Genomic DNA, 207,726 nt, shown 5'->3' on the forward strand with positions numbered 1-207,726 from the left:
ATGAGATTTCTCATATGCCCAATAGTCATTATTTAAAATGTAAATTATGCGATTGGAAGACGAAAATACATTCAAGTATGAATTTTCATTTACGTGTAAAACACGCTGAAACAATTGATGTAACAACGAAAAGTTTAGAATTAACTGTTTGTCCATATTGTAATCACAATGGTATTTACGCAAACACTTAATACTGGAACATGAGAAATCAGTGGATGAAAGAACATTTTTTCTATGTTTAGAATGTGGTGAACAATTTAGAACAAATACAAGTTTATGAAAAGTTTGCTCATTGTACACCACAAGATTTGAACGGAAAGATCTTGAGGGTATGGTTACACCTATGTGGCATCTACAAGCTATTTATAATTTTTAATTGTCTCGCATTTATCCATGCCGTGTAGGCCCCTTGTGCAACTGTGATCTTTGGAAAGAGAATTAAATAAATTAATTAAATACAGTCGAAAAATAAACACAAATACCCCACGAAAATGTATAGAAGACATTTATAAACATCTCGCCCAAAAAAAAAGTAGCGACTACCTCTCAGTATACATCGAGTAAATGCCAAAAAAATAACGAGTGACGGCAAAGAGGATAAATAAAATAAGAGCCGTCACTCGTTATTTTGTGGCGAGTATCTCGCTGGAAATTGAAAAAATTGATGCCGAATGTTTTCTGAGAGGGACATTTTTAATTGTCTCGCATTTATCCATGGCGTGTAGACCCATTGTGCAACTATGATCTTTGGAAAGAGAATTAAATAAATTAATTAAATACAGTCGAAAAATAAACACAAATACCCCACGAAAATGTATAGAAGACATTTATAAACATCTCGCCCAAAAAAAAAGTAGCGACTACCTCTCAGTATACATCGAGTAAATGCCAAAAAAATAACGAGTGACGGCTCTTATTGTATTTATCCTCTTTGTTAAGACGATAATTGGTGACCAAGTTATTGGTAACGATTAAGTAATCGATTGGGTAACGGGTACCTGTCTGGTAGGGTTATTATAAATAGCTTGTAGATGCCACATAGGTGTAACCATACCCTCAAGATCTTTCCGTTCAAATCTTGTGGTGTACAATGAGCAAACTTTTCATAAACATGTACCCGTAAACTTGTATTTGTTCTAAATTGTTCACCACATTCTAAACATAGAAAAGATGTTCTTTCATCCACTGATTTCTCATGTTCCAGTATTAAGTGTTTGCGTAAATACCATTTTGATTACAATATAGACAAACAGTTAATTCTAAACTTTTTGTTGTTACATCAATTGTTTCAGCGTGTTTTACACGTAAATGAAAATTCATACTTGAATGTATTTTCGTCTTCCAATCGCATAATTTACATTTTAAATAATGACTATTGGGCATATGAGAAATCTCATGCTCCAATAATTTGTTGGAGCTTGGTGTAGCTGCTTGAATATCACAAAATTTACATTTTGCACCACGTTCGTTATATTTAAATTGTAAATGTTCTGGTTTCTCTACACGATGCATAAAGTTTAGATGCTTTTTCCAACAATGTGCTTAATTTAATTGAAATACATACATTGGGCATTATCTCTTGATAAATTTGCCATAAATATGCTGAGCCTGTTTATGTAGGCTCTTTTCTTAACATCTAATTCTGGTCGTACCGAATATGACAGTTTTGCTTCAGGTTATAATCCACACTCATACTATTTTCAGATTCTGTTTCATAATTTTCAACATTGGACTTTGCATCAACATCATTATCATCATCGTCATTTTCATTCATCTTCCTTAGTATTAGAATTAGAAACATCGTCATCTTCGGTTAAGTTTTTATCAAGTTTAGCTTTTTTCGTAGGTTTAAATTCTTCACTATCCGTACTAGAATTAATACCATCATCAACATTTTTCGTAGTCTGTTTGAGTTTTTAAATTTGCCAATGGTTCGCCTTTATCAGTATTAGAATCAGAATGGTCTTGCACATCTTCACCGGGTATATATTGATATTCGGTAGAATAAACAAATGGACCACTTATAATTATTATTATTATTATATTTCTTTATTACGGTCTTTAAGACCTAGTTGATGTTAAGTAAACATTTGTTTCATTAAATATTAAGTGTTTTACAATATAAAAATAATTTTACTTTAAACTTATTAATATTTTCACAATCTTTTATCTCAGTAGGTTGTTCATTGTACATTTTGTACCCAGTGTATTCTAAAGTCTTCTTTGCGAACTCTGTTCTTACTCTAGGCAGTCTTATATTATTGGAGTATCTAGTTCCATAGCTATGGATCTCGCGATTATATAATATTTTATTGCTCAGGTAACTCGGTAGCATTCCTAATCTTACATGATGTATAAATTTCAAAGTGAAGTAACTTATTGACTGTTTTATACTAAGCCAGTTTAACCGATTCAGTATTATAGTTTTTGATGTTCTTGGGGGACATTTTAATATAAATCGCATTGCCTTGTTTTGTTGTATTTGTAGTCTTTTAATTTGCATATCACTCGCTATCAGCAGAATTGTAGGACAGTATATAAAGTGCGGCTCACTAATTGAACGATACACCATTATTTTATGACGTTGACTAATATGTTTGCATGTTCTGTACATGAATCCTATTTTCTTCGCAATTTTTCTTTCAAGATAATTTATATCTCCAAAATTCAGGTTTTCATCAATTAAAACTCCTAAGTACTTCATTTCATTTACTCTTTGAATTAAATTGTTTTTTATTTTCAGGGTTAAATTTTTAAATTGTTATTACGTATGATGTTCTGGTTTTTGCAAAATACCACGAACTTAGTCTTATCTATATTTAACTTCAATTTTTTAAGGCACAACCAGTTGTATAAAGAGTCAAGATCTTCTTGTGCTTTCTGCATTGCACAGTCGGCATATTTCTCACTGATGATGAGCAGTGCATCATCCGCAAAAAGACGTATATTGCAATATTTTAAGCATTTTTTTATATCATTTATGTACAATGTAAATAGTATCGGTGCAAGTACTGAACCTTGTGGCAATCCGATATCTACATCCACAACCGATGAGACTGCGTTTCCAATTACCGTCCTTTGCTTTCTGTCACTGATATAACTTCGGAACCATTCCAAAGTCTGTCCTCTGACACCAGTTTTGAACAAAACATTCAACAATTCCCGTCTATCAACTGTTTCAAAGGCCCGTTTCAAGTCTAAGAAGACAGACACAACAACTTTTTTATCTGATATATCTTCTTTCCATTCTGCAATAACCATGTTGAGTGCTGTTTCACAAGAATGGCTCTTCCTGAATCCAGACTGTTCTGGTATAATAACTTTGTGCTTTTCTAGGTATGCCACCAATTGATTATTCACCACCATTTCAATAATTTTCTCACCTGAGGGTAACGTATTGATTGGCCGTAGCTCCTCCGGTTTCACTGTATATTTTACTTTTTCCACAGGTAGTATTGTTGAAACTTTCCAGCAGTTTGTAACAATGCCATTATTTAGGGACTCATTTATTATGTCTTTGTAAAAGTTACCAATGTACATCATGGAATCCTTGAAAACACCCTCAGATAAAAGTTTTCCTCCGAGATATTTACTTTTAAAAGCTTTTGTGATATTCATTATATCATCTAACACAATGTCAGTGAAAAGAAATGGTTCTATTGCGATCGAACGATCAACGTTTAGTTCGGATGCAGTAGGCACACCTGATGTGCATTCGCATACATATGTTGCATATGTGAAACATATAACGGTGTACCAGTGGCTTGTTATGCAGCCTACGCGGGATGAAGCATTGGATTTTGTGTTGCAAAGTAGGTGACATATGTTGGTGTTGATGGATGCGCATATTGCGGATATGTTGGTGGTTCACTAGTCATTAATTGTTTAGAAGTTTCAACTTGTTGCGATTGTTGTTGTTGCTGGCTGCTGATGTGGTGTTAACGTTTGTTGTACAATTTATTCGGGTGCTTGCCCATATTGTTGGTGTTGTTATGGTGCTGGAAAACCTTCCGAGATTGAAAGTCCTTGATTAGTGTAATCCCCACGTAGTGAACTACTCCTGTGACCGCGTCCGCGGTAACTATTACATCTGAAGGCGCTTAAGTTACAGGCATAGCTGACATCGCGTATATAACCGGTTGACTCTAAAGTAAAAATCAAAACAAAATATTAGAATCAGTGTTTATTTTATTATTTATTTATTAGGTACTGGATGTCCTCAACCGTGCAGTTTTCTTCTAATTTGAGCAAATGTATGTTCTTACAGCCACAGCTGGAATATTTGGGATATTTCTATCCGCACATCGTCAAAATAAAATTACCTAGAATGAAAAAGAAACTCATATCAGTAAGAATAGATTAAAAGTTTTTAATATAAGCCGAAAAGTGTTCCATAAATAGGGCTCCACAATTAGCTCTTTTCTGAGAGGCCAAAGGCACAAGAGAAATTTCAGATAACTAGAATCAGGACCTGGTAAAGTAACTTCAAATGAACCTCCACCATGCCTATGCATCTTCCGATTGCGGCGCAATTTCAAGACGTAGGGCTAAGTTTATGGGCTCACCATGGCCAGAGCATTCTCACATTTAATCCCTCAAGCCAAGAACACTGCTGGGGTTCATCAAGGAAGTCGACTAGGATGAGGTGCTGTGAAGATGTGCAAGTCACTATGCAATCCTCAATAAATTATCTATCTATCTACGTTCCGGTAACAAGCACCATTGTGGTACTAGCCCCACCTCGGGAACTATTGATATGACTACATTAAACCTTCTAGGGATTGAATATTAATAATGACCGCAATGCGAAAGTCTGCTAAAATGTACCATTCTCCATGGAAAGCTCGATATATAACTTTCCACGTTTTGAAACAGTGATTAAAGAGCAAAATTTACTAAAATTTTAACTGGCTGTGGGTAGTAAGGTGTTGATGTCCTCTCTTAACGCAATGTCATGACAACTGCGATGCAGGGAAAATGACAAAAATCTTGTAAATCTAATGATAATAATTAATAAAATCCTCCCCTTCTATGCAGTTCTATGCATATATACATATGTATTTTTCTCTCCAAACGCTAATTAAAAAAATTAATTGGTTTTCACATGAACTTCGAACTCTGTCGTATTTGCATTCTTTAGTTGATTATCAACAAAAGCATGACAAATTATCACTAAAAAATTCATACATGTAATATGGTAGCCAATTTACTTACCCTTTCTGGTGCGATGATTCCTGGACAATCGGGCCTGACTAGACGCGATTTTTTCGCCTTAAGAGAGCATGCTTAACGCGAACCATATCATGTTATGGCACACCTTTGGTAATGCAATCAAACACATTTCTGCTTCTAATGCTTCTAGGATAGCAGCAGCAGCTCCCGGTGGCGCCACATAAATAACAGTTGCCTTTTTTTGATCCGGCTTCTTATTCAATTTTAATTCACATTACATTATCTACTATTGCAATTTTTAATCAATACAAATCAATATAAATTACCGAAGCAAATACTGGCAAACCTAGATGCGTAGTTCCACCCTTTTTGAGGGAAGTACATCCAACCAGTTTGGTACCTTGTATCCTTGGCAAATGACACGTGAATCTGCATTTAATTGTTGATTTCCTCTGATTTTGGCATATTCTGAGCTGAATCGCAACCCGGTGGAGATGCTATTAGAATAATATAACATTTTTTTTATTATTTAAAAATGCACATACGTATGAATGAAAATCAGAAAGTAAATAATGTTGTTATTGTTGTAGCGATGAGGACACTCCCCGTTATCGACTTTGTTCGTCCTTTGCCGAATGCAGATGGGGTACGCTGCGGGAATCATTAAGGTACTAGCCCGACCATATCGGGAGCGATTTAGTATGACATGAAACCTTGTAGGGCCACCCCGTCGATTCTATACAACTTAATATGGTAACGATTTAAAATACCGTGCACCACCTAATTTTTATCAAAAATTATCAAACTTGGAATCAAAAGACGCGCCTCGAGCTCCGTTTTTATTATTATTTGATATTTTTAAATTAGGTGGTGCACCGTCTTGTAAAACGTTACCCTTAATATTATTTTGGGCGAAGGCCGCCAACGCGAAAAGATGGTCTCTGCAACAAAATTTTTAATTTCCGTCACATGTCACAACTAAAAGCACAAGATATTTTTCCTTGTAAACAATGATATTTTTTCTCCGTTTTAAAGTTTCCCGGAATAATTAATGAACTGTGACTTCGATGACAGCATGAAACGTCGATGGGTTAGTGGAGAGCGAAAAAAGCTTTGAATGTGTGGGTGAACTAGTTACCGCCGTCTTGTAGGGCACGGTTGTAGGGAACAGGGTGAACTTTTAAAATTTCTAAAAAACATGTTCATAGCGCCAATCAATACCTTTCTTTTCATGCGGTTACCCTGTCCATGCTTATTTTAGCTGAAAACTGTGTTTAATATGTCTATGACAGACCAAAATTTTAAACCTCATCTTTAATTTAGTCAAGATTTTAACTAAAGATTAGTTTAGTCAGCGACTATGATTACGGGTCAATAGGTTTTAAATTTAGTTGCAGCTTTTTGTATTTTTAGTCATGATGCAAAAAAAACACAGCTAAAGCGAACTATGCAAATCTGGTACATGTGTAGTGTCCTTGATTGTATTAATACTACTGTAGTCATGTTAGATTATACGTTTATTGATCCAACGTAGATTTATTACATAAATAATATTCTTTTTTTTTTGGGGGGGGGGGGGGGGGGGGGGTTTGGTTGAATGGCACGTAGTGTCCATAACGCCAGGTTGTATGTCGGAAGGTTCTTTTTTTCAGAATGTTGTATATGTAATTTTAGCTCCACTAATACACAATGGTAGTACCAAGGTGGCCAGAACCATTTGTAGCAGCTTGCAATTTAGTATTAATTATTGTAATTGTTCGTATTTTCAATTATACATATATGACACTACTTTATTTTCGTGTATTTTTTCCTGTATTTTATCTTCAATTTTTATTGCACTCCCTCCTAATACGGTTTCAGTACTGGTGTAAGTGTGTAAACTACAATTCAAAAAACTAATGAAATACAAGGAAAATACAATCTAGTTCATTAAAAACAAACGAGCCAGTTTGTATTTCGATAGTTTTTTTTGACATTCGGCCGTTTTTCCTTTATTTTTTTCTGACACATGAAAATTTTGTTTTTAGTTTGAAAATTTGGTGCATAAAAATACAATTAACATCAACTTTCTTGTGAAATAAGTGAACCATTAGATACCGAAATAATTTTCGTGTGTTATTTGCATTATTTTTATTGTTAAAAGTGTTAATGTAAAACATAAACAAAAACATGTCAAACTCACTAATTTTGGGGGAATAGTGGTCTCGCTTTTTCATGATAGAAATTGTTTTTGTGTTTTGAAGTTCCGATAAAGTTTCGTCAGTTTTTTTAGCTTGGAATCCAAGCAAAAATAAAGTAGTGTCATCTATGCTTTAGGGTTGGTTTTTACTTGGCACCACGTCATGTTATATTCAATTTGTCTTATTTATTTCAATTTGACTTTTATCCAATTGGGGTAATTATTTTTCGGTTTGTAAAAGTATTTTCGTCGTCTCAGGTATATATTTTAAAGAATTTATATTCATTCTGGTTATGTGTACATGACTGTACATTAATATATAATACATTTTCAATCCTGTTATTTGTTTTTTTTGTCCTTGGTGGAGTTATATGTATATTATCGCAATTTTATCCCAGTTTATATATAAGATAAACTCTACCCCGTTATATGTTCCGTTTATCATATATGTATGTATGAATTTATGTAAAACGAAAGTTTTACTTATATTTTTACATTTAACATAATTTTTAAATTAAATGTTGACAATATTTTTTAATTTATTTGATTTTAATTGTTCCGGACTTTTGCCCGTTTGCCGTTTATATGTTGAATGTATTTATTAACATTTTAATGTTAAATTTGATTTTGCCCGATAGCAATTATATATAGTTTTTGCACAAAATGCATATTTTTATTAAAATTTTTTTTTCAGATTTTAAAAATATTTTTATTTGCCTTCAAATATTATAATTTATTAATTTTGATGAGCTCAGATTTTTGCCCGATAGCAATATAATCTTTTTGCACAATTTGCATTTTTTTTTACGACGAACTCGTAACACGCACATCTATTTAGTATTTTTAAATGTTTTTAATTAGATTTTTGCCATTTCGATTCCCACACTATCCGCCATTTTATTCTCAACCGCATGAATAGAGTCCCTTTATAACACGCGGTTGAGTTGTGGGGAAATCGAACTTGACGCGACAACGTCACAAAACGAAATTTAGTTAAAAGTTGAGATGCTCTTGCTGAAACGTGTTGCGCGTCGTTCCTTGCGTCCAAGAATATGTCCTTAGCCCAAAACGGGTTGCCGTAATGCAGAAAAGTGAGCATGTTGCCACGCATGTGTTTGCATCGTAACAGGTCCGACACATAAGCAGTTTTTCATATAGATGAGTTTAACACATGCTTATGCATTATGAGTAGATTGCACTTATTTTAATGGAGAACGGCAGCCCAATTCTGAACATTTATTTTTTTGGGAGATTTTTCCCTTTTCCCATTCCCGCAATCACGAACACAAATTTCTTGGGAGTTTTTCCCATTTCCCATTCCCGCTATCACAAACGAACTTCGAAAAAGGGGAAAAGTTTTTGGGAGAAAAGTAGGCATCACGAACGCAATAAAAAATTTGAATTGATTTGTTCGTTTTGGGAGTTAATTCCCTAAAGATTTTGAAGGGATAAGAACATTATTTTATTAACAAACTAGCGGACCCCGTTGCACTTCGTAGCAACCAATCAAAAAAAGAAATGAAAGATTATAATTTCTTTTTATGAAATGAATGCATTGTATTTCAAAATTATTAATGTCAATCCAAAACATTTGGATATACAATATTTTTAGTTTGCCCATTGGAAGCGAGCACAAACAAAAAATTTGGAGTTCCAACTCTTGAGCAGGCCACGTATAGCTGTCCATGTGAAAAGCACGGCTCCTCCAAATTTAATCCGCATATTTGAAGCGTTTGTCCTTGACCGTATTCATGGATATGACAAATGATAGACGCACTGGGAATTGCAAACGCTGAAATTCAAGTGGAATACGTGGTATGAGTACAATTTAATTTTTCGCTGTTCCGGTCAATATTGTCGCTTCAATTAAATTCGGCATCAATTTTTTTACTACTAATCTTGTGCCATTGCATAGTTTTGGTGCATTTAAATTCCCCAGTAAAATAATTGGTGAGCCCAACCTTTAAATTCAAATAATGCGGTGGCATACCAAGTGGTTCCCATGAATTCAAAAATTCAATTGGATAATTCACTGCATCATCTGCATTCATTGCGCTATCAACAGATTTATATGATGTCACTGCACCTGGGCAATTTTTCTTGAATCTGATAATTGATTGCATTGACGTGTAAATTTTTTTGGTGCCAGTATTGCGCGTTCTCTCAACCAATTGTGATTCCTGTAATTTTGAACAATATTTGCAAACACACTTTGAATCAACTCTTCTGTTGATTGGAGAATGGTACAGAAATTGTTCGGCAATGTAATCAATCCATTTGTATTATCGGCTCGAACTTTTCCATTGCCAATATCTAACAATTGCTTCGAGAACCGATCTGCAGATTGATCGTTGTGGAATTGAACGCGCATATTTATATTCAATGTCAATTTTTGCACATGTCGCCACAGAAGAGAAGACTTTAAACATGCGTTGATCTCATCCGCCGGTGTTGATCGTGGAACCACAGGCAATATTTGTCGAAAATCCCCTGACAATAATATTAATGCACCACCAAAAATTTCTTGATTCTGACGTAGATCTTGCATTGTACGGTGTAATGCTTCCAGCGATTTTTTATGCATCATTGTACATTCATCCAATAGAATAATTGCTGCTTGTTGCAAAACTTTTGCCATTGCAGAATTTCTTGAAATATTACACGTGGGATGTTCAATCACCTGTTAATTTGAAAATAATTACATTTTAATTAATATCAATTAAATTTTAAAGTGATCAATCAATAAATATAAGCATACCTGCACATTCAACGGCAATTTTAATGCAAAGTGCACTGTTCGTCCACCATCCAATAGAGTAGCAACGATTCCGGACGAAGCAAGTGCCAATGCAATTTTTCGTTGCGATCGAATGGCTGCCAAAAATGAGTGATAACACAAATGTTTTACCCGTACCACCAGGCGCATCCAAAAACTATAATCCACCGACTTCATTTTGTACCGCTTGGATGATGGTATCATAGACATGTTTTTGATGGTCATTTAATTTAGGAACATTCAAATTCACAAATGTTTGCAATTCATTGGGATCATACACTCCCCGTTATCGACTTTGTTGGTCCTTTGCCGGATGCAGATCGTGTACGTTCCGGGAACCATTAAGGTACTAGCCCGACCATCTCGGAGCGATTTAGTATGACATGAAACCTTCTAGTCCATCCCGTTGATTCTATACAACTTAATATGGTAACGATTTAAAAGACGGTGCACCACCAAATTTTTATCAAAAATTATCAAACGTGGAATCAAAAGACGCGCCTCGAGCTCCGTTTTTAGAATCCGAAATATCCGAAAATATAAATTTTTATTTCTGTCAAAACATAATTTTGATAATTTGCACCGTCTTGCAAAACGTTACCCTCAATATTACTGGTAATAGTCTAGTTGAGGGGTCGACTGCTACCAAAAATATCGAGAGAGGTGTCAAACGACGCGTCTTGACATCAGTATTAATAATCCGGAGGCGGAAAATAAAAATTTTAACTCGTTCAAAAGATATTAACGAAAAATCGAAAAAAGACCCGCGGGTACCTCCGAAACAGGGGGTGGGATCCATAGTAAATAAGGTAATAGTTTAGTTGAGGGGTCGACTGCTAATACGCTACCAAAAATATCGAGAGAGGTGTCAAAAAACGCGTATTAATCTCGAGAACAATAAAGGCGGAAAAGAAAAATTTTATCTCTGTCCGGAGATATTTTCAGTTGAAGTTGGCGATTCTCCCATTCCTCGTATTCTAAATAAAAATTCCTTGTGAGGTTTTTTCACTTCTCCCTTTCCTCCTATTCTGAACAATGTTCGAAAAAGCGGAAACCGGTTATGGGAGAAAAGTAGGTATTATGAATGTGAGGGAGAGGGAGATTTCTCTGCCATTTCGTAGGAATTTTTTTTCCCTGTTAAATCAAACAAAGAGGATAAATACAATAAGAGCCGTTACTCGTTATTTTTTTGGCATTTACTCGATGTATACTGAGAGGTAGTCGCTACTTTTTTTTTTGGGCGAGATGTTTTATAAATGTCTTCTATACATTTTCGTGGGGTATTTGTGTTTATTTTTCGACTGTATTTAATTAATTTATTTAATTCTCTTTCCAAAGATCAGAGTTGCACAAGGGACCTACACGGCATGGATAAATGCGAGACAATTAAAAATGTCCCTCTCAGAAAACATTCGGCATCAATTTTTTCAATTTCCAGCGAGATACTCGCCACAAAATAACGAGTGGCGGCTCTTATTTTATTTATCCTCTTTGGTTAAATTAAAGGGAATGCATCAAAATAGTTCAAGGAAATTTGTTCTTTTAAGAAAGAACACGTATTTGTACAAATTTGTGTTAAAATATGTATGTACTTTCTACCACAATATTCTCACTGTTAATACAACAACAACAACAACCACAATATTCTTTATTTTAAGTCGAAAAGTATATCATAAGCAACGGAAGAGCTCTTCGCATATTTGATGCAGCTATCCAGAAATTGCGCAAGGATTTTTTAAGAAGGCTTAAATAGATTTTGGCATATGGCGAAAGGCGAACTCAACTCGACTTGGCCGACAGAAAATTGCTTTGCAGAATGAATTCAGGCAACTCCGGCGGATTTGTGTTATCCCGCCGGTCTTCTTCTTATGCTCCTCTGTTGATGTTGCTGTGGCACCAATTCATTACTCGTTTCAGTGAATACCACATGAAATGCAATAATGTGCATTGTTTATACCTTATTTCTTAATTTCAAACAAATTGGCAACAATAATTAAACTTTACAATTTTTTAAACAAAATAAGGAATGTGCAACGAAATTTCAATTGACAAAACAGCTGACTTCGAAAACTGGAAATTCCTATTCCCCAATTATACTTCTCCCTAGGAGAAAAGAATTGGAGGAATTTTTCCGCAGGAATAAAAAAATCCGCGAGAATATTTAGGGTAATAGTCTAGTTGAGGGGTCGACTGCTAATACGCTACCAAAAATATCGAGTGTGGTGTCAAAAGACGCGTATTAATCTCGAGAACTATAATCCGCAGGTGGAAAAGAAAAATTTTATCCTTGTCCGGAGATATTTGCAGTTGAAGTTGGCGATTTCCATGTGGTTGTTGTTGTGTTCATACCCACAAAAAAATTGTGCATCACCGTGGCGGTAGCCACGGTTATACCACACACCCGGACTTGGCATGGCGTAGCCCAGGGTTATTTTTTATAAGCGCGGCCGAAGGCCGCCAACGCAGAAAGGTGTTCTGCGCAAAAATACTATGGATCCGACCCCCGGTTTCGGAGGTACCCGTGTGTCTTTTTTCGGTTTTTCGTTAATATCTTTTGAACGCGTTAAAATTTTTATTTTCCGCCATCGGATTATTACTACTGATGTCAAGACGCGTCGTTTGACACCTCTCTCGATATTTTTCGTAGCGTATTAGCAGTCGACCCCTCAACTAGACTATTACCATATTTAGAATTGGTCTGTATAATTGGCAGAATTTATTTTTGGGAGAAACAAATTTGTGGGAGATGAACTCCCATGGGAATATTCAGAATTGGGCTGCGGTAGAATGAGCGACACTGGCGCCATCTGATATTAAAAAGTAGCCAACTCCTCAATTTTGTTCCAAGCAAATCATAAGAAGAAGAATTTGGCATTTGCTTTGGCTAAGGGTGTTGGCACACTTTGCAAGTGAAATTATTTTTCCCACTGGTTGGTAAATTTTCTAACATCAATAATTTTTTCATTAGTAATTAATCGAATGCCTAATGAAGCCAAAAGCACAATGCAACTCTGTTGGCAGCGTTCAGTTTCTTAGTTTTCGGTGTGTTCAGTTCTCAAAAATGTCATTTGTCAAAGTAAATGTCATTGTCTGTCATATAGCATTCTCATTTTATTCGCTTGACATTTCAGCCTTCATACTAATCGAGCAGTTAGTTCTGTGTGAAAGCAAAAAATTTCATTATTACACAAAAGTTTATTGCAGTTCGTCGAAGTAGCTGGATCGTTCTCATTAAAATGTCGGTGTAATACTTACATTATCGTTTAAATGTAGTACAGTACAAAGTATTTTGTAAAAATATAATTTTTCTTGTACCTTAAAAATTATGGTTTTAGTTCAATTAAAATAAATTTGTTGTCTAATTAATGTAAAAATATGCAAATTGTGCAAAAAGATTCCATTGCTATCGGGCAAAAATCTTAAAAAACATTAAAATAAAAATACGCATTTTGTACAAAAAAATACATATAATTGCTTTCGGGCATAATCAAATTAATATTTCTATAACAATTGAAGGATGTATACTGCTAATGGCTTGGGCATGTTGGGGTTACCACTTGGCATGTTTGCTATTGAAGGAAATGAACATAAGAAATTTACATAAATAAAAGAAAACATCAAATTTGGAACTAATTGGATTAATTAACACATATGGTGGCATGACATAACAGAGCTACAAACTTGACTAAAATTAAATCTATATCAACATAATTTTTGGATATATGAGTACATGAGTAACCACAAATAAGAGATGCTATAGATATTGAAATCATGGAGACATACACATGGATTATTCACATGGTGAAATCATAAAGCAAACACATTAATACTGACACAAAAATATAATTCACGAGGAATTACAAATCTTGAAAAAGCACATGGCAATACGCCATATGTTAAAACCTAACATTTACAAGAAAACATCCTTGTATCTTTGTGCTACGGGTTTTTACTTTGTGACATGTGTTAGTTGCTTGGGCACGTCTAAATGTCGCAAGTATATTACCCTTATACGTTTGTTAACCTGGCGATTTAAGAGGCAAATTAAAGGTCCTCTTGCCGACTTTTGGAATTGAAAGATTCAATTCCTACAACCAAAAAAAAAAAAAAGCAAAAATTTACGATTTCCTTAGAATGTGAAATGAGATCATTAAGTTTATTGTCATTTTATTCGCTTGACATTTCATCCTTCATACTAATCGAGCAGCTACTTATGTATGAAAGCAAAAAAATTACGATTTCATTAGAAGGTGAAATGAGATCATTAAGTTTATGTGTGAAAACAGTATAATACTAATTTCACACAGACGGCTTATTGAATAATAAAGGCAGTTTTCTACATTAAGACGCTTATTGAGCTCAATCTTCCCTACAAAACATTGTGAATGATGACAAAGTGTGATCTCTTCTACATAAACGTCAAAATTCCAAAGTGATTGGATCACCTGATTCGTATTTGACTATCGCTGTCTCATTCTGTATCTCTTTCTATCACCCGCTGAAGATAGGCGCCGCCATATTGAACAGCCTGTCAAAACGCTGAAAAGTAGCCATATTGAACAGCCTGTCAGGCAGTTGACAGATAAGGGATCACACTTTGTCATCATTCACAATGCTACAAAATTCGAATCTATAATTATTTCATTAGTAGCTAATCGAATGCCTAATGAAGTCAAAAGCACAATGCAACTCTGTTGGCCGCGTTCCGCTTCTTAGTTTTTAGTGTGTTCAGTGCTTAAAAATGTCATTTGTCAAAGTAAATGTCATTGTCAGCATGGCGGAACGATACAAGGTGGCCGCATCGAACAGCTGATTATAACCTTTTTTATTTGATTTGATACATCAACTACGATTTTGACATTTGTCCATCGAATTTACAAGTACATGGAATTTTTTTTGTTTGTAGGTATGTCACCATGCTCCCACCTTGTATCGTTCCGCCATCATTGTCTGTCTCATCCTTCATACTAATCGAGCAGTTACTTCTGTGTGAAAACAAAAAATTTACGATTTCATTAGCAGGGGAAATGATATCATTAAGTTTCTGTATGAAAACAGTATTAGAATATTATACGTTGTTCTTGTAATAGGTCCATTTAAATGCATACAGTGTGCTGATATTCTAGTTTACTCTTCCAATAGTGTAGGGCTGTTGTTGCTGAATTACTGATGTAGTGTGTGTGCAGCGTCTCATGTATTTATGTACAAAATCGTTTTCGCGTTGTATAACTTTATAAGCACAAAATTAACTTACCACGAATGTACAAATGTTGAATGTGATGAACCTTTATAGAAGAATTTTTTAACCGATCGTATTACAAAACACATAGATTTCACGTATAGCTCTGATGGCAAACGCATTAAATTTTGCGGTGATGCAATTCCCATGAAAGTTGATTTGACCCACAATTTCTTGAGGCATCAACTCAAACTGAGTAAGTTTGCCATGTTTTGTGAAGCTTTTAAAATGTTTATACATAAGTTCCATTTAGACCCAATACGAACCGCGAAGAGCTCCTTGAAGCTCGATTAAAAATCTTGGAGGGGTCAGCAAAAGAACTAGACAACCTTCGGAAAAGCCTCAATGCGCATTTTACTGAAGGTCAGCTCAAGAAGCTTGATAACCCTTCTAGAACAATACATTGGAAGTGGAATGACATGTCATCGGCTATAGCCCTTCATGCGGCTGGACCTAAAGCGTATAGGCATTTATTAAAGACTGGATATCCTCTTCCATGCGAGTCCGCTGTAGCAAAATGGATACAGAAAGTAAAGTTCGAGGACGGTGTTTTGGATTTTTCGATCGAAGCAATGAGAAGTGCACAGGACATGGATGTGGAAGACAAGATATGCATCCTTTCGTTCGACGAAATGCACTTAGAGCCTGCATATGAATATGACTCACTCACGGATACAATGAAAGCACCCAGCAAAAAAGCTCAAGTGGTAAATGCTCGCGGTCTCAAGCGTTCCTGGAAGCAACCTTCTTGTGTGCCTATGATTGTAAAATGAGCAAATCCATATTAGAGAACTTAATTACTATCCTAGACGGAGCAGGGTATACCGTTGTTGAAGTTGTTTGGGATATGGGACTTGAAAATCAAGGCCTCTGGAAAGAGCTGAATATTTCAATCGGTAAAATTCAACTTAAAATTAATGTGTATTTTATTGATATAGCTCTATTTTCTTATTAGACCAAACTTGGTTTGCAAATCCGGTGAATAGTGGAAAATTTTTTTTTCGCTGATGCACCACATCTGCTAAAGCTCATTCGGAACCATTATTTGAACACCGGTCTGAAAATTCAAGACGACTTTTTGACACCGCAGAGTATTGCTGACGTACTGAAACATACATCTATGTCCGACGGTTCTATAGTATATCGACTGTCGGTGCGCCACCTAACAGTACGCAATGTAGAGCGCCAAAAAGTAAAACCGGCAGCGCAATTGTTTTTTCACAGCAAAGCAAGTGCTTTGCGTCGCTGTGAGGAACGGGGACTAGATGTCTATAATGCGAATGAAACTGCGGATCTTTTTGACGCAGTAAATGACTGGTTCGACCTCTTGAACTCCAAACTTTCCACCATACAGACTTTACCATCAAAGCGACCTTTTGGAATGAATTATGAGCTGTAGCTGGCTATTCTTTCGAAAATGGACGAGTATATTAGGAATATACGCATTGGGACAAATAAGAATTTGTTGCCTTTTCAGAAAGGGGTTTTAGTTACAAACAGTTCGCTACGGGGTTTATACATTTATGTTAAGGAACATTTTGGTATGCAATACATTTTGACATACCGGTTGAATCAGGCCATTGAGGAAAATTTTTTTTCGGCAATGCGCGCGAAAGGTGGTTTATATGATCATCCAACAGCAATGCAATTCAAATACATATTACGAAAATATTTATTAGGTAAAATATCACTTATTTTGGTATCTACTCGTATATTGGTATATACAAATTTTAATAACATTACAGCACGAAATACAAAGACGTTGGCTGCACTTGGAAACGTTGAGATAGACGAAACGGAATGGTTAGATTTCGATCTAGACAACGAGTTGTTATTTTATAATGAGAGCATTGAAGACGAAGATGTCAACTGCACGATTTCAGAATCACAACTTATTGAAATCGAAGGCGTGTACGAGGATGTTCTAGAATATGTAGCAGGCTACATAATAAGAAAGCTGGGACTCGCTCATTATGTCAGTAAAGAAACCACCTCTCAGCATGTGAGTGAGGAAAGCTTCTCTTCATATGTGGATTTGTTATCCAAAGGTGGTTTAGTAAAGCCTTGTCGTCAATTTTTAAATAAAATAATGGAGTTGGAAACAATTTTTTATCAAAATAATGGAGCACTAATAAAGACAAAGAGCAAATTTATTGAAGGTTTAATAAAAAAAAGTGAGGGTTGCGACTGCGAAATCGAAGTAAAAAGATTATTTTTTAAAAGTCGAATATATTTTCGCATAAAAAGCCTTAACAAAGCAATGAAAAATAAGTAGTAAAATTCGCATTAATGTAAAAAATCAAAATAACTCCATAATGTTCTTTGCTTTTTTTAATATGTTCTACAATATATGTGAATTATCATGTTTCGTTTATTTAATTATTTGAGAGAAAGTATTGCAAAAAATATATGGTGAATACCCATAAATAAAAACTGCAACTTGAAAAATGTTAATCAATTTAACTTGGTGTATATTTTATAAGAAATAGCTTTCCCTTGTCTCAAGGCACTTTAATATGATTGCAATTTTCATAAACAAATGAAAACAAAATCAGTTTCTTCGCCAATTTTATTTGAATACTTTTATACAAAAAAGTACCAAATTTAATACTATTTTACAAAACGGCCCCTTCTATTCTTCCCCTTACTCTCATCATTCGTATTGTATGGGACTTTTCAAAATGAGCTGTCACTACATAGACCACCTTGTCGTTATTACATCATGCTTATGCATTATGAGTAGAGTGCACATATTAGGGCCGTTCCATTGGTTTATCGAGCTCTGGCTCTAGCTCAAATCTCATTGTAACGATCTGGATCAACTTTATGAGAGCTGGCAGCACTAATATAAAAGATCTGTTTTGTAGAAAATAAGAAGAAACGTACAAAGATACTGATAGAATTATTAACATTTAAGTAGTTTCGCACGTAAGAAAACTATTTATTTTCCTTACATCATCTTCAAGTTGTTTACTCTTTCAGTGTTTTTACTTTTAAATATGGCGAGATCTTTTATGTATAGACAAATGTACACGTATTTAGTTCAGTGCTACAATGGCTCAACTATATGGTTGGCTAATCTCACCAATTGATTTTATTTTTTTTTCATTTCACTGGAGTAGGGATTGTCAGAAGGAGATGGCAAACTTAAAAAGAAACCAACGGATTTTCAACATTTTCTCACTACTTACAAATGCTGCTAAGTTTTATGTTTTCATTCCATTCCATTCGCCTAACACCAACACGCTAATTTTGGCAATGTGAACAAAGGTATGTTATTGCTGTAGAGATGAGCCATGAGTGCTACCAAATCAAAAGTGGTTAACTGTCAAAAAATCTACTACAGAAACGAAACGAACAGAACTGCTATACGGATCAGAAATTGAACCAGATAAATATCAGGATCACAACGTTGTTGTTGCATTTGCATGTTAAATTTCTATCCGTATCTCGCTCAAGTCTCAATGGAACGTAACTATTTTTATGGAGACTGGTAGAATAAGCGACACTGGCGCCATCTGATATTGAAAAGTAGCCAACTCCCCAATTTTGTTCCAATCAAGTCTTAAGAAGAAAAATTTGACATTTGCTTTGGCTAAGGGTGTTGGCACACTTTGCAAGTGAAATTATTTTTCCCACTGGTTGGTAAATTGTCTAACATTTTTCACAATTAAAAACTGCAATATAAAAATCGAATACGACACAAAATATGTTAGGAAGTATTTTTGTTGTATAGGGAGAATGTTTATAATAGTGCTTCGCAAAATTTTGTATGTGGTGGGCAAGGCGTAATAAACTTCAATTGCGAAGTCTGAAGTTCCTTAATATTTACAAACGCAACATTTTGGTTGATTGTGGCGATGTTATTGGAATGCATAAGCTTGTGTTAAGCTGCAGACATTGGTGCTTTATCGGTAACCGTATCGGTAACTTTATAACAGCTGATTCGACCAACCTTATGAGAATCAATGCAATCGATTATTGGTGCCGCTAAGGTCGTAATCGTATCGTAGCCAACCAATAGGTTTTTGGTTTACCATCGTAACGATAAACAGCTGATTACGTTAGGGATACGACTACAGCGATACGACAAACGGCACCAATGACTACAGCTTTCAACGCATCTATATGAAAAATGTCATTGTACCGCGGCTTTTATAGGTGCGACACATAAGCAGTTTTTCATCTACATTAGTTTAACACATGCTTATGCATTATGAGTAGATTGCAAATATTTCTATGGAGAATGGTACAATGAGCGACACTGGCGCCATCTGATATTGAAAAGTAGCCAACTCCCCAATTTTGTTCCAAGCAAATCATAAGAAGAAGAATTTGACATTTGCTTTGGCTGAGGGTGTTGGCACACTTTGCAAGTGAAATTATTTTTCCTACTGGTTGGTAAATTTTCTAACATTTTTGCAATTAAAAACTGCAATATAACAATCCATTACGACACAAAATATATTAGCAAGTATTTTTGTTGTATAGGGAGAATGTTTATAAGTGCTTCGCGAAATTGTGTATGTGAATTGGCAAGGCGTAGTAAACTTCAATTCAACATGCTCCCTATACAACAAAAATACTTGCTAACATATTTACGGGGTTATTCTGTGTACTTGACAAATTGTCAAATAAGTTGACAAGTAATCAAGATTTTTATCAAGTTGACAAATATTCCTATTATGTGCATAGCTTGACAACTCTAAAAAGCTCTACGTCCTGTGCTTTTCACCATATTGGGTGAAGTAAATTAGCTAAGCGTGGGGCAGTTGAGGGCGAGCAGTTTAATGTGAGTTATAAGGGAGTAATTTGATGTGCTTCTAGGGGTATGAGTCGTGGCACAGTGAATGACGTACCCGACTCACACGTTTGGGTTGCGGGTTCAAATCCCACTGCAAGCAAGCATTTTTTAAATTTATTATTTTTTTTATTTTATAAATTATTATTTTAATGGACTGTATATTATTTTCATTTATATCAACGGTTTAGTGCAACAATCGCGAAAAGGAAAAAACGTAAGAGTTAAATATTGTTCTTAATTTTTTGTAACAAATATTTTAAAATCATAGTTTTTTCAAAGAAATGAAAAGTGGAACGTGCTACGCATGAGCAATTGGAGCGGTATGTCTCATTTTATGCTTCTAACCCCGAAATTGGAATAGAAAAAAATAATCCGCTGGGTTTTTTGGGGGTCATTTCGGCATGGCTTTGGGGACTCCCTCGGGGCATTTGGGGTTTCCCTCGGGGTCATTTGGGGATCATTCCGGGACAGGTTTGGGGACTCCCTCGGGGTCATTTAGAGGTCGTTCCAGGATGTTTATGGGACCTCCCTCGGGGTCTTTCCGGGGTGGTTTTGGCGACTCCCTCGGGGTCTTCCCAGGGTGAATTGGGGTTGTGCCGGGATGTTTTTAGGGACTCCCTCGGAGTCATATGGGAGAATTCTGGGATGGTTTTGGGGACTCCCTCGGGGTCCTCTCGGGGTCACTTGGGGGTCATTCCGGGATCCATTTGGGGACTCCCTCGGGGTCATTTGGGGGCCATTCCGGGATGGTTTTGGGGACTCCAAAATGACCCCAAGGGAGTCCCCAAAACCGTCCTGAAATTACCCCCAAAATCCCCAGAGGATCTTCCCACAATAATAGCAAAAGTAATAAATCTTCCATTTTCTCTCGATCGCACAATAACAGAATTCTAATTTAAGTTTATCCGTATAAATTAAATTATCAAGAGCGTTTGACTTATTGACAATTTGTCAGCGAAAAGGCTTTTTATTTTTTACATAGAATAGCAATTACTTGATAAATTATCAAACTTGACAAATAAGCAAGATGGTGAATTTGTCAAGTGCACAGAATAGGGCTGTTTGTGTCGTATTCGATTTTTATATTACAGTTTTCAATTGCGAAAAATGTTAGAAATTTTAGCAACATGTGGAAAAAGTAACAGCCCCGACACATAAACAGTTTTTCACATAGATGAGTTTAACTCATGCTTATGCATTATGAGTAGATTGCTCGTATTTTTATGGACAACTGTAGAATGAGCGACACTTGCGCCATCTGATATTGAAAAGTAGCCATCTCCCAAATTTTGTTCCAAGCAAAGCATAAGAAGAAAAATTTGACAGTTGCTTTGGCTAAGGGTGTTGGCACACTTTGCAAGTGAAATTATTTTTCCCACAGGCTGGTAAATTTTCTAACATTTTTCGCAATTAAAAACTGCAATATAACAATCGGTTAGGACACCAAATATGTTAGCAAGTATTTTTGTTCTATAGGGGGAATGTTTATAACAGTGCTTCGCGAAATTTTGTATATGAATGGGCAAGGCGTAATAAGCCACGTCTGAAGTTCCTTCATATTTACAAACGCAACATCTTGGTTGATTGTGGCGATGTTATTGGAATGCACAAGCTTGTGTTAAACGCATCTATATGAAAAATGTCATTGTGTCACCGCCTTAATTTCACTTGCAAGGGGTGCCAAGACCCTCAGCCAAAGCAAATGTCAAATTCTTCTTCTTATGATTTGCTTGGAACCATGGCGGAACGACACAAGGCGGCAGCATGGTGACATTCCTACAAACATAAATAAAAATTCCATGTACTTTGTTTTTGTAAATTTGATGGACAAATGTCAAAATCGTACTGCGCCGGAAGTTGTTGTATCAAATCAAATAAAAAAAGGGTATAATCAGCTGTTCCATGCTGCCACCTTGTATAGTTGCGCCATGTCATCCGTGGGTAGAATGAGCGACACTGGCGCCATCTGATATTGAAAAGTAGCCATCACTGATGACCTGATATGAAACTTCTCGCTCTCTGAGAGCGCGTGAAAATGTACATTTTTTATGATGGCCATAGAATCCAGCATGCTCAAAATCAAATTTGGGCATTTCAAAAAAACGTTGGGTTATTTTACATGGTAAAGGTTTAATTTATGATTTTCACCGAAAATTTACTCAAGATTGTCAAATTGGACATTAAAAAACTCGAGTTTTTGTCAGGGTTATAAATCCGAGAAAAAGTAACTCTTTTTCACCCGTGGAAAATTTATCAGTGACAACACCTTTCATCGAAGGGCAGCACACGAAGCGGGTTTTGGTAGCAACTTTCGATTGGTGAAAAAGTCTGCTTCTTAGTCTTCGCATTGATGTAAATGCATGCATAAATGCCATGTTTTTGTGGAGCGTTGCGACATTTAGTGATGGACGATATGGCGATTTTGAACTATCAGTGAAAATAGATATGGCTATTTTTGAATATCGGCTATTTTTTATAGCTATAGCGATCGCTTTATTTCAACAAGCGATTCCATACAGAAGAGCGATTTTGAGCTATCACCCAGCAAAAATGTGCCCGTAAATTGACTAGGAAAATGACTAACAGCTGTGTCGATGGAACACGTAAATCGCTAAGTAGCATTTGTACAGGGCAGCAGTAACATTTGTGACCAGTCCATTCCGTCGTACCTATTTATGTGATTGTCCATACTGCTCACACATATACGGTTTTAGGTTATCGAAAAGTAAACAAACTATAGTGCTGTACTGTTCTTACATTCACGTTCTGGCAATCATTTTTTGAGCTATATACCTGTAACTTTACGAGTATTTTTACGTTAATATGACCGTCTTTTGACTAGTGTTATGACTTTTTTTTTACTTGGATTATACTGCTATATAAATAAAATATTTCTTTAATTCAAATCTATTAACATTTCTTTTATTAAACATTTTTACAATATATTACATTATTTATAATAGTTGTAAATTATTAACTATAAGAAATTCCTTAGCAAACTTACCTGCAAAGCATTAGAAGTCTCAGCAGAAGCATAAATTAATTTTGTCTCCACTTTCTGCGTAGCCGACAATTTCTTAAATTCTTCATCTGAACGACGAGCTACTTGTTCGAAATTATATGCTGCCTGCAAATTATCTGTACAATTTACTTGTTTGAAATTATATGCTGCTTGCAAATTATCTGTACAATTTATGCATAAATTTTTTGGAAGATTATCAATTGATGTTGCGTGCAACTATGGTAAACGGAATGGCTGATTCGCAGAAAATTTTTGTGACGTATTTGAGGGTACATAGCATGTAAGAAAAGGCAAGCATATATGTATCGGGCATTTCAATTAGGCCATCTCATTCTGCCATACTAACAATTGTGGAACAATGTGGGATATTTTGTTGTTGGTCGCCATCTTTGGTCACTAGATTTTTGCTGGGCAGTGAATATAGGTATGGCTATTTTTTACAGCTATGGCTATTTTTTACAGCTATGGCGATCGCTTTAATTTATCTTTAATAAGCGAATCTGCAATTATTTGTATACTTGTATATAAAAAATGAATGTTTAAGTCTTTTTACCAGAGTAGATTGAATGTTATACATTAATTTATACTAAATTAAATTTTATTGGAATATATGAACCAAAATTGGAATAAAAAGAAAAAAGTATGCACCTTTAATTGTAAACTAATGTAATGTGAAATTCTAATTTTCTGAGATGTTATGATATATATTATTAACTGGCTGACGACAATATGTTCAGACTCGTATTACACTCAATGAGATGAAACTAGCTGAAATAAATGTATATATATACAAACCATATGACAAATATTGAATTGCATTCTCCCAAAAACCTTAAATTTTGAGTTAATCTGTTTACAATAAGACGAGTGATATATGTTTCTATAATTTTTTAATTTTACCATCAAAAACACAAATTTTATAAAACTGTTAACGGCTACTGCCTAGAAGTATGAACTTATGAATAACACAGGCAATCAATCTTAGGCCAAGTCTAAAGACCCATGTCTATTTGGCATCACATAGTGTAATTAAAAACAAAAAAAATTCAGTCATTCCATTTCTTTTATACATTTCATGAAATTAAATTTTTAAAATTAACTTATATTGCTTGTTTAATATTTTGACAAATATTAATTATTTTATTATAAATACTTAAATATAAAATCAAAATATAACGAATTTTATATTTTATGATTGGCGTTTAAAAAGATAAGCATTTTAGTCTTTTCATCATCTAAGCGCATTCTTCTCTCGCTTAAAATAAGGCCGGCTTGAGAAAAAAGTCTTTCAGAGGGAACCGATGTTCCTAAACACCCCAACTTTTCGCGAGCTATAGGAGATAGATTGGGATACTTGTAATTGTTTTTCTGCCACCTTAAAAAAGGATCAGCTTTTCGTGCAATTACAATTTCTTCTATATACCTCTGCACTTCGATAATTGCTCTTGAATGAGTTGTGCCTTGCGGTCTCTTTGATCTTTGCGTTGATTATTTTTGAGTTCGATCTTTCGCTTGTTTGTAAAAATTACCCAAACCACGTGGCTGCTTTTCTAGCCGACTTCACAATGTCGTCGTTCTAGTTGTTGCACAAGTTTGCTTTGTTCCGTTCGCTGTTTCGGAAAGTAAAGCACACAGATGAGCAATGATGAACGATATCTCACTATCGATGATTGCATCGCTGCTATTAGTATTAGAATTCCATGCTGAAGGAAAATCGCCAATCGCTATAATCGCTATAATCGCTATTGGCGATATTCTGCCAGAGGTGATTGTCATTCAAAAGAATCGAATGAAGGAAAATAGCCAATCACTGATATATTTGGATTGCAATAGCCATAGCTATTAGCGATTTGTCAATAGCGGCGATGCAATCACCAATAGCGAAATATCGAGCCATCACTAGCGACATTCCATTTTTTACAGCTGAGATAAATTGTACGTATAGGTTAACGCAACATGTTTAATTAACAGCCTTTGCGGACGACAACGCAGATACCTCGCCAAGTGATGTAATTTCGTAATTTCTTATACATTCTTTGCGTTCTTTATTGTATGTGAATATACATATGTATGTACATAAACGTTTTGGTCGCATCAAAGTGAAGAGAGGGGCTAGCCGTTCATTGTTATCTTATCGCGGTGCTAGAGCAACAAAGTAAAGCAACGCAATCGTAATATATTATTTCATATTTTTTCACTTATCTACCACAAAATATTTCTACAAAACTTTGCCTGTTTTATACATTTTAATGAGTTTTTATCAGGTTACTTGCTGATTTATTTGAAAATAATGAAACCGAACGGATTTCTTGGAGTTTTTTTTTGCGTATTTTAGGCAACTCTATAGCCATCTGATTTCAAGACCCATTCTTGGAAACGAATGAACTTTTGTTAACAACTGAATGAACAGACAGCTGATTTCAAGCCCAATTCCTGGAAACGAATTGAGAGAGAATGAATGTTTCGTATCAGGTCATCAGTGATTCTACCGTTCTCCATAAAAATACGTGCAATCTATTAATAATGCATAAACCATGGTTCAATTATGTACAGGTTGGCTCATCTCATCAGCTGATTTTATTTATGTCATTGCAAGGTCGAAGGGATTGTCAAAAGGAGATGGCAAACTCAATATGAAACCAATACATTGGCAACATCTTACTTACACATACAAAAAGTTTTATGTTTCCATTCCATACCATTCGCATCAACACCAATACACAGATTTTGACAATTTGAACAGACATATTTTGTTGCTTTACAGATGAGCCAACCTGTATATAGTTTAACCATGGCATAAGCTTATGTTAAACTCCTCTATATAAAAAACTGCTTATGTGTCGCAGCTATAAGGCTACCAATAAATTCAACCCCGTTTTATTTGGACAAAAGTTTACAGGCAGCTGTCACCTTTCAATAATATAAAAACAGCGGTGAAGATTAATCCCGTGAAAATTTATTTTCCATTCGATTGGTATGTAGTTATTGTAATTATCGAGTTTGCTTTCGCTTAGATATTGCGACTATTCGATATCTGAATAATCAATGAATGATTACTTTAGCGTACAGAAACCTCTCTGATGGGAAATTCAAACTCGAGAAGCGATTCCGGTAGCGATGGCCCCAATGTAGGATCAAATGGTTCGAAGGAAAAACCACCAAAATCCACACCTATATTGTCGATTGGTGATGGGTCTTCCTTGGTGATAAGTAGTGCGATGTTGAAAGCAGAACGCACAATGAGTAGATCTGCTTCGGGAGCAGATGTCACTGAGACACATTTGACACAACTTGTTCCAATTGAAAAGTTATCTGAAATATTAAAGGAGAAGTCTGCTAAACATGGGGTTAATGGTATAGTCTTGGATGTGTTTGTGGTACGTACTTTTTCATGTATTTTTGAGTTTATTGTAATGATGTTTCAAACTTCACAGTCGCAAGTGTTTCCTCTTCATGTTGATTTAGGCAGACGATTGTTCCGTCTAATGCATACATTATCAAAAGCAACTACTTCATATCTAGGAACGGTAGCATTTCGTCAGCAATGTGAGCGATTTCTCGGTATAATGGATGATGAAAAAATTTTGGAGTGCTATATAAAAATGTTTGCCGATGAAGAAAATCCAGATTTTATCACAAAGGAAGGTGTAACACGTTTACTTTTCACTTGTTACACAATCGCAATGCAACATTCTGGCAACGCAGTGCTATGTCCAGCAGTAAGTAAATTTATATAGGGACACACATTTAGCAGCGGACCACCCATAAATAGCATTTTCTTGGAAAACGAAGCAGCCTTGTTTGAGAGAGATGAAGCATTGCACTTTTACCAGGATATTGCTTTAAAAACTTCCAAAAATCTGCGAATTTGAATTGGAATTATAATTCTATTGGTCATAACTACTGAACTGATAAAGATATTTTAAACATCAAGATTAATACCACTGGCAAGGACTATGCGATCCGTTTCCCAAGACAGCCGATTCTATGCACAGACGCGACTCGCTTACCAAGACAGCCGGTTCTATGTACCGGAGCGACTCGGAATTGTTCCCGACCAAGGGCTGTCATTTCAGTATAACCCCATTTAATTTGTTGCGTCCTTTTTAGGACGGTCATACTCTTTTCAGTGTGTCAAGTGCAAGGGATGGCTGCATCGGACAGGTTGCTCTGGGCTAGATCCCAAAACCCGACATCCTCGTTACTTATAAAGTTTTGTGGCTCCTTGCCGTTCACGCCCAAGGGCGTCCCGTAGTCTACGCCTCAGCTCTTAATCCCTACCACCTTTTGCACCGCTTGCTAGCACAATATATATATGTTTCCGTCATCCGCCCGATGCAGCTCCTGCCTTGGACGGGGCCAATTTCCTAGATGTTCTGGTCTGCGCGACGGTAACATTTACACCCCTCCTGCCACCTGTTGCCCCAGTGGATACCGCCCTAATATCAGAGCACTACTCACTGGCGATAATCGCATTATCTTAGACTATTTCAATGCCCGTCACGACCTATGGTATTCTAACTTACAGGCGGACAGCAGGGGTGAGATATTGGAGGACCAAATAGAGGAAACGACGTTCTGCACAATAAACGGAGACACCCCCACTCGTATCACGAGCGTGGAAATGGCGTTTATCATTCACCACTCGGTGCAATATAATATGATCCCGACATCGGCCGCAGGGACAGTGTCCTAGAACGTCACGGCACATCTGTCCGGTCAAGGGATGTAATTCGGGAATTATCAACATTTACACCCCTCCTGCCACCTGTTGCCCCAGTGGATACCGCCCTAATATCAGAGCACCACTCACTGGCGATAATCGCATTATCTTAGACTATTTCAATGCCCGTCACGACCTATGGCATTCTAACTTACAGGCGGACAGCAGGGGTGAGATATTGGAGGACCAAATAGAGGAAACGACGTTCTGCACAATAAACGGAGACACCCCCACTCGTATGGGAGGAAACTGTCACAGTTCGTCAGATCTATCCATCGTGAGCGCAGGTCTGCTAAACTGCCTCAACTGGCAGCCGATGGTAACATTGGCATCTGAGAACCTGCCTATACTTGTTTCGCTCGAACGAACCGCCGGCTTCTTCGTCACCAAAAACCGCACTTTCATAAACTTTAAAAAAGGAAAATGGGATGAGTACAAATCCTTCACAGACAATCGCTTTGCTGCCCTCCCTATCCCGACTGATGCTCGCCAAGGGGAACGTGCTTTCCACAAGGTCACTTAATCCGCCTCGGCTCGTTTTCTTCTAGCCGGAAGAATTCCCGAAATCCGGCCTCATTTTCCGGCGGAGGGCGCAAATTTAGCGCGAGAACCTGACCTTATAAGATAGCTTGATCCCGGCGACCCCCAATTAAAGGATATAAACGCATCAGATTGCTTCTGGATGAACACAAGCGGGCGAAATGGGAGGAGCATTTAAGGGATTGGAACCTCTCTGCCGATGTGGGTAAGCTTTGGTCCACCGTAAAGTCCCTATCGAATCTGTCTAAGCACAATGACAAAATTTCCATCGCCTTTGGCGATAAAGTGCTGTCGGATACAAAAAACTGCGCGAAAGCTTTTTGCCGACAATATATAATGCATTCTACGGTTGACAAAGTTATTCGGTGGACCAACAGATGCGCACATAAACAAATACAGCGCGTCCCCAATTACCATCACCGCCAAAGAAGTTGAGGATGCCATCGGTCATGCTAAACCATCTAAATCATTGGGCCCAGACGGAATAGCCATGCCGATGCTTAAAAACCTAGGTAAAGAGGGATTCAAATATTTACCACATGTCTTCAACCTGTCCCTTTCCACCTTTGTCATCCCCAAAAATGGCCAAGGTGGTCCCTCTACTAAAGCCTGGGAAACCAGCTAACATAGGAGATTCTTATTGCCCGATACCTCTCCTATCGCCAGTAGCCAACACACTTGAAGCCATTCTGCTCCCCTACTTAACAAATTTGCAACTAGCCAATCATCAGCATTGCTTCAGAAAACAACATTTCATTTCATTTTTCATTTCATTTCATTTATTTATTACGGCAAAAAAGCCTAATTCATAAATTAAATTATATTACAATTTACTATCTTATTGCTAAGGTTTTACAATATTCATAAAGTTTTGCTTTAAAAGCTACGATTTCATTACAAGTTTTTATATCTATAGGCACTTCATTGAAACTTTTTAGACCTTTATAAAAAATATTTTGCTGATCTATTTCAGTTCTGAATAAAGGCAGTTTGAAATTATATTTATTCCTTGTATTAATGTTATGTGTTTGCTTAACTAATACTACGTTTTTACTTAGATATTCAGGTAAATTTTCACTTTTAATATTAAATATAAACTCCATAGCATGAAAAAAAATCTTTTGCTTGACACTTAACCAGTTCAAACTTCTCAGCATATCAGCCGTACGAGTATCTCTAGGTTTTTTAAGAATAAATCTCATACATCTGTTTTGCATCTTTTGAAGTTTATCTATTTCCACCGCGCTAAATGCATTAATACACAGGCGGATTAAATCAAAACCCCCACCATAGGACAGTACTCGTTGCGTTAGACCTGTCAAAAACTTTTGATACGGTCAACCAAGGCACGTTAGTGCAAGACCTGGAAGGGTCTACCCTACCCTTCCCCCAAGTCTTGAAAGGTGGACCGCAAATTATCTGTCTGGTCGGCAGGCATCGGTGCAATTCAGGAACGCAACATCCAAACCAAGAAGAATTAAACAAGGGATGCCACAGGGTGGTGTCCTATCCCCACTTCTGTTTGACTTCTACATATCAAAGCTACTTTCACCACCAGAAGTTGTCACACTCGTTTCTTACGCCGATGACTGCACAATAAAATCTTCAAATCTCTTGCTGACAGTACTTGGGATAAATATAAAGAAACGCTCATTACCACTTACAAAGCAATTGGCCAGCCGATTGTATGCTACGCGTCCCCGATATGGTCGCCAAGCCTAAAGACTACCCACTGGAAGAAGCTGCAGACCTGCCCTCAGAAACGCCACGGGTTGTCTTCTTATGTCCCCAGAACACTGTCTACATAAGGAGGCGTGAATACACCCCATTAGGGAGAGAAATTGAATTCTAACCAAACAGATTCTGTTGCATATCCAGAAACCTGGGCATCCCAACAGACATCTGATTGATGAGCCTACACCGCCCAGGGGCTTAAGGAATTGTTGTTGTTGTAGCGATAAAGTTGCTCCCCGAAGGATTTGGGGAGTGTTATCGATTTGATAGTCCTTTGCCGGATAACAGATCCGGTACGCTCCGGTACCACAGCACCATTAAGGTGCTAGCCCGACCATCTCGGGAACGATTTATGTGGCCACATTAAACCTTCAGGCAGAATTGCTAGTTGGGTACCAGAATACTTAAGATAATAATAATAATAATTGACTAGAAGATATGTAGGTAAACTCAGTTTCAAATCAAGACATTCATTGACGAAAGAACGAATATATAACATTCTTAAAGTTGCCTTTACTTAAGCTATTGCGAATTCAGTTCGGGATGGAGTTCCATATGCGGATAGCATTGACAAAGAATAGCCTTGCATAGTTCAAATAGTTGTAGTTTGGTAAAATTATGTCACATATGCGAGCAGACTGCGAGAGAGTCAACTTGTTATATAAGAAACTGGGCACTTTATCTGCCATAATACGATAAAGGAAAATGCAGTTCCTCGCTCTAAGGTAATCAGAGACCTCACAACCGAACAAACGAGTCCTCCATTCAGATACATGGTCAAATCTTGCTAAGCCAAAATCATATCGCGTTACATGATTGAAGGCTACATCAATTTTGTGTGCAGACTTGGAATCTAGTTTGCTGTATACACATTCCGCATAACAAATACTTGGCAATATTAATTGTATAGCCAGTTTTCTCCTTATTTCTAGCGGGGTAAAGGCCCCTATACAACCTTCACCCCAGTTATTCCAGAGAGAGAGGATTGGGGAAGAGGAATTATCTGGGGCATGGGACCGGTTAACTTGTTCACGGATGGGTCAGAAGCTGGATGGAAAGGTTGGTGGGGGGTCTTTTGTCAAGAGCTAAATTTAATTCGCAAGTTTAAGTTGGCTGATCACTGCAGTGTATTCCAAGCGGAAATTGCTGCGATTAAGGATGCGGTGGATGGAATGCTATCCAGTGCTACCACGGTTAGGGAATTTAACATCTACTCTGATAGCCAATCGGCTATCAAGGCCTTGGGCTCAACTACAGTGCGATCGAGGGTGGTCTGGGAGTGCCTGACCTCGCTTGCGATTGCATCGAATTATTTTACAATTAAGATTATCTGGGTCCCGGGCCATAGTGATATCCCGGGTAACTGTCAAGCGGATCTCTTAGCCCGCATCGGTACAACTGAACCGGATGAAGATGGCTGTAGGGACTTCGGGATCCCGCTGGCCACCTGTGGATTGCTCCTCCATAGCTGGGCCTCGAATCAGCTCAGCAAACGTTGGGCGGATACCACGTCTTGCAGGGTAGCAAGATCTTTCTGGCCGAAAGTGGATGGCAGGAGGTCTGCTGAAATAATTGGGTTCACTAAGGCTCACCTATCAATGGTCATTGGGGTTTTGACAGGGCACTGTCCCATGGGTATCCATGCGGTACGTCTCAATATACTGGAAACTCCATCCTGCTGCAGCTGTATGGAGGATGATGAGGTGGAATCACCAAATCACTTTATGCTCGCGACTCACTTGGATCTCCCGAGGATATATCCAAAGTTGAGATCGGTATCATTCGGAGCTTTATCGTTGCTACCCAACGATTCTCTAAGTAGCTGGATCTAGGTCACCGTTATTTTTGGTGTACGTGGTATCACAACGGACCTTCGTGTTGTCCAAGTGAGCTATCCTTATCAGGGCAGCTACCACCTAACCTATCCTATCCTAAAGGCCGCCGATACTCTTAAGTTTCGTAGGGTATAGTAAACTTTACTGATGACAGAATTAACGTGATCAACACAGGGCAGATTAGAATTTATGACGAAGCCCAGATTCGTCGCTTTAGAAACATATTTCAGACAGTTAACATTAATGTAAAGATTTGGTAGATCCTGAAAGTTAATATGCTTTTTTGAAATGGGAAGTACATGCGATTTAGCACTGTTAAGGGCAAGGAGATTCGTAGATGCCCAATGGGATAAGGATGACAGGTCACTGTTAAACTTGGCACAAAGTTCACAGGCTTGCCCCTGCATTGCTGACATATAGATCTGGATATCATCTGCGTAGGCATGTATCTGCGCATGCTGGCAGGAGCTGAAGATGTCATTTATAAATAGACAAAATAATAGCGGTCCCAATATAGAACCTTGGGCAATGGCCTAATGTCAGATATCTCCGATCCAACCTTAACACGCTGCGCTCTACCCCCCAAGTAGCTCATCATTAATTTTACCGCAGAGTCACTAAATCCGAAGTAGGCTTTCAGCTTCATACATAGCAAACTATGGTTAACTGATTCAAATGCCTTTGAAAAATCGAGCATACACAACAATGTTAATTGATTTTTGTCATAGGATAGACGTATGTCACCCAGAATTTTTATAACAGCTGTGGCGCAGCTGTGCTTAGATCTAAAATTCGACTCATCGGTGAAAGCAATTTGTATACAGTTATATGCGAGTGGATTTGTTCGGATAACAGGGACTCAAAGGTCTTCGACAGAGCGGGAAGGATGCTTATGGGACGAAAATCAGACGGACTACTAGCACTTCTATTTTTAGCTACCGGAAGAATGATTGTAAGCTTCCATACATCAGGGAAGCCCGAAGTTGTAATACAATGGTTGATGGTATGTGTTAGGGTTGGCAAAATATGAGGAAGAATAATTTTTAGAAATTTTAGCGGGATTCCATTAGCACCAATCGCGTTTGAGCGGATCTTACAAACACATCTTGCAACATCAATCTCCGAGACGGCACAAAATTGCTGAACCGATGCAGGTGGATAGGGTATGTGTTGGGAAATGTTGGCGCAGGGTGAGGAAGTACGATTTACAAATACATCATTAAGCTCATCAGGGTTAAGGGAACAATTTGAATTATCTTTAGCATACACACGAACGTTTCTTAAATTACGCCAGAGGACATTATTTGGCAGCTCGGAATTTAACGTTTTACCAAATTACTTGCGTTTTTCACGTTTGATAACGGCAGTAGTTTCATTTCGAACATTACTATAGGTATCCCAGTTTAAATCTATCCGATTCTTTTTCCACACTGCATAGGCCTTGCTGCGTTTTTTAACCATAGTACGAACAGTTGTGTTGAACCATGGACACGAGGAAGATTTTCTTTGAAAACAACGCATTGGTACATGGGCATTGTTAAGAGTGAGTACCGTTTCATTTAACAATTTGAGTTTATCGTTCACATCAGATAAACTCCAGCAACACGAGATATGTCAGTAAACACGAGATATGTCAGCAGTCAAGCTGTTAAGGTTAAGCGAGCGATAGTCAGGGAAGCTATATGTAACAGGTAATGAATTATTCTGGTCAAAGTCAAAATCAAACGAACAAAAAATTAAATCATGGTCAGAGATAAATGATATTTGGTCAAATTTTAAAACGGAGGACGGATTGGAGACAAAGAAATAATCAAGCAGACTGGAACAATAGTTATTCGCGAACCTTGTTGGTACTGATGAGTTAACTAAAGAAAGACCAACACCAGACACATCTTCCAACAGACGGGAGCTATACATGTCACGACATAACCTATTAACATTAAAGTCACCACACACAACGATATTATCAAAGTCAACTGTGAAAGCAGATAGCATGCTACAAAAATCACTTACACTAGAACACCTATTAGGATTATACACGCATGACACAAGGATTTTTGACGCAAAACTAGACACTTCAATAAGTACAAACTGAGTTGTACTCTCAACAGAATGGGAAACTATGCGAGTCTTCAGATGAGATTTGCAGTACACCGCCACTCCTCCACCCTTTCTATTAAGTCTATCATTTCGATATAATTTATAGCCCTCTATTTCAAAGTGTGCGTCTCTCAGATACGCAAATAACATCCACAGACGACCGCTCAAACGTTCTCCTAACCAGATCCATTTTCTCATAATTAAGACTTCGTGCATTAAAATGTATAACATTAAATCGTTTTTGTCTACTGCACATGATATTTAAAAGTGCAAGACTATTTTCACCAATGCTATTCATTCCGCTGTTTAGAATCATTTATATAGCATAAGTTAAAAGCAACCCCAAGATAATTATGTAGAATCAACCCCGACATACAAAATGTATGTTCTGCTTGCAATATGTCTCCACATGACACCAGCCATCTCTTCAATTGTAATGTGGAACACACGCCTCTTACACCCCTTTCATTATGGTCCACCCCTGTTGAACAGCAAGTTTCCTTGGACTCCCTTTAGAGAACATTGATGGCAATTTGTGATTGGTCGCACCTATTGGATGGGGCGAGGCACTGCTACAACAACAACAAGAGTGTGACCATTTTAGGTATATATATTTTTTTGGGCAGATGCAGCAGTACCAGTCGCTTTGCCCGGGGTTAGGTTCAACGCCTCCCTGGCTGGTTTTCCGTAATTCGATATCGACCAAGAATGTGTAACAAATTATCGTTTTTGCTTTCCATAGTAAAATAGTGACGAGTCGTTTCGAGCGTTCGTAAAAAGGTTCGATAGCAAATTAGTTGTCGACTTGCCTTTTCGTAAATTGAAATATTTGTAATGCTTATGTTATTATTTAGGGAATTGCATTTTTATTAAAAAGTTTACAAATATACACAGTACAGAACGACCCCCGATAAATTAAGCCGCACTACCACCGAGGGAATTTAAATCGTTTTCCACTTGGGCCTTACAGCGGTATGGGGGCCGGCCTCTTCCTCTGTTTCCGTAGATGGGTTCCGGATCGGATGTTGTACTTGTCAATGCTTCTGAAGAGTTGGACAAAATTTATTCGAATACTGACCAACTGTGGTTTTCAATTGGTTTTTAGTAATAATGCTGTTGTTATAGTGATAAGGACACTCCCCGAACGTTTTGACCCACCCCTATAACGTACATGTCTGAGATCTGAATATACGTTACACTGCTACAACAATAACAACAACAACCAATTTATTTATTCTTCGTTTTTTCTGTTTACAGATAAATCGCACTTTCGGCTCAGTGACTAAGTCAATATTTTTTAGTCATGATAACCTTAGTATAGGCTTTGTTAGCCGTTGGTTTGAACATAACCTTATTCGATTGGTTTTGCTGGTACACAAATATTGTGTACATATGTTATCAACATCCTATAGAGGTCTTGAACAGCAAGGTCTATCATGTGGAATTGAGCTACAAACTCCAGTATTGGAACAACGTAATCCATTCCCCGATGCAACAGGTGACGGGGTAGTAGACTCAAGCTATGAGTCCTTAATGCCTTTATCACAAGCATGGTTACTAGCTGGAGCACTTCCACCACTTTATTCTAAACCTCAAGCAATACAATCAGCAAATGCAAATAAATCGTCAGCAGCTCAAATTTTTAAAGATAAACTATCCATGATGCCATCGCATTGGACTTTACTATATAACTCAAATGATCATGGGTTGGGTGCGAATCGTTTCTTGCATCACGTTTTAGGCTATCGCGGTCCTACACTCGTTTTAATAGACACCAAGGATGATCAGACTTATTGCATTGCATCACCAAGTGAATGGAAAGAGACGCATTTGTATACTGGAGGTGAGGGAAGTTGTGTGATTCAACTTTTCCCCAAGTAAGTCAACTAATATTAGCGGTATTCACACCTGGCTCGTTAATTGGTAGTTTTTTGCATGTGTATTGTTTTTAAAAATTGTTGCTGGGTAATTTTATAAAAACAAATTACGACTAACCAATTAACAGCTTTTATTTGTTTATATTTAATAAAAACAACTTTAATTTAAGGTTTGTGATATTGGAGAAAAAACCGAATATTTTGTATCTTAATACGAGTATACGTGGTTACCCTAAAGGATTACGTGCAGGCTCGGACCCGCGAAAACCTGTCATCGCCGTGGACGAACATTTCGAAAGCGTAGATTGTAAAGGATTGGCTGCAGTTTTGCTAGCAATTGAGGTAACATGTATTACAATTTAGGTAACTCGGAATATTTGTTTCAATGTTATTTTTGTTCCCGTTTTCCATTATAATACATTTCATGATAATGAAATTGTATATTAACTGTGGCACGAATCTCAAATTTCTTAGTCCTTAAAGGCCCACCAATAAGAATACCGAAACGACCAGGATGGCGAGCTGAGTAATTTTAGCCGTCGTTCATTTATATACTTCATTTATATCCTTAGTATATATTCCGTGATTTTTAAGATCTTAAAAAAACATTATGATAATTTTCAGTGTAAACAATAATATTGTTTACATGAAGTGCCAATTCTTTGATTAGCAAAAGATAAAACCGGAAGTTCGAATTTTTCGATATAAAAGTAATTCGAAATTCGGTACTTCTAATTAGAATTTAAACTTGATAAGGTAAATTAATTTGAAATATATTTGCATGTAGGTATAACTAAATAAGAACTAATATCATAGAACATAACAATACAGATATAGTAGATATAGATAACATAGTTATAATTAATAATAATTGCATAGATATTGTAGATATAAAAGAATGTAGATATAGTTGTACTAAGATTCAATCCAAAATTTTGATTGGAAGATTATGATTGAAAAATTTGCATTCTATTAATCTTATCCAAAAAAAGATAGTAATGGTAATTCGGCTACAAGCGCCACTACAAATGTACTGTGAAAGCGGAGAGCTCTGTTAGGGATATTGAAAGTCAATTGCCCAAGATGTTCTAAACAGTCAATGGCACCGGATACTGACCGAAAAGTGTGACTGTTCATCGCAACAGCTATAGGTGCGTGTCTCTGCTATTAAGCACAAAACGCTTTGTAGCGAGTCTTCAATAATTCTGTGGCAATTTGAAAAAGCAACATAATTCGAGTTAGGATAAAAGTGATATTCTGGCTTCATAACAGAAGTCCGTTACAGGTTTCCCTGTGTTACTCATGGTCTCAGCGCCAAAGGGCTGCTGCGAAATATAGGAAGTTACAATGGTGAATTGTGGCTAGCTTTTCAGATAAAGGTCTATGTATCGCCATTATCCTTACTCGAATTAGGTTGTTTTTTCAAATTGCCACAGAATTGACGCTAGATGGGTCTCTTAAAACATTGATAATGAAATAAATGTCCCCCCACCCGATTATGATGAAGTCAAAATAGCAAAAACCTGATTGAAAAACAACAAGGCCCCGGGCGCTGATGGTTTGCCTGCGGAGCTATTCAAATACGGCGGCGAGGAGTTGGCAAGGCGCATGCATCACCTTCTTTGCAAAATATGGTCGGACGAGTGCATCCGCGACGATTGGAATGTAAATGTTCTTTGCCCAGTCTACAAGAAAGGGAATACTGTAAGCTGCGCCAACTATCGCGGAATCAGCCTTCTTATTATCGCATATAAGGTCCTGTGTAGTGTATTTTGCGAAAGATTGAAGCCCACCGTGAATCGGCTGATTGGACCTTATCAGTGCGGCTTCAGACCTAGTAAATCTACCATTGACCAGATTTTCACAATGCGCGAAATCTTGGAAAAAACCTGTGAAAAAAGAATCGACACACATCACCTCTTCGTCGACCCCCAGCGGGTTAGGGGGTCAGAATATACCCGCGGTAGGTATGCCTGTCGTAAGAGGCGACTAAAATACCAGATTCAAAGGGCTGTGTAGCGCAACCCTTCAGGTTGCCAGTGCAATATATAGCTTCTCCAAACCCAATTGTCAACCTCACCTATCCGCGGCGAATCCTGTTTCACTACCAGACGAGGCTCTGGCGACCCTAAGCTCCTCATGGAACTTGGGGTTGGGGAGGGAGGGGATGGCCTGAAGGTTTAATTTGGCCACATAAATCGTTCCCGAGATGGTCGGGCTAGCACCTTAATGGTGCTGTGGTACCGGAGCGTACCGGATCTGTATCCGGCAAAGGACCATCACATCGATAACACTAGCGCAACCCTTTCAAGGGGTTGACAGCGCAATATATAGCTTCTTCAACCCAATTGTCAACCTCACCTATCTGTGGCGAATCCTGTTTCATTAATAGCCGAGGCTCTGGCGACCCTGAACTCCTCGTGGATATAGGGGGTGGGAGGGCGGGATGGCCTAGAAGGTCGCATGTGGTCATACCGAATCGTTCCCGAGATAATCGGGCTTGGTACCTGAACGTACCGGATCCGCATCCGCAAAGGACCATCAACATCGATAACACTCCCCAAGGCCTTCGGGGAGTGTCCTTATCGCTACAAACCATAACAAGGTGACCCCCTATCGTGTGATTTCTTTAATTTGATGCTGGAGAGAATTATATTAGCTGGAGAACTTAACTGGTCTGGAAAAATATTCTATAAAAGCGTGCAATTATTGGCATACGCTGATGACATTGATATCATCGGCCTAAACATCCGCGCCGTTAGTTCAGCTTACTCAATACTGGAAATGGAAGCGGTAAAGATAGGATTGATGGTGAATGAGGTCAAAACGAAGTACCTGCTGTCATCCAGCAAGGCGTCGGCGCATACGCGCCTTGGCAACTACGTTACTGTGGGGATCCATAATTTCGAAATAGTAAAAGACTTCGTTTCTTTGGGAACCAGCATCAACACTAACAACATCAGCTCTGAAATCCAGCGAAGAATGACTCTTGCAAATAAATGGTACTTTGGACTAGGTAGGCAAACGAAAACCATACTCTACAAGTCACTTATGGTGCAGAAGCATGGACTATGACAACATCAGATGAAGCGGCTCTGGGAGTGTTCGAGAGAAAAGTTCGTCAAAAGATTTATGTACCTCTACGCGTTGGCGATGGTGAGTACCGAAGAAGATTTAACGATGAGCTGTACAAGCTCTACGCAGACATCAACATAGTCCAGCGAATTAAAATGCAGCGGTTGCGCTAGCTAGTCGATGTTATGCGAATGAAAGATTACGCTCCGGCCAAGAAAGTGTTTCTATTGGAACCCGCCTATGGAAGCAGAGGTAGAGGGCGGCTTCGACTCCGCTGGAAGGACCAGGTGGAAAACGATTTAACCTCCCTTGGTGTGATCAATTGGCGCCAGTTGGCAGAGAGAAGAAGCGACTGGCGCGTCTTGTTGGGCGGCCATTAGCATTCAAACAGTTAAGCGCCAATTAAGTAAGTAATATATCCCATAAAACCGATTGTTTAGAAAGAAGCGTTTCGTTGATTCAAGGGCTTTCCAGCGCAATATATAGCTTCTCCAACCCAATTGTTAACCTCACCTACCCGTGGCGAATCCTGTTTTTTGACAGCCGAGGCTCTGGCGACCTCAAGTTCCTTATGGATCTAGGGGGTGGGAGGGCGGTATGACCTAGAAGGTTTCATGTGATCATACCAAATCGTTCCCGAGATGGTCGGGCTAGTACCTTAATGGTGCTTGTTACCGGATCTGCATCCGGAAAAGGACCATCAACATTGATAACACTCCCCGAGGCCTTCGGAGAGTGTCCTTATCGCTACAACAACAAGCATTTCGTCATTTCTGCATTTTAACAGCTGCGAGCTTCAAAATTCACCAAATGCTTACGTATGTGGCATATATATAATTGTATGAAAAAATTGTATATATCGGCCTTATATCTGCATATATATTTCTTCTGAACGTGTGTTTGTGACTGAAGTCCTCAACTACTGGACCAGTTTTGATACAATTTTGTGTGTGTGTTCAAGGGGATTTGGATATGCTTTAGATTCACAGTTTGTCTTTCGTTCTTATCTTTCCGGTAATCGAACCAGAGGCCGACCAATTCTAAATAAAAATAAGTAATTGTGGTGCGATTGCCTTGAAATTTGGTAGAGGGATGCTTCCTAGACTACCTTATTATTTTTAAACCTTTTCTTTCCGGGAAGGGGACCAGGGACTGGCCTCTTCCTAAAAATTTATTACATATATGATGCAAATTGTTTGTTTAACTTCACATGTCGAAGGTGCCGAAGGAGTCACCATTGTATCCTATGTCTGCACAATAACGGTCACAGATCTCCCCAGTTTTTTTCGCTTTGCGAAACCCGAAATTGCAACCGACCAAATTATCGCCGACCTTATTTACATCATGGATATGGCAAATGTCTCCGTCTAGCTTAATATTTGAGAAACGAGAAGGAGGAGTGGGATAAATCGAGTATGTGTAAGAAGGAATATACGGAGGAATGACAGGGATCACATATGGACATGACGAGGGAGAGGCAAGAAAACAAAAAGTATTTTTTTTTTGTGCAGAAGCTAAAAAATGACACATGCTGTAATCCTGTAAACTATTTAGCGGAATTCAGATTGCTCATTTTGAAAATATACTAATCTTGTACCTGGCCTATGTAAATTTATACCTATAAAAATGCTTTAGATAACTACTGCATCAATTTTTCTACATACGATATGGGAAAACTAAAGTTTAAGAACTGAACTTCTTTCGTGCCCGTACAAACACGCGTGACTCGTACACATTTTAGTTTTTTTATTATTTAAATAAAATTTTTTTTAATTTTTATTATTTAAATAAACCATGGCGGCCACCGTGGTGTGATGGTAGCGTGCCCCGCCTATCACACCGTTAGCCCTGGGTTCAAACCCCGGGCAAAGCAACATCAAAATTTTAGAAATAAGGTTTTTCAATTAGAAGAAAATTTTTCTAAGCGGGGTCGCCCCTCGGCAGTGTTTGGCAAGCGCTCCGGGTGTATTTCTGCCATGAAAAGTTCTCAGTGAAAACTCATCTGCCTTGCAGATGCCGTTCGGAGTCGGCATAAAACATGTAGGTCCCGTCCGGCCGATCTTCGGATGTTATCGCGCCTTACATTTATTTTATTTTTAATAAACCATGATCCAAGTACACCAAAAGTGAGATATTGATTTTTTTGTTTCAAATATTATTAGTTCCGTTTGCTTTCATTGAGCTTTACGGCGGAGAAATTATAAGGCAAAGTTAAAACTACTTTTTCTATCCTACGCGTTTCGATGCTCTCACGTCTTCCTCAGGGAGTCTAATTATTTTATTTTAAAAACAATTCAATGACAAATGTAAATATCATAAAATAACTTGGATAGTTACATTATTAAATTATATAAATTTTATTTTTGAGTACATTTTCATTTTGTTTAAATACAGTACCAACGTACATATTAATCATCACTTGCTACCTCTGCATCTATCTTTGTACTGCATAACCGCTGTGGAAGCGTTGCATATTTTGTTGTTGGATTCGAAGCCTTTCTAATGTCATTCTCTGTTTCGTCTTTTCTCGATATCCAAATTTTTTTGGTATTTGCGAAGTCCGCTGCGTGATTTTTGTTTGTTAGGTGATATGCTAGCCCTGTTGTTTTATCGTTTTTTACGTCAGCCATATGTTCGTTAACTCGCACCCCCAAAGCTTGCTTCGTTGTACCTACATATGTAGCGCTATTTACATATTTCGCGCTCATTTCCTTTACATCTAATTTCGTATACAACGTTGTGTTGTTTTTCTTCCTCAATGGCATGTCTTTTAGGTCAAGTCATACCAGATTACTTTGCAATTATTCGAAACTATTTTCTTTAGGGGTTGCTTCAAAGCCGCTTCGGTAATATTTCGGAATAACTTTAAAGTTACTTAATTGAAGCTTAGACTTGCAGAACGGCAAAGTTATATTTTAAGCGCAGAAGATATAATTAAAGAAAGTTGTTAAAACTCGTATCAGTTCTATCTCTCAGTCGGGTTGACAGGTAAAAGGATAACTTGCCGTTCTGCATGTGGGTCTTAACCGTTTAAACGGGTTTGGCCACCCATAAAGTCGCGCTAGTCGCTTCTTCGTTGGGTAACTGGTGCCAACACCACCTGACCCTTCCAGAGGAGTGAGGGCAGGTGGGTTCCCATAACACCTTGGCCGGGGCATCATCTTTCATTGGCATATCATTGCCTAGTCAGCTTAGTCGCTGTTTTTTAATTCGCTAGACTATGTAGTCTTCGAATTTGCATTACTCTCTACTTCGAACATACATACCTACGATTCTAACGTCTCATCATCGCTGTCGTTGTCGTTGCTTGCATTTAGCTAATTTCTTCGCTTTATGCTCAAACCCATTGTCGATCTACCGTCGTCATCGCCTTAGTCGCTGCAGCATTCATACATTTGGGTTATTGGATATACATATAATTTTACATATACACACATAACAACACGCATAGTTTTTGGTCTCTTCGCACTTTTTGTTTTGTTTACCTATTTCAAGAAATCATACGAGATTCTCTACGGTAATTGTCAATGTAATATAACAGGGCTTTTCCATGGAAGGTTAGGTTGAACTGGCCGGTCCATGAGGATCTCACATAGACTGATTGAGTCCGTAGTGTTACCAGAAGTTTGTTTTAACGACCAAACTGAAAAACCCTATCAAAAACCTGGACCAATGTTATAAAATAACTCCATCCTCTTGGCAAATACTAGAAGCTTCCTAGGACTTAAGCCACTTGCTGCTTCTAGATCTGACAGCTGGTTCACTCCTAATAGCTGGAGTCTTAGCCTGGCAAGTGCAGGGCACGAGCACAGAACGTGCTGGATCGTTTCCTCCTCCATCCCGCACTTGCTACATCTGCTATCACTGCCCGAGCCTAATTTAAAGGCATGTGACGCCAGAGGGCAGCGTCCAGTCAGAATACCCGTCATGAGTCTACAGTCCTCTCTTTTTAATGATAGATGCAACTTTGTTAGTCTAAGGTTGTAAGACCTACACATAATCTTCGACACTTTACAGCCCCGCACTTGAACCCACGCCTTTCCCGGTTGGTCGACCATGTGCACCTCTCGCCTTCGCTTAATCTCGGCCAGTCTAATTGGGACGTCTACGGAGCAAGCTTCAAGGGCTGCGTTCTTTTCAGCTAGTTCGTCCGCTTTTTCATTCCCATCTATTCCCATATGCCCAGGGACCCAATATAGATGTATGCTTCTCCCTGTCCCGATTCACTCCAGAGACTGCTTACACTCTAACACGTATTTAGATGCTGTGCTATGCGAGATTATTGCCTTAATTGCTGCTTGACTCAGTATAAAAGTTAACACGGTTGCAGCTTAAGCTATTCTCTTCCAGGGTTTCTACTGCTTTGGTTACGGCTAATATTTCCGCTTGGAAAACGCAGTAATCCGGCAGCCTGTATGATCTGCTTATTTCCGGATACCGCAGACCCTACTCCTTCCACTACTTTGGAACCATCTGTGTACACAAGTACCGCCTCGTCCGCCATTTGCGCACCCTTGCGCCAACCGTCCACCTCTATTGTGGCCTTAAGATCTCCCTCGAAGCGCAGATAGGGAATCAGGTAGTCTGTTCGTCCTGTGATTAATGACGCTATACTACTATGGCCATATGGTCGGCGCTCTAGCTGCTCCGAGGCACCGAGCCTGGTTGCGGTTGTTAATGCTATGTTCTTTGCTACCAGGACTACAGGTGGAATGTGCAGAATGGCATACAGTGCAGCCGTCGGGGTTGTTTTCAGGGCTCCCGTAATGCTAAGCACCGATAGTCTGCATACCCCGTCTAATTTTTTGGGGTATGTTGTTTTTTGTGTGGCTTTCCACCAAACAAGAACTCCATAGTATAGAATAGGGCTTACAATCGCTGTAAAAACCCAATGAGAAAGAGGGGGCGATAAGCCCCACGTACACCCCAGCATTCTTTTACATGCATAGAGTGCCGTTGAGGCCTTCTTGACCGTCTCCTCCACGTTGAGCTTCCATAACAGCTTACTGTCTAGGATGATTCCTGGATATTTTGTGCAAGGTTTCTCTTGTAAGGTCAGCCCTCCTAACTTAGGCCTGGTGCAATTTGGGACCTTGTCCCTCTTTGTAAACAAGACCATATCCGTCTTCTCCGCATTGACTTTTTTATGAACCCCATGACGTTGACACCTTCCTCATTCGGGAGTGCCCTTCTACTACCCACAACTATGGCGTGTGTACTGGCTTAATCCCGGAGCTTCAGCGCACCCTCGTCAACGAGGCCAACAAGATAAATTACTCTTGCACACATTACAAGAATCCTAAAACCTACACTTTCACTGGTACTTTTAAACATCTCCTAATCCAACCCCAGATAACACTTTACCTTAGCAGCGTAATGAATATTGGACGGCTGCCCTCTGCCCTCCCTTCCATGGCTTTCAGCTGGTGATGAAGCCCCATAACTGTACCACCCACATTCCTTAAGAACTCAGACCATTACTTTCGATTTCAAGCCTTCATAGCTAGTTTTATTTATAACAATTCATATTCCTTTTGTTTGATAGCTTATTTCAACACTATTTTAATCTAGGCCTTACAGTATCTTTATGTTTTATATGATTCGCTTAAATGTATGATTTGTTTTTCTCTTTTGAGTGCATAAAGTTACATCAACAACAAAAAGTTATTTTTTTTTTTTCGAAAATTACGGTCAGCTCAGACAGTACATAATAAAATCATATTTAGAATAACTAACACTCTTTTGTTTTGGGTGTGATAATTATAAAACTTCTGACCAACCTCAATTCGATCATATGCTTATTCGTACGTGCCTACAAACAGTAGTAAAGCATCAAATGTACGACCATGTTTATACACACATATTTGTATATTTCGACTTCGAGAGATGGGGAAGGGATAACACCAATCCTGTCCCAAGATATGTCATTAGAAATCTTCCCAAATGTACGCATGCAGGCTGGTGATACTTCTTCAGTGACAATACGCCAGGAGCAAAAAGAATTAGCATCCTGAACGTAAATTTAGTGATCGCCTATATACTATATATGTATAAACCAGGGATGCACCTTAACGTTAAGCTAATCGTTTATCAAAAAATTTCCACCGTTTCCGTTGAAACACTTCGAAATATTATCGATAAAGAAATTATCAAGGTAAATTGTATCTCGTTTTTAACCGAAACGAAAAGCTTTCGTTAACGTTAAAAACGTTAACAAAAACGTGATACTTTATGTTTGAATTGTGCTGGCAATGCTATAGCCATGGTGAAGCCGTAAGGGGGTAACAACGAGCGCACATACACACACAAACTCCATGTAATTTGTTTGTGTAATTCGTTGGTGGTAATGTCAAAAATACTCTGAGAAATGTTCGTACTGTCAAAATTCATGAGAAAAGTTGCAATCAGCTTGGCTAATGCTTTCACCTTTAATGACTCCGCCATCAATCAGCTTTGCCAGCATAGTTTGAAATTAATAATCAACATAAACGATTTGATTTCGTTTTGATATGGCAGAAAACGAAACGACATCATTTCGTTAATTTGACGTTCTTAACGTTAATAAACGAAACGAAATGACTTTGTTTCGTTTATTAACGTTAATTATCGTAACGAAATGATATCGGTTCGTTGGTTAAGCATGCTTGGTATAAACATATACATTTTAAACATATTGTCACGGATATTAGCATCGCTAAGTTATACCATCACTAAGGCGATGCTAAGGCCACGATAAGCAGTATTTACGTCAATAATCAAATCATGTATACACATATATAAGACAGCCGAAAGATGTCACACACAGATGCATTTACTTATACGCCTATGTATGCGCGAGAGACTGTAAACTACAAACATTTACATCAATAATTCAATCATTATGTATCTACATAAACGAATAAATAATTGCGTCTACACATATGTACGTATACGAGGAGCGGAGCGGCAATGCACAAACACATGCATACATATATCTTATCTGAGTTGTCACAAGAGAGAGCAATAATTTGTGCACGTAGTTGTGGCTGGCGATTTTGTAGCCGAAACTAACTAGTAAGTTCTGGAAATCGAAGAGCCTAGAAGTATGCAGCGTAAACTATAAAAGCGGGGCAGGCGAGTAAGAAGTAATTCAGTTTGATTTGAACTGTCAAGCAGTTTCGATTAAGTGCTATCTAGCGAGCTATAGCAGTATTATTTTGAATAGTAGAGTTTCATTTGAGCTATCAATCAGTTTGGTTATTAAGCTAGCTATTCGTTGCAAAGTATAAGTGTTATTGTGAAGCACTTTAATAAAGGCCATTTTTCAATTATTCAATATTGGAGTTATTTATTCAACAGTTTAGCGATACGAACTTAGCAGCGGGTTGCAAATAAAAGGATTTGCAAGTAAATTCGTTACAATTGGTGTCAGAAGAGGAATTGTTGAATAAATTCCAGAGGCCAACAAGGACATGGCAAAGTTCAGTGAATTGAAGATCCAGCAACTGAAGAAGGAGTTGGACAGCCGTGAATTGAATACAACCGGCAATAAACTCGAACTTCAGGCACGACTACGAGAGGCAATGGAATTAGAGGGAATTAACGTGGAAGATTATGTCTTTCATCTTGATGGCGAGGAGACAACAAAAATTGAAGAGAAAAACGAAACATCGCAGACAGTTACCAGCACAGACTTGAACATGATATTGGCTGCAATATCTGCACAAACATCGACAGTAGCATCAATGTCGTCGCAATTGGCATCCCAACTGGAAGCGCAAGAGGCACGTATAACAGAAATGTCATCACAAATATCCACAAATATGGCATCACAATTGGAATCGCAGGAGACACGCATAACATCGAAGATTGAAGCACAAGAAACGCGTATGTCAGAAATGTCGACACAGATTACATGCAAGGTCGAAACACAGCTCGAAGAACAGAAGACATATATGGCATCCCAACTGGAATCACAGGAGGCACGTATTTCAGAAATGACGTCGCAAGTGTCATCTCAATTGGAAGATCAAAAGACATATATGGCATCTCAATTGGAAGCGCAAGAGGCACGTATATCTGAAGTGTCGGCAGAAATTTTGGAACAGGTATCATCAAAACTGGAAGCGCAGGATGCAAAAATGGCTCAATTTCAGGCAGAAGTAGATGAATTAAAAGGTCGTATGGAGCAGTTGCAACTTAATCGGCCGGCTGCTTCAGCGAGTAATACGAAGGTAAAAACTCCATCTTTTGACGGCTCTGTTCCTTTCCAGGTCTTCAAGCTACAGTTTGAGAAGACCGCAGCAGTGAGCAACTGGAATGCGGAAGATAAAGTTGCTGCACTGTTCGTGGCATTGAAGGGGCCAGCAGCGGAAATCCTACAGACAATTCCCGAAGGAGAGCGGAACAATTATGAAGCATTGATGGCTGCTGTAGAACGACGTTATGGAAGCGAGCATAGAAAACAGATATTCCAAATTGAGTTGCAAAACCGCTACCAAAAAGCAAATGAGACATTGCAGGAGTTTGCTTCAGATGTTGAAAGGTTGGCTCATCTCGCAAATGCGGACCCGTGGAATACACCGAGAGGGTAAAAATCCAGAGTTTTATAAATGGCATACGAGACGTGGAAACGAAGCGAGCTACATACGCAAACCCAAAACTGACATTTGCTGAAACGGTATCACATGCATTGACTCAGGAAACGGCCTCACTGTTGAGTAAACCAGCGTACAAAGCTCATCGTGTGGAAGTGGACAGACCAGATTGGGTAGACACAATTTTGGAAGCACTGAAGGGATCACAACAGAAAAATGCCGGAGTTATTAAATGCTTCAAATGCGGGAAGTCCGGTCACATTGCACGTCATTGCGATCTTGGTCCTAATAGTTCCAACAATGTGGGTGGCCGTAAACGCAAACCTGGTGGAGATGAGCAAGAGCGAGTAAGAGGTAGAGATCGAGAGCTAGATCCAGCTATTGAATGCCCGGTGATACCCGTGTTGCAAATTGGTAGAAAATCGAGCAGCCTTACCGTCAGAGGGAATGTGGATGGTAAAGAACATGTACTGACTGTAGATACGGGCGCATCTCATTCCTTGATTCGATCTGATTTGGTCTACAAGAGAGTAAAGTCATTACCTGGAGCGAGGTTGCGTACGGTCACTGGCGAGTATAACCAAGTCCGGGGAGAAGTGATCTGTGAAGTCTTAATTGGGAAGGTCATGGTTTTACACAAATTCGTTGTGGCGGAGATTGTTGATGAAGTTATATTGGGAGTGGATTTCTTGGTTGACCATGACATCAAGATCGATATGCAGAGAAGGGTGATGCATTATGAGAACCAAGATGTGCCACTTAACTTCAGTTTGGAAAAAGGGTTCAGCAGTAAGCGAGTGCTGGTGGAGGAGATTCGACAGAGACCACGAAAGTCAAGGAAAGTAGATCGAGCAAAGGTTGATGGATCGAATGGGCCAAATAAACCGAAATTAAAAGTACCTGCGAGAAAAAGACCGGCATCGACAAAACCTAATGGGCGGACTAAGATGACTAAAAGAATTTTCCAGAAAGAATGCAAGGATGGTTTCAAGCCAGCGCACACTTCTGTTGAGAAACGTCGGAACGATACTGAGTATGTGAAGCCAATCCGTCAAGAACAAGCTCTACAAAGTAGTTCTTCATTGGCCAAGCAAGAGAGTGCGAGAGAACGATCCAGAATAATGAGTAGTAAGATGGAACACAGGTACGACAAGGAAAATAATTCGGAAGGTTTCCGGGAGGGAGATTTGGTACTGCTATACAACCCTCACCGGCGGAAAGGTGTTCCATTCAAATATCGGTGCAGTTGGGAAGGCCCGTACAGAGTTGTGAAGACGATCAGTGATGTCATCTACCGTATACAAGCAATTGGGAAATCACGAAATAGAAGAGTGGTACATTTGGCAATGCTAGCAGCGGTTAGATCGAGAGATTTGTCTGATCGGGACGATCAGACTTAGGTGGAGGGCAGTGTCACGGATATTAGCATCGCTAAGTTATACCATCACTAAGGCGATGCTAAGGCCATGATAAGCAGTATTTACGTCAATAATCAAATCATGTATACACATATATAAGGCAGCCGAAAGATGTCACACACAAATGCATTTACTTATACGCCTATGTATGCGCGAGAGACTGTAAACTACAAACATTTACATCAATAATTCAATCATTATGTATCTACATAAACGAATAAATAATTGCGTCTACACATATGTACGTATACGAGCAGCGGAGCGGCAATGCACAAACACATGCATATATCTTATCTGAGTTGTCACAGGAGAGAGCAATAATTTGTGCACGTAGTTGCGGCTGGCGATTTTGTAGCCGAAGCTAACTAGTAAGTTCTGGAAATCGAAGAGCCTAGAAGTATGCAGCGTAAACTATAAAAGCGGGGCAGGCGAGTAAGAAGTAATTCAGTTTGATTTGAACTGTCAAGCAGTTTCGATTAAGCGCTATCTAGCGAGCTATAGCAGTATTATTTTGAATAGTAGAGTTTCATTTGAGCTATCAATCAGTTTGGTTATTAAGCTAGCTATTCGTTGCAAAGTATAAGTGTTATTGTGAAGCACTTTAATAAAGGCAATTTTTCAATTATTCAATATTGGAGTTATTTATTCAACAGTTTAGCGATACGAACTTAGCAGAGGGTTGCAAATAAAAGGATTTGCAAGTAAATTCGTTACAATATATATTTGGCTCAACAGCATACATGCCTAGTTTAGGAAGAATACTAAGAGCAAAAAAAAACTGGCATCCGTTTATACCTTAGTACTACGAAAAATTAATGATAATCGCAAACGAACTTACGTTTTGAAGCAGCAATTTCGTGTCCTCCGTCGCGTAGAAGGCCTCCTCCGCATCCGTGGTACTTGCGTTCTCCCTGCTTAACTCGCTGTTAGAAACATTATTATTGATGGAACGATAAGGTAATATTTTTAACGACAGTACTAATAACTCAACCGTATTATTCCAAAAAGAAAAAAAAAACGGAATTTTATAGCAAAACTACACGCGTAACTTGATATATGACCTGCACTGTTTCCAACATATATGGCGAGTTGCCAGGAGAGCGAATTCGTCATGGATTAAAATCAATGAGCCTTGAACTATGCAAAATAGAGCAGCTTTCCATTAATAACTTTTCGTAGTAAATTTATGTACAGGTGTACACATGCACATATGTATATGTATTGAAGACGTTATTTGTAGGTAAATAAAAATATTCTCGTTGAGGAGAGTCTGGCTTCTACTAGGTTACTGTATTAATTCATGAAACATTTTCTTTGCTGTTCTGAGCTAGCAGCGGTTTTTACATATAGATTTAACTATGAATGAATGAGTGTATTTACACTCAGTGAAAGAAAAATGAGGTTACATTTCTTTTGTTTTGTTTGCTTAGTTAATCTTGAATTGCTAAGCTAATTTTATTACGCTCGATAGCATCACCTTTGGTAACGGTCCCCCCTCTATATTGAAGATTGAAAAGATCACGTTCACGCCTTGGAAGGCAATGCCACATTTCAAGAAAATTCGTTGCTTGTCCTTGAATACGTTTTTACATTTGATGTACAATTTATGAGATTCGTTCGGGATTGTGATCATCCACTCTTCGAGTAAGCTCAGCAACCCCCGTGTGTTCCTAGCTTGGAACGTCTAGATCTAGACGGCACCACGTGGAGCGGTATGTCGCAAATTATGAGACTTCTTTATATTCATTTCGTTTCTATTTCCTTTTGGTGTTATCGAACAAAAGAACTTTCGAAGCAAGGAAATTACTTCTTTAACCGCGTATATTATAGTACCGGGTTTTACTGAAAAAAACGTTGCTGGTATTATGTACTATGTATAACAACCTATAACAACCTTAATATTTTTTATTGTCACGACTTTTATTTCAGGAGGGTACTTCCTCGGCAGCTTCAGACGGGAAAAAGGAAGAAAAAAAAACCAGAGCCGGAAAAAGCCCGCCAACCAAGCTATCTTCTGTCAGATACCAAAAACTATCCCTCGCTAATCAGCTGGTGGGTTGGATTTTATATAAGGTGCCACGATTTTCAAACTTTTGTTGATTTGTAGGGGTAGAGGGGGTCCTAAAAATCACAAAATTATCATCCGCAACTCTAGGAAACTCTTAGTTTATGAAATATAAGCTTTTTAATTTCCAAATTTAATAAAATTTCAACTTAAGTCCTGCACTTAAAATTCGGTTCGCACATGTCGATAGCGGTATCAAAAGACGCGTATTTGCGTCAAGATTCAGAATCCGAAAGCAGAAACTATATTTTTTATCTCGTTTAAAAGTTATTCGCGGAAAACCTGTCGGTACTATTGTCGCTTTTTTCGTTGTTGCAATTAAACAAACGAAAACATATGAAGGTGGTGAATAGTGTTGCCAGCTCCGCAACAATATAAGCTTTTTAATTTCCAAATTTAATAAAATTTCAACTTAAGTCCTGCACTTAAAATTCGGGTCGCACATGTCTATAGCGGTATTTAAAGACGCGTATTTGCGTCAAGATTCAGAATCCGAAAGCAAAAACTATATTTTTTATCTCGTTTAAAAGTTATTCGCGGAAAACCTGTCGGTACTATTGTCGCTATTTTCGTTGTTGCAATTAAACAAACGAAAACATATGAAGGTGGTGAATAGTGTTGCCAGCTCCGCAACAATATCTTTTTATCATGGTAGAACATTATAAGGTGGTGGCACGTTGACATAAATACAAACAAACATACACTATCAATGTATTTTGGGCTTAAGTGCAGAATACATACATTTGTCAAAAAAAAATTATGAGTATCGGTAGTGGTGTTTATGGTGAGTTCAACCGTATAATTTTTTTTTGTGCAAATAATAACTATATGGGTAATTCCACGTCAAAAGGTACGCAGACGGACATCGCCGTATTTTTATAAATTATTTTTCGATTTTTTAAAATTTGAAATCCATCCACTAGTTTCGGAGATATTTTGATTTGAAAAATTCATAATTTCGCCTTTTGCCATGGAATTACTCCCAAACCTTTCACTTGCACCAAAAAAGAAATATACCGTTATAGTCCGATTTTTTATTTATTTATTTTTTTTTTTGACAAATGTATGTAGTCTGCACTTAAGCCCAGAATACATTGATAGTGTATGTTTGTTTGCATTTATCTCGACGTGCCACCACCTTATAATGTTCTACCATGATAAAAAGATATTTTTGCGGAGCTGGCAACACTATTCACCACCTTCATATGTTTTCGTTTGTTTAATTGCAACAACGAAAAAAGCGACAATAGTACCGACGGGTTTTCCGCGAATAACTTTTAAACGAGATAAAAAATATAGTTTTTGCTTTCGGATTCTGAATCTTGACGCAAATACGCGTCTTTTGATACCGCTATCGACATGTGCGAACCGAATTTTAAGTGCAGGACTTAAGTTGAAATTTTATTAAATTTGGAAATTAAAAAGCTTATATTTCATAAACTAAGAGTTTCCTAATTTTATTACGCTCGATAGCATCACCTTTGGTAACGGTCCCCCCTCTATATTGAAGATTGAAAAGATCACGTTCACGCCTTGGACGGCAATGCCACATTTCAAGAAAATTCGTTGCTTGTCCTTGAATACGTTTTTACATTTGATGTACAATTTATGAGATTCGTTCGGGATTGTGATCATCCACTCTTCGAGTAAGCTCAGCAACCCCCGTGTGTTCCTAGCTTGGAACGTCTAGATCTAGACGGCACCACGTGGAGCGGTATGTCGCAAATTATGAGACTTCTTTATATTCATTTCGTTTCTACTTCCTTTTGGTGTTATCGAACAAAAGAACTTTCGAAGCAAGGAAATTACTTCTTTAACCGCGTATATTATAGTACCGGGTTTTACTGAAAAAAACGTTGCTGGTATTATGTACTATGTATAACAACCTATAACAACCTTAATATTTTTTATTGTCACGACTTTTATTTCAGGAGGGTACTTCCTCGGCAGCTTCAGACGGGAAAAAGGAAGAAAAAAAAACCAGAGCCGGAAAAAGCCCGCCAACCAAGCTATCTTCTGTCAGATACCAAAAACTATCCCTCGCTAATCAGCTGGTGGGTTGGATTTTATATAAGGTGCCACGATTTTCAAACTTTTGTTGATTTGTAGGGGTAGAGGGGGTCCTAAAAATCACAAAATTATCATCCGCAACTCTAGGAAACTCTTAGTTTATGAAATATAAGCTTTTTAATTTCCAAATTTAATAAAATTTCAACTTAAGTCCTGCACTTAAAATTCGGTTCGCACATGTCGATAGCGGTATCAAAAGACGCGTATTTGCGTCAAGATTCAGAATCCGAAAGCAGAAACTATATTTTTTATCTCGTTTAAAAGTTATTCGCGGAAAACCTGTCGGTACTATTGTCGCTTTTTTCGTTGTTGCAATTAAACAAACGAAAACATATGAAGGTGGTGAATAGTGTTGCCAGCTCCGCAACAATATAAGCTTTTTAATTTCCAAATTTAATAAAATTTCAACTTAAGTCCTGCACTTAAAATTCGGGTCGCACATGTCTATAGCGGTATTTAAAGACGCGTATTTGCGTCAAGATTCAGAATCCGAAAGCAAAAACTATATTTTTTATCTCGTTTAAAAGTTATTCGCGGAAAACCTGTCGGTACTATTGTCGCTATTTTCGTTGTTGCAATTAAACAAACGAAAACATATGAAGGTGGTGAATAGTGTTGCCAGCTCCGCAACAATATCTTTTTATCATGGTAGAACATTATAAGGTGGTGGCACGTTGACATAAATACAAACAAACATACACTATCAATGTATTTTGGGCTTAAGTGCAGAATACATACATTTGTCAAAAAAAAATTATGAGTATCGGTAGTGGTGTTTATGGTGAGTTCAACCGTATAATTTTTTTTTGTGCAAATAATAACTATATGGGTAATTCCACGTCAAAAGGTACGCAGACGGACATCGCCGTATTTTTATAAATTATTTTTCGATTTTTTAAAATTTGAAATCCATCCACTAGTTTCGGAGATATTTTGATTTGAAAAATTCATAATTTCGCCTTTTGCCATGGAATTACTCCCAAACCTTTCACTTGCACCAAAAAAGAAATATACCGTTATAGTCCGATTTTTTATTTATTTATTTTTTTTTTTTGACAAATGTATGTAGTCTGCACTTAAGCCCAGAATACATTGATAGTGTATGTTTGTTTGCATTTATCTCGACGTGCCACCACCTTATAATGTTCTACCATGATAAAAAGATATTTTTGCGGAGCTGGCAACACTATTCACCACCTTCATATGTTTTCGTTTGTTTAATTGCAACAACGAAAAAAGCGACAATAGTACCGACGGGTTTTCCGCGAATAACTTTTAAACGAGATAAAAAATATAGTTTTTGCTTTCGGATTCTGAATCTTGACGCAAATACGCGTCTTTAAATACCGCTATAGACATGTGCGACCCGAATTTTAAGTGCAGGACTTAAGTTGAAATTTTACCAAATTTGGAAATTAAGAAGCTTATATTTCATAAATTAAGAGTTTCCTAGAGTTGCGGATGATAATTTTGTGATTTTTACGACCCCCGCCACCCCTTCAAATCAACAAAAGTTTGAAAATCGTGGCACCTTATTCAAAATATTCCCCGGTAGGCAAGTAAGCAAGAAAAATATTTATATTCCATGTGAGTTTGTAAGGAAATTGGACAGTGTGTAAAACGCACTGTACACTTTCAACCCGACATTAGATGGCCAGGTATGAATATCCCGAAGCGCCCGATCAATCAAAGAACTAATCGTTGGAAGGCACTTTCCACTTATGACAATTGAAACGTCATCTGCGTAAGCCGTAAGTTTTACGGGTCCCTCATCGAATCGCCCAAGCAGTTGGTTGATGACCAGCGTCCACAGCAGAGGTGATAGCACCTTTCCCTGCGGCGTGCCCCTTTCCACCGATTTCGTGGCCTCGTACAATCCCAATTGTGATGTAATCTTCCTGCAATTTAACATGCAGCCGATCCATCTGATTAAAGCGGGATGTACTTTAATGTAATTAAGACCATCCATAATCGCCCATTTAAAAACATTATTGAAAGCCCCGGCAATGTCCAAGAAGACTCCTAGAGCATACTCCTTATATTCCAGGGATTTCTCTATGCTTATTACCACCCTATGCAATGCGGTGTCTACCGACTTGTCTTTGGTGTACGCATGCTGTGTTGTGGAGAGCAGCTTTTCATCCGCGTTGGACTTTATGTACACATCTATTGAATTCGTTCTTAGCTTTTAAGATTATTAACTTTGTAACCATCGAAGAGTTAACTCCAATCAAAGCAAAATTTAAATTGAAATTGTTCGGTTAACCTTTCTTTAATTGAAGAACCTTTAGCAAGTTTTGTTGAAGGTCGAAAGTTGTAGAAAACGCTCTAGAACTCATCCATAAGTCCTTCGAGCTGGATTACCCCGGCTCGCATCATTAAAAAGATTCATCAATCAAAATGTTACAGACCAACGAAGATCGATCATTTGATGCTAATGCCGAATTGACACCAATAGCATCAAATGCCAACAACATACACGTAAAGGAGCTGCAACGAGAACAACTATGTCATTGGTAACACGCCCCTAAATCGCCGATGGTATTTTACTGCACCTCATCGCTGCCAAATTGGACCATGAAACACAGTTGAAATGTGAGGAGGAAGTGTCAGTCAAATGGGATAGTGCTACCACCAATGCCTTTCAACTTCCATCATGGGATGATCTGGTCTCGTTCATCGAGCGCCGCTGCCAAACAATCAACATGGTAAAGGCCAGCAACAACGTATCAAGTAAAAACAGCTCATCTAAATTCCCAGCGCGTCCATCAAAGGCTGGCTCAGTATTGGTCACCACATCGAATAACGATAAATGTCCACTGTGCGATGAAGTGGCCACACATAAATAAATAAAAATAAATGTAAGGGGCGATAACCTCCGAAGAGATCTAAGGCCGAGCTTCTCTTCCAATTTGCGTCGTGCTCCTCTTGCTTTTCCCTACAAATTGGCCGGACGGGACCTACATGTTTTATGCCGACTCCGAACGGCATATGCAAGGCAGATGAGTTTTCACTGAGAGCTTTTCATGGCAGAAATACACCCGGAGCGCTTGCCAAACACTGCCGAGGGGCGACCCCGCTTAGAAAAATTTTCTTCTAATTGAAAAACCTTATTTCTAAAATTTTGATGTTGCTTTGCCCGGGGTGTGAACCCAGGGCATACGGTGTGGTAGGCGGAGCACGCTACCATCACACCACGGTGGCCGCCACAAATAGTGCCTTTAAATGTAGTAAATTTGCCGCTATGGACCCATTGCAGAGGTATGACGTCGCTAAGAAGAGGAATCTTTGTTTGAATTGCCTGGGTAAAAATCACCTGTCTAGCAAATATCCATCAATCAATCGATGCCAACATTGCAAGGTGAGTCATCATACCCTGCTTCACCGTAATTCGCCATCGACACTAACATCAACAGACCCCATCCAAGCACCGTCAGCGTCACTGCATTCACATATGAAGAGCAACGATGTAATCCTTGCTACAGCTGTAGTGCAACTTCACAACAATAAAGGTAATTCAATTACGGCTCGAGCGCTGCTCGACCCGGCATCTCAGCTTAATTTTATATCAGAACGCATCACCAATATGCTGAAATTATCTCGAACCAAAATTGCTATGGAAATCAGCGGAATAGGCGCACTACGAACGAAGGCAAAATACGTGGCTCTTATTGGAATCAAATCCATGCACACTGGATTTACGTCACTAGTGGAAGTCGTCATCATGCCATCGATTTCTTCGTCTCAACCACGATGCCCTATAGAGATTGCTGAATGGGGGATACCTCAAAACATCAACTTAGCCGACAAAACATTTCATATCCCTGGTGTCATTGATTTGCTTCTTGGTGCCGGCATTTTCTTCGACATTCTGTCTGTGGGGCAAATAAAACTGCAGAAAAACTTACCCACTCTGCAAAGAACGCAACTGTGTTGGGTAGTGGCTGGAGTCCTCACTGCGTCTTCTTCGCTCTCATTATCCTCGGTGTTTACTTCATCCGCAACAACGTATACCGAGTCGTCGTCACTAACGAATTCATCACTTGAATCTCTTCTGGAAAGGTTCTGGAATTTAGAAGACGTTTGCTACAAACCACCTGTCGATAACGCAACAACTGAGCATGAATGTGAAAAACACATCCGAGAAAATACGACAGGTTTGGTTTCGAACTCACCGGTTCGTTCTTATGGCCGACATCGCTAAAAATGTATCGGCAAAACATCGTTGATCCACGCGATGCAAAGTGGGAGTGTATATTGTGGCGTAACTCTCCTGCAGAGCCTCTAACAACATATCAACTTCAAACGGTAGCGTACGGCACCAGCTGCGCCCCATTCCTAGCAGTTCGCTGCTTACAACAACTTGCACGTGAAAACCTGGAAACCTACCCTATTGGATCGCGAGTCACTCTTCGCGACTTCTACGTCGACAACCTCATGACAGGGGGGAAAACAATAGGGGAAGTGCTAGAAATCAAGACTGAAGTTACCGCACTACTAGCATCAGGTGGGCTTCCACTTCGTAAATTCGCGTCCAATTGCAACGAAATTATTGACATACCAAGCGCTGGCGTTGAAGAAATTATCACAGCAGATGAAATGAGTTACATAAAGGCTCTGGGACTGAAATGGTCACCAACAAACGACAACTTCATTTTCTCATCGCAACATAATTCATCGAAGCTAACCAAACACACTATATTGGCACAAGTAGCAAGCTTCTTCGACCCGCTAGGAATACTTAATCCTATCATCGTTAAGTGCAAAATCTTGTTGCCATGCCTCTGGAAACTACGTTTAGCATGGGATGAGAGTGTACCGCTTTCTATTCACACAGAATGGGAGAGTGTCTGCCATCAACTGACCCTCGTCAATCGCCACGGTACGTATACTTTAACAATAACACTAATTTACATGCCTTTGCAGATGCAAGCGGTAAGGCTTATGGGTCATGTATCTATGCCGTTTTTGTGATGAAAATGCTATCCATTCAACGCTTATCTGTGCCAAGTCACGAGTTGCACCAACGAAGGAGATAACCCTACCTAAATTGGAGCTTTGTGCTGCTCTGTTGCTCTCAGAGCTGCTTCATTAGATTTTGGAAACATTCAGCGCACAGAAGAGCAATGTACACTGTTGTTCGGACTCAACTATCACCTTGTCATGGTTGCAACGTGAACCACATTGCTGGACTACATTCGTCGCCAATCGAGTTGCAAAAATACAACACATTACTGCTGACCTCACATGGCATCATGTCCCATTTGAAGAGAATCCATCAGATTTAGTATCGCGTGGAACGCTAGTAGAGGCCCTCATCGATAATAAATTGTTGTTCAAAGGGCCAGATTTTTTGACAAAGGAAAGCTGGTTCTGGCCACGCAATCCAGTTGACGCTTCGCAAGAACTTCCAGAACAGCGGTCAATTTGTGTTTCGTTAACATCGTCGCCACAAGAAGATATCATAGCTGAACACAACTATGTGAATAGGTGCGGAAAACTGCTTCGGATATTTGCTTACGTTAAACTTTTTATTTCATCCCTTCGTCATCGCTTCGTGGAATCACGGCCAAAGAACTAGATGAGTATCTAACGACTGTGTGCCGATACATCCAGGGAGTAGAAATTGCCGAAGATCACAAAACACTACATACATCTGAGGTCAATCGTAATTCCACACTCAATCAATTATCGCAATTTCTGCACGATGAAATAAGTGGGTGTAAGAATTTCTAATTCATCACTGCCGTGGTCTACGAAACACCCAATTCTCCTTCCCAAGGCACATCCATTCGTGCGAACCCTCGTCGAAGCTACGCATCGTCAACACCTCCATGCTGGATGCCAAACTCTTGAACATCCATCGTGACAAGTACTGGATTATCAACGCTCGAAGTATAGTTAAACAGGTAGTTCACAAGTGCCTTTTATGATATGGCAACAAACCCAAGCTAGAACAGCAACTCATGGGATCACTTACTCCAGAACGCGTTCAGCCTGCTTATCCCTTTGAAATCGCTGGGGTTGACTATTGCGGTCCTTTGTCAATAACTCAAAGAATTAGAAGCAAGGGCCCTATCAAGGTATACATAGCATTGTTCATTTGCTTCACAACAAAGGCCGTGCATATGGAGTTGGTACCAGACCTGAGTACTGCCGCATTCATATCTTCTCTCAAGAGATTTTTGCACGCAGAGCCAAATGCCGCACAATTTTCTCAGACAATGCAACAAATTTCGTCGAGACCAATTCGAGAGTTGAAGGAGATGTTATCGGAATTTACATCACAAAAACATATTAATACAGTCTAATCAGCTTGTGCAGACGAAGGCATAGAATGGAGATTCATACCGCCACTGTCACCGCATTTCGGCGGACTTTGGGAAAGCGCAGTAAAATGTGCCAAATATTCAGCTCTATTCTGCATTTCGACTTGGATTGGAATTTTTTCGATTTGGCAATTTTGGTGTTCTGTGTTCCAATCTCTTTCGATCCAACTTCGAATCGTTCGATTTTGTGTATTCTGCATTTCTAAGTTGCAAATTAGTTGGCGGAAAAATATTTTATTTTTATTTTTTTATTAATTTACAACAGAATTTTAACAAAAATGTAAGTAAAACTTGTTAAGAAACGTAGAAGGCTTGATGATGATTGTTTTTTATGTTTTCAGGTCAAAAACAACATGTCGATGTCGAAGTTCTTGGACGTATTTGCCCCGCAAAAGTATCTAACACGTACTTGAAAGCATCCTTATTAAGTCGAACGTTTTTTTTTTTGAACCTAAATAAAAACATAAGTCATTAAACTTTACCAATTTTAAGTTCAATTTCTTACAATTCGTCACTCATCTCAAATGGATTACACAAATCTCGCAATATTTGCGTTTATATTCACGCCTGGCCATTTTCGTATGCGTTGCTTTCCAACTTCACAAATAATTCCGCGGCTATTGATTCCATTATAATAAGACAGCTATAGTTTCTGCCTGTTCGTTGGGTCCACTTATATGTCAAAGCAAGCTGCCGGAGTAGAGGAAGTTGAAGCGAAAACGTAAACAATCCTTGCGGAAAGAATAAATAAATCTTCATAAAGTATTTTTGGCCAGTGCAATGAAATTAGCATCCATAAAATTCAGAAAATGTCAACTATATTCGTGCAGGAATCCGTTTTAACAAAACTTGGTGGCCACGGCAGGGAATTGGCCAAAAGAACGACAAAAACACACAATTATGAAAAAAATATAACACGGCGGCAATATATTCTATTGTTTTTTTTTTGTACAAAATGGCGTGGATAATAAAATATTAACGTTTTTCAGTGTTTTTTTTTTTACAAATTTTCTTTAATTTATTTTGTTCCAATGTTCACACATTCCGTACAAACAGCTGATTTCGAAAAATCATTTGCTCTTCCTCTTCTCGTTACGATTCCGTCGTAATGCAGAATTCCCAACTTCGATTAAAGCGGAACGTAGAACGGGAACGTAACCGAAATGCAGAATAGGGGTGATTATCTCCGACGGGTTATCGGCGCAACATTGCTTACATTCGATGAGCTAAATACAGTTTGTTGTCAAGCTGAGGCAATGATAAATAGCCGCCCGCTTACACCCTTGTCTACTAGCCCTGACGATCTTCGATTTTTTGATTGGCAGAAATCTCACCATGGTAATTGAACCATCGGTCCAACAAATTCCTACTGGGTTGTTATCAAGATACCAAATGGTACAATCAATGCAACAAAACTTTTGAGAACGCTGGCGGCAAGAATACTTAAAGGAATTAATGGTTCGTACCAAGTGGAGGACATCATATCAAAATTTAAAAATCAACGACATGGTTCTTATTAAGGACGATTCCACACCACCACTGAAGTGGCCACTAGGTAGAGTTGTTGATACTTTCATTGGAATTGATGGCATATTACGAGTGATTCTTATCAAAACTGCAACTGAAGGAACATACAAAAGAGCAGTGACTCGAGTATGTAAGCTACCAATAGAAACATCATCATCTCAACAGTAACAATTGAAAGCAAGCAAGGGAGCAGGGGTGGATGTTTACGCCCCTCCTTATTGCTCAACCTACGCCGCACATGCATTTCCAACCAGTCTTCGAATTTGCATTACTTTCTACTTCGCACATACATACGTATGTACATACCTACGATTCTAACGTCTCATCATCGCTGTCGTTGCTTGCATTTAGCTAATTTCTTCGCTTTATGCTCAAACCCATTGTTCATCTACCGTCGTCATCGCCTTGGTCGCTGCAGCATTCATACATTTGGGTTATTGGATATACATATAATTTTACATATGCACACATAACAACACGCATAGTTTTTCGTCTCTTCGCACTTTTTGTTTTGTTTACCTATTTCAAGTATTCATACGAGATTCTCTACGGTAATTGTCAATGTAATATAACAGGGCTTTCCATGGAATATTCCTACATATTTTTTCTGCTAGCATTGAATTCGTTTTTAGCTTTTAAGATTATTAACTTTGTAACCATCCATCGAGGAGTGAACTCCAATAAAGCAAATTTTAAATTGAAATTGTTCGGTTAACCTTTCTTTAATTGAAGAACCTTTCGCAAGTTTTGTTGAAGGTCGAAAGTTGTAGAAAACGCTCTACAACTCATCCAGTAATCTTTTAATATATGGAAATTATTGTTGCCTACATTCACCGCAACCCAGTTGTCAACCTCACCTACGCGAGGGGAATCCTGTTACAAATATGAATGTAGCATAAATATATTTAGCAGGCGAGGTTCGGGAGACCCCAAGATCCTCATGGAACTGAGCGGTATAGCCTAAAAGGTTTAATGTGGTCATATAGATGGTTGGGCTAGTACCTCAATGGTGCTTGTTACCGGAACGTACCGGCTATCAGACAAAGGACCATCAACATCGATAACACTCCCCAAAACCCATCTGCTTCTTTTATTGTAGCAAGCAGAACTTACGACACGTGTGTTCGGGCCGATGTCGTCAGCATTCGCCCCTTATTGCACGCTTTTATAGAATACTGTAGGCGTGCGGTTAAGTTCTGCAGCTTGTATAATTTTCTCCACCATAAAATTAATGAAACCGCACGATATAGGGTCTCCCTGTTTGAAACCTCGATTAATTTCGAACGGATCATAGCGGTCTTTCCCAATTTGGACGTTTTACGAGGCAACCAAATTTAGACAAAGTGGCAAATAGGCGCATTCAATCAAGAGATGATGTTTGTCAATTCTTCAGCCCCGCAGGTTTGTTTTTTAATCTTGTTATTACTATTCTGACTTCGTCATAATGGAGTGAGGTAACAGTAATTCTATCATCATCGATTGCGGGCCCATGCTTATCATCTGCCCTGGGCGGTTTATCACTATCACCATAATCTAAGTATCTCTGGATATCGGTTACAAGGTCGCCGTTTTCGTTCGTTCGCCCCGGAGTCTATCTGTCAAAATTAGAGGGCGTTATTTCAGGGGGCTAGCAGCTTTTCGAACTCACGCCTTTTGTCTCGGCTCTTTTCTTCCTGTAAGGCGTCTCGCTTCACTTTTTAACTCGTGGCAGCGTTCACACACATTTGTTGCGTACGCTGTAGGCAGCATGTTGTTGTTGTTGTTGTAGCAATGCTCGCCCCACCTAATAGCCGCGACCGATCAGAAATTGTCATCAATATCCTCTAACGGGAGTCCAAGGAAATTTGCCGTTTCAACAGGGGTGGACCATAAGGAAAGGGGTGTTAGAAGCGTTGGTTCCACATTACAATTAAAGAGATGGTTGGTGTCATTGGAGACATATTGCAAGCAGGGCATACATTTTGTATGTCGAGGCTGATTCTGGATAGGTAAGAGTTTAACCAGCAACAATATCCAGATCGAAGTTGAGCTAGAGTGACTCGCGTTTCCCTGGGGAGTATGCGTTCCTCTTCCGCGAGTTTTGGATAATTTTCGTTAAGTACTGGATTCACCGGGCAAATCCCGGCCTGTTTATGGAGTTCACCAAGGACCTGCTTGTGTTTTTTCACTTCATACGGCTGGGTTCTCAGGTGCCGTATTTCCTCAAAATGCTTACGGAGATGACTCCTTAAGCCCCTATGCGGTGCTGGTTCATCAATCAGCTGTCTGTTGGGATGCCCAGGTTTCTGGGTATTCAACAGGAACTGTTTGGTCAGCATCTCATTTCTCTCCCTGATGGGGAGTATTCTCGCCTCATTATGCAGATGGTGTTCTGGGGACATAAGACAGCCCGTGGCGATTCTGAGAGCAGTATTTTGGCAGGCCTGTAGTTTCTTCCAGTGGGTGATTTTTAGGCTTGGCGACCATATGGGTGACGCGTAGCACGTAATCGGCTGGCTAATTGCTTTGTATGTAGTCATGAGCGTTTCTTTATCTTTTCCCCAAGTACTGCCAGCGAGGGATTTGAGGATTTTTTACGGCTCTGAATTCTCGGAACAATTGCGGCTGCGTGCTCACAAAAATGTAGATCCTGATCATACGTCACACCCAAGATTTTGGGGTGTAGGACAGTCGGTAGCGTAGTGCCATCGACGTGGATGTTCAAAATGGTCGACATTTGGGACGTCCATGTTGTAAATAAGGTCGCCGAAGATTTAGTCGGTGATAATGCCAGGTTTCGCGAGGCGAAAAAACTGGAGAGATCAGGGAGGTAGCCGTTTATTTTATTGCACAGCGCATCGATCTTTGGGCCTGGGCCTGTGGCCATTATTGTGCAGTCATCGGCGTAGGAAACGAGTGTGACTCTTTCCGGTGGTGAAGGTAGCTTAGATATGTAGAAGTTAAACAAAAGTGGGGATAGGACACCACCCTGTGGCACCCCTTGTTTAATTCTCCTTGGTTTTGATGTTTCGTTTCTAAATTGCACCGATGCCTGCCGACCACCATCTGTAGGCAGCATCTCGGTGATAATGCCAGGTTTCGCGAGGCGAAAAAACTGGAGAGATCAGGGAGGTATCCGTTTATTTTATTGCATAGCGCATCGATCTTTGGGCCTGGGCCTGTGGCCATTATTGTGCAGTCATCGGCGTAGGAAACGATTGTGACTCCTTCCGGTGGTGAAGGTAGCTTAGATATGTAGAAATTAAACAAAAGTGGGGATAGGACACCACCCTGTGGCACCCCTTGTTTAATTCTCCTTGGTTTTGATGTTTCGTTTCTAAATTGCACCGATGCCTGCCGACCCCATCTGTAGGCAGCATCTTTTCTATCGGTTGCAACGTGGCATCTTCATTTTTCCGTGGTCGCCCATAACCATTTTTAAATCTATTTTTGGTATTCCAGGATCACTTTGAGATAATTTCGGAGTTATTTCAGTAAAATAACTGTAATTTTTAAGCAGCACTTCGAGGTACTGCAGGTAGTTCATAAACGTTATCTACATTTGTATGCCGTGTGTGGTCTTATCAACGAAGTTTTGATATGCACGAACAATTTGATATACTGCATACTTATTTTCTCTTGACAGGTCTGGGGATGTGGTGACAAAGCATTGCGTGATGTACAAATGGATATTAAGAAATGGCAAATTAAAGAAGCGGAACGACAACGTACAGTAAAGTTAACTGCCGCAGATTGGATGGAACATCCCGATCGTTATCTATTAGAATTAGGCGGTCGCACAAACTACAATAATTAAAAGCCATAAGCATTGATTAATACCATATATTTAACGTGCCTTATAAAGCTGGCATCTGCAATATGCTAAATTATTTATACGAGTGCATAATCAATATATACCGTCGATAAAAATATTTGAAGCTAGCGCAGTAGAAAACCCTAAATCAAGAAAAGATAATTCGATATTACTATTGTTCGGTCAGTCAACAATTCCAGTGTTTTACTTTTAAGGTGTTTTTAATGATATTTTATTAACAAATTTTAGTGTCTCGTTTAAATAAAGAATTTTTAATATGGGTACTCATTTATGTACTCATTTATGTACACATGATGTACTGTATCTATGTTTGTATGTACTTATATATTTATTCATTGGCAAATGATTTGATCATAAGGGAGTTCAGAGTTTTGTACATTTGATGTTAGAAACGTTGTATAGCAAATAAAAGCTACGGTTATTGAGTAACTTTTTCTTTTTGAGTTGGTCATTTCAGTAGTTGATTTTGTATTGACAATTGTTGTTTTGCTATTAAGTTTAAAAAAATATATATACTACGGGTTTTGATGTTGCGTATTTGCAGTGACATAGGAAATGCATAGCCGTGTATTTTGTTAGTGTATTGTAGTAATATTTTACACAAGTTTGTAATGGAATGATGCTAGACCATTTGCAAAAATTCTGAACTCCCCATATGATATATTAAAATTGTTGGAATTTGTTGAACATATTTGCAATATACGATAAATATATTCATTTTATTTTATATTGACATATCCAAAAATATCTTTTGTAGATGGGTGGCGTCGCATTTTATGTAGCCCATGTATGTACTTAATATTCCAATAGTTATTTGATATTTTTTCAGCACAAGCGTCCATTTTATTGTTTGTTGTATAGTAATAATAATAGCAATAAATAAACAATAAAGTGAAAACAAAAATATTAAAAATAATATTAGAACGAAGCTTTGAAAATCGCTATGCGACTATATATAGGCCTCTCTTAATACACCAAAAGAAAATTCATTCAATTCGCAAATGCCTCGTTATTATGAAAACTAAGTAAGTACAAGTTTTCCATTTGCGTTATCGAGGTTTGACCCATTTACAAGCTTTCAGATCCATTGACCAGTTTGAACGAATTGCTCTACTGTTTTTAAAGTTTCATAGTAACTTTTAATAAGGTATTGATCGTGTTTTTACATAATTAACTTTTACAATAATGTTGATAGATAAGATAAGATAAATTGTGTCCTTAACTTTGTTTCTTACATTCTGTTTTCAAGCACTTGACATCTACGCACTAGGAAGCGGTTTTATTTGGCTCAGTTCCTTTAACTTTGAAAATAAATTTTGTACATCTATTTTACATGTATGTATATCATTATAGCTTTTTTATCAAATTAATAATGGGCATTGAATCCTCAGAATAGCACAAAGTTCTAATTTGCAATTTTAAAACTGAAATTAAGTTTTAAACAATATATGCTTCCAGCAATATTCCCCAGCAAATTGTCTTTGCTACCGATTCAGAGTTCAAAAACCAAACACACAAGATCTTACAATGCAGTATCTGAAACGTATTGAATTGATTAGTTATGGCAGTTTAGTTCAGATTGCTAGTATTATTATGTAAGTGCATGATTGGCTGTCAGTCCCGTCCGATTACCGGGGTTTGGAGTCGCTTACCGAAATATTCGCTTCTATAGTTCGTTTCGGATTAGGTTAAAAGATTTACCGATTATTCGAAGCTTTGTAAAGATCATACTACTAACTGCTTTTCGATTTACATGGCTGTGTACGTGATTTCGGTTTATCGCAATTATTTTATGTAAATTTTCTTACCTAGCTTTTGATCATCATTATCATTGTGGTCAAACGTGGAATTATTATGGAAAATTCATTAATTTAAATTTACAAGGGTGTTGCACTTCAAAAACGCGCATAAAGCCCGAAATTGTGCTTTGCATAATATATATGCGGCATTTAATTGTTACACACTGAAATTAAAAAGTAAATATTTGTAATTTTTGAAACGTGGCTACATTTCATATCCGGTTCGGGTCTATTTCCACGAATATTCCTATATGCATATGTGCAAACAATGGTACTTTCTGCATGATGCTCCTAAGTTGTAAGCAATACGATTTCAACCATTATCCCATTTCATAATGAGTAATTTTAATTTCCTCTATATTTTCTCCTATAAATAAAATATCATTGATAATCGCAATTTCAATATGTACACTTACTATGTACATGCATGCCTCATTCCGCATTATATTTTTACAAAGATTAAGTACGTACACTAGTGTGGTCCGGCAAATGTTTTTTTTGGCGTTTACTTAACGCAAGCCTCCTACAAATTTGGGTTTTAATAGAAACAACATACAATACGACTATATTTTTAGGGCTCTACCGACCTTCAAATTAAGAAGTTTTGTATTTATTGCAAAACGGTCACTAACTCGGTCATCTATTAGCCATCATCTCGTCGTAATGATCCGGAGCCAGATAAAAATTTTTGCATGTAAATACAACAACAGCGATTTGAGCCAGATAAATCCAGATAGAAGTCTGCCCTGCAAAAATCGTTGGATTACGTTACATGTTGGAGTACTCTAACAATACTCCTTTGTAATACGTTTGCGGACCACCATCAGCCGATCATTGCTCATGTTTTAACGACCGTGATCACGACACGATGACGATCGAACAGAGTTGCCAAAAGTAACATATTGCATACAAATAACAGATAATAAAATTTTACTATGGCAACTCTGATAAAATGCAACCGCGCAACTGGTTTTATGTATACATACTAGTATAGAGAAATATTCAAAGAGGAATTGTGTCGGAAAGAATTATCGGAGGGAATTTAATTTAAAAGACAATTTTATTGGTGAAAAATAAAATAACTATAACCAAATATATAAAGGTAAAATATGGAATACAGCGCACGTAACAAAAAACGTATTCAGAAAATGGAGAGGGAAAAGTTTGCGCGTAGATTGAGAAATGGAGAAAATTCGAAGCTCCAAATTGAAACTCCAAATTATGCCGCAGGATGAGAGGTTATGGAATTGGTCAGCTCGCCTAGCATAGCACCAGAAACCAATCATTTTTCGCCATCTTCAGAACTTAGTTTGGATGCAAAAAGACGAATTAAACGTGAATAAAGAAACTAATATTATTTTTTTATAAATTTTATGTTTTATTTTGGGTGGCTTCTTCTCTAGCGATGGTTTTAAAAGTACTCTACCATAGCTACTCTAAGAAGTAATGCTTTGAGAGTACTTTCTTAAGTAATCTCCTGTAGGTACTCCATTAGGTAATCCATCGAGGGCGGTTTAACGAGTACTCTTTTGTTAGTAGTCCAAGGAGTAATGTTTTCAGAGCAGTTTCGCAAGTAATCTCTTGTCGGTACTCCATTGAGTAATATTTCAGGAGCAGTTTAGAGAGTACTGTACCGCAAATACTCCATAGATTAGTTTTTCTGGAGTACTTTGGCATATGATCCTGTGTGGGTGTTCCATGAAGTACTACAGTGAAAGTACTTTGGAAAGTACTGTCACGTATGTACTCTATGGAATACTCACAAACAAAGCGAGAGTGGAATCCCCTACTCCTCTCCTAGGACATCGCAATGTTAATTGGAGCACATTTTTTGTATGAATACAGATTAGTTTTGGAGCATTCCTATACTCCTAAAGGAGTATTCCTGACACTATTTATGGAGTACTCGCGTTTTTTGCAGGGCCCTGCAAAAATCATTGGATCATGTGGTCCACTTGTGTCATACTGGAGTACCCATGGATTACTCTGATGTAATGCTGAGCTGGAGTACATGGTCCAGTCTTAGGACATCGCAGTTAAATAGACCATATTTTTGTATGAATTGTGGTTAATTTTAGAGCACTCGCACATGCATGCATGGAGTACTCGCGAATTTTTGCAGGGATGTATGTAAGTAAATAAATTTTAATTGAAAATCGCTATAAAAGCATAACTTTGCTGAAATTTTTAAAGCAATAGGTACCTGCAGTTTTAATCCTTTGTTAAGAAATAAACAAATTGACGAAACTTGCATAGAGCCATAGAAAAAAGAAAATTGAGAGATGCTTTCAATCTTCTTGAAATGAACTCTACACTGTAAGCACTCGACATACTAAGAGTAAAAAAAGTTTAATAAACAAAATAGATTTCAGTGTATGTGTTAACAGAGGTAGAAGCATAGCGGAACGATACAAGGTGGCAGCATGGAGACATACCTACAAACATAAATAAAAATTGCATGTACTTTGTTTTTGTAAATTCGATGGACAAATGACAAAATCGTACTGCGCCGTATTTTGATGTATCAAATCAAAAAAGCTTAAAATCAGCTTTCCCATGCTGCCACCTTGCGCCATGGGTAGAAGGCAGTTTGCGCGCCCATAAAAATAGGTCATCCATTTCAAATATTTTGAAGGTTTGTGCCACTTTAAGGCTTCTTGCCCAGGGTGTTGCAACAGAGTGTTGGGAATGAGGCTTTAGTTGGGTCCTTTGGATTTTGTAATAATTTTATATTTACTTTTATTTAAATAGCTCCCAACGTATCGTGCAAAAATTTATCAACGATGGCTAGCGTAGAAAATTGTACAGTTGATGCGATAGTTAGCGTATGGCAATACCACGATAAACGATAAACGCTAACGATCGGGTTTCACACGCTAGCATTTATTTCATAATATGGTATAACAGATTGCAAGCGTTTATCGTGTATCGTATGAGTTCATAATAGGGGTGTAAGTTTCTAAATTTTTACTCACAAAAAAGGCCACATAATTTTCTACTAAGAATTACTCCAGATTTTAATTTTAAATTGATGTCTATGCTTTTGCAATCAATCGACCAATTCGCAGCTTATAATAGGTCGCAGAAGAAATATATATTTCCTTAAATCTTTATTTTCACTAACCAGACTTTCTTATTCGAAATGAAGGCATACATGAACCAGTAATGTATTTGTTTTATTAATAATTTATTAAAATTTTTATTACGAATTTGACACAGTCACGTTTACTATGAAGTGAAAATGCGACCTAACATATTTTTATGAGATGGGGCGTTCTAATTTCTAAGATAGGGCTTTTTCGAACTTTAGCAACCGAGTCAGAGTAATATTCAGCCTAGGTGTTGAACCAACCACATAAACAAAAAGGCAGTTCCAAGCATATGTGCAAAAAATAAAAATATTAACATAATTTTTCATTTTGTGAATTGAATGGAGTAATTATTAGAATTTTCAATTTGCAAAAAAAATTTTTTTTTATACTGCCGTCTATGGCAAAAAGGCAGTACAGTGCACTTACTGCCTCTGAGGAATTTTAATGACAATAATTTTCTGCGATTTTAATTTACTCATTTACTAAACAAATACTCATTCAAAATTCACAGTGGAAGAGAAAACAAGGTTTTGAATTTGATGTTTACTTAATTCTTAAATTTCACTTTTTTTGGTATGGACAGAAGTATAGTTGATGGTATAGTACTTCTTATATTTTAATTTTTCATGAGAAAATTGTAGCAGTTAGTAGAACAATGATTACATAATACTTTTTATCACGTGTTTTGACAACACTGGGAACGTCGAAGGTTCGTTGAATGTAATGTTGACAATCCATTGCGCCATTGCCGAAAATATACAAGCTGATGTGATGCTTATACTCTAAATTAAGTAGCATTGTTGTAACATGAATGTTATAATTATGCTTCTCGGAAGATCCCGAGTAATGAATCAAAACTATATTTAAGCAAATTGCCGTAATCTGGTAAGAAAAACGCTTATCCTCGGTCTCTTTTACATTTGATTTGTTTACTTTAAGCACGAATGTGGAATTATCAGATGGTGGTCTTCGCATTAGGATCGATTAGCAACTTGGTAATTGAAGATATTCGGGCCTATCACGATGGTAAAGTATCGAGCAATGTGAATGACCCCTCCCTTCAAATTAGTATTTTAACAGTCCTAATAAGGTTTTTGTAATAATGGCGCTACTACTTTAAAGAGTTGTCAACATAAATGGTAAGGCACTTTTAGAAAAAGTATCGCTACCATTACACTTAGAATAGTCGGATCGAAGTATCGATGCTAGTACTCATACTCAGCAAAAGGTATCGGGTATACTTGACTCAAGTAAGTACCTACTTCGAAATCTTTACCGAAAGCGAAGAAACTTTGTACTTTTTTAAAAGTTTCTTGTTTTAAATTTAGTAGAAGACGAGTAAGGAAGCGTAAGTTCAGGCGAAAACGAACATTATATAATCAGTTGAGTGCTCTCATATCATATACATACAACTGTGTTCGAAATAATAGTAGTGCCCTATGAAAATTTTAGACATAGTTAGCTTTCCGGCAGGATCAAAGCTATGGGGGATAGTAGTTTATTAGTATTTGTTGCTTGAACTTAGGAATTTGCAGTAAACTACTTTCATGTCCAAGGGCCTTTTACATCTTCAATTAACGCTGACACTTTATCTGCCAGATTGAAAAGTATGTGCGATATACAGTGTCTCACATCTTATTTCGTGCAGCTACAGAACAAAACTGTTGAGCTATATATAAAGAAAACTAGTGACGGTGGCAAACAAATTCAAATGCACAATTTTGATAAAAATATGCTTTTATTTAAACAATTACTTAATTTTCACAAACGTGTAATTGTGATAATTATTTAATAAAAACTAAAATTATCTCAAAAACTACGGCCACAGCTTATTTCGTGCACTGCGCCCTGCCTTAGAAAAAGTTACTTTGTTATTTATATTTAGTTTAGTACCTCGTATGACCACCTTTTTGTTAAATAACAACTTCAAGATGATTCTCTATAGATGCAATCAGTTTTTGAGCGGCTTCGCGTGGTATCTTATGCCTTTCTTCGATAAGGGTAGTTTTTAAATATCTAATCTTACTAATCTGCCTTTGCCGTGTAGCCGATTCCAAAATTGGCCACACATTTTTTATAACATTTAAGGCGAGAGATTATGGAAGTGGTTTCATGAGGTGCGGTCAGTTCCATATTACCCATGCCTGCACAATCCGGATTTGTGTTAAGAGTCTTTGTCTTGATTATTGCGAAATCGATCACGTACACCTAAATTAGGGGCACTTTGGCACAATGGACAAAATTTTGTATTTAACCTTACGAAAAGACAATTTGTTGCAAAGTGCCACTAATTTAGATGTACGTGATCGATTTTTGCTACCGTCACTAGTTTCCTTTCTATATAGCTTAACAGTTTTGTTCTATAGCTGCACGAAATAAGATGTGAGCCACTGTATAAATGACGCTTACATACGCTTTAAAAACTATCAATTTAAAATTATAAGCATAATAAATTCTTGCATTACTTTTTGCGCAAAATAATAAGAAAAAGTAATAAACATTAACTGAATACTTTCGCCGCGATATCGTAATCTATGTGATGTGTTCGCTGTCAATAAGTCTGTGTTGTGATCGTCTGGTAGCGATGTAGTTCCGGGGTTGTTCGCTGGGAATATGCTGCAGCCCAACAATAATTGAATCAACACCAGCAGCATTATTTGCTCCCCTAAAGTCACCCATGTCATTAACGTTACCATGGCCTAATCTCATATTGTGTTCTTCGTTAAAGTCGGCGTTGTCATTGTCGTTGTCTTCTTCGAAATGTGAAGTGCTTATCCAATCAGAAGTATTGCTATTGCCGCTACAACCTGTCGACAATTTTAAGCTACTAGAGAATCCCGCTGACGCCGATATAGAAACAGATGTGGACTCAATTATTGGGGTGTTATTATAATTATGGCTATGTGTGTTATTCTCGAAGTTACGATGTCATCTGCCAGTGCCGATAAATGACACAAAATCATCATCTGTCTTAGGAATGCTGTTGGAATGTACGCCTACATTGCGAGCTTGTAAGAAGCTATTGTCACTGTGCATAGGGGCACCATACAAATGTTGTGGCGAGTAATCACGAGCATCTGACTGTCTTTTTGTTATGTTTATGCCGAAATTGGAGTGCGCAGTTCCAGAAGTTGATGTGTTAGTGACCGGTGCCACTTTTATTGAAGTATTGGGCCCAGAACGCATGCCTGCTAAGTGGATGTTAGATGTAGAATCAATTTTTGAAGTGACTTCGCCAACAGGCAACAAAAGATTATCTGTAGCGCCGTAGCGATAGGCTTTAGCCAACTGTTTACTAGCGAAATTTGTATTACGACTTTTTCTATTACCTGTTTTTTCAACAGTGCCAACAGCACCACCACCACTACTGCTCCCGCCTCTAACTAAAATTACATCACCGATATTTGAACTCGCTGTCGGCCTTTCACTGATTATACCATCTGCATTGTTATCACCATCTTGGCGCTTACTTATTAAATATTCTGTTTCGCTACTTGAACGACGAGGTCCACGTGGTAATGGTTGGTAATTGCTTCGACCTTGAAAATGTCGGCTAATCGAACTGCTAACAACGCCCAAATGTTCGGTAACATCTTGTTGCATATCCGATATATCCATCATGGAGAGGAATGCTCGACACCAATTATGATTGGGATTGTTCCAATATTGAGGAGAGTTGATATGAAACGGATGATGCGGGAAACTGTAAATGTGCGCCACAGCTGCAATGAACATCTCGATACAAATGAGGAAATTCTAAAAGAAAATATAGCTTTTAAGTGGTAAAGATAAAAAAATGGAATAAAAATACAAGTTTTTGTTAAGATCACAAAAATTGTTTCCAAATCTTGGAAGAATAAAGTTATCATTTTTAACCGGCCGAATACTTGATAATATCTGGCGGGTTTCCGAATATTAACTGAAAATTTTAAATTTGACACCAAATAAAAAAAAAATTGGGTTTCCTGAGTAAAAAGATGCATGACACCATTTTTCAAGAACTGGCAGGTCCGCGAGGACCTCACACATACTGAATGAGTCCATAGTGTTACCAGAAGTTTGTTTAATGACCAAACTGAAATACCCTATCGAAAACCAGGACCTATGTGATGTGATGGTAGCGTGCTCCGCCTACCACACCGTAGGCCCTGGGCAAAGCAACATCAAAATTTTAGAAATAAGATTTTTCAATTAGATGAAAATTTTTCTAAGCGGGGTCGCCCCTCGGCAGTGTTTGGCAAGCGCTCCGGGTGTATTTCTGCCATGAAAAGCTCCCAAAAGCCTTGCAGATGCCGTTCGGAGTCGGCATAAAACATGTAGGTCCCGTCCGGCCAATTTGTAGGGAAAATGAAGAGGAGCACGACGCAAATTGGAAGAGAAGCTCGGCCTTAGATCTCTTCGGAGGTTATCGCGCCATTTATTTTTTTAGGTTATAAAATAATAACGTCCTCTTAGCAAATACCAGAAGCATTTTAAAATCTTTGCCAGTTGCTGGTTCTAGCCCTCGCCTCCCCTTAACCTCTCCCAATCTTATTGGGGCGTCCACGGTATAGGCTCCGAGGGATGCACCCGTTTTAGCAAGCTCATCCGCTTTCCTTTCCCATCTATTCTCATGTCCTGGGGCTCAATATAGATGTATTCATCGCCCTGTTCCGATTCTTTTCAGATATTGTTTATACTCTTAACACACTTTACGATGTTGTTTTATGCGATTTAATTGCCTTTATCGCTGCTTCCATTACTTTGCAATCTTTGTTCTTGGTGTTGTTGTATTAACGATAAAGGCACTCCAAGAAGGTTTTGGCGAGTGTTATCGATGTTGATGGTTCATTGCCGGATATAGATACATAGTTACTTTACGGTAACAAAGCACCATCAAGGTACTAGCTTGACCATCTCGGGAATGATTAATATGACCTCATTAAACCTTCTAGGCCATTCAGGCCCCCACACCCCCTAATACGAATAATACATTCATATTTGTAACAGGATGCCCTCGCGTGACTTGACAATTGTGTTGCAGAAGCTCTGAAGTTATAAAGCTTTGTGTTGCGCTCATGGATTCAAGGAACCATCGGTGTACACATGTATCGCTTCGTCCGTCATTTGGGCTCCTTTATGCCAATCATCTACCTCTATTGTGGCTCTAGAGGCTCTTAGGCCCGGTTTTTCAGTAGTTGGTTAAGCTAAGTGATGACTTGTAGAGCTTTTTCTACAAGTTTCTGTTTCTTATTTAAAAAAGGAAACGCGAGACAATTTGCTTGTTTAATAAAGTGTACTTCATTCGATTAAAGTTACAATTCGATTCAACTTAAAAACTAAGACACCGTTCAAAATAGGTAAGCTGTAAAATATTAGTCATAGGAATTTTCCGTGGAAAAGTCCTGTTGTTCCAAATTGACAAAACACAAATTAGACATCGCATGATTTCATGAGATGGCTAATTATAATATGATAGGTGCGAAGAGTATGATATGAAATTCTGCTTGTGATTACGTATGAATGTAGGCACATATGTTTGCATTCATAGCAACATGTGTGTATGTATGCTTGTGATGTATGCTGCAGCGACGAAAGCGATGAAGGTGGATGGGCAACAGTTATGAGCTCAAAGCGAAGAAATAATTTGAATGCAAGTGATGACAACAACAAAAGCGATGAAGATATGTTAACATGAGTGTGCATGGAGTTAGAGAACAATTGCAATTTCGATGATAGCGAAGACTGATTGGAAAGGCAGGTGTGGCGATGATAATTTATTAGGTAGGGGCGCGAACACTAAGCTTAAACTAAGTTTGCTTAAACTATAGTCAAATTTAAACTCCAGTTAAACTACTGAGCAGTTTTTCAGTCACAGTTTAAGACCGCCATTGGGGTATGCTTTTATGCGGCAACATTGGTTTTTTATTATCTAGATAATTTGTAGATACGGCAACAGCTGGATTTTGTTTACCCAACAAATGTGGAAAAAATTCTCCAGCGAAATTTATATATATAGTTCCGGAAGTGATATCCACCACCTTTATTTAATATTCTTATACCATATAGTTCTCGAGTTGATATCCAACTTCATTTTCCAGTAACTATCCAACCTTTAAGAAATTTTGTAAAATTAAAAGTTTTCGAGTTGATCTCCAACGTCATTAATATTTTCCAATTAATATCCTAATTTCGAGAGATCTAGAGAAATGTACAGTTCTCAAATGAACATTCAACACAGTTCTCCTACATTGCATATCGAGCTGAGGTGGAGTTGAAAAAAATATCCAAGGTGTTACCACCAAAACCATCAGCTGTTTATTGTGAGAAATAAACACCTGGTTGATAGCAGTAATGAAGCGTAAGTTATAAAAAATAAATTATATAGGCGGCCGCCGTGGTGTGATGGTAGCGTACACACCGAGCAAAGCAACATCAAAATTTTAGAAACAAGGTTTTTCAATTAGTAGAAAGCTTTTCTAAGCGGGGTTGCCCCTCGGTAGTGTTTGGCAAACACTCCGATTGAATTTTGCCATGAAAAGCCATGAAAAGCTAAACTCATCTCCCTTGCAGATGCTGTTCAGAGTCGGCATAAAACAAGTAGGTCCCGTCCCGTTTGTAGAAAAAATTAATAGGAGCAGGACGCAAATTGGAAGAGAAGCTCGGCCTAAATTCTCTTCGTAGGTTAGCGCGTCACATTTATTTATTTTTTAAATTATACATATATATTTAATTTTATTTTCGTGAAAATACTGTATTATGGAATCTTAAATTTGAGTCCAGTTAGTGAACCACAAGTTGTTAATTAAACTTTTTTCAACTTAAGTAATAGCATTTTTTGCTTTATAAAAAGTTCCCTCTTTTGCTGAGTACGCTATGATTCTCGAGTTGAGCCACTGTTGCGAAACAACTATTGAGATTTTAGAAGTATGGCTAGTTATCAACATTAGCTCCAGTGGTACTCAAGCCCCAGGGGCGTAGCGACGGGGGGACGGAGGGGATTGGGGGTTTGAACCTCCTTGCCTCAGGATCATTTGATTTTTTAGGTCTTTACAATTCAATTATTTGATGTTTTTATGTCTATTTTAATAAATTTCTTTATAATTCTGCTATGTATTTACTTTGTTGGTGATATTATATTTTTAATATGCTAGCATATGTATGTACGAAGTGAACACTTATATTTTAATCATATTCTGTTTCATAATAATTCTGCAATTTATTAAATATACAAATGTACGTGTTAACTTTTACTATAATTTCATAAAGAAGTTTCCTTGTAAATTTGCCTAAAGACCATCTACATACATATCAGAGAACAGCAGAAATCGAACACAACGATCGGTAACATTCGGCAACATGATCGTGTTCAATGATCCAACTTGCTTAAACGAAAATAATCGACATTGATTTAAAATCAACGAACTTATTGCATGCGTGAATATAGTCAATTCAGGCGTTTGCTCGTTTGCCTCAACCGCGATTACATTCATCAGAATGAAAAGGCAAATATGAAAACTCCATGCGTTTGAATATTTGCATGATTCTTCTGCCCTTACGTCACGGCGACAAGCTACATATAAACATTGCTTACGGTTCTGTTTGTTTGCCGAACTAAACGATACTAATTCTCGTGGTTTGATTTTATTCTCCACATTTAAATAATGTTAAATTTACAGCATTTTTTCGAAGTATACATTTCCTATTTTGAAATATAATGCACATTTAACATTATTTTCCATGTGGAAAACACATTATTATAATGTAATATCTACATTTTTTTCATATCAAAAACACATTGCAAAAATGTAAAATTCAAATTATTTGATAAATGAAAAAATGTGTTTTTTACATTTTAAAATGTGTGTGTTTTTTCCGTGTAGATATGACTTTTTTAAATAAAATTTTTTTTCTATTCGATCAGTTTCTTTCTTTTGAATTTTATATACGTATACGTTAGATCTCATGCATAGGGTCAAAAGCATGAATTCTACTTATTCCTGAAGGAGGACTTCGGTTTTTTTTTTGAACGATATACTAATACGACCGTCCGGCCTTTTTTCAAGCTGCTGCGAGGTATTGAGCCTCGTTGGAGTTGTTAACGCATGTTCTTCGCCACAAAGTCTACAGGTGGGATGTGCAGAATAGCATACAGTGAATCCGTTGGGGCTGTTTTCGAAGCTCCTGTAATGATAAGCATTCGTAGCCTACATGCCCCTTATAATTTTTTTGCTCCATGTTGAGCTTCCACGTCAAATTTTTGTCTAGAATGATACCTACATATTTTGTACAAGGTTCCTCCTGCATGGTCACCCCTCCAAGCTTAGGCCTAGTCCAATTTTGGATCTTATACTTCTTAGCAAAGCCTACGATCCCCCAAAGAGCTAATTATTAGAAGCCACTTTCCACTTATGACAACTGCAACGTCATCTGCATACACCGTAAGTTTGACGGGTCCCTTGTCGCGCCGCCTGAGCAGTGGGTGGCAACCAGCATCCACAGAAGAGGTGATAATTCCTCATACAACCCCTATTGTGAAGTCATCCTCGGGATTTTGGCATGCAGCCGATCCATCTGGTTAGCGCTGGATGTACTTCAATGTAAGTAAGTGCTGTCTGCTGGTTCTTCGTCATCATTTTCCGATGGTAAATGTGTGGGACTCTACTACGTGACCTTTACCAGTTCTCTTTCTTTATTAGTCTCTGGAATATATTTCCCCTTGCTAAGAATTTGGTCAACCGCGCTGTTTCGCTGGCGCGCCCGATGTCCGCAGAGATATTTTTCCATGATACCCTTTTCGCCCTGGAAATTTCACGCTTGAGATCATTTACAGATCACTATTCTCGCACTTGCACGCTCCGCTTTCCGCAACCGTTGCCAGCTTAAACATTTATTTTGGTGACGTGCAATAGTGTCAATGGAACTAGCGTTAATTGTCATTAATACGCTTTTGAAAGACGCTCTGGAATCGACATCATTGATATTAGTTCTCTTTTCAAAAGCTAGTCAATGTCAGACAAACTTTTTCTCCGATTTGACATTAATTCTTTTTGCAAAAGCGAATTAATGTCAAAACTTTTTATGGACACCACCACCAAATTTCCTATTCATATTACGGTACGACATCAAGATATTTTTGGAATAAATTCCAAAAATTAAAATAAAAAAATTGCCGCAGGCGAAATTTTAGAATTAAAAATTGCCCGATTTGCATTATTCCCAATTTTCGCATGCGGATCTTTTCAGAAATTATGGATATTAAAGCAATGAAAAAAATTTTAATTCGGCCAGCTCAACGCCAGATTTGGACTAACAACCACAACGCAAGTCATTGTCTTATTACTCCCAGCTTCTTTTTGCGAGGGCGGCGTTAAATAGTCCCAAAGCGCACTTAAACCAATTGACATTAGTTCTCTTTCGGATATGGAATTTGTGTCATTGATATTAATTCTATTTCAAAAGCGCATTAAAGTCAATTGACGTTAGTTCCATTAACACTATCCCAACAAACATTTGGGTTATAAAACGATTAGAAGACGAATCGAATTCTAATGTATTTCTCTAAGGTAGAAGGTTAGAGGACGATTTGCGAAACTGTCGCGAATTATAGCATTCTCGACAAAAAGGGGACTTCGTTCTCGATATCGAGGAAATGGTTAGAATTCTAATCGAATTCTAACGTCAATTTCTAATGGGTTTCTAATGAGAATTTTGAAGTGATGCGCAATTAAGTTCAATTATTTAAAATCAGCGAAATTTTCATTGTTTCATTATATCAAATACTTTTATTTGGTTATAAACTTATGTAATAAGAAGGAACATATTTCAAAGGCTTTTTCTATTATAATAAATTAAAACCGTACTTAAATATTGAACTCAGCATTTCTAGTGTTATTCGAATCGTTTTACAGTCGAATTCTAACCTAGTTTTCGATTCGAAATGCATTAGAGAACTACATTAGAATTCTAATGTAAAATTACAATATTTCTCTAACGTTAGAAACTGTGTTTGCTGGGATGCTTTGCACTTTGCTTTTCCTCTGAATCTTCTCAGTGAACCTTCAAGTCATTGCATTCCTCCAGTTCCTCTATATTGGCAACCTCATTAGGTTTTCCCAGTTTTCTTTCTGTTTCTGGAATTTGGTCCAGTTCGTTGACCTGGGGTTTTTAAAGGTTTATTTCCCCTACTCTCTTTAGGGTGATGCTGAAGCTGATATACGCATGTTCGGAGAAGGATGGCTTATCAAGGACATTGCAATCATGCTTTGATATATCACGTTCAGAGCTCAATAATATATCAAGAACATTGCTTTTTACAAATCGCCACTTTTCCCGTCCTCTCTCTGCAGCTTGCGAGGTTGTTGCTACCGCTATTGGGGTCCATCTGGCTTACAGCTTTAGGCCCACTTTCCTTGTCTATGAGGCTGGTCAGCCTCGCGGCCCTGGGACTGGGTCCTTTCTGCATGCAGGCTTGTCGCATTCAGCCGGACGTTGCCTCTTCCATCTGCCGCTCGAAGCTTCCTCCCCATCGTACCAGTTGCAGTACCAAGGGTTTCTCGCTGCAAAACTTTTGAACTTCACTCTCCAGGTCTGTTATGTCGACCACTGCTCCCAAGCGTTGGACTATTCCCAGTACTGTACCCTTCTATAATCCACTTCTCCGTTTGGACTCACTTGCCGTTCCATCACAAAACTTGCTGACTCTCATCCTTATTATCATAACATCTTAAGTGTTAATGGGGATTCGTTACTTCCATAGGCTGCCCGGAAGGCCCGAATATATCCCCTGGCTGCAAATCATACAAAAGGCGCGGTCCGCATAATACCCTTGATTAGGAAGTTGTCAGTTTTAGGTCACCGACATCCCGCAGTGGAACAACGTAGATACAAGCTTCTAAACCGCTCAGTCACATTGTCGGGCCCTATGGACTTCGGCTAAACCCTCACACTATCGACAAGGTGCCTACCCTAGTGAAGGCAGTCATCGTCTATATCTCGTCGCGTATAAAACTTGTGGTTAAGTACCATAAATATTGAAAACAGTTTAATGGACGACTTCAAAGAATACGGTTGTTGAAGATTTTTATGGTCCTTTGCCTGATAAAAATCCGGTACGTTTCGGTAATAAGCACCTTTACGGTACTAGCCCGATCATCTCGGAGAGATTGAATATGACCACTTTGAACCTTCTAGGCCATTCCGCTGAAGCACTAGCAAGAGACCGTGATCGTGTGTGACGGCTAAGCCCGCAAATAAGGGTCAGCTTCGCACTATTGAATAAATTAGAAAAAGTTGTCTCAAAATCAAATACGAAAGGTCAATTGCTTGCCAATATTAGAAAATTCCAATATTGTTAAAATTTTCAAATCTAATACCTATATGACACTACTTTATTGTCATGTATTTTTTCTTCAATTTTTTGTCGCCCGTTTGTATTTCGGTAGTTTTTTTGACATTCGGCTGTTTTTTTTAATTTTTTCAGACCAATGAAAATTTTGTTTTTAGTTTGAAAATTTTGTGCACAAATATACAAATAATATCAACATTTTTGTGAAATATGTGAACTAGGAGAGCACAATATAATGCTCCTGTGTTATTTGCATTGTTTCTATTATGAAAAAAAAATAAAATTATGAAAAATAAAATTCTAAATGTAAACAATTACATGCCAAGATCATTCATTTTTGGGGAATATTGGTTTCGCTTTCTCTTGTGCAATATTGTTCTTGTAATTTGACGCTCCGCCAAAGTTTCGTCTGAGTGTTTCAGTTAGGAATCCAAGACAAAATAAAGTAGTGTCATATAGGTACATATAAGCATTGACAAAAAATTATTACGAGACGGTTTTGGGTTAGAGTGCGGGTGCAAGAGGTATAGTGAAGAGGTGCAGCCTGGAAAGTGAGCACTGACTAAGTTCTCTGGAGTTCCGGCATGTAGCCCAGTCTCCGTTGGCTGTACGAATACAACTGGGAAGAGTTTTCTGCTGCTCGGAGATTTCGGGGGCCCACCAATAAGGTTTATTTTTACCCCTTGTCTTAATATCCGGACATGCTTCTGTGAAGGCAGCGTTTCAAAATTTGGGGACAAAATCTCCTGCTTCGTCTATCTTTGACGATGAGTCCAGCTCACCGAGAGAAGCAAACGTTATGTCTGAGAGAGGCGCCTCATCAGTTCTTAGCGGTAGAGCCGACCTACCCTGAGAAGCGGTTTTTAGGAGAGTAGAGGATAGAACTGTTGTTTAAAGCTTCCAGTCCGTACGTCTCTTATTCCTGTAGGCCGCCTTGTGCTGGGGTTCGAAAACAGCCCCATTAATTATTGGGAGCTTTTTGAGCTCAGCTTCCCTTAGTGCTTTGCTGCCGATCCTGCGCAGAAATAGGGCGGTCGTGCGCAGGGTACGCGGACATCAGCCAGAGAGTGTTATTTGCAGCTCTAGGCTAATTCAGGTTAAGCCTTCATTACTAAAAGGGGATAGTAGAATATAAGATACTTTCCTTGATCAGAATGCATGATCTGATTCTACCTGTAACGGGTTGTGACACCAGCTGGATGTGCTCAGATTTGAGCCAACAGACCCTGGTACCAACGACTCACGGCTACTGGACTAGAACGACCGCATTTTATGTTTTATAGAGGCATAATAGTGCAGCCGAAGCTGGCTTGGAGTGGTACAGGTTGATTTGCAGCACCTGTAATAGGGTAGTTATGCTTCATGTTCAATTCGGAAACGAAAAATTCAAAACGGGGAGAATTAAACATCTGGTTCACCAGGGACCAATAATACTAAGAAACACTATTGTCGCCAGTAGGCAAGACACATGAGACAATTCTCATTCCTTACTATACCACAAACCTCTGCATAGAAGACAAGCCTCTCCCTCTTGTCTCAAGAGGTGTAGCGCAAACAGTCTTCAGTGAAAAGCAATACTAAGCAACACTGTTGGCGATGCATAAAGAAGTTGACTGGCTGGTCTTGTGAAATTTGTTAATTTCTTGTCTTTAGTTTGGCAAAGCTGCCTTTAATAAATCTACTACTACTACTTATGTTATAAAAATATCACGACCTCTGCTTCTCAAGTCTCTCAAAGCTAGAAAACTCACTGGATGATGGCTATTAAGACATTAACGCTAGATTTGCGAGGGCAATATTAGCTGTGTTTTTTTACATCTATATACGTTTACGCTTAAACTTTATATGGACTCCTAAGCGTTAAACTTTATCTACTCTTCTGAAATTGCCGCGCATAAAATTAGTACTACTAAATTTCAATACGCATTATACTCAGATGCAACCCAAATATGTGTCAATGTTTCACCTCAACACTAATTCTATGTATCACCTCTACAAATGGTGTGTGCACTATTCATCGCAACCGATTCAGCTATAGGCTATACACTATGGCTACCAGAGGTTTGTGTCTGTGCTTTTCGGTACAACAAGTCTCCTAAGCATTATCTAAGCGAGGATATACGTCGACGTTTACGCGTAAAAAAAACACGGCTATTATGTATTATTATTTTAAATTACCTGCAGCATAGAAGCCAAATTTGAGTCGTCTCCGAGCGAGAATATGTGTTGCAAATAACCATAGTAGTCCAATAAAAACAATAATACGCCTTGGCTGCCAAATTGGAATTAATATGCAAATTAATTACACAAATACATATATGCACATCTATGTATATAAGGGTGATTCTTATAAATCAAACAAACGATTTTTTCCAGTCTCATGCTTTAAACGGTAATATATGGACAATATTGCATATGTCGCACAGGGGTCAGGTTCAAACATTTCCCTATGGAGACATTGAAAAAAATTTAATTCAAAATTTATGTTTCCTAATACCAATTTATCTATCTTATCCATGGTCCATATAATAGACCAATCCGAAACGACGAATGACAATAACATTGTTGATGTTGCTGGAAATTTGGGTGATACTAATTTAGATCTGGCTGGTCCTAGGTTGGTTACTGCCGTGCCGCCCCAACGGGCAATTTTCGTATCAAGATTGCATCCACATCTGACGGAGTCTGATGTGGTTAATTATATCTTAGCTAAGGTTAATAGTACAGGTTCTATTAACATTAGTGCATATAAATTGCTTTTAAGTATGTGAGGGATTTTTCTTCATTTAAAATATCAGTTCCAGATGAATATTTTGATATGGTTCTTGACAAATCTTTTTGGCCTATACATTCGGTGGTACATTTGTACACCACAAAGTCGAAGGTTGAGCCTAGCGCACGTATAGTTTCAAAAAACTTGATTACCACCCCTGGCAATACGATTCAAAAGTAACTATTCATTATCAGAATGTTCGTGGTTTACATTCTAAACTAAATGCTTTTTACCTGAACAGTTTTACTTTTACAGCGGAAGTGATCGCTTTCACAGAGACTTGGCTAAAACCTGATAATTTATATTCAGAGTTATTTTCAAATGACTTCGTTGTTTTTCGGTGTGATCGTCAGTCGAGAGCAGGCGGTGTCCTGATCGTTGTATTGTCCAGTATTTCTACTGAATTGTTGAACTTTGATGACGTGCTTGACTTTGAATTCATAGCTGTAAAGCTCTTGTTCCCGAATTTGTTCTTCTATATTTCTTGTTCCTACATACCGCCTCGGTCAGATATGTACGTTTATGATTGTCATAAAGCAGTTATCCACAGCCTACATTCTCGTTTGCGTGATAACGATCGCCTAGTGGTTCTTGGGGACTTTAACTTACCATACGTTAGTTGGATTGACAACGATGATTCAAACTTTTTGACTCCTGTCACTCAGCATGATTTTATTGGCTCGCTTATTGAATTGCCGCTAGTTCAGATCAATAATGTGGTAAACTCTAAAAATAAGTTGTTAGATTTAGTTTAGCTACGATTAATTTCATGGAAGTGTCATGTCGTTCTCGTTCGAGATGGTTTAATAAGGCTAACTTTGATTTGCTTAATCAACTGTTAGCTTCCCACGATTGGTCTGACCTTTATGCTTGTACCGATGCGGAGGCTACCACGTCTATTTTTTATAGTTACCTAAGTGACTTTATTAATCGTTGTGTTCCGGTTCATTTTGTTAAGGCTAAAAGTAGTAAACCACCTTGGTTCTCGAGGCAACTTGCTAACCTGAACAATATTAAATCGAGGCTCTATAAGCGTTTTAAAAGATCTGGTTCTTCAGAAGATTTTTCTAAATATTTAGTTGCCCGTTCTAATTTCCAACGCCTGAATCAAAATTGCTACAAGTCGTATTTAACAAGATGCAAAATTGAGTTTTTTAACAATCCTAAAAAATTTTACGGGTTTGTTAATTCAAAACGCAAATCTTCGGGATTTCCATCATCTTTGTCTTTGGGTGGCAAGAATGCTAACCTTGACCATGATATTGCCGACTTATTCGCAGACTTTTTCAAATCGACCTATTCGTCAACCTGTACCCAAACCGGTAGTTATCCGTTCGAAATAGTTAGTTCTAACTGTATTCTCATCCAGTCATTGATAGTGCCACTGTACTTCAGAGTTTTTTAGCTCTGAAACCGATTTTTTCTCCAGGGCCCGATAGTATTCCTGGCTGTTGGCTTAAGTGCTGTACTGTGAACTTAACAGAACCGATCGTAAAATTGTTCAATTTATCGGCAAAAAATTATTGCAATCGGCGTCATTTCCATCAATTTGGAAACAGTCATTTATCATACCTCTGCACAAAAAAGGTAGTAGATCTAATATTGAGAATTATAGGAGAATTGCTAAGCTTTCAGCTATTCCTAAAACCTTTGAACAAATAATTACCTGTCAGCTTCAACGTTCGTGTACTTCCATATTATCACCCTTTCAGCATGAGCTTGTGAGATGTAGATCAACCACCACAAATCTACTTGAGTTTACCTCTTTAATTCGGGATGGTTTTTTGGCTAGCAAGCAAACAGATGTGATTTATACGGATTTTAGTAAAGCTTTTGATTCAGTGAATCACGAACTTCTGATTCCAAAGCTTGATTTACTGGGATTTCCGAAGAATCTGACTTTATGGCCCTCAAGCTATCTTTCTAATTGAACCCAAAAGGTGCTTTATAAAAATATTATTTCAAAATCAATTAATGTTACCTCTGGTGCACCTCAGGGCCGTCATTTAGGCACATTGCTTTTTAATCTTTTTATTAATGATCTGCCACAGATTTCGAATCATTCACATGCTCTAATGTATGCTGATGATGTAAAAATTTACTATACATGATTGCCTTCGGATTTAACTCGCTCAAATCTACTTCAGGTTGATTTGGACTCATTTCAACGTTGGCGTACAATAAATGCATTAGTTCTAAACTGCTCCAAATGTAAGTTCATGACATTTCATCGCGTGAAGCCTGTCCTGTCGTCTTATGCACTTTATGGCACTCTTATGGAGCGTATATTTTCGATTAACGATTTAGGGGATCTGTTGACTCGAAACTGAGCTTCAAATCACATATTTCAGCTATTACTAATAAAGCAATGGGTTTCTCTTGGTTTTGTTAAACGCTGGGCTAAGGAGTTCAAGGACCCGTATCTGACTAAAGTCCTCTACACTTCGCTGGTCCGCCCAATACTTGAGTACTGCTCGTGTGTTTGGTGTCCATTATATATTACTCATATAAATCGTATTGAGTCTGTGCAGAAACAATTTTTAATTTTTGCTCTACGGGCCTTTAACTGGGACTCAAATCTTCATCTTCCGTTTTATAGAAGTAGACTTCTTCTCATTGATTTGCCAACTCTGGAAAATCGTAGAATATTACTCGGGGCAATGTTCCTGCATAAGCTAATTCTAGGTGAGGTTGACTCCTCTTAGCTGCTAAGCCGTTTGAACTTTGCATTTCCTGCTAGGGCGTCCAGACACTACGCGCCCTTCCATTTACCCCTGTGTCGAATAAATTTTGGCAAAAATGATCCTATACGTGTTTGGTGCTCGTACTATAACGACTTGTATAATTGCATTAGTATCGAATGTTCGTTTGTTCCCTTACGCAATGCTATACTTTTCAGTCTCAACTGATATCTTAAAATTTACTTGTTTAATTTGTAACGATAGTTTAATTTTAGTTCTTGTTCAACGTTAAACAAAATTGTAAATTTTTAATTAATTCCGTTTTTAATTCTATACTTGTATATATTTTTACGCTATTTTTTTTTATGTTACTTTCCTTTGTATTTTCCTTTATATTTTATAATCTTCGACACTTTACAGCCCCGCGCTTGAACCCATGCCTTTCCCGCTTGGTCGATCATGTGCACCTCTCGCCTTCTCTTAATCTCGCCCAGTCTAATTGGGACGTCTACGGAGCAAGCTTCAAGGGATGCGCCCTTTTTAGCTAGTTCATATACTTTTTCATTCCCATCTATTCCCATATGCCCTGGGACCAAATATAGATGCATGCTTCTCCCTCTCCCCATTCTCTCCAGGGTCGGCGCTCAAGCTGCTCCGAGGCACCGATCCTGGTTGCAGTTGTTAAAGCTATGTTCTTTGCTACCAGGTATACAAGTGGAATGTGCAGAAAGGCATACAGTGCAGTCGTCGGGGTTGTTTTCAGGGCTCCCGTAATGCTAAGCATTGATAGTCTGCATGCAACAACCTGAGACTTCAACCCCAGTAAATAGCAACTCCCAGTCAATAGAATCAGTTGCCTTATTGACAACATCGACATCATAATTTTTAAAGCAAAAGTTTGAAAAAGAGTCCCAGTATTAAACTCATAAAACTCCAAATGAAGAACAAGCGGTACATGATGCAGACCAGGAGTAGAGAAAGGGTCGAGGCACTCCTGGATAGAAAAATGTATATCGCTTAAAAAGAGAGCGTCCAAAATGTTATGAAACGTATTGGAAAAACTGTTGACTAAGGTCACATCTTGAAAAACCGTCAATCAAGTATGTTCACCAAAAGTATTAGTAGATTTTGGGTAGAGCCCAAGGCCACCGTTTATATTAGACCATTCTAATTTGCTAAGGTTGAAATCTCCGATTACGCAACCGTTTTCGTGATCAGATGCTAAGGCTACAATATTATCAACATGATATTTGTAAAGTAAATCCCCACTAGTTGGCGGTATGTAGGAAGCACAAATTAATAGTTTGGAAGATCCATGTACTGTAATGCACAGCAGATCCAAGAGAGTATCTTCATCAATGTTGAACAATATTTTCGCTGAACAGCAATTAAGACGCCCCCTCCTCTTGAGAGACCAGTTTTGGAAAAGTCACGATCTTTTCGAAAAACACAGTATAATTTCTCATCAAAAAACTCACTATCCAGGAAATTGTCATTTAACCACGACTCAACGAGAACAAAGATGTCGTAATCCATGTGGGAACTCATAGTATGAAGATCGTAAAACTTCGTACTGAGGCCTGATACATTTTGATAATAAATTTTAAGATCCTTAGGAGGAATAATATGCGTCTCAGCCCTAACTACGGCTCTTGACGAGGTGTCCCGTCCTTGCGAACAGACCGGAACGACCGAATTTGGACATTTGTAGGCCAGATACTGGCATTAACTACTTTATTATAGTATCAGTGCGGTACGTCAAGTTTAAAGATAACTTTAATTAGTTCTTTTAAGCTGGTACCTTTTTTGACAAGTGAGTAACGCACGACACATTTTTTGTCAATTTCAGCGTGCTTTGAAATATACGCTACAATTTCTGCACTGGAGAGAATGATGATAGATGCAGCCATGCCAATCTGGGGGCAACAAGTTATTCTTGATTTTCACTAGATCCAATCACAAGTGGCTTGCTTAAGGTTATTTGTGAATTATGCACAGATTTCCTATTGGGCACTTTAAAAATAGAAGATGTAGCCGAATTCACTACGTTAGCATTCTCTACCGTATTCAGTTGAGCGGATGGATCAGGAGAGACAGGCATAACTGAGGCAGCAGCAGAGGTAGTCGGCTTCGACGTCAGCTTCGCTTGAGACGCAGCAGGGGCCAAAAGCGAATGCTCATTAACAAGAGAGCCGGCCACAGTAGCATATGTTTGCATATTATTATTTAGAACAGCGACGCCGACAGCCGTGTTAGCAGCAGAAGCAGAAACGATATAATATAGAGACATTGCATAGACGAAAAATCGTGTGAGGCAAGCTTCACAAAATTCTAGTAGGTCACATTCACCACTTACCACAGCAGAATTTGTTAAACTACCACTGTCTGTATTTGTTATTTAATAATTATTTGTACACTTTTTATTCAGCTAATGTGTTCAGAATTTTAACTTTTACTCACTAAAACTCCAATCAGTGTATTTCTGTGCTTAAATTATGTTAAAAATTGTGTTAAAGTTTTTGGTGTGGTGAAAGTGACCTACTAGAATTTTGTTACGCTCCGCTGCTTTCCACCGAAGTTCGCGCATGCAATATCTTTATATTCAAAAATTTTTGGCAGAAGCAATTGTAGTGTTAGCTGTAGACGGTGAAAGCAAACTCTGCTTTGGTCGATCGATATTGTTGGGTTTTTTTGAACCAACACTGGATTTCGTTGTTTTCAAATTAGCACCAACAACAGCAGTGAGAAACTAGCATTTCTCGTTGAGACACTAGCAGAATTTTCACTGCCTTTAACCATCGAGCGACAAACAATAGTTTTTTTGTTGTTATTTGCACTTACATCAGACAAACATCTCTCGCCCACACTCACAGACAATGATTTAGAAAAATCACATAAATTATTTAAGATTGTTAAAGTTTCTGCAATGGCTCTTTAATTAATGAAAAACCCAAACACTGGGCAGTACAATTAGAGCAAATTGAGATTATTTTGAAATTTGTAGATATCAAAGTTCATTAAAAATTTGCTTCTAAATGGAGAGCAAAAAAGCAGACGTCCGGTCGCTGCAAAACTCAACAACATTACCAACCCGACATTAGATGCCCAGGTATGAATATCCCGAACTGTCCGATCCATCAAAGAGCTAATCGTTGGAAGGCACTTTCCCCTTATGACGATTGCAACGTCATCTTCGTAAGCCGTAAGTTTTACGGGTCCTTCATCGAATCACCTGAGCAGTTGGTTGATGACCAGCGTCCACAGTATAGGTGAGAGCACCTCTCCCTGCGGCATGCCCCTGTCCACTGATTTCGTGGCCTCGTACAATCCCCATTGTGATGTAAACTTCCTGCAATTTAACATGCAGTCTTTCCATCTGGTTAAGGCTGGATGTACATACTTTAATGTAATTAAGACCATCCATAATCGCCTATTTAGAAACATTGTTGAAAGCCCCGGCAATGTCTAAGAACACTCCTAGAGCATTAAATTTCCCACACCAGATGATCAGCTGGCAACATCAATGGGATTTCAGCTGAAACTAGTTGTACATAATTCGTAATGTAAAAATTGAGTTTCGAGTTGTTGTATCACGGCCGCACCGCTTTGTGTATACATTTTTTATTTTATGTATAAATTAAATATTTGTATAACGGACGCGCATGTTTAAATTGTGAAAATTTTATGAAAAAATTTATTTGATTCTTTTTTTGTGTTTTTAGTGTTGACGGTATTATTCAGCAGGAGTAGCGTTTTTGAAAACTAACGTTTACCAAAGCAATTAAATTAAGGGCCTCATTCTTTATTGCGAGGCAGCCGTTCGTTTCGCCTTAGAGACGAATCGTTCGTGTCTTTGCATTATGGTAAACTCTCGCAGCACCAGACGAAAACAGCTGATCTTACGTGACGAAAACGTTAGTAATTGCTATTCTTTACAGCGATATGTAGGCAAAACCATGATACAAAAACTGCAGATAGTTCCATTTAGTGTGACGTTAGCCACTTGACTTTTGCGGGGACAATGACATTTTCTCCAAAAGCAAGCTACCAGATTGAAAAATGTTACGAATTTTTCTAATTTTGATGGATTTCATATTAACGAATATGACTAAATTACTTTCATAGTTATTTTAATTAAAAAAGAAAAAAATGAGTCCCTCGCCTTCGAAATATTTTAATACGAAATATCAGCCTAGAAAAGGTTTCTCCCGTAATTGTTTGGGTAGAAGAAACATGGATCGAAGTATGCACAGCAAGGGAATATAGCATTATTAAATGCCCGTACGTTTGCTCAGAACATTTTGACAAAACATACATGTTTGTCAATTGGTCCTTATAAACCGACACCGCAATTTCTTGATAAATTGGCTACAAGTCCACATTTTTTATTTATTGTATAATTCAAGCGTTGTGCTTTAGGAGGGAATTTTCAAACCATTTTTTAGGGAGAACATTACCCTGTAGCTCTGCAGGTTAGCCACTAGTTATGAGTGTTTTTGCCAGTTGTACCAGGGGTCACCTTGGGGCAGCCCCGCCTATACACATTATGTGCCCTTGCAGCATTGACATAGTTGTGCAGACTTTGGATGTTCAATTTTGCTCACCATGCCTTGAGAAATATCCACTGTAGGGGCATGATAATAGGGCCATGCCAGAACGACAAGATTTTTCTTGTATTTTTTTCTGTCTAGGGGTCAAGGCTGCCATAAAGATATGAGTCATTAACCAATGTATGAGTCATTATCCACTATTTTTCAATAAAATTGCATGTTTTACTGTATTCTCAATCGATATATATCACATAAATCGTGCTAAGGCATATTATTATTGTCTCAGATTATCATTGCCTTTTCATCCTAAAGGAAATTTCCATCCCGAAAAACCACAATTTCGCCTTAAACAGTAACGGCATGGCAACGCTTCTGGCAAAACAACAAAAATTATGAAACTTCAAAAATCCCAAATACGTCAAAAAATGTTGAGTGGAACTACCTTCTTTTTTGTATCATGGGCAAAACCACGAAACGAAATGTCATTTTCATACGAAAATAATCTATCGCATGGAAAAATTTTGTATATAGTCAGAAACTATGTATGTATGTCCCCTCCTGCAGCTCCAGGACATCAGTAACCCAAACGATCATTATCACAATTTACTCCTAACATGAACCGTTGAATATATGTACATATTTGCACGCAAAAAGCTTTTTATTTTTAGCACGTTTTGCATAGCAATGTGTCAAGCAGCCTGCCATACTGAAACATTCATTTCGTGGTTTTTTTATGGTGGAAAACATAATACTATGGCGATTATTAGAAGCTCAATACGTCACTCTGTTGCATGTAAATAAATGCACAACAACAGCAAAGCAAGCAGCCATACATACATGTAAACTTGAAGCAAGCCTATGCGTGTATAAAACTAAATAACCAACTATGAGACGGCTGTTCGTGATAAGTCTAGACCTAAGGAGAAATATGTGAACGAAGTAACTTAAGAGTATAAAAGCAGCGCAAGCTGAGGAATAATCAATCAGAAAATTTTGCTAAATTGAATATTTGAGTTATTTTTTCGACAGTTCAGCGATTCGAACTATAATAGAATTTGCATAATAATCAAGAGTTCCTAAAATCTGTAATAATTGGTGTCAGAAGAGGAATTGTTGAATAAATTCCAGAGGACAAGAAGGACATGGCCAAGTTAAGTGTCTTGAAGATCCAGCAGCTCAAAAAGGAGTTAGAGAACCGGGGGTTAAATACAAGCGGCAATAAATCCGAACTACAAACGCAACTACGACAGGTAATAGAATCAGAAGGAATCAACGTGAGACTAATGCAATATTGGCTTAGTTGACTCAGATCTGAACAAAAAACCCAGGAGACACGTATAACATCCCAACTGGAATCGCAGGAGACAAGCATAGCATCCAAGATTGAAGCACAAAAATCGCGTACTTCGGAAATGTCGACACAGATTTCGTCCAAGATGGGAGCACAATTGGAAAAGCAGATGACATATGTGGTATCTCATCAGGAAGCGCAGGCGGCTCATATATCTGGAATATAAGCACAAATTTCGGAACAGGTATCTTCGCAGCTCTTTACACAACTAGAAAAGCAGGAAGTCCGTACTTCATTGAAGCTGAAAAACAAAATAGAGGCAAAGGTGGATGCTTTAAAAGGTCATATACCGGATCAACCAGCTGCTTCGTCGAGTAACCAAAAGGTAAAAACTCCCCCGGTTATATTCCTTTCATACAGTTACAGACAATTCCCAAAGGAGGGTGGAACAACTACGAAACATTGATGGACGCTCTAGAGCGGCGATACGGAAGCGAACACAGGAAGCAGATACTACGAAAAGAATTTCAAAACAAAAACACGCACCCGTGGAATACGTTAAGACAGTTAAATGTCAAGCCTTCGCAAATGGAATTCGGGTGTCGAAACAAAGCGAGCTACATACGCAAACCCAAAACTTACATTCGCTGAAACGGCATCACATGCACAGATTCAGGAAAAAGCCTGTGTGGAAGTAGAAATGCCAGTCAGAGTATACACAATATTGAAAGTATTAAAAGGATCGCATCAGAGTAGTGACAGATTAACCAAGGAATTCAGGTCACATTACAAGTCATTGCGGCCTCGACGCTGGTGGTTCCAACAACATGGGTTGTCTTAAGCAAAAAGTTGAGGGAAATAAGCTAGAGCAAACCAGATGCAAGGAGCGGGAACTTGCTCTATCTATTGAATGTCCCAATATATCTGTATCACAAATCGGAAGAAAATCGAGCCGTCTTAGGAGGATATGTGGTTTGGAAAGAGGGTTTACTGACTGTAGATACGGGCGCATCTTTTTACATAATCCGATCTGATTTGATCAACAGGAGAGTAAAGCCAGATTGCGTTCGGTCACTGGCCAGTACAACCAAGTACAAGGAGAAGTAGCATGTGAAGTTGTAATATGGAAGGTCGCGGTTCTACACAAATACGTTGTGGCAGAGATTGTTGATGAAGTCATATTGGAAGTGGACTTCTTAGTTGACCATGGCATCAAGATCGACATGCAAAGAAGGATTATGCGCTATAAGAACAAGGATGTACCACTTAACTTCAGTTTTGAGAAGGGGTTCAGCAGTAAGCGAGTGTTGGTGGAAGAGATTCGAAAAAAAAAACACAAAAGTTTGTGGCAGTAGACCGGCAAAGATTGGTGGAACGAATGATGCAAAGCCAATCCTTCAAGCTCTTCGAAGTAGTCCATTGGCCAAACAAAGGAGTGTGAAGCCACGAGCCAGGATCACGAGTAGTAAGATGAAAGATAGGTACGACAAGGACAACAAATCGGAAGAGTTCCTGGAGGGAGATTTGCTATTGTTATACAACCCTCGCCGGCGGAAAGGAATTTTATAAAAATTTCAGTGTTGCTGGGAAGGCACGTACAAAGTTTTAAAGCGGATCAGCGATGTCATCTACCGCATACAAAAATTGGGAAACCAGGAAACAGAAGAAGAGTGGTTCATTTGAAGAGGCTAGAGTGGGTCGATCGAGAGATTTGTCTGATCGGGACGATCAATTAAGGTACTTCCCGATAACCCAGACACCTGAAAATGTGAAAAATTGGGTAATATTAGGATCAAAGACTTAGCATAAAAAGATTTCTGCATTGGACAGAGATCGGGATATTTAGAGATATTTAAAAAATCCATTTAACTTTCCGTACAGCTAGGTTCTTGAATCTATGAACATGCTACAGAACCCCATGACAATGAAACTTGAGGGAAAAAATTTCGCTATGTGGTCCAGGGATCGTCAAAGTTCAAACAAACTCCCGATTTTGGAATTTTTTCATTTGAGTTTCAAGGATCTTCTCAATTACTAAGTTACCTGGAACTTTAAACATAGCTTAATACCGTTTTCACACAGAATCTTAATCGAATAACAATTCTATTTAATGAAATAATTAAGTTTCCCTTTTTCATACAGGGTCTTTTGCTTCATTAAGCCAACATCTGTCAGCAGCCTCAAAAAATATTTCTTTTTTACAAAAAATAGTTAAAATGGAAAGCAGCCGTTTCCTTCTTAACTATAAATACAATCAAAATAAAATGCATGCGCGACTACCCTAACCAAATATTTGCCTATTTTCGAAAAAGCCATATTATCTTTTGCAGCAAATTTAGGCATTCAATAAAGCAATAATGAGATAATTAAGAATTTGTATTTTGTATGGAAGATTGAGTTCAATTAGCGCATCAATGTAGAAAACTTGACTAATTATATCATTAAGCCTCTGTGTGAAACTGGCATAAGGCTCTATTAGGTTGTAATATCTAGGATAAGAGTTTTCTATATGGGACATGGATCGAGATATTAAGAGGTATTTATAAAGTCTATATAGGGTCTATATTTGTTTATTTTATTTATGTTAATACTTTATTTTATTTATGTTAATACTTTAACTTATTTCTTACTTGTAATATTTAAATTTTTTTTAAATAATTAAGCTACCCTTTTTAAATGAAAATTTTTGAATTAATCAAAAAAAGAAAATATTATTAAATAAATATATTTTGTTGAATAAAGATTTAAAATAAAATAAATAGAAAAATTTAAATAGTTTTTACACATGATGTAATAACGACAAGGTGGTATATTTATGTAGTGACAGCTCATTTTGAAAACTCCCATATTAAACGAAGGATGAGAGAAAGGGGAAGAAAAGAAGGGGCCCTTTTGTAAAATAGTATTAAATATAGTAATTTTTTAGCAAAGCACGAAACTAATATTTTGTAATTTGTTTATTAAAGAAGCGAATATAGGCCAAAGCAAGTGCCGCGGTAAATAGGTAATGTGTCTTTTTACTATAACGAAATTTTTGGTATCCAGTTCAAATCATCAATCGTTGACGATGAAGTAATGGATGGGGTGCTAGAGGCTGTAATTATTTTCGCTTCGATTCGACCATCAATATTACTATAAGTTGTTCCAAACTCACAGGGCGTGCTTGCTTTTCTGGCTCATCCTTACTTAGGTAATACCGCAGCTCTTTACCTCTTTGAAAAGCCAATTTTGAATCGGTGGCAATCAAATCAGCTGCATTCAGCTTTGCGTCTGGTTTCTTGCATCGCGGCAAACAAAACCTATAAATAAAATTATAAAAACTTATTTAAAATAATATCTATCAGTATTATATAAATTATAAAACATCTTACCATCATTTAACGCCGAAAATTTGTAAAATTTAAATAATCTTGTTGAATAAACAATACATTTATTTAGAAATTTCACTAGTTTGAACGACTGTCACTAGTTTGAACGATAGAAAAGTCAACACAAAATAGATTTGCAGAAACAAAGTGATGCCGTTTCATACTTTGCCAGGAAAATAAATTTGTATGGTTTTTACTACAATTTTTCCTCTGAATGAAAAAGTAGTTTCGCAAAGAGGCAAATCGAGTTTCAGAGTGGGAGTTCAAGATGGCGGACTAGAAAGAGAAGCTGTCACCTGTAATTGCATCATGGTTTTTACATATATGAAATACTCCTATATTGCTACAAAAGGCTAGGTATATTCCCAAACATCAGAGTGCCGATATATTGCTGTTTAAACGTTTTTGTTTTTGTATTTAATAATCGAATGTACCCATGATTCAATTACTAGAGGTTTGTTCTCCAATCATGACAGATCTTTGACACTCCCAAGTTGAAAAATCTGGACGGGTTGCTTTTACGAAGTAAGGAAAACGGGCAATAATTCAATACCCTTCAGTGAAAATTGTAGTAGAAAAGTATCTTTGGTAGTATATTAGTAGTGATAATAAATTTGTAAATGCCAAGTTTTTGGGGAAATAATTCATTTTCTACTAAATATTTCGTGAATTGATAAAGTTATGTTAGTTTGGTCATTTTTTTCAGAAATTGTTTGAAGAATGTCGTACGTTAGAATTTTATTCAAAAATGCACTCTCTCAAAATTTGTTTCAAAAACTCCCTACATGAGCATAAGTTCAATGCATTTTGTCATAAGTGGGAGTTAATGAAAAGCATTCTGAGATGACGCGCTCTTCAATCTAACTAATATAGGGCGGTTTTCTGACAAATCCTGAATTGGAAAATTTTTGAAAAATATTTTGAGATAGCACGATTTTGAACAGGCAGCCGACATGATACGCTACTCAGCAGCCGCAATGAACTGACAAAAACAAAAATAAAGAAAATGACTTATTATTGTAAAATAATATCAATCTGGCATCATTCATTGTATTTCTTCTTTATTATCTATTCTTGTATACACATTAATAAAGTCAGTCGCTATTCTACTTTGTAACCACGCATTCGTAATTTACTCTGTTCAACAGGTTATGGGCCTAGTTGCCTAGAGATAAATTGAAAATGGCGGCTAATACACTAAACTTTCCTTTCGAAAAGCTTCGTGGACGTGAAAATTTTTACGTGTGGAAAAGGCACGCAAAATCGTATCTGGTGCTGAAGAGCTGCTGGAGCATAACACAAGCTGGGGTAAAAGAGGAAAAAGAACGAAGTGTCGATGAGCGAGCATTGGCGGAAATTACGCTTATGGTTGAGCCATGTAATTTCGCTCATATCGCAAGTGCCACAAGCGCAAAAGAGGCCTGGGACTCCCTCATGTCGGCGTATGAAGACAGCGGTCTTACACGCAAAGTTGATTTGCTACGAAAATTAGTACAGCTGAAGTTGGAACATTTACTTTCAATGTAGAAGTATGTCAACGAAATGGTAATGACGTCAATAAAGGTGAAGGGTGCCGGTTTGAACATTGATGATGAGGTTATTGCGTCATTAATGCTTGCCGGTTTGCCAAACGAGTATCAAGCGCTAGTTATGGCAGTGGAAAATTCCAAAAGCAAATTAACGGTCGACAATATAAAAGGTTTTTTGTTGCAAGATACAAAGTTCGACAGCAAGAGCGAGTACGCTGGTAACGCCCTATACACAAAAAATACCAAGCCGAAGCAGAACAACAAAAATTTTAATAAGAAACATTTTCGTTGCTACGGCTGTGGTCAAGAGGGGCATTTGAGGAGAAATTGTACAAAAAACTCTAAAAAAGCGGCAGAAGGTTTTGAACAGAAAAAGACCACAACATCTTCAAATTCGTTGATGGCAACTTCTTGTTTATATTCATATTCACAAAATGTATGGTACATTGATTCGGGTGCCACTTCGCATATGACCAATGATCGTCGATTAATAGTCGATGAAAAACCTTCACAAAACAAAGATGTAATTTTGGCAAACAAAGAAAGAATACCAATAGAAAGCGTAGGTAACGTTAAGATTGTCATGAACAAAACAAACAACGAACAAATGACAACCATACAAAATGTTGAATATGTGCCAAACCTTTGTGCAAATTTATTGTCTGTTCGTCAAATGACAATGAAAGGAAAAAAGGTGGTGTTTCAGGGCGACGATTGCAAAATTTATGACGATGCTGGAAAATTAATTGCAACAGCATACGTTGAAAACAATTTATATCGTTTGGATTGTAAACCAGAGCCTATTAGTAAGGCAATGACTGCGATTGATAATTTTCAACTTTGGCATCGCAGATTTGGACATATCTGCAACAAAGGTTTAAACAGCGTAAAAAATTATTCTGGTGATGTTTATTACAGTACTCCAAATGATGGCAAGTGCATTGTGTGTGCGAAAGGCAAGCAAACAGGAACAATAAGCAGAGAGAGTGGCATGCGTGCAAATAATCTATTAGATTTAGTCCAATCAGATGTGTTAGGTCCAATTAGCACAAGCTCATTCAGCGGTGCTAGGTATTTGTTGGTATTTGTCGATGACTTCTCTAGAAAAGTATTTGCATTGCCAATGGTTAGAAAATCAGACGTTTTTGATAAGTTCAAAGAATTTAAATGTTTAGTTGAAAATCAGTGCGGTCGCAGCGTTAAAATCCTGCGAACGTATAATGGCACTGAATACTGCAATGACCAATTTTTAAAATTTGTTCAAAAATGTGGAATTATACACCAAAAAACAGCTCCATATACGCCCGTGCAAAATGGGGTAGCTGAGAGAATCAATAGGACGATCATTGAGCGCGTACGGTTATTGTTATTCGATTCCGGTCTTGATAATATTTTTTCGGCTGAAGCTGCAAACACAGCTGCATACTTGATAAATCGCGTTCGTTGCAGAGGAAATAGTATGAGTCCTGAAGAAATTTGGTCTGGCGTCAAGCCAAATTTAAAAATATTACGTATTTTTGGGTGCATTGCAATGGTGCACATGCCGAAGCGAAAGAGAACGAAACTGGGTGCCAAATCGGACGAATGTATATTTGTGGGATATAGCGATGAATCAAAGGCATGTCGTCTTTACAGGAAATCTGATCACAAATTTCTTATAAGCCGTGACGTTAGTTTCTTCGAAATGTCAAATGCAAAAAATGATCGCGTTTCACATCAATTTGTTGTCGACATTGGTGAAGGTAATGCGGAAGGTGACATTAGCAATTCAGAGGAAGAAGTTGAGCTGGAATTGCCAAATGTAAGTGAATCTGGTAGTGTCTCCGAAAACGAGTACGATACTGCTGACGATAGTTCTTCAGATGAGCAGAATGAAATGAAAGATTGATGTTCGTCGATCTAAGCATATTGCTGATAAAGTAAACAAGCAATCCGTATTTTGTACCAATATATCTGAGACTGATGATCCTGTTAGCTTTGAGGATGCAGCTAAAAGTGCAGAAGCTGATGCTTGGTCAGACGCAATGACGGCTGAGATGGATTCACATAAATTAAACAAAACATGGTTTTTCGCTGATCTTCCCGCATATAAGAAAGCCATAGCTTCTAAGTGGGTATTTAAAACAAAACGAAACGCTGATGGCAAAATCGTACGTCATAAGGCTAGGCTGGTAGTCAAGGGATGTTCGCAAAAGCAGGGAATCGGCTATACTGAAACGTTCGCACCTGTTGTCAGGTATAATTCGATACGATTCTTATTTTCTTTGGCTGCAAAGCATGATATGGATGTATACCAACTCGATGCAGTGACTGCTTTCTGAATGGGGATTTGCAGGAGGAGGTATACATGAAGCAGCCTGAGGGTTTTGACGATGGCACGGGCAGAGTATGCCGGTTGGTGAAATCATTGTACGGCCTTAAGCAGGCGAGTCGAATATGGAACAAAAAACTCAATGCAGCGTTGGTCGATCTTGGTCTTGTACGCAGCGACGGCGATCAATGCATTTATTACCATGTAAACAATGAACGTATGGTGTATGTAGCTATTTACGTTGATGACGTCTTGGTATTTTCAAACGATAAACAAATTGCTAAACGTATCAAAATGGAACTGTCTTCGAAATTCAAAATGGTAGATATGGGTGTGGCGCACTCAGTTTTGGGCATGCGTATTCAGCGTAATGAAGTAAATAAAACGTTTAAAATAGATCAGTCTGAGTATATTTCTAGAGTTCTTAAACGTTTTGGAATGGATGACTGCAATCCCGTATCTCCGCCGCTTAACTTATCGCAAAAGTTGACCGCAGATATGTGCCCACAAACTTATGAAGCTAAACAAGAAATGGAGAAGGTTCCAAACATGGAGGCGATTGGCTGTTTACTCTTTGCGGCACAAAATACACGACCTGATATTAGTTATGCAGTTAATTTGTTGAGTCGATTTTCCCAAAATCCTAGAAAGGCTCATTGGCAAGCCATTAAACGTGTTCTGAGATATTTGGAAGGAACAATAGAAAAGGGTATCGTTTATGCCAAAAGTGGTGAGGCCCTGTTGTTGTTGTTGTTGTTGTAGCAGTGCTTCGCCCCACCTAACAGACGCGACCGATCACAAACTGTCATCAATATCCTCTAACGGGAGTCCAAGGAAACTTGCTGTTTCAACAGGGGTGGACCATAGGGAAAGGGGTGTTAGAGGCGTTGGTTCCACATTACAATTAAAGAGATGGTTGGTGTCATGTGGGGACACATTGCAAGCGGGGCATACATTTTGTATGTCGGGGTTGATTCTGGATAGGTAAGAGTTTAACCTGTTACAGTATCCAGAACGAAGTTGAGCCAGAGTGACACGCGTTTCCCTGGGGAGTATGCGTTCCTCTTCCGCAAGTTTTGGATACTTTACTTTGAGTACTGGGTTCACCGGGCAATTCCCGGCATAAAGGTCCGACGCCAGTTTGTGGAGTTCACCAAGGACCTGCTTGTGTTTTTTCGCTTCATACGGCTGTGTTCTCAGATGCCGTATTTCCTCAAAATGCTTACGGAGATGACTCCTTAAGCCCCTAGGCGGTGCTGGCTCGTCAATCAGATGTCTGTTGGGATGCCCAGGTTTCTGGGTATTCAACAGGAACTGTTTGGTCAGCATCTCGTTTCTTTCCCTGATGGGGAGTATTCTCGCCTCATTATGTAGATGGTGTTCTGGGGACATAAGAAGACAGCCCGTGGCAATTCTGAGAGCAGTATTTTGGCAGGCCTGTAGCTTCTTCCAGTGGGTAATTTTTAGGCTTGGCGACCATATGGGTGACGCGTAGCACGTAATCGGCTGGCTAATTGCTTTGTATGTAGTCATGAGCGTTTCTTTATCTTTTCCCCAGGTACTGCCAGCAAGGGATTTGAGGATTTTGTTACGGCTCTGAATTCTCGGAACAATTGCGGCTGCGTGCTCACCAAAATGTAGATCCTGATCAAACGTCACACCCAAGATTTTGGGGTGTAGGACAGTCGGTAGCGTAGAGCCATCGACGTGGATGTTCAAAATGGTCGACATTTGGGACGTCCATGTTGTAAATAAGGTCGCGGAAGATTTAGTCGGTGATAATGCCAGGTTTCGCGAGGCGAAAAAACTGGAGAGATCAGGGAGGTAGCCGTTTATTTTATTGCATAGCTCATCGATCTGTGGGCCTGGGCCTGTGGCCATTACTGTGCAGTCATCGGCGTAGGAAACGATTGTGACTCCTTCCGGTGGTGAAGGTAGTTTAGATATGTAGAAATTAAACAAAAGTGGGGATAGGACACCACCCTGTGGCACCCCTTGTTTAATTCTCCTTGGCTTTGATGTTTCGTTTCTAAATAGCACCGATGCCTGCCGACCACCCAGATAATTTGCGGTCCACCTTTTAAGACATGGGGGAAGGGTAGACCCTTCCAGGTCTTGCAGTAACGAGCCGTGGTTGACCGTATCAAAAGCTTTTGATAGGTCTAGCGCTACGAGTACTGTTCTATGGTGGGGGTTTTGATTTAAACCGCAATTTATCTGGGTACTAATGGCATTTAGCGCGGAGGTAGTGCTATGGAGTTTTCTGAAGCCATGCTGATGGGAGGCTAGTTGCAAATTTGCTTGGAAATAAGGGAGCAAAATGGCTTCGAGCGTCTTTGCTACTGGCGATAGGAGAGATATCGGACGATACGACTCTCCTATGTTAGCTGGTTTACCAGGCTTTAGTAGCGGGACCACCTTGGCCATTCTCCATTTCTCGGGTATGACAAAGGTGGAAAGAGACAGGTTGAAGACCTGCGCTAAATATTTGAAACCCTCTTTCCCTAGGCTTTTAAGCATCGGCATGGCTATGCCGTCTGGGCCCACTGCTTTGGATGGTTTAGCGCGACCAATGGCGTCCTCAACCTCTTTAGCGGTGATGGTGATTGGTGACGCGCTGAATTTGTGTTTATGTGCGTGTCTGTTGGCCCTCCGTCTAACTTTGTCGACCGTAGAATGCATTATATATTGTCGGCAGAAAGCGCTCGCGCATTTTTTCGCATCCGACAGCACTTTGTCGCCAAAGGCGATGGAAACTTTGTCTTTGTGCTTAGTCGGATTCGATAGGGACTTTACGGTGGACCAAAGTTTACCCACACCGGTAGAGAGGTTACAACCTCTTAGGTGCTCCTCCCATTTCGCCCGCTTGTGTTCATCCACAAGCAATCTGATGCGTTGGTTTATATCCCTTATTTGGGGGTCGCCTGGATCAAGCTGCCTTATAAGGTCACGTTCTCTCGCCAAGTTTGCGGCCTCCGCCGGGAAGTGGGGCCGGATTTCGGGAATTCTCCCGGCGGGAATGAAACGTGCCGAGGCGGATTCAATGACCTTGCGAAAGGCACGCTCCCCTTGGCGGGCATCAGTCGGGATAGGGAGGGCAGCAAAGAGGTTGTCTGTAAAGGATTTATATTCTCCCCACTTTCCTTTTTTAAAGTTTATGAAAGTGCGTTTTTCGGTGACGATGAAGTCGGCGGTACGCTCGAGCGAAACAAGTATAGGCAGGTGGTCGGATGCCAATGATACCATCGGCTGCCAGTTGACGCAGTTTACGAGTTCTGCGCTCACGATTGAGATATCTGGCGAACTGTGACAGCTTCCTACCATACGTGTGGGGGCGTCTCCGTTTATTGTGCAGAACGTCGTTTCTTCTATTTGATCCGCCAACATCTCGCCCCTACTGTCCGCCCGCAAATTTGAATGCCATAGATCATGATGGGCATTGAAGTCGCCTAAAATAATGCGATTGTTTCCAGTGAGTAAGGCTCTAATATTAGGGTGGTATCCACCGGGGCAACAGGTGGCAGGGGGGATGTAGATGTTGATGATTTCTAGGTTTGCATCGCCTGACCGGACAGATAGGCCTTGACATTCTAAGACGTTGTCCCTGCGGTCGATGCCAGGATCAAATATGTGATATTGCACAGAGTGGTGTATTATAAACGCGAGGCCGCCTCCATTTCCGCTCTCGCGATCTTTTCTGTGGACATTATACCCAGAGCAGGACTGCAATGCAGATCGTGCTGTGAGTTTAGTCTCTTGAATCGCAGCAATGCGGATGTTGTGCCGCTTCATGAAATTGACTATCTCCGTAATCTTCCCAGTTAGTCCATTACAGTTTAACTGCAGAATTCTGAAGTGCATGAGGGGAGACGTCGCCACTCTGGGGGTAAGTGACGGGTGACTACGCCTGGGTTCAGGAAGGCCAGGACGCAATTGCTGTTGTGGCCCTGGGACTGGGCGTCCTTGGGCAAGCATTGGGGTACCCGGATGATTTGGGTTTGCGACCTGGCAACATGGCGCGATGAAACCCGCCGAGGGGTTGCCGTCGCGGAGACCAGAACATCTAGGAAAGTGGCACCACCCGAGGCAGGAGCTGCATTGGGCGGATGTCGCAAACATATATATTCTGTGCTGGCAAACGGTGCAAACGGAGGTAGGGACTAAGAGTCTGTTTCCCTGACCTACACGATTGCTGCCGGAAAAGAGGGGGGGAGAAGACGGGGGCAGGGGCTGTTGCTCAGCATTGCTTCCGACTCTACTACGAAGATTGTAGTTATGAGTGGTAGCAGCTGTTTGAGTTGTTGGCGCCGTAAGGCGCGAGCAGCAGCGGGTACTTGTTGTGGCTTGCTGAGCAGCGGGGCTGCTGGAAGGTAATGGGGGGGCGCTTAGACGTAGACTACGGGACGCCCTTGGGCGTGAACAGCAAGGAGCCACAAAAGATTTATAAAAGTTACGTGGACGTCGGGTTTTGGGATCAAGCCCAGAACAACCTGTCCGATGCAACCATCCCTTACACGAGACACACTGAACAGAGTATGACCGTCCTAAAAAGATTCTTTTCCGGCAGATGCAGCAAAACCATTTCTCAGGACCGAGGTCAGGAGACGGACCCGGATTGGATTCGATACCTTCCCGGAGCAAGAGAATATGGAGCAGTCCTGCTGCAAGGAGCTGCTGGGAGGATGACAATTTGTGGGAGGGACGAAACAAATTAAATGGGGTTACACTGAAATGACAGTCCTTGGTCGGGAAAAATCCCGAGTCGCTCCGGTACATAGAACCGACTGCCTTGGGAAGCGTGGTGAGGCCCTCACTGGTTTCTGTGACGCCGACTGGGCTGCAGATGTTGACAAAAGGCGATCGACATCTGGTTACGTCTTCACAATGCAGGGCGGAGCTATAACTTGGGGCAGTTATCTTCGACAGAAGCGGAACTGATGTCCATTGTAAGTGCTTTGCAAGAAATGATTTGGTTAGGGCGTTTGAAGGTGGAATTGATTCCTGACTGTAATGAAATAACTACGTTGCACTGTGACAATAAAAGCGCCATAAGCATTGTACGTAACAATAATTTTTCACCACGTACAAAGCATGTTGACATCAAGTTGAAGTATCCCTGCAAAAGTCGCGTGTACTCCATGCATGCATGTATGGAGTACTCGCTACGGACCAGCCGAGTGCTCCAAAATTAACCACAATTCATACAAAAAAATATGGTCCAATTAACATTGCGATGTCCTAGGACTGGACTATATACTCCAGCTCCGCATTACACCAGAGTAATCCATGGAGTACCCACAGTCCAATAAACATAGCGTAGTGATTACAATCGTTAAAAACGAGCAATGATCGGCTTACAATGTGTTCTTGTAGAAACATGAGTTGGTCCATTGCTGCATTACAGTGGAGTATAATGGTAAGTACTCCAGTGGACCACATGATCCAACGATTTTTGCAGGGATACGCGCGAAAAACTTGAAGATGGGTCAATAAAATTGGAATACATTCCAACATCCGAGATGCTAGCTGACGCTTTAACAAAAGGTGTTCCGGCTTCAAAGAACCAACTCATTAATGACAAGGTGGGCTTAACTTAATTATTGAAATGCATAAAATTAATTTTTGTAATTACTCCCAGATATGCTATTAACGTGGAGTATTGTAAAATAATATCAATCTGGCATCACGCGTTCGTAATTTACTCTGTTCAACACTTATGGTTGTTGTTGTTGTAGCAGTGCTTCGCCCCACCTAATAGTTGCGACCGATCACAAATTGTCATCAATATCCTCTAACGGGAGTCCAAGGAAACTTGCTGTTTAAACAGGGGTGGACCATAATGAAAGGGGTGTTAGAGGCGTTGGTTCCACATTACAATTAAAGATATGGTTGGTGTCATGTGGGGACACATTGCAAGCGGGGCATACATTTTGTATGTCGGGGTTGATTCTGGATAGGTAAGAGTTTAACCTGTTACAGTATCCAAAACGAAGTTGAGCTATGGCTTATGGTCTTAGAACTTTATATTCCTACCTTGACTTTGAGAGAAGAGATAAGCTTTTGTGCAGTCCTGCTACACAGGCTTTTTTCCGTTAAGTATTCATGGAAGCGTTCCGGATAAACCGTTAATTTAGAATATTCGGAGGTCCAAATATATCAAATAAGTATATACATAATATTTCAAATATAAACCGATTCCCCAAATTCTTAAATGGAGACGAATGTTCCGAACATACGGAATTAAAAGAACAGAAGGTCGACTTTTAATACGCGTCCAAAAATATCCAGAGAAGTGTCAAAAGACGCGTATTGACCTCGATAACAATAATACGAAGGTGGAAATAAAAATTTTAGCTCGTTCAGAAGATATTAACGAAAAAACGAAAATTTACCCCGGGTTGCGTTGGCGGCCTTCAGCCGAGCTTATAAAAAATTACCCTGGCTGGTCCACTAATGAGGTGGGATCAAAATTAAATGCGTGCCAAAACCCTTTGTACACAAAAATTGCCAACTTCAACTGCAAGTATCTCCGGACAGAGATACAATTTTTCTTTTCCGCCTTCGGATTATTGTTTTCGAGGTCACCTCTCTCGATATTTTTTGACTCGTATTAGCAGTAGACCTCTGTTCTACACTTTTACCTGAATAAGTTAACATGCCCAATAAGTACATTTCGTCAGGCATGCTTAACCAACGAACCGATATCATTTCGTTACGATAATTAACGTTAATAAACGAAATCAAATCGTTTATGTTGATTATTAATTTCAAACTATGCTGGCAAAGCTGATTGATGGCTGAGTCATTAAAGGTGAAAGCATTACCCAAGCTGATTGCAACCTTTCTCATGAATTTTGACAGTACGAACATTTCTCAGAGTATTTTTGACATTACCACTAACGAATTGCACAAACAAATTACATGGAGTTTGTGTGTTTGTCCGCTCGCTGTTACCACCTTACGGCTTCACAATGGCTATAGCATTGCCAGCACAATTCAAACATAAAGTATCACGTTTTTGTCGTTAAAGCTTTTCGTTTCGGTTAAAAACGAAATACAATTTATCTTGATAATTTCTTTATCGACATTTCGAAATTGTTTCAACGGAAACGGTGGAAATTTTTTGATAAACGATTAGCTTAACGTTAAGGTGCATCCCTGCATTTCGTTATGGCATCTCCTTTATTTACTATCGACATTTTTACGTGAATAGATTTACTAGTCGAGTTTTTGACGTTGAATGATGAATTTTGAATTGGTTAGGGTTCGTATATTCATAGGTTTACGAAAGTGAACGATTTCTTGTTGTCCGTACTTTTCATAAAATTACCTATGTTCAATGTTCAGCCATACTTATAAATCGAGGCATAGTTAATAAATTCACTATAAAATTAAAAAAAATGTCTAAGGAATTATGCAGTTCAGTACTTATCGGGTATTTGTAAATTCCTTTTTCTACTACTAATATTTTTCGAAAAATCGCAAAGAAACAACACAGTTAACGGATATCAATTCGATTTGGGAGCAAAATGGCTGCAATTGTCAAAAAATGTGTCTGTCGAGCAAACCTCTTGTGATTGAATCATGGAATGTACCCAAATTTAAATATTTTTTGTCACACTTATGCTCCTACAATCACAATAATTTTATAGGCTGTCTCATTTTGATTTCGAATTTAAAACACATTGCGAGCATTTTCTATTAGCAATATAGGAGTATTACATATCGCTCATTTACTTCAATAGTGTCATAACTCATAACTTGCGCATATAAAGGCATATTTTAATTTTTATAGTACGTGGTAAATTTTTAACTGATCACAAAGATTTTTTTATACAACATAGATCATGATATTGGGTAGGTTTATATTGTAACGAATGTTAGCAGCACTGAGCGATGCTATCGTCTCTAAGCCGATGCTAACCAGTGACGTGAATGCACATCAATAATTCAATCATTATGTATCTACATAAACGAATAAATAATTGCGTCTACACATATGTACGTATACGAACATCTGAGCGGCAATGCACAAATACATGCATATATCTTATCTGAGTTGTCACAAGAGAGAGCAATAATTTGTGCACGTAGTTGTGGCTGGCGATTTTGTAGCCGAACTAACTAGTAACTTCTGGAAATCGAAGAGCCTAGAAGTATGCAGCGTAAACTATAAAAGCGGGGCAGGCGAGTAAGAAGTAATTCAGTTTGATTTGAGTTGTCAAGCAGTTTGATTAAGACGATATCTAGCGAGCAATAGCAGTGTTATTTTGAATAGTAGAGTTTCATTGAGCTATCAATCAGTGTGGTTATTAAGAAAGCTATTCGTTGCACAGTTTGTTATTGTGAAGTACTTTAATAAAGGCAATTTTGCATTATTACAAATTGGAGTTATTTATTCAACAGTTTAGTGATTCGAACTTAGCAGAGGATTGCAAATAAGAGGATTTGCAAGCAAATTCGTTACAATTGGTGTCAGAAGAGGAATTGTTGAATAAATTCCAAAGGACAACAAGGACATGGCAAAGTTCGGTGAATTGAAGATCCAGCAACTAAAGAAGGAGTTGGAGACCTGTGGATTGAATACAAGCGGCGTTAAACTTGAACTTCAGGCACGGCTACGAGAGGCAATGGAAGCAGAAGGAATTGATGTGGAAGAGTATGTCTTTCACCTTGATGGCGAGGAGACAACAAAAATTGAAGAGAAAAACGAAACATCGCAGACGGTTACCAGCACAGACTTGAACATGATTTTGGCTGCAATATCTGCTCAAACATCGACAGTGGCTTCTCAACTGGAATCGCAAAAGACAGATATAACATCTCAACTGGCATCTCAACTAGAAGAACAGAAAACGTATATGTCATCACAGATGGAATCCCAAGAGACACGAATAACATCGAAGATGGAAGAACAAGAAGAGCGCTTATCATTACAGGTGGCACAAATATCTTCACAGTTAGAAGCACAGGAAGGGAGGGTAACATCAAAGCTGGAAGCGCAGGATGCAAAAATCGCTCAATTTCAGGCAGAAGTCGATGATTTGAAGGGTCGTATGGAGCAGTTACAATTAAATCGTCCAGCAGTTTCAACGAGTAATCCAAAGGTAAAAACACCATCCTTTGACGGTTCTGTTCCTTTTCAGGTCTTTAAGCTACAGTTTGAGAAGACCGCAGCAGTGAACAACTGGAATGTGGAAGATAAAGTTGCCGCGCTCTTCGTAGCATTGAAAGGACCAGCTGCCGGAATCTTACAGACTATTCCAGAGTATGAACGGAACAGTTATGACGCATTGATGGCTGCTGTAGAACGACGTTATGGAAGCGAGCATAGAAAACAGATATTCCAAATTGAGTTGCAAAACCGCTACCAAAAAGCAAATAAGACATTGCAGGAGTTTGCTTCAGATGTTGAAAGGTTGGCTCATCTCGCAAATGCGGACGCACCCGTGGAATACACCGAGAGGGTAAAAATCCAGAGTTTTATAAATGGCATACGAGACGTGGAAACGAAGCGAGCTACATACGCGAACCCAAAACTGACATTTGCTGAAACGGTATCACATGCATTGACTCAGGAAACTGCCTCCCTATTAAGTAAACCAGCATATAAGGCTCCTCGTGTAGAAGTAGAAAGGCCAGAATGGGTAGACACAATTTTGGAAGCACTGAAGGGATCTCAACAGAAGAATGCCGGAGTTATTAAATGTTTCAAGTGCGGCTACCCAGGTCACATTGCACGTTATTGCGATCTTGGTCCTAATAGTTCCAACAATGTGGGTGGCCATAAACGCAAAGCTAGAGGAGATGAGCAAGAGCGAGTAAGAGGCAGAGAGCTAGATCCAGCTATTGAATGCCCTGTGATATCTGTGTCGCAAATTGGTAGAAAATCGAGCAGTCTTTCCGTCAGAGGGAATGTGGATGGCAAAGAACGAGTACTGACTGTAGATACGGGCGCATCTCATTCCTTGATCCGATCTGACTTGGTCAACAGGAGAGTAAAACCGTTACCTGGAGCAAGGTTGCGTACGGTCACAGGCGAGTATAATCAAGTCCAAGGCGAAGTGGTATGTGAGGTATTAATTGGAAAAGTCATGGTTCTACACAAATTCGTTGTGGCGGAGATCGTTGATGAAGTCATATTGGGAGTGGACTTCTTGGTTGACCATGACGTCAGGATCGATATGCGGAGAAAAATTATGCGCTATAAGAAGCAGGACATACCACTTAACTTTAGTTTGGAAAAAGGTTTCAGCAGTAATCGAGTACTGGTGGAGAAAAGTCGACAAAGGCCACGAAAGTCAAAGGTAAAGGTTGATGAAACGAATGGGCCAAACAAAGCGAAATCAAAAGTACCTGCGAGAAAAACACCGGCATTGACAAACCCTAATGGACGCACTAAAACGAAGCCAGAATTTTGCAGGAAGCATGCAAGGGTGGTTTCAAGCCATCGCGCACTTCTGTTGGGAAACGGCGGAACGATACTGTCAAGCCAATCCGTCAAGCGCAAGCTCTGCGAAGTAGTTCATTGGTCAAACAACAGAGTGCGAGGAAACGACTAAGGATAATGAGTAGTAAGATCAAACGCAGGTACAATGAGAACAATAATTCGGAAGGGTTCTTGGAGGAAGATTTGGTACTGTTAAACAACCCTCACCGGCGGAAAGGTGTTCCAGCCAAAATTCGGTGCATTTGGGAAGGCCCGTACAAGGTTGTGAAGAAGATCAGTAATTCCATCTACCGCATACAAACCATTGGGAAACCACGAAATAGAAAGGTGGTTCATTTGGAGATGCTAGCGGCGTTTAGATCGAGAGATTTGTCTGATCGGGACGATCAGACTTAGGTGGAGGGCAGTGTAACGAATGTTAGCAGCACTGAGCGATGCTATCGTCTCTAAGCCGATGCTAACCAGTGACGTGAATGCACATCAATAATTCAATCATTATGTATCTACATAAACGAATAAATAATTGCGTCTACACATATGTACGTATACGAACATCTGAGCGGCAATGCACAAATACATGCATATATCTTATCTGAGTTGTCACAAGAGAGAGCAATAATTTGTGCACGTCGTTGTGGCTGGCGATTTTGTAGCCGAACTAACTAGTAACTTCTGGAAATCGAAGAGCCTAGAAGTATGCAGCGTAAACTATAAAAACGGGGCAGGCGAGTAAGAAGTAATTCAGTTTGATTTGAGTTGTCAAGCAATTTGATTAAGACGATATCTAGCGAGCAATAGCAGTGTTATTTTGAATAGTAGAGTTTCATTGAGCTATCAATCAGTGTGGTTATTAAGCAAGCTATTCGTTGCACAGTTTGTTATTGCGAAGTACTTTAATAAAGGCCATTTTGCATTATTACAAATTGGAATTATTTATTCAACAGTTTAGTGATTCGAACTTAGCAGAGGATTGCAAATAAGAGGATTTGCAAGCAAATTCGTTACAATATGTTATTAACTCAAAAGTCATGTTTTTTGAGTTATGACACTATTGAATAAATGAGCGATATATGAGTTGTTATTATAAACTATAGTCTATTTACAACATGAGGAATCTTGCGACATCTATTTGAGTAACTTTCCGTAGAGCTAGATTCTTGAAAATAAGACCATGCTTCAGAGCCCCATGACAACGCAGCATAGCGGAAACAAATTTTCACTGCACCGTCCAGAGGCCGAGAAAGTTCAATAAAATTGTCCGAACTTGAGTATTTTGCTTTAGTGTTTTAAGGTACTTTCCGAATAAAAAAATGTTCTATATTAGACAGGAATCGAAATATTTAGCATGTGGAATCTTGCGACCATAGTGACCATAAGTGAAGTTCGCCAATGATAATGGATTCCAAGCGTTCGTAATGTGCTGAAATTCATCAAAGGAAACTGCCAAAAATTCATCTATAAAAAAGCAAAACCGTTAAAGATTCAGTTACCAACACACCGCTTAACAACAAAGGTTCGACCATTTACATTCAGCAGACTATTGTGGTCCCTTTCATGCCGCTATCGGACGAAGAAGAGAAAAGCGTTGGATTGTTCTGTATATGACAACCAGAGCCGTACATTTGAAATTATCATAAAGTCTTTCGACAGATGCGTTCATTATACGTTTACGTAACTTCGTGAATCGACGCTTCCTTTGCAGCCGGTTTTATGTACCGGTGCGACTCGGGATTTTTGCCAACCAAGGGCTGTCATTTCAGTGTTACCACATTTAATTTGTTGCGTCTGTCCCACAAATTGTAATACTCTCAGAAGATCCTTGCAGCGAGACTGTGCCATATTCTCCTGCTCCGGGAAGGTATCGAACCCAACCCGGTCCCAGTACCTGATGCCGGTCCAGAGAAATGGTTTTGCTGCGTGTGCCGGAAAAGAATATTTTTTAAGACGGTCAACCTCTTGATATTGTTACGTATAATGGATGGTTACATCGCACGGGGTGTTCTGGGCTAGATCCCAAAATCCGTCGACCCCGTAACTTTTACAAATCTTTTGTGGCACCTTGCTGTTCACGCCCAAGGGCGCCCGTTGTCTGCGCCTCAGCGATATGTCGAAGCAAAAGATTGAATGGGTGTTCAACTGTCCGGCAGACCCCTAAAGTGGAGGATGTTAAGAACGTCTGATACAATGTACTAAGCGACAAGTGCATTATAGCATCTTAGTTGCCAACCATGAGGTGCCACTTTTATTTACTCTTTAGAGTGAGACAAATGTGCAACTTAAGTACAAAAAAGTAATACAACGTAGAAGAAGAATACCTGTTTCTTGTTCAACCATAATGGAATTTATTTGTGCAAGTCGGTGCGTGATAACAGAAGTTGAATTTGGTCATATTTCTAGAACGTGTTTCAGTAAAAGTTGGTGAAAATGTCGGACAACATATCTGTGTAAAAAATGTAACACTGCTTCATCCAGTAAACTATTTTGAACAATATCAAAGCTTCTAAGAATAACCGAAAGTATTTGCATATTTCATTAAAACAATATACCTGAAATATGAAAATAAGTTTTTTTCGTATTTTATTTCCAAGCGTAAACGCCCACGACCAACTAAATATGCCACCCAAAAACACCCCCAGGGTAACTTTTTTCTTCTAAGAGCTAGAACAAAGTTTGTTTCTACACTGCTAGGGATCATTTGTTTGAATTTTGTTTTCAAAATTCCTAAGAAAAATTTACTGGCATATTGCGGTTTCGAAAACCGCCACGTAATCATCATCAGGCTATTTCGTAATGTTATCAACCAGATTCTCCTAAAACAAAGATAATAATTGAATATTCCATTATTATAAGACGGTGTTAAGCTCATGAATTCTTGAATATCTATCCCACACGGCATTTAGATGATTAAATTTTGAATTTCCCTACATATAAATACAATTTGATTCTTCTTTCTGACTAAATAATGAGTTATCATACAATTGAACAAACGAAATAATCAAATAAGAATACCTTTGATGATCAAAAACTGAAAACCATTTTTCGATCACGTTTTGGAATCATTTTTTGATTATTCAAGAATAATCACATTTATGGTACATTTTTCTCCCGACGATACGCTAATATTCGAACAGAAAATGCTTTTAAATTTTAACGTTTTTAATTATCTTAGGGTATGATATTTGAATATTTTTTGATCAAAATTTTCAAAAAATGCTGGCTGGGATATATATAAAAATCAAATTCAGTGTGTGTGTGTGTTCGCTATGGAAACGTATTTCCCACACTTCAATCATCACCAAATTTTGGTTATAGGTTCCTTTGATCAACGGGAAGGTTTTAGGCACCTCCCATACAAATGGAACTCTGAAGGTATACATGCCAGAACATTAAAATTCAGTAAGGAGTTATATGAAGTCAATCCCTAACACCACCAATGTGGAATTAGGAAAAAGGGGACGTGGCACTTCCCATACAAATGGAATATATCATACTGCATATTTCTGGATGTAGTAACGGTAGGCTGAGCTCAGGCCAAGGGGGTCACTGCTGGCGGACAGTGAACGGCCTATTAATTAGGTTAGCTGCGAATATCAAATAAGCAGCCCTCGACCAAGAGCGGCTGGTGAGGAGGGTTTGGCTTAAAAGGCCTAAAGCACCCTGAGAACCTCCAGTGGCAGGGCGAGTAGATGCCGCCCTGAATTAAGCATCCACAGCCTAGTACGGGGTTGCTTCGAGGGAATACCTACCCAAGATAGGGAGGCAACTATACGACGTGGGATACACACTCAGGAAGGTAAAGAGGTAAATTATTTGTAAATTTAAGGTGATTGTCACATTAAGACTGAGCCCAGTAAGGTCCTAATTAAGGTATACTGGAATCAACGACTCGGATATGTTTGTTAAGGGCTGGCGAATGTGGCATTCGGAAATCTCAGTACACGGCTTGACACACCGTCGAAATGACTTTCCGGTTAATGTCCCATTCGTCTCCGTCCCGTTAAAACCTTGGCAGGCCTTGGGGTACGTTCAAAGTCCGTCATCATTAAGTTGGTGGTGCAGGTTCGGTTGAGATCCTCCCGATTAATACTGATCTGGCTCTGAACGCAGTCTTCATGAGGGACTGCGTCAACCTTCACGTGGCCTCCCTGCCTTCGCATAGACAACCACGGGATCTATATAGGTAACTGCACACTCGGACCAAGATAGCGGCCTCAAGTGGGGACCCAATTAAATAAATGATGAGCAACAACAATACTAAAATAAAAAACCAAACACAGGAGAATGAAATGGCGTTCAATCCATTTGTAGGAAGGAAGCTAGCTCGCTCTCCAGAAGGGCGTGGCCCATCGGCTGGGGGCCTTAACATTTCGTCGCAAGTGGTAACGAAACCCAAAGGAGCGGAGGCCGAAAGCAAGCAAGGGGGTGCTACACCGAAGCTTTGCAAAAAGAACTCCGACAACAAGGCTCAAACGGGCACACCATTATTAAGTGAGCTAATTAAGCAGGCGTCAGCTGCGTTAAATCAGCAAAACCCCCCTGGAGAAAAAAGATGACCAAGCTAGGCAAGGCGATTGAGGACTTGATGCAGTTCTTCATAGGGCGTAATAATATACACGCGGAAATCAAGCGCTTGGCCTCCGTAATAAAAGTGCTGTACATCGAGTCGGCCCTAGAGGTAAAGAATTTAGAACATAAATTGTGTGCAAGCGAATGCGCCAAGGATAGAAGTCCATCACCCCCAGGAAAGCGACCGAGGAATAATTCGTACTCGACCAAGGAGAACAACGTGGTAAAACCCACTACTACACTAAAAGATGTCTTACCAGGGCACGTGGGTGGTCACAAACGACGGCAAGAAACGCAAGAGAAGACGTAGCGGAAAGAGGAAACTGCAGCCCAAAAGACGGGAGAGTGGCAGTTAGCCAAAAAGAAGAGCAAGAAAAAATCACTTAAGGCTAGGCCGGATGCAATCATCATTTCCAAGGCGGGGGAAGCGACGTACGCCGACATATTGCGTAAAGTGAGAAGATGCGACGAATTAAAATCCCTGGGTGATGACGTCAACACGATTAGAAGAACGGCGAAAGGAGAGCTGTTACTAGAGCTGAAAAAATCGCACGATGGGAAAACAAGCGCGTACCAAGCAGAAATTGAAGCGGTACTAAAGGACTTGGCTAAAGTTATAACAAAGTCCCAAATGGTCACGCTACAGTGCAGAGATCTCGATGAGATTACTACGCCCGAGGAGATTTGCAACGCCCTCCACCAGCAATGCAACATCAAACTTCCAGATGTGGCTGCCATAAAAAGCATACGCACAGGGTACAGTGGCACGAAGTCGGCATTTATAAGCCTTACAGCGGATGATGCCAAGGCGGTTCTTAATACGCAAAGAATCCGGGTAGGATGGGTTTCCTGCCGAATTAGAGAGCTCAAGCAAGAAAAACGCTGTTATAGGTGCTAGGGCTACGGGCATATAGCTCAGAAATGTAAGGAGACTGTAGATAGGTCTAGCCTATGCAGGAAATGCGGCCAGGAAGGTCATAAGGCTGCAAGTTGCGAAAATGCACCGAAATGCGCGCTATGTGGGGGACAACATTCAGCAGGCAGTTTTAAATGCCCACAACGAGAGGGCAGCAAAATGACTGTCTCATGAGGGTATTCCAGCTCAATTTAAACCATTCCGAGGCAGCCCAAGAGCTATTATCCCAAACAGTCTATGAAGGAGGATATGACATAGTGGTACTCTCTGAACAATACAAAAATCGCCAGGAGCAGGGTTGGCTTTCAGATTCAGCAGGGAAAGCCTCAATTTGGGTACCAGGGAAATTTCTCCCACAGGAAATTATGACGCCAACGGTAGCAGGATTCACGTGGGCAAAAATCAACGGTATATACGTCTTCAGTTGCTATGCCCCTCCGAGCATGACCATCGCCGAGTTCGAAGACATGATATACGGGATCACCATTGAAGCACGAGGTAAACACCCGCTTTTAGTGTGCGGAGACTTCAATGCATGGTCATCTGTGTGGGGAAGTAGACGAACCAACGAAAGAGGGAGAGTTCTCCTCGAAAGCCTTACTTCTTTGAGGCTAGAACTCTTAAATGAACCAGGGATATATACCTTCCATACAAGTACCAGACGATCCATTATAGATCTCACCTTCGCTAGCAGCGAAATAGCAAGACGAGCAAAATGGTCCATAACCAACGTCTACACACACAGCGACCATAAAGCTATTAGCGTAGAGCTGCTCGAAACTCCACGAACGGTAGCAGCAAGACATCGACAAAGTAGGAAATGGAAACAGCACCTTTTCGACCCACAAATATTTGACATTATCTGGAAGGACGCCATAGTACGAGAATCGCATGCGGAAGACCAGTCGGTTCAAATCACTAAGTTGCTATGTATGGCATGTGATGCTGCCATGCCCAGAAGTCGCGGAAAAGCACAGCGCACTCCGGTATATTGGTGGAATGAAGAAATTGCGGAAGAGCGTAGAAAATGCCACAAAGCACGAAGAATAGCGCAGAGGGCACGCTCATCACCACGATATGCAGAGCTACACAGCACCTATGTCGCACAAAGAAAGGCACTTAAAAATGCCATAAAAAAGAGCAAGAAGTTATGCTCTAGGGAACTCCTGGATAATGTCGACCTAGATGCTTGGGGACCAGCCTACAGAACTGTGATGGCCAAAGTTAAAGGACCGATATCACAGCAACCTACGTGCCCGATACTGATGAATATTATTGTTGAAACACTTTTCCCGGCGCAAGATCGCTGGACTTATCCAAGCGAGGATCTAGAAAGTACGGAAATTCCCTAAATTACAGAGCAAGAGGTGCTGGACGCTGCAAAAAGAGTTGCTGATAACAAATCCCCAGGACCCGACGAAGTACCAAACATAGCCCTTAAAGCCGCGATTACAACTAGGGCTACATTATTTACTGGTCTTTTTAATGCCTGTATGCAAGAAGGCGTGTTCCCTCGCCCGTGGAAACGACAAAGACTTGTCCTATTGCTGAAACGTGGTAAACAGCCGGACCAACCATCCTCATATAGGCCACTTTGTATGCTGGATTCCCTAGGGAGGATTTTCGAGCGTATAATTAGTGAGCGCCTACAGCTGACTCTAGAAAGACCAGGTGGCTTATCGAATAGTCAATATGGATTTCGCAAATCAAGATCCACCGTAGATGCAATACAAACAGTCGTCAATATAGCTAGAGAAGCTATCTCTGGAGGCCAAAATAAAAGGAAGTTCTGTGCACTGATTATGTTGGACATCAAGAATGCTTTTAACACTGCGAAATGGATGCAGATAATGGCAGCGCTGCAAAGCTTCGGCACTCCAGCATACTTACGCAGAATTATATGTAGCTATCTTAAAGACAGAGTACTTCTTTTTGACACGGATCAAGGAGCAAAAGAGTACAAAATCACAGGAGGCGTCCCACAGGGATCTGTTCTCGGTCCAACGCTTTGGAATGTAATGTATGACGGGGTGCTAAAGATTGATCTACCAGAAAACACGCAAATTGTGGGATATGCTGATGATATTGCAGTGGTAGTAGTGGCCAAGAAACTGGACCTGCTTCAAGCATTATGTAATGACGCCGTAGCAAGAATAAAGGAATGGCTGACCAATACAGGACTGGAGTTGGCTTGCCAAAAGACGGAAGTGGTATTAGTAAGCTCCAAACGGTCGGCGAACGAGTTAGTCTTAACTGTCGGGGATCATCAAATCACCTCAAAGGATTCCTTAAAATACTTAGGAGTGCACAATGACTCTAAGTTAACTTTCAAAGAGCACTTCAGAGCGGTGGGGGAGAAAATTACCAAAGTTAATGGATCACTTATGCGAATAATGCCTAACATTGGTGGTCCGAGCGAAGCTATACGTCAGCTATTGTCCACAGTAACCAGCTCAATAATACTATACGCAGCACCAGTGTGGTATGGATCTAAACCGACCCATCAAAAATATATATTAGCAGCGTACCGACTTGCTTCTTTAAGAATAGCAAGTGCTTATCGGACGGTGTCCGACGACGCGATCCTGGTTCTAACCCGGAAAATCCCAGTGGACTTACCGGCAAGCGAAATGGCCGATCTGTATAACACTAATATCGAGCGACCATCTGAAGAAGACAAGAAAAGAGCAAGGACACAAACAATAGCTAAGTGGCAAGAACAGTGGGAGGCCTCGAGTAAAGGGCGTTGGACTTTCACACTAGTTTGGAACGTAGCTCAATGGAATGAGCGGAAGCACGGCGAACTGAACTACCATCTCACGCAGATAATGAGTGGACATGGCGGTTTCAAAGAGTATTTATGCAAGCGTAGGATAGAGGAAGATCCTCATTGCCCAATGTGTACCACAGAGTTAGAAAACGCAGAACATGTCATGTTCTACTGCCCCCGTTTCCACGAAGAAAGACTCACCTTGCATGGAGTCTTTGGGGAGGAACATACCACGAGAAATTTAGTTTCACATATGTGCAACAGGAAAGAGTGCTGGACTGCAGTGAGCAAAATGGCATTTATAGTAATGACACGCCTGATGGATGTTGAGAGGGAGCGCAGAGAAATGCAGTGGCGATTAAATGGACACTCAGAGCAAATAGCGGGAACCTGGACGCAGGGACAACAGTAGGCTCTTAAAAAATGAGAAATATGGAACGCCACCCTGAAGTAATGCGAAAGTGGTGCCGGGGTGGGCGATGGTTCCAGAACGGGGCTGTTTTTTCTACGGACACACGGTTGCTGCGACGGCAGCAATTATGGTGCATTAGGCATTTTTCAGCCTCCCCGCAAAAAAAAAAAACAAAAAAAGTAATGGTAGGATAATGAAAATTGGTAAGGAGTTATATGGTTAGGTTGAACTGGCCGGTCCATGAGGACATCACATAGACTGATTGAGTCCGTAGTGTTACCAGAAGTTTGTTTTAACGACCAAACTGAAAAACCCTATCAAAAACCAGGACATATGTTATAAAAATTATGGCGGCCACCGTGGTGTGATGGTAGCGTGCTCCGCCTATCACACCGTATGCCCTGGGTTCAACTCCCGGGCAAAGCAACATCAAAATTTTAGAAATAAGATTTTTCAATTAGAAGAAAATTTTTCTAAGCGGGGTCGCCCCTCGGCAGTGTTTGGCAAGCACTCCGGGTGTATTTCTGCCATGAAAAGCTCTCAGTGAAAACTCATCTGCTTTGCAGATGCCGTTCGGAGTCGGAATAAAACATATAGGTCCCGTCCGCCCAATTTGTAGGGAAAATCAAGAGGAGCACGACGCAAATTGGAAGAGAAGCTCGGCCTTAGATCTCTTCGGAGGTTATCGCGCCTTACATTTATTTTTTTTTTTTTTATGTTATAAAATAACTCCGTCCTCTTGGCAAATACTAGAAGCTTCCAAGGACTTAAGCCACTTGCTGCTTCTAGATCTGACAGCTTTATCACTCCTAATAGCTGGAGTCTTAGCCTGTCAAGTTCAGGGCACGAGCACAGAACGTGCTCGATCGTTTCCTCCTCCAACCCGCACTTCCTACATCTGCTATCACTGACCAAGCCTAATTAAAAAAGGCATGTGACGCCAGAAGGTAGTGTCCAGTCAGAATACCCGTCATGAGCCTACAGTCCTCTCTTTTTAATGATAGAAGCAACTTTGTTAGTCTAATGTTGTAAGACCTACACATAATCTTCGACACTTTACAGCCCGCGCTTGAACCCACGCCTTTCCCGCTTGGTCGATCATGTGCACCTCTCGCCTTCGCTTAATCTCGTCCAGTCTAATTGGGACGTCTACGGAGCAAGCTTCAAGGGATGCGCCCTTTTTAGCTAGTTCGTCCGCTTTTTCATTTCCATCTATTCCCATATGCCCTGGGACCCAATATAGATGTATGCTTCTCCCTGTCCCGATTCTCTCCAGAGACTGCTTACACTCTAACACGCATTTAGATGCTGTGCTATGCGAGATTATTGCCTTAATTGCTGCTTCACTGCTAAGCTTAAGCTATTTTCTTCCAGGGTTTCTACTGCTTTGGTTACGGCTAATATTTCCGCTTGGAAAACGCTCCAGTAATCCGGCAGCCTGTAGGACCTGCTTATTTCCGGATCACCACAGTATACCGCAGACCCTACTCCTTCCACTACTTTGGAACCATCTGTGTACACATGTATCGCCTCGTACGCCATTTGCGCACCCTTGTACCAACCGTCCACCTATATTGTGGCCTTAAAATCTCCCTCGAAGCTCAGATAAGGAATCAGGTAGCCTGGTCGTCTTGTGATTGATGACGCTATACTACTATGGCCATATGGTCGGAGCTCAGCTGCCCCGAGGCACCGAGCCTGGTTGCGGTTGTTAATGCTATCTTCTTTGCTACCAAGTCTACAGGTGGAATGTGCAGAATGGCATACAGTGCAGCCGTCGGGGTTGTTTTCAGGGCTCCCGTAATGCTAAGCATCGATAGTCTGCATACCCCCTCTAATTTTTTGAGGTATGCTGTTTTTTGTGTGGTTTCCACCAAACAAGAACTCCATAGTATAGAATAGGGCTTACAATCGCTGTAAAAACCCAATGAGAAAGAGAGGGTAAACACCCTCTTAGGCCAGTGGCCTAATTAATTTCCTACCGGGTAGCCGCCCTCGACATAACTATTTTTTCGCTTGTCAGCAAGCAACGGCTAACTTCCAATCGTCCTCTTGATCCAGCATTTTCTTTCGTTAACAGAGAAAATTCGGGGTTCGGTGGAGATTTGGAAGTTGCCGTCGGCTCTGATTGAGTTTGCAAGTCAACAAGTCACCAGCTGTTCCTGCGTTTGCGAGTTTTTTTCATCGTTGGATATTCAAATTACACCAAAACGTAAGTTCCTAAAATCCTCTAATTGTGATAATTAATATTGACGAAATAAAGACATACTTTGATTATTATACATATTTTTATGTATAAATACTAATAATCTTGTTTTTATTTCTTTTCCGCAAAACACAATTGGTTTCATTCCCGCCAATTGTGTTCATGGTCCTTCGCAGCCGTTCTACGAACAAGCAAGTACGTGTAAAAAAAAGAGCTTTAATATCAAAGAGGAACACTTAAGCCAACAGGTGCCGAACATACTACATACATACCTACATATTCACCTTCTTCACACACCAAAAACAAAAAACAAAAAAATAATTACGGGTGAGTTTTTGTGTTTATCGTGCTAAATAATAAATTCAGAAAAAGCATATGCAAGTGATCGAGTGATTTTCGCGGAGTTTCGAAAGAAAAAAAAAATTTTTTAAGTATAATAAGAATTTTTTTTTTGTTTGTGCGCGAGTAATTTTGCAAGTTTTTCTCTTTCTTTTCCAATACTTGGAAAACTCTTCGGCTCGCTCCATCTTTGTATTGTCCGTGTCCGAACGAACATAAACAAAACAAAAAGTGATAAATTAATTATTGTGCAGTGAGTTCTTTTAATTTTTTTTCGAAATTAATCTTTTTAAATTCGTGAACAAGTGTCCAAATTGGAAATTTCCTTGCATTTTCACCGTCCGGCTTTAAAGTGCTATTATTCTTGTTCATCGGTGGCACAAATATACAGCCAAAATTGCTCATTGGACACTGTTTATATTCTTTCTAATTAATAACAATAACACAGCACTGCACTATAAATTAAATTCAACTAATTAATTATCACATAATTTGTTTGTATACAAAATCACTCGCGCCGCGTTTATTTCGATAATTATAAGCGTTTTAATTTATAAGCATTATAATAATAGCGATTTGCGATCGTATTATTAAAAACAAGTGCAAGAAAAAAGAAATAAAAGAAGAAAACAAAACACGGCGAATTCTCGTATCTACATTATAGTGGTGGGTGGTGAGCAACTTCGAAGTAGGAGTGCAAATCCCGAAATTAGTACTGCAAATCCAGAAACCTCAAAAAGGAATTTTTAAATATACATTGTTACCGGTATTTATTTTAAATAAAGTGTGCAATTATTTTTCAAATAATTTGTGGTCATCTTTGAAATAAAAAATAAATATTTGTGTACCTAAATTTCGAGTTTTTAAATTTTCTGCTCACTTATTCAGTTGTATTATACGAATATTTCTAGATTTTGGTGAGTTACTTCGGGATTTTGGTTGGTGTTCTTACTGAAATTCATAGGTTCTTTCAAATTCACCCCACTTACAAAAAGAAAAAGGGAGTTTCGAGCATCACAGTGCTATTTCGTTAACAAGTTTGAAATTTTTAGCGGAAAAAATTTACTATACCTGTAGGCTACTTAAGTTTTACGCCATTTTTAGTAAATTTGGATTATAAAAACACTTCAGCACTACGTAAATTTTTCGGATTTCGTCCAAGTTTTAATAATCCAAAGTAAATTTTTTCATCCAACAAATTAATAAAAAAATGGCAAGTTTCAATCAATTGCTTGAGTCTTTTATAGATCTCGAGTCGGACTTTCGTGAAATCGAAAACCCGAATCAATCCGTCATCGAAACCCAAAGGGAGGAGGATAAAGAGCTGTGGAACAAAATAAAACGCAGCTATAGTGAGTTTCAGGGGTCAGAGGCTGCAACATCTTCCAAAGATGCTAGTGCAGTGAAGAAAAAGTATAAGCTAGCGTACACGACTTATATGCAGTGCATAGAGTTGATAGGTGACCTAGCTTCAAAACAAAAAGAAAAAGCTTTTGGAAAACCAAGCGACGACTCAATTAAATAAATAAATGTAAGGCGCGATAATCTCCGAAGAGATCTAAGGCCGAGCTTCTCTTCCAATTTGCGTCGTGCTCCTATTGATTTTCCCTGCAAATTTGCCGGACGGGACCTACATGTTTTATGCCGACTCCGAACGGCATCTGCAAGGCAGATGAGTTTTCACTGAGAGCTTTTCATGGCAGAAATACACCCGGAGCGCTTGCCAAACACTGCCGAGGGGCGACCCCGCTTAGAAAAAATTACTTTTAATTGAAAAAACTTATTTCTAAAATTTTGGTGTTATCTTGCCCGGGGTGTAAACCCAGGGCATACAGTGTGGTAGGCGGAGCACGCTAGCATCACACCACGGTGGCCGCCAATTAGGGAACGCAATATTAGGCTTCCGCCTTGCGAGACCGAAGTTTTTAAAGGAGATTATTTGTCATGGCCAACATTCCGCGACTTATTCGCGGCCATTTACATAAAGAACCAAGGGCTCGCATCAGTAGAAAAATTATGCCATTTAAAAAAAAACTGAGGGCGAAGCAAGAGAGATAGTAAGCAAATGTCCCCTTACAAATGAAGGTTTTGAAACCGCGTTGAAAAACCTGACCGATCGTTACGAAAATAAACGAATTCTGGTTGATAGCCAATTGAAGATCCTCTTCCGTCCGAGTCCTACTACCTACCCCATCATGCGGTAAGCAAGCCAGAAAGCACTTCTACGAAGGTGATAGTTGTGTTTAATGCTTCGTGTCCCTCGGACAATGGTGTGAGTTTGAACGCGACTCTGCTTCCCGGTTCCATCCTTCAAAGCAATCTTACGATCTTGATTCTTAGATGTAGACTGTTTATATTCGTCTTTAGTAGCGACATCGAGAAGATGTATCGCCAAATATTTGTCCATCCTCAACAGAGGAAATTTCAATGGATTCTCTTTCGTGAGTCCACAGATGAACCCATACGTCAATTCCAATTAAATACGGTCACTTTCGGCGTAAACTGCGCTCCCTACCTAGCAATAAGAACATTGCTTCAATTGGCACACGATGTTCAAGACTCACATCCGGTCGCCTCCACCATTTTAACGCGACATATGTACGTCGACGACGTACTTGCAGGTGGGTACGACTTAGAATCCACCATCAAAGCGCGGGATGAAATTTCCGGGGCTTTAAGTTCGGCAGGTTTCCCACTTAGAAAGTGGACTGCCAATTGCAAGCAAGTTTTGCGCGACATTCCTCTTGCCCACTTGCTTAACCAAGATTTTTTGGATTTCGAAAATGCAAGCAGCGTTAAAGCCCTTGGCATCCGGTGGAATGCCTGTTCAGACCAGTTCTACTTCACCGCTATAGACGTCGATCAATGGCAAGAAGTGACAAAACGTAAGATTCTGTCGGCCATCGCGAAACTATTCGATCCTCTCGGTTGGCTAGCTCCAATAATTATAGTAGCGAAAATGTTGATGCAAAATGTCTGGTTAGAAGGAACAGGTTGGGATGAGCAAGTGTCTTCAAACACATTAGAGTGTTGGCGTAAATTCTCCACGGATTTCTCTGCAATTGACAACATCCGTATCCCACGATGGGTTAAGTTTTCTCCAGCCTACAAAATGGAACTCCACGGGTTTTGTGACGCCTCTGAAAAGGCGGCAGCCATTTATATGCGCGTGGAAGAAGGCGAGGAGGTCCACATAAATCTGCTGTTAGCCAAGACTCGAGTAGCTCCAGTGAAAACGATATCTCTTCCGCGCTTGGAATTGTGTGGATCAGTACTCTTGGCCGAAATGATGGAATCAGTCGTCAGTAACCTCGATCTTCGATCCCTGCAGGTTTATCTCTGGACTGACTCCACTATCGTGCTCGCTTGGCTGAGAAAACCACCATGCTCCTGGTCAACCTTCGTGTCCCACAGGGTTACCAAAATCGACAAGGTGGGGCAGCATCACTGGTATCACGTGGACTCATCCTCGCATCCAGCCGATTTAGCCAGCCGTGGAGTAACAGCTCCGGATTTAATTGAAAATTCTTTGTGGTGGCAGGGCCCTTCTTGGCTGCAAGAAGGCAAGTCAGAATGGCCAAAATAAGAGTCGGTCTTCCAAACCGACGAAGAGGGAAAGCGCGTGCTCTCCCATGCAACGAAAGTCGTTGAAGTGTCGGATATACTCCAACACTTCTCTTCGCTTCCAAGGGCTTTACGAGTTCTATCGTACGTCTTTCGTTTCATCCAAAGGACCCACCCCACTCAGAAATCAATGTTCCAAGCAGCTTCTGTATCAGTCCCTCCGGAGGAAATAAAAGGTACAACCCAGCGAATAATTGCCCTCTGCCAGCAACAACATTTTTCAGCGGAAGTTTCGAAGTTAAAATCTGGGCTTGCGATCAGCGCTAAAAGCGAAATTCTAACCTTAAACCCATTTATCGACTCAAGCGGAGTTCTAAGAATCGGAGGTCGTCTCGGAACATCGCGAGACGTCAGTTACAAAGAAAAGCACCCAATCCTTCTGCCGTATAACTGCCATTATTCACGCTTGTTAGTGAAGTTTATCCATGGAATATCAATTCATGGAGAGCATCAGTTATTGTTGCGCATCATTCGAGCACAATATTGGATCCCTCGGATCAAGGTTATGATCAAGTCAGTCATTCACAATTTCAAGGTATGCACTATATACAAAAAGCAAACGCAATCTCAAATCATGGTGTCCCTACCTTCAGAACGAACGATTTTCTCTAGGACCTTTACAAACACCAGCGTTAATTTCGCAGGACCTTTCGAGATAAAACACTATAGAGGTAGAGCTTGTGTTATTACAAAGGGGTACGTATGTCTTTTCGTCTGTTTCGCAACGAAGGCCATTCATCTAGAACCTACAAATGACCTTAACACTGCCACCTTTCTAGCAGCCTTTTCTAGATTTATTTCGAGTAGGGGATGTCCTAAAAACATATATTCAGACAACGGAACTAATTTTGTTGGAGCTTCGAGATCCCTAAAGGCTGAATTTAAGGTTTTTCTATCTGATTCTCGTACTGCAATTCTTTCCAAGTACTTCTATCAAGAACTTTCCTGGCATTTCATACCCGCAACGGCTCCTCACATGGGGGGCTTAAGGGACGCTGGCGTGAAGAGCTTTAAAACCCATTTTCGAAAAGTAGCATCTGGACTCAAATATACGTTTGAGAAGTCTTCGACACTTTTATGTAGAATTGAGGCTTGTCTTAACTCAAGACCCCTTAGTCCCGCTTCAAATGACCCATCGAGCTTAGAACCATTGACTCCTGGAAACTTTCTTATAGGCGTTCCTCTGTTATCTTCCCCGGAGATTCAGGTTAGCGAGAATTCAGCATCAGTTATCAACCGATGGCAAAAGATGAAAGCATTGCATCATTCATTCTGTCAACGATGGAAGAACGAATACTTTATGGAGCTGCAGAAGAGGACTAAGTGGAAGCGACAGCAGCCGGACATAAAAGCGGATGATCTCGTCGTGATCCGTGAAGATAACGTGCCTCCAAACGAATGGCGATTTGGCCGATTCGTCGAAATACATCGCGGTTCGGACAATCGCGTCCGAGTAGTGAAAGCTCAGACCGAGAAAGGACTAGTCACCAGGCCAATCATGAAACTCGTCCGACTACCATCGAACGAATCCGAAAATTAGTTTACAAAAGACTTCGCCTCCATGCTCATCACCCACCCGTCACCTCTACTTTCAAATTCATTTTGTACTCGATTAAAACGACTTCTTTTCATTACAGAATGGTACGGACGCTTTTCCAATACCATGCCGCATCTGCAGCAACCATCACGGCATCAGGCTTTGCCCCCGATACCGAGCAAAGCTACCAGAAGAAAGATTGCGTATTGTATTGATCCAGAAGTACTGCCCGAATTATGTCCCCCTTCCACCGTATGGAGATCTGTTCGAGCTCCACTCGCTGCCCTTACTGTGGTGAGAAATATCACATCACGCTACATATAGAGGGTGAAACGTGTACCATATCGGCTCCAAGGGAGTAGTAAAACCGCCACGACGACGAGTCCGATGACGCACTGTCGATACATTTCACCGAGGAGACTAAATCGTGGGCTCAACAATTGAGGAAGAGGAACAGGAGCAAAATGAGACAGTTGGCGGTCTTCCAACAGAAGGCAGTGGCGCGGCATTAAATACTTTCCGTCCGCTGCTCTAACACGAAAGGCGGTTGTGCGACTTGACATTAAATACTTGCCAATCGCCGATTCCACGAAGCCTTACAGGTAGAGACTTTTGCACACCAGTCCTCCAACGTTTGGGAAGCTCAGTATCTCGTCCTGCTCCGCAAAAAAATTGTCGACATGGCGGCTCGGCATCAAATACTTTCCGACCGTCCAAACGTCGCAATCATCACAGAGCCCCTAACAACAGCACACCGTTTACGCGGAAAGAGCCTAATGAAGCTGAGGAGAGCAAACTGCTATTGCAACCGACCATATTCGGTTTGATCATTTCCGGTGCACGGCAGGCTAGCAGCATTTATTTTAAATTTGTCATTTAAATTTCGAATACTTATGTAAATATGTACAAACTTTAGTTGACTAGTTTCGTAAGTCAAGTTTGCTGTATTCAAGTTTTCAAATTTTCAAATTGTTAAATTATAATTTATGCATATGTTAATTTCATAACTTCTTATAGCAGATTCTTCCTTTTTTTAATTGAATGTTCATTTCAAAATTTCAAGTCAAACGTTGAACCGGCTGGTATTGGCATTTCGAATATTGCCCATGGCAAGGGGCCGGCATGTTTAGGCCAGTGGCCTAATTAATTTTCTACATGGTAGCCGCCTTCGACTTAACTATTTTTTCGTTTGTCAGCAAGCAACGGCTAACTTCCAATCGTCTTCTTGATCCAGCATTTTCTTTCGTTAAGAGAGAAAATTTGGGGTTCGGTGGCGATTTGGAAGTTGCCGTCGGCTCTGATTGAGTTTGCAAGTCAACAAGTCACCAGCTGTTCCTGCGTTTGCGAGTTTTTTTCATCGTTGGATATTCAAATTACACCAAAACGTAAGTTCCTAAAATCTTCTAATTGTGATAATTGCTATTGACGAAATAAAGACATACTTTGATTATTATACATATTTTTATGTATAAATACTAATAATCTTATTTTTATTTCTTTTCCGCAAAACACAGTTGGTTTCATTCCCGCCAATTGTGTTCAGAGGGCGATAAGCCCCACGTACACCCCAGCATTCTTTTACATGCATAGAGTGCCGTTGAGGCCTTCTTGACCCTCTCCTTCACGTTGAGCTTCCATGACAGCTTACTGTCTAGGATGATTCCTAGATATTTTGTGCAAGGTTTCTCCTGTAAGGTCACCCCTCCTAACTTAGGCCTGGTCCAATTTGGGACCTTGTACCTCTTTGTAAACAAGACCATATCCGTCTTCTCCGCATTGACTTTCAACCCGACATTAAATGCCCAGGTATGAATATGCCGAAACGCGCGATCCACCAAAAAAAAGGCACTTTCCACTTATGACAATTGCAACGTCATCTGCGTAAGCCGTAAGTTTCACGGGTCCCTCATCAAATCGCCTGGTTGATGACCAGCGTCCACAGCAGAGGTGATAGAACCCTTCCCTGCGTCCTGCTGGTGCCCCTGTCCGCTGATTTGGTGGCCGCGTACAATCCCCATTGTGATGTAATCTTTCTGCAATTTAACATGCAGCCGATCCATCTGATTAAGGCTGGATGTACTTTAATGTAATTAAGACCATCCATAATCGCCCATTTAGAAACATTATTGAAAGCCCCGGCAATGTCCAAGAAGACTCCTAGAGCATACTCTTTATATTCCAGGGATTTCTCTATGCTTATTACCGCCCTATGCAATGCGGTGTCTACCGACTTGCCTTTGGTGTACGCATGCTGTGTTGTGGAGAGCAGCTTTTCATCCACGTTGGACTTTATGTACACATCTATCAGCCTCTCAAAGGTTTTGAGCAGAAATGATGTTAAGCTAATGGGTCTATAGTCTTTGGGATACACGTGACCGATCTTCCCCGCCTTTGGTAGGAAAGCTACACGAGCAGTTCTCCAAGAGTGCGGTACATGATTCAGCCTTATGCACCCATCGAATATTATTTTAAGCTATTCCACGACCGCCATACTTGAAACTTGTAGCATGGCCGGGAATATACCGTCTGGGCCCGGCGATTTAAACTTAGAAAACGTTTTCACTGCCCATTCTATCTTGGTATCGGTCACCAAGCCCGGCACTACTATCTCCGTGATCAAAGTGTGAGTGATGTCTGCTGGCTCTTCTAAACCGTCTCCCGATGGGAAATGTGTGTCGAGAAGCACCTCAAGCGATTCCTCACTATTACGTGACCATTCACCGTTCTCTTCCTTTAGTAGTCCCTGGACTATGTTTCCCCTTGCTAGGACTTTTTTCAACCGTGCTGTTTCGCTGGAGCACTCTATGTCCGTACAGAAACTTTTTCATGAGTTTCTCTTCGCCCTGGTAATTTCACGCTTGTAGATCCTCAGTAGATCCCTACTCGTCCCGACACGCTTCGCTTTCCGCGGTCTTTGAGAGCTTAAACATTTCTTTTACCTGTCTTCTTAGAAAACTCAGCTCATTGCCCCACCATGGCGGCTTTGCTTTTCCTCTGAATCTTCATACCATTAGCACCTCCGAGAAAGCCGGAACCTTAGCGTTATCTCCCTTTGGCTTATCTGCTACTTCCGTAGTTGGAACTTCCCTCTGACTCGCAGCTTTCGAGGTAGTTTCTACCTCGCAATTGGGGCCTATCTGTCTTACAGCTTTGGGCCTACTTGTCTTGTCTATGCGATTGCCCTGCCTCGCGGCTCTAGGACTGCGTCCTTTCTGTCTCTTGAAAGCAGGCTTGTCGCCTTCCGCCGAACGTTGCCTCTTCATTCTGCCATTCGACACTTCTTCCTCCTCGTACCGGTTGCAGAACCGAAGGTTTCTCGCAGCAAACCTTTGGAACTGCCCTCGACCTACTTCTACCGCCTCATGGGCCCATTCCAATCGCTCGATCTCCACTTCTTTTGGGTCGACCACTGCTCCCAAGCGCTGTACAATTAGTGCTGCACGGTACTGCGAGAGAGCTCTTTTACTTCCTCTGCTCCGTATCCTTCTCCACTCTTCTACTCCGTTTTCATTTGTGTGCTTCTCCAACACGGAGTTCATTGAATCAGCACTACTCTCGCTCCCGCTTTGTCGTCCTTGGATTGCGACTCAGTCCTCCTCTTTACATCGTCCTTATTACAATCAGGTAATGAGTCGTCCATCTTGGTCGTACGACCACTTGCCCGACAAGGCGGGCTCAGCGGTCCAGTATTATATACGGGGAAAGAACCGTCCGGCACAACAGCGCCCCTTACTGTGGTAAGGCCATAAATACTTCCCGAGGTGGCCCGGTATCGGGAATGCTCCGTTCGAATACAGCCGAATTTATCCTCTGGCTGCAAATCGTTCAATAGGCACGGTCCGCATAACACCCTGGATTAGGGGGTTGGCAGTTCTTGGTCACCGACATCCCGCCGCCCTGCTATGAGGCGAAACGGCGTAGATGTCAGTCCTAAACAGCTCCGCCTCATAGTCGGGCGCTATGGAGTTCGGCTAAGCCCTCACACCAACGACAAAGTGCCTACCCTAGTGAGAGTATATGACGTTAAATCCCAACACCTTCAGTAAAATGTGGAATTGGGAAAAAGGGGCGTGGCACCTTCCCTATAAATGGAAATTTTCAGAACTATGGCTGCCGTACAAACTTAGGTTATTTCAACACCTAAAGTTTACGCATTGTTGAGTTTGGCTGTTATTCCTTTTGGACGTTTAGTAATCTGCCGCCGTTAAAAAAATTTGTTAGCTTCAGTCTATCTACATCTATATATATAAAAATAAAATTGTGTGTGTGTGTTCCCTATGGAAACGTATTTCCCACACTTCCATCATCACCAAATTTTGGCTATAGGTTTGTTCCTTCGATCAAGACGAATGTTTTCCATATTTAAGAATTAAGAATTTTAAATTAAATTTTTTTTTGGCTATGCGAACGAGCAATCTTAGCTCCCAAAAATGATCATGTTAACAAAATCAATGATCGCATTCCAACCAAATTCCTGTTGAAGTCATGAAATATACAACGATCGACACGGTTACATATGAAGATAAAATTGTGAATTATCCAGTTGAATTTCTAAATTCTTTAGAACCACCTGGATTGGCTGCGCATATATTAGCTTTGAAAATTGGCTCACCAATCATGCTTCTACGGAATTTAGACCCGGCAAAATTGTGCAATGGAACCAGACTTTGCGTTAAGAAACTAATACCGAATGCAATCGAAGCAACAATCATCAGCGGTAAAAGCAAAGGTGAAGATGTGTTCATACCATGGATCCCAATGATTCCTAGAGATTTGCCAATCAATTTTAAGCGCTTACAGTTTCCTGTACGCCTTGCTTTTGCAATTACAACCAACAAAGTACAAGGACAATCGCTTACTGTTGCAGTATTAAATTTAGAGAGTCCGTACTTTTCCCATGGCCAGCTATATGTTGCTTGCTCTAGAGTTGGAACGCCAAAAAATTTGTTTATCTTTGGACCGAACGAAAAAACCAAAAATATTGTGTACCCACTTGCATAACAATAAGATTCAATATAATAATGTAATGTCAATAATAAAATGTTTTAAACGAAAATTTCACCAAATATGCGTACAAAACTCAATTCAATTTACAGAACAATAAACTAAATTATCAACAAACAAAACAGAAAAAAATAACGCAACCTTCATTCGGTCTCGGGCGTTACAACGTGCGCCGGGTAAAGCTAATTAAGTATAAAATTGAACACACCATTAAACAAACATAAATTCCTAAGAAAAAGTTCGGGGCATTAATGAGTTAATTTCACGTTTTGATATGCTTAATTTTTGCCTAATCTATTTGTCTTTTAAATTGTAATCTCACTATAATAATTGTTATTTTAAATGGAATAAATTTTTTGTTATACGCTACGGGCGTCAATTTAAAGTTCTTAAATAGAAGCCAGCCGGCACAACAGAGCCAAAAATACAAAAAAAAATTATATCAAAATTACGAAAAATATCTTCCATCATTATGACGGTCCCTAATAACCTTTCTATTTCGGACGATTATCGTCTCTCTTTTGTCTTGTATCGAGTTACAAAATACCTACATGAACGAAAAAAACGTTACGATCAGCTGTTTTCATGTGGCCAGACGAATGTTCACTTACACAATACAAATACACGAACGGATCGTCTGGCAGATGAAATAATCGTTCGCTTCGAAATACACACCTCGTGTTCCAATGAAACGTGATCCAGATACGGATAGAGATTTAACATGCAAATGCAACAACAAAGTGACCCATATGGATCAATGCGTTATCATATCACTGTGACACACCCCTTAAGCGCATTTAAATGGGACCAAAAATTATGCATCCTTCATGCAATAGTTTTGACCTTAGTATTACCGTTCAAAGGGGTGAGAGGAAATTTCGTACTTTTTATAATTTTTATAAAAGCCACAACTTTAATACTTACAAAAATGAGAAGAAGACCACTGCTTTGATGCACAGAAACTTTGGTATCGGTTTCATTGGCTTTAGATCATCCTATTATTAGATAGAAATGTTAATTCATGCATACAACTTTGGTAATGATTACTTACTTTATTAGCTTTATAGAATAGTACCAAACAATACATAGCTGCAAATTGTGAAATATTATTTACCACAATTATATAGGGGAATGCCACATTTCCTGCAAATGTTCCTTCACCATAGACACCACATATTTCGCAAATGCTTTTTAGAAAGAGAAGTAGTGGACAAAATAAATTTTACATTAAAAGTGTTTTCCAATTAAAAATGTGTCGGCGATATATAGCAAGTCACACAAATTTCTATATCAGTATGATAGTGAACAAATTTTATGGGAAGATGTTTGGTACTTATTTATGTACATTAGGATGGGCTAAATGGAAACCTATAAATATTGTAATGAATTTAAGGAAACTCAGGATTCTCTTATCGTTGGAATCGCTGAACTGTCGAATAAATAACTCAAATATTCAGTAACGCAAAATGTTCTTTATATACAAAATTACTTCACAATTAAATTACTCGCATAATTCACTTTTAGCGTGTTAAATTGACTCCAACGCTTGGACTGCGCTGCTTTTATACTCTCAGTTCGCCTCGTTCACCTTTTTCTCCCATGGTCCAGAATTCTCGCGAACAGCCGCCTCGAACAGTTGCTTAAGTATTTAGTTATATACATGTATATGTGGGAATTAGTGTAACTTCTTCTGGTGGGGAAGGGAGTTTTGATATGTAGAAACAGAAGCGGGGATAGGACACGACCTTGTGACCCTTCGTTCCTAAATTTAACCGACGCTTGCCGACCATTTAGATAATTTGCGGGCGCATCTTTTTATACAAGGGGGAAGGTGTGAGCCTTCTTTGTCTTGAAGTAGAGTGCCGTTGACTGTGTCGTACCTGTCTTTCATCTTACTACTCATGATCCTGGTTCGGTGCCTAACACTCTGTTGTTTGGCCAATGGACTACTTCGAAGAGATTGACGGATTGGCTTTGAACCATCAGTATCGATTCGACATTTCACAACAGTAGTGCGCCCTTGCCTTATTTTTGGGAAGTTCTTTCATTCTTTTGGATGCGTCTATTTGGGTTTGTCAATGCCGGTGTTTTTCATTCAGGTACATTCGGTTTTCATCTGTTTGTCCCATTCGTTCCACCAATCTTTACTCGGTCTACTGACTTCGACGTTTGTGGCCTTTGTCGCATCTCCTCCACCAGCACGCGCTTACTGCCGAACCCCTTCTTATAACTGAAGTTAAGTTGCGCATCTTTGTTCTTATAGCGCATAATCCTTCTGCGCATGTCGATCCTGATGCCATGGTCAACTAAGATATACTCTGATGGTAAGACTACTCAATTTCTTTCCGATTTGCGATTCATGATATACTCATCTCCTTCAGCTTTTTGCTTAAGACCACCTATGTTGTTGGATCCACTAGGGTCGAGGCCGCAATGTGACCTGGCTTCCCGCACTTGGAGCATCTGTGTAATCTGTCACTCCGCTTTTGCTATTCTTTTAGTGCTTCCAATATTGTATCCGACCAATTTGGGCTTTCTACTTCCACACAGCGCGCTTTGAATGCTGGCTTACACAAAAGCGAGGATGTTTCCTGCATCTGTGCATGTGATACCTTTTCAGCGAATGTGAGCTTTGGGTTTGCATATGCAGCTCGAATTTCATTTGTGAAGGGTTGAATTTTAACTCTCTCAATGTATTCCACAAGTGTGTGCACATTTGCAAGGTGAGCCTACCTTTCAATGTCCGTCGCGAACTCTTGCAATGCTTCACCCCAGCCTTCTGGACTCCATTTGGTATATCTGCCTTCTATGTTCGCTTCCGTATCACATCAAGTTCCCATCAATGTTTCGTAGTTTTTCCGCTCTCGTCCGGGAATCGTCTGTAAGATTTCGGCTCCCCGTTCCTTCAATGCTACAAATAACGCGGCGATTTTGTCTCTTTTAAATTTCAGCTATTAACTGCTGCGGTCTTCTCAAATTGCAGCTTAAGGACATGGAAAGGAACAGAACCTTAATACACTTAACTTTGTCATCTCCAAGTTGTGCTCGAAATCTTCGGAATTTAATCAACAATTTCTCTTGACACCAACTGTTACGAATTTTAGGAACTCTTAATTATTCTGTACTATTTATTATCGTTCGAATCGCTGAACCGTCGAATAAATAACTCAAATATTCAACCTTTATTTACACTACTTTTGTAGCAGAACTTCACAATTAAATTACTTGCGTACTTCACTTATAGCGTGTCAATATCGATTTGACTCCATCGCTTGGACTGCGCTGCTTTCATACAGTCAGTTCTTCTTGTTCACCTATTTCTCCCAGAGTCTAGACTTTTCGCGAACAATCAACTCTAATGGTTGCTTAAGTATTTAGCTATATACATCTATGTGTGTGAGAAATGTCTTCTCCGCTCTTAGATGCAGATTACATTACATAGATGTTTGGAAGGTTGCTTTGCTGCCGTTGTGCATTTATTTAGCAGGAGCATACTGTAGTGTAAACAGCCAACAATTTAATCCCAAATATTTAAATCAGGCTAATATGCTACCCTGCTACAAATATAGTCTAAATGTTCATCAACACATAAATATGCATTTCATAATTAATGCTGACATAGCCATTAAAACAGGTGTGTACAACACACAAACAAACAAGTTTGAATTCCAGCAAATTTGCAAGGTATGCATTTCCCATAGAAGTCGCAGCTCAACACAGATGTGTAAGTACATATTTTGTGTCGAGTTGTATGTAGGTATGTAAGTATGTATGCTTAAGGTAGATATGCATGTAAGTATGTATGCTTAAATGTAAATATGTATGTAAGAATATGTTTAGAATAATTTAATATAAATAAGCTGAAATATTTGAATAAAGACACATTCGAAATTCACTCATCAACGTCTCAACACTTTTCATTCATTTTTAACCTTTTATAATACTGACATATCGAAACTGCTAATATTCGCCACAATATAGTGAAAACATTAGGACATCCAAAAAGATAGCCTGCAAGCCTGCAAAAAATTCAGCATTTTATTTTAATTGCGATCTTAGGTTTAACATATATTTTTCAACAGGCTATCTACCTAGTTGCACTTCAGAATACTGCAATTAAACTGTAATGGGTGAACTGGGAAGATCACGGAGATAGTCGATTTTATGATCCGCATTGTTGCGATCCAAGAGGCTAAACTCACGGCAAGATCTGATTTGCCGACCTGCTCTGGGGGACCAAATATAAGACACGAAGTTTTGCACGATAAACGGCGACGCCCCACACGTATAGTAGGAAGCTGTCAGAGTTCGAGACATTTCCATCGTGAGAGCAGGGCTCGTTAACTACGTCAACTGGCAGCCGATGGTAACTTGGCATCCGACCACCTACCCATACTCCTTCCGCTCGAGCGATCACTACTGAAAAACGCACTTTCATCAATTTCAAAAAGGAAAGTGGGGAGATAACAAAACTTATACAATCGCTTTGCTGCGGTCCCTGTCCCGAGTTATGTCCGTCAAGAGGAGCGTGCTTTCTACAAGGTCATCGAATCCGCGTCGGCTAGTTTCATTCCCGCCGGAATCCTGAGAATCCGACCACATGTTCCAGCGGAGGCAGCAATTCTAGCGAGAGAACTTGACCTTACAAATAAGGGATATAAACCAATGCATCAGATTGCTTGTAGATGATGTGATACCCAGACATCTGATTGAAGAGGTCACACCTCCCAGGGGCTTAAGAGGTCATATTCGTAAGCATTATGAGGAAACACGGCACCTGAGAACACAGCCGTATGAAGCAAAAAACACAAACAGGTCTTCAGTGATATCCACAAACAGGCGTCGGACCTCTATACCAGGAATTGGCCAGTTCTTAAAGAAAAATAACCAGAAGAGGAACGCACTCTCCCCAGGGAGACGCGCGTCACTTTAGCTCAACTTCGATCCGGGTACTGTAACAGGTTGAACTCTTTCCTATCCAGAACCAACCCCGACATACAAAATATGTCCTGCTTGCAATGTGGAAGCAACGCCTCTAACTCTCCTCTGACTGCGGTCCACCCCTGTTGAAACTACAAGTTTGCTTGGACTCCCGTTAGAGGGTATTGATGACAATTTATGATCCGTCGCGTCTATTGGATGGGGCGAAGCACTTCTACAACAACAACAACAAAGCAACAGCAGTTGTTGGGTTCTAGCCCAAAGCATCCCGAGCGATGCAACTATGTCTTGCACGTGACACACTCACAAGAATATGACCATCTGAGATAAATCCTTTGCCGGCATATGCAACAGAACCACATCCTAGGACCACGGACCGGATCAATACCTTCCCGGAGCAGGAGGGTATGGAACAGTGCAACTACAAGGATCTGCTCTTACGATGAAAATGTGTGGAAGGGACGCAACAAATTAAATGGGGTTACACTGAAGTTACAGCCCTTGGTCGGGAAAAAAATCCGAATCGCTCCTGTATATAGAACCGGCTGCCGTTGGAAGCCACATTAGGATACAGTAGCATTCCAAGGAGCTCGGAAGAGGCCTGTTAGTGTAGGAAATATGTGCCTGTTAAATAATTAGGAAATCTTTAGATATAAGGTCTTAAGATATATTGAAGTTGTAGGTACAAGCTAAATATATCTAAGTTATTTTGTTATTAATAACCTAATTTCGATGTTGGTTACTGTAACCAAAGAAAAATGTTTAGTTGTTGCAATGCTTATTTATAACCAAAAAATGTAGGCTACTATAATGGTTATGGAACACCCATAAACTTTTTTTCTTCTTTTCTTCTTTTCCCTACAAAAATTTAAGTTTGATTTCTGTTCCGCATAAATAAACCAACACTATTTGAAATAAAATGTTAATAGACATTCCTAAGTCAACATGTGTAGGGTTCTTATTATTTTTATTTAGCTTTGTAATTTTAAAATGTTTTATCAATATTTTAATTTTAAATATTGATTTTTCAATTTTCAAAAATTTTAATTATGGTGAAAAATTTAAAAAGATTTTGACGCATACATTTAGGCGTATTCTTTATTGAATAAAAGTTTCTTTATATATAAAATTAAAGTGGTTTCAATCACCACACTGACGATCCTGCCTAATTATATATTTGACGGTTTATGTCGCTCAAAAAAAAATGCAATTATATTCAACAGCAAATATTTAATCAACAAAATATGAACATTTTGGTGAAACACTCGGACACGTACAACTGAACAATTACGCCATTATCTGCCATTGCATCACAGTTTTGCTCGCCGCAGCTGGCCAAACTATTGAAAATATATTTACAAAATACAAGCTATTAAAACTGCAATTCAAAAATTTAAAAAAAAAAAACTTCAAAAAACAAATTCCTAACAAAATGTGCGACGATGTTGAGGAAATCGACGAGTTTATTTGCGAAATAAGTGTTATAAAGCAAAAAAAATATTTATAATAGAGTACTATCCCAACCAACTGAAGAATTATCAGTGTAAACAATAAATTAAATTTTTATAAAAATAAAAATACAAGATACATACAAAAAAATACGCGATATAGCCACAGCATCCAAAAAAATATTACAATCAATATATTAAACGAATTTCGTATATCGTTACCCGAACGTTTACCTCATATAGAACCCATATCTAATGCAGAAAGTCAGATTCGTCAAGAAGTTTCATTAATTTCAACTCAGTACAAATATTTCTTACATCGCACGAACTCCCTTCAAGACCGTATATCCGGATTGAACGTGTCAAAAAGAATTTGTACAATAATGTGCAGTTTTTCAAGTTGACCCGAACCACTGCTTCTGTTGCTCTTAGATGTGTATAATTGTACCATTTATCATTAAATGCGATGTTAAGTAACAACAACAACAAAAATTAACAACGTAACTCATCAATATTGTATCATCCAACTATATTGAGGACATACAATCTCAACAAAGCCATTGCATAAACACAGCTGTTATTTTTGAGCAGCTAAAACATCAAAAGCCATTGCATTAACAGCAAAAAACTGAATATTCACAGCAAGTATTTTGGTGAACGGTTATATTTATATATGTGTTTATGTATGTATACTAATATATAGATATTAGCCCAGGTCGATTTGTGGGGAGGCAAAAAAATCGCCCATTGCTCTGTGAAAATCATATTCTAGAGATCAAAATAAGAAACTTTGCCGAAGGAACCATACCTCTAAAACGAATTCTGATGCCCCCCCTCCCCCCTTTGGGTCGTAGGAGGGCAAATTTTGAAAAATCCCACTTTGAAATGCCTATGTTTTTTCTTTTTTGAGTTTATTTTTCTCTTTAAAAATTTATTTAGTCAGAACATATGTAAATGAAAAAATGAATTTAACTTAGTAATAGAAAAGAAATTAAAAAAAATTATTAGAAATTAGCGTTTTTACAACCCCCTTTTAAAACCAAGGCATGTGTTGCATTTGCATGTCGTAAACATAGTTGTGTGGGTTTTTTATTCAACCGTTTTAAAAAATGAAGGTATCACTGTGACACAATTTCAGATCGTAAAATTGCTTGTGTTGTTTTTTTTAAGCCACCACAAGGCACAGCAGGTAGAATTGAAATTGCCCCTACCCAAAAGTTCGACCCAAAGGGGGGGGGGGGGGGGGGGGGGGACATCAGAATTCGTTTTAGAGGTATGGTTCCTTCGGCAAAGTTTCTTATTTTGATACCTAGAATACGATTTTCACAGAGCAATGAGAGATTTTTAAATCGACCCGCCCTAATAGATATATTATTATTATTATTGTAAACTCTCTCTTTATAGAATTACTAGTTTATTTTACTGTTTTGTAAGTGAACTCTCTTTTCATTTAATTCAATATCATTCGTTCACCACAATATAATACACAAACATCTACATTTACTTATAATTTAAACGACACTTTGATATATTTACCAAATGAGACTTCTCAAAAACAAATTACAAATCCATATGCAAATGTTACTCAAAATGAAATTTTGTCAGTTTCAGTAGAACTTCCACAAGTTTGGACTAATTGCCCGGAAGCATGGTTTATTCATGCCGAAACACAATTTAGTACTAAAAACATTACACAAGAAAACACTAAATATGAACACATCATTTCAGCACTTCCACAGGAAGTGATAATAACTATTTTAGATTTTATCCAAAATCCCCCTATTAATAACAAATTTACTGAACTTAAAAAAGTGTTGATAGAAATCACTCACTTAGCGAAAATTCGAAACTTGATAAAATTTTAAACGATTCTGAGGTGGGTGATCGTAAGCCCTCAGAATTTTATCGTTCATTAATTATATTAGCCAGGTCAAATTTTAGCGAAAATATTTTACAAAAAATTTGGATGCGTAAACTTCCTAAAAATTTTAGTATAATTTTGGCTAGTTCTAGTTCTAATAATATTAACGAATTAACAAAATTAGCAGATAACATTTGGAAATTGATAAACAAAAATGAAGTATTTTCGGTTAATACAATTTCAGATACAAGAGTTCAAAATTCTGTTGTTGAAAAACTAGTTAAAACGACCTCTTTGATGTGTGAGAATTTTCAGAGACTTTCTTTGGAGTTAGCTGAAATTAAAACAGAAATGTATCGGTATCAATCTAGGTCGCGTTCTAATTCTAGGAACAATTTTAGAAATTCTTTTAGGCGTCGTTCTAACTCGCGTTGGTTGTGTAGATTTCACTGCAATTGGGAAATTATGCTAGAAGTTGTGAACAACCTTGTTCTTATAACAAAAACAAAGATTCAACAAACTAATTCTCCGTTGTTGCAGCGACGCGTCGCTTATTTATTTTTGATAGAGAAAACAAACAAAATTTTTTAATTGATAGTGGAGCAGAAATTTCGGTATTACCCGCGTCTAAATTTCCTCATACGAAACGTTCAGACATAATTCTCACTACAGCTAATGGCTCAACAATTGCCACTTACGGGAAAAGGCTTTTAAATGTAAATTTAGGTTTAAGACGTGAATTTACATTTTTGATTGCGGATATAAAAAAAAAAAATAAAATAAATGTAAGGCGCGATAACCTCCGAAGAGATCTAAGGCCGAGCTTCTCTTCCAATTTGCGTCGTGCTTCTCTTGATTTTCCCTACAAATTGGCCGGACGGATGAGTTTTCACTGAGAGCTTTTCATGGCAGAAATACACCCGGAGCGCTTGCCAAACACTGCCGAGGGGCGACCCCGCTTAGAAAAATTGTCTTCTAATTAAAAACCTTATTTCTAAAATTTTGACGTTGCTTTGCCCGGGAGTTGAACCCAGGGCATACGGTGTGATAGGCGGAGCACGCTACCATCACACCACGGTGGCCGCCAACGGATATAGCCAAGCCAATAATTGGCGCTGATTTTCTTTGTAAATATGGTCTTCTTATAGACATTAAACCCAAACGTTTAGTAGATCCATTAACCAATCTCTCAATTAATACAGTATCCTACTTTTGTGATATTCCATTACCTAAATTATTTGTGGTTGACAATAAATTTACAAAATTATTAAAAGAGTTTTCGTCACTTATTTCAGAGCCAGATTATACTAAGCCTGTTAAACATACAACAGTAAATCTACTTGTAACAGAAGGTAGTCTTCCATTTTCTAAGCCCAGGCGCTTAGATCCGGTAAAATAAAAAGTCGCGAAAACGGAGTTTCATTTCTTAGTTAAAACAGGCATTTGTCGGCCTTCAAATTCTTCAGTAGCATCACCACTTCATCTTGTACCTAAAAAAAGAGTTGAATGATTGGCGTCCATGTGGTGATTTTAGAAGAGTGAATATTGTAACTGTTCCCGATCGTTATCCCTTACCTCAAATTCAGGATTTTAATATGAACCTTCATAATAAAAATATATTTTCAAAATTAGATTTAGTTAAGGCATATCACTAAATTCCTATGGCTGAAGAAGATATTTATAAAACTGCTATTACAACTCCTTTCGGTATGTTTGAATTCATGATAATGCCTTTCGGACTTCTGTACAAACCTTTCAAAGATTCATAAATGAGGTAGTAAAGACGACGAACAACATTTAAAAGATTTACGTATCCTTTTTCAACGCCTTACAGAGTACGGTTTAAACATTAAACCAAGTAAATGTACTTTTTGTGTACCAACTATTGAGTTTTTAGTACATAACATTTCTGGAACAGGTATTCGACCTTCTGATGAAAAGGTATCAGCTATTCGTAATTTCGAACGTCCAAAATCAATTATTGGTATGGTAAATTGTTATCATAGATACATTCCAAAACTAGCAGAATTTACAAACAAAATTTATGATCTAATTAACAAAGTAAGTAAGAAACGTGACAAAACTTTGGTATGGGACGAGAATTCGAATGAAGCGTTTGAATGCATTAAAGATAAATTTGCATCTACGATATTGTTAAATCATTTTAACAAAGATGCTAAATTATCTTTAACAGTAGATGTATTTAACACAGCGATTGGGGGCGTTATACAACAAAGTTACAATAATAAAATTGAGCCCATTGCATTCTTTTCTAAAAAACTTTCTCCAACTGAAATTAAGTATAGTGCTTTTGATAGGGAATTATTGGCGATTTACTTAAATATAAAACATTTTAGATATCTTTTGTAAGGACGACAATTTACAGTTTATAAGGACCAGAAACCTTTGACTACTACTTTAAATTCAAAAACAGAACGAAGTCCTAGACAAGCGAGGCACTTGGAATTTATAGCACAATTTACTGATGACATACAATACATTAAAGGAGAATCCAATGTTGTAGCGGATACGCTTTCTAGAGCTTTTGAGGTTAATGCAATATATAATACAGAACCGAATTTTAAAATTTTACAAACTGAACAACAAAAAGATGATGGCTTAAATCAACTTTTATCTGATTCTCAATTTTAATAAGCTATTTCCGTCTAACTCTGCTCCCCCCTCACTTTTTCTTAATCCTTTTATTCCCTCCGTCTTTTCGCTTCATCTATCTCTATCTTCGTCTCACTCTATCTCTTTCTCAGTCTCCTTCTCATTCCATATTTTCTCTTCTTTCAAGTTTTTTCCATTCATCCCTTATTTCCAGGCAAATCCAATAGGACATATGTAAATAGTTATGTGGGTATTATTAATTCATGTCTTTATTTCGGCTTCGCATGCATATTTATCAGTTTTGCCAGGTTGATGCGACTAAATCGAATATCACAATGAAAATTACTTTAAAGTTCTCAGCAACAGCTTCCATTTGATATCCCTATTACACACACATTCTAGGGGTATCCGGGTCCAGGTATTGGCCTATATCTTGACACCCTAGTCACCCAGCGGTATAAAAATTACTCTGTACTAAAGCACTCATCAACAATTCAATTTGATAACCATAATGTAAAAACACATCCTAGTGTTACCGTGATCCACGTTTTGGCCTATATCTCGAGACGCTTCACAAATAGGTATGAAAAATACCCTGTACTAAAGCACTCATCAACAGCTTTCAGTTATTATCCATATTGTATAAACACTTTCTAGGGGTACCCGGGTCCACGTTTTGGCCTCAATCTCGAGACCCTAGTCACCAATAGGTATGAAAACTACCCTGTACTAAAGCACTCATCAACAGCTTTCATTTTTTATCCATATTCTATAAACACATTCTAGGGGTACCCGCGTCCACGTTTTCGCTTATATCTCGAGACCCTAGTTGCCCGAGGGTACGAAAAATACCCCGTATCACATTACTCATAAACAGCTTCCATTTGATGCCCATATTGTACAAACATATCCCAGGATTACCCAGGTCCAACCGTTTTAAAATCGGAGCATTCTGTGTGAAGTTATGTGCATACATGGCATTTAGCGACTTTATTTTATAAGATTTATATAGAAGATTAGTATTCTTATTTTAAATTGTAACATTTGGTGTGAAATTTCAGGAGAAACTCCTAGGCCATTTGTACCGAGTAATTTGCGAAAGACAGTATTTGATATTTTACATAGAATAGCACATCCGGGTACAAGAGCTACCCTACGGTTCATAGTATAAAATATTATTGGTCTAATATGAATAAGGATATTAATATTTGGTCAAAATAGTAGGGGGACTCATGATAGCATATAAACTTATAAGGTGTAAAATTATATCCATTTACACACGCGGTTATATGAACGCACCTAGTAATACTCTTGATAAACTTGATAGTTTTTCAGCTGTATTATTTCCAAAAAAATTTTTTTGATTGTTATACAAATTAAAAAATACCAAGATTAAGTGAAAAATCAAAACTAAAACGTCTTTACTAAGATATTCTTGTAAATTACTTGCTGATGTTGGAGATTTCTGATGAAAATGCCTGCTGTAATGTCTGCAAGGTTGCATTCATTTGAGTTTATCGCGTTTACACAATGAAATGTGCGCGTAAATTTATACAAATTGTGTAAATGATTTTTCATACAAAATTTGACAGCTCGTGCGTAAACTAGATAAATTTATACGTTTACACACTTTATAAGGCATTTATACGGTTACATGAGTCCCCTAAGTGTCTTAATTGTCAAAACTCTAAAGTTTATTGTCATACAAAATCCCCTGTTGTCAAAATTCAAAGTCCCAAGAATAGATTTGAACACATCCATTTAGATATACATAGTTGCACCATTACCTATTTCAAAAGGACATCGCTATATTTTAACGATTATTGAAAGATTTACCCGTTGGCCTGGGGCACATGCATTAAAAGATAAGCAACTACAATTGCAAATAAGTTTTTAGAGAATATATTACTCGGTTTGGAGTTCCGTTAAAGATAACAACTGATCAAGGTAGCCAATTTACTTCGAAATTGTTTTCAGAGTTAACTAAATTACTTGGTAGTCACCAAAAAGTCAAGGAAATGGTATGGTTGAAAGGTTTCATAGACAATTAAAGACTACTATAATAGCTAGAGAGGACACAAATAATTGGTATGACGAGTTACCTGTCATATTACTTGGTTTTCGATCTATTTACAAAGAAGATATTTCGGCTACACCAGCGGAAATGGTTTTCGGTCAAAATTTATGTTTGCCAGCGGAACTTGTTGTGCCATCAGCTAAAAGTTTCTCATCAACTGAAATTTTAAGTAATTTACGTGAACATTTTCGAAATGTTAGATCAAATTTAAGTCATCATAAAGATTCTGATACTGGAATTTACGTTCCAAAAGATCTTCAAACTTGTAAATTTGCATTTGTTCGAGTCATTAATAAACATTCATTACAACAACCATATGAAGGACCTTAAAAAATTGCGGAAAAAAAGACCAAAAATATTTTAAACTTGAAATAGATAATAATATTAAAACTATTCCTATTGATAGATTAAAACCTGCAATAATTGAAACAACAGACACAAACAACACCAAGAATTCACATAAAAAGGGAGTTACGTTCAATTTGTTTAATGTTAAATTTTCTTGAAAGGGGAGTAATGTAGGGTTCTTATTATTTTTATTTAACTTTGTATTTTAGTTGCTTTGAACTTTGTAATTTTAAAATGTTTTATCAATATTTTAATTTTCAATATTGATTTTTCAATTTTCCAAAATTTTAATTATGGTGAAAAATTTAAAAAGATTTTGACGCATACATTTAGGCGTATTCTTTATTGAATAAAAGGTTCTTTATACTTTTGTATATAAAATTAAAAATGGTTTCAATCACCACAACATGTGCTTCTGAATGTTTTTCGACGCTGCGACGATGGGCTGCTTCCACCTTTTTCCAATTGCCAAAAAATTCTCGGCAGAAATCGTGCATGTTTATTTATTTTCACTGACTGTTTTGAAAGCTTGGTAATAGTCTAGTTGAGGGGTCGACTGCTAATACGCTACCACAAATATCGAGAGAGGTGTCAAAAGATGTGTATTGATTGACCTCGACAACAATAATCCGAAGGCGGAAAATAAAAATTTTAACTCGTTCAAAAGATATTAACGAAAAACCGAAAAATGACCCACGGGTCCCTCCGAAACCCTGGGTGGTATAAATAGTATTTTTGCGCAGAACACCTTTCTGCGTTGGTGCCTTCGGCCGCGCTTATAAAAAATTACCCTGTGTAGGTCCAACACCGGTTTGGAGACCAAAACTATATCCGCGCAAAACACTTATGTTCACAATTTTTTTTGTGGGTACACCAACATTACAACCACATGAAAATCGCCAGCTTCAACTGCAAATATCTCCAGACAGGGATACAATTTTTCTTTTCCGCCTTCGGATTATTGTTGTCGAGGTCAATACGTGTCTTTAGACACCTCTCTCGATATTTTTGGTAGCGTATTAGCAGTCGACCCTTCAACTAGACTTTTACCGAAAGCTTTCTCACGATCTTCTCGACGTCGAGCCGTTGTTGTTGTGTTAACAGTGCTTCGCCCCATTTAATAGGTGCGACCACTCACAAATTGTCATCAAATTCTAATTCGCGTCAACTGTTCCTTCCACGTCGTAAACAGAGTGACCGTGGATTTGGTCGGTGATAATGACAGGTCGCGTAAAACTAGAAAGACCGTGCTGCTCCCTCATTTCACTGCAACATGGCTTCCGTAAAATGCATAGCTCTACTACCGCGGTAAACGGCGGAACACTCATGAAAGCACTCGTCAAAAGCTTTTTACACAGTCAACCACGGCACGCTACTGCATGGCAAAGAAGGTTCACCCTTCCCCCTTTGTTTAAAGGTGTATTGTGGGAAAGCGTCGGTTCAATTAAGGAACGAAACCTCAAAGCGTAGGAGAATTAAACAGGTACCACAGCGGGTACCACAGGGTGGTGCCCAATCCCCCTTATGTTTAATTTCTACATATCAAAGCTCCCTCTCCACAAGAAGGAGTTACTATCATTTCCTACGCCGAGGACTGAACGATAACAGCAACTGTCTTTCCAATAGGCGAATTAGTTTCTAGAATAAACAGCTATCACCCCAATATTTTTAGAGTCTTCTCCTCTCACGACCTGGCATTATCACCGGTCAAATCCACTACGTGGAAGGAACAGATGGTGCTAATATTGGACATTCACGTCGATGGTGTAACGGTACCGACTGTCACTCACCCAAAGTTCTTAGGGGCAACGTTTGATAATACTCTCACCTTCAAGGGGCATACTACCGAAATCGTATCTGAAGTACAAAGCCGCAACAAAATCTTCAAGTCGCTTGCCGTCAGCACTTGGGGAAAAGAACCTCTCTGGAGTTGGCAAGACAACTTTTACGTTGAAAAAAATTACCTATTGGGAAAATTGCTGTGAATTTGCCGTTATTTATCGGTGAAACAAAAAAATTTGCCGTCGCCATATTTTAGAAAATACAGGGTGGCACGCTAACTTCACGTGAAGTTAGCGTGCCACCTTTCGAAAACCACCTTAGAGGCCAGCTAGGAAAATAATTCTTAAACACGAATTTGCCGTAAATTTGCCGTATATAAGTGGCATATTTTATAAATTCGAAAAAAAAAATTCAAATTTTTTTTATGGTGCACCGCCAACTTCACGTGAAGTTAGCGTGCCACCTTTCGAAAACCACCTTAGAGGCCAGCTAGGAAAATATTTTTTTTTTCGAATTTGTAAAATGTGGCATATTTCTATTATCTACTAAGAATAATGAACTCAAACATTAACGAAGTTAAAACTTTCAAGTAGTTAGGGGTTCAGATTGATAACAAATTAAAATTTAATAATATATTGATTATAGAGTTGCCAAAATTGGCAAGAAAATTTGTTTTTGGAAGAAGTAATGTAAATTTATCTGTAGAAAATACAAGATGAAAGTGTACAAGTCCATAGAGCCTCATTTCATATATTGTCCCACAATATTCTTTATTGCCAATGAAATTAGGGTGCACAAGCTACAAGTTAGGCAAAATAAAGCTATGAGATTTATACTAAGCATGAGGAATGATACTCCAATTAATAACATGATAGACGCACTAAACTGGTTGAGTGTAAAACAGCTTATATTCTACCACAGCATGAAATTTGTATTTAATATCAAGCACGGTATATTACCAACATACCTCAGTGAAAATCTTATATTTGTAAATTAAACACACTCATACGTAATCAGAGAAAACAATAATTTTAGATTACCTCTTTCAGAAGTGGGCAAGCAAAAACACGTCCTTTTTAACCCCCCTTAATGTGATGAGCTGTGCTAATTGGAATCTTCATGGAAGCATTGGAAGCACGTTCTTGCCAACATAAAATACATGTTTTGCTGTGTTGACCAGAGACTAATACATTCCAACAGCTTAAACTAAACATATAATTGAAAAATAAATGTTCCAAATTTTGCTACCTTATGCAAGGAGCACTGGAGGATTGGAAACACGTCCTTTTCAACCTCCCTAAATCACAACAACAAAAAGAGCAAGAAAGCCACACTTGTGTACATGAACACATCAATCATCATTTACACCAGGGATGCACCTTAACGTTAAGCTAATCGTTTATCAAAAAATTTCCACCGTTTCCGTTGAAACACTTCGAAATATTATCGATAAAGAAATTATCAAGATAAATTGTATCTCGTTTTTAACCGAAACGAAAAGCTTTCGTTAACGTTAAAAACGTTAACGAAAACGTGATACTTTATGTTTGAATTGTGCTGGCAATGCTATAGCCATGGTGAAGCCGTAAGGTGGCAACAACGAGCGCACATACACACACAAACTCTATGTAATTTGTTTGTGTAATTCGTTGGTGGTAATGTCAAAAATACTCTGAGAAATGTTCGTACTGTCAAAATTCATGAGAAAAGTTGCAATCAGCTTGGATAATGCTTTCACCTTTAATGACTCCGCCATCAATCAGCTTTGCCAGCATAGTTTGAAATTAATAATCAACATAAACGATTTGATTTCGTTTTGATATGGCAGAAAACGAAACGAAATCATTTCGTTAATTTGACGATCTTAACGTTAATGAAATGACTTCGTTTCGTTTATTAACGTTGATTATCGTAACGAAATGATATCGTTTCGTTGGTTAAGCATGCCTGATTTACACACATACACAGAAGGCGACGAAAAATATTTCACACCCAAACAGCAGCTTAAAGCAAATAAATTATCTCACATACACATATGTACATCAGCTAAGAGTTGCTACTCACACAGACACACTAGAGATATACGCCGCCGATAAACGCCGCCGCCGCCGCCATCTCTAGAGAATCGTAGAATATTACTTGGCGTTATGTTCATTCACAAGCTCATCATTGGCGTGATTGACTCCCCTGACCTAATCAGTCAACTAAATTTTGCGGTTCCTACTAGGGCGTCCAGACATTTTGTGCCTTTTCATTTACCTCTATGCCGGCAAAATTTTGCTAGAAACAGTCCCTTGCGTCATTGGTGCTCGCGGTACAATGATTTGTATAACTGCATTGGCTTTGAATGTTCGTTTGCCGCTTTACATACTGCTATACTCTTATGTTTAGCCTGATATCTTAATTTTATTTTTTCTTATACAATGCGATGTCAAATGTTTATAACATACTAATTTTCTATGTACCTTTTTTAAATTTTTTAATTTTAAGAATGGCTCTGTATTTTCATATATATCTGTCTATTACAATAATTAGTCGACCACTTTGTGTTTGCGTCGACTTTAAATAAAATAAATTAAAATAAAATAAAAAATATCGGCGGCGGCGGCGTCCGGCGCGGTACTATATTTTCTACTCATTTAAGACTGTTTAGGCCATTTAATGTTTATGTCGAAAATTGGACGCATATGGTCGAAAGGGGTATCAACGGATGCGCATCACTGCCAGTTATAAGAATTCAATTGCATAATGTAACTCTTTCAACCCGTTCAAAAGTAATTTAAAAAAACACAGGCACTTTCAATGCCAGCTTAACACGGATTTTGCATCACCCAATTCATCAAGTTATTAAAACAAAACACTAAAAGAAAAATTATATAAAAAATTTAAATGCTTTGCATAATTTTTTTAAAAAATTAAGAAGGAACAATGAAGTCAAATAAAATGACCCAAGTCGAACATGTTTTCAAATTGTCCTTATGTTGTTAAAAAAGCAAGTTACCGGAAAAAAATGCTGATTTTTTCAAAAATTCTATATCCCGATTGGTGTAAATAATAAGCAAAATCAGTTATGCAAAATCCTGTAGTAGTAGGTTCCAGGGGTTTAAACTCTCCTTTGAAATGATTCTCACCTCATAGATAGAAGGGTTTGAAAAATCACATGGCCTTATATTGAAACATCTGTTGTTTATTTGCGAAACTTTAAAACAACGTCTGATGTATTGATTTTGATTTTCACACTTCATCACTCAACACCCAAGTCTCCCGTTTTGTCATTTCCTAAAGTTGGCGGCCCTATCCCAACTAGTCCCTTGGAGTGAATCACAGTGATTCTAGCCTATCAACCAAGTTTAAATATCACCTACACGTTTCGGCTCCTGTTACAAATGTGAATATGTAGGCACATATATTTACCAGGTGAGGCTTTGTCCTTCGCAAGCCATGAGAGCCATGAGTATTAAAATACCATTAATAGCAACCCTAAGTCGCCTTTGTGCGTGACCAGCAAGGGGTCACAAATAATTTAAAGAAATTGTGTCTATAACGAATATTAGAAGTTAGACCATAACATCTCCTTCGGTAAAACTACGCTTTGTACTAGACGTACAGACAAAAGTGTGACCATTTTAAGTACTTCAATTTTTTTCGGCAGACGCAGCAGTACCAGTCCCTTAAACCGGGGCTAGGTTCGAAGCCTCCCTGGAGTAAGTGAATGAGGGGCAGTCCCTCCGCAAGGAGCTGCTCTTGAAATTTTTTAAACGATCCGCGATACTTTGAGGCAAAATCCCCGGATCTTTCCGAAATCGCCAATACGTTGATTCCCTCAAATACATACAAACAAAACCTTTCCTAAATTTATTTTTTTAAATAGAAAAAAGCTTTTTAAAGCAGCAACACCAGCCGCCGCTGCCGGTGTATAATAGTGTCTACGCCGCCGCCGCCAATATAGTGATCGGCGTAAACCTCTAATACACACGCATATGACTAAATAACCAAGCAGGAGATACAACAGTTCTAGAACGTGAAAAGTCTAGACCTTAGGAGAAATATGCGGACGAGGCAACAGAGAGTATAAAAGCAGCGCAAGCTGGGGAATGAATAATCAGTTTTGATTTAAACACGCTTTTTTGAAGTACGTGATATTGAAGTATAATTATACTACTCCCAAAGGAGTCCGAATAAAGATCCTTTTACAATACTGAATGTTGGAGTTATTAATTCGATATTTCAGCGATTCGAATGTTAGCAGAAGGTGCATAATTATCAGAAATTCCCAAAATTCGTTACAATTGGAGTCAGAAGAGGAATTGTTGAATAAATTCCAGAGAACAACAAGGATATGGCCAAGTTGAATGAATTGAAAATTCAACAACTGAAAAAGGATTTAGAGACCCGTGGATTGAGTACTACTGGCAATAAATCCGAGCTACAAACACGACTAATGGAAGCTATGGAATTGGAAGGAATCAATGTTGAAGAGTATGTCTTTCATCCTGATAGCGACGAGACAACAACAAAAATGGAAGAAAAAAACGAAACACAGCAGACAGTGACGAGCTCAGACTTGAACATGATATTGGTTGCAATATCTGCACAAATATCGACAGTGGCATCCCAACTGGAATCGCAGGATAACCGTATAATATCCAAGATGGAAGCACAGGAGGCACGCATTTCAGAAATGTCGTCGCAAATGTCATCTCATCTGGAATCGCACGAGACACGCATAACATCGAAGATTGAAGTACAATTGGAAGAACAGAAGACATATATGACATCTCAACTGGAAGCGCAAGATGTGCGAATATCTGTAACGTCGGCACAAATTTCGGAACAGGTATCATCGCAGCTCTTTGCAAAACTAGAAGAGCAGGATTTAAAAATTGTACAACCCGAGGGCAAAACTGAAGCCCAGATAGTAGCGTTAAAAGGTCGTATGGAGCAGTTACAACTAAATCGCCCAGCTGTTCCATGTCTCCACCAGAACAATAATATCGTAATCACATACGCAAGTAGCAGCATATACAGACATTGATTTCGTTCGCATCCCAGACATGTTCTGGTAGAATATTTTGAGTCTTGGCGACGTGTTTAGCTTCTCACATTCCTGAGATCCCGACCGCCTTGAAAAAACTCAAAAGGTCAAACAATAATGTCAGCCGGCCATACATTTGGATTGTCATAAAATACACTTCGAAGACTGTCAATTGCGACTCTTCTCTTGACCAATTTTATACAGTCAAGATGCTTTGGATCAATCTTTGCGTGTTTAGCAACATACTTAATAACATTGACCTCAGAAACAGTGGGCTTAAATGACGAAATGTGCAACCATTTTTTTTAGAAATAACGTCAAGCTCATAACTATTATTATTTCCATGAACAATATTTTGAGGGTTGCGCCTATTTCTATTACGCACCGTAGACCATTCAGATGCAACATTAACATTTTGAGTTTCAGGCATATCATTTTTAGCTTTTTCGGCATTGGATGTAGTCGCATTTACGGCGTCAGTATTAAGCTGCCAGGCAACGCACAAAATTAGCTTGATGGTTACTTAGTAACGTGTAGTTGTGTGCGTATCGGGCGATGTCGGGCTCACACGTATTTGCTGTCGGCTGCGCGCTGATGAAAATCAAAATTTTTTGATTTTTTCGCTTGACAGCTGGTCTATTTGATTGTGGCCGACGTGGTTGACAAGCATTAATGTGTTAGTTTTATGAGAACGTGCAATGAGCAACTTCGCGGAAGAAAAAGATTTTACGTTGCGGTTTATTGAGACCTACGAATGCTTACCAGCATTGTGAAACATAAAGTGTGAAGCATATTCCAACCGTGATGAAAAAAAATAAGCAATATGATATTTTTTCATCCACAATTTTTTTTTTTTTTTCTTCTTTTTTTCCGCCAAAAAAACTGCAGTTACAAGCAATAAAAAATCGTCATCCGATGACATGTTTACGTCCGCATGCTACGAATTTTCAATACAAATGGCGCTTGATGCTTTCTGCTTGTTTGGTGGCCGAGCAAGCGACAATCACCCGATACGCACACAACTACCCGTTGCTATGGTAACCATCAAGCAAATTTTGTGCGTTGCCCGGCAGCTTTAGTTGAATTAACGGGGAAAGAATTAAACTCATTAGCAGCAGCAGAATTATTCACATCAACAATGGTAGTAGCAGACGGTGACAAAACAATTGACGAAGACGAAGGCGAAATAGCTACAGCGAGAGCTGTAGGTGTGTTGATGGTCGATGCGTTCTCAGCAGCAAGTAGCTGTGAAACATGCAGGGGAGTGTTGAGGGTGGGAAAAACAGACTGCGAATGCGAAACGGCAGGCACAGGAGAAAAAGTGCAATGCTATTGTTTGAAACAAAAGCACACGAGCTAACCGCTATTTTGAGCGCACTTACATATGTATCTCAGCAGCTAACACACCAATCTATATATATAAAAAGAAGTGTACATTTTGATTGTCACTCCATAACTCGAGAACGGATAGAAAGATTGCCATGAAATTTTTAGGAGATACAGGAAGGAGAGATGATGGTTAGTTGATTTTGAAATCCCAAATCGGTTTAGCCATTCTTGAGTTATGATTTTTTTTTTAGAAAATCTATATATATAAGAAGAAGTGTACATTTTGATTGTCACTCCATAACTCGAGAACGGATAGAAATATTGCCATGAAATTTTTAGGAAAGATACAGGAAGGAGAGATGATGGTTAGTTGATTTTGAAATCCCAAATCGGCTTAGCCATTCTTGAGTTATGATTTTTTTTTAGAAAATCTATATATATAAGAAGAACTGTACATTTTGATTGTCACTCCATAACTCGAGAACGGATAGAAAGATTGCCATGAAATTTTTAGGAAAGATACAGGAAGGAGAGATGATGGTTAGTTGATTTTGAAATCCCAAATCGGTTTAGCCATTCTTGAGTTATGGAGTGACAATCAAAATGTACATATTGTAACGAATTTACTTGCAAATCCTCTTATTTGCAATCCTCTGCTAAGTTCGAATCACTAAACTGTTGAATAAATAACTTCAATTTGTAATAATGCAAAATGGCCTTTATTAAAGTACTTCACAATAACACTCAAACTGTGCAACGAATAGCTTGCTTAATAATCAAACTGATTGATAGCTCAAATGAAACTCTACTATTCAAAATAATACTGCTCTTGCTCGCTAGATAGCGTCTAAGTCGAAACTACTTGACAACTCAAATCAAACTGAATTCCAGCGCCTCTACAATTGTCGCCTTTTGTACTCTTTGATTTCAACCTTCGCATCTTCTAGGCGCTTCCAGAATCTACTAGTCCAGCAGCTCTCAAACTTCTCAGCTGTAACTACAATTGCACAATTTTATACATCTTCTAGGCGCTTCCAGAATCTACTAGTCCAGCAGCTCTCAAACTTCTCAGCTGTAACTACAATTGCACAATTTTATAGTTTTTCTCATTGCATACTTATAGGAGTATCTCAGATATATGCATGTTTGTGCATTGACTCTCCGCTGCTCGTATACGTACATGGTACATATGTGTAGACGCAATTATTGTTTCGGTTATGTAGATACATAATGATTGATCTATGGATGTGAATTCACGTCACTGCTTAGCATCGGCTTAGAGATGGCAGCACTCCTTAGTTTTGCTAATATTCGTAATACTGCCCTCCACCTAAGTCTGATCGTCCCGATTAGACAAATCTCCCGATCTAAACGTTGCCAGCCTTTCAAAATGGACCACTTTCAGTTTGGTTCGTGGTTTACCAATGGTTTGTATGCGGTACACTACATCGTTGATCCGTTTTACAGCTTTGTATGGGCCTTCCCAATTACACTGCAATTTCGGGGACAAACCTTTTTTACGTTGCGGGTTGTATAACAGCACCAAATCTCCTTCCTGAAAACCTTCTGAATTAATTGCTTTATCGTATCTGGCTTTCATCTTGTCACTCACAATCTTTGTTCGTTGCCTTGTCAGATCATGTATTTCTCTTAGCTCTTCTTCCAGATCACTAGTGGATTTCTTGACATTTCCCTCCGCATTGGCATCTCTCCCAAACTTCAAATCAGCTGGCAGTCTAAGGTCATTGCCACAAAAATTACTTTTGCAGGGGTTTGGCCCGTTGTCTCATGCACTGCTGATCGGTAAGCCATCAAGAATAATGGTATGCGGGTATCCCACTCTTTATGGTACTTGTCTACTACTTTCCTTAAGTGCTCCTCCAATGTTCTATTGAATCGTTCTACCATACCATCGGATTGAGGATGCAATGCAGTTGTTCGTGTTTTTCGAATGCCCAATGATTTACACATTTCCTGGAACACAGCTGATTCGAAATTCCTGCCTTGGTCAGAATGTAACTCCATTGGTACACCATACCTTGCAACCCAATTGTTTACAAACAATTCTGGCGACATCCATAGCGATCCTTTCAAATGGCGCACCTGAGTTATATTGCTTCATCTGGCCATGACTTCGGGTTCTGGGCCCTTTCGCTCTGCTGCAAACCTCGCAGTTCGCAATCCACTCAGTGACCGACTGACGGCAACCAACCCAATAGAATCTCTGTTTAATCTTCTTGAGCGTCTTCGTGATTCCAAGACGACCTCCGCTTGGACCATTATGCAGCTCGCTGAGCACGTCAGGAATCCCCTTTCTGGGAACAACTATCAGTTTCTTCTTGCATTTACCATCCTCACTCTCCCATACTCGATGAAGGCAACCGGATATCAATTCTAAACTGTTACACTGTGCCCAATATGACTTCGCAATGGGATTCTCTGCTGACTGTTTGGTCTTTCGTTTCGTTCGAGATCTTGCATAACACGTGACAGATCTGTATCTTCTAGCTGACACTTTCTTAGCTGTTCCTTTTCCCATTCATCTGTCCATGTTATAGTCATTAGCCGGACATCTATAATGTCTTCTTTAGCCTCGGCTTTTGAACAGTGCTTGCATTCCAACTACATGGTCTTCGTGACATTGCATCTGCATTTCCATGGGTACTACCTTTTCGATGCTCAATGGAAAAGTCATAGCTTTGTAGTCGCTCGATCCACCATGCCAATTGTCCTTCCGGATTACGGAACTGCAGAAGCCATTTTAAAGCTGCGTGACCTGTCCTGACACGGAATCGCTGGCCGTAGAGGTATTTGTGAAAATGTTTAATGCACTCTACCAATGCCAACAGCTCTCCCCGCGTAACACAGTAGTTCCTCTCTGGTTTTCCAATCGAACGGCTGTAATATGCAACTACCTTCTCCTGTCCATCGACCCGTTGTGATAAAACGCCTCCTATAGCATATCCACTCGCATCTGTATCTAGAATAAATGTTGCTCCTGGAATCGGATATGCTAACATTGGGGCAGTGCACAAACGCTCCTTCAATGTTTGGAAAGCCACTTCTTGCTTCTTCTTCCATTCAAAAGCTTTATTTTTTCTTGTAAGCTCATGGAGGCTATGGGCTACACTGGAAAAATTTGGTACAAATCGGCGTAATATGTGCACAGGCCAAGGAAACTTCTTAATTCATGTAGGTTCTGTGGTCTTGGCCAATCCTTTACAGCCTCTATCTTTTCGTTCGCAGTGCAGATGCCCTCTGTCGTTACCTTGTGACCCAAATAATTTACTTCCTTTTTAAACAGCGCACACTTTTTGGGACTTAACTTCAGACCAGCGCCAGCTATTCTTTGGAAAACTTCCTCCAAGTTCCTAAGATGTTCATCAAAATTCTTGCCCAATACGATGATGTCGTCCAGGTACACCAAGCATGTTTTCCAATGTAGTCCTTTCAGTACCTGGTCCATGAGTCTCTCAAAAGTAGCTGGTGCATTACAAACTCCAAAAGGCATCACTGTAAATTGCCAAGGACCATCACCGACACTGAAGGCTGTTTTCTCTTTATCTTCCTCCTTCACCTCCACTTGCCAGTAGCCGCTTTTCAAGTCCAGCGTGGAAAACCATTTCGTACCAGATAGCGAGTCTAGAGTGTCGTCAATTCTTGGCAATGGGTAGCTATCCGTTTTCGTTACGTCATTCAACTTCCGGTAGTCCACGCAAAACCTAATTTTTCCATCCTTCTTCTTTACAAGTACTATCGGTGAGCTCCATGGACTAGCTGATGGTTCGATGACGCCGCTGTCGCTTATTTCTTGTATGATTTGACTCACAACTTCCCGCTTCGCCAGTGGAACACTACGTGGAGCTTGACGGATCGGCCTCGCATCTCCAGTGTCAATTTGATGTTTCACAACGTTGTTGTTGTTGTTGCTCCCCGAAGGCTTTGGAGACTGTTATCGATGTGATGGTCCTTTGCCGGATACAGATCCGGTACGCTCCGGTACCACAGCACCATTAAGGTGCTAGCCCGACCATCTCGGGAACGATTTATGTGGCCACATTAAACCATCAGGCCATCCCCTCCCTCCCCACCCCCAAGTTCCATGAGGAGCTTGGGGTCGCCAGAGCCTCGTCTGTTAGTGAAACAGGATTCGCCGCGGATAGGTGAGGTTGACAATTAGGTTTGGAGAAGCAATATATTGCGCTGGCAACCTGAAGGGTTGCGCTACACACCCCTTGAATCTGGTATTTTAGTCGCCTCTTACGACAGGCATACCTACCGCGGGTATATTCTAATACCCGCTGGGGGTCCCACTCCGAGTCTCAGTCTAAGTCCCAGTCCTAGTCATAATCCCAGTCCCAGTCCGTCTCTGGTAGACTTCCCGGAAAAAAGCATCGTAAATACTAATATAGGCAAATTTATATACCAAATTCCAGTCAAATCGAATTGGACGTGTAAATAGGTATGTGGGTATTATTAGTTCATGTCTTTATTTTGGCTTCGCATGCATATTTATCAGTTTTACCAGGTTGATGCGATTAAATCGAATATCACAATGAAAATTACTTTAAAGCTCTCAGCAACAGCTTTCATTTGATATCCATAATACACACACATTTTAGGTGTATCCGGGTCCATGTTTTGGCCTATATCTCGAGACCGTAGTCACCCAGCGGTGTAAAACTTACTCTGTACTAAAGCATACATCAACAGCTTCAATTTGATACCCATAATGTAAAAACACATTCTATGTGTATCCGGGTCCACGTTTTGGGCTATATATCGAGACCCTAGCCTCCCAGTTGTATGAAAATTATCCTGTACTATAGCACTCATCAACAGCTTTCATTTTATACTAGCAGACCCGGCAGACGTTGTTCTGCCCTAAATTTGGCCTATCTGCATACTCTTTAATAAGTTTTTTCCGTCTAACTCTGCCCTACCCCTGTACACTTTTTCCTAATCTTTTTATTCACTCCTCCCTCCGTCTTTTTCGCTTCATCTCGATCTTCGTCTCATTCTATCTCTTTATCAGCCTCTTTCTCCCTTTTCTTTTCTCTCAAGTTTTTCTCCTTCTTCGTCATCTCTTATTGCCAGTCCCAGAGGGTGGTATGTATTTTGTTCCATTCCCATTCCGAGTCTCAGTCTCAGTCCCAGTCCTAGTCCTAATCTCAGTCCCAGTCCGTCTCTGGTATACTTCCCGTAAAAAAGCATCGTAAATACTAAAATATATAGGCAAATGTATATACCAAATTTCAGTCCAATCGAATAGGACGTGTAAATAGGTATGTGGGTATTATTAGCTCATGTCTTTATTTTGGGTTCGCATGCATATTTATCAGTTTTGCCAGGTTGATGCGACTAAATCGAATATCACAATGAAAATTACTTTAAAGCTCTCAACAGATTTCATTTGATATCCATAATAGACACACATTCTAGGGGTATCCGGTCCATGTTTTGGCCTATATCTCGAGACCGTAGTCACTCAGCGGTGTAAAACTTACTCTGTACTAAAGCATACACCAACAGCTTCAATTTGATACCCATAACATAAAAACACATTCTAGGGGTATCCGGTCCATGTTTTGGCCTATATCTCGTGACCGTAGTCACCCAGCGGTGTAAAACATACTCTGTACTAAAGCATACATTTACAGATTCAATTTGATACCCATAGTGTAAAAACACATTCTATGTGTATCCGGGTCCACGTTTTGGGCTATATCTCGAGACCCTAGCCTCCCAGTTGTATGAAAATTATCCTGTACTATAGCACTCATCAACAGCTTTCATTTTATACTAGCAGACCCGGCAGACGTTGTTCTGCCCTAAATTTGGCCTATCTGCATACTCTTTAATAAGCTTTTTTCGTCTAACTCTGCCCTACCCCTCTACACTTTTTCCTAATCTTTTTATTCACTCCTCCCTTCGTCCTTTTCGCTTCATCTCGATCTTCGTCTCATTCTATCTCTTTACCAGCCTCCTTCTCTCTTTTCTTTTCTCTCAAGTTTTTCTCCTTCTTCGTCATCTCTTATTGCCAGTCCCAGAGGGTGGTATGTATTTTGTTCCATTCCCATTCCGAGTCTCAGTCCCAGTCCCAGTCCCACTCCGAGTCTCAGTCTCAGTCCCAGTCCTAGTCCTAATCCCAGTCCCAGTCCGTCTCTGGTATACTTCCCGGAAAAAAGCATCGTAAATACTCATATAGGCAAATTTATATACCAAATTTCAGTCAAATCGAATAGGACGTGTAAATAGGTATGTGGGTATTATTAGCTCATGTCTTTATTTTGGGTTCGCATGCATATTTATCAGTTTTGCCAGGTTGGTGCGATTAAATCGAATATCACAATGAAAATTACTTTAAAGCTCTCAACAACAGCTTTCATTTGATATCCATAATACACACACATTCTAGGGGTATCCGGTCCATGTTTTGGCCTATATCTCGAGACCGTAGTCACTCAGCGGTGTAAAACTTACTCTGTATTATAGCACACATCAACAGCTTCAATTTGATACCCATAATATAAAAACACATTCTAGGTGTATCCGGGTCCATGTTTTGGCCTATATCTCGAGACCGTAGTCACCCGGCGGTGTAAAACTTACTCTGTACTAAAGCATACATCAACAGCTTCAATTTGATACCCATAGTGTAAAAACACATTCTATGTATATCCGGGTCCACGTTTTGGGCTATATCTCGAGACCCTAGCCTCCCAGTTGTATGAAAATTATCCTGTATATAGCACTCATCAACAGCTTTCATTTTATATCCATATTGTATAAACACATTCTAGAGGTACACGGGTCCACGTTTTGGGCTATATCTCGAGACCCTAGCCTCCCAGTTGTATGAAAATTATCCTGTACTATAGCACTCATCAACAGCTTTCATTTTATATCCATATTGTATAAACACATTCTAGGGGTACCCGGGCCCACGTTTTGGGCTATATCTCGAGACCCTAGCCTCCCAGTTGCATGCAAATTATCCTGTACTATAGCACTCATCAACAGCTTTCATTTGATATTCATATTGTATAAACACATTCTAGGGGTACCGGGTCCACGTTTTGGCCTATATCTCGAGACCCTAGTCACCCAGGGGCATGAAAATTATCCTGCACTATAGCACTCATCAACAGCTTTCATTTGATATCCATATTGTATAAACACATTCTAGGGGTACCCGGGTCCACGTTTTGATCTCAAGACCCTAGGCACGTAGCGAAAAAAAAGGTAGACGTTGGCCGATTCTCAGACCTACCCAATATGCTCACAAAATTTCATGAGAATCGGTTCGGCCGTTTCGGAGGAGTTAAGCCTCTAAAACCGTGACAGAAGAATTTTATATATTAGATTGAATTTTTTTCTAAAGCAAAATCATAACTCAAGAAGTGCTAAACCGATTTGGGATTTCAAAATCAACTAACCATCATCTCTCCTTTCTGTATCTTTCCTAAACATTTCATGGCAATCTTTCTATCCGTTCTCGAGTTATGGAGTGACAATCAAAATGTACACTTCTTTTTATATATACAGATTTTCTAAAAAAAAATCATAACTCAAGAATGGCTAAACCGATTTGGGATTTCAAAATCAACTAACCATCATCTCTCGTATCTTTCCTAAAAATTTCATGGCAATCTTTCCATCCGTTCTCGAGTTATGGAGTGACAATCAAAATGTACACTTCTTTTTATATATATAGATATGCAGATAGACCAAATTTAGGACAGAACAACGTCTGCCGGGTCTGCTAGTACTGTAATAAATTTAATATGACACTCAACCTTGTGGCTGGTTATCTGTGTCTCCTTGAAATAATTCTTACTCGAGTGACAGCCAAGTCGTTTTCTGTTATAATTTTTTCATTATTAATAATTTCGTGGACTGAAATATAGCTTCTCAAAAATAAAATGTCAATTTAAATAAGATTACATTTTCAGGTGTGGGGTGAAAAATAAACGCAACCCACACAACCTGACCGAATTTAATTACACTGGACCACGAATTTCAACTTTTTCTCTTTACCAGAAACGCCGTTATGAAATTCGTATGTAAAATCACCCCCTGATTTCGAAAATTGAGTTCATTTTTGATTCTATGGTACCGTTTTTGAGATATTTGCAATTTACCGTTATTCGAAAAAACCAAAAGGATGGCTCCCTTTAATTATGTTTATCTCATAAACGGGTCAAGCAATTGCTATAAATGCATCATACATTGTTTCTTGCTCAACCAGATAGTTTTCGAGATATTAGCTTATCATTTCAGATTTTTGTTTTTTTTATGAAAAAATATGAAAAAAATTACTCTTTGCGAGGGCAGCATTCCAAAACCACAAATTTTTTTCCAGATATTTTTTCTTTACGTAAAGCTCTGTTTAATTAGAAAAAAGATAAGCCCTCATCGAAGAAAATCGATGCAAAACTACGTAAGTTATAAGCGATCAAATAAAAATACCCAGGTTGCGCAACTTTAATGTATGTATACATACATATATTAAAGGTATAAAGTGCAAATGGGTTATTATCCGGATAAACGAATAACACCATAATAATGATAATACTTTTTCTTTTCTTCTTTTTTTTTACATTGGTTTATAGTAGGTAGAGTGGTTGCATCGAAAGGAAGAGTGGTTGGGTTCGAAACCTGCTCTAGGCATGTAGTTATAAACATGTATTTCCGTCACTTATGGGTAAGTATGCAGGTAGATTTTCAAAATTATAAGACACAGAAAATTTTTAAAGCCTACATCTAAAGCAGGTAGTATTTTCTTTTCCCGGCTTCGTATAAAAAAGAACCTTTCTGTCTAGGTAAGATTTGATTTTTTCAATTTTATTCTTGTTCCGAGTATAAATATGAGTTAATGCGCCTTGAAACTTCATAACATCTGCAAGGCTCGCCGGAGATAGTTCAGTTCATAAGTCAAATTTCAAAACCGTGATTTGTTAAAAAAAATAAAATGAGTAAAAGGTTGCGAGAATTTGAGTGTAATAACGATCCAGATATGTTCTGTGGCCAATATACTATCATAAGGCGACGACGAGTGTTCTCAGATCACATCAAAACTTTATACTCCAAGTATTTTGGCATTGAGCCTAAAAATGCTGAAAAACCATGGACACCGAACACTTTGTGTACATCGTGTCGAGTAGAATTGATTCAGTCGGAATCAGGTCAACAAATAAAATTTGATACACCAATGATATGGAGAGAACCTACTTGCCATTCAATAGGGTGTTATATTTGTCAAACATAAGTACTTGGCGTTGGAAGATCAAGGAGAGTAACCTATGCCAGCGTACCTACAGTGACATTACCAGTACTACATTCAACGGCAGTTGCGGATCCAGTTCCATTGTCAACAGTAATATCTGAGTGCGGGAAATAAGTTGTACTGAATTTCGCATGGGAAGCGAGAGAAACGTTTTGTCACAAACACAACTTAATGATTGGATAAGAGATTTGGAACTATCCAAGGAAAAGGCCGAGATCCACACTTCTCGTATGCAACAATTTAAATTTGTGTCATTCGATGTTAAGGTGATATATTGTAGAACTCGTCACAAACCATTTTCCAAACACTATACCAAGGGCCGCCGTGGTGTGAAGGTAGCGTGCTCCGCCTACCACACCGAATGCCCTGGGTTCACACCCCGGGCAAATCAAAATTTTAGAAATAAGGTTTTTCAAATAGAAGACAATTTTTCTAAGCGGGGTCGCCCCTCGGCAGTGTTTGGCAAGCGCTCCGGGTGTATTTCTGCCATGAAAAGCTCTCAGTGAAAACTCATCTGTCTTGCAGATGCCGTTCGGAGTCGGCATAAAACATGTAGGTCCCGTCCGGCCAATTTGTAGGGAAAAGCAAGAGGAGCACGACGCAAATTGGAAGAGAAGCTCGGCCTTAGATCTCTTCGGAGGTTATCGCGCCTTACATTTATTTATTTTTATACCAAGAAAGACAGTATATTCTACTGCAACGACATTCCTGGTTTATTCAAAGAGTTTGGTCAAACATATGATTCAAAAGAGTGGCGATTGTTCATAGACAGCAATAAACTGAGTTTGAAGGCTGTATTATTGCATATTGGTAACAAAAAGCCTTCTATCCCGATCGCACATGCAGTAAATACAAAGGAAACCTACGAGGAAATGCAAAAACTACCCAAATTTATCAAATATGAAGAGCATGATTGGAAAATATGTTCTGATCTCAAAGTCGTTGCAATGCTATGCGGTCTACAAAGTGGCTACACCAAGCACTGCTGCTTCCCCTGCAAGTGGGATAGCCGAGCTCGTAAGGACGACTACATCAGAAAGGATTGGCCGGAAAGAGTCGAGTTTACCGTTGGTGTAGATAACATCAAATACACCCCTCTTGTCAAGAAAGAGAAAATCATACTTTCACCCTTACACATCAAGCTCGGTCTCAATAAAAACTTTGTTAAGGCTTTGGACAAAGAAGGCGAAGTATTCGACTATTTGAAAACAATTTTCCAGATATTTCTCAAGCCAAGATAAAGGAAGGTATTTTTGTTGGGCCACAAATAAAAAAGTTGATCAGCAATAATCAAATCAAAGGACTACTCTCATCAGTTGAGGCAGCAGCGTGGGAATCCTTTGAAAAGGTCGTTGCTTCTTCTCTCGGTAGACACTAAAGCCCTAACTACGAGCAATAAATATTAAAGGCTTATTAAAATTAATTTCCCAAAATTCTATAACTTGTTTACCTAACTAATATTTTCTTTCCAGGCGTAAATATGTCTTTAAAAAATCACTTTTTTCACTCACATTTCCGGCAAATCTTGGTGACGAAAGTGACGAACATGGCGAAAGGTTTCATCAGCAAATGAAATTAATTGGGAATCGATATCAAGGATTCTGGGACGTCGCAATGATGGGTGATTACTGCTGGTTTCTCATAAGAGAAACCGATCCTAAACTGAATAAGCGTCAAAGTAGAACACATAATTATTTCGACTACATAGTAAAATCAAATTAAGATAAAGATTGTTAGAATATAGTATAAACATAAAAAATTAAAAAAAAAGTTAAAAATATGGGTAATTTCATTCATAAATTGAACTTTTAACTAAATAGAAACAGAGCATATCTAGATATTTCACTCTTCTTTATACCATACATACGTTTTGAGGTATACGTTGAAATTGCGCAACATGGGTATTTTTATTTGATCGCTTATAACTTACGTAGTTTTGCATCGATTTTCTTCTATGATAGCTTTTCTTTTTTCTAATTAAACAGAGCTTTACGTAAAGAAAAAATATCTGGAAAAAAATTGCGGTTTTGGAATGCTGCCCTCGCAAAGAGTAATTTTTTTCATATTTTTTCATAAAAAAATAGAGAAAAATCTGAAATGATAAGCTAATATCTCGAAAACTATTTGGTTGAGCAAAAAACAATGTATGATGCATTTATATCAAATTTTATCGCCTTTCCGATTCTGTAAACTTTTGCTTGACCCGTTCGTGAGATATACGTAATTAAAGGGAGCCATCTTTTTGGTTTTTTTCGAATAACGGTAAATTGCAAATATCTCAAAAACGGTACCATAGAATCAAAAATCGATTTTCGAAATCAGGGGGTGGTTTTAAATACGAATTTCGAAACGGCGTCTCTGGTAAATTTTGGCCGTCGACCAGTGTTATTAGCAAAAGCACGAATCGCATGACGCGCAACCAAATAATGTTGGCACTATCAGAAAAAGGTGTGCCATTCGACAATGAAGCAACCTTAGTGCACTCCATGAAAAGGTACACCGAGGATTGCCGCTACAGCAGCCAGATGCCTTAGAGCAGACAGAAACCATACATCATCCAGCAGCACATCAGCAATCAACATCTTTTCGACAACCAGAAGTGGTACAGCAGTCAGCAGACCTGCAACAGTTAGCAGACAGAAGCCCCACAGCAGCCAGCAGCACCGTAGCAGTCAACATTTCTTCGACAGCCAGAAGTCAGCAGACCGTTTCCGGGGAACTACCGTCCGTAGATAATCCACAGCAGATAGCTGCATCACGTCCGCTCTCGAATTAGAGGTTTACGCCGATCACTTTATCGGCGGCGGCGGCGGCGTAAGCGCCGCGCCGGCGTACGCCGGTATTCTTACTTTAAAAAGCTTGATTTTTCTATTTAAAAAAATTATATTTAGGAAAGGTTTTGTCCACCTACAATTCCCGATGTGCGAACAGAAGCAATCCCGACCACCAGTCGCTACCACGCCTCCTGACCCGCACACCATATGCCAGCACAGAAGCTATAGGGCAGCGACTTCTCATATGTACCTTCGTCGATGTCACTTTCCTATAAACTCTAGGTGTAGCTCCAAACACTTTCTAACGGATATTTTTGTCGCGCTATGCTGTCGAGCTACACTTGAAAAAGACCTTGAAACGTTAGGGAGTGACTATTCGGATGTCATTGCGTAACTCATGGGTGAAAATCGTATAATCCTCGGCGCATCTACATAATTAAATTTTTACAAGGACCCTGGATAAAGTTTTTAAAATGTAGACCAAAGTTTGAAGACGTTTGCGTTCACAACATTGATTTCAACGATATTTTAGAATGAAAATCGAAGGATTTTAAGTTGAAAGATGTTAACTGCCCTTTTCCGGTCTTATGATATAAGAGCTCATTATGGATGATCGCATAGCTTCAGTTTTCAGACTAGTTCGACTGTTCACTACGTTAGGATAGTAGCACACACGGTCATTAGTTCGACTATCTTGGGAAAGCTTTTGCTTCGCCACTTTGAGTGTTCTTGTGAAGGACAGAGCCCCACTTGGTAAATATATGTGCCTACGTATTCACATTTGTTAAAGGAGCCGTAACGTGTAGGTGATATTTAAACTTGGTTGATGGACTATAATCAATGTGAGTCACTCCAAGGAACTGGTTGGGGATAGGGCCGCCAACTTTAGGAAATGTCAAACCGGGACACTTGGGTGTTGAAGGATTATGTGTGAAAATCAAAATTAACAATTCAGACGCTATTATAGTTTCGCAAATAAACAACAGATCTTTGAATGTAAGCCCAAGTGATTTTCCACTTTTTATCATTTATCTTCAACTTAAGTATGAGGTAAGAATCATTTCAAAGGAGTGTTCATGCCCCTATAACCTGCTAAAGGATTTTGCATCACTGATTTCGCTATTCTTTCAGCAATGTAAATTTTTTTAAAAATCGGCACTTTTTTGGATAATTTGCTTTTTTTAACAACTTGACGACAATTTGAGAACATGTTCGCCTTGGGTAATTTTATTTGAATTCATTGATCATTATTAATTAAAAAAATATATATGCAAAGTGAGCATATAAATTTATTATAAAACTTTTCTTTTAGTGTTTTGTTTTAATAACTTGGTGATTTGGGTGATGCAAAGTCCGTGTTATGCTGACATCGAAAGCGCCGGTTTTTTTACATAACTTTTGAACAGTTAGAAAGAGTTAAATTTCGCAATTAGTTTCTTATAACTGGCAGAGATGCGCATTCCCCAGCGGGTATACCAGATTCAAGGGGCTGTGTAGCGCAACCCTTCAGGTTGCCAGCGCAATATATAGCTTCTCCAAACCCAATTGTCAACCTCACCTATCCGCGGCGAATCCTGTTTCACTAAAAGACGAGGCTCTGGCGACCCCAAGCTCCTCATGGGACTTGGGGGTGGGGAGGGAGGGGATGGCCTGAAGATTTAATGTGGCCACATAAATCGTTCCCGAGATGGTCGGGCTAGCACCTTAATGGTGCTGTGGTACCGGAGCGTACCGGACCTGTATCCGGCAAAGGACCATTACATCGATAAGACTCCCCAAAGCCTTCGGGGAGCAACCTTATCGCTACAACAACAACAACAACAACCGTACGCTCATATTGTGAGCTCAAAATTGCATTGCTGGAAGAGTATGAGATGGCATTCTCAATGCAAGATGTATTCTCCCAGTTAAGAATGTGCACAATGAAACCCAACGAAACGCCCACGTCAGTACGTCATCGATGCAGCTTATCGCCAGTCGAGTTAATATTCCGGAGCTGGAATTGATCGATGTAATAATCGATGGACTTCAAGATAAATCAAATTAAGTTTCGATGCTATATAGGGAAACCAACATAGCAGAACTTAAAATGTTGATGGAGCGATATGAGAAGAGAAAACGAATCAAGTTACAACAACCGACTACAGTGGTTTTGGTCAGTAGGCAGAAGGAAGTAGTGGCTGGCGGCACTCAAAACAGCGTAGTTCAGCAGGATAAATTTCGCTGTTTCAACTGTTTTACATATCAAAGCGATTGTACTGATCCCAAACGCAACCCAAATTCTTGTTTCGTTTGTAACGAGGTGGGTCACACCAGATTTCAATGCCCAAAAAACAAAAAGGACCAGCGGTGTAGTAGCGGCAGTGGAAGCAGTTGGTGAACCAGAGGAAGGGTCAGATGATCATTCGGTGCATAAAGTGATGGACCAGTATGTATGTATGTATTTATTGAAAATTTGTTCCTAGCACAACAATTTTGACAAATTATTTAACAGTGCTAGTCATGAATAGCATGAGCTATAAAAATTGAACATTTATAATAATAGTAAATTAGATTAATCAAATTAAATTAAATATAACGGATAATAGTGAAATATTTATGTATGTAAATGTAAATCTTAAAACTAAAAAAAAAGTAATAAATAAATATTAAAAGACAGCAGAAGTGATGATAACCTTTGGCTGGTTATAGATCGAATAGTATTTAACAAATAAAGGAAGAAGGCACAGAGAAAGGAAAAGGACTTAGAAATGAACATTTTAACAACAACAATTTGAGATCCAGTTTAAGAGTCGTTAAGAAATGATGTTAGCTCTTTTTTGAAGTTATCAGTTAAAAATTGAAGCGCGATGGGAAGTGAGAGAAACGTTTTGTCACAAACACAACTTAATGATTGGATAAGAGATTTGGAACTATCCAAGAAAAAGGCCGAGATCCACACTTATCGTACGCAACAATTTAAATTTGTGTCATTCGATGTTAAGGTGATATATTGTAGAACTCGTCACGAACCATTTTCCAAACACTATACCGAGAAAGACAGTACATTCTACTGCAACGACATTCCTGGTTTATTCAAAGAGTTTGGTCAAACATATGATTCAAAAGAGTGGCGATTGTTCATAGACAGCAATAAACTGAGTTTGAAGGCTGTATTATTGCATATTGGTAACAAAAAGCCTTCTATTCCGATCGCACATGCAGTAAATACAAAGGAAACCCACTAGGAAATGCAAAAACTACCCAAATTTATCAAATATGAAGAGCATGATTGGAAAATATGTTCTGATCTCAAAGTCGTTGCAATGCTATGCGGTCTACAAAGTGGCTACACCAAGCACTGCTGCTTCCCCTGCAAGTGGGATAGCCGAGCTCGTAAGGACCACTACATCAGAAAGGATTGGCCGGAAAGAGTCGAGTTTACCGTTGGTGTAGATAACATCAAATACACCCCTCTTGTCAAGAAAGAGAAAATCATACTTCCACCCTTACACATCAAGCTCGGTCTCAATAAAAACTTTGTTAAGGCTTTGGACAAAGAAGGCGAAGTATTCGACTATTTGAAAACAATTTTCCAGATATTTCTCAAGCCAAGATAAAGGAAGGTATTTTTGTTGGGCCACAAATAAAAAAGTTGATCAGCAATAATCAATTCAAAGGACTACTCTCATCAGTTGAGGCAGCAGCGTGGGAATCCTTTGAAAAGGTCGTTGCTTCTTCTCTCAGTAGACACTAAAGCCCTAACTACGAGCAATAAATATTAAAGGCTTATTAAAATTAATTTCCCAAAATTCTATAACTTGTTTACCTAACTAATATTTTCTTTCCAGGCGTAAATATGTCTTTAAAAAATCACTTTTTTCACTCACATTTCCGGCAAATCTTGGTGACGAAAGTGACGAACATGGCGAAAGGTTTCATCAGCAAATGAAATTAATTGGGAATCGATATCAAGGATTCTGGGACGTCGCAATGATGGGTGATTACTGCTGGTTTCTCATAAGAGAAACCGATCCTAAACTGAATAAGCGTCAAAGTAGAACACATAATTATTTCGACTACATAGTAAAATCAAATTAAGATAAAGATTGTTAGAATATAGTATAAACATAAAAAATTAAAAAAATAGTTAAAAATATGGGTAATTTCATTCATAAATTGAAATTTTAACTAAATAGAAACAGAGCATATCTAGATATTTCACTCTTCTTTATACCATACATACGTTTTGAGGTATACGTTGAAATTGCGCAACATGGGTATTTTTATTTGATCGCTTATAACTTACGTAGTTTTGCATCGATTTTCTTCGATGATAGCTTTTCTTTTTTCTAATTAAATAGAGCTTTATGTAAAGAAAAAATATCTGGAAAAAAAATTGCGGTTTTGGAATGCTGCCCTCGCAAAGAGTAATTTTTTTCATATTTTTTCATAAAAAAAAAAGAAAAATCTGAAATGATAAGCTAATATCTCGAAAACTATCTGGTTGAGCAAAAAACAATGTATGATGCATTTATAGCAAATTTTATCGCCTTTCCGATTCTGTAAACTTTTGCTTGACCCGTTCGTGAGATATACGTAATTAAAGGGAGCCATCTTTTTGGTTTTTTTTTTTTTCGAATAACGGTAAATTGGAAATGTCTCAAAAACGGTACCATAGAATCAAAAATGAACTCGATTTTCGAAATCAGGGGGTGGTTTTACATACGAAACGGCGTCTCTGGTAAATTTTGGCCGTCGACCAGTGTTATTGGCAAAAGCACGAATCGCATGACGCGCAACCAAATAATGTTGGCACTATCAGAAAAAGGTGTGCCATTCGACAATCAAGCAACCTTAGTGCACTCCATGAAAAGGTACACCGAGGATTGCCGCTACAGCAGCCAGATGCCTTAGAGCAGACAGAAACCATACATCATCCAGCAGCACATCAGCAATCAACATCTTTTCGACAACCAGAAATGGAACAGCAGTCAGCAGACCTGCAACAGTTAGCAGACAGAAGCCCCACAGCAACCAGCAGCACCGTAGCAGTCAACATTTCTTCGACAGCCAGAAGTCAGCAGACCGTTTCCGGGGAACTGCCGTCCGTAGATAATCCACAGCAGATAGCTGCATCACGTCCGCTCTCGAATTAGAGGTTTACGCCGATCACTTTATCGGCGGCTGCGGCGGCGTAAGCGCCGCGCCGGCGTACGCCGGTATTCTTACTTTAAAAAGCTTGATTTTTCTATTTAAAAAAATAATATTTAGGAAAGGTTTTGTCCACCTACAATTCCCGATGTGCGAACAGTAGCAATCCCGACCACCAGTCGCTACCACGCCTCCTGACCCGCACACCATATGCCAGCACAGAAGCTATAGGACAGCGACTTCTCATATGTACCTTCGTCGATGTCACTTTCCTATAAACTCTAGGTGTAGCTCCAAACACTTTCTAACGGATATTTTTGTCGCGCTATGCTGCCGAGCTACACCAGAAAAAGACCTTGAAACGTTAGGGAGTGACTATTCGGATGTCATTGCGTAACTCATGGGTGAAAATCGTTTAATCCTCGGCGCATCTACATAATTAAATTTTTACAAGGACCCTGGATAAAGTTTTTAGACGTTTGCGTTCACAACATTGATTTCAACGATATTTTAGAATGAAAATCGAAGGATTTTAAGTTGAAACTGTTAACTGCTGTTTTCCGGTCTTATGATATAAGAGCTCATTATGGATGATCGCATAGCTTCAGTTTTCAGACTAGTTCGACTGTTCACTACGTTAGGTTAGTAGCACACACGGTCATTAGTTCGACTATCTTGGGAAAGCTTTTGCTTCGCCACTTTGAGTGTTCTTGTGAAGGACAGAGCCCCACTTGGTAAATATATGTGCCTACGTATTCACATTTGTAAAAGGAGCCGTAACGTGTAGGTGATATTTAAACTTGGTTGATGGACTATAATCAATGTGAGTCACTCCAAGGGACTGGTTGGGGATAGGGCCGCCAACTTTAGGAAATGTCAAACCGGGACACTTGGGTGTTGAAGGATTATGTGTGAAAATCAAAATTAACAATTCAGACGCTATTATAGTTTCGCAAATAAACAACAGATCTTTGAATGTAAGCCCAAGTGATTTTCCACTTTTTATCATTTATCTTCAACTTAAGTATGAGGTAAGAATCATTTCAAAGGAGTGTTCATGCCCCTAGAACCTGCTAAAGGATTTTGCATCACTGATTTCGCTATTCTTTCAGCAATGTAAATTTTTTTAAAAATCGGCACTTTTTTGGATAATTTGCTTTTTTTAACAACTTGACGACAATTTGAGAACATGTTCGCCTTGGGTAATTTTATTTGCATTCATTGATCATTATTAATTAAAAAAAAATATATATGCAAAGTGAGCATATACATTTATTATAAAACTTTTCTTTTAGTGTTTTGTTTTAATAACTTGGTGATTTGGGTGATGCAAAGTCCGTGTTATGCTGACATCGAAAGCGCCGGTTTTTTTACATAACTTTTGAACAATTAGAAAGAGTTAAATTTCGCAATTAGTTTCTTATAACTGGCAGTGATGCGCATTCCCCAGCGGGTATACCAGATTCAAGGGGCTGTGTAGCGCAACCCTTCAGGTTGCCAGCGCAATATATAGCTTCTCCAAACCCAATTGTCAACCTCACCTATCCGCGGCGAATCCTGTTTCACTAAAAGACGAGGCTCTGGCGACCCCAAGCTCCTCATGGGACTTGGGGGCGGGGAGGGAGGGGATGGCCTGAAGATTTAATGTGGCCACATAAATCGTTCCCGAGATGGTCGGGCTAGCACCTTAATGGTGCTGTGGTACCGGAGCGTTCCGGATCTGTATCCGGCAAAGGACCATTACATCGATAAGACTCCCCAAAGCCTTCGGGGAGCAACCTTATCGCTACAACAACAACAACAACCGTACGCTCATATTGTGAGCTCAAAATTGCATTGCTGGAAGAGTATGAGAGGGCATTCTCAATGCAAGATGTATTCTCCCAGTTAAGAATGTGCACAATGAAACCCAACGAAACGCCCACGTCAGTACGTCATCGATGCAGCTTATCGCCAGTCGAGTTAATATTCCGGAGCTGGAATTGATCGATGTAATATTCGATGGACTTCAAGATAAATCAAATTAAGTTTCGATGCTATATAGGGAAACCAACATAGCAGAACTTAAAATGTTGATGGAGCGATATGAGAAGAGAAAACGAATCAAGTTACAACAACCGACTACAGTGGTTTTGGTCAGTAGGCAGAAGGAAGTAGTGGATGGCGGCACTCAAAACAGCGTAGTTCAGCAGGATACATTTCGCTGTTTCAACTGTTTTACATATCAAAGCGATTGTACTGATCCCAAACGCAACCCAAATTCTTGTTTCATTTGTAACGAGGTGGGTCACACCAGATTTCAATGCCCAAAAAAAAAAAAGGACCAGCGGTGTAGTAGCGGCAGTGGAAGCAGTTGGTGAACCAGAGGAAGGGTCAGATGATCATTCGGTGCATAAAGTGATGGAGCAGTATGTATTTATTGAAAATTTGTTCCTAGCACAACAATTTTGACAAATTATTTAACAGTGCTAGTCATGAATAGCATGAGCTATAAAAATTGAACATTTATAATAATAGTAAATTAGATTAATCAAATTAAATTAAATATAACGGATAATAGTGAAATATTTATGTATGTAAATGTAAATCTTAAAACTAAAGAAAAGTAATTAATAAATAAATATTAAAAGACAGCAGAAGTGATGATAACCTTTGGCTGGTTATAGATCGAATAGTATTTAACAAATAAAGGAAGAAGGCACAGAGAAAGAAAAAGGACTTAGAAATGAACATTTTAACAACAACAATTTGAGATCCAGTTTAAGAATCGTTAAGAAATGATGTTAGCTCTTTTTTGAAGTTATCAGTTAAAAATTGGGTGAGTGTTGCCTTTTGTTTACAAGATAAGTGCACTGAATCAATAAATCGTTATGTTCTTTTTGATACCGGCAGTCCGGTTAGCTTTGTGCAAAAGTCGATCTTGCCTTTTGCTCTTGAGGATAAACAGCAAGTTACAGAATATCGGGGTATTGGAAACAAACGGCTAAACGCATATGGATTTATAAAATGTTGAGTTTTTTAATGGTGCCATATTTGACCACAATTTTTTGATTTTACCTGATGACCAAGCAATAGTACCATGGTTATTTGGGCGAGACCTCTTAACCCGTATGGGTATTTATTTATATAAATCTGCTAATTTAAAATATAGTAAAAATGAATTGTTTTCTTTGCGAAATAAAACCGAGTCTAATAAACTGAATATTATCGTTATCAGTGCACTTAAATTGTTTAACATTTTCAGAAACTTAAATTATACTTTGGTAAAGACTGCACCCAGCGAAACACATTTCCTGTGAAAAATTGAAAAGGAATCGGTGTTGATTGAGATTGCTGATATGACAGAGAGAAAGATAGACATGGGATTATATGATTTAGATATTCAATTGACCGAGACAGATGCTAACCTAATACAAAATATTATTATTAAAGACTATGTAGAAGTGGCAGAAGGTAAAATGCTGGATGGCTATTGTATGAAGATTTCATTAAAAAATTACTCTCCGGTGTATAGTGTTCCATGCAGATTGTTATTTAAAGAGAAAAGTGAGGTACAAGAAGTCATTGACAGTTTATTATCACAGGGTATTATAAAACCTAGCGATTCTCCCTATGCCTCACCAATAGTTATAGTTAGAAAAAAAAAACGGAAAGTTGCGTATGTGTGTTGATTATCGAGAATTGAACAAGATTACTATAAAGGACAGGTTTCCCTTACCTTTAGTCGAGGATTGGTTAGCATATGTGTCAGGCAAAAGCTTCTTTAGTACATAAGACTTACGGAATGGATATCATCAAATTCCGATGCATGTAGACTCAATACCTTTGACAGCCTTCGTGACACCAATGGGACAATATGAATACAACTTTGTGCAGTTTGGACTTACTAATGCCCCAGCTGTTTTCCAAAGACTTGTAAATCAAGTACTAAAGCCGTTGATTAATCGCGGGGAAGTTGTTGTTTATTTGGATGACATTTTAGTTGCCACAGAAACCATTGGGAAGCATGGCGAAGTGTTACGACGAGTGTTGAGGCTACTAGCCGAAGCTGGGCTGAAATTAAATTTTGAAAAATGTAAATTCGCCTATCAGGAGCTGGAATATCTGGGATACAGGATAAGTAATAAGGGTATACGACCAAGTCAGATACAAGTAGAAGCTATCAGAAGCTTTAACGAGCCACAGACTCCGAAAGAAGTACAACGGTGTCTTGGATTGTTTTCTTATTTTAGGTGATTTATTCCAAATTTTTCACGAATAGCTAAACCGCTCAGTAGATTGTTGGGTAAAAATATTCGGTTTGAATGGACAACTGAGTGCAAGGAGGCTTTGCAGACCCTAATGAGCAAACTTGTAGTCACCTGTTTTAGGTGTGTTGGATCCGAATCGTGAAACAGAGCTGCATACAGATGCCAGTGCGTATGGATATGGGGCTTTCTTACTTCAGAAGCAGACCAATGAATAGTTTCACCCAATAGCTTATTTCTCAAGAAGCACCACGGATGCTGAATCACGCTACCATAGTTTTGAGTTGGAGACGTTGGCAATAGTCAAGGTTTTGGAAAGATTTAGAGTGTTTCTCCATGGACCTCCTTTTACTATTGTAACAGACTGCAACTCATTAGTATTAGCACTCAGTAAAAAGCAAATAAATCCACGCATTGCTCGATGGTCCCTAGCTTTGCTAGAATTCGACTTTAAAATTAGGCATCGGCCAGGAGAACTAACTCAAATGGGAGATCCAGAAATTAATGAGTTAAAAAAGAAATTAGAAGAGACTGAGGTGCAGGGATTTGATATGGAGAATGGACTGGTGTTCCATGTGGAGAACGGTAAACGACAGGTCTATGTACCTAGGGAGATTGAGAGTAATGTGATTCGACTTGTACATGAAACTTACGGACATTTAGCGGTCGATAAATGTTTCGATCAAATTAAGAAACATTATTGGTTCCCTGGAATGAGAAAGAAGATAAAGCCATTTCATTCATTGCAAATTGTTTAAAATTTATATACTATTCTGGCCGGTGTAGAAACAAATAGAGATGTCTTTATAGTATTCAGAAGAAATCCGAACCGTGGGATACACTCCATATAGATCATTTTGGTCCTTTAGACACAGTCAAATCGAAGCACAGACATGTTTTGGTAGTTGTGAATTCATTTACTAAGTTTCTTAAACTATACGGCGTAAATACTAGTGCAAAAGGACCCCAGCGGGTTAGGGGATCAGAATATACCCGCGGTAGGTATGCCTGTCGTAAGAGGCGACTAAAATACCAGATTCAAAGGGCTGTGTAGCGCAACCTTTTAGGTTGCCAGCGCAATATATAGCTTCTCCAAACCCAATTGTCAACCTCACCTATCCGCGGCGAATCCTGTTTCACTAACAGACGAGGCTCTGGCGACCCCAAGCTCCTCATGGAACTTGGGGGTAGGGAGGGAGGGAATGGCCTGAAGGTTCAATGTGGCCACATAAATCGTTCCCGAGATGGTCGGGCTAGCACCTTAATGGTGCTATGGTACCGGAGCGTACCGGATTTGTATCCGGCAAAGGACCATCACATCGATAACACTCCCCAAAGCCTTCGGGGAGCAACCTTATCGCTACAACAACAACAACAACAACTAGTGCAAAAGAGGTGCAAAAGAGGTCATATGTGCATTACTCAAGTATTTTACAGACTACAGTCGCCCCGACGAATAATAAGTGACATAGGGTCTTGCTTCACCTCAGCTGAGTTTAGAGAGTTTTGTGAACAGAATCATATTGAACACATATTAAATGCTGTAGCATCTCCACAATCAAATGGGCAAGTAGAACGAGTGAACCGAGTTTTAAAAGGCATGTTGGCTAAACTTACTGATCCTATTGACCATACAGATTGGAAGAAAATACTTGTTGATGTTGAGTTTGCAATAAACAATACAGTTCACAGTAGCACTAAAGAGACCCCTAGTAAGTTGTTGTTCAGTGTAGAACAAAGGGGCGCTAAGATTGACGCATTAACCGAATACCTACAGGAAAACTATATTATATAAACTATGTGGATCTGACTAGTATCAGAGGGCAAGCGGTCAAGGCTATTCACGAGTCGCAAAGAAGGAACGAACGATATTTCCAACGAAGACATAAACCTGCCCGGCAGTTTGAGGTTGGTGAGTTTGTTGTAATAAAAAATGTAGACACTTCTGTAGGCAAAAATAAGAAGCTTGCTCCCAAGTATAAAGGTCCTTATGTCATTCACAAACAATTAGAACACGACCGTTATGAGGTGACCGAGTCCATCCCGAGTGGTGGAATTTTGGGACAGGAAGGCGACAACTCTATTGATCAAGAAGAAGAATTTATTGATTTGCAATGTAATGATTATGAGTGTATTGACCTTGAGTATTTGAAGGAGCACCAGGTTGGATCACCAGAATCAATCGCGGTGGATTGTTTGTCAGGTTAAGGCCGAATTGTAATACATTTAATATGACACTGTGTGTCACGCAACCTTGTGGCTGGTTATCTGGGTCTCCTTGAAATAATTCTAACTCTAGTGACAGCCTAGTCGTTTTCTGTTATAATTTTTTCATTATTAATAATTTCGTGAATGGAAATACAGCTTCTCAAAAATAAAATATCAATTTAAATAAGATTACAAATACCAAAGATTTTTGAGCTTCACAAAATTCTAGTTGGTCCCTTCCACCACACCACAAACTTTAGCACAAGTTTTAACATAATTTAAGCACACAAAATACATTGATTGGAGTTTTAGAGAGTAAAAATTAAAATTCTGAACAGATTAGCTGTATAAAAATTGGACAAATAATTGTTAAATAACAAATACAGACAGTGGTAGTTTAACACATTCTGCTGTGGTGAGTGGTGAATGTAACCTACTAGAGGTTTTGTGAAGGTTGCTTCACACTATTTTTCGCGCCTGCAACATCTTTATTCTTCAAAAATCTTTGCCAATACTGCCACTACTGTTCTTGTCTTAGCACTGTCTTTGACTATATTGCCTTTTGCCTTTGCATTATTTTTGTGGTGTTTTTTTTTTTTTTAACTTTTTCACTGTTTACATGCACTTGATTGTCGCAAATTAAAGATTTTAAACTGTTTATTTGGTTGGACAAATCTTTGAATTTGAGCTCAAATGAGGTAATTAAGGCTTCCAATCCAGCTTTCGAGAAGCGAGGACTGCGTCAAATGCTTTGGAAATTTTGTCCGGTGCATTTACGCACTCAGGGCACCAATAGCGAATATTAAAGTTAGCTTTCATCAATTTAACGTCACACTCAGTGATGACGCTCTCACAGCATCCGCGGTGAAAACGCTTCCTGCAGACACGGCACACTAACATTGTCTTTACGACCAAAACTTTTGTCGCATTTGCCACAGAAATCATCCATAATTAATTAGTTCAGTTAAAATATGTGATTAAACGAAAAATAAGAAATAAAACAAAGCAAACAAATAAAAACACGTCAGCACACGATGACAGCACAATTTTAATGAAACAGGATTCGCCACGGATAGGTGAGGCTGACAATTGGGTTCGAGCAGCTATATATTCCGCTGGCAACCCCTTGAGAGGGTTGCGCTACACAACCCCTTGAATCTATTTGGTATTTTAGTCGCCTCTTACGACAGGCATACCTACCGCGGGTATATTCTAAGCCCCTAACCCGCTGGGAGAGTTGTTACTCTTACATACACACGCATATGACTAAATAACCAAGCTAGAGATACAACAGTTCTAGAAGGTGAACGTCTAGACCTTGAGAGAAATATGTGGACGAGGCAACAGAGTCTAAAAGCAGCGCAAACTGAGGAATGACTAATCCCAAAGAAGTCCAAATAAAGACCATTTTGCAATACTGAATATTGGAGTTATTTATTCGACAGTTATGCAATTCGAACTTTAGCAGAAGGTGCATAATTATCAGAAATCCCCAAAATTCGTTACGATATGTTAAAATTAATAAGGCGCTAAGGCGTAAAATACGGGACGCCCTAGGGCGTGAACAGCAAGGAGCCACAAACGATTTATATAAGTTACGTGGACGTCTGGTTTTGGGATCTAGCCCAGAACAACCTGTCCGATGCAACCATCCCTTACACGAGACACACACAAGAGTATGACCATCCTAAAAATATTCTTTTCCGGCAGATGCAGCAAAACCATTTCTCAGGACCGGGGCCAGGAGACGGACCCGGATTGGGTTCGATACCTTCCCGGAGCAAGAGAATATGGAGCAGTCCTGCTGCAAGGAGCTGCTGGGAGGATGACAATTTGTGGGACGGACGCAACAAATTAAATGGGGTTACACTGAAATGACAGTCCTTGGTCGGGAAAAATCCCGAGTCGCTCCGGTACATAGAACCGACTTGCACTGCTACAACAACAACAACAACATGTATTTTGTATCTTCCTTTTTGTTTACTGTCCTATCTCTTTTTTGTAATATGCGCAGGTTCTCTATTGTGTATGGGATCTTATCTCTTCTTTCCCACGGTGTGTCCGCTGCTGGTAATATGTTGTGCTAACGCTGTGTTTTTGAAAAAATGTTTGGCAATGAGTAGCGTAGAAGGTTGCATGTGGTCATACCAAATCGTTCCCGAAATGGTCGGGCTAGTACCTTTATGATGCTTGTTACCGGAACGTACGGGATCTGCATCCGGAAAAGGACCATCAACATCGATAACACTCCCCAAGGCCTTCGGGAAGTGTCCTTATCGCTACAACAGCACTCGCGAAGGCTATGAAGAGTGTTATCGATGTCGATGTTCCTTTACCGGATATATATCCGGTACGTTTCGGTAACAACAACAAATTAAATGGGGTTACACTGAATTGACTGCCCTTGGTCGGGAAAAATCCCGAGTCGCTCCGGTACATGCAACCGGCTTCCTTGGCAAGCGGTAACAAAACGCCATTAAGGTACTACCCCGATCATCTCGGGAACAATTAATATAAGCACATTAAACCTTCTAGGCCATATCGCCCTCCCCACCCACTTGTTCCACCAGGAGCTAAATATGTGTATGATACATTCATATTTGTAACAGGATTCCCCTCGCATAGGTGAGGTTGACAATTGGGTTGCGGAAGCTTTGAAGCTATATAGCTTTGTATTGCGCTTACCAACCCCTTGAAACAGCGAAGAAGTTGTGGTGGATAAAGGCGTGATAATTATGAACTGTTCTCTAATGATCCTTCCATCGTATAAGTCTTAAAGTTTTGGTTCCTAAGGCATCTACGTGTGTTTTGTCCTTCAGTTGATTTAAACATATTAATAATGTAGGAAAACTTTATTTTTTAAATTACATTATATTCTATTAAAGCTTGTATATTAAACATCGGTTAAATATCAGCCCTATTCTGCATTTCGACTTGGATTGGAATTTTTTCGATTTGGCAATTTTGGTATTCTGTGTTCCAATCTCTTTCGATCCATCTTCGAATCGTTCGATTTTGTGTATTCTGCATTTCGATTGTAGTTCCATTTTTCTAAGTTGCAAATTAGTTGGCGGAAAAATATTTTCTTTTTATTTTTATATTAATTTACTACAGAGTTTTAACAAAAATGTAAGTAAAACTTGTTAAGAAACGTAGAAGGTTTGACGATGATTTGTTTTTTATATCTTGCCAGGTCAAAAACAACGTGTCGATGTCCAAGTCCTTGGACGTATTTGCCCCGCAAAAGTATCTAACACATACTTGAAACCATCCTTATTCAGACCAATTCTAAATATTCTCGCGGAATTTTGTTCTCGCGGATTTTTTATTCTCGCGGAAAAATTCCTCCAATTCTGTTCTAGGGAGAAGAATAACTGGGAAATAGGAATTTCGAATTTTCGAAGTCAGCTGTTTTGCCAATTGAAATTTTATTGCGCATTTCTATTTTTGTTTAAGAAATTGAAAGGTTTAATTATTGCTGCGAGTTTGTTTAAAATTTAGAAATAAAATATGAACAATACACAATATGTATTGCATTTCATATGGAATTGACCAAAATTAGTAATGAATTGGTGCCACAGCAACATCGAAAAAGGAGCATAAGAAGAAGCAGACGGCGGGATAACACAAATCCGTTGGAGTTGTCTTCTTCCATTCAGCAAAGCAATTTTCTGGCGGCCAAGTCGAGTTGAATTCGTCTTTGGTCATATGCCAAACTCTATTTAAGCCTTCTTAAAAAATCCTTGCACAATTTCTGGATGGCTGCATCAAATATACCAAGAGCTCTTCCGTTGCTTATGATATACTTTTCGACTTAAAATGTACATATTTTAGCACAAATTTGTACAAATAAGTGTTCTTTCTTAAAGGAACCATTTTTCTTTAATTATTTTGATGCATTCCCTTTAATTTAACAAGTGAAAAAACTCCTAAGAAATGGCAGAGAAATCTCCCTCTCACTCACATTCATAATACCTACTTTTCTCCCGTAACCGGTTTCCGCTTTTTCGAACATTGTTCAGAATAGGGGGAAAGGGAGAAGTGAAAAAACTCACAAGGAATTTTTATTTAGAATACGAGGAATGGGAGAAGAGAAAAAACTCGCACGGAATTTTCGTTTAGAATTGGGCTGATTAAGTCGTAAGTTTTTTTTGAACCTAAATAAGAAAATAAGTCATTAAACTTTACCACTTTTAAGTTCAATTTCTTACAATTCGTCACTCATCTCAAATGTATTACACAAATCTCGCAATATTTGCCTTTCCATTCCCGCCTGGCCATTTTCGTATGCGTTGCTTTCCAAATCCACAAATAATGCCGCGGCTATTGATTCCATTATAATAGCTATAATTTGTGTCTGTTCGTTGGGTCCAGTTATATGCCAAAGCAAGCTGCCGGAGTAGAGGAAGTTGAAGCGAAAACGTAAACAATCCTTGCGGAAAGAATAAATAAATCTTCATAGAGGGTTTAGGCCACTGCAAGGAAATTAGCATCCATAAAATTCAGAAAATGTCAATTATATTCGTGCAGGAATCCGTTCTAACAAAACTTGGTGGCCCCGGTAGGGAATTGGCCAAAAGAACGACAATAACACACTTACAATTATGAAAGCACTTCACTCAAAAAAATATAACACTGCGGCAATATATTCTATTCCTTTTTTGTACAAAATGGCTTGGATAATAAAATATAAACGTTTTTCAGTGTTCTTTACAAATTTTCTTTAATTTATTTTGTTCCAATGTTCACACATTCCGTACAAACAGCTGATTTCGAAAAATCATTTGCTCTTCCTCTTCTCGTTACGATTCCGTCGTAATGCAGAATACCCAAATTCGATTTAAGCGGAGCGTACAACGGGAACGTAATCGAAATGCAGAATAGGGGCGTATATATGTTCAGCTAATATTATTACCTACATGTATGCTATTTCAGTAATTTGGGGAAATATCATGAGCCAGATCCTAGTTAAAGTTTTTAGCCTCTTTATCTCTATCTATATTTTAACCAAACATTTCCCACTTTAGCGAATATACCTTAGTATTAGTAAGCCAAAACATTAACCCTTGTGTAAACATTGTATAAGATTAGATTATGAACGTATATTCTGTAAATATTGGCAACACCAGATACTAATACAGAAGATGGCGGAGCACTTCTGACTAGAGGAGAAAAGCGTCGACAACGTGGAAAACTAAAATCCAAATAAAACAAATAATAAAACCAACATCCACGAATTTTAAAGCTTCAGGTGTGGGGTTTGAACCAAAAGTAATTGTAAATCGCTTAAATTGGCAAATACCAGACAAGATATAATAAATGCCCTTAATGACGCCGAGGTAGATTTTCCATCTACTGCTACCACGGGTCAACTTCGCAATCTGCTACGGGGCATTATAGGCGCACCAATATCAGGATTAGCTGAACCTGATGATACAACCGCTGTTGCAGACGTTGCCGTAAATTCTGACACCACCGGTGATGAAAATGCTGCCACAAGTACCGACGCTTCCGCTATTGAAAATTCCGAGAATGCCGACACTGCCGCTGCCACAAATGCCGATACTGCCGCTATTGTAAATGTCGAGAATGCTGATACTGCCGCTTTTGCAAATGCCGATACTGCCGCCATTGTAAATCTTGATAATGCTGATACTGCCGATACCGCAAATGCCGATACTGCCACTACCGCAAATGCCGCTGTCACAAATGCCGATACTGCCCACGCCGCCGTTGCCGTCGCCGAACGTATTCCGCGATCATTAGCTAATATTGACCAAGAGGTTTTGGCCCTTCGAAAACGCCTAGAAATGATGCAGTTGATGCAACAAATTGAGCAGCTTGAAAACCGTAAATTTGATGGAAATCAACGCCGCTAGGACTTTGATGAAATTGAGCACGCATTGCCAAAATTTAGCGGAGATGATGTTACCTACCCGGTTCACCATTTTATGCGAGATTTTGATGAAATTTTGGAGTCAAAAGGTGCTAACAACCATTTTAAGCTTCTCGCTCTTCGCCGCTGCTTAACTGGCACGGCACGGGTATTTTTAAATACTACAAAAGCATTAAACTACAATGATTTGAAAAAAGCCATTATTAAAGAATTTGACTTTGAGGTGTCCCGGCAGGAAATTTATAAGATGTTAGCAGAGCGTAAATGGAAAAAGAAAGACGAAACTTTACATCGTTGTGTTTTGCGTATACAAGCAATCGCGAAGCGAGCTAACATAACAAAGGCAGAGGTTATTGATTTTGTGATTGATGGTATAGAGAATGCCGTATCAAATGCCCACTTACTACTATCAGCGCGTAGTATTGACGAACTTAAAATGCTTATAAGTCCATATCAAAATAAATATTTCATCGTCGGAAATTCACCAGTTGCAGTGAGTCAGAGAGCACAGCAATCTAACCAGCAAAAACCAGAAGTGAAACCGCACTGTTATAATTGCTCTCAGTATGGGCATATTAAGCCAAATTTCCCATTTCCACTGAGACCAGATGGGTCGTATTTCAAGTGCTGGAAAACAGGACACGATCACCGCGCTTGCCCAAATCCGAAGAAAGTGCTGAAGCGTAAGGAACAGGTCGCTGCGGTATTTGATGAAAGAGCCGAAGACTTTACTGAAGTGGACACCTATAATTATGTAAGCATAGAATATAAAATAGGTAGTAAAGTAGTATCTAATTCAGTGGTTGTTCTTTTTGATACCGGTAGTCCGGTTAGCTGCATTCGGAAGTCAGACGTCCCAAAACACCTGACAAAGGGAATAATGAGGGGAACAGTGTCTAAATACACGGCAATCGAAGGAAACAAATTGAATTTTCTTGGAATTATTATACTTCCTATAAAATTTTAAAATAAAATAAAAGCTGTTGAACTTAAAAAGGTATCAGATGAATATATGCCTTTGCCAGTTATTTTGGGACGTGACTTTTTAGAATTGTTTAACACAAAATTGGTTAAAGTTAAGTTCGATGGACCGGTTAAGAGAGAATTTGAGATGAAACCAAATGCCGAGGAAAAAACAAATTTTGTAAGTGTGATTGAAAACCATGCCGCAGTTATCGAAGCCGAAAATGAGCCAAAAATATTTCCAAATTATGCAAATGATGATACTGACATACCAGATGTTTTCGGTATAGACATAGCGTCCCATAACGATATCGACGTAGATATAAAGTTATTGAAAAGTCGCCAGTTAGAGTTAAAACAAATTATTTACGAGACTTATTTAAATACCACTATTAAGGTAGAACCGTATAAGTATGAAATGAAGATACATCTCACAACTGATGTCCCATTTCATTGTAATCCCAGACGACTTTCTTATTCAGAACGAAGCGAGGTTCAATCAATGGTAGACGAGCTATTAAAGGAAAATATAATTAGGCCTAGTAACTCTCCGTATGCCTCTGCAATCGTGCTGGTGAAAAAGAAAAATGGTAATACTCGTTTGAGCATTGACTATAGGGTCCTGAACGATATAACAGTTAGGGATAACTACCCCTTACCTCTAATCGATGACTGCATTAAGTTCCTTGAAAATAAAAAAAATTGTGTCGTTATTAGATCTGAAGAGTGGTTTCCACCAAATACAAATGGAACCTGGTTCGATTCCGTATACTGCTTTCGTAACACCGAATGGTCAATACGAGTACCTTAAAATGCCATTTGGATTAAAAAATGCCCCCGCTGACTTTCAACGCTTTATTAACAGCGTATTTCGTGACTTGATTGAAAATAGGATGCTTATAGTCTACATGGACGACATTCTTATTGCCAGCCAGGATTTTGAAGAGCACGAAGCTGCACTTAAGACTGTTTTGGAACGGTTATCTATGCGAGGACTAAAACTCAATCTGGTTAAATCGAAATTTGGATATTGTGAAATAGACTACTTGGGCTATGAAGTATTACAATTAGGTATCAGACCAAATTATTCGCATATTAAGAGTATACGCGATTTCCCAATACCCGTCAATCAGAAACAACTACAATCTTGTTTAGGACTTTTTTCGTATTTTCGTCGTTTTGTCCAGTCTTTTTCGCAAATAGCCAAGCCACTTCAAAACCTTCTTAAGAGAAACTCTGATACCAATTTCGATGGGAATTGCCTCAATGCTTTTAAAGAACTAAAATCTCGACTGTCCAACAGTCCAGTCCTTGCAATATACAACCGTGATAGAGAAACAGAATTGCACTGTGATGCTAGTACAATTGGATTTGGTGCTGTCTTACTACAGAGGCAAGACGACAAAAAATTTCATCCAGTTTCTTATTTCTCAAAGACTGCGTCAAGCGCTGAGATTCAGAACTTACTTAGAAGGTATGCCTTTTAAAATAATCACGGACTGCAACTCATTAGCCATGACTTTAGAAAGGAAGCAGCTGAACTCAAGAATTGCTAGGTGGGCGCTTGAACTAGCGAACTACAATTATAAAATACAACATAGGAAAGGACCCTCAATGGGACATGTTGATGCTTTAAGTAGGGCAGAGATAGCATTAATTATAGATACTAACGACGTAGAATTTCAGATTCAAATAGCACAGGAGAGGGATGAGACTATTGTTTCCTTGAGAAATCGTCTCACCGAAATCGCTGTTGAAGGGTTTGATCTAATAGATGGTTTGATATATAAGATTAAGCACGATAAAAAAAGGAGGTTGAATGTACCCTCCGAAATGGAAACAAATGTCTTACGAGTGGTTCACGAAAAATTGGGACATCAATCCGTTGATAAGACAGTTAGTAAGCTAGTCATGTATTATTGGTTTCCAAATATGAAGAAGGTAGAAATGTTTGTTAGAAACTGTTTAAAATGCCTAATATACGCAACTCAACCCAGGGCCAAGGATAGAAATTTTCATGCAATACCAAAAGTTCCACTTCCGTTTGATACATTGCATATTGATCATTTTGGTCCATTACCATCTATAAACTCAAAGAGGAAGCACATATTAGTGGTAGTTGATGGCTTTACCAAATTTGTTAAGTTGTATCCAACAAATTCCACTAGCACTCGAAAAGTTACTGCCGCACCGGAAAAGTATCTTAGCTACTACAGTCGCCCTAGAAGAATTATTAATGATAGAGGAACAAGTTTCACATCTTTGGAATTTGCCGATTTTGTTTCCAAACGAAATATATACCATGTTAAGGTTGCTGTCGCCTCTCCACAAGCCAAAGGGCAAATTGAACGCATACATAGGATTATTAAAACATTGCTAGGGAAATTAACGGATCCAATAAACCATGCCGACTGGTGTAAAAAGCTGCTGGAGGTTGAATACGCTATAAATAATTCGGTTCATAGCACCTGCCGTGACACACCCAGTAGGCTGCTATTTGGGGTGGAGCAAAAAGGAACTTTAATTGATTAATTCACGGAATACTTTCAGGACAAACTATATTCCGATGCAAATCGAGACATGGTCACTATACGGGAAAAGGCCTCCAAAGAAATTAAATATAGGCAAGAATATGCTTCAAAACGGCTCTCCGGGTCTGGTACAAAATGCAAAACGTATGAAGTAGGAGACTACGTAGTCATAAAAAATGTTGATACGGCCGTAGGTGTCAATAAGGAATTTTTGCCTCAGTATAAAGGACCTTACGTAGTGCACAAGGTTTTAGGGAATGATCGCTATGTCATTCGTGACATTGAGAATTGTCAACTGGCCCAGCTTCCATATGATGGGGTCATTGAAGCCCATCGCATTCGGAGATGGGTGATTAAAGCCGATAACTGCGACATTGGTAGAGAGGATGCAGTGACTGATCCTTTAGCTTAATTGCCATTAATATATTTATACATATGATCGAGGGCGATTCATGGTCAGGAATGGCCGAGTTGTAAACATTGTATAGGGTTATATTGTGAACGTATAATAAGATTAGATTGTAAACTTAGTATAAGGTTAGTTAAGGTTAACCCTATAAGCACAACATATTCTGTAAATATTGGCAACACCAGATACTAATATAGAAGAAGATGGTGGAGCACTTCCGACTAGAGGAGAAAGGCGTCGACAAAGTGGAAAATTAAAATCCAAATAAAACAAATAATAAAACCAACATCCACGCATTTTAAACTTGCAACCGAAACCTTTAACAACATTTTAGTCAAAACTTTTTAATGCATTTAATGTACTCTTAATACACGTCCAAAAAGATCAAAAGGGGTATCAAAATACGCGTTTTGGCTCCAGGATCGCGAATCAAAAATTTTGGGTATGGTCACTCCCCGAAGGCTTTAGGGAGTGTGATTGATGTGATGGTCCCTTGTCGCTCCGGTAACGCAGCACCAATAAGGTCCGTTCCCGAGATCGATTTATATGGCCACGTTAAATCTTCAATCTTCCCTCCCTCCCCACCCCCAAGTTCCATGAGGAGCTTGGGGTCGGCAGAGCCTCGCCTGTTAGTGAAACGGGACCCGCCGCTCGAAGGTGAGGTTGACAATTGGGTTTGGCTATATATTCTAATTCTAAACGAAAATTCCGTGCGAGTTTTTTCCCTTCTCCCATTCCTCGTATTCTAATTAAAAATTCCTTGTGAGTTTTTTCACTTCTCCCTTTCCGCCTATTCTGAACAATGTTCGAAAAAGCGGAAACCGGTTATGGGAGAAAAGTAGGTATTATGAATGCGAGTGAGGGAGATTTCTCTGCCATTTCTTAGGAGTTTTTTCACTTGTTTAATTAAAGGGAATGCATCAAAATAGTTAAAGGAAATTGGTTATGTTAAGAAAGAACAGTTATTTGTACAAATTTGTGCTAAAATATGTATTTACATTCTACCACAATATACTCACTGTTAATACAACAACAACAACAACCACAATATTCTTTAAGTCGAAAAATATATCATAAGCAAAGGAAGAGCTCTTCGCATATTTGATGCAGTCATCCAGAAATTGCGCAAGGATTTTTTAAGAAGGCTTAAATAGATTTTGACATATGGCGAAAGGCGGACTCAACTCGACTTGGCCGCCAGAAAATTGCTTTGCAGAATGAATGCAGGCAACTCCGGCGGATTTGTGTTATCCCGCCGGTGTTCTGTTGATGTTGCTGTGGCACCAATTCATTACTCATTTCAGTGAATACCACATGAAATGCAATAATGTGCATTGTTTATACCTTATTTCTTAATTACAACGAAATTTCAATTGACAAAACAGCTGACTTCGAAAAATCGAAATTCCTATTCCCCAATTATTCTTCTCCCTACGAGAAAAGAATTGGAGGAATTTTTCGGCGAGAATAAAAAAAATCCGCGAAAACAAAATTCCGCGAGAATATTTAGAATTGGTCTGTATATGTTATTTACCTTACAATGTGGCAAGGTTAAACTCTATTCGACTTTAACTAGAGTTTAACTTGCACTGAAAAACCAGGCATTAATTAAATAATCAAAATTTTAAATAATGAAAGCTTATCAATATACTTATCTGTAAAATTGGCATAGAATGTGTCAAAAATTATCGGCAGTTGCTTACACAGAAATAAATGCGGTAATTGGTCGAACAACGGTGTATTGAAGAATTCCATGCTTGCAATTATGAATAAACTCGCGACCCATCGTCCACGGTCTCATGCAACAAAGAGGAAAGAAGTGGTGTACTTGAGGCTTATACTCCATCGTAGCTTCAAGATCCATACCCAAATTGAGATAGTGTAAGAGATATACCATAAAATTGTATATAACATAAGCTTCATAACATTCACGCAATGAATCTACGTATATGGAATGCTTTGGAAAGAAGAGTCCAATCCACTATATAACAAGAATATAATTCAACATATTCGAATGAAATTAACGGTAATAGTCTAGTTGAGGGGTCGACTGTTAATACGCTACCAATAATATCGAGAGAGGAGTCAAAGGACGCATATTAGTCTCGAGAAAAATAATCCGATGGCGGAAAACAAAATTTTTATCTATGTCCGGAGATATTTGCAGTTGAAGTTGGCGATTTTCATGTGGTTGTTGTTGTGTTTTTGTACCCACAAAAAAAAAAATTGTGCATCACCGTGGCGATAGCCACGGTTATACCACACACCCGGACTTGGCATGGCGTAGCCCAGGACTATGTTTATAAGCGCGGCCGAAGGCCGCCAACTCAGAAAGGTGTTCTGCGCAAAAATACTATGGATCCCCGGTTTCGGAGGTACCCGCAGGTCTTTTTTCGGTTTTTCGTTAATATCTTTTGACCGAGTTAATATTTTTATTCGGATTTCTAATACTGATGTCAAGACGCGTCGTTTGACACCTCTTTCGATATTTTTGGTAGCGTATTAGCAGTCGACCCCTCAACTAGACTATTTCCAAATTAACTACGTTGGTATCACAAATATGAATTTACTTACAGCATTAAGGGCGTAAATTGGTACCATCCATAAAATTCGAATAATATGCTTTTGCAAAATCGGTTTTGTAAAATGTATTACATGTTGAATTATGTGCCAGATAGACACTGGCACAGCAGACAATACAAACAAACCACCAATAAGTATAAGTTGATCTTTACGTGTGAAACCATCCTTCACTGAATTTACAATAAGCAGTGGAACAACGATAATTGCAAATATACCATAGGTAACAATGAGCAGTGGCCTTATCCAAATTCGCCACTCTTCACAAAACCGTCTCAAATTAAACGGACACATTCCGATGTTTATCCCAGTTTTTTGAGCCTCAATGAAATATGCCAATAGATTACGTACGTATTTGTAATAATAATATATCGCGTTTAGTATTTGTTAACCGAACAACATTTGAGTTGGCAAGCGCCGACTGGACATTATGCTCCTCTTTACCAATAACTTTTCTGCTCCGCTGTAGTAAAAAAAACTATTGCTATGGAATTAACAGTTTCTATAAGTGGCTTTAAACTATCTTTAAAGCTAATTTGTCTTATTATAGTAGAGCTGGTTTTCAATTCGATTTTTAATCGATCCGGTCTTTCCTTTTTTAGAGAATGACGAATCGATTTTTTCTAGTATCGTTCAATTTCTTTTAGCGGATTGGATTTTAAATAATAGCCGTTTTTTTTCGCGTATACTTTGACATTTGGGCGTAAAAAAACGTTTATCCTCGCTTAGATAACGCCTAGGAGACCCATCTATACAGCATGTTGTACCCAAAAGCGGATACACAAACCTCTCTTGTATGGCTGTGTATAACCTATAGCTGAATCGGTTGCGATGAATAGTGGGCACACACCATTTTTTGAAGTGATCAAAGAATTAGTGTAGAGGGTGAAACATAGACACATATTTCAGTTACATCTGAGTATAATGCAGGGATGCACCGTAACGTTAAGCCAATCATTTATCAAAAAATTTCCACCGTTTCCGTTGAAACACTTCGAAATATTATCGATAAAGAAATTATCAAGATAAATTGTATCTCGTTTTTAACCGAAACGAAAAGCCTTCGTTAACGTTAAAAACGTTAACAAAAACGTGATACTTTATGTTTGAACTGTGCTGGCAATGCTATAGCCATGGTGAAGCCGTAAGGTGGTAACAGCGAGCGGACATACACACACAAGCTCCATGTAATTTTTTTGTGTAATTCGTTGGTGGTAATGTCAAAAATACTGTGAGAAATGTTCGTACTGTCAAAATTCATCAGAAAAGTTGCAATCAGCTTGGCTAATGCTTTCACCTTTATTGACTCCGCCATCAATCAGCATTGCCAGCATAGTTTGAAGTTAGTAATCAACATAAACGGTTCCATTTCGTTTTGATATGGCAGAAAACGAAACAAAATCAATTCGTTAATTTGACGTTCTTAACGTTAATAAACGAAACGAAATGACTTTGTTTCCTTTATTAACGTTAATTATCGTAACGGAATGATATCGGTTCGTTGGTTAAGCATGCCTGGTAGAATGCGTATTGAAATTTAGTAGTACAAATTTTATGTGCAGCAATTTCAAAGTTGACGCTTAGCAGTCCATATAAAGTTTAAGCGTAAATGTATGTAGATGTAAAAAAAACACAGCTACCCTGCAAAAATTGTTGGATTTCGTGTTCCATTTTCTTCAAGTTGGAGTACTCTAACAATACTCCTTTGCAATGAGTTTGCGGACCACCATCAGCCGATCATTGCTCGTTTTTTAACGACCGTGATCACAACACGATGACGATCGAACAGAGTTGCCAAAAGTAAAATATTGCATACAAATAACTGATAATAAAATTTTACTATGGCAACTCTGATAAAATGCAACCGCGCACTGGTTTTATGTATACATACTATAGTATAGAGAAATATTAGTTTCCTTATTCACGAAAATGCTAAATAACATAAGAATATTCGTAGTGAAAAATATAAAAGTTGTATTGCCTCTCTTCATTTACCTCCATTTTAAATTAAATGCACCCCGATAATTCTTTCCGACACAATTCCTCTTTAGTACTTTGGCATATGATCCTCTGTGGGTGCTCTATGGATAACTACAGTGAAAGTACTTTGGAAAGTACTCTGTCGTATTTACTCTATGGGATACTCACAAACAAAGCGAGAGTGGGATCACCTACTCCTCTCCTAGGACATCGCAATGTTAATTGGAGAACATTTTTTGTATGAATGCAGATTAGTTTTCTAATACTCCTATACTCCCAAAAGAGTATTCCTTACGTTATTTATGGAGTACTCGCGTTTTTTGAAGTGTAATGTACCCAGATTTTCAAACTATTGTTCATTTGTAGAGGTAGACGGGGTCCTAAAAATCACAAAAGAGAAAATCGAAGGTAAAAGTCTAGTTGAGGGGTCGACTGCTAATACGCTACCGAAAATATCGAGAGAGGTCTCAAACGACGGGTGCTGACATCAGTATTAATAACCCGAAGACGGAAAATATAAATTTTAACGCGTTAAAAAGATATTAACGAAAACCCGAAAACGGGCGGGTCCCTCCGAAACCGGAGTTGGGATCCAAAGTATTTTTGCGCAAAACACCTTTCTGCAATGGCGGCCTTCGGCCGCGCTTATAAAAAATTACCCTGGGTGGGTCCAACACCGGTGTGCAGACTAAAACTATATCTGCGCCAAACACTTAACAATTTTTTTGTGCGTACAGCAACATTACAACAACCACATGAAAATCGCAAACCTCAACTGCAAATATCTTCGGACGGAGATGCATTTTTGCTTTTCCGCCTTCGAATTATTGTTGTCGAGGCCAAAAGAGATTGTGTCTTGCAACAGATGGCGCAACGTTGAATAAATATAGTTGGTAAGAAGGAATATAATTAGGAATTTGTCAGTCAAACAAACTACCGCTGTGTAGGTAAATGGTTAGCGCAGCGTGCCTAAAGCGTACTGATGATGAAGGCTTAGCACCCTTCGAAATGGATCTCTATCTGCGCAGCTATGGCAGGTTGTCTGAAAAATTGTGTACTTACTATTCCAAAAACTATAAAATTTTTCAATTATAGAAAAATTATAAAAACAATAATCATTACAAAAAATTATTTGTCTACCCTTGAGCTCCTTTCGAACCTTGAATACTTTATCAATAGGCCGATAAAAGAAAAACAATTGTTAAAAAACCATGAGCACTTGGGAAATGTCAAAACAAAGTAATTGCCAATAAACAAATCCAACATTATCAGTGTCTTGCAACGCGCAATAAATATAGTTGGCGCACCGCTGAATAAATGTGGTTGGTAAGAAGTAGCAATTTGTCAGTCAAACAAACCACCGCTGTGTAGCTAAATGGTTAGCGCAGCGTGCCTAAAGCGTACTGATGATGAAGGCTTAGCACCCTTCGAAATGGATCTATCTGAGCAGCTATGGCAAGTTGTCTGAAAAATTTTCTACTTACTATTCCAAAAACAAAATAAAATTTTTCAATTATAGAAAAATTAAAAAAACAATAATCATTACAAAAAATTTTTGTTCTGGACTTGAGCTCGTTTCGAACTTTGGATCTAGATCAACTTTATGAGAGCTGGCAGCACTTATATAAAACATCTGTTTTGTTGATAGTGGTGGTCCACTTTCGGTCACAAATCACACACAGAATATTGTGCATCGTCAAGTTCGGTTTTCCCCACAACTCAACCGCGTGTAATAAAGGGACTCTATTCATTCGGTTGAGAATAAAATGGCGTATAGTGCGTGAATCGAAATGACAAAAATTTAACTAAAAACTTATAAAAATACTAAATAATTGTGCGTGTAATCAGTTCGTCGTAAAAATATGCAAATTGTGCAAAAAGATTATATTGCTATCGGACAAAAATCTTAAAAAACATTAAAATAAAAATACACATTTTGTGAAAAAAATACATATAATTGCTTTCGGGCAAAATCAAAATTAAAATTAAAATCAAATAAATTAAAAAATATTATCAACTTTAAAAATTATGTGAAAAGCAAAAATATAAGTAAAACTTTCATTTTACAAAAATTCATATATATATGATAAACGGAACATATAACGGGGTAGAGATTACCTTATATATAAATTGAGATAATATACATATAACTCCACCAAGGACAAAAAGAACAAGTAACGAGATTGAAAATACCCTTATTATATATTAAAGTACAGTCATGTACACATAACCAGAATGAATATAAATTCATTAAAATATGACGAAAATACATTTACAAAAATAAGATTATGTAAATATTGGCAAAAAAGCATAACATAACAACTATAACAAGCGCATTACAGTACCTTGTCTAACCTCGTTTCTACTTCACAATTAAACAAATTTCTACAATTGGAATTACAACTTTTCAATTAAAAAATTAATAACCTACATAAAGAAAACAAGTCACCACTGGGATTTACCCAAAACGTTCTACCCATCATTTAATACAAATACATGAAACATTGTATAAAAATTAATAATCACATGAATAAAACAAATTATCACATATGGTACCACCTGGATTATTTAACAAATCAACACGACACATGAGTAACTACAAATTTGAGCTGCTATATAAATGGATACATACACATGCATTATTCACATGGTCAAACTTAAAGTGACATTAAATATTTTAATTCATTCAACATAAAGTGACTAAATTAATATTTCTATAACAATTGGAGGATTTCTGAGGCCACTGGCTTGGACATGATAGGGGTACCACTTGCTGGATGGGAGAGAAATTATAATACTGATACAAAAATAAAATTCACGAAAAATTACAAATCTTGGAAAAGCACATGGCAACAAGCCATATATTTAACAACTAGCCTTTACCCGCGGCCCCGTCCGCAAGGAGAAATTTAAATATATGGGCTATTCGCGTTAGCCTGCTTATCAAGTTATCTGTTTAACATTTTGTTTTCTGTCTAATGCATTTTATTTTTGTAATTGAGTAAAAAAAAGAACTAAATGAGCTGATAACCTGATAGGATCCCAAATGATCCCGAAATTATCCAGAAAAAGCTACGAAATGACCCCCACGCTATCGCCGATGGATCCCGAAAACCATCCAGAAATGCCCCGGAAGGGTCTCCAAAAGTTCCCGGAATAGTCCAAAAAAAAACCCGAAATGACAACGACACGATTCTAGACGTATCCAGAGAACCACACAGAAATGATCCCTGAAGGTGTTCCAAAATGATCCCGAAAAGTTTCCGAAATGACCCTGACGGTCTCCCGGGCGGATCTCAAAAACCATCTAGAAAATATCCAGGAAGGGTCCATAAATTATCCCGACATACTCCAGAAAAAGTTCCGAAATGGCTCCGTGGGGATCCACGATGGATCGCGAAAACCATATAGAAATGATTCCGGAAGGATCCCAAAATGATCCCGAAATAGTCCGGAAATGACCCAGATGGGATCCCGCACAGATCTAGAAATGATCCCGGAAGGGTCCAAAAATCCGGAAAAGTAACAAAAAACCGCGAAATGGCTCCAACGGCATCCCGGACGGATCCAGAAATGATTTCGGAAGGGTCTCCAAATGATCCCAAAATGGTCCCGAAATGACCCTGATGGATCCGGCAAACCATCAAGAAATTATGCTGGAAGGGTCCCCAAATGACCCGAAAAAGTCCCGCAATGATTCCGACGGGATCCTGAACGGATACCGAAAACCATCCAGAAGTGATGCCGGAAAGGTTCTCAAATGATCACCTAATAGTCCCAAAATGACCCTGACGGCATCCCGGACAGATCCCGAAATCTATCCAGAAATGATCTTGGGAGGGTCCCAAAATGATCCCGAAATAGTCTCGGAAAAGTCCAGAAATTACCCTGACGGGATTCCGGACGAATTCTGAAAACCAGTCTTAAATGATGCCGAAAAAGTCTCTAAATGACCCTGATGGGACCCCGAAAGGATTCCAAAAACTATTCAGAAATGGTTCCGGAAAGGTCCTCAAATTATCCCCTAATAGTCCCGAAATGACCGTGACGGAACCCCGAACGGATCCCGACAAATATCCAGAAATGATGCCGAAAGGGACCGCAAATGATCCCGTATTAGTCGAGAAAAAGTCCCGAAATGACCCCGACATGATCCCAGACGAATCCCAAAAACCATCCAAAATGATGCCGGTATGTATCCCAAATGATCCCGAAATAGTCCCGAAATGACCTCGTCGGCATCCCGGACGGATCCCGAAAATTATCCAGAAATGATGCCGGAAAGGTCCCCAAATGATCCCCTAATAGTCCCGAAATTACCCTGATGGGATCCCGGACGGATCCCGAAAGCCATCCAGAAATGATGCCGAAAGGGTCCGCAAATGATCCCGTATTAGTCGAGAAAAAGTCCCGAAATGACCCCGACGGGATCCCGGACGGATCCCGAAAACCAACCAGAAATGATGCCGGTAGAGCCCCCAAATGATCCCGAAAAAGTCCCCAAATGACCCCGACGAGATCCCGGACGGATCCCGAAAATTATCCAGAAATGATGCCGGAAAGGTCCCCAAATGATCCCCTAATAGTCCCGAAATTACCCTGATGGGATCCCGGACGGATTCCGAAAACCGTCCAGAAATGATGCCGAAAAGGGTCCCAAATGATCCCGTATTAGTCGCGAAAAAGTCCCGAAATTACCCCGACGGGATCCCGGACGGAACCCGAAAACCAACCAGAAATGATGCCGGAAGAGCCCCCAAATGATCCCGAAAAAGTCCCCAAATGACCCCGACGAGTTCCCGGACGGATCCCGAAAACCATCCATAAACGATGCCGAAAGGGTTCCCAAATGATCCCGTATTTGTCGCGAAAAAGTCCCGAACTGACCCCGACGAGATCCCGGACGGATCCCGAAAACCATCCAGAAATGAGGCCGCAAGAGCCCCCAAATGATCCCGAAAAAGTCCCCAGATGACCCCGACGAGATCCCGGACGGATCCGGAAAACCATCCAGAAATTATGCCGGAAGAGCCCCCAAATGATCTCGAAAAAGTCCCCAAATTACCCCGACGAGATCCCGGACGGATCCCGAAAACCATCCAGAAATGATGCCGAAAGGATCCCCAAATGATCCCGAAAAAGTCCCGGAAACCATCAAGAATTTATCTCTCGTAGGTACGCAAATGATCCCGAAAGTACCCCGTCGGGATCCCGAAAACCATCCAGAAATGATGCCGGAAGGGTCCCCAAATGATCGCGAAATAGTCCCGAAATGATTCCGGAATAGTCCCGAAAATGTCCCAAAATAACCCCGACGGGATCCCGGGCGGATCCCGAAAACCATCCAGAAATGATGCCGGAAGGGTCCCAAAATTATCCCGAAATAGTCCCGAAAAAGTCCCGAAATTACCCCGGCTGGATCCCGGACCGATCCCGAAAACCATCCAGAAATGATCCCGGAAGGGTCTCGATATGACCCTTACGGGATTACAAATAAGGCGAAGCTAATTATAAAACCATGTTAATAAGGCAGCAGGTGCATTGGAGCGAATGAAAAGTTACATAGAAACATACAGGTAAAGCTAATAAAAGCGTGCTAATAAAAACAATTGAAGGAGGGCGGATGGCGGGAGTAGAAGGAGAGGACCACTGATCGTTCCTCCAAAATTGTCTAGATCTCGATCTGTATGTGCCAGATACCAAAAACTATTGATTTAGGAGAAAATTTATATTGAGTTATAACAATTTATAGATTTTACACCTGAGGGGGAGATAAAGGGGGGCGGGCCGAGGGTGTCACTGCTTACTTTGTAAGCCCTCCACTAATTGACCCCTTGAGTCTGTGATATTGGTGAAGGCCAGTATACGTAAAGTTATAATGTGTAAAAATTATTAAAAAGTAATTGCTCGAAGGGGTCGTGGGACCCGCACCCCTCTTTCCATGTTCGAAAAAAATTTCGCCCGTAGACTATTGTCTGTGTCCCAAATTTCATCAAAATCCGTGTAGCCATTCTGGCGTGATTCAGTCGCAAAGACGAAAAAATATAATAATTAAATTATAACTATTCCTAGGGGGCGGGGACACGCCCCTTTTGAAAAATATATAGCTAGTAGATCCTTCTAGACTATTGGCTATATGTGTGCAAAATTTCATCCAAATCGATACAGCCGTTCTTGCGTGATTGAGTCACAAAGACAAACGTCTGGACAAACATACAAACATCCAAACATCTTCACATCCAAACTTTGCCATTTATAATATATAAATTAGATTACAAGGAAAACATTTGTGCTACGGGTTTTTACTTTGCGACATGTGTTAGCTGCTTAGGCACGTCTAAATGTTGCTAGTATATTACCCTTATACGTTTGTTAACCTGACGATTTAAGAGGCAATTTAAGGGTCCTCTTGCCATCTTTGGAATTGAAAGATTCAATTCCCGAAACAAAAAAAAAAAAAAAGATTGTGCATTCACAAGTTCAAAATTGCTTCGTTCTGCGCATCTACGTCACACTTGGCTGCTTCAGCGAATGAAAGAAAGAGAGAAAAAACAAGAGCTAAAGGAAAATTACTTAAAAATTGCTCATGAGAAACAGCTGCACTAATGTTTACATGCGCAATGCGCCACCTTCTATAATTCCATCATGACTTTCGGTAATTCTATACGACAGCATGGCACTGCTAATACGCCTCCAAAAACACCGACAGAGGTGTCAAAAGACGCGTATTGACCTCGACAACAATAGCCGTGTTTTTTAACACGCGCGTAGCCGTTTACGCTTAAGACTGCTAAGAGACAAGTTTTTTTTGTCGCTTATGAAATAATAGTAAAAGTTTCAATAAGTAGTTTTTATCGACTTTTTTAGTCTGTTTTACCATTCCTAATTAAAAAACAAAGTTTCAGCAGGAGAAATGTAAGTACTTTTGTGTAAATATAAAAATTTCTAAATAATGTATATTTTCTCAATTTTTTCAGAAAATAATCAACGAAATATTGGACGAGAGAGGAGACGCTTCTTTTGTTGTAGTGCTACAGTGCCCGAAAGGACGAGTTTAAGCATAGCAGGAAAAAGAAGTATGCTTATGTTTCTTTTACTAAATTTTGTATTCAAAAGGTTGATTATGTTTTATATTGATTTTGTAGGACACCACTGTAACAATAAAGGCGTTGGAGGCGAAGATGCGCACAGTTTTGATAGCGTATAAAAGCGCCAAGGACAACAACAGGTAGACCGGTGCAACATATTGCCAAGCTCCATTTATGGAAGAAATGGAAGAGATATTTGGCCGTGAGCCAATAATCTCAAATTCTCACAGCCTGAATTTAGGCTCAAGAATGCAAAGGCCATTATCTGATCATCTATTAGTTTCTCTTAAATGCAATATTTTTTTATATTTATTGATAGAGTAATGCTTACTTCGTGATACCCTGTTGTTGTCCAGTGAAGACTCATTATCGAACACAGAGTCTCAGCGCAATATAGCTTCCACGTCAAGGGGTTTGTCGACTTGCAATCGCGAACCTTTGGGAGATATGCCAGCTTCCAGTGGAAACTCATTTGCCAGCCCAGAGTCATTGTGCTATGTAGCCTCCAACCGAGTACCTTTGACTATTGGAACAAGCAATCTCCGAAAAAGAAAGAGTGCAAAGGGGAACTACTATGAAAAAAAGTTAGAGTTAAAAAGACAATTTTACAAGGATATCAAAAATATGATTTCGGAGAAATTAAATGCTCCTTAAGCCAGGGAGTTCACGCTTTTGTGTACTCAGTGCATCTTTTGTATAAACTTGGGAGAGCGTGAGCATAATCTGTATTTTAGAATTTTAAAATTAAAAAACCAACAATGAATTTAAAATGTGATAAGCAATGAATTTAAAAACTTAGTGATAGTATATTTATTTCGAAGGGCTAAGGGTAAATTAAGTATAAAAAAAAAAATAATCGTTAGTAGTATTTTAGAATTTTGAAATTAAAAAAGCTAAAAAAAACAACAATGAATTTAAAATGTGACAAGCAATGAATTTAAAAACTTAGATATAGTCTATTTTAGACAAATATATTTTGAATTTGATAATTTAATTTTGTTACAAAAGACAAGACTATATATAGACTACAATACCTCGGCTGCTACTTCGAAAACGTACTGTTTCAGAGTTTGTTTGGAAAATGCCATGCTTCTGAAATAGGGCGCATTCGAACTGGAAGCCGAGGTATTCCACTCAGCAGTGGATATACTAATAAACAAATATATATACATGAAGCCAGCAAATTTAAATTAAGTCATAAAATTCATTTAAATTTGCTGGCTTCATGTATATATATTTGTTTATTAGTATATCCACTGCTGAGTGGAATACCTCGGCTTCCAGTTCGAATGCGCCCTATTTCAGAAGCATGGCATTTTCCAAACAAACTCTGAAACAGTACGTTTTCGAAGTAGCAGCCGAGGTATTGTAGTCTATATATAGTCTTGTCTTTTGTAACAAAATGAAATTATCAAATTCAAAATATATTTGTCTAAAATAGACTATATCTAAGTTTTTAAATTCATTGCTTGTCACATTTTAAATTCATTGTTGTTTTTTTTTAGCTTTTTTAATTTTAAAATTCTAAAATACTACTAACGATTATTTTTTTTTATACTTAATTTACCCTTAGCCCTTCGAAATAAATATACTATCACTAAGTTTTTAAATTCATTGCTTATCACATTTTAAATTCATTGTTGGTTTTTTAATTTTAAAATTCTAAAATACAGATTATGCTCACGCTCTCCCAAGTTTATACAAAAGATGCACTGAGTACACAAAAGCGTGAACTCCCTGGCTTAAGGAGCATTTAATTTCTCCGAAATCATATTTTTGATATCCTTGTAAAATTGTCTTTTTAACTCTAACTTTTTTTCATAGTAGTTCCCCTTTGCACTCTTTCTTTTTCGGAGATTGCTTGTTCCAATAGTCAAAGGTACTCGGTTGGAGGCTACATAGCACAATGACTCTGGGCTGGCAAATGAGTTTCCACTGGAAGCTGGCATATCTCCCAAAGGTTCGCGATTGCAAGTCGACAAACCCCTTGACGTGGAAGCTATATTGCGCTGAGACTCTGTGTTCGATAATGAGTCTTCACTGGACAAGAACAGGGTATCACGAAGTAAGCATTACTCTATCAATAAATATAAAAAAATATTGCATTTAAGAGAAACTAATAGATGATCAGATAATGGCCTTTGCATTCTTGAGCCTAAATTCAGGCTGTGAGAATTTGAGATTATTGGCTCACGGCCAAAAATCTCTTCCATTTCTTCCATAAATGGAGCTTGGCAATATGTTGCACCGGTCTACCTGTTGTTGTCTTTGGCGCTTTTATACGCTATCAAAACTGTGCGCATCTTCGCCTCCAACGCCTTTATTAGCCGTGTTTTTTAACACGCGTATATCCATTTACGCTTAAACTTTATATTGACTGCTAAGAGACAAACTATAAATACACCTCTGAAATTGCTGCGCATAAATTTTGTCCTACTAAATTTCAATACGCATTATACTCAGATGTAACTGAAATATGTGTCTTTGTTTCACCCTGTATACTAATTCTATGTATTATATGTGTGTCCACAATTCATCGCAACTGATTCAGCTATATGTTATACCCTATGGCCATCACAGCGTTGCGTCTCCGCTTTTCGGTACACCCTGTTGCTGTAGCTAGTTGTTTTACCACAGCCGCTAGATGGGTCTCCTAAGCATTATCTAAGCGAAGATAGGCGTTTTTTAACACGCGCAAACGAAACGTATACGCGCGTGTTAAAAAACACGGCTATTGTTACAGTGGTGTCCTACAAAATCAATATAAAACATAATCAACCTTTTGAATACAAAATTTAGTAAAAGAAACATAAGCATACTTCTTTTTCCTGTTATGCTTAAACTCGTCCTTTCGGGCACTGTAGCACTACAACAAAAGAAGCGTCTCCTCTCTCGTCCAATATTTCGTTGATTATTTTCTGAAAAAATTGAGAAAATATACATTATTTAGAAATTTTTATATTTACACAAAAGTACTTACATTTCTCCTGCTGAAACTTTGTTTTTTAATTAGGAATGGTAAAACAGACTAAAAAAGTCGATAAAAACTACTTATTGAAACTTTTACTATTATTTCATAAGCGACAAAAAAAACTTGTCTCTTAGCAGTCTTAAGCGTAAACGGCTACGCGCGTGTTAAAAAACACGGCTATTGTTGTCGAGGTCAATACGCGTCTTTTGACACCTCTGTCGGTGTTTTTGGAGGCGTATTAGCAGTGCCATGCTGTCGTATAGAATTACCGAAAGTCATGATGGAATTATAGAAGGTGGCGCATTGCGCATGTAAACATTAGTGCAGCTGTTTCTCATGAGCAATTTTTAAGTAATTTTCCTTTAGCCCTTGTTTTTTCTCTCTTTCTTTCATTCGCTGAAGCAGCCAAGTGTGACGTAGATGCGCAGAACGAAGCAATTTTGAACTTGTGAATGCACAATCTTTTTTTTTTTTTTTGTTTCGGGAATTGAATCTTTCAATTCCAAAGATGGCAAGAGGACCCTTAAATTGCCTCTTAAATCGTCAGGTTAACAAACGTATAAGGGTAATATACTAGCAACATTTAGACGTGCCTAAGCAGCTAACACGTGTCGCAAAGTAAAAACCCGTAGCACAAATGTTTTCCTTGTAATCTAATTTATATATTATAAATGGCAAAGTTTGGATGTGAAGATGTTTGGATGTTTGTATGTTTGTCCAGACGTTTGTCTTTGTGACTCAATCACGCAAGAACGGCTGTATCGATTTGGATGAAATTTTGCACACATATAGCCAATAGTCTAGAAGGATCTACTAGCTATATATTTTTCAAAAGGGGCGTGTCCCCGCCCCCTAGGAATAGTTATAATTTAATTATTATATTTTTTCGTCTTTGCGACTGAATCACGCCAGAATGGCTACACGGATTTTGATGAAATTTGGGACACAGACAATAGTCTACGGGCGAAATTTTTTTCGAACATGGGAAGAGGGGTGCGGGTCCCACGACCCCTTCGAGCAATTACTTTTTAATAATTTTTACACATTATAACTTTACGTATACTGGCCTTCACCAATATCACAGACTCAAGGGGTCAATTAGTGGAGGGCTTACAAAGTAAGCAGTGACACCCTCGGCCCGCCCCCCTTTATCTCCCCCGCAGGTGTAAAATCTATAAATTGTTATAACTCAATATAAATTTTCTCCTAAATCAATAGTTTTTGGTATCTGGCACATACAGATCGAGATCTAGACAATTTTGGAGGAACGATCAGTGGTCCTCTCCTTCTACTCCCGCCATCCGCCCTCCTTCAATTGTTTTTATTAGCACGCTTTTATTAGCTTTACCTGTATGTTTCTATGTAACTTTTCATTCGCTCCAATGCACCTGCTGCCTTATTAACATGGTTTTATAATTAGCTTCGCCTTATTTGTAATCCCGTAAGGGTCATATCGAGACCCTTCCGGGATCATTTCTGGATGGTTTTCGGGATCGGTCCGGGATCCAGCCGGGGTAATTTCGGGACTTTTTCGGGACTATTTCGGGATAATTTTGGGACCCTTCCGGCATCATTTCTGGATGGTTTTCGGGATCCGTCCGGGATCCCGTCGGGGTTATTTTGGGACATTTTCGGGACTATTCTGGAATCATTTCGGGACTATTTCGCGATCATTTGGGGACCCTTCCGGCATCATTTCTGGATGGTTTTCGGGATCCCGACGAGGTACTTTCGGGATCATTTGCGTACCTACGAGAGATAAATTCTTGATGGTTTCCGGGATCATTACGGGACTTTTTCGGGATCATTTGGGGATCCTTTCGGCATCATTTCTGGATGGTTTTCGGGATCCGTCCGGGATCTCGTCGGGGTAATTTGGGGACTTTTTCGAGATCATTTGGGGGCTCTTCCGGCATAATTTCTGGATGGTTTTCCGGATCCGTCCGGGATCTCGTCGGGGTCATCTGGGGACTTTTTCGGGATCATTTGGGGGCTCTTGCGGCCTCATTTCTGGATGGTTTTCGGGATCCGTCCGGGATCTCGTCGGGGTCAGTTCGGGACTTTTTCGCGACAAATACGGGATCATTTGGGAACCCTTTCGGCATCGTTTATGGATGGTTTTCGGGATCCGTCCGGGAACTCGTCGGGGTCATTTGGGGACTTTTTCGGGATCATTTGGGGGCTCTTCCGGCATCATTTCTGGTTGGTTTTCGGGTTCCGTCCGGGATCCCGTCGGGGTAATTTCGGGACTTTTTCGCGACTAATACGGGATCATTTGCGACCCTTTTCGGCATCATTTCTGGACGGTTTTCGGAATCCGTCCGGGATCCCATCAGGGTAATTTCGGGACTATTAGGGGATCATTTGGGGACCTTTCCGGCATCATTTCTGGATAAAGATGGCAAGAGGACCCTTAAATTGCCTCTTAAATCGTCAGGTTAACAAACGTATAAGGGTAATATACTAGCAACATTTAGACGTGCCTAAGCAGCTAACACATGTCGCAAAGTAAAAACCCGTAGCACAAATGTTTTCCTTGTAATCTAATTTATATATTATAAATGGCAAAGTTTGGATGTGAAGATGTTTGGATGTTTGTATGTTTGTCCAGACGTTTGTCTTTGTGGCTCAATCACGCAAGAACGGCTGTATCGATTTGGATGAAATTTTGCACACATATAGCCAATAGTCTAGAAGGATCTACTAGCTATATATTTTTCAAAAGGGGCGTGTCCCCGCCCCTAGGAATAGTTATAATTTAATTATTATATTTTTTCGTCTTTGCGACTGAATCACGCCAGAATGGCTGCACGGATTTTGATGAAATTTGGGACACAGACAATAGTCTACGGGCGAAATTTTTTTCGAACATGGAAAGAGGGGTGCGGGTCCCACGACCCCTTCGAGCAATTACTTTTTAATAATTTTTACACATTATAACTTTACGCCTTCACCAATATCACAGACTCAAGGGGTCAATTAGTGGAGGGCTTACAAAGTAAGCAGTGACACCCTCGGCCCGCCCCCCTTTATCTCCTTCTCAGGTGTAAAATCTATAAATTGTTATAACTCAATATAAATTTTCTCCTAAATCAATAGTTTTTGGTATCTGGCACATACAGATCGAGATCTAGACAATTTTGGAGGAACGATCAGTGGTCCTCTCCTTCTACTCCCGCCATTCGCCCTCCTTCAATTGTTTTTATTAGCACGCTTTTATTAGCTTTACCTGTATGTTTCTATGTAACTTTTCATTCGCTCCAATGCACCTGCTGCCTTATTAACATGGTTTTATAATTAGCTTCGCCTTATTTGTAATCCCGTAAGGGTCATATCGAGACCCTTCCGGGATCATTTCTGGATGGTTTTCGGGATCGGTCCGGGATCCAGCCGGGGTAATTTCGTGACTTTTTCGGGAATATTTCGGGATAATTTTGGGACCCTTCCGGCATCATTTCTGGATGGTTTTCGGGATCCGTCCGGGATCCCGTCGGGGTTATTTTGGGACATTTTCGGGATCATTTGGGGATCCTTTCGGCATCATTTCTGGATGGTTTTCGGGATCCGTCCGGGATCTCGTCGGGGTAATTTGGGGACTTTTTCGAGATCATTTGGGGGCTCTTCCGGCATAATTTCTGGATGGTTTTCCGGATCCGTCCGGGATCTCGTCGGGGTCATCTGGGGACTTTTTCGGGATTATTTGGGGGCTCTTGCGGCCTCATTTCTGGATGGTTTTCGGGATCTGTCCGGGATCTCGTCGGGGTCAGTTCGGGACTTTTTCGCGACAAATACGGGATCATTTGGGAACCCTTTCGGCATCGTTTATGGATGGTTTTCGGGATCCCATCAGGGTAATTTCGGGACTATTAGGGGATCATTTGGGGACCTTTCCGGCATCATTTCTGGATAATTTTCGGGATCCGTCCGGGATCTCGTCGGGGACATTTGGGGACTTTTTCGGGATCATTTGGGGGCTCTAGCGGCATCATTTCTGGTTGGTTTTCGGGATCCGTCCGGGATCCCGTCGGGGTCATTTCGGGACTTTTTCTCGACTAATACGGGATCATTTGCGGACCCTTTCGGCATCACGGATGGCTTTCGGGATCCGTCCGGGATCCCATCAGGGTAATTTCGGGACTATTAGGGGATCATTTGGGGACCTTTCCGGCATCATTTCTGGATAATTTTCGGGATCCGTCCGGGATGCCGACGAGGTCATTTCGGGACTATTTCGGGATCATTTGGGATACATACCGGCATCATTTTGGATGGTTTTTGGGATTCGTCTGGGATCATGTCGGGGTCATTTCGGGACTTTTTCTCGACTAATACGGGATCATTTGCGGTCCCTTTCGGCATCATTTCTGGATATTTGTCGGGATCCGTTCGGGGTCCCGTCACGGTCATTTCGGGACTATTAGGGGATAATTTGAGGACCTTTCCGGAACCATTTCTGAATAGTTTTTGGAATCCTTTCGGGGTCCCATCAGGGTCATTTAGAGACTTTTTCGGCATCATTTAAGACTGGTTTTCAGAATTCGTCCGGAATCTCGTCAGGGTAATTTCTGGACTTTTCCGAGACTATTTCGGGATCATTTTGGGACCCTCCCAAGATCATTTCTGGATAGATTTCGGGATCTGTCCGGGATGCCGTCAGGGTCATTTTGGGACTATTAGGTGATCATTTGAGAACCTTTCCGGCATCACTTCTGGATGGTTTTCGGTATATGTTCAGGATCCCGTCGGAATCATTGCGGGACTTTTTCGGGTCATTTGGGGACCCTTCCGGCATACTTTCTTGATGGTTTGCCGGATCCATCAGGGTCATTTCGGGACCATTTTGGGATCATTTGGAGACCCTTCCGAAATCATTTCTGGATCCGTCCGGGATGCCGTTGGAGCCATTTCGCGGTTTTTTGTTACTTTTCCGGGTTTTTGGACCCTTCCGGGATCATTTCTGGATCTGTGCGGGATCCCATCTGGGTCATTTCCGGACTATTTCGGGATCATTTTGGGATCCTTCCGGAATCATTTCTATATGGTTTTCGCGATCCATCGTGGATCCCCTCGGAGCCATTTCGGAACTTTTTCTGGAGTATGTCGGGATAATTTAGGGACCCTTCCTGGATATTTTCTAGATGGTTTTTGAGATCCGCCCGGGAGACCGTCAGGGTCATTTCGGAAACTTTTCGGGATCATTTTGGAACACCTTCAGGGATCATTTCTGTGTGGTTCTCTGGATACGTCTAGAATCGTGTCGTTGTCATTTCGGGTTTTTTTTTTTGGACTATTCCGGGAACTTTTGGAGACCCTTCCGGGGCATTTCTGGATGGTTTTCGGGATCCGTCGGCGATAGCGTGGGGGTCATTTCGTAGCTTTTTCTGGATAATTTCGGGATCATTTGGGATCCTATCAGGTTATCAGCTCATTTAGTTCTTTTTTTTACTCAATTACAAAAATAAAATGCATTAGACAGAAAACAAAATGTTAAACAGATAACTTGATAAGCAGGCTAACGCGAATAGCCCATATATTTAAATTTCTCCTTGCGGACGGGGCCGCGGGTAAAGGCTAGTTGTTAAATATATGGCTTGTTGCCATGTGCTTTTTCAAGATTTGTAATTTTTCGTGAATTATATTTTTGTATCAGTATTATAATTTCTCTCCCATCCAGCAAGTGGTACCCCTATCATGTCCAAGTCAGTGGCCTCAGAAATCCTCCAATTGTTATAGAAATATTAATTTAGTCACTTTATGTTGAATGAATTAAAATATTTAATGTCACTTTAAGTTTGACCATGTGAATAATGCATGTGTATGTATCCATTTATATAGCAGCTCAAATTTGTAGTTACTCATGTGTCGTGTTGATTTGTTAAATAATCCAGGTGGTACCATATGTGATAATTTGTTTTATTCATGTGATTATTAATTTTTATACAATGTTTCATGTATTTGTATTAAATGATGGGTAGAACGTTTTGGGTAAATCCCAGTGGTGACTTGTTTTCTTTATGTAGGTTATTAATTTTTTAATTGAAAAGTTGTAATTCCAATTGTAGAAATTTGTTTAATTGTGAAGTAGAAACGAGGTTAGACAAGGTACTGTAATGCGCTTGTTATAGTTGTTATGTTATGCTTTTTTGCCAATATTTACATAATCTTATTTTTGTAAATGTATTTTCGTCATATTTTAATGAATTTATATTCATTCTGGTTATGTGTACATGACTGTACATTAATATATAATAAGGGTATTTTCAATCTCGTTACTTGTTCTTTTTGTCCTTGGTGGAGTTATATGTATATTATCTCAATTTATATATAAGGTAATCTCTACCCCGTTATATGTTCCGTTTATCATATATATATGAATTTTTGTAAAATGAAAGTTTTACTTATATTTTTGCATTTCACATAATTTTTAAAGTTGATAATATTTTTTAATTTATTTGATTTTAATTTTAATTTTGATTTTGCCCGAAAGCAATTATATGTATTTTTTTCACAAAATGTGTATTTTTATTTTAATGTTTTTTAAGATTTTTGTCTTATAGCAATATAATTTTTTTGCACAATTTGCATATTTTTACGACGAACTGATTACACGCACAATTATTTAGTATTTTTATAAGTTTTTAGTTAAATTTTTGTCATTTCGATTCACGCACTATACGCCATTTTATTCTCAACCGAATGAATAGAGTCCCTTTATTACACGCGGTTGAGTTGTGGGGAAAACCGAACTTGACGATGCACAATATTCTGTGTGTGATTTGTGACCGAAAGTGGACCACCACTATC

At 39.1% G+C, this 207,726-nt stretch overlaps 3 protein-coding genes, 1 long non-coding RNA gene and 1 pseudogene across 6 annotated transcripts; 3 read left to right on the forward strand and 2 right to left on the reverse strand.

Annotated features, from left to right (window-relative positions):
* Positions 1–7,018, reverse strand: part of LOC137241540 (T-complex protein 1 subunit eta-like) — a 166,032-nt pseudogene extending 159,014 nt beyond the window's left edge.
* A 19,010-nt stretch (positions 7,019–26,028) lies between these two features.
* Positions 26,029–66,248, forward strand: LOC137240011 (uncharacterized). The gene is made up of 6 exons (XM_067765880.1): positions 26,029–26,166; positions 26,255–26,569; positions 26,627–26,911; positions 35,382–36,001; positions 36,172–36,343; positions 64,687–66,248. Exons 2-6 carry the CDS (start codon positions 26,273–26,275, stop codon positions 64,855–64,857), a joined length of 1,545 nt encoding a protein of 514 aa, XP_067621981.1. The 5' UTR covers positions 26,029–26,166; positions 26,255–26,272; the 3' UTR covers positions 64,858–66,248.
* Positions 55,322–64,675, forward strand: LOC137240012 (uncharacterized). Its single transcript, XM_067765881.1, has 2 exons — positions 55,322–59,814; positions 59,876–64,675. The coding sequence occupies exon 1, from the start codon at positions 56,333–56,335 to the stop codon at positions 57,407–57,409; it is 1,077 nt and encodes a 358-aa protein (XP_067621982.1). The 5' UTR covers positions 55,322–56,332; the 3' UTR covers positions 57,410–59,814; positions 59,876–64,675.
* On the reverse strand, positions 65,593–189,489 carry LOC137240009 (transmembrane protein 184C). 3 transcript variants are annotated; one of them, XM_067765878.1, is made up of 7 exons: positions 188,878–189,489; positions 188,007–188,284; positions 132,471–132,606; positions 132,344–132,414; positions 83,271–83,364; positions 73,096–73,522; positions 65,593–73,023 (listed from the first exon to the last, which is right to left on the reverse strand). In XM_067765878.1, the coding sequence occupies exons 1-7, from the start codon at positions 189,175–189,177 to the stop codon at positions 72,695–72,697; spliced, it is 1,635 nt and encodes a 544-aa protein (XP_067621979.1). In that variant the 5' UTR covers positions 189,178–189,489; the 3' UTR covers positions 65,593–72,694. The 3 variants fall into 3 exon arrangements, with proteins under 3 accessions (XP_067621979.1, XP_067621980.1, XP_067621978.1); XM_067765879.1 differs by having other exon boundaries at positions 65,593–72,954; positions 188,878–189,488; XM_067765877.1 differs by having other exon boundaries at positions 65,593–73,522; positions 188,878–189,488.
* Positions 189,490–197,751: 8,262 nt separating this feature from the next.
* LOC137242235 (uncharacterized) lies at positions 197,752–199,134 on the forward strand. Its single transcript, XR_010950139.1, has 3 exons — positions 197,752–197,778; positions 197,841–197,939; positions 198,009–199,134. It is a non-coding gene; the product is annotated as an uncharacterized lncRNA (long non-coding RNA).
* The last annotated feature ends 8,592 nt before the right edge of the window (positions 199,135–207,726 follow it).

Source organism: Eurosta solidaginis, chromosome 2 (genome assembly GCF_040869045.1).
Source record: "Eurosta solidaginis isolate ZX-2024a chromosome 2, ASM4086904v1, whole genome shotgun sequence".
Taxonomy (NCBI): Eukaryota; Metazoa; Arthropoda; class Insecta; order Diptera; family Tephritidae; genus Eurosta; species Eurosta solidaginis.

What these genes read in the sequence shown, in the direction of transcription:
- LOC137240009 (XM_067765877.1), bottom strand. Translation starts at nt 189,177, where the DNA reads ATGTGTCCGTTTAATTTGAGACGGTTTTGTGAAGAGTGGCGAATTTGG. An exon ending in CAATTTACGCCCTTAATGCT is followed by an intron (nt 188,285 to 188,877) that starts GTAAGTAAATTC and finishes CTTGTTATATAG; the next exon opens with TGGATTGGACTCTTCTTTCC. An exon ending in GTGGTCTTCTTCTCATTTTT is followed by an intron (nt 83,365 to 132,343) that starts GTAAGTATTAAA and finishes CCAATTTGGCAG; the next exon opens with CCAAGGCGTATTATTGTTTT.
- LOC137240012 (XM_067765881.1), top strand. Translation starts at nt 56,333, where the DNA reads ATGTTGCTTTGCCCGGGGTGTGAACCCAGGGCATACGGTGTGGTAGGC.
- LOC137240011 (XM_067765880.1), top strand. Translation starts at nt 26,273, where the DNA reads ATGGGAAATTCAAACTCGAGAAGCGATTCCGGTAGCGATGGCCCCAAT. An exon ending in ACGCAGTGCTATGTCCAGCA is followed by an intron (nt 26,912 to 35,381) that starts GTAAGTAAATTT and finishes TTCTGTTTACAG; the next exon opens with ATAAATCGCACTTTCGGCTC. An exon ending in CAGTTTTGCTAGCAATTGAG is followed by an intron (nt 36,344 to 64,686) that starts GTAACATGTATT and finishes TTCTCTTGACAG; the next exon opens with GTCTGGGGATGTGGTGACAA.